The 285,628-nt window shown below is 37.5% G+C and overlaps 14 protein-coding genes across 21 annotated transcripts in view; 10 read left to right on the forward strand and 4 right to left on the reverse strand.

The window, feature by feature from the left end:
- The window catches only part of LOC306851393 (sushi domain-containing protein 6-like), a 4,528-nt gene extending 930 nt beyond the window's left edge, over positions 1-3,598 (reverse strand). Inside the window, exons 1-5 of the mRNA XM_079387585.1 lie at positions 3,397-3,598; positions 1,724-1,830; positions 1,015-1,212; positions 295-436; positions 1-125 (exon numbers count right to left, since the gene is read on the reverse strand). The exon at positions 1-125 is cut by the window's left edge and continues 930 nt beyond it. Coding sequence (XP_079243711.1) covers positions 1-125; positions 295-436; positions 1,015-1,212; positions 1,724-1,817 — 559 coding nt within the window. The 5' untranslated portion in view covers positions 1,818-1,830; positions 3,397-3,598. The remainder of the gene's footprint in view (positions 126-294; positions 437-1,014; positions 1,213-1,723; positions 1,831-3,396) is intronic.
- Positions 3,599-5,592: 1,994 nt separating this feature from the next.
- LOC306851383 (serine/threonine-protein kinase PAK 4-like) lies at positions 5,593-21,013 on the reverse strand. 2 transcript variants are annotated; one of them, XM_079387565.1, is made up of 10 exons: positions 20,798-21,013; positions 13,535-13,756; positions 13,187-13,401; positions 12,650-13,082; positions 11,792-12,247; positions 11,375-11,508; positions 10,738-10,864; positions 9,272-9,397; positions 9,055-9,189; positions 5,593-8,863 (listed from the first exon to the last, which is right to left on the reverse strand). In XM_079387565.1, exons 2-10 carry the CDS (start codon positions 13,733-13,735, stop codon positions 8,708-8,710), a joined length of 1,983 nt encoding a protein of 660 aa, XP_079243691.1. In that variant the 5' UTR covers positions 13,736-13,756; positions 20,798-21,013; the 3' UTR covers positions 5,593-8,707. The 2 variants fall into 2 exon arrangements, with proteins under 2 accessions (XP_079243691.1, XP_079243692.1); XM_079387566.1 differs by lacking the exon at positions 20,798-21,013 and adding an exon at positions 20,437-20,490 and having other exon boundaries at positions 5,600-8,863.
- Positions 21,014-21,667: 654 nt separating this feature from the next.
- Positions 21,668-27,746, reverse strand: LOC306851386 (apoptosis-inducing factor 3-like). 5 transcript variants are annotated; one of them, XM_079387572.1, is made up of 20 exons: positions 27,585-27,746; positions 26,114-26,216; positions 25,946-26,027; positions 25,708-25,817; positions 25,369-25,478; positions 24,901-24,945; positions 24,716-24,791; positions 24,270-24,382; positions 24,042-24,128; positions 23,853-23,944; positions 23,597-23,727; positions 23,415-23,530; positions 23,260-23,331; positions 23,108-23,171; positions 22,936-23,012; positions 22,740-22,857; positions 22,415-22,513; positions 22,248-22,323; positions 22,041-22,145; positions 21,668-21,890 (listed from the first exon to the last, which is right to left on the reverse strand). In XM_079387572.1, the coding sequence occupies exons 3-20, from the start codon at positions 26,011-26,013 to the stop codon at positions 21,857-21,859; spliced, it is 1,593 nt and encodes a 530-aa protein (XP_079243698.1). In that variant the 5' UTR covers positions 26,014-26,027; positions 26,114-26,216; positions 27,585-27,746; the 3' UTR covers positions 21,668-21,856. The 5 variants fall into 5 exon arrangements, 4 of the variants coding, with proteins under 4 accessions (XP_079243698.1, XP_079243699.1, XP_079243700.1 ...); XM_079387573.1 differs by having other exon boundaries at positions 26,114-26,206; positions 27,585-27,679; XM_079387574.1 differs by having other exon boundaries at positions 26,114-26,159; positions 27,585-27,671.
- Positions 27,747-28,992: 1,246 nt separating this feature from the next.
- LOC306851392 (TLC domain-containing protein 2-like) lies at positions 28,993-51,443 on the forward strand. The gene is made up of 4 exons (XM_079387584.1): positions 28,993-29,527; positions 29,861-29,943; positions 32,027-32,109; positions 49,090-51,443. Exons 1-4 carry the CDS (start codon positions 29,349-29,351, stop codon positions 49,477-49,479), a joined length of 735 nt encoding a protein of 244 aa, XP_079243710.1. The 5' UTR covers positions 28,993-29,348; the 3' UTR covers positions 49,480-51,443.
- A 1,073-nt stretch (positions 51,444-52,516) lies between these two features.
- On the forward strand, positions 52,517-59,777 carry LOC306851391 (coiled-coil domain-containing 92B-like). The gene is made up of 4 exons (XM_079387583.1): positions 52,517-52,875; positions 53,997-54,129; positions 55,272-55,319; positions 58,317-59,777. The coding sequence occupies exons 1-4, from the start codon at positions 52,864-52,866 to the stop codon at positions 59,006-59,008; spliced, it is 885 nt and encodes a 294-aa protein (XP_079243709.1). The 5' UTR covers positions 52,517-52,863; the 3' UTR covers positions 59,009-59,777.
- Positions 59,778-64,724: 4,947 nt separating this feature from the next.
- On the forward strand, positions 64,725-90,494 carry LOC306851379 (clustered mitochondria protein homolog). 2 transcript variants are annotated; one of them, XM_079387560.1, is made up of 26 exons: positions 64,725-65,023; positions 70,780-70,964; positions 71,039-71,210; positions 71,293-71,436; positions 71,526-71,653; positions 71,729-71,883; positions 74,298-74,423; positions 75,037-75,184; positions 75,268-75,360; positions 75,447-76,141; positions 78,343-78,785; positions 79,940-80,041; positions 80,128-80,228; positions 80,414-80,566; positions 80,644-80,706; positions 81,473-81,717; positions 81,800-81,884; positions 81,973-82,126; positions 82,208-82,347; positions 83,376-83,456; positions 83,602-83,727; positions 84,838-84,959; positions 85,043-85,136; positions 85,398-85,532; positions 85,645-85,718; positions 89,061-90,494. In XM_079387560.1, exons 1-26 carry the CDS (start codon positions 64,912-64,914, stop codon positions 89,185-89,187), a joined length of 4,203 nt encoding a protein of 1,400 aa, XP_079243686.1. In that variant the 5' UTR covers positions 64,725-64,911; the 3' UTR covers positions 89,188-90,494. The 2 variants fall into 2 exon arrangements, with proteins under 2 accessions (XP_079243686.1, XP_079243687.1); XM_079387561.1 differs by having other exon boundaries at positions 78,343-78,698.
- A 2,521-nt stretch (positions 90,495-93,015) lies between these two features.
- Positions 93,016-131,077, forward strand: LOC306851389 (lissencephaly-1 homolog A-like). Its single transcript, XM_079387578.1, has 11 exons — positions 93,016-93,169; positions 100,661-100,908; positions 117,055-117,139; positions 118,811-118,885; positions 119,085-119,291; positions 121,763-121,931; positions 124,186-124,288; positions 124,684-124,912; positions 126,284-126,385; positions 126,489-126,645; positions 128,272-131,077. The coding sequence occupies exons 2-11, from the start codon at positions 100,877-100,879 to the stop codon at positions 128,343-128,345; spliced, it is 1,233 nt and encodes a 410-aa protein (XP_079243704.1). The 5' UTR covers positions 93,016-93,169; positions 100,661-100,876; the 3' UTR covers positions 128,346-131,077.
- A 607-nt stretch (positions 131,078-131,684) lies between these two features.
- LOC306851387 (RNA N(6)-adenosine-methyltransferase mettl16-like) lies at positions 131,685-159,903 on the forward strand. Its single transcript, XM_079387576.1, is given in 11 exon segments — positions 131,685-131,777; positions 132,382-132,514; positions 144,759-144,946; positions 148,014-148,154; positions 148,252-148,364; positions 148,787-148,864; positions 148,866-148,930; positions 152,545-152,614; positions 154,301-154,390; positions 157,901-158,074; positions 159,206-159,903. Coding segments are annotated over 10 exon segments (1,554 nt in total). The 5' UTR covers positions 131,685-131,777; positions 132,382-132,386; the 3' UTR covers positions 159,713-159,903.
- Positions 159,904-162,860: 2,957 nt separating this feature from the next.
- On the forward strand, positions 162,861-186,246 carry LOC306851651 (max-binding protein MNT-like). Its single transcript, XM_079388058.1, has 6 exons — positions 162,861-163,118; positions 170,480-171,032; positions 171,182-171,223; positions 172,357-172,468; positions 182,129-182,321; positions 183,168-186,246. Exons 1-6 carry the CDS (start codon positions 163,046-163,048, stop codon positions 183,917-183,919), a joined length of 1,725 nt encoding a protein of 574 aa, XP_079244184.1. The 5' UTR covers positions 162,861-163,045; the 3' UTR covers positions 183,920-186,246.
- Positions 186,247-188,518: 2,272 nt separating this feature from the next.
- Positions 188,519-191,733, reverse strand: LOC306851714 (solute carrier family 35 member F2-like; the record flags this gene model as incomplete). The annotated part of the gene is made up of 8 exons (XM_079388155.1): positions 188,519-188,779; positions 189,510-189,664; positions 189,751-189,803; positions 189,895-190,051; positions 190,150-190,309; positions 190,697-190,824; positions 190,952-191,127; positions 191,633-191,733. The coding sequence occupies 8 exons, from the start codon at positions 191,731-191,733 to the stop codon at positions 188,519-188,521; spliced, it is 1,191 nt and encodes a 396-aa protein (XP_079244281.1).
- A 522-nt stretch (positions 191,734-192,255) lies between these two features.
- Positions 192,256-215,766, forward strand: LOC306851139 (vacuolar protein sorting-associated protein 53 homolog). Its single transcript, XM_079387255.1, has 22 exons — positions 192,256-192,411; positions 193,496-193,576; positions 193,896-193,945; positions 194,051-194,117; positions 199,168-199,254; positions 200,424-200,539; positions 200,622-200,741; positions 203,088-203,166; positions 203,278-203,421; positions 203,510-203,652; positions 205,165-205,306; positions 205,399-205,497; positions 206,626-206,720; positions 207,992-208,234; positions 208,609-208,756; positions 208,845-208,927; positions 209,038-209,116; positions 209,802-209,950; positions 210,045-210,114; positions 210,197-210,334; positions 213,799-213,903; positions 214,344-215,766. Exons 1-22 carry the CDS (start codon positions 192,325-192,327, stop codon positions 214,515-214,517), a joined length of 2,499 nt encoding a protein of 832 aa, XP_079243381.1. The 5' UTR covers positions 192,256-192,324; the 3' UTR covers positions 214,518-215,766.
- Positions 215,767-216,276: 510 nt separating this feature from the next.
- Positions 216,277-219,245, forward strand: LOC306851699 (refilin-B-like). Its single transcript, XM_079388134.1, has 3 exons — positions 216,277-216,843; positions 217,206-217,285; positions 217,728-219,245. Exons 1-3 carry the CDS (start codon positions 216,655-216,657, stop codon positions 218,041-218,043), a joined length of 585 nt encoding a protein of 194 aa, XP_079244260.1. The 5' UTR covers positions 216,277-216,654; the 3' UTR covers positions 218,044-219,245.
- A 2,539-nt stretch (positions 219,246-221,784) lies between these two features.
- Positions 221,785-224,904, forward strand: exo5 (exonuclease 5). 2 transcript variants are annotated; one of them, XM_079387383.1, is made up of 6 exons: positions 221,785-222,330; positions 222,543-222,606; positions 222,683-222,936; positions 223,021-223,125; positions 223,208-223,380; positions 224,203-224,904. In XM_079387383.1, the coding sequence occupies exons 1-6, from the start codon at positions 222,237-222,239 to the stop codon at positions 224,665-224,667; spliced, it is 1,155 nt and encodes a 384-aa protein (XP_079243509.1). In that variant the 5' UTR covers positions 221,785-222,236; the 3' UTR covers positions 224,668-224,904. The 2 variants fall into 2 exon arrangements, with proteins under 2 accessions (XP_079243509.1, XP_079243510.1); XM_079387384.1 differs by having other exon boundaries at positions 222,686-222,936.
- A 20,591-nt stretch (positions 224,905-245,495) lies between these two features.
- On the forward strand, positions 245,496-253,360 carry LOC306851319 (protein ABHD15-like). The gene is made up of 3 exons (XM_079387477.1): positions 245,496-246,529; positions 249,461-249,813; positions 252,290-253,360. The coding sequence occupies exons 1-3, from the start codon at positions 246,029-246,031 to the stop codon at positions 252,840-252,842; spliced, it is 1,407 nt and encodes a 468-aa protein (XP_079243603.1). The 5' UTR covers positions 245,496-246,028; the 3' UTR covers positions 252,843-253,360.
- Positions 253,361-285,628: the final 32,268 nt, after the last annotated feature.

Consider the following 285,628-nt stretch of genomic DNA (forward strand, 5'->3'; position numbering starts at 1 on the left):
GGAGCTGAGTGGGTCCACGGAACGGCGGGAGTCGCTGGCCCCAACTGCTGTAGATTGCCTCCTCATACGTGGGAAGAGATACAGGTAAGCCATCTACAACAAGGTCCAACTGATCCGAGGAACGCCTGATGAGAAAGACACAACCGTTAGTGTGATGCTCCCATTCAAATTACTTGGAAATTATGGAATAATAGTACTAATTTAGTATTGACCCCAAACTTTTAAAAAAAAAATTGTAATCGTGCATTTCAATTGTGTTTTTTTGGGGACGATAACACTAGTGAAATGACATACCGTTGCGTTCGACAGGATAATAGACGGGATTTGATGACCAAACAGGCTGTTGTGGTGAGAAGGAAGATGGACACTCCAATAGCAGTTGTAGCCACACTTGGGATAGAGTTGACCATGTTTTCTTTTTGTTCAGCATGACCCTCTGTTGAAGAAAAAAAAAAAAAAACACACACAAACCATTTAAAGATATCCGTCAAAAAGCTTGACGTACAAATCAAGGCCGGATGCCAAGCTTTTGGAATAAGCGGTTGAGCAAGGTTTACATCCTTTGATTCGGATTCTATGACGCGAACGTTTTCCGAAGGCTTTACGTGCATCACAGAAAAAAGTAATACTGGTTAGTTTGGTGACTTTGCTAACTTCCTGCTCAAGCTGTTGGTTTCCTCTCGTGACATGCTTCAGCTCAGACAAGGAAATGAGCGCGCTGAATGAAGCATCGTGGTTTTTCCCCTGCTTAGTTTTGGAGTTTACTTCACTACTGGTGCCTGGAGCTTATTTAGGTCATGTATTAATGGTTCTGCTTTTGCGATGTCTTCCTCCAGCACATTTTCTTCATTCAGAATGCAGAACTATTGGACGTCTGATGCAAGATAGAAAGCCTGCATATGCCGCTTCCAGTCTTTCACATCAATCCATTACTTCGAAAGACGGTAAATGGCTGGATTGCAGTGGTTGTGTCAAGTATTCAAAATGCAAGCACAATCTTTTCTTTTCTCTTACCTGGTCGGGGCATGCAGACGGGCACTGCGGGTCGCCATTCCCCATGCTGACACTTTGACCGATGGTGGCGTTTGGGTAGAATGTAGCCGGGCTCGCAGAAAAAGCTAATGATGCTCTTTAGAGGGAAACCACGACAGGGAGAGGGTTCACAGCGGAAACCTCCATGCTCGGATACCAGCGGGTGCGAGCAGTTCTTGCCTTCAAATCAGAAAGATAAAATAGAAATGACCTTGATAAGATAAAATTCAACTTCTACATGTAGTCTTTCTATTGTGTTGGTTTCAAATGGTTTTGAAAACTTTTATACAATTTGACTCCATGATATTATTTCCTGTTTTTTTTTTTTCTGCATGTTGGTTGTACCAAATAATAATAATTCATATTGTTATCCGTTTGATAATTTAAGAATTAAAGTCATTTTAATACCTTTTCCATTTTTTTTAATGAACCTTATTAGCTTCATTATGATCAGGAAGGTGGCATCACCCTTATATTTCGAACCCCCCAAAAATATCAAAATTCACTGTAAAATACATGTATACAAGACATTGTACAAGATAAATTGGCCTACAAGTGGCTATACAAAGTTTCATAAGTGATTATTGCCAAAATTGTCATTTTAGAATCTTTACTAGCGGATTTGAGAGGAAGCTATCAGCTGGTTATCTGCAAGAGGAAGATGTGGGTTGCTGAAAGGAAAATGTCATACCTGTGGTGAAGTCTGGCAGAGCAAACAGCATGAGAGCCCCGCAGCTCAGGGCAGTACGCACACATGACCAGAGAGACAATCGCTGTGCAGACATCAAAACACCTGTCCTGCTGACACAACACACAGACAAAAAAAAAAAAAAAAATAACAGCTCAGGAACCTGCAGCCATTCACTTATCAGCAGTTTCCATTACTATACAGATCCACAGGTCTGAGTCTTGCACCTACTCCATTGCAAGCGTCATTCAGAGATGCATTTTAAGTACAATACATGTGTGACTGACATGGTGTTTTTAACCATTAACCACATGTTGCATCAGGGATGCATCAACAGCTGGCTGTGCAACAGCTGGCACTTACACCACACCACACCCAGCCTGTGACCCGAAAAATAACACGACCTGCACAACCCAAAGTGCAATTTCCCATGCCAAAGGTGGCGCTAAATGACAGGGCGTCACTTGATAGTGGTTTAAAAATGACTGGCAGCTTTGCCGCAAGTGGAGCAAGATGTACGCAAAACATCTCCAGAGCCATAAACACTGAGCTCTTGCTTTGATTTCTGCAATGGTGTAGTCATCTGTGTAACATGCGGGATCGTCCCTTCTTGGCAGCATGACATTTTCACACATAAAGGTTGGGGCAAAACAGACCACGACGTGGGCGGCTTGCTGCCACCTCCTTTACTAATACACTATTAAACTGTGGAACACTAATGTGAGTGTCCACAGTAAGTGCATTTTGCACAAGGATTATGTGAACTGCAAGATAAATTGTGCATTATGTATATTAGGTATACTGTGCATAGGGAGAATATTGTGTAGGTATATTATGTTCTACTGTCATGACTGCAATCCTGTAGACCACAAACTGGACCAATAATCAGTTTGATTGATTCTCAGATTGTCAGTATTGGAGCAATAACTAAATGCAATAAATGCATAGCAACTAAAATTAAATGCAAAGAAAAAAAAAAGAAGCTAAATTTATGTTTGAAAAATAGTGGCATGAATGTTATTGTTTATGACTGTTTGCATTGTCTCAATACTAAGAAATAAAAGAATTACAAATTCTCTGGCATATTGGTTATGGAACACAAAAATAAAATAAAAAAAATCATTATCAGTCACAAAAATATCAATTCATCTCTACATAATTTTCACTACACCATTGCATTTGTGTATATGATGTAATGACAATAAGATTTTGATCTGCAAACAGTCACAAATTGGTGTAAAAACAATTTTTACTCAGAAATTGCTAGTAAATTTGACAAACAATTGCCAAGGCAAATAACACTGAATTAAATGTGAATTTGGTATTTTCTTGTAAAACACTCCAGTAATGCGTTTACAATTTGGAAAATATTTTTAAATTGTATTAAGTTAAAATGTGCTGTATTAAAACGCATTTTTCTTTTAACTGGCATTTAAACAGCTAGTTATGGGTATGATGGGAAACATCACTGACATATACGATAAAAGAGAACTAATGCTTGATTCTGCTCTGCTAATCTACAATGCTGATTCTGTTCATCACTGCCCTTCACTATAACATTGTACAAAACCCATGTGTGATTCAACAACACTATTCACACGTTTACTGTAGGTTTGTGAAAAGCTCTATTGTTGCATCGTATTGTATGGTAAAGTCTGATCCATAGCGAAACTCACCTGGCAATGCAGCTCGCGGTGATGTGAGGTTATAAAATCGATCTAGTCCAGTCGCTTCTTTAGTGTGTTTTCATTCACGAGGGATCCGTCAAAGATTTCAGATGACTTCGCACACAACCTGTGCCCCCCGGCTGAATGGGACCTGATTCAACAAGTGCATCTATTCCAGAGCAGCAGCTGTCAGATGACTCACCGCACAGCTGAGTTATAATAGCTCGAGCTCTGATTGGTCGCCGGCCTGCGCCCCGCCCCACAGTGACGAGAAGAGACCGCCCACATTTGGCCATCATATTCTGGAAACCGAAAGCAATTCGTGGAAAAGCAGTACTGTGGTTTTATTATTTATACAAATATTTTTACGACCACACCTAAAGCGCACCCGCTTCCCCATTTGGCTTTAAACCTGAGGAAGAAGCAGAAAACAGAAACAACACAGAAGTGATCAAATACAGGGTGGAAACATCACCTGTGAGAGAAAAGATGCCCTGACGGTGGCTGTGTTTCAAAAGCGTGTGAGCTGCCTAGCTAGACTGCATTTCTGGGCATCATAGGTGCGCATTTAAACATCTTTCATATTCAATCACAACATGATTCATTTTGACTTACGATGACATTTATGCATACACTCTTAAATAGGACAAATTATCTAATGTTATAATATATATATATATATATACACACACATACAGTCATGGCCAAAAATATCGTCACTCTTGGTAAATATGATTAAAGGCTGTGAAAATTAATCTGCATTGTTAATCCTTTTGATATTTTATTTTAAAAATTCACAAAAATCTAACCTTTCATTGGAGAATAATAATTTAAAATGGGGGGAATATCATTATGAAATAAATGTTTTTCTCTAATACACATTGGCCACAATTAACAGCACCCTTTTATTCAATACTTTTTGAAACCTCCATTTGTCAGTTTAACAGCTCTAAATGTGGAAGATCCAAACATGGCCCATTATAAGATTTCTAACAGTCACTTATTGTTTTTTTTATCTGTTGGTATTTGATAGAATCCATGATGCCATGTGTCTAAACAAGATGTCCAGGACCTCCAGCAGAAATATAGGCCCACAACATAAAAAATACAGCAGTATATTTCATTGTACACATGGGGTTCTTTTTTATCCCTGCGTTCACCAAACCCATCTTGAGTGTTTGCTGCTAAAAAGATCATTTGAAGTTCCAGTCGTGTCTGATAACTAAATATGCTGGAGTTTGTTTTTGGATGAGCTAGGATAATTTTTCTTGAAACCCTCCCAAACAACATGTGGTGATGTAAGTGCAGTTTTTGACAAAGGTTTTCTGACCCCGAGACTCAACTATTTTCTGCAATTCTCCAGCTGTGATCCTTGGAGAGTCTTTAGCCACTCACTCTCCTTCTCACCGTGGATTAGGACAATATAGACACACGTCCTCTTCCAGGCAGTTTCGTAACATTTTATGTTGATTGGAAATTATTAATTATTGCCCTGATGGTGGAAATGGGAATTTTCTTAAAGCCACGTCACTAATTTGTGAAGCTCAATTACCTTTTGCTGCACATCAGTTTTTCTCATTGTGATGGATGATTAATGGAATTTGGGCTTTGTTTTCCCTCCTATTTATATTTCTGTGAAACAGGAAGCCATGGCTGGATAATTTTATGTTCATCACCCTGGAGTGCTCAAAATTGTGAATATGAATGGGAATATACTTCAGAGATATTTTACTCATAAGAATTTCTAGGGGTGCCAATAATTGTGTCCAACGTGTATGAGAAAAACAGTTATTTCATAATGATATTTCCCACCATTTTCAATTCTTATCCAATGAAAGGTTAGATTTTTGTGATTTTCTTTTAATAAAAGATCAAAAGGATTAACAATGCAGATTAATTTTCACAGCCTTTGATATTTACCAAGGGTGCCAATATTTTTGGCCATGACTGTACATATATATAGCAGTTTCTGCTTATAATTTTAAAATAATATTTTCATATAATGCATGAGTTCACTGAAAGTACTTTCCCAGTCCACACCATCTAATTATCACATATCATATATACCAAGGTCATATCAACCAAAATGCTTATGATAGATCCTGTGCCATATGACTGTCCTGTACAACATACTTATGTTCATCTCAAGAGCAAATTCATACGACCACATCTGGCTTAAAGAGTGAAATGAAGGAGCTGAAATATGATGTTTAAAAACTGTATTTAAAAAAAACAAACAAAAAAAGTTTAAAGTCCATTTTACCACCAGTAAAAATTCACATATTATAGAGGGAACTCTGACATCAATTGTGCACCAAAAATGACAATACTTAGAAATAAAAGGAGAGAACAACAGAAACAGTATGAACCATTTTATACTTCACAACAATGCAGGCCTGTCAGTAGCAGTTCCAAATAGATGCTGAAGATGATTAGTCCAAAATAAGTCTGTCAGATATGGGGGAACATCAAGATGATGTCAGAATGCCAGCAGTGAGCACAAAGTTCATGCTTCTATTCCACCTTTAAAATAAGTTTCTTTAAAACTATCTACATGATGAAAAAAGGAAATGATTTGTAAAAAATACAGTGCAAGATTAATTAGAAACCTATTAGGCTTAAAATAAGTCAACAGTAGAATATGGGCGAACCATTAGTTTTAATGCAGTGACCATTTGCATTAAATAGAGACTAAATGAGAAAAAAAAGGTGAAAGCCATATGATAATACAATGCACCCTTCCAGAGAGCATTTGCAGTACTGTTTGTGAGCACCACATGAGGAACAAAATCGGAAACATAACAAAAAAAAAACAAAAGCAGATCATTATCTTACCACACAAGAGATCAAGCTCTGATCGGCCCTGGGAACGCAATTCAGAAAATAGAGAAGTCATTTCTGAAAGTTATTCAACACGTTCACTGGACCAGTCTTTTGAGAAAGTCATGCATTACACCATTTTGCTTGCATCCATTCACATGAGGCTTGTGGTATCCTCTTTATGAACAGTCAATAGTCATTAAACATTAGCAGATGAGTTAAAGGAAAAAAAGTAAACATGTGGCGGATCACAAATCAAGTAGCATACTGTGGAGAACGTGCTGAGCTTCAGTTCTGTATTAAAGATGCATTAAGGCGTTTTTTCTTTATTTGTAGGAATGCTAACCTCATCTGTTGTTTCAGTGCACTGAGGATGTTAAACAACTACAATACCTATAAACGCTATTCTCTCAATTGCATTATTTATTCATCTCTGAATATACATTTAAATGCATGTACATACTTTGCTCCAGTGACTGATTGTCATTATTTTTGTTTCACCTCCTGAAAAAGTAACAGTTCCAGTATGTAAAGAAATGCCATTAAAAACTTTTACTGGTGGAAAAAACAAACAAACAAACAAACAGACAAACAAATTCTAGTAGTGTTTTTATATTAATTACGTCTGTCAATAATGGTCATTTATTTTCTCAAACCTTCACATCTACAATTAGAGTTATTGTTGCCGTGTTAGTTTAGGCCCTCGGCAAAAGAAAACGATTTTTAGAAAAACTCAAAATATATACATAAGCTACCACTTCAGGCTAGGATTAATTTCTACAATTCATCTTCAAACGATTTGTATATTACCGAATGGAAATGTGATCTTGAAACGTGCATTCACTCGATTCTCATTAATGATCAGCTAGTATTCACATGTAGAGTCACTACACAAATGGGATTCATTTTAAACGGCCAATTAATGTGTTTTTTTTTTCTTAAATTTTGTCAAGGTTCCCATCCACTTTGGTCCTGGATCTTTGTGACTGAGCAAGGAAAGATAAAGTCTTAAAGGGACAGTTAACCCAAAAAAGAAAATTCTGTCATTATTTACTCGCCCTCGTGCCGTGTCAAACCTATATGACTTTCTTTCTTCCGTGAAAAATAAGATGCCATTTTAAAAAATGGCCAAAACAACACTAAAGAAAGGACGCTATCCAGGTAATGAGGGTTAATAAATTATGACAGAATTTTCCTATCTGGGTAAATAATTCCTTTAACATGATGACGTAGTGTACTCAAGACTAATTAGTATTATAAACCTTCAGCATTTCAAACAGTCTTTGGTTGTTCCACTATTCTTCTCGTAATCCTCGAACGTCATGGTGCTCTTATAACAAAACATCGTAGTGTACATGACCAATTACACAAGTACTATGGCCTAAATTTTAATGTGTGGGATCAATCGCGATCTATATCTATATGGTCCACTTCCTTTGAACAAGCTCTCATAAAGGAGAGCATATGTAACGCTCAGCTATACATTCGTATAGTTCAACATCTCTCCAACAAAACCAACCACAATGAATCCTTCAGAGAAAAGCCACGATACTTCAAAGATATAAGCTACTTAGCTGGAGGATTTGGGCACACATGAAACGACAGGTTGCCCTACATTGAAAACAACTCGTTCTCTTCAGCTAATGTGGCGTAAAAACCTACACCCAACCCTTCCCCCCCTTTATTAAATATAAAAAAAGTGGAACAATGAATCGAAGGAGGAAGTTTCATATTGGAGTGCAGCTCAATCTGAACAGTGTTTAAAACATCACACTGTCACTCAAAACACAATATGAAAACCAATATAACTACTTTTGTTAAAACAAAATTAAAAATGGTCTGGAAAAAAAAAAAAAAAAAAAAAAAAAAACGCCTCCAGTGTTTACCATTGCTTAGTGTTGTAACAGGAGTCTAGAGTTAATTTTTTTTTTTTTTTTTTTAAGTAAAAGGTTTTCTTCAGTAGTTGTTTTCCTGTTAAAAATGGATTAATGAGTAGTGTGGTCATGGTGCAAAAGATGAAGTGCAGGGGAAAAACGCTTGAGGTTTGGAACAAATCCATAAAATTGTTGCTTTACATTGAGGGCAGATTAGAATCTCCAAGTGGTTCATTTTCATAATGTCTAAACATCCTTAACTCAGTTCACCCAAAAGCACGGCCTTGGAGGTCAAACACCGAGAGAACACGTGTTCTTGTGTTTCTGAATTAGCCAGAGAGGGAAACCTCTTCTAGCAGAACACTGTGAAGTATCTAATCATGTCTATTTCATGTCACCAAATCTGGTGTATTCTATAGTGTAGTAAAAACAGTGGTAAAAATGTTTTGGGAAAAAAAAAAAAATACTCTTAATGTTTATAGAATCAATGGCCTTTTCTCCTAAAGGTCTTGACCTGTACAATCATTTCAGATGTTTAAACTGTGCAGAGTACGGACTCCATCTTTGCATCTGGGTGTTTGCTTTGAGCTCAGAGGGCCTGACAGATCCTGCCCCTATTTCTCTTCTCATCTCATGCGGTTTTGTCTCATGAGGGGAACAATGCAAGAGGGAGGGCCCGCTTTACTCAGGAAGGGATGCTTTAGCAGCTCTTGAGCTGTGGCCCTCTGGGCAGGATCTCGCACGAGCGTCCTGTCCAAGAATCCCTTGAGAATTGGCGAGACCTATGGATACAGAATAACACTGTAAGCGACAGAGCCAAATATGCTTAATCTGGTCAGTACACACTGGTTTAAGCATTAATCTGTTTCTGCCTACGTGGTTAAGCAAAAGGACATGGGTATACTGTATATAAGCGCTTTGAGTGCCTTGAAAAGAGCTATATAAATGTAACAAATTATTATTATTATTATACCTTGTGGAGGTTTTTTAGCTTGGGTGGCAAATTGTCTCGGATCATCTTCATGGCCTTGAGTGGAGGCTCATTGAAGTACGGCGGCTCTCCATCCACCATTTCAATGACCATAATGCCAAGTGACCAAATATCCACCTGTAGGAACAGTCTGAAATGTGTGAGCTGCAGTGCTGTCAGAAGTTACGCAACATATGTAATAAAGGGGGATGTGACTTGCCTCTGGTCCATATGGGAGTCTTGAGATGAGCTCCGGGGCCATCCAATAGGGAGTTCCTACAAGAGACTTCCTGCGCTGCACCTCTTTTGAGACCTGGGCACAAAAGCCAAAGTCTGACAGCTTCACCTGCAAATGAGAAGAGAGATTTTTTCGTTGGTTGGGATTACATTGAAATGCATCTACAGGTCATTATTCCTCTTAAGGTGTTATAATACACTACTGGTGTTTTTCCAGAGTGGTTAGATTAATATTAACAACATAAGAGACAACGGAAGGTCTGTTAAGCTGCATAAAGACAAACCATTAATACTTCACTAAGATGGCATTTTAGTCAAGAAGCGCACGTGATCATTCTTGTGCACAGCATGATCACGTGCACAAGTACACATGCAACAGTTTGAAAGCAGATCATTCAATCAGTCAGATCATTATCAAACTGAGCCAGAACGTAGTATTATTTCACTATAATTTTGGTACCAAAATGCCAGCACATTTGACATCCTTAATGCATGACATTTATAAATGTGTAAATATTCATCTGCTGCTTAATATTTTAAACTTTCATCATGCTCTAAAGCATTCAGTTAAATGAAGTTACACCACAAAAGAGCATGTAAAAGTGAAAAAAGGCCTGTTTGTATCAAATAATTGTTTAATTAGCTTTAATAAAGCTTGTCAAATTTTCAGTGAAAACTTCTGCAATACTTGCTTGACTAACTACACAAGAAATTATGCCCTCTGGGATATTTCATGAGAATATAGCATCAGAAATATGCAAGAGGAAATGAAACATGTAAGGTCAAACACACATACATAGACAATCAGCCACTGCCGAGAAACAGCTGAGGGTGGCTGAAAGAGCTTCCGCCTGTTTCAACCACAGACACAATGCAGTACAGACCCCTTTTAACAAACCACTGCATATTTCAGCACCATCAAAAAAAGATACGGGCTTGGTATCATGGCCGGAAATTGTAAGATTATATTTCCGTGCATGCATGAAGTATAATCATACATTCACGCAATCATGCATTCAGTATAATAAGTAAAAAAATATTTTTTTCTTTTTAAAACACGGATCTACCAGTGTTTGAGGTCTCTTAAGTCAAGTACTCAAGTAAAGGATAGTTATGTTATTGCGGTTTCAGCACTTGGTCAACAATTTAATTCTGCTTTAGTACACTGCTGACTTAATGACACATTTAGATCATCTTCTCACACGAGTGGACATGCAGGTCCGAGAACACAAAAGAACAGGTCTGCCAAAAACCTGTTTAAACATCAACACTGAGGTTCTCAGAAAACAACAACACAATGGCAGCGAGCAGGGCAGTTTTCTGAGCTCATAACACAAGTCAAAACATGACTTGTAAGGCTGCAGCACTGCAGACAGTAGGCCCAAATAACTAGTTGTCATCTGAGGTAATTTAAGTAGATTTTTCTTTTAAGAGCGGTCAGGGACTTACCCTGCCATCATGGGTGAGAAGAATGGAATCACTCTTAATGTCTCTGTGAATGACTCCCTGGGAGTGAAGGACCGAGAGAGCTTTCAGAACAGACAGACACACGGTGGCAATTTGCTCCTCGTTCATCCTGAAAAAGAGACAAATAAAATAATGGAAATGTTAAACATTGAACAAAATCTTTAAAGGCTGATAAAATGATCAAACAGACTGAATGACATGCCAAACAGGACTGCTGTGATACCCTGCCACCTAGTGGTACTTTACTGTTGCTCAGTAACAGGTGAATGGGCTTTAAAAGTAAATGCATTTCATAATTGTATTACAATGTATATTTTTATATTTTTTTTCTGTCACAAGGACAACAGAATTATTTAATTTCTAAAGATGTCTGGTCTTATGGTTGATCATATGTTAATTTTAGTCTTATTCAGTGCGCTGAAAAATAAAATACTGATCTGATTTTTTTTTAATGTGTGAATAAAAAAGACTTTAAAAAAACGCAATAAATAAAATAGATATAAAAAAAACACCAGTACAATGAATAATTGTAAACAGAATCTGAACGTACATATGATTAATAAAATAACTAACAGTAACTGTAAAACAATTAGTGATTGGATTTCTATGAAACACTAGCCTGGTATGTGTGACTATGTCAGTCAAAGCTCCACCCTCAAGGAACTCCATGACAACCCAGAGTTCATCGCCTACTAAGTAACTGTTGTACATCTCCACCACGTTCTCATGGTGATAGTCCCGCATGATCACCACCTTAGAAACAAGAAACAAAGCCAGCAGAAAGTTTCTATTTAAAAATCTAATTAAGAGGATAAGTAAAGATTTTGTGGGAGGAAAATCAACCAGCAGTAATAATTTTCACACAGCGCCATCATGTACAATCTACAAACTCACTGAAGAAGTTTCACTGAAGAAGCATTTTGGCTTTTCTGTCGCTGATTGGAATTTCAGCACTAAGCTCCCATGTGGTGAATATCACACACAAACACCTGAACAACCAATTATAGCACTGTAATCTCCTGTGGATTGCACCCACCTCGTTAAACAGCAATTCTCGTCGCTGCTGTTTTCGCAGATCCATCTTCTTCACAGCCACCATCTTGCCTGTGGTCTTCACTGTAGCAATACAAACAATGCCGGTGGAACCTTCCCCGATCTTGATGTAGTGGTCCAGATATGTGCGTGGGTCCCCAGGGTCAACCACCATTTGCAGGGCAGCACGGAACTGCTCGTGGGAGACCCGCTGCGGCTCCCTCTGAGGTGAGCGCGTCTGCTGAGGCGGTGCAGCTTGGCCTGAAGATTTTGGTGCAGGAGGCATTTGCTGGCTGTGGGGGGGCTCGGGGCCTAAGGCTGGGTGGGAGGCATGATGCTGGGGCTCTGCTCTGTGCTGCCCCTGAGAAGCACTTTTACTACCACTGTTTCCACCCCGGACTGCCCCGGTAGAGGGACCATTGTGGTGGGAAGGCTCATGAGATTTTCCTGGTTTTAAACCCTACATAAACATAAATAAGATAATATTTTGAATAATAATTAAAGAATATATTGTTAAAATATATTTAAATTAAATTAATTATACTACATGTACTGTTTTGTATGAATCTATGTAACTTTGTATATTATCATTTAAAATATACTATTTCATCCTATATAAATAAAGGTAAAAAAAGTAAATTTTTATATTATAAATTATGATATACACATTTTTATTTTAAAAGTCTTATTTTTCATATAGTATATACTATAGTATAATTTTTATATAAATTTACATAGTCTCATTTATAATATAAATACATTTTACTATATAAAAAAAGACAATTATTATATAATAAAAAAAAATTAGTACAACACTTAGCAGCCCAGCTCTAGAATATACATTTGTTTGATTTCCATGTACCTGACTGCTGGGGCTCCTCCCAGAATCACTTTCGGATCGTGGGTATGTGTTGAAAGGTCGGCCGGTCTGCTGTGCGGTCTTTATCACTCCCTCTGTAACAGGTAGGTTAGGGGTGCGGATATTTGGCCCAGACAGTGGTCTCTTCTCACGGGGTGACTGTGGGCTGCTGTCCCTCCCAGTGTAGCTAGACTTGGGCCTCTTATCACTGGCCCCCTCTCGCCTCACCACCTGATCATGATAATCACGTGGCTCTCGGTCTCGTTCTCTATGCTGGGGTGGTGGTGCTGGCCCTCCTGACCAGTCGGGCTCTTTGTGTCTGTTGGGCTCCTGACCGCGAGGCTGCTGGTGAGGTCGGCCATCCTCTCTGGATGAACGGGCTGGGCGATGAGACTGTCTGGGATCAGCACCTGGGTACTCCTGACGCGGTTTCTCCCTACATAGATTTAAAAAAAAAAAAAAAAATTCTCACTGTCAATACTCCCATTGTAGTCTTTGGAAACCAAACATTTAGTTTGGAATAAGATGTCAATTGTGCACCTCTCTTTGCTGTCTCCGTATCGATCGGGGTGTCTATATTGAGGGTGTTCTCCATTCTCATGGCCCCCTCCTGATGATCCGGAGTCTCGGCGCGGTAGCGGTGGTGGGCTGCCTCTCCGCAGGGAGTTCGAGCGGATCACGGACATAGTCTCAAACTCATCCAGAAGCCATGTGAGAGAGCCATCATCGCCAATCTTACGACCCCGTACAATTGTCTGTGCAACACAAACAGGTAATGAGGTATAGTGAATAGATGAAAAAGAAAAGGCAAAAGGCGATAAAATACTGTTGTAACTCACCAACATTAACATACAAAACTAAAGACCTAGACCAAACAATGATGCTGACCTTGCGTGGCTCTACAGTAGTGATGACTGTGGCGTCGATGAGAGGTTTGGGCCTCTTGGCCGTGTCTTCAATGAGGCTCTGCCACTGGCGTGGAAGCCCCACAAACTTCTGCTCCTGCTCATCAAAATCAGTGTGAACGCGATGCTCAAAGTTGGAGGGGGCCGAGATCTGGATGCGCGACTTTTTCTTCTTGCTGAACATGGCTGCAGCAAAGCATCAGAACTAGAAACAGGAGAAGACAAATATTATTACTTACTGGAATAATGGCTGCTGAAAATGAAGCTTTTGCCATCACAGGAATAAATTACACTTTACATTGTACATTTTAAAAACGGTAGTGGTAGTGTACATAGAAAGAAATAGGTACTAAAAATCTGAGTATAATTAACCAATGACACCATTGTTTGAAGTGACATTTTAGATTAATATTAGCATTGAATTACATGATAGTTTTACACCTCACAAGTACAGACAAAGAAACAGCAATTATCAATTTCACATCCAAGTCTTATGTTGAATGAAAACTTGTGATCCCAATTAACACACTGTTCATTCACAAAACATGGAAGACACACAAGGGCAGCTGCTGAATTTAAAATGTCAGCTCTTTCACTTCACCTTTCTGAGCATTTCAACAACAGTCTCTTTATGCAGTACAAAAAAAACTGTCCAGCTTTCCATACTTTCCCTTTTCTCTGCTTTTGCCCTGCCCATTCTCTCCAAGGGTATCAGAGACACTCCCAGAAGCCAAATACTGGACTCTGATATGTGTGGGCCGAAACCCCCTCCCACACCTGACAAGCTGAGCCTGGGAAAAGCTTCCTGGGACGATGCAACAGCAAGAGGCATTTTTCAAAAGTGTGGAAGCATTTGAAGTGTAACCTGATCTTTTGTAAAGATGTCAGCTTGGGCACAAGGTCACAGCTTCAGGAGTCTTGGAACCAGTTTGAATGTTTTATGAAGTGCAGATTTCCAACGCTGAGGGTAATGAAAATATTGAAGTACTCAAATAAAAGTTGCAGAACTGGAAAATATTCAAACTAGTTTCCGGAAGGAGGGATACATTAAAAAACGACTGCACAAGCAGTGCAAAGGAAATATTTACAACACGGTGATGAACAGTCCTAACTCATAATAGACATTTTGATGAGCAAGTATTTGCACACTACGACTGTGATAAAAGAGAAATGTCAAACACGACACAGCTCGCTTATGCTGTAGCAAAATACTGTGCACCAGTTGCCAAAAAGTCCCCTCGAGCAACCAGGCACTGAGGAGCCTTTCAAGGACACAGTGATGAAAGATCAGTAACTGAATGCTGATAGAAAGGAGTGAACAAAAATAAGTGAGCAAATTCAGACACTGATGTTTGAATACTAAATGACTGAATGAATACTTTTCATCATAGAGTTATTTTCAATAGCCTTACTTTATAACATGCATACATTGTCAGATTTGTGGTTGCATGGATGGTACCATAAAATGGTAATTCTGCGTTCTGGCTATTATGTTTAAAATATGCATTCATGTTTAAAAACCATTAGACAGAGAATTGCAACAACAACAAAAAACATGAATATTGTGTAGTATTTTTTCACAATTTAAAATAACCATTATCATTTTGAATATATATAAAATGTAATTTATTCCTGTGATTCAAATCAAAATTTTCAAAAGCAGTTACTCCAGTCCTCAGTGTCACATGATGCTAAAGTGATGATATTTGTAAGTCGCTTTGGATAAAAGCGTCTGCTAAATGACTAAATAAATAAATAAAATATTATTTATCTTTATTTCTCTCCCACTCAAACCTTTCAGCGTTTCTGAACCCAAAGATATTTGGAAATATGCTGAGCTGGCAAAATATAAATGGCCAACACTCAGCAAGTAAAAAGGAAGCAATTTCAAACACAGCTCAATTTTACATGGTAGACAGGAAGAGTAAACTCAGGCTGTTAACTTGCACCTGTCAGACTGTTTATTTGGAACAGGTGAGGATGAACTACGAGTGACAGCAGCAGGTGCTCTAGCAGAGTTCTACAGCTATACAGCTGCTTCACACACATAGACAGATAATTGCAAAGACAAATGCAATTCTTTATTTGTAAGTCTCAGTGTCTTCACATACAATCAGTGTAAACGAATCACCTTCCCATGAACACTTCCTGTTCTATGACCATTGGTGTCATCAGCCCACAAAAGGTTTGAAATGTTCACAAAAGGGTGCTAAAAAACTAATCAATCAGGCTTTGTGTCTGACATTAAGAAGTGTAAAGCAGTTGAACTCGAACAGTCAAACACTTCCTGGTTGAGTCTGGCATTCCAGCCACATACCATTATGCACTGGTGAACAGTGAGAAAGACATCTCTGTGGTCAACGCGGCTGAGATGGGCCCTGGCCAGGAAGACTGTCTCTACGGATTGGCTTTTAATAAGATGGTATACTGACCCCTCAAAACAGCCCAAAATACTTTGTGAAACTATTCAAGTAGAATGCTATATTTTGGTAAAAGTTTGTACTTGTAGGATAAAGCTATCTTAGCAGATACAGGCCTGCAGTGCTTGTTTTTAAAAGCCCAGTAGAGAGCACTGCAAATACAGCTTGACCTTGGAACTAGTAACACGGTCATTAGAGGTCTTCTCATCAGACCAATCCAGTGTTTACAGAGCCTGCTGTTTCTGTCTACTGAAATGCTGTGATTAAAACAAGTAATAAAACAAGTAAAGTAATACAATTTTGCTTTTTTTTAGACAAGGTTTCCACTCAACTGAGTTTTGCAACCAGGGATTGAAATTAACTTTTTCACTCACCAGCCAATTTGGCTACAATTTTTTTTAATTACCGGCCATCACATAACTTCTACTAGTCAAAAAAAAGAAAAAGGGGAAAAAACCAACAGCTTGAGGCTCTCTACACTGGACGTGACAAAGCGACTGTTGCAAATCATTTTGTGTCAGTACTAGGGGTGTGCGATATTGACAAAAAAGAAAAGAAAAATCTCAGTATTTTCTGGGATTGTATCGATAAAGATAATTAGACAATATTTTGCTGAGTGTGTTATTGTGCTGATATCTTAAGGACTACTGTGTTCTTGAGTCCAATTCTTACATTTATTTTATCTTACAATTCTTTGCATTTAGATGTATTTACACGTTAATGCAGCTTAGAGGGACATGGAATGATTTAACCTGCAGTTACAAATGCATGAATAATGTTTATATATTTTAAACATGAAATGTTGAATACTGATATTTAAAATTATTTTAAAAAATGACAAGATACTTTAGATGTGAAATTTAAACCGCCAGCAGGTGGCAGCAAGTCACTGAGTCGTTGTGAACTTGCGACTGAACCGAATCATTTAAATGGTTGATTCATTCAGGAACAAAACAGAGACGCAAAACAGCCAGTGGCTGTGTTTGGAATGTTTTTTTTGTTGGCGAAAGAGAGCAAAAACAGCCAATATGGTGTCTAAAATGTAAGTCTCTTGATATAAACATTGATTTTATACAACAGTTCAATAAACAATATCACATTTGTAACCTGATTTTTTAAGAAAAAAAAAAAAAAAAAAAACTGCAATCTTCGTGTGATATTAACTACATGAATTGATATAAATATATACAATTTCTGCCCCCTTATCTTGAATTGTGTGATTATTTTGAATGCATATTAATAGACTGAATCATGCAGTGAAAGAACGCACTCTAAATGCGCACACGCACTAAGTTAGTCTAACCAGACTAATGATGCATTCACGTGCTATCGGAATTATCTTAAATACGAGTTTCCTAGTCGGAAATTAGCCATATAAGGCCTCTCTAAGGCCGTTCATGTCCAATTTCCGACTAGGAAGCTCGTATTTACGATAATTTCCGATAGCACGTGAATGCAGCATTAATCACGTAGTGTATGCGTGCACTCTGTAGGTGTGTTTTTGCAATATACTCAATGTCATGCTGTCTCATGAGTTCAGTATTTGCTCTAAACCTGCGCAGACTTGGCTTGCATGAACTTCACCAAGACATTAATGAGTGAACATAACTTACGAAAAGTAACCGCCAAATTGGCTCGTGATTTGACAGCGTTACACTCCACAGCTGATTTTTACCCGCATTTGGCTGGTTGGCAGGTGTTCATTTCAAACCTTCAACCACCTAACTAGTGGTCTCAGAGAAGATAACAGTTCTCACTTAGAATAGACATGGATCTTTTTATGTTTCATGCCATTCATTAGAAACAAAACACTGATTCTTCTTTTGAATATTCCAGGTAATGCATGCATAATGCAACAAAAACAACAGCGCTTTTCTTGTTGGCCAACAACCATTATTTGTTACTCATTCTTTGTGCAACAATAAAAGCAGCATCCTAACTCCAATGTGATAACATCCCACAATGCTTTGCATGTGCTACATACACAGTCTTTATGTGCACTTGACTGCAAGTCCAAGCTTGATAGAGGGCTTGCTGATGGAACAGATTGCACATCATTTCACCAAAGACAACAGTACAGTGTTCAGTGCAGGGACTAACCAAACACACAGGCAAGTTCAACAGTGGCATCACTTTGCAGCTGATGGGCAATTAGGTAATGCACTACTGAAAAACTTACATTGAGGCTTCAACAATAAACGATAGTCTCAACTCAGTTACAGTATCCTTGATCTTCTTAAAACATTAGATAATACTGTTGCTTTCTGACAAGTGCAAAACTGATCTCTTATGACAGTAACACATTGTCTTAGGAAACAACAGCTAAACAAGCATTGATGTGTTTTATTAGTTGCTCCCTGATACTTTAATCAAGCTTTTTAGTGAAAGAAATTAACACTTTTAACACTGGTGTGCACAAGACACTTCTTTCAATAAATTCAAACAAATCTTTTTAATACTGAAATCAGAAAAAGAACAATAAATGGTTATTGAAAAGTAATAAGGATCTGTTGCAAAAAAAAAATAAAAAAATTGGTCAGCCTTATTCAGCCACTTAAAATCTCAGATCTCATAAAAAAAATCAGATTTAAGTCAATGTCAATCAAAAGCAATATTAAGTTAAATTAAATTAAATAAAAAAAACTGCAAACATACCATAAAAAGAATGCAACATTTAATACCACACATTTGCTCGAAACAAAGCTCTAACTGAATTAATAGTGACATATTTAAACACTGCCTTTGAAAGACAAAGTCAAACTCTGGGCTAAAGTAAGCAGTAGAACGGGAGATTGCACATTATGAGTGACCCTGTCCAGCACTGAAGTATTTAAGGAATGTTTGGAGTGCCCGGTACAGACTGCACCCTTGTCTGAATCTCCCATCACACCTCCTCGAAGCGCAACATATCCTGACAAACCCACAGCTGCTAGAAGAACAGGCACAAAGAAAGTGAAACTACAACCAACAAGGAACAGGTACGAAAAAGGCACAAGAGATACTAAATAACAACACCACCTATTGAGTAACTTTTAAGAATGTCTTATCACTCTTTTATAGTAGTTCATCAACAAAGATAAAGGCAGCACTCCAATATTTCATGTTGCACACAATCACAGACAAACTAAAAGTGACATCTGCTAAAAGTTAGTCTCAACTATTAGTTAGGAAAGAGCACAAGTAATCCTACTTTATCACACTTGTTAGGCCTATGAATTATCGACACGATCAAAACTTTTGCTGAAAAACCTGTTGTACACAATCTACTGCATGCCTTCTGTCGTCTAATAGTTAATCATTTTTAGCATGTAAAAGGCCTTTTAGGATAATTATGGCACCTTTTAGAATCTTTTCCTCCATTTTTCTGCTGTGAAATCTTTAATGATATTTATCAAGTACACAAAAACTTATATAGTGTTTGTTATTTCTCAAGATGAACACTTAATGGACCGAAGGGGCTCTGTTTTACTTGATTATCCATACATAATTTTGCAGCAAAATCATGTTAAAATGTGAGTATCAAATATGATACATCAGGCATTTGAGGAACGTTTCTCTCTCAATCATCATTGTACTGCATTGCATTATGTTTTGCCCACACAATAATAAAAACTCAAGAGCTTTGATAATACAAATAAACATTTCTACATTATCTTAATAGGACAAATTATTGGGAGACATAAGAGTGACAACTGATATGTAGATGCATTTTATGCAAGTTGCCTACTATACAGTTATGAAGATCTCGTGGATTTACATTACAAGCTTTTGGCATTTTATCCTTATGAGTATCAGCAACTGCACCAAATTGCATATTTTTCTCATTTTAGTTCTCTGAATAAAACTTATTTCTTTTCCCCCTCCAGTATGAACTTCACATTCCATGCCATATAAGCCATAAATTCCTGATGCATTACATATGATACCATTTTTTTTTAAACTGTCATGCTTTAATTAAGGTCAAACAAGCTGACCTACCCTGAATATGCTGATAAATGATTAAAAATTGCTTTACACCACTTAGAAGAGGAAGAAGCTATTTTCTGTTAGATGATGTAAACTATGACTCTCTCATGCCATATATACACCTGATCAACCAGAATCGATACTACAGGTGTAATCATACTGCCCACTCAGAAATATCGATACTAAACACGATACACGATTATATATAACTTACATAGAGAAGAAAGCTTAATGTGACCTTTATCATGAGATTTTATGTAAAACAAACTAAAAATAGCTCAGTTACTGTATTGAGTGACAGTATCAGCACCACGTCTTATCAGTCCCGTTAAAAATCGCTCCCACATTTTGAGGAATTAAAAACAGAACAGCGAGTCTAAGTCATTTGTGTTACTTTGGAGTGTTATGTCGCTGGCTGTAACGCATGAACACTTAAGCCAACTTTTTCGTAGTTTTAGTTGTATCTAATTCGAACACTGATATAATGAATAATTTCAACCTTTCATGATAGCAGTTCAGGAGCACCTCACGTATCCATCATTGATCCGAGTCTGAGTGAAAAAGGGAATGGAATAATGGTAATATTTGCGAACTACTGTAAATCATTCTCGTCGAAACCCGAACATACGGGTATACTTAAATGACACTAAAAAATAGAGTAACTTTATAGTTAGCATATTTCATGACTTTAATTCATGTTTTGACACCGAGTAGCCTAAGCTACTCAGCTAGCTGTGAAGAATTAGCTATATTAGCACGACGAACAAACTCACCGAAACTACAGGCTGACACAAAAACAACCTGCGCTGGCATACAAACAACTCGCGTTTGTAATGCAAATCGCTTTAAAGACGTCCTACCTGTAGTGAGAAGTGTGTCCGCTGAGAAATAAACTTCATAGGGTCAGTGAAGTTTCTTGTTGTGTAAAGTTAGCTTAAGCGGGCTAAGTACGCGTATATCAGTCACAGAAACCTCACGAGCGCGCTGCTCGTGCTCTCTGCGCCATATTCACGCTCAACCTTCATCCGGGGAACTGACCGTCGCGCACTGCCCCAGACTGCATCTTTGCAGTGTGTGCATCATGAATTATACAGTACGCAATATATTATACATCGCTGTAATCGTGTCACAATATTCACTTTAGTAGTAAATCTTTCAATAATATAAGCATAATAATAACTAACATAATGCACTATTTTACCCAAATTTGTATTTGTAATTATTTAAACTTCGCTTAACAAAAAGTCTTTGGTATAACTGTAAGTGACCACATGTAATAATTATGAAATTAATCATTTAAAAAAATGCAATGATTAAATATGATATATGAAGTTTTGGCATTATTATTATTTAAAAACATTAGTACTTAAGTGTGTTTAAAAATAAACCAATCATGACACCTCAGTAGATGTAAATCATTATGGTGTTGTCTAGACAGCTTTTCTGAAAATATCCTTTATCTGTCTATTTAAAATCTCTCCAGACTTCTTCAATGCATATTTTGATTGAAGAGGCATTGAAGTATATTTGTGTGTGTATATATATATATATATATATATATATATGTGTATGTGTATAATATAAATATATATATATATATATATATATATAGGTATTGAAGAAGAAATAATTTCCTGCTGGCACAAATGCTTATCACACATTATTTAGTCACTGATGACATCCAAGTGCTACAGTTGGTCTTCAGCTGTTTCTAAGAATAACTGCATGACAACTGTTTAACTGTTTATTTCTTCCAGGGGGAAAAAAATGTATGTGGAAAAAGCTTATATTGAAGAAAAAACACTACCAATCTGTTGCTTGTTACTGAAGATAAGCTATAGGTCAGTCAGTCAAATATAATGACATATGGACAATCTGTAATCAATACAGTCATTGAGGTAAGTGTTGCCAAAGCACTTTCATGGGAGCTGCAACCAGCTGAGGTCATCAGATCTGTGAAAGCAGAACAAAACCCTGTATTATATCCCCCAAACAGGCTTCACTGTTGAAATGCATGCAAATAAATTCTATAATCGCTTTTGAATTCATAGTTCTGGATTATGGATATAATGTGTTGAAGGTTTGTAACTTATTGACACTCACTGTGCCTGAGCCTTTGTGACCCTCTTCCCCATCAATAACATTTCTGCCAACCTTGCGACAGCAGGGTCAAAGTTCAAGCTGGCTGCTGCAACAACTTCTTCATCTCTGGATTATAATATAAACAGTGATGAACGAAGAGCAATCCTAATTTGAAGATATAAATCAGTTGATGGACTTTTAAGGTTTCTTCGTGAGCTATTAGTTTACTTGATATAAAATGCCAAGAATTTTCTTTCCTCGGTGCTTCCTTTGAAAACAATGTCAGTGTATCCTTCTCCATAGCCTAGAAGAATTAAAACAGATGAAGAGTTAAAATGGTTTTATTAAAATATTATATTTGCTCAGAGAAAGGATATTTATCTTGGAATGATCACCTGTATATCGGATACTTTTTCCCAACAGCACGGTCCAGAAGTATGGCACAGTATTTATCGCAACCTGTTGATTCAGCATGCTTAAGCCTGCGATTCTTCCTGTGGAGGACCACAACCACATATATTTCACATTACCACATACACTACAGGAATGATGAACAGAAAGAACAGCAGAATTTTTTGGTAGAAAAGAAAAAGTCCTGATCAATTTAATGTGTCCTTGTTTAATAAAAGTATTAAGAATATTTCTTTTTTTTAAATCTTACTGACCTCAAACTTTTGTATTTCTGAACATTCAGGCTCTGATTATTATATCATGTGGTACCGTGAGCTTGCGCCAATTGCCAGTGTCCAATATTGACTCTCTTATGGCCAACCAAAGGAAGTGGAAAGGACACCACATCTCCAGCAGCAAAGACATCAGGAATGTTGGTTTTCATGAACTGCAAAACACAGCTAACATAAAAACTGCTATATTTTATAATTAAAGTGTTCGCTCTATGTGAAATGAAGGCTGTTACCTTGTCAACAACAACAGCATTGCGAGAATCAATTTGCACAGATGTTTCCTTAAGGAAATTAGAGTTGGGAATGACACCTTTGAAAGAAATATAAATGTAATTGTTACAAATAAATGTCTTTGTTTCAATAATAACAACAAAACTGCTATGGCAAAATTGTTTTTGTACATACCAATGCCCACAATTACAATATCTGCTGGAAGGACTTCACCATTTTTTAGGACAACTTCCTTAACCTAAACAATTGTGTTAGATAATTTGTTTATGATGCACTGACATCAGCTCTATGACTGTTTAGTAATGCAGTAATGCACCACTTCTTACCTTTCCGTTTTCACCTCGGATTTCAGCCACACCATTACTTGTATAGAACTTCACGTTTTTCTCTTCCAGCATCTTTAAGAAAAATTAATTACTTGTGATTGATGGTGTATAGCAGTGAATCAAAAAACAAAGAAAATAACACTATGTTCTCTGACCTGCATTGCCATTTTTCCGATATCTGGACCCAGTGATGACTGGAAAGGAAACTTGCTGCTGCCAATAACAGTGACGCTGCCTGCCTTGTCAGACAGATAAGCTGCTACCTCCATTCCTGATAATTGATAATTGAATGTCATAATTTGCAATAATGTTCAGAATACTTTTGTTTTCTGTATACCTATGAATGAAGTTCCAACGATGACAGCCTTGTTGCCGGCACTCGTTTGATGAATTTCTGTGGCGTCCTTATAGCTCTCCAGCAATTTCACATTTTCAAGTTCAGCACCAGGGCACTGCAGAGGTCTGGCCCTAAAAACAAAAGTACATAATTCACCATTGGATTCTGCATCCAGATAAAAGTTCCATGTCTATCACTACATACAGTGCTAAGCTTTTTTATAAGACGTTTATGTAAAAACAAACTATGATCTAACCTGCCACCTGTAGAAATCAGGAGTTGGTCATAGTGTTGGCTAGTGCCATCACTGAAAGTCAGAGTTTTAGCCTCTGTGTCAACAGATTTTACCTTTGAGGGACAGATTATTGTTAATGTATGTGATACAATGTATATGATCTCAGAAATTATCCCTGGAAAATAAATGAAAGATATAAAAGAAACTCACCTCTTTTTTAGTCCACACATCAATTCCATGCTCTTGAAGGAAATCATTCTGTCGTAGCAGCACCTTTTCAATTTCAATGTTCATTGCCTAGAGGGGTCCATGAACACACCACAGCTTCATTAACAGTAAACAAGAAACTACACTGGTTTGTAAATTTAATAAGACAACAGGGGGACATTAAAATCATATAATCTGGTTTTGTTTCATCTATGGTCCATGGATACCAACCTTGCTAAGCTTAGTCTTGTCCAGGGGCAGCTGCTCATCTTTGGTAACCATTATAATTCTCCCTCCATAACCATTCTGACGGAGGGTTTCTGCACACTGCAGCGAAGCTGGACCTGTAAAACACAAACACTCACAAATGTTGCTTTGCCTACCATGACACACTAGAGGCCTACAAATGTTTTCAGGCCATGGTGGATAGACTTGTACATTGCATTTAAATTTTATTTAATACACTTAAATGTGGGAGGGACAATGGAACATTTAGCTGAACTTGCTTTAAATTAACTTCATAATGCATTTTTTTAAACATATTTTTATGAATTTGCTGACCACCAGTACACCACAAAACCTCTAGGGGGTGATAGACATCCAAAGATGAGGTGAAAGGTATTCTTGCATGAAATAAGCATTTAATATAAAGGTTTGCTAATATATCTATTCCCCACCTCCTCCAATCAGAACAACCGTGTGACTGACTCCAGGGACTCTACCGCTCATTTTCTTAACACGCTTCTTCAGTTTCTAAGAAGCGCAAAAAAAATAAATAAATAAATAAAATAAAATAATAATAAAAACATCAACTAATCTTGTACTGAACCATAAAATAAAATCATAAGGGTATGAGACTAACCTTATTATCAGTGGTCACATAAACTTTACCACCCTCAACTTTGACCTTAACAGAAAAGGAAAAATAGATTAAAAGAAAAAAAAAGATAAAAGTTTCTTTCATAATATATGGGAAATTCCATGAAATACAATACATATTGTAATATGTGAAAAAAAAAATTTCACAGATTTCTTTTGTGACATTACAATACAATTTTAAAAACCAAGGTTCCAAAAGCTAGCTGGGCTTTGCAGCAGTGCCATAGACAAAACTATTTTTGGTTTCCCAAAGAACCTTTCAGCAGTTTTTTTTAGAAGAACAGTTTTTAATTTTATTTTAGTGTGAAGAATAATTTTAATAATCCAAAAAACCTTTTTGTACAATAGAAATGTTCCGTGGATGTTAAAAGTTCTTTATGGAACCATCAATATAAATAAAGAACCTTAATTTTTGTAAAAGTGTATTCAATCCTGTAGTATTTAATCATACTTTGTATTTAGGCAGACAATCCAGTCCAGGAAATTCTTCAATATCTCCAGTTTTAGTATTGAAACACGCTCCATGAAATGGGCAACGAACTCGATCTCCAACCAATGCACCTGCACGCATAGCACTGTTTTTATGACAGTTACAAACACAATGCAACTGTAGACTTGAAAAAATAAAGGCAATGTAACCCGATAGTTCACAAAGGTGAAGGACTCAGAATGATTAATTGAAGAAACAAAACACGCTTTCATTGTACAGTGCTAAGTAAACTTAAGGCAGGGTTATCTATTGTACCGTTTGTGACAGACTGAGTGATTATTACAGTAGACTATACTCTACCTTTGATAAGTGGGGCGCCATAATGAGTGCACAGACCACCCACAGCAGTAAATTCTCCATTATTGCGCACCAACAGGATTTTATTCTGGTCCACCTCAACCTCTTTCATTCTGTAGGATGGGCACAGGTGACATAGAAGTAAATTAACTTATTTTAGTTTATTAATTAAATTAAATAATTAATATAAGCACAAGTGTCTTTTTTTTACTTTACTTTTTTCTTCTTTTTTTTTACTTACTGTCCATCCAGCAAATCCGACTCTAAACACACCATCTCTGTGATCTGATTACACTGCTTTGTTTCCATTGTTGTTGTTTTTTCTGTTTAAGAAATACCAGTTAATTAGTAATGAACACGAGAATGTAACAAAAGTTGTCATTTCAAAACTTTAATATGTGTAGCCTACCTTTTTACAGCAAAGCACGTCTGGTCAATCTACTTCTGCTGTTTACCTTCAAGAATGGAAGTGGAGTTCAAATGCACAGAATTCACTGCTCCTCTGTAAAACACTAGGGAAATACTGATACAACACTAGGGATGGGTATCGTTAAGATTTTAACGGTATTACTACTCTTACCGATACTGCTTATCGATCCGGTACTTTAACGGTATTCTTATCGGTACTTTTTGTTTTACTTTGTTTCTTTGTTCATATTCTTACAGTATCTTATCTTATGTATATAAAACACTAAAAATGCCTGCTCTTCATCAATTTGTAAATGCACCAGTGTGCAGGTATATATGTTTTATATACATAAGATAAGATACAGTAACAACATGAACAAAGAAACAAAGTAAAACAAGCTGACAAATACAATAAAACAAACACACAAACAAAATGAAATAAACAGTGCTTTCATTTTTCCATGAAGGTCTACTAATATTAATGTTCAGGTAAGTAATAGTTACAAAAGTAATCAAATGTAAATGAGCACTGCATAGTTTTCACTGTATGTACTGATAGATTAATGTTTATTAAAGCTATAACGTTGTTCAGATTAAGAGCTGTGGGTGATTTTCTCTTTGCATTTTGTTCTTTGATTAACATTGATGCTCAAGCTCCAGTCTGACACTTTAAGACAATATACTGACACGCATCGGATTTTCTCCCAACTGTTCTCGTCCACTTAAAACATAAAAGTGAAGACTCTCATAACCGGCCATTTTGACACATTTTGTGTGTATTTTTTGGCATATTTTTGTGTGTTATTTCGACGCGCCCGAAGCTCAACGTGTACTTTGCTTGTCCGTTTTGGAGCACGCCGCCGCGCAGGCACACGCGCGCACACACATTTCAGCCTGCTAGAAGAAATGCGGCTCTAATCCTTGGAAGCCAAAATCGAAAAAAAAAAAAAAAATACTTAGCTTAATATAACAGCCACAGGCCTAAAGTGTGAGCAGATGTTTGAATAGTTGGTTCTCTCTTCTATCATAATTAAACAGGACTTTCATGTTGCTTGTGCTGAAGCTCCTCCGCGTGAGCGCGATCTGGCTTCTGAATTGCGCATAGCAAAAATGCATCATAGACAAATGTTTGAATATTATTGCACATAAAAACAGCTGGCGACATTATATATATATATATATATTATAGAGAGAGAGAGAGAGAGAGAGAGAGAGAGAGAGAGATATTATTATTCTCCAATACCGACAGAAGTACCGATAACGTCAGAGCTTATCGATACTCCGGTCTTTCATAATTTAGCCCCGAGACCGATTTAATACCGAGTTTCGGTACCCATCCCTATACAACACAGCCTGAGCTGAGATTACTTTTAACACAAGACAATACGATACATATATTTAAACCATAGGCTATGTTGCTAGTATCTCGCGACGACGTCCTCGCGTACTTTATCATTTTACCCATTTCTTACCTGTCTAGACGATATCCTCAGGTTCGTAAACTGCTACCTGTCTGACTCTTTATAGTCCATTCAGGAACAACTATAAATCGACATCTCATCGTGACACAGCAGCGGCGAGGCTGTGAGCCAATCAGCGCACGTGGCGGTGACATTAAAATGTGCCAGTTCTGCAATCTAACTCCTGTTTTCTGTTTCTGGCGTGCCTTACAGACAATATGTGCGTTGTTATGAAAACAAATAAGTATTTGCAGATTGCTATTAATTCTAAAGATATTAAGAGGGGGTGGGGAATCAAATTCAAGATTCATAATAACTAGGCGTGCATAGTAGGGGTCTTACAATGTATTAAAAACCGTCATTAAATTCAATAGTGTCACATTTAGTAGGCTAGTAGTAGTAGTAATATTTGTTAATAGTAATCATTAAGGACTCTTTCAGTGACTAGTACATTTATACTTATAAAATAAGTTAAATTATATAATAAGTATTTTTTACCCTCACGTCGTTCCAAACCATGCACCATGCAGTACGCAAAATAAAATATTTTTAAGAAGGTTGGCATCCAAACAATTTTGAGCAAGGACCTCTATTAATGTGGAAAGAAATTAATCGAAATATCTTCTTTTATGTTCCACAGAAGAAAGAATTGTCATGCAGGTTTAAAGAGTAAATTTTTATAGAATTTTAATTTTAACTTGACTCGTTGACTCTGTATTCAAATTGTGATATTTTAATAGGCTATGTTACTGAAATATTGAGTACTTTTAATATTGTGCAACGGCTATACATATCTTACAAGAAGAGACCCACGAGATGTCGCTCGACGCCACTGGTTCAGAAATAATTAACATGCTTTTCAGAATCAGTAGTTTAATGTGTCCAAATGTGAACACATATGCATCACATAAATGCCATGTCCACCTCATCTCAAATCAGTTTCTGGTGGAAAAGACATTTTAAACATTATTGAATTAGTTTATTATTACTATATTGAACGTTGAGCAGCACAGCTGTGAACTCGATGTCTTCAGCAACGATTTACTACATGAAGAACAATAATTAAAAAATATATATTGGTGTAAAATATATTTTATTATTATTATTATTGTCCTGAATACGTAAATGCGTAATTAAATTATATTTACAGGTAAATGTAATTATTTTATCTCAGAGGCTGGAGAATGTCAATGGCACATCAAAAATAAAATCTGAGCGTCCGTCAGTTGAAGACACCGACAGCTTTCCCCCCTTCTTCCTTAAATTGCAAGTTACGAAATCCCCATAATTCAACTTTGACATGGGGGGCGGGACATAGACGTTAAGAAACACACGCCCGTCTTAACCCATTTGCTCAACCGCGCCTCGCGATGATTGGGCGGGGATTCTCTTGTCTGGTTATTGTAAAAGAGAAAAAGTTACACAAGCGTCAGGCTTTTGTAACGCACACATGAGCTACTATTTATTTGCTGCCGCTCGTAACTGAGCCACCAGTGTCTCCTTAGCTTTACATCGGACTGAACAAACCGAGCGCTGAAACAAAGAGCTTTGTTTTCTTTCATTAACAAAGATAGAATAATCGAGCAATTTTGAATTATATAAGGACTCTACCAACAGTCGTATATGTTTGCATTACTGAAAGTGAAAATGAAATAAATACAAACAACCAGGATGCATTTTTGATTAAATAACAGATAAAACGCGTAACGGGTCTAGGTCTAGACGGGCGCGAGAGATTTGGGTATTGACAACAAGACAGAAGCGCGCGCTTAAAATATGGAGTTGAATTCAGTGATTTTGACCACTGGATTTTCTGTAGGCTTTTTCAAATTAGTAAACTATGGGATCGGCAAACTTCCCGTTCCCGAGACAGCTCAGAGGAACGATTGGAAATGGAAAAACATCTCCACGTCTTTCGTGCACAGCCTCCTAACTGGAGTGTGGTCTGTGCTTTGGTGAGTGTCAGAATTCCCACACATGTGCATGGAGAATGCATTACACACCCATATATATATATTCCTGTCTGTTTGATGTCTTTATCAGATGCTTGAGAATTTTATCCAGCTGTAAACTCTTCTCCTCTTTATGTTGAACGGATGTAGTTGAACAGATATGGCTATTTGATAACCAGCACACAGACGACACGTTTACCCCAGTGGTTCATGTCAGTTGAAGATTTGAACGTTTGTGATTTAAGTTAATGTGCCACCTACCCAACATCTTTCACAAATGTTGTGTATTTTCATTTTAAACGCAATTCCCTGATTGTATAACGTGTGTGTTTGTAGTTTTTTCATGCATCCCCAGATGGCTGAGGATTTGATAGAAACATACTCCGTTTTCTCTCACGCCTTGGTGTCTGTATCAATCGGTGAGTATAAAGCGTTATTATAAAAGGGTTTTACGGTGTTATGTGGTTTCTTCAGTGAGCAGGTATGTAGACGAGCTCCTGTCATGTGCAACAGTGCCCACTCAGTAAATGGATGTAAGTGGGTTAGATTTGACAGGTGACCTTAACCTTACTGATGGATTGGGAAATCCAATAAAATCTCACGTCCAGGGCATATTTCACCCACAAAATAAGGCTATTTTAGAACAGGTTTTTTTTTCTGCATTGTGACTTTTTTGACACTAAAGCTTATGTTGCTGAATTCTAATGACTAAAGTATATCCTGGAAGCCTAGCCAATTTTTTTTTTTTTAAATTGCATTTATAATCAGTGGTTAGTCTCGTATTATTCTAATATATATATATTTTTTAAATATGCATTAATTAATCCTCATGCTGTGTTCTGGTCATGTTGACCTGGAGAGGATTTTCTTTTTCCTGAAAATGCTGCTTGATGTTATCACATTGAACTAAAGCTTACTGACTTTGCTCACACAGGGTTTAACAACTTCCTAAAAAAAAGTTGGACTATTTTTGTACATTTTTCCCCCACCTTGTTACTTGTGGTGTTCCTGTTCAAAAATAACCAGCCTTTTAAAAATTGCTTATGAATTTCTTGTTATGCTGTATTACCCAATATTAAAGTTAATCTTTTTATCGACTTGTTTTCTTTCGCAAAGGTTTTGTGTTTCTTTTTGGAACTGATTAATCACAGGCCTCATTGATATAAGCGTGTCTGAGTAAACATTGCCACATTATTATCCCAAAATTATGCTTTTTTTCTACTCAAATCTGAGGTGCATGAGTGAGACCTAATACCAATCAGTTCCAAAAATGAATCGAAAACCTGACAAAAAGATTGAACCCAAGATTTTGTGATTATATAGCATAATAACAGATTTACTGTACAAGAAATGTTTGACTGGATACACCAAATTGGTCAAAGGATCTTCAGCACAGCAATAAGGGTTAAATTTATGACAGTGACACCATGAATTAATACTTTATAATTGAAATAATATTATTTTCTTTGCATTACAGTAATGTTCTTTTTTGTTTTTTACATTGCATTGCAGTAATAAAACTGTGACATGAAACTTACCTCAAAACATCCAGAATCACAGAAATCGGCTGCGTGTCGTTCCTCTTGTATTATTAGCTATTATTTGTGCATTATGTGATTATTTTGCATCACTCTTAAATGCCGCACAGTTGAATGCAATGTTTTTCAACCAAAAAGTTGATAGGCTAATTCTCATTCAAAATGGAAAATACTAGAGATATTTTAAATACTTGGAGGAAGCCCACATGTATTTGGCAGAAATATCAACTATAGCTGCAGAATGAATGGCTGCCTTTATGACCCGTCCCAGGCACGAGTGCTACCCCCAAGTCACATGACTGTTTATGAATGAGCCTTTACTTTTCATTTTTATGCTCTCTTACATTTTATAGCATTTTTTTTTTTTTTTACAGAAAATGTTTCAGTACTTTTATCTCTGCATAATATATGCCCATAAAATATTAACTGCAAGGCACATGGGTTTGACATGCACATCAGCCAATTTATAACTCAGCAGCTCTTAAAATTGTGGCTTTTTAAGGTCTTGCTTGGAAGTCTGAGATAAACCTGCTTCTAATATGCCTCAATAGACAAAACATAAAGGACTGAGTTCATACGTTCATCTTGCACAGAAAATATTTAATTTTTTTCAGTAAAATATCTGTTTATTTTGAGATGTTAATGCTTGTTTTCAGAAAATGAACATTGCTATTAGTGTAATGGGAACTAAACGAATGGAATTGGGAAATGGGCGTGTATGTTGAAAATACTAATCAGTACATTTATATTAATGAGGTCTCCTATATTGAGCTTCATTTGCTGTTGATCCATTCTAAAATGCAGTCTCCATGGAGACCCTCATATTGGGAGATGGCTATAAATAGCTTTCTAGAAATGACTTCTTGGTAACCAACACAATTGTTGTCATGGGGTCTGTTGCTTGAAAAACCTGTTGAATGATCCACTGTTGGACGTAGTGTTAATATGCATTTTTGTGTTTCAGGGTACTTTATATATGACTTCTTTGATCTGGTTCTCAATCAGAAGATCAGTCATTCATGGGAGCTCCTTTTCCACCATGTAGTGGTGAGTAGACACAAAGCCAAATACATATAAATTATTATATATTTTTGGAGAAAATATATAATAATTATATTATGACTATATGTGACCCTGGACCACAAAACCAGTGTTAAGTCGCTGGGGTATATTTGTAGCAATAGCCCAAAATACGTTGTATGGGTCCAAATTATTGATTTTTCTTTTATGCCAAAAATCATTAGGATATTAAGTAAAAAATCATGTTCCATGAATATACTTTGTAAATTTCCTACTGTAAATATTTCAAAACTTAATTTTTGATTAGTAATATGCATTACTAAGAACTTAATTTGGACAACTTTAAAGGTGATTTTCTCAGTATTTCGATTTTTTTTTTTGCACCCTCAGATTACAGATTTTCAAATAGTTGTGTCTCAGCCAAATATTGTCCCATCCTAACAAACCATACATCAATGGAAAGCTTATTTATTCAGATTATTTCAGATGATTTATAAATCTCAATTTTGAAAAATTGACCCTTATGACTAGTTTTGTGGTCCAGGGTCACATATGGATAAATCATGAAACATGCCCAAATTTAAAGGCAAATTTTTTTTAGAACCATTTGGATTTTCTTTTGACAATTAGGCACATTTTCCTCCAAAATTTCATTTGTAATGCTTCCAGACCAGTGGGGATTTCTTTAAGACTGCAAGGGAAGCTGGGCTTCCCCTATAATGTCAAAAAATTAATGGTCAAACATGTACTATTGTGTTAACATTTTATTGATTAAAAATGCGTTAGAACACATTCATCTCAGAGACGAGTTCGTTCAGAATCAGCTACATATAGGAGGGTTTGTCGAAAGACTGCATCTCCTTTTGATTGACAGCGATTGTGTCCTATAAGAAGTCGCTGATGCTGAAGCTATTCGAGCCAGTGTTGCCAACTTGGCGACTTTTCAGACCACCCTAGCGACCTTTTTCCCCAAAAGTGACTAGCGACAAATCTAGCGACTTTTTTGACAAACCTTAGCGAGTCTCTGTGATCACTGGTACTGCCGCAACGACGCGAGGTCAGCGTGCACGCACCTCTTTCTCTGTTCAGTGAGCGGCTGAGAGGAGCAGCGCGTTCAGTTCAAATAGATATTATGTTGCTTCTCTAATTTTACATGCAAATATAGCCGAAATCACAGCACAGGAATTGTCTTATCTTGTATGTATTATTTGATTTAATCAGATGACGGCTCGATTATAAATTAGGATTTTTGTGCAGACTAACTTCTTGGGAGGGAGAGCTGTTATGTATTCTTAAAGGGCTGCGTTTCAGTCACTATTTCATATTTATCCCGTTTACTGACAACATAAACAGTAAAATATATAAAGGAAAACAGTTTTATTGAGAATTTGGCTGCATTAAAATACAGTATGAGCACAGAGAGACAAACAAATGTAAAAGGCAAAATGATGCGATGACGTAATGGATATGCTAATTAGCGCATGACGTCATCTGGCGACTTTTCAAACTGGCTTTAGCTACTTTCCATCGAAAGAAGTTGGCAACACTGATTCGAGCTCAGTCCCATAGTGGATTTTGCAAGTGTAGTCAAAAGACAAACTGCTGCAACCTATTTCTTGATATTTGCTTGGCGAAATTGCTGGCCAATTTTCATTATACATTTCACACCATTATACACCACATTCCTTGTTTCAGTTTAACCTAATTCCCACATTTCCTCCATCGAGTTTAATGTTTTTTTAGATCGTTTGTTCATTCATTCATTCATACAGTAGGCCAGGCAGTGAACTAGCCAGCTAGCAAACTGCACACAATGGCAGAATTTACGTATAAATAAAATGGACAATTTTTATGATGTAGGCCGAAAATGAGCTTCCCCTCTTTGAAAGACCAGCAGCTGCCACTGTTCCAGACGTCTGTCTTTTTTCAGTTTTTCTTTTCTTTTCTAATTAATTTCAAAAGTCTCATTACATTACATTCTAATACATTCTAATAAAAGTTTTTTTTTTTATTGATTTATGATGATTTTTAATCATTCAAAGAATACTTCATAAATATTTAGTAATTGACATGATATATCACTACTTTTGCATTGCGGAAATAAGATTTTGAATAGTTTTCATATATATCATCATGAAATAATAGTACAATAAATAATAAAAATTCAAAGAAAGCCACTGGCTAGTTGACGGAGGTTGTAATGGTAAACAGTAACATCATTCCAAAAGTGGTTTCTGTATTACTCATTTGTCTAATAAAACTACACACTTGATTCAGGACCTTTTCAGTGTATTCAAATAGTCCAACCTGTCTGACCACCTTGTCTTTGACATGTTTGTGGTTAGACATATTTTTGGAAAAAGGTGGGGTGCTAAGGTCAACAGAGGTTAAACTGTTGAAATAGATTAGATACGTAAAATAAACAAGTCAGTAGCGAGGCCTTTTGAACAAATCATTTGCATTAACTCAGTACTTAAACAGATTATCACAGGCAGTGTATTCTGTTTTAATGGACGCAGAAGGACACTTGGATTGAGTTCAGCAGGTTTTCTGAGCTTCGGTTCTTTTGGGGTTCTGTGGCGTCACCACTTGGTGAAGTAGCCAGCTTCATTCTGTGGTTCTGTTGTTGCTGTTCCCTCTTTTCTTGATCTCATTCAGTGAAGTGGCTGGAAGGAACATGCTGCCAGATTCTTAATGACACTGTGAGAAACTGTCAGACCCTCTCATATCCACCCCGCTCCGTTCTTCCCCACTGTTTACATCATAAGCCAAACTGTAATAATAAGAGAAGCTTTGTTTTAGATGTGCTCAGTTTGAACAGAATGTAGCCTGTCAAAAAATAAAAGCCTTTTTTTTGTTGTTGGATTAGGTTGGACTGAACGTCTGTCTTGCCACACCAAAAATGCCATTATGAACTGTCTACGGGTGTTTTTGGGTTGTCTGTGGGAAAGCCTTTTTTTTTTTTTTTTTTAATTGAAAGATCATGTGATCAAGATGAGTGTGGGCGTCTTGCGCCACCCTAGCCAGATTCTGTGTAGTTTTCCATTCAGAATTAATGCTTTAATTATACACACTACTATCATTAAAAAGTTCAGAATCGGTAAGATTTATTTATGAATGTTTTTGAAAGAAGTCTCAAATGCTCACCAAGGCACCTTTATTTCATCATAAATATCTCAAAAATACTAAATGCTGAATAAGAGTATTATTTCCTCTCAAAATAAAAATCTTACTGAATAAAGAAAAGAAAAAAACACTTGGCAAAAAAAAAAAAAAAATCTTACTCATCCAAACAAAAGGTAGTGTACATAAAAACGAGTCTGATTTGAGGTGAAAAGGAAGTCCATGTATGGAAACACTTACTGCTTAAATAGTTTGTGGTGGAAAAACACTGATGGTGAGGCCTACTATCAACCCAGTTGTGTTGTCATAAACCAATATAGTAGAAGCGACAACTGGTTTGGTTGGCTTGTGGGTTGTACTGCTTGGCTGTCACACTTGCAAATGCTGAAGTTTCCAGACGTGGTTCTGTGGAAAGCATCACTCTAACCCAATAACATTTTTGGCATTTGGACCACCACAACCCTTCTTTAAAGCAGTTTCTCAGAAATGCTGCTTTGGAGAGTAAATGTCTCTCATCCCTCGTTCATTTAGCACAATTGAGTTTGCTAATTTAAGCCTTTAAGTCTCAGGAGGCTGAGATGATAATTTTTGTATTAACTCTCATTCATGCTGAGGTGGAATCAGTGGAAAAATACAAAACAATGGGGGAGTCCGATGGTTTGGCAAGAGTCTGGCATGCAGGGTGATTTTGTTCACCTAAACACACAGGCCTGAGGTGATTGTATTTGCTCACTGACAGAATTTACTCAGTAGATAAAGTGATGCAGTTGAGTGTTTTCCTGCCAGGAAACTCAATTACAGCCCCCCTGCATTTTCTGTAGAACCTGATAATCCAGCTCTGCTGTGTTAAACCTGCAGCTTTCCCTGACTGGTTCAAGCTGCTGTTCGCTGGATAAACCTGTCAGCAACATGAGTGGTAAACAAGTCGACTGTAGTAAGAAAACAGCCCACACATACCTGACATTCTCAAGGAGGTTGTGTCTGTAAAAGAAAAAAATGCTTGGCCTATAGCAAATTTCGATGATGATTTCAGTATAAAATTTGAAACTGAAGAAATTTGTGTTGTAAACTAAATGTCCCTCTGCATTTTTATGTAGCTTATTGGACGGTGGTGCAGTTAAAATGCAAATCCGTTTCTCAAACGGAAAGCTGCATCCTCCGGAGGTCACATTTGCACACTGCATACGTTATCAAGCCTGCTTTATTTCCGTAAACTGAGCATTACATTTGCCTTCCATTTGAGAAACGGCCATTTTTAGACTATTTCCCAAGGCTGCATGATACATTAAACCCATTTAAAAATAATAATTAAGCATAATTGTGAATTCACAAACACTACGATTTAATTAAATAATTATATGTGATGCAGTTCTAATACAGTGTATGCACTTTAATTATGTACATGCGTGTAGGTTAAGTATGTGCGCCACACAGCGGCTCCGTTCACAGTAGTGCCACAGAAACTATTTGTATGTGTGGAGACTCCAACTCAAACTCCATGGCCGTTTCACAAACGGAAGGCTGCATCCTCCGGAGGTTGCTTTTGCAGCCTGCATACGTCGCATTTGCAGGCTGCATATTTCAGTTAACTGAGCATTACATTTGCGAGTCAAAAGCATATTACAACAATTTACAAAAACTCAAACCCTCATTCTGAGTTTACACGTTTTGATGTCCATATATACATTTTATTACAGTTGCTATAACATTTCTGAGCTAAAGAAATGGGCAAAATAAAGATTAAGTGGCCATTTGAATTAAATAGGGCTGGTCCGAATACCATTTTTTGAGCTTCGAAGCTTCGGTAGTAATCAACACCGAATATTCGAAGCTCCGGAGGGAGGGAGCTGAACATATTCTTCTCGCTAATAAAAGCAGGAATCTCTGTGCGTCTTTCTGTCTGTTTGCATTTTTATTGTGTCGAGAACCGTTCATCCAATGACTTCACACGTGGCGGGTGTGTTGCTGCAGACCTAAGGGAGTGCAGTGTTGCATTTTGGTGCAATATGGACACACGACACGTTCAGAATTAATAAACTGTTAATAAACTACAGAACAGCGCGAGCCGAAGCGGCGCGCTTCACGCGGACAGGGCTTATATGCTCCGAGAACGGACACTGCACTAGTGATACAAAACACACAGGTCTGTTAAGAGCAATATTTTTAATAAGGTAGCCCAGTGCTTAATTAGTAAATTGAGAGGTCCCGGATTAAAGCGGGGTAACGGACAGTTGACAGAAAGAAAATGCATGCATCGCATTCGGTTTTGTGATAGCAGAGGGTCCGTTCACATGTCGCGTCTTTTGCCCGCTTAAGTTCATTATTTCAAATGTAGATGTGCGGCAAGCGCGCTCATAATAGAAGCGAACGGTCTGTTGCTGGTGCAGATGTTCAGCCAGACGGACAAGTTGAGAACCGTTTCGCAGGGCATGCCAGGTGTTCGAGAAAAAAAAAAAAAAGGATATTCAAATCTCAAAACTGAAAATCGAATGCCAACCCACCGAACGAATATACAAATAATCGAATATTCTGGTCCAGCACTAGAATTAAATGGTGCTTGGTCAAGATTAAACAAGGGTTAGATCGCACTGTAATATGTAAAAACAATCGTCGCCGTTGGCGCCCCCTACAGGCCTTTGTTGTAATGCGTAATCGACATTAGCTCTATTGTTTCTAATACATTATATATTTTAACAGTTTTGTTCAATAAAACCATATGATTTCTTTTTGACTTTATTTGAACTAATTATTGCCTCATTGCTATTATATATGTATTTTAAGTCATTTTAAAGGCTACTGTTCACTAACATCTATTTTTATTACCACAAAAAAGTTAATTATAATTATAGGGCCCTATGAAATCCGTTTTATTTCCAAATTAAATTTTTTCCATTTTCATTTTTGTATATGCTGTTTAATGGTTAAATTAAATTGTATTAATCAAAAAGCCTGTCTAATTGAGTTTTACAGTTTTATCTTTACCAAATTCTGGATTCCATTTTAATGGTTCCATTAATTTTAATAATCAAAAGTATCTCCAATTAATTGATCGTTTTTTTGTTTGTTTTTTTAAGTATTATTATTTTTTCAGAAATACTACACATTTACATTTTTCTCCTAAATAAATTCTGGTAAATACCACTGTTTTTTTTTTATTATAATTGTATTATTAGTAGATTAGAACACATGGATGTGTTGTCATTCTCACACTATAATACTGAACTTTGATTTCAGCGATTTGGACTATGAGATGGACACTTGCTTCTTGCACTCTGTTCAACTGAATGAAATCCAGATTTCTATGAAATCCTTTTTTTAAATAAAATATTCTTAAGTAAAATTGTTGACACTTTTGTGGGAAATTTATCATTTAGATTAATTGATTAATCGATAAATTAGTCAATAGATTAATCGAAATAAAAATAGTCATTAGTGGCAGCCCTAGTCTTAGGTAAACATCTCCTAATAATGAACCTGAAATTAGTCTGATTTATTATTATTATTTTATTATATTGCTCTTTTCTATTATTATTATTGTCTTATTATAAGAAAAATTTCTCATGTCTTTAACTGGCAGTTGTTTTGCTCTTGGCTATGTATTTGATTTTTTCTTTCTTTTATTGTTTTTTTTATTGTTATTATTATTACTTTTTAATATTATTATTCATTTGTCCCTCATGTCTTGACCTGACTTTATTTCTTTTTCTTATTTTTTTTCTAATTTCTTTTATTGTTTTTTATTATTATTATTATTATTATTTCCCTCATATCTTTACCTGGCAGTTGTTTTGCTCTCGGCTATGCATTTTATTTCTTTTTCTTACTTTTTCTAATTTCTTTTATTGTTTTATTATTATTATTATTATTATTATTTCCCTCATATCTTTACCTGGAAGTTGTTTTGCTCTTGGCAATGACAGTATGTTTGATTTTCTGTAATTCCTTTTGTAAACAGCAAATTCTTTTGTAATATTTTATTGTAAAATTGTATTGCAATAATTGTGCAAAAAAATTAACCCTCCGACTAATATGTAATATCTACGACACAGTCTGGCTTAAGCAGCTGTTCCTGCATTATTGGTTATAGAGCAAATGATAATGTAGCGTGCATACATCAACAGTAGGTCAAAGGTTAACAGCCAGCTTTGTTCTGTTGGAAGGGAAATGGAAAGAATAAGAGGCAGTGGAGGAATGAGAGTGAAAGAATGTGTGCAAGCGAGGGAACCACTTTTGGCTCCAGAGTCTAGTGTATTTGTGGCTGGATCCCTCCTCCTCTTGCAGCTTGCATTCAGCATTTTCCAGACAGAAGCAGAGACATCTGGTCCACATATGTTCATGCTCCAGGACCCATATAGTCGAGATGCCATTGAATGCAAACCCCCTTGAAATTTCCTCCATCACCTGTAGACCAAAAAAACTCACAGTCTTTCTCTCTTCCCCATCATAAGAAACCTCCATTTGTACTTGTTCCAACACACCTTCCAGAACGACATGCTGTCTTGGACAAAACAACCCACTTGTAAATAAGATCTCCGTCTTCCTAGCAACCAAAAAAAATAAAAATAGACACGCCTGTTTTTTTTTTTTGAATGGAACTTCCTTGAAGTATGACATAGCTTCATCCGACACGTATATTTTTCCGAAGTAGTTGAAAGTGTAGGTGAATTTCACTCTGATGTGAGTGACGATAGTAAACAAAGGAATGCTGCTAACCTCGAATCTCTTTCAAATAGTTGCTGTGGTGGGTTCAGTGTGTACCGTACTGAGATTAAGGCCTGAAGGCACACAATCCTGTTCGATTCAGAGCGTTTCAATGCCTCGAGTGTCAGTCAGTAACTCAAAGTGGTTCTGGAGCACCACCATAGTATGTGTCTGGTTGCCACGGAAACTGTGTTGTGCATGGGTGTATAAATGATGCAACGCATGGCTCCCGAATGATGAATGCTGGGTTGTCATCAATGGGAGGGGGTTTGTCAACGCTATTGTGCTTAAATATAGTTTGATCTTTGTGTGACCTTTTCAGTTGATCAAATTTATTATATCAGTAGTGATGTGGTTTATTTTTATTCCTGTTCTGTTTATTTTGATTTATACTAAGGCCTAGTCCTCACGAACACGGGTATTTTTATAAACAAAACAACACATGGAAATGCAAAAACATGCTATAAAGTGCGGTCAACAGCATGCCATACCAACAGGTGACAATATAACCCTAACCGTAAAGCCATGTTGGTCAATCAGAAGTCTGAAAAGAACGCGAACTCTGACGTCACAAGCCAAAATCTCCGGATTCACTGGCTTCATGACAACACTGTAACCAGTACAACTAACACAAGATGTTAAAAAAACACGAGACTTCTGTATTAAATACAGTAATTTTAAGCTTTCTGTCAGTTAAAGAGTTTTGATGAAATGTATCATGGTTTCCAAATAAAATATTAAGTAGCGCTGAAATGTTTCTTGAGCATAAAAGTAGAATATTAGAATGATTTCTTAAGGACTGGAGCAATGGCTGCTGAAATTTCATCTTTATCATCACGGGGAAAAATTACATTTTAAAATGCATTTAAATAAAACATTTTGCATTGTAATCATATTTCACAATATTACTGTTTTACTTCATTGTTGATCAAATAAATGCAGCTTTTTTTGTTGTTTTTTTGAAACATTTAAAAAATCATACCAATCCCAAGGCTTAAAGGTTTTTGGTAGTGTGTGGGTCCTGTTATTCTTTGACCAGGGTTTTACTGACACAACCCTGCCTTCCTCAGGGTCATGTTTAGCCTGTCTTTTCTGGGTGAGGTTGTGGACTTTGTCCTGACCACAACTCCGTAAACATCTCCACAACGCTCCTCATTATCCTTTACAAGAGGGGAAGGGGCAAAGACTGTTAGCATCTCCTACACTCAATAGTCTGGATTTCCATTGCAATTATCCATTTACATTTTCAGTATCTATTTTTAGAACTTCATTAAAACTATTTATTGACCCATTTTCATCTGGCCACTAAAGATTAATGCATTTACTTAGCATAGCAATTAGCTTAGCATAGGTGGTTTAGAATTGCTATTCATATTTTGTTTAGTCAGTCAGGCGAAAAGAAATTAAATAAAAACACGATGAACACCTCTTTAATATGATATGATAAACTGATAGCTAAGAAAAATATATCTCAATTTTTATTTTTTTTGGTCAATATTTAAACTTGTAAACAAACAGTTTATTCAACCAAAAGCCATTTTTACTCCTTGCAACTGAAAATGTTTGATTCAGTAAGTAAGATACAGTAGTCAACATTTGAAGTGGATCAAATCCTTTCATCAAAGTTGTCCTAAAACCAAAATGCATTTTTGTCTTAGGACAACATTGGTGAACTTTTTTTGATCCACTTCGAATGTTGACTACTGTATTTCACATGGGGGCTTTTTATAAATGATGCAATTGAATTGTTGTAATTAACACTCTCTTAGTCACAAGACAAAGCACAATTGTTTGTGGCAGCCTTTGTTAGGGACCTTAATGGGTAAATAAAAAGTACATTAAAACCATTGTAGTATTCATAATTTAGCTTAATCGATGACCAATTCATTGCGAAAATGCTGTGTATGTTCAAGATTCACCAAGCTCAACGTTCATCTCGCCCTTAAAAATCATCAATGATTCATGAAAATGTTGGACTCATAAACACACACTCAAATATTCATCACACATTCATATAGTACATCCTTTTTCTTTCCCTCTCAAACTGTGCCACACCCTTTGAGTTCACCTCTCAACACCTTTATTTTGTGTTATATTTCCACATACCCACTCCACCTTCAGCTTCATGTCCCAGCCCAGTTTCACTCTCTCACACACACCATCTGGCCCCTCCTCGGTCTCAGATATCTTTAAATGGGTGGATCTGCTTTCTGTGTTTGTGTCTGTTTTTATACTGGGATTGGAATCTGGAGGATGTGCCTTACAGACCCGCTGCACTGCATGTGTTTATATAGAAAACACTTAAAGGCATAGTTCACTCAAAAATAACACTTCTGCTGTTTAATCACCATTTATATGATCGTATTGTGTGAGGAACAGCTTGTAATTTAGCTTATTAGGTTATCCATTATTTAGGTTATTATTATTATTATTTATTTATTTATTTATTTATTTTTTTCTCAATCTTTTTTTTTTTTCCAGACAACTTTTTTACATTCATTTTTCAATGACTGGAGGTAAAATATTTTACAAACTATCATGTTTTGGGGAGTTGCACCACATTACACTTTATATGACCTGAGCTAACCAAAAAAAATAAAATAAAAATAAAATAAATAAAAATAATTCAGAAATTAAAACCATGATCATCATATAAGAAATCTCCCAAGCTCACCAAGGCTGCAAGTATATATAAAAAAAAAAGTAATATTTTGAAATATAATTGCAATTTAAAATAACTGTTTTCTATTTGAATATATTTTCTAATGTAATTTACAGCAGCCGTTACTCCAGTCTTTATCACACAAACTTGATTTGCTGATCAAGAAACATTTCTTATTATTATTATCAATGTTGAAAAAAGATGATCTGCTTCATTTTGTGGAAACTGTGGTATATTTTCTTCAGGGTCCTTTGAATTGAAACAAAAAAAAAAAAAAAAAGGCAGCATTTACTTGAAATAAAAATCTTTTGTAATATCATAAATGTATTTACTATCACTTATACTGTCGTTGAATTAATATCTGTCAACCCCAAACTTTTTAAAAGTAATGTAAATAGTGCACAATTTGTATGGGCCACTTTTATGGTGTTTTTATTCTTGTATCATCGTAAATGTGACCATTCTTCGACTTAAAAATTACAGAATTTAAATTTTTTGGTAAACTATCCTTTGAATGCTTTCGTGTGTGTGTGTGTGTGTGTGTGTGTGTGTGTGTTCATGTTTATCTTCAACGAAGCATGTGTCCTCTCTGTTAGTCCACCTGTCTGCTCTTTTTCTCATCGCCTCATGTGGTCTAAAGCCATTGGCATCTGTGCTCTATTTCTCACTGAGCTTCAGTATTCCTCACATGCTGCTCAAAAGGGCCTGCTGGCAAAGCGTTCTGGACGAGTTTAACCTGTAACCAGGTTAACTGTTTTGAGACTGGTGCTGCTACCACCCCCCATCCCATTCCCCAGGGAGAGCCTTTCTGATCCCATGCCAAATGCCATTTCTGTGTCTGCCATGTTTTGTTTTTGTTTGTTTTTTTGGTGTGTAATAGAGAAAGTAGAGACCCTACTAATGATAACTGTCCCCACAGTGAGAGGTTTATGAAACCAAACACACAGACTTGTATATTTACAATTACAACAGGGGAGCAAACCAGCAGGCATGTGCTAATGTGATGTTATTATTGCATCATTAAGGCTGTTTATGCATAATTGTATTGAAAATAAGCATTAGTTTGGTTGTAAACAGCAAAATTATTGAGGTGTGATCAGCGTGTGCTTTTTTTTTTTTTTATTGCTCCCATGCTTTGTCTTAGCAACTTTAGGTCTTTGTGTGTGTGAGTGAATGAGATTATTTCAGCACGACTGCAGATGGATTATGAGAATAATCTTGCTAATGCAGATTCACTGTGATTGTATGTTGGTGTCTGCAGCATTACTTTGGAGTGGATTAATGTGTTTTTTTGTGAAGTAATATTTATTTGTATAGCAATTTGAAAGGAGCATTTTTTTAGGAAAAATTCTGACCGTTTCATGGTTTATCATTGTTTTTTCCTGACTTTACCTTTATATGAATCAGATTGCATGAAACTGTTGCAGAACCACTGCATTTTAATCATGATTAGAGATGCACGATATTGGATTTTTGCCAATATCCGATATACCAATATTTGTCAACTCATTTTGGCCGATAGCTGGTGCCGATATATTTCCTTTTGTTTGGAAACAACACCAAGTCTCTACTGTGCAGAAATTATAAGCAAGTACTTTTTTAATTTTGGTTAGTTTTTGACAATAACTTATTTGTTATAATTAAATCAACAATGAAGTTTATTTGTAATGACTGTGTGTATTGAAGATTTGAAAAAAGCTATAATTAACGTGAGACGCGTCATTTTTTTACAGTCTATGGCTATTACTGTTTCCTCTATTATTCACCGAATGTATCATTCTGTACATGCATTCTCAGATTAAATGCAGTGATCCAAAACAGTGAATCTAATCATCATTCAGGCAAAACTTTGCTTCAAGAATGAGCCACACTGCTGACGTGATCTAATCGCTAGCACACCTTGAGCACATGTGAGTTGATGTATTCCTCTTATCGGTAAGACACATTGGCATAATTTTTCTTATCGGCCAATGTCGATATTATATTTACATTTAAAGCCATTATCGACCGATTCCGATATTGGCCTGATAATATCGTGCTGCTTGATCAGTTTTTGAAGTAAATTAGGTTGGAATCATTTCAAAATTTTAAGGGATAGTTCACCCAAAAATGAGAATTACCCCATAATTTACTCACTCTTAAGGCATAGGTATATATGACTTTCTTTTTTCAGACAAATTCTATTGGAGTTATATTTAAAAGCTTGAGTTATATGTAAAAGGCATGAATGTTTTTACAAAAAGCATTGATTCGCTACAGGATGCCTTTTTTCACACCCCAGAGGCGTGTGAGGCACTTTTTATTATGGATGGATGTGATTTAATTGACTTCTTTTGGACTATTGAAAAATGCTATGCCATTATAAAGCTTGGAAGAGCCAAGACGTTTTTAAATGTAACTCTGTTTGGATTCACCTGAAAGAAGAAAGTCAAATAGGATGCCTTGAGGGTAAATAAAGTATGGGGTAACTTTCATTTTTGGGTGAACCATTCCTTTAAAGCAAAGACAGAATGTTCTGACCTTAGCTTTGTGAAATAATGCTACATAAAACATATCTGAACAAAACAAAAACAGCAGACAGGCTGAATGAGACTGACAGCAGGTGGCGCTTATGGAGCAGCAGTCAAGTTACTGCTGTAAACAAAGCAGAGCTGCGCTTTTAAATCCTACATTAATATGCATTATATATAATATATATTATATGGAGGTAAGATGAAAAGAAAATGCTATAAACTTGAAGACAGTCAGTTCCCCTCAGAGATGCATTCATATAAACCCCTCACCCTGACATTAGTATTTTCTTCCAATATTTTGCAAATCACGAACCATGATCTTGCTGTGTATGGTACAGTATTTTTCACCTCTTTGAGTCTCTTGCATCTTTAACTTCTGTTAACGGCCGTTTACAGTTGGTTTATTTGGCCAGTTAAAGAATTAGTTGTGTGTTATTAATAGTTTTCTAACCATTATTCAGAAGTGTATGCAGTTAACAGGGATCCCCTCTCAATTTACGACGCTGTCTACGTTGCTTAGCCACTTGTACCAGTATACCGGTTTTTAAAAAATTCATACTATGTGTGTAATTCAAACCGGTTTATCCCCCAGCACTAGCTTTTAGTATTTTGTGTTCACTGGAATTGGTTAGTTTTCGCAACGCAGCATTTCATGCAAGCAGCTTGTAAAGATTTCAAGTCTTTATATACATCAGTATCGCTTATGCTCTTGAAGGCTGCTTTGAATAGAAAAGAGGATGGCATTTATTTAAAATCAGAATCTTTTGTAGCATTATAAAGGTCTAAACTGTTACTTTTTATCAATTTAAAACATCTTTACAGGATAGAAGTATACATTTACTATAAACTATGCATTTAATCATTATGTGTGCTCCCTGAGAATCAAAACCATGACCTTGCCGTTGCGAGCGCAAGGAGCTACAGGAACATATCTGTTAACATAAAGCAACATGTTATGTGATGTATATGACATGACGACTTTGCTCGTTTCCTGTCAATGATTATGTTCTTTTCAAGGCCGGGACAGAAGTTAAAGAGTGTTTTATCGGTTTATTACAGTCGGCATTCAAATATTAGAAATTGTACTGTATTGAGTGTTTGTTTTTTATATATTTGACTTGCGAAACACCTGTTGACCTCATTTAGTGTAAGATAATACTTGTTTGCATTTCACTTTGATTAGTAATATGAATTGTTCATTCACCAGGCTTCTATCACTTCCATGTTCTGAAGGAGGGATAGGGTCTCCTGAAGATAATAGGGTTGTTTGTGATGTTCAGAGCCTTATCCAGCTTAAGCATTGTGTAAGTAGAGATCTTGACCTCACCAAGGGAAAGACAAAGTGTTAGCCAAAGGTCAACATCCTCTCAGTCATGAGACTGAGGACACACAAATCTTATTTAGTAATCAATCATGCGTCTTCATATTAAAACAGGCCCTTCACTGCAGTGAGAGAAGAATTTACAGACAGAAATCATGTTTACAGAGCTAACAGTCCTGTTAAACCAATAGACTAGTATTCTTTTTGGACATTTGATTGCTTTGTATAAATTCAGAAATATTTTTCAGCGTCACTATTTGCTGTAGACCTCTTTTAGACACTGTTAAACAAACTCAGAAGTGTTTACAGTCTACATAGCTGGATGGATGGTCAGCTTTTGTCATGCTTTGCTTTATGAATGGAGCATACATGATGCATTCTTGCTATAAAGAGAAGTATGTTTGGATTTCAAGCTATTAAAAGCCAATATACATTACTTGCCTGCTTCAAACACACACCATGGTCTTTTGAGAGAGGCATGTGTCAGTAGTGTTAATGTGAATAACAGTACTGGCCTTATAGCTGTGACATTCCTCACCACAAGGTCCAGCCGGGTGTCATGTGAACAGGGTTGCATTACAGACTCATGTGGGCAACCAATGAATTTATGTCCTGTTACAAAAGAAGTTATATCACGTCAGTGCCGCACGGTCATGTAACTGCACCTTTGCGCTCTGCTTAAGACTTATCATACCTGACAGCTGCCAATGTACATGTTTCATAAACTTCAATTAAATTATATAAATTAAAGTTGTGTAAAGTTTAGAATTATAACTTAGTAAATACTTTTTATTTGTTTTTATATTTGACTATCTATATTGGTTAGTGAGTGACTCATGGGAATAAGAGGCACCAAAAGAAAAATGTTTTATAATGGTTCTAAGTGCTCCAGTATTAGTTTTGCATTAATAATTGTAAGCATGAGCTTTTGATGACATACCAGTTCAGATTAATCGATGCACTTTTTGCTGTGTTTTTGTAATGTTAGGCATAGATTGCCATCTAGTGGAAGATCATAAAAATTTTTCAATTTCCTTTTGGATAAAAATGGATTAAAAACACATTAAACTTTTACTTTATCAAATACATATAAGTTCAATATTGTTCCACTTTTTTATTTTAAGAGATGTCACATACACATTCAGTCACAATTTTCACATACTTCTGTGCTTTTAAACCAAGATTTCTTTTTTCTTTGCACTGCTTAATCTCAGAGCTTGTTGGGTTGATTCAAGACTTAGTATTCTCTATTTAAGAATTATTATAAATGCTTATTGATTAACGGATAAAATACTTCCAGAATCAAGGTCACAATCACTGCGCTCTATTGGTAGTAATATTGACCAAACCCATTAGATTTGTTTGAACCACAGAACTCCAGCTGGATTAGTGTCACTCATGGTGATGGCTTTGACTGTTGTCATGTTGCGTTTAGGACTGATCAACAGAGCCTTTGTATTTCTGTCCTCAGCCTCTCTCCGCTGTTATCAGATGATACAAAACACACGCTCATTTGTTTGTCACTTCACAGCAGATTAGTGTTGAGAAGACGAAAGACTTGCTGCTGAAACTAAGCACATTAGTCTGTGTATGGCTTAACTGGCCTATTTAAACTTAATGACTTTCTAAAATGCTTTAAGAAATCCTATTACAATGAAAAATTGAATTAATTGAATAAATTGGATACATAATATAATAAATGTACTGAACTTAAAATTCGTGGGCATCTGTGGAAATGCAACCAAAAATTCTGGAAACAAAGGAATATAATATTATAATTTAAAATATATTTTTGAGAATATTGCACAGATGTGTATAGATGTTAAAATAGCACAAGTATGCATGTGTTGTTCAATGCAATTGACTTTAAACAAACTCCAAACTGAGACACTGAGGTATGGAGAAACCAGAATACTAACAATGATCTCAAATAAATCTGGCCCCAACTGGCTTTTTTCTAATATTAGCACATGTGTCCCCTACAAAAAGAATATACAAATAAAAGGCTTATTTTCTTTTGCTTCAGGTATTAATGTGGCATGTTCTTGAGTTACAGAAGCTCCTCTTCCTTCATTGGTTTTGCTTGATGTTGCACTGAATATTCACATGGGCAAACACAACCTCTTTTCTGTCAATGTATCACCCATCATTAGAGCCAATTACACCTGCAGTTCACACTCTTCTTTTATTGAATGTTAAAGTAACTGTTTCTATTCACATTTTTCTGCCTGATTTGCATTTTAGCTGAAAGCTGAAAATGGCACAGTTATCTTAAAGGAATAGTTCATCCAAAAAATAAAATTTGCTGAAAATGTACTCACCCTCAGGCCCTCCGAAATGTAGAAGAGTTTGTTTTCATCAGAACAGATTTGGAGAAATGTAGTATTACATTACTTTCTCGCCAATGGATCCTCTGCAGTGAATGGGTGCCATCAGAATGCTGATAAAAACCTCACAAGTAATGCATACGACTCCCGTCCATGACCATCAGTTACCGTCTTGTATAGTCAATAACTGTGCATTTGTAGTAAATCCATCAAGATGTTTTTAACTTTCTTTAAAAATGAGTCCTCTATCCATAATAAATGAAAAATTTCCATTTTTGGGTGAACTATTCCTTTAAAGTTTTCCTTGGCTAATGTTTTAGTGCATTGCTATTAATGAAACTCAATTTCTTTGGTTTGCAGGTGATCACCTGTTTCGGGATCTCTGTGTTGACCTATCGGTATGTGGGTTTTGCAGTGGTGGCTCTGTTGGTGGAGATCAATTCAATCTTTCTGCACCTGAGGCAAGTGCTCCGCATGGCCAGCCTGGCCAAAAGTACATTTTACCGCGTCAACAGCATGATAAACCTGGGCACCTATGTAGTGTTTCGCATCAACACTCTGGCCTGGATGACCCGCTGGCTGGTGCTGAATCGTGACCTCATACCCCTGGTCAGCTACACCATCGGCAGCATGGGTCTGGCCATCATGACCGTCATGAACATTGTGTTGTTTTACCGCCTGATGAGAAGTGACTTCATGAAGTCCAGTCGTGAGATGGAGGTGAGGAAAGAGAAGGAGAAAGAAATGTAGGAAGAGGACTCTTCCCACTCCAGCTTCAGCTCCAACCAAATCTGCTCTCATTGCCATCATTCCCAGACTTTGGGGAAAAAGTTCCTTTCAACCTTATTGTCATTTTAAAGACCTCGAGCTGTGCTAAGATTATGATGGCTGTTGTCACAGGTTTACTGATGTCTGACATGGATGTCATATATATTTACACATGCAACCTTATGTTCAAATACTGACTCAAAACGTTATAAGTTCTAATGAACTGTAACTGTTTACCTTTATCAAATCATATGCTACCCCATGTAATGTATACATTATCTATTAAATGTAAGCAAGTAATCTGCTCAAATAGGAACTGCATATGTGGGATTAAAAAATGGGGGGGGGGACTATGTATATGTAATATAAAGATGGGTTCCTCATGAGCTTGTAGCAGTATCATCCTAATTCTACATAGTGTTTAAATGGACAGTTCGCTCAAATGAAAAAGTTCTTTCCTCTGTGGAACACAACAGGAGATGTTTTGTTCAATGTTCTCGCTGCTCTTTTCCGTACAATGTAAGTGAATAGTGATTGGGACTGTCATGTTCCAAAAACAACATAAAAGTACTGTAACTTTTGAAGCCATATGACAGATATATCAATTTTGGGAGAACTGTCTCTTTAAATCTGATGGAATTCCATTAGAGATTGTTTTTAGTTTAAATTCTCTGTACTTACTAGTGATAATGAATGAAGTCTCCGTGGAAAGGATGTGCCCACTGTTCACTACTGGATGGGGTCGAATTTAATTTGTTAAACATGACTGTAGTTTTACCTTGTGGATGAATACCACTATTCTCGATTGATCAGTTGCGGAGAATCTGAATTTTGATGCTGGAGTCAGCGGCTATCAGGATTAAAACACTCCTGCTCTTTCTTATTATGAAACAGAACAATGCATGTGAGGTTTGAGATCTGACAGGACTGTCATTGCACAAATCATGCCTGTAGGTGGCACTACACACAACAGAGACCTCATGTTAGCTAAAGCTAATACTTAATCTATAGAGAGGAGATGATTAAAGCAGCACTTATATTGCTTTAAATGAGCTGAACAGAATTTTTTTTTTTTTTTTTTTTTTTTTTTTACATAAAGCTTTGTAATTTTGTTTATTGCTTTATTTTGTATATTTGTAATTTATTTGTACTTAATATCATTGATTGTTATGGTTGGAGGCAAACTGCAAAAAAAAAAATCAATTTAAAGAGCAAAATGGATGATGGAATGGTGATGTTGTTTGTGGTTAACAAAGAACGGTCTTAGTCAGATGCACTAATGTAAAGGCATTGATTTGTTTAGCCTTATTTCATATACTCAGTGCCATTGAGATTGTAGACTGAATTCGGATTATAATTGAATTATAGGCAAGAGTGGCCTGTCTGTCTGGTGGAAAAGTTGACGCACTGTAACCGCATGTAGCATCACCGACTTGTGCCACAAAACTAGCTTTTCAAAGCACCAAAGTTTATTCATAATGTTTAATTAAGTTTTAATCTGGTGTACTCCTTCCTTATTTTTACTGTTTGTAAGAGGGATTAATAATTAAGGAAGTAGAGAAAAGATACTCTTGTTAAAATTAATACAGGAACTTGAAAGCAAGTGAAATATAGAAAAATAAACATGCACTGAAATGGTTAATTTTTCTTTTCTTTTACTATTGGCAGCTTCATATTGAGTCTATGTGCTTGTGTATGTGCTTCCTTAATGAAGTAACTGATATCTGTATTTAAAAAGAAAAATGTGTAAATTTTTTGAGAAAACCAATGTGACTTACAACTTTTTAAAGATCATTTCAGCAATGCAGTTGTCCTCCCCTTGAGAGTGCAGTTCTGTACTGTGTTTGGTGAGAGATACGCTACTGTTGTATTGTGGATCTGATTTTTATTTTTATTTTTTTATTTTTTTTGAGCATAGTGTTGCAGTGTTTTCCAAACCCATAATTAAAAAGAAAAAAATCACAGCTGGAAAAAGATATATATATATATATATATATATGCCCATTCCCCCAGGAGAGCACAACAAAAGGAAAACGGTCTTTTCCTCTCTTTTTTTTTTTTTTTTTGCTGTTTTCTTGCTGTTTTAGTTACCCTAATCATTAATTTAAGTTTTAAACAATTGTATCTAAAATGCATAATTTTATTTTTGTTTGGATGAATTATTGTTTTGTAATTAATATCAAAATTATTTGTATATGACCTTTATATTGTTAATCATGAAATAAAACATTAACGCTTTATTTGAGATTATTATTTTGAGAAGTTGGGAAGATAATATACTTTATAAAATATAATTTGTTAATCTTTTATTATTTAAATTAAGATTTATGATTTATATAGCATTAAACAACTTTAATGTAGTTATACTTGTTTTTTTTTTGTTTACTTGTGTGTGTGTGTGTGTGGACCAAGTAGCCTAATATGTTTTAGACAAAAATTGGAGTCCAACTTAAGTCTATTGTTAGGTTTTCTCTCAAATTAACCTTAAGCATCAAGCCTTGCAGGTTACCAGACAACCCAAAGACTAAAAAACTCGGTCATTTTCAGTGGACTTGACGACAGAAGAATAAATAAATAATAAAAGAAAGAAAGAAGTAAATAGTAAAATGAGGGCTTATAGGGAGCCATTCCAGGCATTCTAGTGCAAGAAAAACCACCAAACACTCCTTGCTCCAAATAAACTCCCGAATTCACTCAGTATTGCTTACTTCAGTAGCCTGGGCTCTAAAAATGCATATAGCCTACTATATAACAACATACAACAAAAATAATATAATTCAATATGCATACTCTTGGTTCCAGTTGAGAACAGGCCATATTCGAATTAAATATTCTTGGAGCGCCGCTCGGCCAATCAAATTCGCGGACTGGAACTAAACGTATAATTCAGCTGTACTTTTCAGCTCAGTATATTTAGAGCTTTTTAACACATTATAGCTCAATATAGCCCGCTGGAGATGCACGTATGAAGTGGAGAGTTCCTCTGAGCCTCCATCAGTTGCTGAAGGAGCCGCTTTCTGCTGTCTGTCATCGTTCAGCAGACGCAGGACTCAAGAGCGCGCTCGTGCCAGCTGAACGTCGGATCACTTTAATCGATCGTGACATTGTGGGATACAGCGATTGTGCGTTGGCCAAGATAACGAAGGATTGAAATTTCGTCTTTCTCGCGAAACCTCTGCCGTTGTTCTGGGGCAGAGCCGTCTTTGAGTCTCCCTTTGAGATGTGTATTGATCTTTTTTAAAGATGTCGTCATCCTATATGTTCATGGGCCGGTTCTTTGAAGGGCAGAGATGTGGAAGTGAAGGAGCACGTTCATTCTCTTCGTTATAACGCCTCATCTGTTGGATACTAATATCAGCCACGCTAATGGAAAATACGGTGAGTGTTGGATAATATTATGCGCAGTCTTCTCAAAGGCTTTTATGGCCGTGTTATATGGGAAAGAGCTTATTTTACACTGAAATATTTTACAGTGGGATGTAACGTTAGTAGTATTACATAATGTGTCTGCGAACATATATTGTTTCTAATAACATCTGTGGGTGTTTATAATAAGCATAATAATGCTCAGAAGTTCTGCTTGTGTCACTTAAGATCAAGTAAAAAACTAATTTACAAATTATCAATAAAAATAATTCAAAACATACTGTAAACATTGTAAATGTGTTTAACAACCAAATAACTGGTTTTATTCAAGTCAAAAATGTTATTGTTATTCACCCTCAAGTAATTTTAAGGGGTCTGATCAAGGTGGAAGAGAAAAAAATATTTTATTTTTTCATTAAGGTGCAGTTTTCTTTTATCTTTTGACTACTTGCATTTAAATCAAGTAAATTCTCAAAATTTCTGTTTCCTATAATATAAAATTAGCATCAACTCACAGTTTATGTGACCATTGTATAACTGACTTAGGCCTAGAATAGTATTTTAGGATTATTAGGATATTAGAGACTGCAAAATAAATAATTTTTTTTTTTGCACAACATTTTGCATTTCAGGGTCATTTTTGTTGGCATTATGTCCCAAGCCCCCATTAATTTGCTGACCCTAGTATTTCAGCAGAACTGATGCTAAAATTCATGGGAACCGGAATCCTAAACAAACACACCTGATCCAACTCGTAAGTTCATTAGTAAAGACTCCAAGACCTCAAATATATGTGTCCCATAAGCAAGACATCGAAAGTGTGCTGTGTTGGTGGTACTTCAGGACCAGGATTGGGAACCACTGCTATAGGACCCCTCTTATTACAGGGCCTTGAATATGCACTACAACGGTAATACATTTTGGTAAAAAATATTTTACCAAAATGTTCTATAATGGACTCCAGGTTTTCCATTTCCTCACTGATGAGAGCAATCATGGGGCGAGTGAAAACATAGATGATCTGATATAAATAGAGAAATGTGAAACTCATGAAATGCTGGAAATTTACATTAGAGAACTGGAACTTACCGTTATATAGGCTACTGTAAATATCCCTGTTTCGTTTGTTAAAGGGGTCACAGGTGGTCTCCCTGGAGCGGCAGGTGGAGAGTGTGGAGAGGAGCATTGTGTTCCTTAGACAGGATCAGCTGTCTCTGCTGCATGGACTACATCTGGAGATCCTGTCCCTCCAGAAACGCTGTACAGGTGTGTGTCATAACCATTCCCACAGTACAGCCAACTGCATTTGATTTTGAGTTGTTTTACACACATAAAACAACATGCATAACCGAATTGAGCAACATTTAATTTATCAGAAATCAAAACTCATTTGATGTCATTCCAAAAATAATGTTGGCACATGATTTAATTGAGTTGCCGTGCCCTAGATGCACAGATCCTGTGCAGAGAAGAGCAGGGTTGCATTGCTCTCTTTGATGGCACAGGCTGCACAGAGAGAACCACGGGTCAATAGCTTCCTGTAAGCGCAGGGTTTGCGTTTTCCCTCTCAGTAACATAGGACACGGCCTTTCTACCTGAACATTGCTGGAAATGTGCTGAGCCAGCTAGGGCAGAAAAACCAGCACACTGCATATTCATCTTTTTGCTCTTCTGTCCTGTAGAGCAACAAATCATGTTAGTTTAAAGCCTTCTCGGTATCTACAGCACAGGAAATCAGTTTTTCTTTTGCAACCCCTTGATATATATTCATACCATTAAAAAGTTTGGGCTCAGTAAGATTTCTTAATGTTTTTTTTAAGTCATATTCAACATTTATTCTGTAATAGTAATATTGTAGAATATTATTACAATTTAAAACAACTGTTATCAATTTTAATATATTTCAAAAGTAATAGATTCGTGTGATAGATTTAATTATAGATTTTTGTGGAAACCATGATATTTTTTCATGATTCTGTGATGAATAGAAAATTCTAAAGAACAGAATAACATTTTTTTGTAACATTATAAATATAGTTACTGTCAGTTTTGATCAATCTGAATGCATCATTGCTAAATAAATGTATTAATTTCTTTAAGATAAAATCATTTTGCCCCCAGACTTTTGAACGATAAGATAAATTAAATTGTTTCATTGAAATGAATTATTATTGCCTTATTTTACTTATTGCTTTTACTTCCATAATCTGGCACATGTCCAAATGAAACGTGTAGGGTGGGACATTTTTATGCACTAAACAATTAATTGAATCATATAAATGCAAAACTAATACTAATTTAGGACGTATGGCATGATCTATAATAATTCTTGAATGTATTGTTTCAAAATGTTTTAACAAAGAAAAAAATAAAGCTTAGAGATAACAGTGTCTGTCTATTACTTACAGAACTTACACAGGAACTCAACATGAAGCCCCCAGGCAAGAGGGAAGCAGGTGAGCTCCGTTTCCTTCCAAAAAATGTTGTTTCATGTATTTGTGAGCAGAGTTTTTGTATTTTTAGCACAGGTGTTCAGTTGTACACAGGAACAACAGCAGTAGGTCTATTTAATACAACAGCATCTAGTATCTAGGTTATATGCAGGTAGATATTGATATTTGTTACTAGATCACATTTAAAAGACTTTGGCAAGCATGAATACATCATAGTGACTCTGATAATAAATACAATTATTCACTCGACACATCTTTTGTTGTTACAATTCCATATAATCTTCTACATTCAAGTGATTGGATTTGAGGCAAATGTATTTTAAATGACTGTGTCTTATGATTGTGATAATTTATCTAAAAAGCAAACCAATCGCACATTAAGAGGCCACTCATTGTTAAGCAGTAGACGACTCCTCTCCATACTGCAGGTCATCCCTCTCTCCTCCAGCCCGACGCAGCCTCATCCTCCCACAAATTGATCCTGCCTGCGTTTTCCTCTGCTCTTGCTGCACAGTCCCAGTGGGGGAGTCCAATTACAGCTTGTTTTTTTTGCTGAGACAAAGTTGGGCAAGGAGACAGAGAGGAATAGCACAAGAAAACTGAGAATTATTTAAATTATAATCAGTGGTGGGGAGTTTTAAAATCTATTTGTGTGAATGACTAATCATTAACTAATCTTGTAATTGGTTACCACAATATGAGCTGAATATACACTACCATTGAAAAGTTTGGTTTTATAAACGTATAATAAACCTTTACGTCGCTGAGCAACACGTATGTAGCACTTGTCGCCACCTACTGACGTAACAGTGTAACCTGCAGCCATTAAAAAAATAAACATACTAACAGTGTGTCCAGAACGCAGATGCACAGGCAAGCGGAAAAGTGAAAGATTTAATGCTGAAATAAAATAATTTTAGTTCCCATGAACAGGAAAAATAAGCTGCTGAAATAACTGTGCGGCGCATCAAAAATAGAAACAGGGCATGTTAACTGATGCTGTGTCGTGACTAACAAAGCCTGCTTGCAATGTAATACTTCTTTGCTGGGAATGATTATTCATCTGAGATCAAACATCAGCATGTTTTGGATGTGTTAGTTTAGTCTTCAAAGAAGCCCAAAGGAGCAAACACTGTTTGATGAAGGAAATGATTTCATAATTTACAAGCGTATTGCATGCACAATGTGAGTATTACATGAACAATCCTCATCATTTTTTGACATCTATCGCTAACTGATTGTTGTCGACATCTCAGTTTCATTACACATTCTATTAAAAGAGTCAGAAGCAGCAAAGAGTGAACTCAATGAGGAACAGTGGAGAGATCAGATTTAGGGATCGGATAACACAGCATTTTCTATAGTCACATTATAAGCTCATCTCAGTCTGGACACATGGGGTGGGACTGAAAGGCTAGCTGTGAATTCAAGACATTCTGGACAAACTGAGACAGAACTGTTGCAATAAATTTTAAAAAGCGAGTGAGACGAGGGAAAGATATGGAGCTCACAGCAGGAGGTCATCAGGTTCATGTGGATCAGGTGTAGAACGTCTGACACTGATTCCTGTAACTCATTTTCAGTCTACTAAGCCTATCATTTATCTGAAAGACATTACATTAATGGAAAATACATGTTTTATCCTTCATTTATTTGATTTTAGTTAAATGACATGTTATATGGCAGCTGTTCTTCCATACTTCCATCTAATTCTAAGCACATTTTCTTACTCATAATTTACAAAGTGTCAGATATGTGGAATTTGCAGTAAAATGAGAGTGATTTAAGATTTGTTAATAGTGCAGTATATCTTTACGTTTATTCTTTTAGCACACACGTTTTTCCAAAGTGAGTTTCTAATGAGAATTTTTGCTGTGTGCCAGCGATTTACTTCACATTTGCTCTATGCTTTGTGGGCATGGTAGTCAAGCATGCTCAGGGAGGTCTTGTCCTCGACATTTAATGTGTCTGATAAACCTGAACAGATGGCACACCCTGCCAGTAACCAGAACAGAGTTGAGATTAGTTGATTTGGATTTACTCAGCGACTCTGCAATCCTTAGGCACAGAAGAGCCTTTTGTCTACTTTCCTCTCCCACATCCAATTACCTTTTAGAGCGCAGATTAGTTAGAAATTTGCTTTCACAGCTAAATCTGATTTTATACGGAGGGGCTTGTACATATTAGTCATGCCTTTTTCATGTCACAAGGTGGATCATACATGAGATCAAATACTGAAAAGAAAAAATAAATGAATACCTTTTTTAGCATGGATGCATTAAAGTAAGGGGGGGGGGGGGCGGTTTCCACAAAAATATTAAGCAGCAAAAATGTTTTCGACATTGATAATAATAATAATAAATATTTCTTGAGCAGCAAATCAGCATATTAGAATGATTTCTGAAGGATCATGTGACACTGAAGACTGGAGTAATGATTGCTGAAAATTAAGCTATGCCATCACTGGAGCAAATTACATTTTAAAATACATTCAAATAGAAAACTGTTATTTCACATTATTACATGGTGTGCATAAGAGACCTTATTCAAAAACATTTAAAAATCTTATAGACACTATATAATGAACAGTTCAACAAAGTTTTTAAATGTTTTCACATTGTTGTAGAATAAACTTGATAACGTGGATAAAACATTGATCTCTCAGTATATTTAAGATTTACAGATCACAAGTATGTCACAGAATATTTTAATATTATTTAAATGGTAGTTATACAATATAATATATTGCATTATAGCCTACTGCAAGATTGTCTGTTGATGTTGACATATTAGGGCTTCCAAAGACAATTTAAGTTGTTCAAGATGAACTTGAAACAATCATGCCATGACTATCATTTCTTATAAATGTTCCTGTAAAAACTCAACCTTCTGAAAGTTGTATAATAAGCAGTGCTTAGACTTTCAGACCATGTCTGTAGTTTATTGAATCTTTAATCGAGTTTTATTACAATAAATGTGTGTGTTCTATATGTATTCCAGAGGTGAAAGAGGAAGAGGAGCACCTGGAAGCTCGTTGCCGGGAGGTGGAGGAGCATCTGCAGGAGCAGCAACAGATCCAGAGTGATGTGCGATGGGAGCTGAGTCAGAAGTCGGTCCTGGTGGGTGCTCTCCGCGCCTGTCTGAAGGACAAGGAGCGCCATTTCCTGGAGGAATTAAAACACCGCAGCCACAGGACCACTGCACTCAACACCGAGCTGCAGAAGCAGACGGAGGTGGCTGCGTACCTATCCTTCCAGCTGCATTCAGCCAAGCAGAAACTCCAGCAGCAGAAGCAGCAGCAACACAGGAGGCCGGCCCAGCCTGGTGCGGACAAGCCTCCTGTCCACCCTTCGCCTCAGGCCAATGCCAGCAGCCCGACCACCATCAAACCCAAACGACGCAGCTCGAGCCGACCCTCCTCGAATCTCCGTACCGAACGTGCCAGGGAGTGTGTGCCACGCGAGAGGGTGACGGGCCCCGAGGAGCCGATGGCCATGCCTGACCCCGCCCTCTTCCTCTACCCCTACAGACACAGATCCCGGCTCCGCCCACCACACAGACACGCCCTGCAGGAAGCAGAGGGGGAGGAGTCAGAGGAGCTCGATCAGGGAGCTTCAGTAAGCAGATTGGCAACAACAGTAGCTAAAGCCACTGCGACCACTGCATCCACCACAGAGAACAACGCAGAATGAGTGTTTCTTTTACAGTTCGACCTGCTTGTTTTTATGATATCTAAACCTGAATTGCACCTTGAGCCCCTTGGGAGAACCTTTGCATTGTGACAGTGACACACGTTTATATTTGCAATACGGTTTGCTTTTTTTACAGTTTGCACATGCGGTGATTATTAAACCGAGGAGAGATTTTTGCTTACGTTCTTGTTCATAAATCCAAAATCGACATGTGTTTATGTTGCTGTAAGGCATTTTTGTAATCAAAAATGACCCTGAGGGCATCAATACACGAACATGAAGTGCTCCATAAGGCCTGTTCTATGGATCCTGCATCTGCAGTGTGTAGTTTTTTCACTGGCTGTATTAACAGGTTAAAGCATTCACACTGACATTTGTGCTGCCCTTACATTAACTGCTGATCTTTTCATATTATACTACGTCTGTTGTCACTGATGAAGTTGCAGACAGGTATAGATAGGTAGATATTTAAAGTAGCAATGACATGAAAGTAGTGACTGATATTTTCTTCTGTATTGTGATGTACACCCAAGTGTAACAGGTTATTGAAATAGAATGAAATGAAAAGAGGGGACTTGGTTCTAGCCATCGGTTGTTGATGGGATTTTGGGATGTGGCTATTGCACTCAAAATGAATGCTAACTTGCAATCCGTCTTGGAGGGATGGAATTTAAGTGGACTAAATGTTTGGTGAATCCTGCATAAGTCACCAGAGAGAAGCCTGTTGTTTTCACTCGAAGAAAAATGGCACAAGGAAAAAAAATCACGCAAAATTATTCAGACAAACCAAAAAACAGGATGAATTTTCATATCCTACTGAATTTAATGTATACTTATTCTTCTTAATATCTCTTGGATATCTGCGCACTTCTCCACAATTGGCAGGTTTAGGGATGTGGGGTAGGTGCGTATTATATGTACGCCAAAAAGCGTATTATATGCACGCAAATACTGTGTGTTATATGCATGTCAAACACGTGCATATCGCATGCACTCCAAAGTCAGATTCTATGTATAAATAACACGTAAAATACAAAAAACATTGTGCTATTGATACGCATTTTTAGTGCCGTATCGCATATTCTTTGCCTTTTCTCTTTATTCTGCTCTCGTAAAAACAACTGAGCTATTTTATTAATCAGTATCAATCAATATCACATTATCTATCTAAGTATTTCACCGGCTTATACAGAAATCTCTAATTTTTCTTCCTAAAGAGAGTGCTGTAAACATTTACATTGACTTAATTTCAGCTTCCGTTACTGAGTAGATTGTGAAGAAAGGAAATGCAAGAAAGGCTAGAATGCATTTTGAATGATCCCGATGTTTTAAATTCGGTGTAGTTAAATTCGGTGTATTATGTAGTAATAAAGTGCTGATTTGCATTTTGCGAGTATAAGTCCGATCGGAACCCTGATCACACCATCAAGATGCATTTGAATGCAAATTCAATTCAGTTAAGATCCGGATATGAACCACGCTCATGCCAGATCCCACAGCACAAAACACGTTTAAAAAGCAGGATAAATCTATTTATTTATTTATTAGCATTATAGGCATTGATGGATTTTTTTTTTCGCATTCTATAAAAGATGTCTGTCATTTATGTTCAGTAAATCTTAATCAGAACATCTACACTTGAAAGGTGTTTGGCTTTCATGCAAATTGCCATTTGGATGTAAATGCAGTGACCTCTTCATTTTAAGTAATAATTCCTAATTGTACACTTCCAATAACCATCTTAAACATTTGAGCTTTTATTAAAAGGAAAATGCAATGTAGTAACCCAGAAATCACTTTATTTAGAGCTGCTGAAGCGCTGTCAGTGTGAAAGCGTGTCCCTGCTGTTTACTTGCTGCAGACGCAGGATGTGCGGAACAGGCTGAAGTCAGTGTCCTTGTGAACTTGTTACTGCTGAGTCTTTGTTCAGCTGGGGTTTTTTTATCTGTATGCCCTTGTGGAATAGCTCATCTCAGATATTTCTGAATGATCAGGTTGTCTGTCTGGTGTCACCACAAGTGCACTCTCTCAGCCCTCCAGATGCGATGGGGATTTTATCCCCTAAATACTGCTTCAGTCAGACAGATAAATCCTGTGTGTATGAGATCTATACAGCCCGAATAATTTGCTTAAGTGCTTTATCTGGTGTATAGTGTGTTTATATGTGGGCTTGTTGATTAGAAGAGAGTGGGCTCAAGGGTCAGCGCACCATTGTTCTGCCATCATTAAATGAGCCAGTAATGCCCAAAGGACTGATTAGCTTATGCTGTAATGTTTTAGTCTGATGTTGCAGATAACATGTTTGCATTTGTGTCATTAGAATCACAATGCTGTTTGTTTTATAACTGTATGTGGGCAGGTATATGTGCATATAACAGGAGATTTGATGACTAATAGCAATGTGATACATATCGCAAACATATTAAGTGTTTGTATTGTAAAGCTTGCAAGCTTGTAAATTCATAATATGCAAGATTAGATGTGGTGTGGTATAAACTGAGGCTTAACTCCTGCTCTTAGATGTGTAACTAAGAGATGGTCAATCCATGGAAATGGATTGTATGAAAGTGACAACATTACCTTTCTTGACAACTAACAGAAACTAATAATTTAAAGCATTGGTCTCAAACTCAGTTCCTGGATGGCCACAGCTCTGCACAGTTTAGCTCCAACCCTAATCAAACACACCTGATCCAGCTAATCGGATCACTAGAAACTTGGTTGGAGCTAAACTGTGCAGAGCTGTGGCCCTCCAGGAATTGAGTTTGAGACCACTGATTTAAAGGAATAGTTTTCTCAGAAATGAAAATGTGCTGATATTGTTCCCACCCTCAGGTCATCCAAGATATAGATGAGTTTGATTCGTCATCAGAACAGATTGGGAGAAATTTAGCATTACATCTCTTTCTCACCAATGGATCCTGTGTAGTGAATGGGTGCCGTCAGAATGAGAGCATCAAAATAATCCATATGACTCCAGTCCATTAACATCTTGTGAAATCCGCGTCGTAAGAAACAAACCAATCATTAAGGCATTTTAAATTTAAACCATCACTTTTGTCCAAAATATGAGTCCATAATAGCCATAATAACGCTTCTTTCAGTGGAAATAGTCCACCGCCTGTTGTCCTCTGACATCAAAATTCACCAACATATTTGTTTAGAAATGTTTTGGACTGTTTCTGCTTGAGCTGTGCATATTTCTCTTTGGATTTAGACATTACTGGAGAAAGCAATATTATGGATAAAGGACTTGTATTATAACCATAAGCAATAATTTGAGGTTAAAGCAAGTTTTTCGCACAAAAACATGATGGACTGGATTCATGTGGATTACTTGCGGATTATTGTAATGTTTTTATCATCTGTTTGGACTCTTATTCTGACGGCACCCATTCACTGCACAGGATCCATCGGTGAGCAAGTGATGCAATGCTAGATTTCGCTCAAATTTTCATTTTTGGGTGAACTATTCTTTAAATAATGGGGCCTAAAAAGTAGGCTATACTATAGAAGACCTTTGTGTCACAAGCCTGTAACAACAAACATCATTTTGCAGAATAATGTGACATTAAAATATTTAGTAGCATCTGTTTGAAACTGAGCTTTTCTAAAGATATTTACAATTGTATATGTGGTATTTCTCTTTGCTTTATTAGATCAGATGATAATTTTGCTTTGAATATTGAATATAAGGTTGTTAAAAATCCAAATATGAAAAGCAGCCCTCACAGGGATTGTTACCGAATGCATAAGATGTTTCCTTTCATCTTAAAATTGTGTCTAATTTGACACAGCCCTAACAAAGTGATATTTGCTTCACTCAGGGTCTGAAACCTTATTTTGTAAATGTATACACGTATGCCTGACACTATTTAAAAGGCCTATAACCAGTTTTTGTATTGTATCAGTTCAGAGATAAGGAGGATTTATAATTCAAGTAGGTTGTGTTAGACTGTGATACATCATATAATCACATCCACTAGTTAATTAATAGATTTCTGTTTTCAATTTAATGATTCATCTTGGAAACAAATTGATGCTAATTAAATGCTTAATTGTTCTTAAGTTATTTATAATTGTGATGTTAAAGAGATAAGCAATACTGCCTCACAAGATGACTTCTACATAATCATATTTACAACATTTTGAACATTGTGGTGAAGTGTAAACAATAATCCATAGATACAGTACATGCAATATCTGATTTTTTTTTTCGATGTTATTTTGTAGTCCACTTTTCATAAGCAGTGTGATTTTATTTGGCTTTTTTGACCTTAAGTATGGAATAACATGTCTTCCCTTAAACTGACTGTTATGTGGTAGAGGTTTTAAAACAGCTATATAAGTTTTCTTGTTTTTAAAGGACAGGAATATGACTGGGAAAGAAGTGATTAGAACCAAATTCCATGGGAAACTGCAGTAATGTTAACACTGTATTTGCATGTTTGGCCAATGGCCAATAACAGACACCAGTGTCCTGTTTCACAAACAATTTGGAAAGTCTTGAAATGTACACAGTAATTCAAATCTCTGACGGCCCACAGGAACATTGTGCAACAATAATGTTGCAATAAATAATCCACTGTTTACTCTATAATATATGATTAAAGGGGTTTATTAAATCACTGTGTCAGTCGTTATTCATGGTTATCAACATATCAACATCATTCACTTCAAAGAAAAAAAAAATCCTAATCACTCTGAAATGCAAAGCCATACTCAAGAGGAAACGTTCATTACATTTAAAGCAAGATTATTAATAAAACATAATGAAAATATGTTGCTGACTCAATTGCATGAGTTTTACACATACTGTAAAAAAAGTTGTAAATATTAGAGAATGACATTTTTCAGTGAAAGAAAGGTGTTTTTCAGCTTTTTTTTTTTTTTTTTTTTTTTAAATAAATACCATTTCAAAAATATTTTTTTAGACAAGTGACTGAGTCGTCACTGCAACAAAACAAAATGGGACACGTGAAAATAAAATAAACACCCCTATTAGTAAAACTCATAATAAAAAATAATAATACACAGAGATATGTTCCTATATTTGACTTCATGGCAAGGTTAGAATATGCCTTAGATTTCAGGAACTATGACACAATCACAATATAGCTTTTTATTAAACATGACAAACGAAATACACATTTATAATTGCATTCATCAGTGCAAATAAATAATTTATAAACCAATAAAGTTTGGGGTAAAATGTACAAATGAACAAAGATGAGTCTTTTTATTCATCTCATGTCTCTTCATCTTAATTGCAGGCCTGTTTAGATATTGGAAATGATGGGAAATAGTTACAAATAAAACCGAGGTTTTGTCTTCATACACTTACATTTAAAATACAATATATTATAAATAAAAAAGGATCCATTTAGGCCCACTGCTTCCACAAATTCACTTGAAGTATATATAAGCTTATCATTAAATATTTTAAAGTGGGTTTAAAACACAATTATTTTGTAAGTGTTTTACTGAATCGTTTTTACTATTGTTGAGGTATAATGCAGATCCTTTTATCTTTTTTCATTTAATTTACAGCCAGGAATTTCAAATCTGGTTCACGTAACATATTTTAATGAACTGTATTTAATAAAGAACGCACCAAACAACCGAGTCAGTAAAACGCTCTTCTCCAAGTGGAGCTTTCGGGCTTCCGTAGACGTGTGTGTTGGTGGGTGGGACAAATACAAAGGCAAGCAGGTCAAGAGGAGGAGAAACCACGTGTGACAGCCAGGCTGAGAACTGTCCTTCCCGAGATAAGTTGTTTTTGTAATATCTTTGTATATAACCAGGCAGCCGTTTCGTCTGACGGACAAGGCCATACAACAGCACTCAGCAACGGACATCTGTTGCTAACTCCGAAACCAAATAAGTCTTGTGGGAAACGAATCATGGTTAGCAAGACGGATGACATCCCAGCATCAGTCCCCAACTGCAACCCCGTTGACCGGGAAGGCGAGACAGCAACCAGCAAGACAGCCTTGAAGGATCCATGTGCCTGCGGTAAGTGAGCTTTGAAGCCATTTAAGTTACACTGTAGCATGCAGAAACCCCTCTGCTCCTACTGATCTTGATGTATTTTAACACAAGTCCATTGCAGTTTAGAGTAAATCAGTGTTGATATCTGATGTATGATTGACTGGATAGAGGTCAAAGTGAAGTAGTAGACATCAAAGGACAGGCAAAGTACTGCAGGGTAGACTGTAGGTTATGCTTCTGAAAGGGAAGTAGGTGCTTACAACCTTGTACAGGCCTTTCATTTTTATGTGCTTTAAGTACTGCTCTTGATCTGGATCTTATCAGGGTGCTTGGTTGTAGATGAACTCATTCACAGGGGTTTTCTCAATAGGTTATCAAACTAAAATTAAAATATAATGTCCATTTTGTGCCAATGGTGTGATTTTCATTCATTCGTTAATACTGGGTAAATATTTAACTTGTGTTGTAGTGGTTGAACCATTTATATAAAATGTTTTTGTGTAATTTTAATAGGAGGCGAGCCTAATTAAGGCTAATAGGATGGTAAACTATAGCAAAGGTGAATGTAAGTTGATGCATGTATTATTGTGTATGAATACACACTCAGAAGTGATACAAATAGAAAGTGTTTATTGTAATTTCATGTGTCCCAGCTTTTTCAGTCATTTAGGACTATAGCAATTTGCATGATTCATTACTACAATTAATTAAATATTTCGTCGGAAAAAAAATGTTAATTGCAATATGGCAATTTAGCAAGACTTTCAGCAAGATGTTTACTGTATGCCTGCTGCAGCAAAGTCAATAGCAAGTGCAGATCTGGGATAAAACGACCATCTGAAGTTCTTAAACTTGAACGCTAGAGATGAATTCAGAGATGTTTTACTTGTTATTTACAGGAAAACGTTAATTATCAGCAGTGTAAAGTGTTGTTAGTAGCCTGTCCGCTAGCTGTGCGTGAGATCCGGACGCACACGTTCTGTAATATCGCGCAGAAACACCAATAAACTGAAGGTCACCTTCAGTGGGACGGAACTATTGAGCGAGAGAGGGAGAGCGGGGTTTTACTACGGTCTACTTTTTAGGTGACACTGTATTGAATAGTTTTTAATGGCCAAAAGAGCCGATTATGTGTGTAAACTTACATAATTTACATTAAAAAATATCGTATTAGTAATTAATAGCTTGTTTAAACACGCGCCTGTTTATCGGCCCCCCCTCCTCTTTCATTTAGGAAAGTGTTGCGCTCCTCGACCGGGAAGCGGAAGTAGCCACACATGGAAAGTCATGGTGCATGTATGCCGATAGAAGGTTATTGCTACCAGTTAAATATAGAGGGATCTGTTTGGTAAGTGTTGGGATTACACAGTTTGGCTATCACGTAGGAGTGATCCTGTAATATGCGAATTATTTTTGAGGTATAAGCTGTCATTAGATCCGTTTTAGAGCAAATAGCCGGGTGTTGTGCACACTGTCAGTTAGCTAGCTGCTGGAGACCTTGGAAGAGACTGACTGTCATTATGGCACCTGGAAGTTGTGGAATGGCTCAGTCTCTGACAGCCTTTGACTGTGTTTATTATGTTGGATTTGATGCTCCGGATGATGTCTGTTTGTGACTGATGTGAGCTCTTCATGAGCTGTGAAATTAGATGTCTTTTGCAGTTGACATGCATGCAATTGCATTATTATATACGTAATAAATGCTTAATAAAGATGTTTAGGCCATCTTTTGTTTGCCATGCAGTTTTAGTAATTATACTGTATTTTTTTTATTGCCAATCTGCAACCTTTGATCAGCATCATATTCCATATTTCATTTTGAGGCTCTCATTCAAAAACTTTTTGTTACCTCAAAAAAAGTTTTCAATACCTTTTTTGGAATCTCAGTTGAAATGAAGACTGTATTTATTATTTGCTTATTATAAAATAAATAGATCCTAATGAGAGCAGCAGCTATGTTGATCACACGATCAGCTCAATTTGACTAGTTTTTATCCGTCCTACACTGAAAAGAAGTTGATGTAGAAAAAATTTACACTCAGAAATTGCTAGTAAATTTACAAACAATTAGAAAGAAACAGCAACACAGTTGAGTTAAACCTGGAATAGTATTTTCTTATAAAATGATTTTATTTACAACTCTTAAATAGTTTTACTGTGTATTATTGGATGCTTCTGTTTAATCATGGCCGACTGTAAAAAAAATATTTTTATCGTTTTACATTTTGCACAGTTTAAATTACAAGGATCGCTGCCTGCAGCTTTTGTATTACTAAAGCCAAATGTTCAACACCATGCACTGTTGTCCCAACAGATCATGTCACTCCACAGGGGATCTGTAGAGGCTGCAGCTTCGTTTACGTCTCATGTAGGCCGGTTGTGATAAAGCTTGGCAGGTGTCCCTTGTTGTGCATGACTGAAGGTTTAAATGCCAATTTGTGCTGCTGCCATTTAGTAAGTTTGCTTCTTTTTCAGATTGCTGTTGAAGCATTATTGTTTTCACAATGGGACTTTGCACTTGCCTTTTTATCATTGATAAAATTCACTTTGTCATAGGGAAAACAATAAGCATGCCTAGTTAGGAGTGTAATAGTAATATCTCTGTCCTGAGCACTTTGAATGATTTACCTGCAGGGTTGCACATTAATCGTCATAGTTTTATTTTTATTCTAAACTGTACTGAACTTCTGCAGCAGTGCCATATGTGTTAATGTATTAAACTCACACTGTTCACACAATATAGATTGCGACGGACTTAAAGGATAAAGGATGGAGTAAAGTCTTAGAACATGCTTGGCTTTAGTGTCATAGGGAGATTAGCATATCAGTATAGTCTAATGTAAACTGGTTTCGTCTGGTCCTCCAGCCTTCACATTCATTAATTGTGCCATACAACTGGACTTCACCCAGCTGAGGGAGGACTGAAGGACAAGGGGATTTACTTTAGGGTTGTGCAATGCCGAAGCACAAACCTCATACACACTTTGATCTATTTAAAAGCCAGCTGTTTTTATGATGCAATTCAGTGGAATGGTTGGTTTGAAATTGTTTTAGGGCAGTGGTTCTCAACAAGGGGGCCTCAGCAAGCTTACAAAGGGAACTTAAGATGACTTGAAATGATTTTAAAGAAGCTCTAGCCTTCCAAGCTTTTATTAGAGGGAAATTGTGAGTAAAGTATCTTTAAAAAATGTTAAATTTGATCCTTATCCAGTCAATCATGCATAACTGTAAAAGTGGGGCCTGGGACCCAGAATATTGTTGTGGACAGTGGGGGCTTGGAGTCAAAAATGTTGAGATCCACTCTTTTAGGGCTGTGCAAATTTCAGTGATGTGTCTTCATTTTGTTGTTCTGATCATCTAAAACTAAAATCATAAACATTTTATTTTAAAATAAAATAAACGTTAACTAAAATAAAGTATCATAAAACATAAGTACATTATTTGAGTTGGTTGTCAAGGAGACATTTTTTGTTTTCATTTAGTTAATTTAGTCATTTAATAACTTTTTATTTAACATACTAAGAAAAATTTATAAAAAACTGTATAGACAAAACTTAGTATTAATAAGGACTTTTGAGATCCTTAAAATTAATAGTGTAAATAACAAATATTGTCACAGATTAATGTAAAAAGGATCACAATTTAATAAATAAAAATAAAGTTTTTGTCCTGTTTGTTGTGTCTCAGATATATTTTTTGGCAAAATATTTGAAGTACACCATTTCGGGGGGAAGTCGTGGCCTAATGGTTAGAGAGTCGGACTTGTAATCCAAAGGTTGCGGGTTCGAGTCTCGGGCCAGCAGGGATTGTAGGTGGGGGGAGTGAATGTCCAGCGCTCTCTCCACCCTCAATACCACGACTGAGGTGCCCTTGAGCAAGGCACCGAACCCACAACTGCTCCCCGGGCGCTGCAGCATAAAATGGCTGCCCACTGCTCCGGGTGTGTGTGTGTTCACTTCTGTGTGTGTGCACGTTGGATGGGTTAAATGCAGAGCACGAATTCCGAGTATGGGTCACCATACTTGGCTGAATGTCACTTCACTTCACTTCATTTGCAGAATTTCCCTGCAGTAAGATGGTTTAAAATTTGTGTTAACCGCGCCTATACTTACCAAATAGGCTTCCACCACCTGACCTAATGCTTGTGATTAGATTTGGATTTGATTGGGGGAGATCTGTGTAAACATTCAATTTAGAGCAAGATAAAATAACCATATGGTGCCACTAGGTCTGAATAGATAGTCAGTTTTACTTTGAACTTGTGATAGCTGCTGTAACTGACTGAAAGCAAGCACAAGCTCCACATTCCTTTTAGACAGTGACAAGAAGTTACTCATTACATGCCATTTACTCGTAGGCACAAGTATGTAATGCATAAATCATGCTTTTTGTGTATAGGGATTGGGTTTTGTGTGGTCCTCGGTGTCTGTAGTGTGAGACCAGCTGCTTGTTGCTATAGCCATGACCATTGAGGAGAGCCAAGGGCATGCTGCAGTTGTCTAAAACAAGCTGTATTTTAACTGAGAGTAACGGCTGAGACAGCTGTGGCATCTCAAAACATGCTTTCCTTGGCAGGAATTTCAAGTCTTTCATCTTATTCAATTCAATGTGTGGCAAAACATGCAGCCTCAGCAGATCTGTGTTAGTGAATCAATCAGTAAGGCAGACGGGATCTCCTCAGACAATTGAGTCAGATGATATCGCACCAGTATTGGTCCGGCAGCATTCAGCCAGAGAGCGTGCCGGGAATGATTGCCCCCTGAGACCCGGGGCTTAAAATGTTGCCGTGGAGATCTCCATGGCAGCCCGGCATTGCGCTGTGGGAGCTGTATTGTGTACACTGTGTGAAGTGTCACATGCCCTCAGAAGCTGACCGCTGTGTTAGTTGGCTGATCTACTGGTAAAAATCCACTAGCCTTTAAGCAACTTCTTCAGGCTAAGCAGTACCTGCTAAACGGCAAGCTAAGCGATTAGTGAGGTCTGTATTGTAAGTAGAGGACTGTAACTAATGATTATTATGAAGATTAACTAATATAACGATTATTGAAACACTGTTATATACTGTTATAGTACTATTTGAAATGAACTTTTTTCAGTTTTTATTTTAATTTGAGATTTAGTAATTTTATGTGCTTTTGTCTTTTTTGGGGTGGGGGGTAGTTTTTAATATTTCTATTTAGCTTCATTTTTGTTTTAGTCTTAGTAATTCAGTAACATATTTCAATAAGTCAATGATTATACAAACTTGATTAATTGACTGTACAACTAATTAATCAGTGCTTTGGGATAAACAAAATGACTAGGAAGCTATTGGCTTCCTAAAATTAAACATTTAAGATCCAAGAACCTTTTTTAAAAAGTCGGATTCTGAACTCAGTAACTTCTGTGAATGATTAGCTGACCATGTGAGTCTTATTTAAATCACTAATAACAAGTCAATTCGAAAATGATTTATGAATCTTTATTCATTTGGAAAAAAGCAAAAAAAAACCAGTTCACCAGTCTTTTATATGCGAATTGGACATCAAGGCTGTGTTCATTGTTGCATGCAAAAATGCCACCTCACTAGACAATATTATAAAAATTTATACGCTTTCATAAAGTTTATTTAAAGGGATAATTCACCCAAAAATTTACATTTTGTCATCATTTATTCACATTCATGTCATTCCAAACCTGTATGTGTTTCTTTCTTATGTTGAGATGGTATTTTGAAGAATTCTGGTAATCAAATAGCTGCATTGACTTCCATGATTTTTTAAAAATTTTTCTACCCACAGGGCACCGTGGTGACACCGCAGTGATGAACGGGGACGTCGGTCACGATCAGGCCGACTCCAAGCAGGATGGCAGTGCTGATGCAGACCCTGCAGAGGATGCAAACGAACAGGAAGTGATCGTAATTCAAGACACTGGCTTCACTGTGAAGATCCAAGCACCAGGAACTGAACCCTTTGACCTTCAGGTGAGTCCTGTTCTTGCAATGACTGCCCATTACACAAACGTTTGTAACCAAATATTGTAATAAAATCTTCTCAGGTATCACCACAAGAGATGGTGCAAGAGATCCACCAAGTTCTGATGGACCGCGAGGACACCTGCCACCGCACCTGCTTCTCCTTGCAGCTCGACGGCAACGTACTTGACAACTTTGCTGAGCTCAAGTCCATTGAAGGCCTGCAGGAAGGTTCCCTCCTCAAAGTGGTCGAAGGTACAATTCGGCACCTTCTGTCTCAAGTATGCATCTCATTTGAAAGTACTGAGCTTGTAACAGTTTTGTTTCCTTCCCGTAGAGCCCTACACAGTGCGTGAAGCTCGCATACACGTCCGTCACATCCGAGACCTGCTGAAGAGCCTGGATCCATCAGACGCTTATAATGGAGTGGACTGCAATTCCCTCTCGTTCCTCAGTGTCTTCACAGATGGAGACCTTGGAGGTCTGTGACAGGAAGATTGAGAGGTCTTAAGTGGTTTCTAGTAGGTTGACGACTAGTATTCAATGACCTCTTTGCACTTGCCTTCGCAGATACTGGGAAACGCAAAAAGAAGGGTAATGAACTTGAGCAGATTGATTGCACACCGCCTGAACACATTCTGCCAGGCAGCAAAGAGCGTCCTTTAGTTCCCCTTCAGCCACAGAACAAAGACTGGAAGGTAGGAGATGACAGATTTCATGATGTCTTGCTTTTGTTTTGAGATGTTCGTTTACTTTTGGCCTCTTGTCTGCAGCCTATGCAGTGCCTGAAGGTCTTGACCATGAGTGGCTGGAACCCGCCGCCTGGGAACAGGAAGATGCATGGAGACCTCATGTATTTGTACATTGTGACTGTTGAGGACAGACACGTCAGCATCACTGCCTCCACCCGCGGATTCTACCTCAATCAGTAAGTGACTGTGCTGCTCTCTAGAGAACTTGATTCTGATTGGTCAGGCTTGCATTCTGTGGTCAGTTATTGAGTGCACCATTTCTGGAAATAAAAATCCCATTCATTTTCTCCATAAGGGAATTGATTTTTAATAAAAAAAACTTTTTTTTTTAAAGCTGTAAAGACAGGCATACTGGGAGCTACAAGGTTGTTAATGGATGGCATATGCTTTTGTTGAATCCTTTAATCTGCAATATTTCAATATTGAGTTTAATATTAGAATTCCTCATGAAAAAACTGACAAGCAAAATGTGCCAAAAGAGACTTTTTTTGCCCCCTTTTTTTTTGCCCTCGCTTAAGGATTTTTCTCGTCGACTAGTAGTCGTTCATTTTAAGCATTAGTCAACTAATCGCACGTTTATTGATAAACCATTTAAATCATTATAATGAGCCTTTAAAGGGGTCATATGACGTTGCTAAAAATATTATTTGGTGTAATGCAATGTTTATGTGGTTTAAGGTTAAAAAAGACATTATTTTCCACATACCGTACATTATTTTTGCTCCTCTATGCTCCACCTTTCTGAAACGTGTCAGTTTTTACAAAGCTCATCGTTCTGAGAAGCGAGGTGATGAAGCTCTGATTGGCCAGCTATCCAGTGCATTGTGATTGGCCGAATACCTCAAGTGTGTGACGGAAATGTTACGCCCCTTACCGTATTGTGAAGGCTTTTCCCGGTGCGACGAGACAAAAACAATAAAACCCATTATAAACGAGGCATTTGTTGAATCCAGTGGGGACATAATTACTGATTATAATGACTTATAGTGTCTTTTTACATTTACTTTTTAGTGTCTTTTTAAGCATTACCATGTCTGCATTTGTGATCGGAGAAACGACAAACAACAAGCGCTACTCTACACTGCTCAAAACTCGCGTTTGTCAGTGCCAAATTCTTTAAATAAGAAACTACAGGCAGTACGTACTTACAGGCTGTGAGTCAGAAGCACCAGACTGTCCTTGCAAAGTTGGAAATTCCCCACTTTATAGAAACAGCCTTTGTGCACAGCTGGCATTGTAGGCTAATCTCCCAGGTTCAGGAAATAGTTCTCTGTAAAATGCGCTGCACACACTCTAATATTTGGGTTGAACTGTTCTGGAACAGTGTTGTAAATACAACTTAACCACTGATTTCTAGTTGTGTCCTCTTTTGGAAGCCCAAACAAAGTAGTTTCTCTTTCACAACGAAACACAGCGTCACCAGGACATGGCGCCGGCGGCAGCAACAATACTACAGCGAGAATAAACATCACTCCCTCTTTCTTTGCATAAACATTTGGGCGGTGTTATGCAAATCTTCCCACACTGTGACGTAGACATGTGGGGGTGTGTTTAAATGACCCATTTTAGGAGGGAGTGGACAGGTCTTAACTTTTATAAAGAATATCTCTTTGGGTTTGAGATTTTAGTCTTTGCAACTTTAGGGATCTTATCTATGCACAAACAGCTTGTAACACTCCAAAGGGAAAGGAAAACTTGAAATTGCATCATATGACCCCTTTAATTGCCTACATACCCTAATATGCGCTCAAGCACATGCATAAAGCTTGCCACAGGACACTGGCCGAAGTAATGATTATGAATGTATTGGAAAAACAGTAAGGAGACTGCATTAACATTTTAATAATTCACTGATAAACAAGTGCTTTTTTGTTTCGGTTTAAGAGATGAAGTCGGCGACACTGACTCATTATCTCCGCAGTAGTGGATGTGCCTGTATGCATGTTTCATACGGATTACATAATTGATTTATTTGAAAGCAGACATTTCATTCTCTATAGATATATTTTTAATGTCTGTAAGGCAAAGATATACACAGAGTTTTGATCTCAAGTTTACAGAGACCGAAACGGCAGAAAGTGCATCCTGTTTGCTTTTTATTATTTTACAAAAGCATGTTTTGTTGTTATTGTTAGTGCACACAAATAAAAGTAGAGTCTTTACAGATTTGAAAGATGTATTACTCCTGTATGACACACAATTACTGAGTATTTTAAGAGCAAGTGAGCACACTAGCGCCTCCCTCTGTCCTGCAGTGAGTGCTATTGTTCAGTTTCCACGCTCCGCACAGACACTTGAACCACACACATTTCTTTAGGTTAACATTAGTTGGAGCAGCCATGTAAAGTTGCTAATACTTACATATTTCAGATAATAAGCCATATTTGTGATGGATGAATGATAGGCGAGCGTTTGGATGTCCGGCCCGATATACTGTATTACCATAGACTAGCCGTTAACGATCTGTCCATCACAGATTTTTTTTTTCTGCGACTAATAAAATTTAGGGGGCAGCCCTAGTAAATACTATATAGAAATATATCACCAGCCTTTTCTGTAATTGGTCATAACATGAAAATAATCATTGCAGGTCCACTACTTATGTCTTCAATCCCAAGCCAGCCAACCCCAGCTTCCTCAGCCACTCTCTAGTGGAACTGCTGAGCCAGATTAGCGCCGCCTTCAAGAAGAACTTCACCGCTCTGCAAAAGAAGAGGTAATACACTATTATTATTAATACAACTTTAGTGCACCTCCCACTTAGATTGGTGGGTGATTGGACTGATAGAGATTTCCTTTGAAGAAACCGGCTCTAGCCTGCTTAAGGAAACGTGACCCATTTTATCTCTGCTAGGCCACATTTGCACTAAGCATTAACATCCTACTCAGGAGTGAGATAAAAGGATATCTGGGAGCAGTAGTATGCAAACTTACTTTTTTGTAAGTTGGTCTTCATGGAAATCTGATGTAATTATAACAAAGCTGCTGGCTTTCAAAAAATTTTAATAACAGAAACTGGGAGCATTTATGTTTTACATTTATTTTGTAACTCCAGACGTTTCAAGAACTGTATGTTCCTCAAAAAAAAAAAAAAGGCTGAGAAATGTCTTCAGTTTACATCTTAATTTGATCTTTTTAGCTTTTTTTTAAGAGTTAGATTATTTTAAAATATTAATAATAATTTAAATACTTATATTTAAATATTTAAATCAGTACTCCCTAGTTGAGAATAACTGGTCTAAATTTTTGTGACATTTTTAGAGGCTTTTTCTCATCTTCATTCTGTTATCGTATCATTTTATTGACAATGATTGTGGATCTTGCGTCAGGGTTCAAAGACATCCGTTTGAGAGAATAGCCACTCCCTTCCAAGTGTACAGCTGGACTGCACCACAGATCGATCATGCCATGGACTGTGTGCGAGCAGAGGATGCCTACACCTCCCGTCTGGGTTACGAGGAACATATACCTGGCCAAGTATGCCCTAAAATCATCCTTTCTTCAGTTGTTTTTTTTTTCTTCAAATAGCACTATTAAAGTTTCTTTGTTCTCTGTGATAGACTAGAGACTGGAACGAGGAGCTCCAGACAACCAGAGAACTTTCTCGTAAGAACCTTCCTGAGCGCTTGTTGAGAGAACGAGCCATATTCAAGGTGAACACACCAACACTAGCTTCAGAACAAGTGTGGGTTCATTTGATCAACAATGTGAAGCTCACAAATTCATTTCTGTTTCTTAGGTTCATAGCGACTTTGCCGCTGCTGCAACGCGTGGCGCAATGGCGGTGATTGATGGGAATGTAATGGCGATCAACCCTGGAGAGGAAACGCGCATGCAGATGTTCATCTGGAACAACATCTTCTTCAGCTTGGGTTTTGACGTACGTGACCACTACAGGGAGCTGGGCGGGGACGCTGCCGCCCATACCGCCCCCACCAATGACCTGAACGGGGTGAGAGCGTACAGTGCTGTGGACGTGGAGGGGCTCTACACCCTGGGCACGGTGGTGGTGGACTACAGAGGTTACCGTGTAACTGCACAGTCAATCATTCCTGGCATCTTGGAACGCGAACAGGAGCAGAGTGTCATCTATGGCTCCATTGACTTTGGCAAGACCGTAGTGTCCCACCCCAAGTATCTGGAGCTTCTGGAGAAGACCAGCCGCCCACTGAAGGTGCAGAGCCATGCTGTGCTCAATGAGAAAGACACCGCTGTAGAGCTGTGCTCCTCTGTGGAGTGTAAGGGTATCATTGGCAACGATGGCCGCCATTACATCTTGGACCTTTTGCGCACCTTCCCACCTGACCTCAACTTCCTGCCGGTGGAGGGCGAAGAGCTCGCCCCCGAGAGCCAGAAGCTGGGTTTCCCCCGCCAGCATCGCCATCGCCTGGCTTGCTTGCGCCAGGAGCTCATCGAGGCCTTTGTAGAGCACAGGTTTGTTCCTGCTACTTCATAAACTTGCTTATTTTAATCTGATTAAAGTTACTTTCCCATTTGTTGTCTAATGAAGGTATGATTTATATACCAGCAGTGGATTTCAGGTTCCAAAAAGACACCATAACAATAGTTTGTATGACCGAAGCTGTATATTCAAAGTCATATGATAGCTTTGTAAAAGAAACAAAGCGGCATTTTAAGATGTGATCATAGCTTTCCATCACAAATAGGTTCTTGTTTGAATCATAAGCAGTTCTTTGAATATGTAGGATGGCAATGTGTTTACAAAACTAGTCAAGGTCTGGATTTTTGCACTCCAAAAGGTTGTTTATTAAGATATATATGTATATCTTTATATATTTTTTATAATAATAATAAAAATAATAGTAACAACAATTATAATCATTCATGTTATTGTCATAATTATTGTTAATATTTATATTTTTTATTAGTAACTGTTACAAAAATAAAAATATGTAAATTACATATTCAAAATAATATTTGTATATTTTACTTTTGTACTAATTATTTCTACTACTACCAGTTATTGTTTATGCTATTAGTATTACTTTTAATTAGGGCTGTCAAAGTTAACTTGTTAGTATTTTTTTTTTACGCAAATTAAACGCAAATCGTTTGATAAGGTTTGACCCCAACTTCTTGCCGTCATCGCAGCGCTTAAGGTAATCATTGCCTGTGTCCCAATGTGCACACTATCCATCCTAAATTCCATGTGATCTTAGTAATTTTCAATACTATTTAGGGCAGATAGGGTGGATATATGCACATTGGGACGCAGGGATTGTGTGATTATGAGCATGAGGCACTGGGCTAAACAAAAGTGAAGCAAATGCAGAGAGAGAGAGAGCGACAGTGCGCGAGAGATATGTATACTCGTATGTCATAAGGGTACAGTGAACCAGTGTTGCCAGGGTCATGGTTTTCCCTCACAATTGGGCTATTTTGAAAATACAGTCACAGGAAAAATGACAGAGCCGTGGGTTGCGTTTTTTTGGGCTACTTTTATAATGTACCGCGGCCGCCCAAAGTGTATGTGTACACATGTGATCGCAAAAGGAAGTTATTACAAACACTCGATGGTGGTTTAAAGTGAGTTCTGAGTAAAAGTGTACTATTAATCTCATAAATTGTCTTATGTAGCATGATGCTAATGTTAGCTCTAATGCTCCTGCTGAACAGGTCCAATTCTTCTTCATAATGCATTTTATCATAATACTTCATGTAAGGTCGCAAGAAAATGTTTTGTTGTATTTATTTAGAAATACTTTTGATAATAGTTGGGTAAATGTATACTGGGATTGAAGCGATGTGGCTTGTTAAATGTTTTATTGCCAGTATAAAGGCTGATAATGGCTGAATTAAAACAAAAGAATAATAAGGATTATGTCTCATACCTGGTGGAGATGTGAACGGTTCTGTTTCCTTAAACTAGTTTATCATGCATTCCTTTATTTCAACACATTTACAGGTAAATCCTAGTATTTTAAATTTGCGATTAATCGTGATTAATCACAGTCCAGGACTGTGATTTAACGCAATTCGATTTTTTTTAAATCGATTGACAGCACTACTTTTAATCATTGTTAATATTGTTTGTAATTTTAGTAACTATTACAAAAAAGAAAAAATATGTACAATATTTAGAATAAATATTTGCATATTTTATTTTATAGTAGTAATAATAATAATAATGGCCTCAATAATAAAACTAGGCAAAGTATGTCAAGACAAACTTTAGGTTGTTAATGTTTTTATTCATTTTATTATTGGTAACTATTACAAAAATGGATTTAAAATGTATGTAAATAAAATAAACACAATAGTTATTATAACATCATTAATATTATTGTAAACATTATTATTGTTAATATTAGTAATATATTTATTATTTGTACAAAAATAAAAAATTATATTTATATGTAAATAAACAATTAAATATGTATTTTTTACATATTACATATGTTTACATATATTTAATTTACATATATTTTAGTTTAGTTTTTGTAATAGTTGCTTCTAATAAAAAATACTACTACTACTACTAATAATAATTATTAGTAGCAGTAACTCTTACTTCTCTTTAATTAAATGAATCTTCTGTTTAATTGCTAATTCCTTGAAAGTCCTGAAGGCTAGTTTGTCGACTGATGTAAACATGTCATCCTCTTGTGCCTCAGATATCTCCTCTTCATGAAGATGGCAGCACTCCAGCTAATGCAGCAGAAAGCAAACAAAGACAAGACTGCAGCCCTGCATGACACAAGCACTGCAGTTGCGGAGTCTGAAAGCAAACCTAAGGCTCTTGAAGCGTCTGAGAAGGTTCCCGACGGCACGCCAACCTCCCCAACTTCCTCTGAATCCACGTTGACCTCTGATGACGCAGAGGCAACGAATGTGTCTGAAAACTCTACTCCTGAAAACCAGGAAGCCTCAGCAGATCTGAAATCCGAGGTTCCTACGGCAAACACCAATGGTACTCATGAGCCTTCAGCTGCAGAGAAGCAGAATGGAGGGTGTGATAGTCCCTTGGAGGGTAAGGAAGCTGATGAAAATATTCCTGGACTTGCCCAAGCTAAAGAGCTGGCTGAGTCCTTAGCAGCAGAAGATGGATCCGGTATTGGTACGTCCTGTGAGCGACCGAAAAGAGGCTGAGAAGGAACAAGAGCAAGAGCTGGCAGAGACATGCACGCATACTTTTTTTTTTTTTTTTCTTGCTTTTTCTCATCTTAGCTCCATCTGAGTTCTGTCATCAGCTCATTAGACGTCCTGCTGTTCTCTTTTTCATTTGCTATCTGTGTTCTTGCAGTGCATCTCTCCTCTGTGCTGTTTGCTCCTGTTCTCTCTGAGGCTCATTGAAGGAGACATGGATCTCCAAGATTGGCTTTGTAATAATCTGGCTCCACTGTGTGGGGACTTTAGTTTTTTACCCACACATTTTCCACCCAACAACACCCTCCCTTCTAACTTATCTTTGTGGTGTGATTAGAAAATCTAAAACACAAAAAGTAGGATTAACTTGTGGTGATGGTGATTCTGTAAACCTGTTGTAAATGCTAATAATTAAACCCAGGGGTTTTCAAACTTTTTCCATGTGAAGGACTTTATAATATGAAATGATTTAATTTTGTCATCTTCATAATTTAAACTTTCAGTATAAATGGAGTAAAAATGTATTTTATATATAAACATATTGTGTAGAGTTTTTAAATGTTATTTATCAGTAACAATTACTAAAATATAAAAAAAACAGTAACTAAAATATAAATTAAGCTCTATTTAAAATAAATGTTTTCACATTTAAAAAAAAAAATTGTACTAGGAGCCAATAATAATGACCATCGCTGTTGTTAAGTAATAAATATTTTTTATTATTAATACATGTTACAAACATAAAGTAAAATATATGTAAATAAAAATGATTACGTATTTAATATAAACATTAATGGATACAATTTATATATATATATATATATATATATATATATATATATATATATATATATATATATATATATATATATATTCATTAAATGTATTATCGTATTAATATTTACTTTTTTAGTTGGTGACACATGTATACATTTTTGTAAAATAAAAAGTTTTCTCAAATTTTCCCTTTTTGAAAACCCCTGATTTAACCAGGATCTAGAATTTTTTTTGAGTTATCTTTTTTTTAATTATTATATATTCTAATCTGCTTTTTATGGTGGTGGTTATTTAGTAGTTGCTTGTGAGCTGGAATGCATTTTAACATTTTGTGGAACATTTTCACAGACCCCAAAAGCCGAGAGGTGGTCCTCAATGCCTGTAAAGCCGTGGGCTCCATCAGCAACACCTCTTTCGACATTCGCTTCAACCCAGATATCTTCTCTCCAGGTATGGAATATATTATGTTTTGTACATGGATTGTGATTAGACAATATAGGCAGTGTTGGTCACATGACCTCATCCATCTCTTACAGGCGTACGCTTCCCTGATGACAGCACTGAGGACATCCAGAAACAGAAACAGCTTCTCAAAGATGCTGCAGCCTTCCTAGTATCCTGCCAGATCCCCTCTTTTGTGAGTCACTAAACAACGCCTACCTGCTCAGATAGGTTTATTAACCATGAGAAAATGTAATCAATGAGAAGCTGTGGTAAAGTCATTATAATGCACTGCTTTAAGTGGCTTTTTGCTATTGTGAAACATATGATAAAAGAACCCAAGTTTCAATGAAGTGTCAAATTCATGAATAATTTTTACAGGTAAAAGACTGTTTAGATCACAGCTCTTTGCCTATGGATGGAGCAACAATGACAGAAGCCCTTCATCAGCGTGGCATTAATATGCGTTATCTTGGTACTGTGCTGGAGTTTGTGGACAACATGCCTGCAAAAGCACAACTTGAACACATCTACGTAAGAAAAGGCTCATTTTATATTACAAAGACTGTTATAAAGATTATGTACTTAATTTGTTTTGTTTGTACATGCAGAGAATAGGAATCGGTGAACTGATCACCAGATGTGCAAAGCATATCTTCAAAACATATCTTCAGGTAAGGTATATAATATACACTGACAGGAATACAGTGTAACACACATTACTGATCAAATGTTTAGAGTCAATAAGATTTTGCCGTTGTTGTTTCTTATGGTCACCTAGGCTGCATTTATTTAATCAAAAATACAAACTATTATGCACTATTATTGCACTTATTACAATTGAAGATTATTGAGGATTACAATGATGATTTTTTTTATTTAATTTAAAATATTTTTACTGTTTAAAACTGTTATTATTATTATTTAAAGCTGCATTTTCAGCAGCAATTACTCCAGTCTTCACAGTGTCACATAATCCTTCAGAAATCATTCTAATATGCTGATTTGCTGCTCAAGAAGCATTTCTTCTTATTATTATTATCAATGTTGAAAGCAGTTGTGCTGCGTAACATATTGTGGAAACTGTAAAACAATCAGGACCTTTAATGAATAAATATCAAAATAACAGCGTTCATTTGAAATGTATTATTTTATTTTTAAATATATTTACTGTCACTTTTGATCAGTTTACTGCATCCTTGCTGAATAAAAAAAATTCTTCCCTACTGACCCCGAATTTAGTGTGCCTTTATTATGAAAATTAATGATTGCCATATGTATTTAGCGTGATACTATTTATTTACATGGTCCTTTTGCCATTTATACATTTCCAAAAAGAAAACACTGGCAATGCCTCTATATAAAACAATCAACAGCTACTAAAAGGTAAAAATACAGAGGCGTTTACCTTTTGTGAATGCTTGTGTTTGTGATTTGCAGGGTGTGGAGCTCTCTGCTTTATCCGCCGCGGTGAGCCACTTCCTGAATTGCATCTTGAGCTCTTTCCCTGACGCCGTGGCTCATCTCCCTGCAGATGAGCTGGTGTCCCGCAGAAAGAGCCGTAAGAGACGTAACCGGGTCCCTGGTGGAGGGGACAACACAGCATGGGCCAGTTTAACACCAAGTGAGCTGTGGAAGAACATCAAATCTGAGGCACAAAGCTACTATCATTTCAACCTGCGATGGTGAGAACTAGTTCTATACAAACACCCTGCATTTTATTAGCCTAGTATATACTAATGGTGTTGTGCCTTTTATGTTTCACAGTGAAAGTGTGGACCAAGCAGTGGAGAAGTACGGCTTGCAGAAGAGCACCCTGCTGAGGGAGATATCAATCAAGACTGGCATTCAGGTAGTGCTCTTATCGATCTCGCTCCTTGTCACTGAGGTGCTCCGTCAGGCCTGTAGCTACGAGGCTTTCTTTTGTGCTTCCCCTGCAGATCTTGATAAAGGAGTACAACTTTGATAGCCGCCACAAGCCGGCCTTCACCGAGGAGGACATCCTGAACATCTTCCCCGTTGTGAAGCACGTTAACCCCAAAGCCTCTGATGCCTTCCATTTCTTCCAAAGCGGGCAGGCCAAGGTTCAGCAAGGTACATTAAAACACATCCTCATCAGTGAAATTTCACATATGATGGTTTTGTAATGCTGATTGATGTGTCCTCTGTTTGTAGGCTTCCTAAAGGAGGGCTGTGAGCTCATCAACGAGGCCTTGAACCTTTTCAACAATGTGTATGGAGCCATGCATGTGGAGATCTGTGCCTGTCTGCGGCTTCTGGCTCGACTCAACTATATCATGGGTGATCATCCTGAGGTACATCCTGAAAACAGTCAAATGTTTGGATATGAGTGACTAAATTTGTTTCTAATTATTATAAAAACCTCTTGATCTTATGCTTTATTTAAATTCTTTTTTTTATTTAGTTTTGCAGACAAAAGCATACTATTGTTCAGAAGGATTTTTCTAAAGAAATTAATACATTTATATTCAGCATGAACACAACACTGCACAGAAATAGGTCAAAAGTGAAAGTAAAGACATTTATAATGTTAAAAGATTTCTGTTTAAAGTGAATGCTGTTTCTTGAACTTTCTATTTATCAAAAAATCTTGAAGAAAGAAATGTATCGTGGTTTCCACAAGAATCTTAAGCAAAGCGACTGTTTTCTACATTGATAATAACTATTAATGCTTTTTGTGTAGCATATTAGAATGATTTTGGAAGAGTCATGTGACACTGAAGACTGGAGTAATGATGCTGAAAATTCCATCACTGGAATAAATTACATTTTAAAATGTATTCAAATAGAAAACACTATTACTTTACTGCATTTTTTTATAGTTTCTAAAACTATTTTTTTTTAGTGCTGTCAAAAGATTAATCGCGATTAATTGCATCCAAAATAAAAGTTTTTGTTTACATAATATTTGTATGTGTACTGTGTATATTTGTTGTGTATATAAATACAAACACATGCATGTATATATTTAAGAAAAATATGTTATGTTTATATATTAAATATATTTATACATAATCTAAAATATAAATGTATATACATGTAAATATTTTCAGAATATATACATGCATGTGTGTGTATTTATTTGTTATTCATTATTCTATTATATCTATTATTTATTTATTATTCGTTTGACAGCACTACTTTTTTTTTTAAACATTAGAACCACAAACTTTTAAACAAAACTAAATGTAAAAAAAGTAAAAGTAAAAATAGCCAACAAGTACCAAGCATACATGCAACTACCCCCCCCCCCCCCCCCCCCCACTGTATAATTTCCATACTTTTTCATTTATCATCAAAAGATTTCCCCCCTCTTTTCAAGGCTCTGAGCAATCAGCAGAAGGCTGTCCTGATGAGTGAGAGAGCGCTGGGTATTGAACACCCCAACACTATTCAAGAATATGTAAGTATTTCCTTCATTTTCTGTACATTTTATAAGTGCTGCCTGCTCTGAAAATGTACGGTTATTCTATAAACTACAAATGAAAATAAATGAACCTCAAACAAGTCTCTGTGATCTGTAAATGTTTTGTGTTTGTTCTCCACAGATGCATTTAGCTCTGTACTGCTTCGCCAATGGCCAGCTGTCCACTGCCCTGAAGCTGCTGTACCGCGCTCGCTACCTCATGCTCGTGGTGTGTGGGGAGGACCATCCTGAAATGGCTCTGCTCGATGTAAGCCTTTGATGCAGAGCCTATGCTCATCCTTAGTGTTTCAAAAAATGACTATACTGATGTAACCCCCGAAAGGCCCTTTCGCTTCTCGGCCTTTTGGCTAAGATCAAGTGTAGTATCTGTTCTTATCAGTTTAATATCTGATACGTCCCCTACCCGGGGACTGCATATTAAATTGATTTTTGGATCACAGAGCTGGAGCCGGGGCTTGCTCCGTCCACTCCACGCTGGGAAGTCGTGGCCTAATGGTTAGAGAGTCGGACTTGTAATCCGAAGGTTGCGGGTTCGAGTCTCCGGCCGGCAGGAATTGTAGGTGGGGGGAGTGAATGTCCAGCGCTCTCTCTACCCTCAATACCACGACTGAGGTGCCCTTGAGCAAGGCACCGAACCCCCAACTGCTCATAAAATGGCTGCCCACTGCTCCGGGTGTATGTTCACGGTGTGTGTGTGTGTTAGAGCCCTGCGCGGGACTGTTTTCTTCATCCCGCTCCCGCCCACCGAATTTCTGACCATTACCGCCCGCTCCCGCAATATGTATGTCCACTCCCGCCCGCGCCCGCAAAAAAAAAAAAAAAAAAGGATTGTATTGCTATTATTAAAGAGATTCATGTTTGTTCCTTTCCCTGACCTGCATGTATTCTGACGCACTGGTAGGGAAGATGAATATAGCCTGGGCTATCGGGGACATCTAAAACGCTTAGGCTACCGCGCGTTTCTTTAGACTTCAAGTACTTTGATTTTGTTGACAATGACATCATGTCGCTAGGCTACCTCCCGATCCCGCAGTGTTTTTTTTAGCCGCCCATTCCCACCCGCAGCAAAATTCAAACCGCCCGCTCCTGCGAGATTTGCGTTGGGTCCCGTGGGACCCGGCGGGTCCCAATCCCAATGCAGCCCTCTAGTGTGTGTTCACTGCTGTGTGTGTGCACGTTGGATGGGTTAAATGCAGAGCACGAATTCCGAGTATGGGTCACCATACTTGGCTGAATGTCACTTCACTTCACTCACTTCACAAGGCTGATGAGAGGAAATTGAATTCCTTGAATTCCTTGGGTTGAGGCTTGTGGAGCAAAGCCCACCTCTCACTGTTATTCTTTCTCTCTGATGTAGAGCAATATTGGTCTGGTGCTTCATGGTGTGATGGAGTATGACCTGTCTCTGCGTTTCCTGGAGAACGCCCTGGCCATCAATTCCAAATACCATGGGCCACGATCCCTGAAAGTAGCTCTCAGGTACATATGCCTGACTACACACTAGTTCAAATCATTGTGTCAGATGCAGTCAAAATATGTTCATCATTTCTGTTCTTGTGCAGTCATCACCTGGTGGCCAGAGTTTATGAGAGCAAGGCTGAGTTCCGCTCTGCACTGCAGCATGAGAAGGAGGGTTACACCATATACAAGAACCAGGTACAGCCAACCAAATATGTACGGTATATCAGACCTGCTAAAATGTTTAATGATACATTAGTTACAGTCACATTAAGTCACACACAATTTCTGATTGTGTATACTCCCATTGAAATGACTGAATTTTGCCTGTGAAATATACAAATACAAAGGCTTTATATATAAATACAAGGCTAATTTAATAATGAGGTTGTAATACACTAATATAAAGAATAGTATTATAATCAGTGTTAATGCAAACACAATGTACTTGTGTTTAAGGTTGGTGAAGCTCATGAGAAGACGAAGGAGAGCTCAGAGTACCTGAAGTACCTCACGCAGCAAGCTGTGGCTCTACAGAGAACCATGAATGAGATTTACAAGAACGGATCTAATGCTAGCATAATGCCTCTCAAGGTTAGTCTCACCTCTGCTGTCCTGGGCCTCATACCTCAAAAATTTTGTTACATGATGTTGCCTGGATGTTTTGTTGATGTCTTATTTAGTTTCTGTCTGTTTGTCTCTGTAGTTTACGGCACCAAGCATGGCCAGTGTTCTGGAACAGCTTAATATCATCAATGGCATCATCTTTATTCCCCTCAGGTGAGCAAAGGTTTACACCATTTACTTAAGTGAAAGTTAAAATTTTTTTGTCTTTTGGTTAAGTATGTCAATTAAATATTTTGTCATGTGAATTCTTTAATTGAATATTTGATTTTACAAGGATTGATATGGCATGTCATTTTATTTGACAAAATCCCTAAATTTTATTATTATTTTTAATTAATAGAACCATTATAACCAAAACACGACATGTGAAATAACTGTCCTTGTTAAATAGTTAATATGAAATCCTGGGCTTGCTAAATAAATATGTGATAAGTATAGATGATGAAGGATTAGTTACCGTTTTAAAAAATATTATAGTAGAGCAGAGTAGAGTAGTTTTTGTATATAGTATAATATGCAAATATATATAGCATATTTAATAAATGGGTTATGCTGCTTATAATGGGTCTTGCAATTAAAGACAAAATAATGATTACATACAAATACAAGTAGATTTATTAATAATATATGTGGCTAATACTTTATTTATAAACTTATAATGAAATATTACTTACATATATTGTAATATACACTGACCAAAGTTATAAACGCAACACTTTTGTTTTTGCCCCCATTTTTCATGAGCTGAACTCAAAGATCTAAGATTTTTTCTATGTACACAAAAGGCTTATTTCTCTCAAATGTTGTTCGGAAATCTGTCTGGCTACGTCCACACGAAGCCAGATTTCTCCCTATCCGATCTTTTTTTTTGCCTCAAATTCCGTAAACACGGAGTCCTCTCAGGAAATATCTGCGTACACACGGAATTACTGAAACCGACTGAAAACGATGTAGTACACATGCCAGACCAATATGTGGCGCTGTAATTCTGCCACAGAGATGCACAAAAAAACAAGAAGAAGACTTGGACCATGTGCGTAAACCTTGCGCGCTGAATGCAAACTAACACACAAAGCAGAAGATTTTGCTTTAATAAAGTTAATGAGCTCAGTAGGTTCTGCAGCACGAACACATGCACGTAGGCTGTGTCCAAATTCAGGGTCTGCATCCTCCTTAGGATCCTTCCTACCCGGTTGAAGGAGGAGGGATCCTCCGACGTCCGCAAAACCCGGAAGTCGGTGTTTGTGAATTTGGACAGCCTACCCTTCTTTCAGTTCCCTCCCTTACCCGTTGCTCATATCCTGTCGCCTAGCAACCGTGACAGCGCCAAGCAAGAAGCGGGAAAATGGACAAACAAAAGAGTTATTCTCCTCATTTTAATTCTTTTGGAAGAAATAAAGCAATTAAATAAATTAAATACTTTCTTTGCTCGTTGTCGGAGAGTTTTTTATATCAGACTACAAGACAGTCACATCCAGGTAAGCCATTATAGCCTATTTTTATTTGTTTTTAAGTATTCTACTAATTTCTCCTACAAATTCATTGAGCCGAAGCATAAACTTTAGCTTGTTTTGTCAGAGAAACTCCTCTCCCACTCCGCTACCGCTCGCTTCGTCCGCCATTACGCTCTGCCGAAAAGAATTATGGGATAGGTAGGACGGGAAAGGATCCACCACACCCATCCTTCCAATTCGGGGAAAAGGAGGACGTATTTGTGGGCCGCATTTGAAGGATCCTACGAATTTGGACAGCCTTCGTCGTGGCGCTGTGACGTAACATCCTTCAAATGAGTACTCCGATGCAGACCCTGAATTTGGACACAGCCGTAGTCTGACATTGTTGTCGCTATTATGTGACGTAGCGGTGTCCGATTAGGGGTGAGACGTGGGCTGATGACGTCATCGTTTCAGAAAATATACGGATTCGCCATCCACACGAAAACATGAAAACGGCGTTTTCAAATTTATCCACCCTGGGACCCGGTTTCAAAAATGATCGGTTTCACTCTTCGAAAACGCCGGTTTCGTGTGGACGAAACGCCTATACGGTAAAAAATGTATGCGTATACAGAGAAACGCGTCTTCGTGTGGACGGGGCCTTAAATGTGCAGTTTTAATGTGCAGGGGGGGTGAAAACCAGTCAGTATTGGGTGTGACCACCATTTGCCTCACGCAGTGCAACACATCTCCTTGGCATAGAGTTGATCAGGTTGTTGATTGTGGCCTGTGGAATGTTGGTCCACTCCTCTTCAATGGCTGTGCGAAGTTGCTGGATATTGGCAGGAACTGGAACACACTGTTGTATACGCCGATCCAGAGCATCCCAAACATGCTCAATGGGTGGCATGCCCGGTAAGTATGCTGGCCATGCAAGAACTGTGATGTTTTCAGCTTCCAGGAATTGTGTACAGATCCTTGCAACATGGGGCCGTGCATTATCATGCTGCAACATGAGGTGATGTTCGTGGATGAATGGCACAACAATGGGCCTCAGGATCTCGTCACGGTATCTCTGTGCATTCAAAATGCCATCAATAAAATGCATTTGTGTTCGTTGTCCATAACATACGCCTGCCCATACCATAACCCCACTGCCACCATGGGCCACTCGATCCACAACGTTGACATCAGCAAACCACTCACCCACACGACACCATACACGCTGTCTGCCATCTGCCATCTGCCCTGTACAGTGAAAACCGGGATTAATCCGTGAAGAGAACACCTCTTTCAGTTCACGGGCAACAGCTCTGGTGGGCATTCCTGCAGTCAGCATGCCAATTGCACGTTCCTTCAAAATTTGCAACATCTGTGGCATTGTGCTGTGTGATAAAACTGCACATTTTAGAGTGGCCTTTTATTATGGGCAGCCTAAGGCACACCTGTGCAATAATCATGCTGTCTAATCAGCATCGTGATATGCCACACCTGTGAGGTGGATGGATTACCTCGGCAAAGGAGAAGTGCTCACTAATACAGATTTAGACAGATTTGTGAGCAACATTTGAGAGAAATAAGCCTTTTGTGTACATAGAAAAAAATCTTAGATCTTTGAGTTCAGCTCATGAAAAATGGGGGCAAAAACAAAAGTGTTGCGTTCATAATTTTGTCAATATATTCTAACTTTAAGAAATATCTTGCAATGGTATTTTGGTCATTTTCATCAACAGTATATTTTAGTTTAAAATATTAATATATAAAATTTATAAAATCTTTTTTTTGTCAAAAACTTATTGAACACATTTTTGTCCGTAATTCTGAAAATTCAGAGTAATTGGCATGACTTTTCGCAAGTGAGTGAAATAATTATGATATTTATTTTATTATATATATATATATATATATATATATATATATATACACACACACACGCATACATGCATGCATACATACAGATATTTCATATATATATATATATATATATATAAGACAATTATAATGTATTTTAGTTGTAAGTCGTTAAAAACTAAATTCACACCATTGATTCTTCACACAGCCAAAAGGACCTGGAGAATCTGAAGGCTGAGGTGCAGAGACGGCAGCTGATGCAGGATTCTGGGAAAATTGAGGAACAGCAGGGTGGTCAGTTAGAGCTGGATGACAAGCTGCCTGTAGATGATTAACAACCCCAAACATACAGCCACTGTCCATATGAGGAGGACTCGATGCAGCGGCCATCTCTTAGAACCTGTGGACCTGAGAACTGAGCTGTCTAATCTAACCAATTCACTTTGAGCATAATGGGGAGGGGAGAACCAGGAACAGGTGACAAAAAAAGTGTACAGAGTGTAGTTTGTAGCTGTAAAGAGAACGAAAGCAGATGTTTTACACGTGCAATTCAACAACACGAGGTCTACCGGAAGAAGCAGAGAGAATGTAGTCCTTCCTCTGTGAGTTTGCGCAGATGAGGCTGGAGGTGACCAAGGATAACCATGACATTTTATACCAGAGCCTTATCCATCCATCATCCCCATCTCTTTCCTTCTCATCTGAGCCCATGATAACCACAATCCGTCCCTAAGCAACCCACGAGTGTAGAGAGATCCTAAAAACACACCTCCCTATCTGAAACTCAGGTGATTTCTACACTGCGCACCAGAAGAGAGACGTTCACAGTTCAATTCAACAGAGATAGACATACAAGAATCATGGGCTTAAGAATGTAAACTCTAAAGGTCTAGTCTCAGGACCGAATGCTAGTATTGTGTCCCATACGTTATTTCTACGCTCGCCATGGCTGCTGCCTTTAGACAAAACCAGATTGATGCAACTTTACAGATGCGAGTTCTCAACCAATCATTTTAGATCGGTGGCGTCTGTAAAACAAGGAATCTTTTTGTAAAAGTACATGAGAAGCCATTGGATCTTTCATGTAAACGTTAATTTAAGCCATGTCTGTTTTATAGAAATACATTGAGAAGCTGTATAAAGCTTTGTCATTGGGGTTAGACAGGTACTTGATTCATTTTGATTGAAATACTGATTTGAAATGTCCAGCTTGAATTAGACTGTTGTGCTGAAACTCTTTTTCACTTTAAAAAGTGTGTATGAGTGCGTGTTCATGTGTGTATGTCTCTTTATGGTTGTCCACGCTAGCGCAGAAACTGATTCAGAGGATTCCTCCAAAGCTGCTGGAACAGAACAATATCGTGATGATATTTTTATACGTACATAATTGATAACGGATGGACTCGTGCAACCTGTTAAGATGAAGATGTGCTACTTATATTGTGGTTTTCAAGATCCGATCAGTATATTCTCCAGAATTATTTAGCACAAGGTTCAGGAACTTGCGAGACTCGTGTTTGGTTCCTCCCTAGCAGTATTTATTGCACTTTCCAGTGCCGGGTTTTTGTGTGTGGTCTCATATAGGGCCGCCAAAAGAGGAATAAGATGTGCTGCTTCGATGTGTAACATAACCAAAAAAAGATCAAGGATGATGTGTTGCTTGTGTACATGCTTTGTGTGTGTCCTGCAAATGTCAAAATTGTTGCTGTGCTCGAACTGTGTATGAAGCAATATACTGGAACTAAGTGCACCTTGGATTATGCACATGGATGCAAGAAAACTGCTAGCCTGGTTTATTTCCCTATAAAACAAAGTAAAATTGTTTAGAAATGGTTTGTCTCTGAAAATTGGTGGGGAAAAGTGATGTAACTGATATTTATGAACAAGAATATGTAATTATGTGAGATTTGTGCCTATTTAAGCTTCTATAAGTCAAAAGGTTGGGCAACTGTATTTCTGTTATATATGCTTAATCATTTCTTGATGGATTTTGCAATCAGAAAGCTTGAATGTTGGACTGAAATCCTTGAATATCTACTTCAGTACCATTAGGTGCCACATGGGTGTGCTGTAGTCAATATATTATTAACATTCGTCGATAATGGATTTAAACCCAATTTTTGACGAATTGCATTACAATATATGAACTAGATTTGAATCACAACATAGAAACTAGAGTTAAATAGGATCTTAATTATTACAAAATTAAGTATTTACCAACAAGACGCCATAGTCACTTATTAGGAATATGCCTAATATGCTGGTGTGATGGTGGTAGCTTAGTGGTCAAAGCTCTGAGTTGGTAATGGATGCATGTTAAGTATGCACATTGTCAAGTAAGCATGACCTTTGAACTGAAGGGTTTATCAGAAAATCCTGTCTCTAGTTTGTCCTTGAGCCAGGCACTTAACCTCAGGTTTCTTCTGGGCTTAAAAAATAACAAGTAACCAATCTGCAGTTAAATATCTCAATTGAATATATTCAAGCTTCCATAGTTGCACATCTCATAGTGAACAAACCAGTGGATTCAAAAAGTGTTTTAAATTTAACCGCAAAGGTCATTTTCATAATTAATAATGGTCACCAAATCTGTGATGTGTTCATGTTATGTAGCAAAGCAACATGTCCATACAAGATTTCAATAACTGCTTGCATGACCAACCGATTTGATGTAATCTAGATGTGTAGTACTTTTTAGAAAGGTTTGGGTTTTATTGACAAAGACGCAGAAACAAAATAGCAGTTGTTTTTGTTAATTTTTCTTTTTGAATTACAATCTTTCATTTAAAGTGTCTTGAATGTCTTTCTGGGTATAATTATAATATTCTTCAAATTACAGTTTAATCACAAATGTTTGTTTCTGTGTGAAAGCGTGCATATAAAACTTATTTTTGAATTGTCAGAAGAAAACGTTTGGACATTTAAAAAAACAATTAAATCTCTTATCAAATGATTTGCTGTACACCAGTCATTTAAAAGAAATATCACATTTAAGACACCCTCTACCCTCAGTCTATGCTGCATTTTGTTACATTTTCTCTTAAATAATCTGCACAAACCCATTATAAACTGGAATATCAAAAAAAAAAAAAAACTTTCTGAGGAAATCTACATAGAGCAAACACACAGTGCTCGGTCTCAGTGTCATGTGGTGTTGAACAAACAGATCACTTCTTTTTTCTTTTTTTGTTTGTCTTCTGTAATTTGTTTTCAACATGAAATATTTGTCATGCCCTTTGTGTGTTTGTTTTGGTTTCTTTAATGAGTGGTACCTTAATGACAATTCTTCTAAATAACAATTGAATTATTTTTGGTCGGAGTATCCTTTTGTATTAAAATGAATAAAGAAACTAGAAAAAAAAGTGATTACTTTCATTTCAATGTTGTGCATACTGTCTAAACAAAACATTTCAAGGAGTAAATAAATGTACTCACCGTGTACAATAGTATAACAGCCATTGACATAAATATAAATATGTGACCCTGGACCACAAAACCAGTCATGAGGGTCCATTTTTTAAATTAAGTGAATAAATAAGCTTTCCATTGATGTATGGTTTGTTAGGACAATATTTGGGTGAGATACAATTATTTGAAAATCTGGAATCAGGGTGCAAAAAAATAAATCTTGAGAAAATTGCCTTTAAATTTGTCCAAACAAAGTTCTTAGCAATGCACATTACTAATCAAAAATTAAGATTTAATACATTTATGGTAGGTCATTTACTAAATATCTTCATGGAACATGATCTTTACTTAATATCCTAATGATTTTTGGTATAAAAGAAAAATCTAAAATTTTGACCAATACAGTGTATTATTGGCTATTGCTACAAATATGCCCATGCGATTTATGACTGGTTTTGTGGTCCAGGGTTACATATTTTGCTTCAAGTGACTGAAAAATTACATTCAAAGCTTGGTTTGAGCATGATGACACAGGTGCTGTTTTGACTCTCACAAACAGAGGTCACGCGCTCTGATTGTACCCAGATTAAAGTCATTGATGTGGCTCATGTGAGAAATAATTTTTCACGGTCAATTTTTGAAGTTATCCGCAAAACTGGGCGATGAGGTGCATATTTATTGAAGAAACGCCCACAGTATTTGAAAGGAGGGTGTGAGATTGAAGGGCGTGCGCGTCTCCGCCTGCTGAAGTCATCAGCCCATGCGCGCTCCCGTGCCGTAGAGGCGAATGCGGCGCTGCAAGGAGCAGACCCCAAGACTCCAGCCCCCCCTTTTCAACACGAAAATAACACTTATTCCGTTCCTTACCGGCGTCTTCTGAGGAATAACATTCAGTGCTGACTCTGTAGGGTAAGAACAGCTCATTTGTGTCTCTCTTTGCGGTTGTATTTGATAAAAATTGCCGGTCGAAGTGCTGTTGTAGCTGTAATTTTTGCGCCTCCTTTTCTCGGTGTCTCAAAATGGCGGACGCGGCCGTTGGAGAAATACTTCAGCAGTTTTTTCTCCTTTAGTCGTGAATTTATCGACAGCTCCACGGGTGTGTGTTGTATGAACGTTATCGCTATAAATAGAAGAAATCATCGCGCTCAGGTCTGCGGTTTTAGCGAGGTGTATGTTGTCGGCGATTCAACACGTCGTTTCATCAATGTCATGTTAGCTAGCAACAGTTGGCTAACGCCCGTGTCAACGCATACCTCTGTTTTATCACCTCTAATTGTTAATTTCAATGTTGACCTTGCCGTGTGCAGTTCTGTTTGGGTAAACAGAAATATTAGACCATTCAAAATGTCGTTTTTTCTGCAAACCGGTTGAGAATAAGGGCGATGAGGGCTGTGTTGCAAAACCTAGTGAACTTCCTACCTAGACAGCATAATTAGAGTTAGTTATGATCGATAACTATTAACCTGACATGTTTAGTATTCAAACGAGCTTCGAAATTATTTAACACCTTGGTTGTTTCTCAAAACATGATGAGATGCTTGACCTGGACACTGTATTTGTTCGTTTATTTCAAGGTTATGAAACATAACCGAGGTTTTTGACAATTATTAAGATCGTTTGCGTATATAACATGTTTTCATTAGGATTGAGCTGAAGATTTGGACCAGTCACAAACGTAGGTCAGCTGATTCTTTGCAAGCAGACCCGATACTGCTCTGCTCATCGGGACACTACTGTGATGATCTGTCATGATGTGACTATCACTCCTGCAGTAAATATCAGCCCAACGATGTAGGCAGCATGAGGTTGATGTTGGGGGGGCGCGAGTGAAATTAGACAAACTTGGGGGGGCGCATGTCCTAAAAGGTTGAAAACCCCTGCTCTAATGGTTTAAGATATTGTGCCAAGTTTGCTGTACACTCCCTCTAGTTGTTAGACAGGTCATGGTTGCTGATGATTGCAGGCATGTTATAGCTTGGATTAAGTTCACTGAACAGAATTATCAATGTACATTAAGACTGTTTAATGTTATTGAAAGACATTAAAGTCTCTTACGCCAAATTTACCTTGCAAAGATGGCACAGAAGTGCTTCTGAAGTGGCATTTCGGTGTCTCTACTTGGACTGTTTAATGCTGCTTGGAGGTGTCTTAAATGCATTTACACACCAATTACAACTGTATGCTTTGACACTGGGTGGATCTGAGCTGGCATAATTTAGTCTGGCTTTAAAGCGGCATTGCATCTTTAAATTAAGCAGGCATAGAACATAGTGCTGGGCGGTATGACCAAAAATTTATAAAACGGTATTATTCAAAATTATACTGGTTTCACGGTATATGACGATATTTATTTTTTTCACGCATGACTGGGTGTTAACCACATTTTCTACTGACAGAGAGGAAAAACTGCAGTAGATCGACTTAGAATGGCCTATTTTACTGTCATGACGATCGAATATTGTAGAACAATTCCACACTAAATAGTGACTAAATACAACCCATTAATAGCCTACATGCTAACCAGGAGTCACTCTCATTTATAATCGCGACATCGTCTGATAAAATCAGCATGCATCTAACGTTACACTAAAGAGTGGCTATTCGGTGGTTTTGGCTATATTTCTTTTTTGTCTCATGCAGCGTCTGAGTAACAAACAAACAAAAAAAAACAACAAACAAAAAAGTGCATAATATTAACAGACGAACTATGCTCATATTTATAATCCCAAATTGTCAGTAAGTGACAGGTGCTTGGAAACGCTGTTTTGTACTCATTTACTGAGTCTGCTGTGGTGCGGCCAGCTGAATGCACTGCTTCTCTGCCGCTCACTGCACAGAACAGACGCAGAGAGAGGCGACACTGCGCCGGGAGAGTCCGATCTCGCGCTCGCGGGGCTGCACTGGCGACATCTTACAACTGAACCATAAGTTTTATCCAAAAAAGTCGCTAGGTTTTTATATTCTATGGAAAAAGCCAATCCCGTTCATGCAACACCAGAAAAGTATGTGATTGGCTGTTGTCACTATGACGGCGCGTCAGCACCAAGCTTCAGACACGCCCTCCGTCAAGCGCTGACGCCGACGCCCCGTGTGAATGGAGCGTGAGAGACGCAGGAGCTGATGGCAGCGCGCGGTGGATATTGTGGATGAGTTCTTCTGTCATCACGTTCTACAGCTTCAGTTTCGGAACTTTCACGCTTAGTAACACATAGAGCTGTGTCCTCGCCACAATGCAATAGTGAAAAGAGACCCCTCTCTAACAGTGTCGCGTTCCAAACGTTATTTAAATGACACCGGTATTGCGGTATTTAAAAAATTCATGTCATAAGTAAAATAAACACCGGTATTCTCATAAAGGTTGCATTTATTTAATAAAGAAGCTTGTAAAATAGTAATGATGCTGCCGTTTAAAATACCTGTTTTGTATTCATATATATTTTAAAATGTAATTTATTCCTGTGATGGCAAAGCTGAATATTCAGCAGTCATTTCTCCAGTCTTCATTGTCACATGATCCTTCAGAAACCCTTCTGATGTGTTTTTTTTTTTTTTTGGTGTTCAAGAAACATTTATTATTATCATCAGTGTTAAACTTGTGCTGCTTAATATTTTGGTGGAAACTGTGATGCATTTTTATTAGAAAGTTCAAAAGAACATGATTGATTTAAAATAAAAAAATATTTTGTAAAATTATAAATGACTTTACTGTCGCAATTGATTTATTGAATGCATCCTTGCTTGACCTCATTTGTAAGACGCTTTGGATAAAAGCGTCTGCTAAATGACTAAATAAATAATAAAAGTATTAATTTATTTTATTAATATCTTACAGTCTTCTGAATAGCAGTGTCTAGTAATAGTTTCATTCAGAAAATTTCAGTGTCTGGCATAACACGTCATGCTTTATAACAATGTGCTTCTACATTGTATATTCAGCTCACGTCTTCTGATCTTTTAAACTCTCTGCCATTCAGATGAGCTGCTACTCAGCATCCCCTTAGTGGAAATGTACTGTGATCCGGTAATCATGGCAATTCCATCAAGGGAATGAGAAAAGTGATCATTAGTCCAGGCTTTATTGGCCGGCTGTCTTTACCAGCTTGCACAATTCCTCAAAGAGGGATGTTTCCTTTTGCCATCTGTCTTAAACTAAAGAAACTATTGAAATGACTGAATTGCAGGACTGTTTTTGGGTTTGAGATGCATGAGAAATGCTGGTAACAGATTACACTTCTATCAAACAACATTTGTGTTATGTTAATCTAGTCTTGGTCCTTGTTGAATATCTCTCATTATTTTCATACTAATAAACAAACGGTGAAGACCAGAATAGAGCAGATGCCTGATTTCTTTGTTTCAGTCTTTGTCTTAATCTCATGCTCTTGTTAGTGCTCAGCGTTGGTCTTTTTATAGCAGGAACGGATAATCACTACTGGACTGTTTTTGCCTCAGTTGTGTGGTTCAGCTGCACACAGACGGTTGCTAGAGACCCCTCCAAACCGTTGGCTGAAATAAAGCAGGATAATTGTGTGTTTGTGGAGTCCCAACAGGCAGTTTGCAGTGACTGGGATGGAGGTGGCATGGCATGAAGTACTGTTACTGTGGGTTTGGTTCGCTCACTGGATGTGCGTTTGCAAAGAGGTCATAATGCATTTCAGTGCCAGTGGGGATCAGTAATGCTTTCACCATGCGACTAAAAGCTCTGATGTCTGAAATGTAGATTTCAAGATGTTTGATCAGTAACATCTTGTCATTGTTTTTGATTAATTCTGTTTACATGCTGAAACAGCCAGGATTATATGTTATGGCTCCATTTGGTATGAAGTGTAGGCCTGCATGTTTGAGAATGTATAAGTTTATAACTGCAAGAGCTCATTACGCTCTTTGTGGCCTGAACTCGCTTTTTTGACCCTAATCTAATTTTCAAAGATTACAGTTAGTTGCAGAAGTCCCAAGGCACACTCTCATATGAAATTGTACTCAAAGCAACAAATATAGTGCCACTGATAAATTGTAGGAATGTAACTATTCCCTCAACTCACGATTCAATTCAATTCACAATTTTGATGTCACGATTAGATTTTTTTTTTTTTTTTTTTTTTTGTGAGAATTGAAGAAAATGAGATTGAAGACATTCAGTAAATGAGAAGGTATCCTTTTATTAGGCTATTGCGCCACGTTTCTTTGTGAAATTGAAATAAACAAATCAATATTCAGAGGCAAAATGAAAAGAAAATACCACAAACTTTTCTAAAGACAGTCACTTCCCCTCAGAGATACATTCATATAAACTCCTACTCCAATTGTATCGCGATTTGTTTGGCATCTCAACCGATTTGAATAGTCACATATTTAAATCGATTTTCAACCGGATCGAGGTTAGTTGTTACATCCCTATAAATTGGGTCTACTTGAATTGGGTTCCCTCAGCTGCTGTTAATGTTTTGCTTGGCAAAGACTGAAAGAGCTACTATGGCATTACAGGTCCCATTTCAATAAAATAGTCAAAAGAAAAGAAGGAATGAGATGGAGGATAAAGAGCTCTTCTTGCTCTTTGCATATCATTCACATGCTGTTAAAACACCCAGTTAAATGGGAAAAGAGGTCTGGTGCACATCACATGTAATGCTGCTGGGATTGGCGAGCCTACTGAGGCTGTCATGACATGGTGGTTTGTATTCTGCTTCTTTGTATTTTTCAGTGATTATCTGAACTATTGTAATGACAGGACTGTCAGCATATCAGAGCCTCTCTAGTCGTTCATAGTTCAAGTGGTGCGTAGGATCTGGCAATTTACAGATAAACGTTTCGCCCAGCAGGTCAATTGCTGATAAAGACTGTTCTCTGATTCTTATTAATAATATTTGGTTTGAAAGCATGTTAACTCACTTAACTGCTGTTGTTTTTTGGTCTCCTTGGTCTGTGGCTTGGTTCTGAACCTGTCAGATCTATGTGTGGAATGTCTTTTGAGTGTTCAGGGCTCGGGTGAGGAATGTGTTATGCTAACCTCTTGTTCTTCATGAGTAGTCCCATTAGGGATGTAACGGTATGAAAATTTCTAATCACGATTATAGTGACCAAAATTATCACGGTTATCAGTATTATCACGGTATTGTTAAAATGTGCTGGAGATGTTCAAAAAGTACCGAAACATAAATCACTTCACCAAGTTTCATACTTAAAAATCAACAAACAGCAAATAAAATGACTTTTTGTTTGCATAATCACTAAAACAATAACATTACCAGTGAGGTCTGGATTTTAAATGACAATTTGACTGACACCAGTTTAATAGCATGTTCAAATAAATAATGTAAATGTTCAAATAAAGCTTTGAAAAAGTTTAACATAAAGGTAGACCACACATTTCAGCCTTTAAAGAAAAGGGTTAAATTAAAATGATAATTAATAAATGATTATATGTATTTTATCTGCTCCATAAATAATCCTATATAGCATATCTGAATTGTTTAAATGTACATAAGTTTGTTTTTCATCAACCGGTTAAAATTTACAGCAGGTCATGCAAATTTGGTCAATTTTTTGGCCAGACAGAAACTGCACACAGACTGAATGTAAATAAGTGTCTGTAAATCCACTCTCTGGCAGCAGGTGGCGCTTTATACGGAAAAGCTGAATTACAGCTGATTCCCGTGAACTCCGCGAACACTTCCTTTAGGTCTTACATGGAGCTAAGATGAAAACAAAATGCCATCGAATTGTTTCTGAAGACAGTCCGAACCTTCAGAGGTACATTCATATAATTAATTCATTGATATATTAATTTGTATAATTCCCTTAGCACTCTTTTAAAACCTCCCAGCTTTTCCGCCCTATTTTCACTCAGAACGAAACTACTGTGCTGCCGTGCGCTCGTGAGACTGTTACTGAAAACTCTGCTTTATGCCGGACAGTATTTATTTATCGCGAGTTGTTTAAATCACGGTAATCGAATACGGTTTTAATGATAATTAAAATATGAAACGGTAATACTAACCGCGGGGAATTTTATCATGATTTATCGTCAAACCGGTAATCGTTACATCCCTAAGTCCCATAGACCCTCTGTAGCAAGATGCAGGTCTCTAAGAGGCTTATAGTGTTTCCCCTCATGCGTCTCAGAGAGCACTGACTCTAATGGCTGGATTAGCTGTTTATTAGTCAGGCTGTTTGTTTCCAGGATGATATTTTCAATTACACAATGGGATTTCCTGAACAGCGCAGAGTAGTGCTGTATCATAAAGCTAGTCACTATGGTTGTCTCGGTACCAAAATTGTAGTAATTTGTATCAGTGCCAATCAATTTACTGATACTTGATACTGATTTTAATTTCATTTTACAAAGTTGTTATTGAAGGCAACAGTCAATAATAAAGAACAGCGAAATAAATTAGTAAGTGGTTTTCTTGTAATACTGTCATTTGAATAATATTTGACTGCGTTTACACTGGAAGTTGCTCACCCAAAATGAAAATTAGCTGAAAATGTACTCTCCTTCATGCTGTCCAATATGTAGATGCATTTGTTTCTTCTTCTGAAGAGATTTGGAGAAATTTAGTGTTACATCACTTGCTCACCACTGGATGCTCTGTAATGAATGGGTGCCATCAGAACAAGAGTCCAAACAGCTGATAAAAACATCACACAAGCAATTTGCATGAATGCAGCCCTTCAATTAATGTCTTAAGTGAAATGCTGTGTGTTTGGAATAAACAAATCCATCAGTGAGACGTTTTCAACAGCAAACCATTGCTTAAAATACGAGTCCTATGAGTGAAACAAGATTTTGGTTGTTTTGCAAACCCCTTGTCCCATCTGTTTATATTTTAAATTGACTGTTTACACTTTACTTTACTTTACTTTTTTAATACATCTAACATGCTGTGAGAGATGTATCAGGTAGTGGATGATACCCAGCACTGTTGGCAGGGATGATGCATACACATACTCTTGCTGTAAAGTAGCCATCCCGACTAGATAGTGATCTCTCTTTTAGCTAAGAGAAATTCAGAGTCCTGCTTGTTGCTGTCAAACTGTGTATCTCACTGGAGTGCAGAAGTAGGTTGATGCTAAAATCTGGGTCAGCGGTCCCTTTTACACGTGTTCAGAGCTCCCGACAGGGGCAGCAGGAGTCCGTAACAAAATGCTCCACATGGCAGCCGATAGACTGAATGCAGGCTAGTATGAAATGTGTGCTGGGGGAAATAGAGCAGATGGAACACCTGATGAAATGTGTGTTAGCCCCCAAAGCTACCGTCACAGGAACAGGGTCACTAGCATATTTCCACTGTTGCCTTAAGCTTGTGTGACTACTACTCATCTGGACTGTGCTTATTTGCATTCTGATTCCAACCAGGAGGTCTGTTGTTCTGATGACGAATGTGTCCTTTTCCTCCACAGATGCGGGGACCGTCTGGTTGGTAGATGCCTGCAGGCTGTCAATGTGTGGTGTTCCTGGAGACCGAATTTAAGGAGAAGTGTTTGGGGTGAGCTGCTGACCACCCTGCAAGCCGGACCCAGGATCCTATCTCTGATCTCCTGCCAAGGAGACAGCAGTTGCTGCACACTCTACACCTGAAACCCCCACCCCCGCCCCGTCCCGTCCCCGCCACCACCATGGTGCTGTCACAGAGGCAACGTGACGAGCTGTAAGTTCACACACCCACACAACACTGTGTAAGGCAAACAATAGAAAATACATCGGCATATGTGCAATAGACATCATAATGCTTTTTGAGGAGCGCTCATACCTCATTAAACCTTTGATCACAGTGAAGTGCAGTATGGATTTACCAGAGTGTTTGACAGCTGAAAAGATCACTAGTTCACTGTCACGAAGAATCAATAAGCAGATGTCTACAGGAGGTCTAGACAAAGCCTGGACATAAACAACCCATTTGTGTCCTGTCATAATGGCTCAAGAGAGTTTGTAGCCACTGTGAGAAATTTCTTTTTTTTTAGATGCAATGACAACACGTATGCTATTTTAATCTAGTTTGGTCTAGTTATTGAGTTGTCTTGCAGCTATATGAGGATGAATTTGACCTGAGGTCCCGAACACAGAGTAATTAACCTTCGAACGTGCGTGAGGTGGACAGATAAGAGCTTTTAATCATCAGTATGAGGTAATGATGGATAGATTAAAACCAGTTGAATATGTAAAGCTGTTTACCCCTCCTTCATAGCAGAGGATGTAGTCTGGTTTTCTGTGAACAACCCAATGAAGATATTGATTGCAGGAGCTTATCTTTTGTTATCCAGACAAAAATGTGAGAAGTGTATCCACATCTGCTCTGTGTGTCTGGATGTTGATTTGGAGGGTTACTAATAGGACTGGGTTTTGACACACATTTCTCGATTTGATTCCGACTCAAAAGCTTTTGATTTGATTAAATTCAATTGACTTAAATTCTGGATATATATCAGGTACAGTACATGCCAAATTTTCTCAAGGAATAAAAAATCTCGACTGATGCTATAAAATATACATGAGTCAGTTGGTACTACATTACTGTGTTTGTTTCTAAGATAAATGTGACGTTAGTGACATTGTTTACAAGCTGTTACATTGACGTCTTTCCACAGTTGAAACACTAATTGAGCGATAACATGAGACACGATTGTTGTACTCTTTAACTATGAATGAATGTTCATTCATGTTTATTTCATGCTGAAACCGGTATTAAAGTGGAGGATCTGTCACTCTGGCGCTACAGCGATCTTTCACTCCACACTAAACAGCGCCAAAACAGTGTACAATATGTAATAGCAACAAATAGCAAAAAATCACTTTGCAAAATGTATGCCTTTTAAGTGTTGTAGGCTTATGAGAGTATCATACAAACTCTTGCCAACATTCTCCTGTCAATGAAATTCAAATCAAAGTGCTATTTGTGAGCCACTTGGCGTTTCCAAGGCCAGTGTTGCTACCTTGTGGAACAATTGACCTATCGGTAGGCCCCGCCCCCCTTAGTTACTATTGCTCCAAACAAATGGAGTTGCTCACTGTCTTACAATGACAGCTGCAGTGTGAAAACCTTGTCCCACAATGTTTTTGCACATTTTTTTACACAGAAGGCCACCAAATGAGGATTAAATATTCCATGGAGGGATTTATGAAATATTTAAAAATAAATACGGTGGGTAACTCGAAGCGAGGGTTTACCGATCACGATGCAAGCGGGAGAAGTCTCATATTACGGTCGGTCGTCACGATCGCGGATGACAACATGCAGGATCAACACTATTCATGTATCGCAGGGTGCGATTAAATTAATGTACATTTAACCAGTTTAATATGGAGAGTAGGGATGCGCGGTATACCGATACTGGAAAAATACCGGTATATATTATATTTCAAACGGTACGATATCATAATTTTGCTCAATTCGGTATTTCATACGCTGCTGTTGCAAAATGCACCTGTAGGTGGCAGTGCTTCCCAAATTGCTGCGCAACTGGTAAATGTGACAACAGAACAACGCGATGGATCAAACAGATGAAACTCAGCGCACCCAAAATTAATAAATAAAGAGAACAGTAGAAGTGAAATATGGCATTACTTTGGATAAAAAACAGATGACAAAGGTGAAGGAACTGACCTTACTGCACCTGTATGCAAGTGTTGCTATAGGCCTAAATCATGTTGCCACAGGAACACATCAAATCTTTTTAAGCATGTCGCTTGCTCATCCTGATCTTTTCAAAGTATTAAGAGATCGACAGGTGAGTGCATTGTTCATAATTTCAGATTTGATTTGACCTTTTATTTACATCTGATCAACGCACATTCAGATGTAATACAGTAAGCGCAAATGTGCATGTGAGACACGCTAGAATCAATGAAGTTTTGGTCACGTAATACATGCACTTGCATTTCATACAATCACATTTTAATTGGATATGAATTGAGTAAGAGTTTTGCTATATTAATTTTAGTATCAATGATATTTAGGGAATGTTTCAGACGCGCTGCCGACCACTAATATGAAGCAAGTGAGAGAGTGAGATTTATATTTAATGCTTTTTCTTTGGTTGAGTCTGAAATCTGAAAACAATCTGAGAGAGAGAAATAATAACATGATTTTGAGCATTACTTTAACTGTTTGAATAACACTTTACAATAAAGCAACATTTGTTGCATCAATTGCGCAACTTCAGTGCTATTTTTTTTTTCTTCAAACTTCTTCAAAATGAAACCTGTTTCCGGTAGGTGTTTTTAGGAGACATTTAGTTTGCACTGTGTGTTTGCACTGAAAAGATAAGATTTGAATATATTTTCATCTTATTACTTCAGTTAGCCTATTTTTTTTTTAATTGTAACCTATGTTCCCTTTAGGTTTTTTTGTTACAGTTTGATACAAAGGTATTAACATATGAATATGTTTTTATTATTATTATTATTATTAATAATATATTTTTAATTCACTTATCTTTTGAGGCTGGTTATTTGTCACCTATGGTATCGATTTAGTATCGATACCGAGGTACTACATTCTGGTATCGTACCGAAGCCAAAATTATGGTATCGAGCCATCCCTAATGGAGAGGCACTGAAATGTAGACCTTCGTTTGTGTTTTTGACCTACACTGTACAAGACGCCAGAACAGTCCGCTCTTTAGGCTTGTACGTTAGCATGGACTCACTAACTTTAACGTTAGCTAGTTTTAGCCAGAGATGCCTTGCTAAAGCACAAGATAACATTAACGTTCTGCTTGAGCAGATGAAAATTGTAACTTAATGAGTGTATGACAACCAGAAAATGAACGTTTTTGTCTTCATTTGTATTGGGGTTGAATGCTTAGGGACATTTTGCTCTGTTTTGTTTGGATTCAGGAAATGTAATAAATTATATTGCTCATCCTCTCAGGATACCTGGAATCAGTGTTACAAGTACCCGAGGTACATAGTTTTTCCATTTTTGAAGTATAAACCCCATAAAACCGATGCGAGCTTCGCATCCTCCAATGTTTCTCTATGGTGCTGTAACTTAAAGATGTCAGAGTTCCGCTTCCCGTGCATCTGATACTTGACTGCCATTGGCTAGTCTGCGTTCGAGGGGAGGGGCTTACCGATAGGTCTATTGATTAGTGTAAAGCCAAGTCGATGCACATACAAAGTATGCGTGACTACAAAAATCTAAAATTTCTGTTGAAAAGTTGAATGCTACTTTGGGTTAAAAAGCAAAATGAAAACTGCGGTACTGTTGAAAGGATGTTAACTTCCCACTCTGCATAGATTCACTAGCATGAATGTCAATAGTCCTGCTAGACTGACCGCAAATGCTGGGCAGTTTTTGTGAATCCTGGTAGAATACCAGGGGGCATCTTGATGCATTACTGTTGGATTCAATAGGACAATAGTAGGGGAGAAATGGAGGCAGTGACAAGCTGACTGCATGCCTCAACTTATTTTCCTCTTTGGCAGATTTCATTCAGAGCACATGAATAGAATCTGTGTTGTTCGAGTTATTCAGCCTTTTCTCAGTGCATAGAGCTCAGCTGCTGGCCATACAGAAATGATACTTGAACCCTTTCAAAATCTTTTCTTGGGGCACGCAAAGAGGTTTTGTTCACATTGGCCAGCTCTTTATTTGATTTTATTCGTGGGTTTTAAACTTTCTTACTTGCCTGGTTAGTTTTTACTTGTAAAGTGATTTATTATATTTATTTTAGATTAATTTGGTTAATTTGCCGCACAGTTTAACGAGCCTTCAACACATGTATAAGTCTAAGAGCAATGCCTGTTTCATTTTATAAAAAAAAAAAACTGTCAGGATTCCTGGTGATGTTTATCTTGGTCATATGGTTGCACAACATCTTAAAAAGGCTATATATAGTTACAAAGTCATAATAGTCACTCATACAAGAGCACATTGCGTTTGTGCACTGAACGCTTGGCAGATTGAAGCCTGCAAGGGTTTGTTGTAAAAATAAACATACGGCACATTGCTCGGTAGAGACAAAGTGTTGGTATAACGGAGATGTGGATATTTATGATGGAAGGTTTGCTGTTCTCATGTTAACAGTGTCTCAGGAGTCATTGCTCTCCTGGAGCAAGAGTTTAACTCTCTTAGTGTGAGCTCATAGGTCAGGCCGCTTTTCCTATATAGGAGCTAAATATTGCTGTTGACTCTGCAGTTGAGATTAGAATGTGCTCTCAGCTTGCTCTAGGCTGTCTGTATTTGATTGTAGTGCTTGTATCTTATTAATGATCTTACCTTCTTTGGCTTTGGGATTTTATTCTAATTAAACAGATTTGCAAATTAATTGAGAAATGCATTATCTACAAATAGCTGATGTCTAATGCTCATTCTTAGCCCAGACATCAACTTTAAATTAATCTCAGCACTGAAATTTCACTCAAACAAGGTTCAGCAGAGCCTATAGCGATTGCTTGTACTAATGTCTATGTAATTTGCATATTCTGAGTATAATGCATTCTCTATTCACTTTTTTACATTCCCGTAATTCCAAACATTTTTGCCTATTACAGGAGGAGATGATAGCATTTATCTATGTCAGGGCTTGACACTTACCTTTTCCCCAAGGAGCACATGTGCTCCTAAGTCAAAAGATTTAGGAGTGCATTAAAAAAATTTAAGGGCGCAATGCAAATTTTTCAAATTAGGTGTTTTAGCTTAATAAGGGGATACAAAGAGACATTTACAAGCACAATTATATAATTTATCAGAATACAGAAAGTACACAAGGTTTTTAAATAATTTCACTTCAGACACTATTAATAGGCTAATTATGTAATTAGTTATAATCCTATTAAACTGTGTCGGTATAAAATTTTCACAATAATCATTGAAGCTTTTGTCACTGTATATGTTTTTGTTTTTAAATCACAATATATAATTTCTAAGTGAAAAAAAAGTGTTGTCCTCCTAACAGGTTAAATAACTTTATTAAAGATAAATTACTAAAAGACTTTTATAAAAAATACATAAAAATATAAAGTAAACAAGTGTTTCAAGATTAGAGTGCAAAAGATTGTTCAAACAACCCGGTCTCATCCCAAGTCGTCACATATTGACGCTTTGGTTTTGGCGTCGCTTTTTGACGCTCAAGGTACCCCTTTAGCGTCACTTTTCGACGTGAAGGGAAGAGTAATTTTTCGGCGTCGATATGCTAACGCTCTATTGGGAATTTTATCGTCATAATAAGGTTGCCATTATTGCATATATGTAGAGGTGATTTTTGAATGTAAACAGTCAAAATAGTGACTTACCCAACCCTTGCCCCTAAACCTACCATCTGTGAAGAAAACGCAAGATATAGGAGGCAGATGCAAGTACTGGCATAATTTATTTAAAAATGATTAATATACGCTAAGTGTTTCCTATTTAAAAAAATTACCTTCCCTTCACGTCGAAAAGTGACACGAAAGGGGTACCTTGAGCGTCAAAAAGCGACGCAAAAACCAAGCGTCAATATGTGACAAGTTGGGATGAGACTGTGTTCGTTCAAATGAACGAAAGAACAATAGGTAAGTAAGGTCCCATTTGTTAACATTAGTTAAAGCAGGTTAACATTAACTAAAAATGTGCAATAGCTAATTGTTGCAGTAGTTAATATTCTTTGTTAATGTTGATTAATAAAAAATACAACTATGTTAGTTAATGTTAGCTCCATTGAATTATATTAAGACAACTTTTGATTTTATAATGTATTATGTAAGGAATAATTGAGGACGGGCCGTTGAATTATTAGAAAAATAATGCACACCCGAGGTGGTGATGCGGCCACGACGCGAAGCGGAGTGGCCGTTACACCTCGGGTGTGCATTATTTTTCTAATAATTCAACGGTCCGGAGTCAATTATTCCGCTTATACTACGGTTGCCACACCTCAAGACATCGATCAGATTATATATTTCAAGGGATTCGTCCGGTTTTTCTACTTAAATCGCTATTGTGAGTAGGATTATTTCTTCCGCATCTCATCCAACGACTCTTTTGCTAGTTCCAAAACGTCATTTTAAAGCTGGCAATGGAGGCTTGAGCCGTTGATAGCAGACTAATGCAGTTAATAATGAAGTTATTAGAAAGAGAGCGAGAGCGACAGAGACACAGAGAAAGAGAAACAGAGAGAGAGAGAGAGAGAGAGAGAGCTTGTATGAATTAGGCTACCTCTGTGTGTCCCTCAACAGTGTTCTGAAGCACCGTCTCTAAACTGTAAGTCTGCTTTAAGATGCAGCGCTGTTATTACCTCGCTAGTGAGAAATGTCATGTGTAGCCTTTAAGTTGCTACACTAGGCTAACTGATAAAATCGTCAGGGCAGCGCTGACAACGATGCGAAGTGATATGGAACTGTAATGCGGTCAAGAAAGCTGCCTGGAACTACGTTCGCCGTGCGTTTCCCTGAAAATAATTGCACACCTCAGAACGTTCGTCAGCCAATCAGATTCAAGCATTCAACGGCCCCGTAGTATAATAAAAGTTATTATATTAGCTAGCAAGAAATTAAGATAGCATTATTAATAAATGCAGTCATTGGTTTTTTTAATGTTAACTAATGGAACTTGTGTTACTGAACAATAATAACGAATCAGTCGTTGATATATAGATAGGCCGCCTGTTCTCTATTATAGATCAGTGGATGGGCCATGTTTAGGTTAGAAAAAATGTTTAAGTAAGAATTATTTGATGCTATTGTGAAGACTAAAGCGAATATAAATATCTAAATGACTGAGTGTGAAACATTATTTACACAGTTTTAGGAAAGTAGCGCAGCTGATTTGTTTACTGGGTTACCGGGGTAACGGCAGCGCCCTCTAGTGGCGAATGTGCGTCATTCAGCGCGTCGTCGCTTTAACTCGCTCCGCTTTTCTTCTCATCTGTGCTCATTTAAATTAAACCGTTGCCTTTTTAAAGTTCTAAAGTAATCATATGAGGATGCATCGCAATTTTTCCATAAATAAACAGAATAAATTAATACGTTTGTTATAGGCTACTGTATAAGTTAGGCTGTTTTGTATTTTGTTTTGTATTCGCACTTGTGCTCCTAAATACATTTTCCAGTTCGCACACATCTATTTTTAGTCGCAAATGCGAGTGAAATGCTCGCACTGTCGAGCCCTGTATGTTTGAAATATTTCAAACCCATTTCATCATGACAGCCTTGGTTTAGCGTTGTGCTGTAGGTGTGGCAGGTGTGTGCTGGCCTGGGCTCTCGAGACCACCTCTCTACCTCATTCTAGCCAGCCCCTGGCGAGCTCTGATGGAGCTCCCGCCAGCCAGTCAGCAGGAATCCCATCAGCAGTATGGATTTAATCTGCAGACTGGCACATGGAGGAGGTGACGGCCCTTCTGCTGCTTTTAGGGGCTTCATCCGTCGGCTTAGATGCTACCTCAGCATCCCTAGAGTCAGTCTAGACTTCAGACTGGGATTTATTATATTATTGTGGAGGGCTGAAATAGGGTAATTGAAATGCCAGAAATTTGAGATGTTAACAAAAGGTTCAAACATTAGGTGGCATTTAAATGTCAATTTTGTGGTTGTGTAGTTGTTTATGCTTAAGAGATTCCTGAGGAGGAGCTGAGCAAAGCTTTACAGGCATAATACATGCATTAGTGCCACATGCAGTCAGAGATTACTGTGCCAACCGCCACTCCTTCATACCGGTGAGGGAATGTGAATGCGTAATCTAAAGCTTCCCGAAAGAGTGTGGAAATCCCTTTGCTCCTGCCTGCTTGTCGTGTGTGTGTGTGTGTGTGTGTGTGTGTCTGTGCATATGTGAGATTGTGCCATGGCTCGGGACCTTATTCAAATGACTGTAAAGAAAAACACAGCATTAGTGCTAAGACCCCACTCTGCTAGTCGTCTTAAGGGGTGTGGCCTCTGCGGAGCAGCTCAAATCTCATTAACGCTTCTGTCAAAGGGTCTGCACGTGTGTGTGTGTGAGACAGCTGGCTCAACACTCCCATGCTGAGCACACACACACGCACATCCAATTGCTTGTGCCCTTTACACACACTAACTCAAGGTCTGCCATCTCTGAACTGCCAGAACAGGGAGCATTTGCAATTAATCTACATTCATCGTATCGCTAAAATAAGACCTGTATGCTTCATTTAACTATGTAGGTGGCTTTCTCTCTGTAGTGCCCAATTTTTAGGGGTATTCTGATTAAAATTTTCTGGTCCTGAACTAGTATTGAATGATTTTCAGAATAGACTAACATTTTAAAGTGTTTTGAGTGCTTTAGCACATTTCTGTGCAGCTACTTGACTGTTTTAGTTAGTCGCAAAAGTATTGGTAATTGATTGCAAGGGTGTATATTATTTTATGGTCATTGATACATTTACAATTTTCAAGCACAATTAAGCACAGCACACCTGCAGATTTCATTTTAAAAATCACATAAAAAATAAAAATTTGTATTAGGAAAAATCTCAATTAGATTTCAAAATAAAAGTAATTTTTGTAATAAAATGCCGTTTAAATTATCACCATCATTATTTTTATAATTAGAAAAAGAACTAATTCTGAGCAATATTAATAGTTCTGCTTGCTGTAACAATACATTGCTTGTTTGGTATTTCTTTGATTTGATCATTTAGGGATGCACCAAAATGAAAATTCTTGGCCGAAGCTGAAAATGCTTTTAATATAAAATAGTTTTGTAAGATTTATTTAACTCAATCATTTTAATGATACTGAATTAAAAAAAAATACCAACCAATAAAATAACCAAATTTTTATTGAATGTAAAACAATAAAATTGGACAGAAAATATTAATATTAAACATCAATATTCTATTTTTATTCAGTTCTATGCAACAGAATCAGATGTAATTGATTTTTTTAAAATATCCAAATAATGTAGAGTCCTACAAAGCTATTGTCAGAGTATGTAAGGAGTGGGTACCATCATTTTACCAGAGTTGTTACAACACAGTAGCGCTATTGTAATCTGGAACAAGTATATGACATAGAAATTTTCTGTTGGCGCGTTATTCGAGTGGACTTTGCTTTTCTGGTGAGCATGAGCGGTACATGAGTGGCACGTTTGCATGGGCTGTGAGTAACTCAATGGAATGCACATTCATAGAGCCGAATATTGAGCAAAGCGTCACACTACGTAGTGACAACGTCTAGAGGAAGAGTATCATGGGCGGTATCATATCTTCAGCCGTTTTTCTCTTTCGAACATGCTATTTTTGGCAGCCAAAATTTTGGTGCATCCCTAATAATTAGGGCTGGGTAAAAAATATCGATTCTCCGATTTTAATCGATCTTCAGTTTAACGCAACGATATCGATTCGGGAAATCCCCGAATCGATTCTTAATGCGCGTGCTTCACATAAGAGGATATGAATATTCACCTCTCATCCTGAAGGTGTCACCATCTATAGATATACTTACCTGGCAGGGGAGACACCATGATCAAGAAGGCGGTTCACCCAGGGCGAGGCTTGGCCACTGTGTGTGTGTGTGTGTGTGTGTGTGTGTGTTCACTGCTGTGTGTGTGCACGTTGGATGGGTTAAATGCAGAGCACGAATTCTGAGTATGGGTCACCATACTTGGCTGAATGTCACTTCACTTATCTTTCGAATTGCTCCACTAAAAAAAACAACTGTGTGCACCCTATTATTAATGTAGATGTGTATTTCAGTAATAAACTTAAGTAGGAGAGTTTCAGTTACCAGCATTTATATCAAAATATGGATCCCATGTCTGCAAAACTAACATTTTAAATGAAATATTGATAGCTAATCGATATCGAATCGAATCGAAATCGAATCGAATCAAAACCATAAAAATAAGAATCGAATCGAATCGCAGAATTGGTCACAATACCCAGCCCTACTAATAATCATGGATTCATTACAAATTCCCTTTTTAATTTTAGAATGTTTCCTCTTCATATTAAAGGCATTGTTTGACCTATACAGTGTGCTGTAGTGCGGATGAAATGAGGCTCTTTGAGAACTCATAAGGTCAGAGTGTTAGATATGCTGTGATTACTGCATTATATTTTTGGATTCACTAGTTTGAGTCATCATTTTGGAAAACTCATTTGTTCTGTTTAGACATTGAGTGAAAAGGTTTGTCCGACTGGTTCTTACTGGAAACCTGTGTAAAGTCCACTTGGATGCTCAGAGAACACATCGTGTGCGCTTACTCAGCAGAACCAGGTGCCTTTTGTCAGGGAATAATCAGCTCTCCTGTAGAATCCCTAGATGGAGCTGCACAGAGAGAGTGCTGGCTTTGATGAAAGCCACTTTCTGTCGGCCATGTTGTTTCATGTACAGGATAGCTGCAGGGGAGATCAGACTCCTTTTTCTGTTTGTACAAAGGTTACCATCTCCCAAAGCCTGCAAAGGGACTCATTCTGCAGTCCTGTGATGCTATGTTCTGATACACGATGGCAGCTGGATAATAAGTAAAGCAAATCCACACGCCAGAGGCAGTCAGACAAGATATACCCACAGGGGCTCATCGCAGTCTGATAAGACGGTGTTTGTTTGCAGAGGAGAGATGCGTAGGGTTTGTGGAGTCGAGGTGGGAGGGGTACGGGATGCTGTCTGGCTGGCAGTGGTGATGTGGATCCGGAAGCAAGCATTTAGCGGAAATGATGTTAGAGCAAGATGACTCCCCTCCAAAACGAATGAGGTAATGCTCCTCATCTCTTCTCCTGCAGCCGCTCTCTTATGCACACATCGCGCACACGCATACTGCCACCGCCCTGCTTTAGATTTACAGTTTGACTTGCTCTTCAGCTGCAGATTCAGTCATGTGGGCCTGAAACCTACTGTAATTAAAGATTGAATTCTTCATTAAATTAACTATTAGATGTAATCCATTTTATTTTTCCCAAGTTCCACTTCATAGTTTCCCAAAATTCTGTGTGTTGTGTTAATTTTTCTGGATTCAGTTTTTAATGGTTTAATTACATTTTAATTACCAAAAAGGATATGTTCCATTTGAAGTCGTGTCTTAAATTTAATGATTTGTTCAGAATTTTTTTTTTGTGTGTGTGTTTTGATTTATTACAACAATGGTGATAATCAAAAGATTGGATAAAACTGTAATTTAATCTTTTAAAATGTAGTCAAATGAAATTTGAACAATTCCCATGAAATGGTGAAATGCCACTGAAGTGAACTCTCACATTGTGTCAACACCGGATGCAATAGTTGTCTCGTCGCACCACGCTGCAATAGCTAAAGTCTGTCTAAGCTGGACATGACAAAGCGACTATTGCAAACAATTAGAATTTTGTGTCAGTACATCATAAATAGAACGAGGCATCATTACTCTGGATGCGCAAATCCCAAACAGTAAAGAGAGCATCACTAATTTTAATAGGTTCTATGGTATTTTTATAGCGCTGCTTGTCATGGTGACAGAGCATCTGGAGATGAAGTTCTTGTGGAGTGTCCTCGTCATGCATGCTTGAGTATGAGTAATTGAAACTGTGCATACATTTAACATGTACCCGCTATTAGGGATGCACCGAAATGAAAATTCTTGGCCGATACCGAAAACCGAAAAAGAGGAAACCAAGGCCGAAAACCGAAACACCGAAAGAAATTATTCCAATTATTAGTACCATTACATTTATGGCTATGACTGTGTACTAACTTTAATATTAATTTATGCAATTGCAATGCCTTGATTTTAGTAAAGTCTCAAAGAATAAATCAATTACAAATTATGCAAATATTTATTTAGCGCATTGCAACAATGCACAGTATAAAATAAAAATCCAACTAAAATGAGAACATGAACATGTCATCAAGAACATGAGCTGCTGCACTGAACAGTCTCTCGCTGTCAGTGCTTGTGCACGGAGCAGACAACTTGTGTGCCATCTTTGCCAGGTCAGGTGATTATTTCTCCAGTAGGCAAGAGGGTTATCACTTCTGGGGATGGGAACTTCAGACAGATAACCATCTAGCTGTTGAGCGGTTGAGCTTGTCATCTGCCTGACATTTGCGAAAGATTTGAGAGAGTGTATTTAAATGGGGCCAGTGCATAAATATTTTTTTTTTATCAAATTAAAAAAATATCTAGCAGAAATATGGCTACAATCTTATAGCCACATATATAGTAGCCTAAGAACAGAATAGCCTACCTATTATTTGAGGCACTTTCTTGCAGGATTTCACTGACAACGAGGGTGCATGCCCCTCATCTGGTGCAGAGAGACGAATCTTTTTTTTTGCGCTCTGATCTCCTCCTCCTGCGCTGTGCGCTGCTCCGTCTCCGTCTCACGCGGGTTCTCCGCATCCATCGCGGCCTGGATCATTTCTCGTGCGCGCTGCTTTATTTCCGCATCAAAGTAATGGTCTTTATAACGCGGATCAAGTACAGTCGCGATGAAGTGCAGAGGATCCGAATAGATCTCAGTGAAACGTGTGCTGACAGACTCTAAGAGTGTACTTTTCATTGTTTTCGGCCGTATTGTTTCGGTGATAAAAGTCTTTTATAAAAAATGATAAAAAAATTTCGATGGCCGAATATTCGGCACACCCCTACCCGCTATCAATATTTGATAATGTCTGCAGACAAGCTTTTTTCAGAGCAGACAGCCTTTTCTTTATCATAATTATCAGATTTTTTATAATATTTCCATGAAACTGGGTAGATGCAAATAATGGAAGCCCCTGAACAAACAGGTCAACTCTTTCAGGTCTGTAACAAAACCATGTCATAAGCAGAATTCAGAAAGCATCTCTCAACTGAGTTGTATCCATAAAGGAAATCTTGCAATGACTCAGTTGTTAAAAGCTGACAACAAAGCATTTGTATTCTCCTTCCCATCATCATAGAAACTGGCCATGTTGGCATGAAAATCAGCCCTGATCATATTTCAACTCGATATGAAGCGAAGGAGCCACTGAAGCATGCTGCCTTGTTTGTTTTAGAGAGAATTGAGCTGCAGTTGTTTAGGTACAAAAACCGTTTTAAGTAAAGCTGGCCTTCATCTCACTCTAACTAAACATAAATGATTTTTTTCCTCACTATTACCTTATTAGATCTAGCTGATATTGTTTAATTAATCAAAAAGCAGTATACAGTTATTGGAATCAGTGGATTACCTTGTTGAAGTCAAGGGCACGTGTAGATGAGACCCATGCAGACTTCATATTTAAATAGCAGTCTTTTTGCTGTTTAATATTCACAGACACTAGTCCATATTGTGATTTTAAGTGCACGGCCCTATGTTTGATTTATTATTTATTTTGATTCCATTATGACTGAATTTCTTGCTTCTGTCCTGAAAATCGTATGCCTTGCGTACCTGGCTGTTGTCATTATGAAGAAGTTTGTTTTATTTCATGTTGCAAAAAACCTGATGTATCATCCTAGGTGCTCACTGTGTTTGAACATTCGGATATTCCCATGTTGCCCAAAAATGCTGTTTAGGGATTCAGATCTGTTGGTTTTGAGACAGTTGTTGGTTGGAGGAAGCCCTCTCTTAATGAAGAGTTTCTTTTGTTCCTTGTTTTCAGTATCTCTGCCCACTCAAGTCCATCGCCGCTTCTCTGCCTTCTCCTCGGTTTCCATGGAGACCAGCTCAAAGCTATGAGCACCCATTTGTTTGTTCACAATGTTTTCTTTTTCTCGCTGTCTTCAGTACTACATGTCCTTCCTTACAAGCCAGTTTTGGAGAGCTGGAAGGGTTTTTATAGCTTGGAAAGTTTATTTCCACTATTTGCTTTGAGCAGCTAGCAAGATCGCAAAAAATAGCTATTGTGCCTGGCTGTAATCGTGATCTGGGATTTCGATGATGTATTCAGCAGTGGGTGGGCAGGTGTGTGAGGACTAGCATGAGGGGTGGGGTAGATGCATCTGAGGGTCTAAATGTCATGTCAATGACAATGTAATGTCACTTTACCTCATAATGGGAACTAATTGAAGGTAATTTGTTATTGTTAGGAGACACTGTGTTTGCTTGTGCCAACACTGATCTTAGTTTTTGTCTGTCAACACATCATCCAAGATGAATCACTGGAATATCATCTTGTGGCCATCTTAATTATAATCTGAAGATGGATTCAAAAAGGACTCTGTATTTACGCTCTGAGACTGAAGTTACTGTGGTCACATACAGACTGCAGTTAAATGTAGTTGTCACTTGTCTTCATAGTAGTTAATATTGCTGTTTTATTCAAGAATTTTATTAAATGCTTCAAAGAAGCTCATAAGCACAGTTTAATGTGGGCAGCTTGTGTTTTTGACAGATTGTGTTTGCTGTTTAATGATCTTCAGGATTGCTTTTCTACAGCACATAACTTGCATTTCATGGTTCTATTCTTGTCTGTAAATTTTGAATTATGAGTTTCTGTTATGCAAAAAGGCTTGTCCTAACAGCAAGTCGCTTTATACTTTCAAAAACTTCACTGAATGAGCAAGCTTTCGTACTTTTCAGCCAGACAGAGTGTGATAATTGTGACCTAAAATATTCATTTAAATACAATATTTGTTGTTGGGCATTACATTTAAAAGGGTAGTCAAACAAAAATGATTCTGTCTTAATTACTTGCCCTCATGACATTCCAAACCTATATAGTTTCTTTTGTGAAACACAAAATGAGATATTTTGAAGCACTGGACCCCATTGGCGACTAATTGTATGGACAAATACAAAAAGTTATAATTTTGAATGTGAGGGTGAGAATTTTTATTTTTGGATGAATTAAAAATGGACCTTATTTAATTGCAATCCAAAATATAAAAGAATTAATGATGTTTTTATGAGAGCTACACACAGACTGGACAAATAATTAATTATCTTTCTCATTAATTTCTCAGATGTTTTCATTTTTTGTTATTACTGAATGTTTTGACCTGTTGTCCATGTTTTTTGTTAACAACAGTGCAATAGCAAAATGTGGCTTTGCTTGTCATTGTCAAAGAAATGCGACCGAGTCTTGTATAACAATATACACACAGAACGCTAATTCAGGGTATTCATTCCTGCATTTAACTGCGGTTGTCACTCCAAAAACTTTCCAGAATGTACAATTCCATAATCGTCAGAGTTTTGTTTTGCTGAATGGCTCTGTTTGACTCCCAAAGAAGCATTGTTGTTCGGCTGTGTCTTTAGGAAGGTATCTGTTGAGCATGTCCCACTCAAAGCAGAGTCTCACACACATGTTCCCTCCAGCATGAAGCAGTGTGTAGTTCATTCCTGCTGCCTGTCACATGAGAGAGAACCTCGTGCTGACCTTGACTTTAATCAGAGCACCCTCACTGTCACAGGCTGCAGTAGATATGGTGTTAGGGCTCGGTCACTTCATTGTCTGCTCCTTAGTGAACTGGCCCTTCCACCAAACACACACTGTATATATAATCATGTAATTTATCTCTAACCGTGCCACACCCAGAGTTTTTCCTCTCCCCGTGTGTGCTGTTAGACTCTTTGTTGTCTGGTCTATAGATGTTTTTAATTCTTTTTATCCATCTTGATTTTAAGAGTATATGTGAACAATATGCCTGTCTCGCTGAAACTGCATTTCCATATTGGGCTCCTTGTTTCCTCACGGCTGGGCCAGTACTGAAATTAAGCAACTTGCATAATGGGCCTTTTTTTTTTTCTTTTTTTTCACACCACCTTTATCGAGCCCGATTCACTGTATATGCATAAGCTGTTTTACATGAGTGGCTGTTTTGTCTACTATAACGAAATTCCAGTGTACGGTGTCTGAATATGTGCTCAGACACACGTTCTTTTAGTTGTCAAAAGCACTTACCACAGCTCTTTTCTTAATCCACAATCATAAAGCCTGGTTATCAAGAGAACTAATTAGGCTTTTCTTTGTTTTTCAGAAACCGAGCGATAGCTGATTACCTTCGTTCCAACGGATACGAAGAGGCATATTCAGTTTTCAAAAAGGAGGCGGAATTAGACATGGTGAGTATGGGAACCCCCCTCCATTTAGACCCCAGTCAAACCAATATTTCTTAATTTGAAGTATTCCCCGTTTAATTGGTGCTTCTGTGTGAGGTTGTGACTGACGGCACACGTGCTGAATTAAGGCAGTGCAGAGATGATTATGATGTGTGGCAGATGTAAAACCCGACGCTCCCTCTTGTCTCAGCGATGGTTCACACTGATAAAGGGACATCCTAAATAGTGTCTCTACATTATCACAGGGTAGACCAGGATAATTACTCAAATTCAGCAGAAAATACCTTGCTGTAATATGCCGTCTGGAAATGCGAGAGCTCTTGGCACACGCACAAGCTCTTGCTTAAAAACACTCCTGCTTGGACAGAAGATAAACTGTTGATTTCCTTTGTACAGGGAAGAAAGAGCATAAATTATTGATGAAATTTGTGGACAGAGAGGTGGTCTATGGTGCTAAAAGCTCTTTAATTAACCAGAATGCTATTAACATGGCCTCATTTAGCAGAAGAGATTTCATCATTGATTCTTTCAGCTGTTAAGATGTTCTGAGTGGTGGCAGGGGTTTGTGACTTTAGGCATAACTGTAGATGAAAAGTGGCTCTCTGAGGGCTGGAGGGAGCTGATGGACTGTCAGACGGCAGTGATTAGAGCCTGACACTGCTGATGGGACTGGTATTTTGCCATTGGCCAACACCCATAGCAGAGGGTCCAGGCAGATGGTGGATCAGTCCTCTGCAGAGGCTTTAAATGCCCTTCTCCCTCAGAAACGCATGATATGACCCCTCACTCCACTTCTCATCACACAGACAGCACCTGTTCTGCTGGACACCTCTGATATTGCTCCAGTAGAGCCTCTCTCCTCCTATTCTCTTTGTCTGCGGCAACCTTTTTCATTACCCATAGATCTGGGAGCTGCGTTATGCTTTTGCATTTTTGATGGTTAGAGAACAGTCTAGTGAAAACCATGTGTACACTTCATATTGCTTTCCGGTTGAGGCTGCTAGATTGCATTTTTGAAAACACACGTCTTCTGTCAGGGATTGGAAATGCAAGGTTTTAGTCTCGTTGGATTTTCATACCTCAGAATTAGACTGAAAGAATTAGAAAAGTGTGTGTGTATATGTATTATATATATATATATATATATATAATACATATACACACACACTTTTCAAGATCAATTCTCCAAAATTGATCTTGGTCATATATATATATATATATATATATATATATATATATTTTATTTTATTTTATTTTTAATATATATGTATATGTGTCGTCTTACTATTATTTATTCATATAAAACATTAGATTTTGGATGCTCCATTGGTAGTACTATAGTTATCTTTTGTTACTTAATGTTTTTGATTAGAGAATGCCAATGGGAATCATTTATCTCTCATTTTGGGAAATAAATGTGACTTTCAGAAAGGTCTAGTCAATGCCAGGCAACCTAAAGTTAATTTTTCACAGTGCGGTGTTTGTGTAATTATAATCTTGGTAAGCTCTCTTTGTCTGCCAGAGATTGAACCATGTGAAGGGATTTAGAGGGAATTTGCAGTTGCCACTGGGGATGATAGGTGTATTCTTCTTTTTTGCTTAAGGCTTTATGCAATTCTTGTTTTTTTTGTTTGTTTTTTTTACGTGGTGTGGTGTGTTGTGTTTTGTCACCAGAATGAGGAAATGGATAAGAAGTATGCAGGTCTATTGGAAAAGAAATGGACTTCAGTCATCAGATTACAGAAAAAGGTTTGTGCATTTCATATTTAATGCAAATCCTGTTAAGAAACATGGCAGACTTGACTCATTGACTATTAATGCTCTGAAATGCCAAATCTTAGGGCATTTCAACTACTGCAGCTGTAAATCCAAATTCCAAAAATGTCACTTTCATTCATGTGATTTGATGCATGTAATGATGAGTCTTACCTATTATGCCTTCTGCTAGGTGATGGAATTAGAATCAAAACTGAATGAGGCAAAAGAAGAGATTACTTTAGGTGGGCCAATTGGACAGAAGCGAGACCCCAAAGAATGGATTCCCCGTCCTCCTGAGAGATACGCCCTGAGTGGCCACAGGAGTCCAGTCACCAGAGTCATTTTCCATCCTGTTTTCAGCGTCATAGTCTCTGCCTCAGAGGACGCAACAATAAAGGTGAGGTCTTCTGTATCTTTTGTGGGTTACCAAGGACTCTCATAACCTCCAAAATTGATCTTGCGTTTCTGATAAATTGGTGTGATCCAATCATGATTTACAATGTGAAAATGGCTCATCATATTTTGGCTGACCTGCCTTGCTGGCTGACATAATTATAGTGTATTGTCTTGATTGAGCTGTAAATTTGACTGCAGGCAGCTACTGTCCTCTCTTTCTGCTGTTTTGGTCATACAGGGGCTCTTGAGACACACAAAAAACACAAGTCTGCGCACTCAGTGTGTCATTCCCATGGTAATAAACCCTGTTTCTGGTTGCCTGCTATTCATAACTGAGCCCAACAACCATACACACAATCTCAGTGATAATTCCAAAAGGACAGGCGCAAATTGAGTCTAAACCTATTTGTTTTTTTGTTTTTTTTGTTTTTTTTATAAAGGTATTTTTACAGTCAAGAAGAAATGTTTTTATTCTTTAGATCAGTCAAACAATTTAGAGGTATAGTATATGCAAGGTACCCCCTCTTTTGTTCTGTTTTATCTGGAATCAGTCATACAAAGGGTTCCTCTATTTTTCTGAACGCATTCTTTTTTGAGTGATTCATCTACTGCCTCAGTGCCGGCAGCTATGGCCACCAACCTGTCTGTGCCCCCTCCTCCTGTGCCCTAGTTTTGTACTCGGTGCTATTAAACCCTTCCCTAAAATCCCCAGCACTCGCCATCTTAACATGGGCAGCCCTCAACCAGACAGCTAGAGCTGGTTCAGTTATATTCTGCGCCATTCTCTCCATTCACATATCCACAGCTAATTGTCAGGAAGCCTGAAGCTGTGCAGCCAGATGCTTTTGTCTCACCTCTGCTCAGTGTAATCTAGATGTGGCAAGACTGCTGTGGCAGACCCTTTTTTTTTTTTTTTTTACTTGAACGTTTTCTTCATGTTAATCAGCAGTTTGACAGCTACTTGACAAGACAGTTCTGCTTCTGCTTAGCCTGGTTAGTGAATCAGCCAAATGGTTTGCAGTTCAGTATCATGCACAAGTATATTTTTTCAAACTGTGATATATTATACATGCGCATGATCATATGACATTCACTCAAACATGCAGTCATATCTTTCATCGCCACAGTTTGTCTGAAATGTCAACACTCTAGTTTAAAATGAGCCCTCTTTGTTCATGCAGCACGGTGTAGTTGATTTTCAGCATGCTCTTGTATTTTTACTTTCCCATGCATTTTGAAGCCTGGTTATGTACATTCTTGGTTCTGGCTCTGTAAATAAAAATTTACTGAGTTTAAAGGAGTCACAATGTACTAGTATTGTTGGTTGTCTGCAAAATTTATTTTTGTTTGTTTATCTATTCATTCATTTATCTAAAATAAACTGAAAAATAAAAAATAAATTCTGTAATTTGATGACAAAAGGTAAATCTTTAGTTAATCTCAATCTATACCCAATTTTATGCTATACATTATAATGTTGTGAGGCCTAAATTCAATTGGAGCATTTAAAAGTAAATATTTAATTTGTTTAAAGTGTTTTATCATTAATTTAAGCAAAATGGCATTTAATTCCAGTATTGACCTTTTATTGTTATCTGCCATAGTATGAAAATAATTGTCTCATTGGTATCACCCAGAAAGTTTGCTGTGGTCCTACAACTCTCCTTCTTTTTTCATTTGTTTTGATTTTTGTTGTTAAAGTGAGTAAGTTGATGATCGGGCACATGCAGACAGATCAATGAGAGCAGATATAAGTAGTATACACTATATAATAGTATTGCAGTCTCCGCAACATGGGTAAAGCTTACGTGCTTGACTAACCCAGGTGTACCACATCAGGCTTTTCGTGTGCATGTTTTCTGTCAGAACTCGGCTGGTTGGGTTCAGTCTCCCTCTTTGGAAGCAGGAGACAGATAAGCAGGTGGAAGGGCTTCTGTCACCAGCCCCCTGTGCAGCAGACAGAGCTTATCCCTGCGTGTCTGCCGCCTAAAAATTGCTGAAACCTGATCTTCACATTAAGCCCTGAGGCTATTTATCATACTGCTGCATCCAGGCGAACAAGCAGATAACATTCACCTCACTTCACAAAAATGCTTTAATGATAAAGAAAATGATGAAAACTGAATTTCAGGGAAAACATGTCAAAATATTCAGCCACAGTTTTCGCTTGGAGTGCAGTAGATACTGTAAGGTTAATATGGGAAGAAATTCTGACAATTCTTTCTTGAGGCAGATAAAGTCTGAATGAAATGTTCAGATTATATCCAGAGGGCAATCTGGCATGTTTGATGGTTTTTAAAAGCTGGCTGCATGACAAATGTTTTGCAGAATATATAATAGCAGCGACAAGCCCAGACCTGTCTTTTATGCTTTACCTTATCATAACAAGCTGCCAAACAAGGTAATGGCTTTTTTTTTTTATTGAAGAGATGTTCATCTTGGGCTAAAGCATGTGTTTTGTGTCTGAACCAGGTATGGGACTATGAAACGGGTGACTTTGAACGGACCCTCAAGGGCCACACTGACTCTGTGCAGGACATTTCATTTGACCATAATGGAAAGCTGCTAGCCTCCTGTTCAGCGGACATGACCATTAAGCTCTGGGACTTCCAGGGCTTCGAGTGTATCAGGACCATGCACGGTGAGCATGGTGTAATATGTTGTCATTGGTTCTGGGAACTGTTAGGAGCGGAGGGGTGTCTCAGGGGGGAATAGAGTGTCAGGAGGCAGGTGTTGAATGCAGCTCATTAATGTGCCAGCTTGCCGACAAATCCATAAGAGAGATTCTTCCTGTATTAGAAGCCATCCTTTAACTTTAAATTTTCTCAAATATTACTATTTATTTAGGTTTTTATAATCATTATAAAATTGAATAAGTCGTTTTGGATAAAATCTTCTGCTGAATGACTAAATGTAAATGTAATAACTATAGATGCATTTTAATTGATGGACCTTTTCACAGACCATGATGTGTTTCAACAGTCATCAGCATTGTAAATCCTGAAAAAATGTTTTTATTTAAATTTAAAACATATATATTGTACATTTTATAATACTGTACTTTGTATTATATTACCTTTGCATCAGATTACAAAAAATTTAGGTTTTACTTTTATCTAATACAGCAGCTATGGTAGTAATAGTAAATTTACCATTGTTCTCTCTTCTGACTGCTGTTATCAGTCTCTCTTTTTTCCTCTTTTTGAAAGTTGTGAAAATAGTATTGTGGTGTTTTTCTTTTGCTATTTAACCAAATGAGAAAGCAAAAAATTTAGTTAGGCTCCCATTCACTTTGATAGAAATTTAACTGATGACTTCCACTTCTGAGAAACCCAGAAATGTGAATAAGAGGAGAAATGTGCCATTATATAATTTATTAAAATATATTTAACATACTGTAATATTACATTTTCTTAAAATTAAGATTTATTTTTTAGAGCATTTTAACTACCCACCCCCTTCACTCTACGAAAGTGAGATCCTGTTCTTACTCTGAGAGTGTGTTTCTTAGGATGTGCCCATGTTTAAAAACCTAATTGCTTGCTACATTTTAATTTGAAATGTGAGCCTTCAGGCTTTTCTAATGGGAGATCACACTATAAGTGAATTTGCATTTTGTCTTACGGGTTCTGTATTATATCAACATGTCTTCCCCTGTGTTAGATGGATAGTTAACACTTTAAGTGTCATGAAACCCCCCATTTCAGCTCGGGTCAGATCTCACCACAGGTTTGGAAAAGCGCAAAAAACAGTCGGTGTGAAAAGCTGTGAAGAGAAGGGGGATAACTCTGCCATCCAGCCACTTACATTCCACTAATTATGAAGTTCAAACCATATCAAAACCTCACTAAAGCAAACAGCAATTCACAGTTTCATGCAAAAAAATGCAAAAATATTTTATTAGACTTGTCTGCGTTTGCACCGTGCATCAAAATACACGTGCTTTTGCAATGATTGAAGACAGTAATCATGGATAATGTCCCCTCAGTGTTGATTTTGAACTTGAAAAATCTAGATCATGTCATACACAATTTATAAATGTTTGTTAAATTCATAAAAATATCTTTTCATGTTTCATGACAAAAATGAATCAAGTGTTCTCAGAGTTTTCCTCAAGTCATTTGTAATCCATATAAAAAAATTGTAAATCCTGAGTGGTGTTAATCCAAATAACGTGTGCGGCAGCTTGTAATATCCACAAATCCAAAGGCTCGTAATTTACACCCATCACTAAATCTGGCATGTTGCCCTGAGACTAGGGTAGACTGTTCTAGCACAGATTTGAAGAGGTGGCAAAGGGGACCTCCCTTCCTTCTGTTTGCAAGCCCCTTCTGCTCACTCTTTCTCTCTCTTTCTTTCTCTCTCTCTCTCTCTCTCTCTCTCTCTCTCTCTGTCTCTGTCTCTGTCTCTGTCTCTCTCTCTCTCGCCTGTCTTGCTTCGTGGGTCGGCTGCTTTAGCGGAAGATTAGGAGATTTGGACAGCAGTTTAATTATCCTCTTTGAGATGAGATAACATTTTATGGTTCTCCCCCAATATTTAAGACTGCTTTTTCTAGGCTACTTAGTTTCATCATCCATTCGGGAGCTCAAAAATGGCGTCCTATGTAATTAGCTCATCTCTTTTCCCGCACACTGTGAGAACAAAGCAGCCCAAGGCAAATGATCAGCATCTTATTCTCCATTAAATTGTTTAATATGTTTTAAAGCTTAACCACTCATTGTAAAATGCTAATGTGCATGACTGTTTGATTTGTATGGTAGAAATGTGTATATTATGTGCTGAATCGAAAAATGAATTGTGTATCCATCTCAGACATTGTTGGTGGTTCTTTGGATGACAATTTCAGGGTAGTCTGGAATATTTTACAGTTAATTCTTTACTTTATTTTTTTTCAGGGCATGACCATAATGTTTCATCTGTAGCTATTATGCCCAATGGAGATCACATAGTTTCTGCCTCAAGGGATAAAACCATTAAAATCTGGGAGGTGGCTACTGGGTAAGTCATTAAGCAAGGTTTCTTAAAATGTGCGTATTGGTTAAAAGGTCTTGGCTGCTAAAAAAAAAAAAAAGGTTGTTGATCTTAGATTAATGTACCTAACCTTAGGCTGCTCCAACAAAGCAGTCCTTTTAGTTACACTATTGAGTTTCCTCAGCTGAAAATCATCTGTGTAAATGTTGAACAAGTAACAAGGTGAAATTCTGCTCTCAAAGCATTTTTTCATGTTGTAATCAAATAGGGCAAACCTCTGATGTGACTTGCAAACACATTTGAGATGTGAACTTGCAAATGTTTTATACTAGAAATGTTCTTGACTATGCTAAATGTGGTTAAATCTGTGTTTGTTGGCATTGCTAAACAGTGAAGTCAAGTGACATACGTGTGACAAACAGGTACTGTGTCAAGACATTCACCGGTCACAGAGAGTGGGTTCGCATGGTGCGGCCTAACCAAGACGGGACCCTGATCGCTAGTAGTTCTAATGACCAGACGGTGCGCGTTTGGGTGGTGGCCACAAAAGAATGTAAGGCAGAGCTGCGTGAGCATGAGCATGTTGTGGAGTGCATTTCTTGGGCCCCTGAAAGCGCCCATCCCACCATCCTAGAGGCGACTGGCTCAGAGGTGAGAGCACAAAGTGAAAATAGTAATACTCTTACTGATGTACTTTTTTTTTTTTTGTCCGCCACTAGTAATTAGTAATAGTAACATGTAATATGCACACAATGAATACAGTAAAATACCAACATTTCTAAAAGTCTACACAGAGGTTATAAGAATCCAGCTGTTAGATGCTATTACAGTTCAACCCGTTTTTTCCCCACTTTTAACATTGCATTTAAAAAAAAGAAGAAAAAAAAAAGGTTTGAATCAATGGATCTTTGTTTGTGTAAATAATCAATGTATTATCTTTTGTCCAGATATTTGGAGATTTTTATTGGTCTCTTCTTTGCTATGCCCTTTAAACACATTTTGATGGGTCTTTTTTTTTTAATCTAAATTTGTCATCTATGATGGTTTGAAATAGACTGTGAAATGACATAGGTGGTAATGGCTAATGGCCTAAGGTGAAGAAAGTACCATTTAGATTTTAATTTTTTTGCCAGTCTTATGATTAACCGTGTCCAATTTCATATTTATCTGATGAAGCATTAGCCCTCACAGCATGTGGAATACAGCCTTTAACCCTCACAGTAATTGCTATTGTTATGTAGAGGAAACTGTCGTCTCTGTGTTAAAAAAAAAAGAACATATTTAGTCAGTCATCTTTGATCTTGTCAAACCTGTTTAGGTAAGATTAAAACCATCTCTTGATACCAGTAACACTGTCACAGATGTTAATTACAAAGTCCCGTATGTCATTACAGTAAGCTCTGTTTAAAGGTACAAATGTGCCTGAACACACTTGCCTGAGCATGCCAGCCTCTCAGCAAGAGCAATTTTGTTTTTAACGTGTCTGGTCTCACTCCCCCTCAAGTAGAGTTGGCCTTTTATGGAGGGGGAATAATAGATAAGGCCTTGAATGTAATGACCATCCATTCTTCACAGAGCTATCTAAATGCATTATCACCCCAAACAGCTCTGCTCTTGTTATATCCCCTTTTTCATTGACTGCAAGAGATGTGTAATGGCTCTCAGTACTCTATTTTGAGGTGTAATCGAAAGGACAGTAATTCAGAGTGCTCTAATGATGCTGTTTGTAGTGCATCATTCTTTATAAAGCGGTTTCTTTAACCTTGTTGTGGGTTAAAGACTTGTCCATACACTTGCATTCTCCTCCTAGAAAGAACCATAAATATTTATCTACTTGCAGTGTGTGAGATGTTATATATCAGTGTTGGGGAAGCTGCTGTAATATTATCTTCTGACATCAAAACAATGTTTTTACAAATTAATGTTTTCAATGAGATACCAGCATAAGACATGAACTGACACTAAATATAACTAGAATGCACAAATTATCAATATTTTTGCTGGGGGGGTTTTTTCTGCCAGACCAAGAAGAGCGGGAAACCTGGTCCTTTCCTGTTGTCTGGTTCCAGAGACAAGACTATCAAGATGTGGGATGTGAGCACTGGCATGTGCCTTATGACACTGGTGAGTCGAGCTAGTAAAATTTCTTTGCAGAATGTGACTTTGAGGAGCTATATGCTTTTGTCTGACTCTGAAACTGAAACATTTTGATTGGTGTCATCTTCAGGTTGGCCATGATAACTGGGTGCGTGGGGTTCTTGTGCATCCTGGAGGAAAGTTCATTGTGAGCTGCGCTGATGACAAGACTTTGAGGATCTGGGACTACAAAAACAAGCGCTGCATGAAGACCTTGAGTGCCCATGAACATTTTGTTACCTCTCTGGGTAAGTGGTCGTATAAACACTCACTGGTTTCTGAAATGCATATCAGATGTTTTGATGACCAAGTAAGGGTAAAGATGCCTTTTAGAAGTGTACAGCACATCCTCACTTCCCCAAAGAGGGATTTCTCAGGTTAAGATCAAGTTAGTTACTCTCCAAAAGGTAGTCCTGTCAGCCGTTGGCAGCATATTCAGAGAGGACGCTGAACCCTCCAGTCTTTTAACTGCCTGAGTCCAGGGCCCGTATTCATGAAGAATTTTAATGCAAAAAGTAGCTCCTAGTGACAAAATTCTAAGAAAATTCTTAGAAATGTGGGCGTTACAGAACGCATCTTAACTTTTAAAAGAGGTCTTAAGGTCAAACTTGTTAGGAGTACGGACGAGGACTTTTAAGGGGCTTAAGAGTTTCTTTAACAGCGGAGAAAATGGACGAAAATGAAGAGGGAGAAGAAATGTGTTGCACACAATGCATGACAGTGAGTTAATAAGACACTACACATTAGTTCGTGCAGGGATCATGTGTGTGACTGATCTTATTAAAGACATGCTAACATCTCAGACACTGCACAGAATTGCCATAGCGCCAGAAATCACTACATTAACATATTTGGCAACTGGAAAAATGCAACTATGCAGCAGTGATGATTTTGGTCTGTTACAGCAATTATTAGGCTTATATGTCTCTGTTCATTTCCTATAAAACACAGTAAATATGCAGGGCCGGAGCCAGGGGGCGTCGGGGCCGTGCCCCCCCCCCCCCCCCCCCCCCAAACGAGTTACTGTGCCCCCCCCACTTTCCATCCTCTCCCCTCCTTGCTGAACGCGATCGATTTTGAAAGTGAAAGTACCGATAAAACAGCGCACATAATGCGATTGCACGCTTTAGCGAGCGTCAGCAACTGCACGAGATCACAGATTGCAGCCCCCCCACCCCCCAAGTTTTTAAGCTAAATTAAGAGTTTTCTGAGAGGATTCTTAGAATCTTTATGAATACGGGCCCAGATCTTTTCAGTGGATCAAGACGCTGAAGCTCTCTAGAGATGCTTGATGTTATTCAGCCAGCTCCCCTGTAGGCTCCTGTGAAGCTTCAAACTTGCTTCTAAAAGCACTTCAGTACACAGCACTCATCTTCCAGACTATTGATTTGAAATTATGGTTTTGGTGTGAATGGAGAACTGAGTGTTTGTTTGAGGCTTCAGGTCTCTTGACAATGGTTGAGCTTGTGAATCCTGCTATTTGAAGGGTTTTACGTATGTTTTAAAAGTTTAAATGCGACATTTCTGTGGCATGAGCATCACCAAACGGAACTGGTACAATTTGGATTTTCAAACAAGATTTTCCCCCCTCTTCCACTGGTCAAATGATCAGGTAGCCCCACCTAAACTCACCTATTTGCTGAGCTAATGCTGCCATGTTGGACTGATCACAATTTTGAGGACTGATCACAATTTTGAGTACAAGTATCTTCAGCAACCAAAATGTGGCTTTTTTTTTGGGGGGGGGGGGGGGGGGGGGGGTGAATTGCTGGAATAAAAGCACTACAGAGCCAATTCATATTGGTTGATCAATAATCTTCATATCATTTTTGAGTTTAAGTCTATTCCTAAATTACTGTCTCATCTCTCCACAGATTTCCACAAATCGGCTCCGTACGTCGTCACCGGCAGCGTAGATCAAACAGTAAAAGTGTGGGAGTGTCGCTGATCGTACCCGCAGGACCCTTCACAACACCTCCATGTTCCCCTCCACCCCCCGGACCCATTCCACTTCCCCTTCAGCTTCCTCCTGCTCTTCTGGATGCACTCGAACACCACGGTTATCACCCACCAAGCTCCGGTTCAATAACGTGTCCTTTTATGTAAATTATTCTGGATGTAGATCGAGCTATTAAATGAAGAAAAAAAAAAAAAAAAGTATTCTTGCATGGTGAATCCAAAACTGTATACTGTAAATTTACATAATGTTGTCTAGAAGTACCATAGGTTTAACACAGGCTGATCTTTCACTCAGCCTGACCTACCGAAGGCAGAAGCTGACTGGGTTAAATGTAGGGCACTAAACTGATAATTTAATGACAGTGTCTGATTTATTTTGTCTAAAAAGTTTTTTTATTTTATTTAGTTTTGTTTGTTTGTTTCCACTGTCTTAGTCTGTTTTGTGCCTAGCTTGGAGACCTTTCAAGGGGCAAAGGCTACAAAAAGAACCTATAATGCTGAGGTGGAGAGTTGGTCTATGGGGCTTGTTATCGAAGTTATTCTGTAGCTTTGTTACATCACTTCTGGAGTGTACTTACCATTCTCTTCTTGTGGATTTAGATAACATTTAATGGGTGCATCTAAGAACGTTTCATGTGTTTTGTCTGGAAACCTTTGGGAATAAATCTTTGTACGCTTGTCATGACACGTCCTACTGAGAACTACAATCCCACAGACATGACTTTACACTGTAAGAGAGAATTAATTATAGGAGTGAATTTATACGAAACTCCTGCATCCAAAAAGCCATGCTGCATAGTGGGCGGCAAGAGTGTTTTTTTTCCCTTTTTCTTTTCTTTTCTTTTTTTTTGCCCTGAATCAAAGATGGCTTTAGTGAAGATTTAGATTTTGACCTCAGTGGTCAGTCAGTTGAGTCTGTCTACTCAGGAGCACTTCAAACTTACAAGCACCGTAACGTTGCCTCTACGAAGCACTTGATTTGGCCCTCAATGTTTGTTGTTTGCATTAAGATGAAGGTGTCCTGATTCTTCCTTTGTTGTTTAATGATCCCGTTGCCCCTATGGCAGTTACGCTGAGATTTGAATTCACAAAAGACATTTGACGCAGAAATCGCAACCCTCAGTTTGGACCTAAGGTGCAAAGCATGACAAGAGCTCAAAGTTTCCTCTCATCAGGGGGATGTGCAAAAATCTGTCCTAAAAGAATGGGTGCAAAGATTTTCATGGTGAAAAAATGAAACTATGGGCTACACTCGATACTGTGGGAAGCTCGATCTTATAATAAACCTATGAGTTGTGGAGCTACAAACTAATGATCTGCCTGTTCTCTCTGTGGAGAGTCCTGATGGTGACTCCTATTGTAAAGGGATCTTCATACTGTGGACCATAGCTGAATATCCCTAAAATAACCACAGGTGCTCCAGCCATTACTTTAGTGTGATGAGTGGCACATTCTCTGCTATATCTCTTAATAAATGTACAAATAAATACACAATGGGAAATGATTTGATAAAATCCTACACATGGAGATAAACCATTCCATATCTTTTAAGGAGAAAATATGCCTTTTGACTTTGTGCGAAGACAAAAGAAATTGAATTAAATTGCACATCCCTGTTATTGTTAGATCTTCGCTCACATCGGACTGAAGGTTTTAAGTGATGTAAGGCTTCAAAATGCATAAACTGATATCATTTTAATTAGCCTTTTCATTCCAATGCAGTTATATAATAAAGAATTCACTGCTTAACCATGCTATTATCAAGCGATTTCCTGTTGTGTGTGTACTGGATGTACCTACTGCTGCTGAAAATCTGATAGTGACTAGTCTGAGATCTGTACCTGTCCACACAGCATTGCTGCATGTAACCGTACTGAAGATTGAGCTGTCTGGTGGGGAACAATTGGCCGTGTTTGATGTCCGACCATCCTGGTCAAAGTGACATCTTTTAGAAAATATATGCTCAAGTATGTTGCGCCATCGTTGGATAATGAAGCTAGACACCCTACCAGATAGGTCAGCTGGCATGCTAACTGTGGGCCGCTCAGTACGTGGTTGTAGAGGCCGATCTGTGTGTGCTTGTATGAAGTAAGATTACGACTTCATTTCTCTATGGGATTGTGGCAGACTGAGCAACCCAAGGGAGAAGTGCCCATCACAAGAAAAGCACCAATGATGCCTCCTTTAGTTTCTTGATTTAGATGCTCTGACTGTGTAACACAGCACAGAATTAGATTCAGATGTACTGGAGCTGTAAACCTAAACCAAAAAAAAAGTGGGTAATTTTGGACATCTCATCATTTGTAATTTAAACATGTATTTGCATTGTCCAGAATTTATTATCTTCCATAAGCAGCACTACTCCCTTACGATTGGCTTTCCTCAAGACCTTTAAAAAAAGGTCTTTCTTGGTTTGACAATGATGGTGTCCTGTTTTTGTGTGTCCAGAGGAGAAAGTTTGCTGTTCGCAGGTCCCAAGCAATCCCACTGCTGCACACGCTGGATGGGTTCATGTACAGACTTGTGAAGGTCCTGTCTGTAGGTCCATCCTCCAGCCACAGGTCTATCATCAGCTGTTACTTTGTGAATAGATTGGAGGCTTCAGACTTCACAGCTTGAATGGGACTCTTTGCTTTTTATGGTATCACTGTTCACACAGCCGATTGTTAACAATATATCTGGATGTTATTGTTTGCAACATAATTAAAGAAAAAATATGAATGTTTTGTCTGTTGGTAGTGATGCTGTATGAATGGAGTCAAACAAGGAAGTGACGCTGGTTTCCAGTAGTTCCAGTTCATTATATATTCAGCACTTTAAAGATTGCATTTCTTTTTAAATGTGGCTAGAAAAAATCGTACAAATTTTGATAATTATACAAGCTAAAAAATTGAGTGGCCATTAAACAAACAAGAAATTGAAAAAATTAGAAAATATAATGCAATAAAAGTAGTTCTAAACGTATTGCAAGGGGGAATTTTAGGTCATGACTCGCGAGCAATTTTATTTTGTGTATATAATAATTGCAAGTGGAATTTTTAATTGTCTTACTACGATTAGACTGTAATTTGTATTATAGAAAATAGTTTTTCTATACTACATTGTTTATAATTTATTTATAAATGCGCAAATATAATAGAACTATAATCAACAGGAGAACAAAAATATGAATTAAAAAAACTATTATAGTTGCAAATAACATAAAATGAATTAAAATAGCAAATATATGCTAATGAGGAATCTCGAAATAAGCGGAAGATTTTGTTCTGTCCAATATTCCGTGACGCCATATGTGTGCGCCGGCGCAGAATTGTGACTAAAGCGGAACCCTGGAACCAACACTTGAACGTTGGGACAACGTGATTTGCCAATGACAGCCGAGAGTGCTGAACACTGAGAAACTACAAGTTTTCGTTTATCGGTATTTATCTGTTCTTCCGAGCTATCGAAGCGGTAGAGTGTCGGGTGTGCTGTTCGTTACAGATGCATGTTTGGAGTGTGTTGTCTGGTGAATCAGTTAGCTGTTTTGGCTAACGTTAAGTTACTCTCTTAGCATATCTCAAGAGAATTATTCCTGAACACTTTCTTGTCATAATTTATTACATTAAGTACACGCTGACAATATGTTGTCTGTAAATAGACACACATTCTGCAATAACAGCGCATATGTAACGCACTTTAATTCATGCACATGGAAAACAAGACTTAAAGCAACAGTTCACAAAAATCAAACTTCTGTCATTTAACGTTACTCACCCTCATGTTTTCCAAACCTGAATGACTTTTTAACAATATTAGGGACTGACAGTCTCATAGCACCTTTTTTTCCACACAGTAATGAAACTGAATGGTGTGCAGCGGTCATTCTGCCTAATATCACTATTGTTCATACATGTCTGGAACAAAGCGAGTGTGAATAAATAATCAGAGGATTTTGATTTGGGTGTTAACTAGCCCTTTGAAACGGTTTATGACTTTGTTTTGATTGCTGTTTGGGGTGTCATGTGCAATCTGTTTTGTTGCAGAAAGAATGGCGCTGAATAAATCCATGCATCCTCGAAACCGTTATAAGGATAAACCTCCAGACTTTGTGTATCTGGCCTCTAAATATCCTGAATTCCAGAAGCACGTGCAGACCACACTGACCGGCAGAGTGATGTAAGTCATGTTGTGTTTTAGCTTTTTTAACGCGTCATATGACTTTGCTAGAGGAATTAAGAAATAAGACATAAAAGTGTTGTTTTGTTCTAGCATTGTGAAAGGAAAAAAAAATAATCTGTCTCAAAAGACAATTTTTTTTAATCTGTGGCCTGCACATATTTACGGAAGCGTATTGCATTCACTTGAGAAAAAAAAAAAAAAAAATCTACTCTGTTTTTCTGAATGAACGAGTTAATTATCTCGGAATTACGAGATAATTTTTCATAAAAAAAAGTTTTTGCTCTGTTTTTCTGAATTAACGAGTTAATTATCTCAGAATTACGAGATAAATCATTAATTCAGAAAAAGAGCAAAAACTTTTTTTCATGAAAAATTATCTCGTAATTCTGAGATAATTAACTCGTTAATTCAGAAAAACAGAGTAGATTTTTTTCCTCAAGTGAATGCAATACGCTTCCGTTTATATTTGCCTTTGAGTACAATGTGATATTAATTTAGAGATCTCAGACAAAACAATCACTTTTGCTTGTTTAGATTTTATATAGATTTGAATGTTTTTGAAAGAAGTCACAAAGACCGCAATTATTTGATCAAAAACACTGTTAAAACAGTAATATTGTGAAATAATATTAAAATTTATTTTTCTATTTTTAGATATTTAAAAATGTAATTTAATTATGTTATGGCCAAGCTAAATTTTCAGCCACATGTCTCCAGTCTTCAGAGTCACATGATCTTTCAGAAATCATTCTAATATGCTGATTTGCTGCTCAAGAAACATTTCTTATTATTATCAATGTTGAAAACAGTTGTGCTGCGTAATAGTTTTGTGGAATGCTTGAAACATTTAAAAATGTTCGCAGGATTCTTTGATGAATCGAAATTTCTGAATTTGATGAATTTAAAATAGAAATATTTTCTAACATTTAAATGTTTTCAATGAAATTACTGTCACTTTTAAATTTAATGCATGCTTACGGAGTAAAAATATGAATTTCTCCAGAGAAATTACTCCGGGCATAAATTTTTATTTTTATTTTTTTGGGTGATTTTTATTTTTTTTTCTCAGACACTACATTGACAAAGGTACAAAAGATGATTAAGGCCAAGCAATAATAATAATAAAAACATCTTGAGATTTAAGTCATTCAATTTTGAGAAAAAATAAAAATTCAAATAAAATGTTGAGAATAAACTCGTTAAATTATGAGAAAAAATGACACTATTTACACTAAGTGAAAATAGCCATTCTATTTGTTATGTAAAAGTAGCATATCTTTGCAAAGTGTAAATCGTAGCTAATTATTCTATTTATACTTATAAATAGCGACACATACTATTTGCACCTCAGTATTGTTGTACATTAACAAGATGCAATAATAACAAAGTGTAAATTATTTAAAATGATTAAATAGCCTAGATGCTGCCTTATTGTGAAACAAAGCTCTCCCGATAGCCTGCCTACTCCTAATCAAACCACAGATTCCACGGTGATAAACTAGTTTAAATACAGATGAAACAGCACTGCCATTCTCAACAACCTTTTATCCTGAAATTGAAAAAAAATTCTTGTAATTTAATGTTTATTTTCAACATTTTATTTCAATTGTTTCTTGAAATTTAATGACTTTTTTCTCGTAAATTGTTTTTTCTCCAAAAAAATTTACTTTTTTCTCGAAATGTAACAACTTTTTTCTTGTAATTTACAAACTTTTTCCTCAATTTAACGACTTTAATCTCAAGATGGTTTTATTTTTTTTATTGCTTGTCCCTAATCCTCTTCCGTACAAAGGTAAAGATCTAGCACATCGATAATATTTTTAAAAATTATTTTGCAGTACTGATTAAATCCCACCCTACACTTTTTTTTTTTCCTTTAATGATTTTAAACTGGATTAGAAGAAAATATGTTAATATTAATAATATTACAAACGCCATGTTTTAAAATACCAGTCACACTTTATCTCCCACAAACAAGCAGTGTGTCCCTAATAAATTCATTCATATAAATTTTAATATTTAATATTTAATGCGCACAAACTGGTATGCTGATGTCTGATAGGTTGCATATCTCAGAGGAGTCAGTCTGCAGACTTCTGCTTTGGCTTTGTAAAGGGAGATGAGTTATTTGTGGATCAATAATCACATTGGCGCAGTATTTTAGGCCTGTCCCATTGAAGCGGCTGCTATGATTGGATGAGCTTCCTGCTGTGACTGTCGATACTCAGCAGAGCATCCAGAGCTCCAGGGGAGGGACGGAGCCCGTGCTGTTGTCAGAAAATGAACTTGACAAGCAGCACTCCTCTCTGGGAAAATTGCCTGTGTTTTTTCCCCTCTCCTCATTGTCTTTCATTTTTTTTAGCCCCACTTGCAAGATTAGTTTTCGGTCTAATGGGAATCATCCTGAGCAAACGCCCTACAGTCATGTCTGAGGCTGAACATCATGCATTTTTTTTTGCCAAGTCTCCATATTTCCAGTCAGTCCCACTTGGTTGTGCACCGTTACCGTTGACCTTGCCAAGAGGTGTGTTCTTCTCTCTCCACTGAGCGAAACGTCCCAAAGGCTTCAGAGGCAGTGCATGCAAATCAGCCGCTGTGCCTACAGGGTTTCAGCTTAAAGAAACAGCGCAATGTTCGGCTCAGTGAAGTCTTGACAAGAGCAAAGATCTCAGCCTCTGGGAGCTTAACTCTTGAGGTGCCAGAGGCCAGTATCTCAGATCTCTTGGGTATTCTTCTGTTTTGCCCCAGCTCAGGTCTCTGGAAACTCTTCACAGTCTTAGCCAAGCCTGAGGGTTTTTATAACAGGCTCAGTTTTTACAGGCTCAGCCTCCATCGTTATTTTACTGATTGTTTTGGACCCATTTTGGCAGCTGAAAGAAAGACTGTGATTATGCATGCATGAGAGGAAGCAGGAATCTCGGATGCTTCTTTTCGATACTGGGCTGTTTCCTGCTCATATCTGTGGGAAAGCACTGCAGATGTGCACTACAGAGCTGTGGAGTGGCAGGTGGAAAGGGGCACAAAAAAGTATCCTGGAGTGGAAGAACGCCTCAAGTGTTTGAGAGGTGGAGGGCAGAAGATTGTAATTGGGACACAGAGATATGAAATATTTCAGACGGTGTGTGTGGTTGTGACGGTGACTCTGTTTCAGAGTATTGTCTTTGGTTGTTGACTTTTGATCATCATGGAGCTGAGAAAGGGCATTGAGGATTGACTGATCAGTAGGGTTTTTCAGTAGCAGAGATGTCCGTATCTGGAGATCAAGTTGGATGATGTAAAAATTATGAACTAGTTCACCCAAAAATGAAAATCTTGTCATCATTTGCTCACACAAGTTGTTCCAAACCTGTATGAGTTTCTTACTTCTGTTGAACACAAAAGAAGATATTTTGAAAAATGTTGGAAACCAAATAGTTGACAGTAGCCATTGACTTCTGTAGTATTTTTTCTACGCTATGGAAGTCGATGGCTACCGTCAGCTGTAGCCCATGTAATTTATTTCTGGTTTCCAAAATAAAAACATTAATTAAAATGATGAACTGTTTTAAATACTGATAAGCAGCGAATCAGCACATGAGAATGATTTCTGAAAGATCATGTGACACTGAAGACTGGAGTGATGATGCTAAAAATTTTAGCTTTGCATCACCGTGAAACCTTTTTTTTTTTCAGTTTTTTTGATGAATAGAAAGTTCAAATGAACAACATTTATTTTAAATAAATAATCTTTTGTAACATTTCAGTGTCTTTGGCATTTTAACGTGTTTGCTAAATAAAAGAATTAAGAAAGAGGCATATTTAATATTAAAATGAATGTTTTTATATGTATCATGCACCACATTGCTGCGGAAAAGTAAAAATATTTATTTTAATATCTTCTAAATTATTTTGAAAATGTATTGAACAATATGAACTTGTTAAAAAGTGTGTATATGTGTTGGTTTTTGAATAAAAACTATAGATTTTTTAAAAACTTGTTAAAATGATAAATCAGTCAAATATGAGTCTTTCACGTTTTCTGGCTTTGAATGAGGCATGAGACTCTATGGCGTTTTATTTGTGTGTTGTGTTATGTCGTTGTTTGTATTGTTGAATATAATAATATCACAAAGAGAGATGTAGTTGGCCTGTCTTCCCTCGCCCACAGTGCCGATCCTGTCTGGTCACATCACATTTCCTCAGCAGGAGAAGTCATTATAGCGTGACAGAGAGAGAGATGTGTGCTTCAGAGAAGCAGAGGAACAAAAGAGAAAAAGCTGGGCTATAGAGTGGTGTGTTCACAGCCCCAGACTGTATTGACGGCTGTGCACCTGGAGAGGCTCAGCTGATAGCATTCGTGTGTCCATCTTTCTGCTGGCTTTTCTCTCAGGTGTGCTGTCAGGTCTGGCCGTGGAGGCTCTTTTTGAAGATGTGGCTTGAAAAGAGCCCTGTGCTTCCTCACCCTTTGATACCTAATGATGGTTTTGAAAATTCTAACAACGCCCCTGGAGCTGTTCGCCTCTGTGGTCTAATTAGCAGGGCTGCCCAGCCTGTCCACCACAAACTCCCTCCTCAGTTAGCGTTTCTTCTTCTGGTGTACAAATCTCTGCTTTGTCCTTTTGCTATTGCTTATATAGAGCATACAAATCTCCCTTTATCTTTAACTCTGTAAATCTGTGTTGTCATTGTGAATAATGATTTTTGATTACACATTCTATATTGGATATTATATATTAACTGATATTGGATATTTAATTGTTTGCACAATATGCGTATTGTCTTTGCATTACTAATTCAACTAATTTTGCATAAACTAATACAGTTCTGAATAGAAGTTCTGAACTTCAATTAAATCATTCTTTTCGCTGTGGTGCTGTATATTCAGCTGAATAGTAGTGTTTTTTTTGGATCAGTGGTCTGTGGTCAAGAAATGTGGTGCATAAACACCCGATCAGCTCAGATCCTCATTTGTTCCTCATGACTTATGCATGATTGATCGCTTTGATCAAGCCAACATCGGCCACGTTTATCCAGGTGGGTTAAGTTAACACAGATCTGGGTCAGATGCAACCGTAGCAAGGACATTTGAAATGACCACACTGGTCTTAACTGTGAAAGAGGCTTTGTTCAGTTACATTTAAATAAAAATGTACTGTTTTACATCCTATATCTCTTGGCATTGATTGCTAAGGAATTGTGTTACATTCAGCATTTCAGCACAGTACTCCGTGTATTTTTGATCAGGTGAGCCAAGTCCAGTACAGATGTCTGGAGAGGTGTATGGCTTATGTGTGTGTGCATGTACATGTGTGCTTGTGTGGTCAGACAATCTCCGTATCAACAGGAGGAAGCGACATTGTTTAAATGTAAATGAATTCTGCAGCAGGTGTTAGTTGACACACATTTGCATGTTTTTTTGGGGTTTTTTTGTTGTTTTTTGCTTTCATATAAAACTGTAAACCTTTCTGCCATCTGCAGCAGGTGTACATCATAGTACACTTACCATCTGCTACTGTCCCAGACCACATGCTCCTCATCTCTCTGTCTCTCATTCACTCATACACTCTTTCTGTCTGATTATGCTCTGATTGCAGTACTAGCTTACAGTATTCTGCGGAGTAAAACACTGAATATTGCTTACCAAATTAAAAGTATATGTGAAATCAAATGCAGTATTCAGATGTTTTTAAAATTGCATCACATTATATTTTTAATTCAGTAGGTGCTTAAAAAATAAACAAAATAATTGTGCATGTTTATTTCCCCATATTTTACATTTGAATTACATTTAAAGTTAATCTTTAAAAAAAATAATTTAAAAACACTATTACTGTAAATTTAAAATTTAGCAGACCTTAAATTATGAATATCCATTTCCATATATACATTATAAAGTTGTGATGGCTAAATTCACTTGTAGCATTTAAAATTAATAAATTTTCTAGATTATAGAATTTATATACAGTATATAGTATAGAATTTTATTCGCTCATAATCGCTCATAACAATTATAGATTTGGTGCATGGATAATTTTATTTACTTGCATCTTTAATTCAGTAGGTGTCATTCAGGAATTATTTAAAATATATATATTTTTTAGAAATATACTGTAATCTAGCCTAACGTGGTGTGGAAATGTAATGTCTAATTAAATAATGAGGCATAAGATATCTCTGACTGATTCATCATGTTGGATGTATAAGGTAAAATCAAACATTACATTGTAGCATATAGTATTTTATGCAGTTTGCTTTTTTCTCTACACTTTTTTGGTACATGAAAGTCAATTTGCTTAATGTACACAGTATTGCAGAAATAGTCAGATTGGTGTATTAGTATCACATTTCCTCTCTCTTTTTCCTGCGGTATGCCTAGAGATTTGGCTAAAACCTAACTGATCTGGTATTTAACCAAAACTTCACAAGTTGGTCCTGCAAGTTAGTCTTAAAATGTGGGATTTGCAGAAATTGTAAGTCTTTTATATATACGAATTCTCATTAGCTTCTCCTTTTCATGGTTCCAGACTCCAGACATTGCCGTGCTGTTAGATTAGCTTCCTCATATTTCTTTTCTAAGTCTCTCATGCCACAGTTTTGAGGATAGGGTTAATCTGGAAAGAGACACTCACTGAGAGGGATATGGGTACGACAAGGAATCCTCTCCCCCATCATTTTTTCTCTGCTGCCACTGGAGGAGAAAGATATGAAAGGAGAGGAAAGATTTGGGGTGCAGATGTCATCCAGAGAGAGATGGGATTAGAAGGCATGAACCAGAGAGACGACGCCCGTCAGTGGCTCGTAGATGACCTGGAAGAAACTAGAGAGCATAAAAAATTCTGAATATAGTGTGACATTGTGAAACCCAAAAGTTCTGTCATTATTTACCCAATTATATTTGTTCCAAACCTATACTTATGTTCAAATTTTTGTGATTGGTAAGGCTGTGTTAATGTGTGGTTTTTTTTTTTTTTTTAAAGAGGTCTATTATGTTCACCTAGGCTGCATTTATATGATCAAAATACAGTAAAAATAATAATATTTAGAAATAGTTTTACAATTTAAAATAGGTCTCTTTATTTTAATGTTTATAATGTAATTTCTGTGATGGGAAAGCTGAATTTTCAGCAGCCATTACTCTATTCTTCATGGTCACATCAGAAATCATTTTATTATGCTGATTTGATGCTCAAGAAACATTTATTATTATTAGAGTTGTAAACAGTTATGCTGCTTAATATTTTTTTTAGAAACGGTTGTTTTTTCAATTTTTAGTATTCTTTGATTTATAGGAAGTTTGAAACGGCATTTTAAATAGAAATCTTTTGTAACTGACAGTTAAAAAAAAATCAATTTGTATGCTGACACGGAAGAGAAGAAATTTAATAAAGTTTTTATTTTTGTTTTTCTTTGCCCACAAAGTATTCTTAAGCTTCATATAATTATGGTTGAACCACTGATGTCACATGGACTATTTTAATGATGTCTTTACTACCTTTCTGGGCCTTGAACGTGGTAGTTGCATTGCTCTCTATGGAGGCTCAGAAAGCTCTCGGATTTCATTTGGAATTTGTGTTCCGAAGATGAATGAGAATGAAAGTCTTACGGTTTTGGAATTAATGACAGAATTCTCATTTTTGGGTGAACTATCCCTTTAAACTTTACTTTTATCCTCACATAAAGCTATAGTACGATTTCAGAAGACTTAAAATATAATGCATAAATCATATGGACCATTTTTATGCTGCATTCATAGTATTTTATATGGAGATTCGAAGATATTGTTTTTTGTGTGCATTCAATTAAAGAGTAAGAGCATAGAGGATTCAAATGACATGACATTGAGTAAAACATGACAAAATATATTTATTTTTGTGCACACTATCCCTTTAATTTGAGTCTGTAGTGAAAAGAAGACTGTAAATGATTTCTGTAGTTTCTAGGTGCAGTAAAAGTAGCATTAATCTCTGCAGCCTGGCAGACAGTGAATTGCATTATTGATGCAGTGGAAGGCTGTCCTGGGTGAGGGTCCTCTGCTGAAATGTCGGGCATAATTGTGGGGTTCAGCCTCGGCTCGCTTACAAATGAGATGCAGGGACACGGAGGGGGGCATCTCGCATCACTCGTCCTCTCTGCAGCCTGCTACAGGACTAATCCTAATTTTAAACTTGCACTTCCCTATTTGGGGTGTCAGTTTTTGATGCATGACAGCATTAACCATCAGCTTGTCTTAAAGGAATAGAGCACCCAAAAATGTCAATTCTGTCATCATTTATTCACCCTTATGTCATTATAAACCTGTATGACTTTCTTCTGTGAAACAAAAGAAAAAGGAGAAATTTAGCAGAATGTCAAAGCTGCTCTTTCCCATATAGTGAAAGTGAATGGTGACCACGATTGATACAGGGATAGTTCACCCAAAAATAGAAATTGTCATCATTTAAATATAAAATATAAAAAAATATTGATATCGATTTTAATCGATTCTCATTTTTAAAAAACAATATTGATTCTTAAATCCCGAGGACTGATTAGTCTAACCTGTTTTCCGTTAATGAATGTAACATAAATCACAATTAACTTTGTGCTTTGTTACTTTTGATATGAAACAAAGTCTCAATTTGAATTCTGTCCATTTATTACAGTGTTTAAACAATAAATGCCGTTTTGGCGCTGTTTAATGTGGAGTGTCAGATTGCTGTAGCGCCTGAGTTCAAGAGAAGCAGCAGCATGAAGCGCATGTAAACTGATCATCTCCTCCACTTTAACACCAGTTTTAGCAGGAAATAAACATCCGAAGGCATGTTAAAAGAAAAAGTACAACTTACTCGTGTCTCATGTAATCACTCAGAGTTTCAACTGCTGATAGATGCCAATATAACAGCTTGTAAACAATGTCACGTAACATCATATTTACTTCAGAAAAAACATATTCGGTGACCAAAAACTCATTAGTCAACTATAGAAATTAACTCTAGAGAGGAACATTTTGCAAAATATATATACATAATTTTTACTGTTCTTCAATTTTTAATTTGTTTGAATCAATCCATCAAGATTTTATGACAGCCATCATTTAAATGTTTATATTTCAAAAAAAGAATTGGAGTAGAAATATAATTATGTAATTGTAACTTTTTGTAACAAAACAAAATTATTGTATGACTTCATAAGACTTGGACGTGATACAGTGATGTGATGTGATGCTTTAATGGTGCTTTTACATCTTTTGGGAGCTTGAGTCTCTGGTCACCATTCACTTTCATTGAATGGAATAGAGAAGCTTGGATATTATGCAAAGCATCTTCATTTGTTTTCCACAGAAGAAAGGAAGTCATACAGGTTTGGAATGAGGGTATAAGTAAATTATGACAGTTTATTGTAAATGATGTAACTGCAACTCAGAAACCATCCTCAAATCTCAGAGGCAAAGTCCTCAGGATATTCGGTGGGCTTGTGTTTACAGCAGTGTTAAGTTGAAACGAGATCCTGGTCGACTAGAGATTTGATGTGCTGACAAAACCAAAAAAAACCTGACAGTTAGTGGAACGTCAATCCTCACAAGACTGCTCGGCTCTCTCCGTTATCTTATTAAAACTGCACCATTAGATTCTTTGTTCTCACAGAACACAATAAAAAGCTGTGGAGCGTGTTCAGCATCCATGCTTTGTTTGCTAATGGTTGGGTTTGGAAGCGTTTTGAGTTTGGTGGATTAAAACATGGCTAAACGGAGCTCTAGAGGTGACCTTGCGGTGCTGATGAGTAGACCCATGCTGTGCCGTTGTGTTAGTCTGATTGGTTAGAGTACTGCTTTTGCTTCAAGACTCTGATTTCACATCATTTTCACATCAAACGGCAACCCAGCGTAGTAGTAAAAATCTTTATGGTGCAATTTTTGGTTTTCAACCCTTCTGAAATGAACCTCGGTTATTGTGACTGCAGTGGTTTTCATGATATTCAAGCTCATTATGATCTCTTTCTCAATCTTCTGATTTCTACCCACTAAACCTTCCTTTTGCAGTTTTTTTTTTTTTTTTAAGAGTCAATCCTTGAGTCCTTGAGTCCAAAAGTTTCTGAGTTTCTCGTACTGGATCTAATCTGCCCATATACATACCCACCTCACGTCAGCATCACCGTCCTCTCACACACTAACACACATCCACAGTGCTCGTGCTCCACTGACACACCTCTCTATGGGGCGGGTGTAGCTGTTACTGTGGAGACGGCTGGGCTGCGGCACTCGGTCTTCATCCTGTGAGGCAAGCCATTCAAACAGAGGCTAAAAATAGAGAGCAGGATAACGGTTCTTGCGGCTTCATCCTCTGCACACTGATTATGACCTGACGGATGCAAGGTCAGCCACAGTCACACAGGATCATTTACACACTCTGCGAGGACCAGATGAGCTGCTGGGTCTCCATTATGTCATTTTTGGCCTCCTTTGTAAAATCTACACCCGTTTTATTTAGTCACCATTTGTGCTTTATTATTATTATTGTAGTTAATCCTGTTAAGTGGTAACCATGGAAACCCTCTATGACATCCATATTCATATTTAATTCCCAAGGTCACATTTTCAAGATTAATAGGCTGGATTGGATCGATGCATTAATTAGGGCTAATGTGTTAATAAATTATAAAGATAGAGGTGTATTGGATTTTTCACATGAACGGCTGCTGCAGGAATGTTTCCTTTCTTGTGTTGTGCTCTTATTTGTGTTCGAATAAAGAAAAGGACACAATGTTAAGGTTGTGGTCCACTAATGTCCTTTGATGGCTGATTTCCAAAGACGTGTGTTTAATGACCAATATGTAGCCTAAAGCCTATGTGTACAGTGGACCATGTTAAAATGCCTGTTTTTATTACCATTTATTCTATTTGTTTTATTTTATTAGATTATATATTTCTTTAGCAAACAATTTGAGTATGCTCTGCTGTTCAAAAGTTGTTGTTTTTTTTAAAGAAATTAATACTTTTATGAAGCAAGGACATTAAATTGATCAAAAGTGACAGTTAGGGCATTTATAATGTTATTAAATATTTATATTTCAATTGAAAATAATTCTGTATATACAGTATGCAGTTTTATGAAATCTTATTAACACATTTAAATAAATATTTCCTTATTTTAATATTTCCTTTTTTTGTATTTATATATTCTGTATATTTTCATAATCGGGTATGTGCACCATTGTATATGTTTGTATTATAATTATACACTTAATAGGATTTATAATACTTGTTGGTTTTATAGCCACTGCTATTAATATCTGTCTGTAGTTCAGGTTAGTTTTACTTCAGACCTGACTGTCATATCAAGAAATCTCCACCTACACCAGAAAACACACAACCTTATTGTCTGAAGCAGCATATTCTTGTCTGAAGCAGCATATTCCACAATAAGAAAAACAAGCCTTTTCCCAAACCACTACTCTGTTTCTCAACCAGGTCCTAACCATTTCATAAATTGACTGCTGAGTTCCTCTGACCATAGTATCTAACATGCGAATGTTGATCAGCCAAAATGCTATTCAAACAGCAGAAATGCTGTTTTTCCTTGCATTAACTTGCATTTTCCCTCCTTAACGTATTGACACCTCAAATGTAGTTTCACCATCATAAGACTGTTTTGGGCTGAAGCACTTTCTTTGGAAATTGGTAATGCTTAAACAAGTCTGTTTAAGCCTAGGCCAGTACAGCCGTTACTTAGAGAGCATGTCCTGTCCTTAATATCGCACATCCCTTTTGTGAGGGGCTCTTAAGCTTAAGGTGGGGTGCAGGTGTTTTTAAAGGCTCTGTAAAATAGCATTTCACACACCATGGCTTCTTTCCACAGTATCCTATCTGCGGCTCAACACGCACATCTTGCTTCCCTTTGGAGGTGCCAGACATGGTCTGCAGCATGGAGCGTTTAATTACATCTATAGGGGTGTGAACGTACGAAGGCTCCCTAATTACACCTGCCTCACCCTCCTCGCTTTTAGAACCGTAGAAACGTGACATTACTCTCACTGAATGCTTTAAGATGTACATTAAGGATTTAGAGAGAAAGGGACAGTGATAATGAAGGCATTTCTTCCATTAATACATTTTTGCAAACCAGCAACAGCTGCTTCATTGTGTTTCTCGGCATGGATGTTTTTATGATGAGCACTAATGAATTGAGAAGAGGGTATGTGGTGGGTTTTTAAAGATGGCTATTAGCTGATCCTTTTCTATGGTTTTCCATCTATTACCCCCCACTAAACTCCATCCCTCCCACAGGCTCAACTTTAAAGACCCGGAGGCTGTTCGAGCTCTCACATGCACCCTGCTGAAAGAGGATTTTGGCCTAACCATCGAGATCCCCCTGGAACGGCTCATCCCCACCGTGCCGCTCCGCCTTAACTACATCCACTGGGTGGAGGACCTGATTGGGGGGCAGGGGAACCCACGGAGGGGCATCGACATCGGTATGCTGGCTCACACTCACTGGTGTTATCCTGTTAAAGCCCTTTGCGGTCCCACAGGCTGGTGGTACAGGGTTTAGAAGGGCAGTTTGTTGGTTTATACAGCACACACACACACACACACACACACACACACACAGAGGCTGGTAGAGAATAAGACAGTGCTGTCTTGTCACATGCCACCAGATCGTCTGGATTAAAATATCCCAATCCACCACCATCGCATCATACATCAAGGCCATCCTCAGCTCATCCTTCTCTCTCTCTCTCTCTCTCTCTCTCTCTCTCTCTCTCTCTCTCTCTCTCTCTCTCTCTCTCTCTCTCTCTCGCTCGCTCGCTCGCCTCGCTCGCGCTCTCTCTCTCTCTCTATATATATATATATATATATATATATATATATATGTATATATATATATATGTGTGTATATATATATATATATATATATATATATATATATGTATAATTATATTATACAGTGCCCTCCAAAAGTATTGGAACAGTAAATATGAGACAAAACTACAGTATGACTTATTTTATTATTGGGTGATTCAACACACAGATGTTTTACCAGCTAAGAAGATCATCCCCCTATCTGATGTGAGCATCAAGTATTGGAACAGTTGCCTCACGGGTCTTTCTAAGTGATCAGCTGTATACTTTTGCATTAATTCTTCAGATATTAAAAGCAGGGAATGTGTCGTATCAGTTATATCCATTACTTCTGCATTCTGAATCTTGCATTCGATGATGACACACACAAACCAGGATGAAGATGAGGAAGCTGACTTTGAGAGAAAAGCAAGTAATTTGGACGCTAAAAGAAAAGAGGAAGTAAATTAGAGCTATAGCAAAAACAAAGGGCATAGAGAAATCAAGAGTTTGGAAACCACCAGCGACACCAGCAACCAACAACGACCTGATCGGCTGAGAAAACAACAGTAGTTGATGACAGAAAAATCATAAAAGCTGTGAAAATGAACCCTAAAAGACATGTCTGTAAAATCACCAACAACTTCCAGAAAGCTGGGGTGATGCTCTGACAATCTACTGTCCTCAGGAGACTTTGACACAGAATTACAGATGCTACACAGAAAAAAAAGCACAAAGTTTGCAAAAAAGCACAAAGGTGAGCCAGAAGAGTTTTGGAACTGTGTTTATGGACCAATGAGACAAAGATGAACCTTTATCTAAGTGATGGGGAAGCAAAAATGTGGAGAAAAAAAGGGAACTGCAAATGATCCTAAGCATATAGCCTCATCTGTAAAGCATGGTGGAGGTGTTGTCATGGCATGGGCATGCACGGCTGCTTCTGGAACAGGCCCTCTCAACTTTACTGATGACTTAATGTATGATGACAGTAGCAGAATGAATTTGGAAGGGTACAAAACCATCTTGCCAACCAATATTCAAGAAAATGCCACCAGATTCATTGGGAAGTGCTTCATATTGCATCAGAACAATGACCCAAAACACCCTGCCAGTTCAGTCAAGGAATTTATAAGGACAAAGAAATGGAAAGTCTTAGATTGCCCAAGTCAATCTCTAGATTTCAATCCGATTGAACATGAATTTCACCAGCTGAAGGGGAGAGTAAAGGCAGAAACTACCCAAAACAAGCAACAATTGGAATTGGCTGCATTAAAGCCTGGGAAAAGTATTTCAAAGCATGAGACCAAGAGTCTGGTGATGTCTATGGGTCACAGACTCACTGCTGTGATTGTGCGCAAGGGATCTGCAACTAAATAATAGCTTTTAATCTTTTATATCTGCCTTATGTTCAACTGTCCCAATACTTATGCTCACATCAATGAGTGGGATGAACTCTAAAAGTGCTGTTCTTTTTATTTGGTAAAACATGTATGTGTAAAATGTGAATTTCTGTAGTTTTGTCTCATATTCATCTTTTAATCATATTTGCAAATATCTTGACTCCACAGCCAACAGAGAAATTTTGTCTTTACTGTTCCAATACTTATGGAGGGCACTGTGTGTGTGTGTGTATATATATATATAGATAGATGGATGGATGGATGGATGGATGGATGGATGGATGGATGGATGGATGGATGGATGGATGGATGGATGGATGGATGGATGGATGGATGGATGGATGGATGGATGGATGGATGGATGGATGGATGGATGGATGGATGGATGGATGGATGGATGGATAGATGGATGGATGGATAGATATAGATTATTGCAGATTAAAACCAGAAAATTTGTGTGTTTATTTCATCTCCATTGCTGGTGATCATCCATACTCTTTCAGATGGATGTCTCTAGCTGTTGCGTCAGATTGTGTGGATTATATAGTTGTGGCTCTGTTGATCGGGTTAGATTGCAGATTGACGACCTTTGCCAGCTCTGGGATGAGATTAGCTGTGTTAGTGTCACACATATGATGAATAGCTCTAAATCTCTTTTCTTCCAACATTATGGGGATCATCTTTGTTTGTTTAGTTCTGCTAAATTTCAGTCCATTTTAAGGCTGCCTGACTGGATAATGGATGACCAGAGCTGTCCTGCCTCAGTCTAACTGCATTATAGTCATACGTCACTCTGTCAAGCAGTCGCTTGCACTTCATGTTATCATACTAATACTTATTTAAGAGTTGGTGGGAAAATTATGTTTGTATAATAATTGAAATACAAGTTCTTTTTTACTATTCTGTATATATTGTGGTGAAACTACACATTTGTGATTGTTTTAATTTGAAATGTAAAAAATTCAGATTTAATTTTATTTAATTTTATTCTCATTTCAATACCCAAAATTTCAAATATAGTTAATAGTTTTAATTTCACATTTAAGTGCTCCTTTCCTAGAGGACAAATTTAGTTAAATATTATCATATTGCAAGGTGATCGGTTATTCTGTGCTTAGTTTAGATACAAAATATGTAAAATTGATACAATAACACCATAAAGTATTCATGATTCTTTGAACCGCATTGTTGATCTGAAGTGTTGTCACTACATGAAGCATGTGTTTAGGTAAAGACTTGGAGGCAGATCATATTTCATTTTTATTTAAGTTTATATGTGACTGGTTTTTGCTTTGTGCAGGTACTGGTGCTTCCTGTATTTACCCCTTGCTGGGAGCCACTATGAATGGCTGGTTTTTCCTCGCCACAGAAGTGGATGACATCTGCTTTAATTATGCAAAGAAGAATGTTGAGCAAAACCACCTGGCAGAGCTCATTAAAGGTAGGTGTGGTGTGTGTGTGTGTGTGATGCAGAGAGAGAGCTTGACAGTTTTAAATGTAATTTAACCCAATGAACCACATACATTTGTGTGTTGCAGTGGTGAAGGTGCCCCAGAAGACTCTGTTGATGGATGCGCTCAAGGATGAGTCCATTGTCTATGATTTCTGCATGTGCAATCCACCTTTCTTTGCCAACCAGTTAGAAGCAAAGGTACCAGAGAGAGAGAGAGAGAGAGAGAGAGAGAGAGAGAGAGAGAGAGAGAGAGAGAGAGAGAGAGAGAGAGAGAGAGAGAGAGAGAGGAGAGAGAGAGAGAGGAGAGAGAGAGAGAGAGAGAGAGAGAGAGAGAGAGAGAGAGAGAGAGAGAGAGAGAGAGAGAGAGAAGGATGAGCTGAGGATGGCCTTGATGTATGATGCGATGGTGGTGGATTGGGATATTTTAATCCAGACGATCTGGTGGCATGTGACAAGACAGCACTGTCTTATTCTCTCCAGTGTTTGAACAGACACTACACACAAGAGCTAGAAAACCCCCAGGCTGTTTTCTAGCAGTATCTGTTTCTTTGTGCTCATGACAATAGCTGTTATCCGTTCTTTCTTCCACTTCTTCCCCTCTTTTCTGTTTCCTCTGTCAGGGGGTGAATTCGAGGAACTCCCGCAGACCTCCACCCAGCTCCATCAACACTGGGGGGGTCACTGAGATCATGGCTGAGGGGTGGAGAGCTGGAATTTGTGAAAAGGATCATCCATGACAGTCTGCAACTAAAGAAGAGGCTTAGGTCACACACATACATACGCACACACATTCTTGCATATGTGGTTTACGGGACTCTCCATAGGCGTAATGGTTTTTATACTGTACAAATTGTATTTAACCCCAACCCTATACATAAACCTAGCCCTTACAGAAAACTACTGGCAATTTTTGAAATTCCTCATAAACCATGTTTACGTTGTAGTACCCATGTCATTATACACATTTCCTCCTAAACCATATATACCAGAACACACACAATAACATTAAGGATCAACCCAAGGTAATTTATGTATAGTTCCATAAAATTGCTTTCAAAAATTTGTAAGTCAACTAGTAAACCACCAGTGCGGGCTCTTCAATTACCTGTAGCGATACTCAATAAATATATAATATAATACATGGAATATTTGCAAATTTTCTATATATATATATGAATGTGTATATATAAAATTGACAGAATAGATAAGTATCTGTCTATCTATCTATCTATCTATCTATCTATCTATCTATCTATCTATCTATCTAATATAATAGTGATTGAGAGAATATGAGGAATAAAAAATAAATAAATGTAAAAAATTACGGTCTAGAAAAATTGCGTTCTAACTTGTACTATTCTAAATAAATATATCATATCTGAAACTTGGTTTTACAAGCACTTGTGTGTTTCTTTGCCTCTATATGATGAATTCAAAACCCACATTGTACGTCATTTTGGATAAAAGTGTCTACTAAATGGATAAATGTAAATGTAAATATTTGTATATTTTTTAAATTATTATTATTATTATTATATTATTATTTAAAAAAACGAAAATATTCCATGAAATATTCACATTTCCTCACATGTTCTTTAATATATGAACTCATTAAAGCTGCATGCATAGTAAATATAAAAGAATATTCAAAATGATGTTTCAAATGAAATATATTTATTTTACACAATATAATTTAGAGATTTTGAAAATGGGAAATTGGCACTATGAAACTTTGACTTTTAATCCAATAGCTATCAGTTGATTCCAAAACTCTCAAAATTGGTAAATAGTGACTGATATATCAGTCTGGCATCAGTGTCAACACATGAGGAGCTGTAAGGAGTGTAATGTTGAAGGGAGTAAACAGCCGTCTGTGTCCAGATCTGCAGAGGAGGTGTTTTCTACTGACTGAGCCAGAGAGGGGAAGAGGCCATGCTGATGAAAGGGGCAGGGCAGATGGATGCTGGGATGGATTTGTCATACAGAGTTTGCGTAATTAATTGACAGGCAAAGTAAATAATTACCCGAGGCAGTATCCGGGCTGCCCGAGGGGAGCAGCTGTGTGTGTGACTGGGGCAGACGGTGAGCCCCCCCCCGTGCACTGTCAGTGGAGCGCTGGAGTGAAGCAGGCGGGAAGGGGTGGCAGAGCAACCAACATTAGGCCTGATTAACCATGTCATGAGCTGAACCCCAAGAGAAACGTGGTCGTGCATGTGTAGTAAAAGTTGATCGGCAAGTTGAAAAGTTAAATGGTATCTTCTAAGTTTCACTGTTTGGATGTAATATCAGATGTAGTTTTAAACCTTTGAGTGTTTTTATGTGTCTTCTGCTTGTGTTGAGATTTGACTGGTGTCCGCAGGGGAAGCTGGGCACCTCTTCCATCTCACTGTGTTACCAGCTCCATCTCTCATGGGTTCAGACTATGCGAGCAGACTGTCGTAAATGCAGTGTGTGTGTGTGTGTGTGTGTGTGTGCAGGTGCCCGTAGAGCCAGCCAGGCATTCTGATTGGTCCTCTGAGATGCTGCTTTCTCTCCTGCCCCTCAGATCTGTAATTACTGCCAGTCTTCCTCCAGTCTCACTTACATACTAAATACAACTCTGATTTTTCCTCATGCCAGACAATCTGTGCTATTGAAATCGTAATTGTTACTACTTCCTCCACAGGGTCTGATAACTAAAGAGAATGCATAAACACCCCCCTTTCCAAGGCCTGATAGATGCTGGAGTACCCCGTTATTAACCGAGTGTGCCAGGGTGCCACACAGCCTCCCTCCGCTCCACTTTGGAGAGCATGTGTGGATATTAGGGCTCTTTAATATTTCATTCCGCAAAATGAAATGATTTTCAGGCCCCTTAGGCTCCATATGCAGTGTAATGTGTGTTCATCTACACTCCCTCGTTCTTGTGGTAGATTGGCCTTTGATAACCCCAAACCACCGCCCAATGAAAGTTAGTCTACAGCAGAGTCTATACATGACTGTGTTAGTTGTTAAAGTCAGCTTGGAGTTGGTGTCTAATTGTGCTTGACTGATTTGGTTATTTTTTAAAGAAAAAAATGTCTGTAGTTGTAACTTGCTCTGCCTCTGAATCTATTTGACTTTTCAATGACGTCAGGCCAAACATATATGATTTAATATGTTGCCCAAAAAGGTTTGTTTTTAAATCACTACTTTGCTTTCACTTCTTCATTTTAAATCCCTCTGCAGTGTGACAATTTTTTATTGCAAATATTCAAATTAGTCTCAAATATAATAAGTCATAAAAAATGCATGCATAATAATTATTTAAAAATGAATTCTGTTCATGATTATAAATAATATAATTATAAAAGCAAATGTTAAAAAATATTAAAATATCTGTTTACAGATATTTGTCATGATTTATACACAAAATTATACAAAATATTAAATTAATATTTATTTTATTGAATTAATATCTAAATACCTATTTAGGCATTATTGTAGGCTATTATTAGATAAAGCAGTCATTGATATTTTAAATAGCTCAAATCAGCAGTAATACAAAGGTTAATAATGTTACATCGAGTTTTACATTTTATATATGTATAATTTAATGTTACATGTATAGTAAATACAAAAGAATTATATGTTAAATAATGTAATGTAAAACTGTATGTATATAGTGTACCTGTATATAATGGCAGTTAATGGTGATGAATAAAAAGTTATGGCATTAATAGCAAATAATGATGGATTTCAAGAAGGAATACGTCAGGAAGGCCTTGAAAGTGAACATGACCTTCAAGCCCCATGTTTTGCTCACAAATCCTAATTAAAAATGGGTGCTGTCTGTCTTCCATAACAAACAAATCTGTGTTTGCGTCTGGCTATATCCCACGATCCAGTCGGTGGATAAAATCAAGTCTTGCCCTACATTTATTCGCCGAATATCCTGTTTGAGTCATAAATGTCACGTTACAGAGATAAAATGGGTTGTGAACATGCTTCATGCTGACCTTTAAGCTATTTCTCAGTGATTAAAAGCAAGATTCTGTCAATTTAGTAACCAAAAGAAGTAGAAAATTAAGAGTTGAGCACCAATAAATTATGCATAACCCGTGTTATCCTCCCACTCTCTGTGGGCACTGGCTAATGAAGCCTCGTCTGTTTTTTATAATGGTGGATATTCATTGATTTTCGTCTCATGCGCAGCTTCAAAGCTCCCTGTCGAGATGGGGCTTTTAATTAAACATCGCGCCTCATATCTTAAAAATATAAAGAGTAGCCCAACTGACCGTTCCCACAGAGCGAGCCCATATTCAACCCACGGCTCTGCATCCTGCAGTTTATTTGATGTGCTCCCATGGATCAGGTGTACAGGCTGGTGGTTTCACAAGCCCTTTTTTTCTGTTTACAGGTGGTACAGTTGCATGCTGGGAAAGAAGTGTAGCCTGGCACCTTTGAAAGATGAGCTGCGGAAACAAGGGGTGAGTTTTGCTTAGACCACTGCGTGTGTGTTTTTTTGCCTCTAAGATCTTTACAGATAAATGAGTGGGCGTTTCCCCAAGACTTCAGGTTAATTGATCTTAATGAGTTTCACTAACGTGGCCTAAAAACGTACCACGACAGGGAGCGCTAATGGAGTAGATTTCATTAGTTCATTAGGCATCATTAGTTCCCGCGTAATCCCTCTAGCCCCCCTCGATTGCTCCGTCTGTGTCTGTACAGTCAGAACACTGTGATATCTGTGAATGAAAGGCTTTCGCCCTGCTCACAGGTTATTAGTCTGGTGTCAGTCAGTCTGCTCGGCTCGGGCCTGATGTGTGGTTTGATTCATCTGAAGGTGTCAGAGTCCCGTCACCCTTCATTAGTGTCATTGTTCTCCTGGCTAATGTCCAGCAGACGGGGCCGCTTCCTCCTCTCGCCAGTGTGGCTGTAATTAATATGCTAATGAGGTTCCTTCTCTCATTCTCGTTCACCCTCTCACTTTCCCCTCTCCTTTTTCTCTGCTTTTATCTGTTGTTTGAATGCCCTCTGCCTGCAAAGGTCAAACCCGAGTAGTGTTATTTTTTTTTTTACTGAAGAGCAGTGGGATTTGATTTCGCCCTATAGATCACCCCTAACACCCACATGTCTGTGTTAAAACGTACTCCCCACTGTGTGAATGGCAGGTCTGTAATTCTCTGTTTATGCCTTCTGGGATAGAGGGTCTGGTGTCAGTCCTACACTATGCATATATACAGTATATACGTGTTTATTGTTAAGGTTCTGTTTCTGTTCAGTTTGGTTTTGCCCATATTTGGTTCTTCCTGTTTTAGTTCCTGGCCTAGTTTTGTTAATTAATGATCTTCCCCACCTGTGTTAGATTAATTATCTTGTTTCCTTGTTTGCCCGATCCCTTTTGTAAGTCTTGAGTTTTCCCTTAGTCCTCTGTCCGTTCTTAAGTTAGTTAATGTCAAGTGTGAGTTGATGCCGTTTAATAAAGAATACTCCTTTTTGTTTACTCCTTCGTCGTGCGCCTTTTTACTACAACCACCCGACGCGTAACATTTATATTGCTTTATACAAGTTATTTTATATAAGTCCTTTTCCCATCAATCCTACCATTTTTGCAAGCACATTTAATCCCTCTCTGCCAAACATACGCACATTATATATATATATATATATATATATATATATATATATATATATATATATATATATGTGTGTGTGTGTGTCAAAATAAAAAAATATGTGAAATGATTATGAACAATTAAACATCCAATATCCATAATACTGATAAATTTAAAGAATCTGTAACATCAACAGATAAATGATATAATACCGATATATTGTGCAACTCTAATTGTAAAAAGCAATGTTACACATATGGATTATACCTGTTGTAAATAAATTATGCTAATAAAAATTAGTTGCTAATAAAAATTTACATTTTTAAAATGAGTTTATTTTGCTTTAAAGTAATGCAAATTTGGGAGAGAAATGTGCTTCATTGTCATGAATATGTCACAATGCAGTCCTAAAAATGATCCTTTCTTTATGCAAAATATGATTATCTGATATCTTGAATATAACCCAGATTTCTCTTGATAGTTTTTGTAAGATTCACAGGCTGTTTTGTGTTTTAATCACCAGTAATGAGATCCTCATCATATTTTGTCCTTTCACAGGTGCCCAAAGTAACACACACTGAGTTCTGTCAAGGTCGGACCATGCGCTGGGCCCTGGCTTGGAGTTTCTATGATGACGTACCTGTGCCTGTAAGCTCTGAGCACTTCCTGCATTACTTTATCGACAGTAGAGAGTGTTTGCCTCAGTTTAGAGTCTGCTAGTCCTCACATAACCCATGCACCCAGTCTGTCCGATGCATTTGTGTGTGGGAAAGCAACACCTGCTGAATATTCACTGGGCTCGGCCCTCTTTTTAATAATGCATCTTTAGCCCATTCCATCAGATACACTTGACCTGCTTCCTAAGGCACAGCGCAGCTCCTTCTTAGCAACAGTTGCCCAGACAGGGTGGCTGTGCCATATAGTCACGCACTTCAGAAGGGCTATAAAAGGGGAAAAGAGGTGGAGGGAATGGAGAAAGGGGCGGCAGGATGATTTGTTATGGTCTTTCAGGAGAATTCCCCAAGTCCCAGATGCCTTTTTCCTCACAAGCACTTGAGCAGAAAGATTGGCCTACATATCTGTCTGCGAACCGTTCCACCCTCAGCCAGCATACAGACACATCTAGATCTGGATGGCACCAGCAACCTTCTGTGCTTTATTCGCTCTCTCCCATTTCAGTTTTTTCCACTTCCTGTGTCCATTCTTCTTCTCTGAAGCCAGCTGAGCCCCATTAGCAGAGCGCACAGAAGCCAGATCAATCTCTTTGACAGTCAGATCTTCAATCCAGACGTGAAATGTATTGCATGAGAGGTAGGGGGTGCAGCGAAGACAAAAAAGGTAGGGTTTGAAAAGGACCCCGTGGTGCTGAAAGCATGCCTGGGATCTGAAGCTGTTGAAGCAGTGGATTTACAGTGGGGGGGGGGGGGGGGGGGGGGGGGGGGGGGGGCTGAGAGGTCAAAGGTCACCAGGCAGGAAGCAGCACTACAGCAGGACAGAATGAGGCCTGTTGTCAGCATCCGTGGATCACTGTGGAAATCATCATCTTGTGTTCAATAATTGAATAATGACCTTTCAGCTCAGTCTCTGCGTGTTTAAAATCCCAAGGCTCAATTTTTTTTTTTTTTTTTTTTTTTTTTTTTTTATGTTTAAGAGCGAAGCCACTCCAGACACATCAAGAGGCTCAGTGTTGAGAGCGGAAGCTGTTTTATGCTGGATCTACTCAACCTGCTTAGAGCAAATGTGTGGAGGATAAATAATGGACTGAGTGGAGGGGGTTATAATTCACGGTGAAGAGGGGATAAAAGCAGTGCATCACTCTGATTAAGACTGATAGAAATTAATTAAGAGGGAGCTTGTGGATCGATGCGTGTATCCATCTGTTTTCATCCATTATGTGCTCTTCACCAATGGGTAGAGATGCTCTGAGCCATGTTTTTGCAATTTTTGACAGTGTGTAAAATATCATGCTTAGTACATCTGAGACAAAACATGTAGATGCTGCTAGTCCGATCATATTTAGATCCATCGCAGTAGTTATTACAGAGAATTACTGTGGACATAAAGTTCTTTAATATTCAGGAGAATTTTTGGTCCGCTTTTGTTCATAGAATTTGCTTACTGGGATAAGATTTTGTCATGCTTCGTAGAGTTTGACAATTAAAGTCAGAAAATGGCGCCCCCTTGTGTTGAAGTATGCTGGGCTGCATGGGGAACCGCCTTAATGTTAAATCTTAAAATCTGGCATGAAATCTGCGAAGGACAAAAGAGAGAACCTGTTTGTTTGTTTTCACCAGTCAATACATTATTATTATTAATAATAATAATAAACATAATTATTATTAGATGTAGTAATTAATCATTAACATGATTAATAATAATAATAATAAATGTTAATGATGATTAATATTATTACATTTAATAAGAATTCTATTTATTTATATTATTATTATTAATAATAAAAACATAATTGTTATTAAATGTAATAATCATTAACATGATTAATAATAATAATAAATGTTAATAATTATTATTATTACATTTAATAATTATATTTATTTACATGTATTATTATTATTATTATTAATCAAACTTTGTATTATTTAAATTCAAAGATAATTATGAAAAGAAATTGAACCTATCAAAGAAATATGTTACTACTACAATATGTTTGTACTGTTAAAAAAGTATTTAATAACAACAACAATAATATCATTATTATTAGTAGTATTAATTAATAACACTAATAATAATAAATTGGATTTAGTATTATATTATAGTATTTATATATTCTAAAAAATAAATCAATAATTCAATCAATTGTACTGTAAAATAAAAAAAATGTAATGATTATAATTATAATTTAACTTCCATTTTCATAGCTTTAATAATAAGGCTTCTATTTTGTTAACAGATTTATAAATGGCTCTTATTACAAATTTAGGAAGATTTAGCTTGTGCAGTGCTGTCAGAAGCTATGCACACATGAAATAAATGTATAATTAGGGGGATGTTTTTATTTAATTGTTGCTTGTGTGCTGGAACCTGTCCTCCAGTTTTTTAGAAAGCAGAAAGAAGCTTTAATAAAGTCAAATTAATGGTTTAAACATATTAATACATATTTAATATCTCAATTATCTTTGGCAGTCTTTTCTACCAAAGTGTTTTAATACTAGAATTTAGGAGGCATCCTCCTACTTGTGCCCTCTGACAATGACAGTGACCCTGTGTGAAATGTATATCATTTAACTGCTGTCTGCTGAGACATGACAAGTTTGACAAACGGCAGAACCAGCAACTTCAGCACAGGGAGTTATTCAGACAGTATGACTAGCTGACTGTCCCTAAATCCAATTGACTTAATGTAGTTAACCTTATACGAGGAAGACAGTTAAGATGTATGGTCTAGTGTGTGCTAAATGTGTTGCTTATTCCGACAGGACAGAAACAATGGGGTGTTGAGTAGAGTAAGATCCTGTGATGGATGCCAGATTAGCTGTGTGTTTTATCTTCTATTATGATTAACGGTCACCAAAGACCGGCCAGTACAGCCCACACTGATGGAGTAGAGGATGGGTGTGGTGTGTTTTTCAGTACTGAGGGGGTCGGTCTGTTGGCTTGTGATGAGTCATGTTTATCTGCTCTAACAACAGATGCTCTGTTAAAGGAGCAGAGAGACATGTGACTGAAGCAGTGTGTGAGAATCCACTATGATGAGAGCTGGAGAAGTCAGAATATGATTGCTGTGTCTCAGTAGGACATGATTCAGTGTTTACATTACATCATAAATTACTCTACATACAAGATAACTCATACTACACTGAGCTGTTCAGGGCCTCAGACTCATTATTAGTTTCTATGGCAACGCTCATAATGTCAAAATGAATCCTTGGTCAGTTTTGTTGTTGAACTCATCGAAGGCCAAGGTGATCTTTGTGTTTTGCTGCCCTCTATTGACCACCTTTGCTAAAACATATTAAGAACTCCTGAGATTTGTGAATTAAATTGATCTCGTTGTTCTGTAGCAAACATCCCTCCTTGACATGGGTAGGTGATTTTGCAGCTATTCATGTATAAAAATTAAAAATATTTCTGTGTAAACTGACATGTAAACACTAAAGTTAACTAACAAAAACTAATTTCCTTCTAAATCTCTCTCAGTCTCCCCCCTGTAAGAAGCGTAAGCTGGAGAAAGCCCGTAAGCCCATCACCTTCACTGTACTGAAGCCCACTGTGGCGGAGCTCCAGACGCAGGCGCCCAGCATCGGCTGCACCGACACCAGCCCCACAGAGAGTGTGTCTGCCTGGCTGGAGAAGATCCTCACAGACCTGAAGGTAAACAGAAAGAGGAAAATGAATAGGATTTATTTTCAGACATCAATGTGTTTCCATTTATTTTATCAGGGATAAGTCGTAAGTTCAGTACAAAAAAAATGTAACTCGTCCTGCACCGTTGGTCATAGACCTTTGAAAGAGGCGCCAAATCATGCAGGTTTTTGAGGAGAGGTGTGCTATGACTTTTATAGACAATCTGGCAATCAATACAATATTCGCACAGTGGGTGAAAAAACGGGCAAAAAAATCCCATAGACTTAACATTGCGACCCAATTTGACGGGCCATAGCTCAGAGCGAGAATTTTGTAAAAGCATGTGGGTCACCACATTTGAAGCCAGCAAGCTGTGTGAAAACATACCTCGCAATGGGGTAGAACTTGTACCCCTGGGGCACAAGAGCCCCCCCAAATTTGAACATAACTTTGGATCACAGTGTCATAGAGACATGGTGGGCTCATTCCACTCAGCCAAACAATCAGTTTCGCAGGATCATTGTGAAGCTTTCAAGCCACTCCCTAACAACCAAAAAGAGTACCCTAGCAACCATTTAGCAAGACCTACATCTCTGCATCAGAACATCGTATAGACATGGGGTTTGGCTCTTTTGACTCATGCTAGCAAACAGGACTACCAACATGCTAGCACTGAACAGCTACATGTTAATATTGATTAGCTAAGTGCTAAAACATGTTAAATGATAAATAATTTTTAAAACATGAAAAAAGTAACCAAATAACTGCACTGTGCCGAGTATTGACACGGCAAACACCACTCACATTTTCTTCAGAAAATTCACATCTAGTTATTATTATTACCTTATTATAATAATAATAATTATTATTATTATTATATAAACACCATTAATGATAATAACAACAGTAATTGTTTATTATTATTTTAAGATATCCTTATTGTTATTATTATTATTAATAAATAATTAACAAAAGAAAATAATTATTTTGATCATTTTGTTGTAATAATAATAATTGTTGTTGTTGTTGTTAGTAGTAGTATTGTTGTTGTTGTTGTTTAATGTTTATTATTTAGCAGACACTCTGTTCCAGAGCAACTTGCTGTAGGCTTAATGGAGGCACAATGGCTAATACAAACATGAAACTTCTCATCTTCAGGTGCTTCATAAGCGGGTTCCTTCTCGAGAGGTGGAGCTCAGCCTCTTCCTAACAGCAGTGGAGAATACCTGGATCCACACGCGGCAGAAGAGACGAGAACATGGACGACATCTCCGAGAGCTCCCTAGAGCACAACCGACCTCCACCTGCAGCACAGATGCCTCCGCACCATTTGTCCCTGACACAGACACTCCAACACCAGCACCAGAGGAACCCACAGCAGAGGGCAGCAACACGAAAGAGAGGAACGAGCAGCAAGACCCAGAGAAAGGTGCTGACGTCCCAATGGAGTCCTCCACCGAACCAAAGCGGGCGGCCGCTGGAGGTCCTCAAAACCCAGAGACGGTACAGCACTTTCTCTTCGAGTGCCTGGTGAACGTGAAGGAGGAAGAGAACGATGTGGTGGTGGAGATGCATTGGGTGGAAGGGCAGAATAAAGATCTGATGAACCAGCTCTGCACTTGTTTGAAGAACTCTCTCTTTCGACAGGTAGCCAAACCTACCTAACACCACACGGGCTTCGTTCAGCTTTCCTCCCCACCTTCCAACACAGATTCAACACTTACCACTGGTTAACTAACCATACAACTGGTAAAGCTGCAAATTAAACAGAACTCCACACTCACAGATGTTTTATTAGCCACTGATCGACGATGTGATCAGAATTTGTATTATGTTTGTAATAAAATATTTTAAATAATTTTTGTTGTTAGTGTTTTTGTCACTTTGGTTAAATGCACAATAATAAATAAATTTGGTCATTATTTATTTTAAGGTCTAATTCTCGATATTAACAAACCAATAACTATTACTTTTGCCTCAATAAACTCGTAATTTGCTGCTCATTAATAGTTAGTTTGTAAGGTAGTTAAGTTTAGGTATTGGGTAGGATTATGGATGTAGAACATAGACATGCAGAATATGTGCTTTATAAATAATAATAAACAGCCAATGTGTTATAGGCGCGCTAATAAGCAACTAGTTAATAGTGAGAATTGGTCCCAACTAAAGTGTTACATTAATTTTATTTAGGTTATTATAGAGATATTTAGATTTTATTTATATTTTTTAATTGTAGATTTTAATGCTTGCCAATTATATATTCAAGTTCAAGTCAGCTTTATTGTCAATTCTTCCACATGTACAGTACATACATACAGAGAATCGAAATTGCATTACTCTCAGACCCTTGGTGCATACAGTTAACATTAAACACGTTCAGATACAGATAAATACAGTTTAAACATATGTACATACAACTATACAATTATACAAATGAGGATATTGTAGAAAAAAATAAGAATTAGATCGATAAAGTGGCATAAGGCGCATGGCAGATAGAGTGCAAAACCAGTTAAATAAACAACACTGTGTAGATATATTTGTAGTGCAAAAGAGCTTATCAGTCTGAGGACATTGTAGAAAATAAAAACAAGAGAGATAGATAAAGTGCATAAGGCACATGGCAGAATAGATGGAGTGCAAACCAGTTGAATGTACAAAAACAAAAACAAAACTGTGCAGATGTTTTGTTTTGTTATGAGTGTAGTGCAAGAAGAGCTTATCAGTCTGTTAAAGTGACAAGTCGAAGAGACTGTTCGGATAGTTTTTGTCAGACTACCCGAAGAGGTAATTTGCAGTCAATGTTGGATGGGTAGTGATCAGCCAATGCTGCACAAGTGACATATAATAATAATATCACAATTTTCTTAAGGTTGCAATGAACAGAGAGATCTGTTGATGAATTATTGAAAAAGAAAAAATGAAGGGCATGGACTCATTTGATTTTAAGATGACTTAAGTCTGTTGTTTTCATCAGAAGTTGTGGTTATGATATTTTGATAAGACATTATGAGGCCCAAAATGTTGCTAAAAATTAAACATGCATGGATGAATTGTTCACTGTGAGATCTGTAATATGCATTTAGAAGTGAAATTAGTTTTTTTTTTATATATATATATATATATATATATATTTTATAATACTTTTATATTTTAGATTTTTTACTAAGAATTTTCAGTATGCTTTGAATTAGATTTTTTAAAAATTGCATTTCTCAGAAATGTTATAAAAATTTAAATCAAATATAAAAATAGTATTAAAATAGTTTTAGCTTTCTTGGATGCTGGTGTTGAATTATGTTAAAAATATATTAATTAAAATATTTTTTTGTACTATTCTTTCAATTAATAGTAACATTTGATCCAAAATCCAGTTTTCTTAAGAGGCATTGGCTTCCTGCATTTACAAATATTGTGCAAAGGTTGTCCGCATATATTCCTTAGACATAAAATATTTGGAAAGCCAAAAAACTCAATAATAGGTTGCTTTCCTTCACATTTCCTGTCTCTGGAATGCCTTTTTGCTTGTTTCACAGGAAGTTTGAGTTAGTATAAACGTCCAGAGAGGAGTAGGCCTTCATAACAGGAAGCGGCAGTCACTGAGAGGACCACGAGCAGATAACGTGCTCTGGCAGTCACGTGAAGCTTTCCAGGGTAAACAAGCTCCTACTCTAATTGCCCCGAGAGCAGCTTCTGAAGTTGAACCAGGAGTTTATTCACCGTTTCCCTGCATGTGAGAGTCATATGAAAGTCTAAGTGTAGAGAAGGTTTATGAGTGTGTTTGCTTTGACCTTCTCAAGTGATTAAAAGGAAATGAAGGATGACTTGACACGCGCATAGCAGTCAACCACAAAGCAACAGGATTTTAGTTCTCATGTGGAAGGCTGTTTCTTCTATCAGAGAGACGTAAACAGAAATTTTCCGCTGTTTTTGTAATGTTTTTTGAATGAAATCCGATACAATGGTTTGAAGACGTGTGCAAAAGTCATGGAAAATTGCAGAGAGGGTTCAGATACCGTGGCGAAAGGCTTAGAAATATGTTACTATATTTTTTTCTCCCGTTTCTGGAAATGTCAGGATGTTCTTATTAACGTTTTGGGATTATTAGTAATATAGTGTATTTATGCACTCTTTTCCCTTTAACATACACTATTAGCAAAAGTGTGTGTTACTCCCTACTGTCCACAGACTGGATACAGTCACATGACTCACCCTTTATTCAGTCAGCAAGTTTCATGGCAGCTCTGACAATATATATATATATGTGTGTGTGTGTGTGTGTGAGTGAGTGAGCACACGAATAAATGTTATATTTCAGAAATATTGCCATGGTGCCGATGCTCTTTGATGTTACAGACTGTTTATCGATAACCACTAGTGACTGAATCAGAAACAGCGCCAGAGGTCGACCTGCAGGTTTTGTTGTAAACGCGCAGAATGACACCCATGTGAGTAGATACCATGCCTTGTGTGGCCGCCTTCCTATTGGCTGCTCTAATCTCATGTATTATTAATGAGCTAGAGGCGTGTTATATGTAGGTGTATTGCGAAAAACCTGGATTTGACGTTTATATTGTAAGCGTTCTGCTTCGGCCTTTATAAGCAACTTCGAAGAAAAGTGGTGGTACACGTATTACTGACCTTCTGTCAGTTTGTTTTGTATCGTGATTCGTCGAATATACGCGGTTATTAAAGCACGGCCATCTCCGTGTTTTGAAAGACCAGCGTGTGTGGGCGGGGCGTTGGTGCAGGGGGCGGAGCCGAGCTCTCTGTACAATGGCCCGATATGTTTGACTGGTTAACCCGCCATCTTGTTGTGACTCCTCTACGTGCGTGGAAGAGTGACTTCAAGGGGGATCCAGTCACGTCTTTCCTTTTATTTTATTATTTTTTTTATAGACGGGAAGATTGGATCCCGAGCAGAAGCATTTGAATCTATCTATTTAGCTATTTTAATTCATTTCTCTAATCGATTTTGGACCATATCAAGAAACAGAGATGAGTATCGAGACGCTTTTAGAGGCGGCGAAGTTTTTGGAATTGCAAGCCCTGCAACAACAGAAAGCACGTGGTAAGAAAGGGAAAATATGGGGACATACACCTTTATGACAGACAGAGGGTCACTTTAATGAATCAGTGTTGTATTAGCTGGTTAATATGAGGCATTGTTGCACGGGATGACACCAGCTAAGTTACGTGATAGCAGGAATCAGTGCTTGACATGAAATATGTCATAATACAAAACTGCAGTATAGTATGCTTACGTTTACTTTCTAGGGTAGTAAACTGGTGTTATCCGGATACTGCAGACAGCCATGGATTAAAATGCAGAGAATGTAAGTTCATCTGCTTTGACTGTTGGGATAGTTCGTGATTGAATACTTCATTGCAGTGTCGATGTAGGAAAACATACCTGCTTGCTTTTAAGGGCGGTGGCTTACAAGTACGTGCGCGAGTGCCAGTTCAGTTGCGCTTTACATAATGACCGAAGTATCACATTACGAGGCTCTTATTTGCATCCTTTTTGTACAGGTGAATGGATCTAATGTTTTATTGCATTTTCGTAGAGTGTTTTTAGCGCAGTAGTGTACGGTTTATTTATTTCACACTATTGTTTTCTCTCCCGCGCTGCATGCGTCCACGGGCGCTTTCTGAAGCCTCGGTTGACGTGTCCGCCTTAGCCACGCCCCTTAAGCGCCTCGGTCGACGTGTCTGCCCTAACCACGCCCTCGTGTAAGATCCGCGTGGACAGAGAGCCCTCCCCCTTCGCTCCATGTGCGCGCCAGGCGCTGCTCTGTGCAGGGAAGGGGTTTACAACCAGAAGGAAAGTAGGACAATAACCCCCTGCGTGCTTTTCCAAAATGTACTGCAGTTATATAACACTCCTGCAGTTTTGGAGCATCGTGGTGCTCTGACAAACAATACTGGAGGAGTGACATTCTCAGGAAGAATTACGATAAGCTTGTTGACTATGGGGGTCATGATCAGTTTAGATATTAATTGGTCTATATCAAATAATCAGCTATTTATGTGGATAAATACAATTAATAATTTGAATATAAAAATAACAAATTAAATATAATTGTTTTCATTACGTTATTTTAAAATGTCATTACACGGATTCAGAAGGCAGTTCTATTCATTAGTAAATATAAAAATACAAGCACACTTTTTCCACGATGAAGTTTATATGAATATTATATTTTTATTTTATTGTTGCATTTGCAAATTGCATACTTTTATATACATATCCGAAGATCATAACTTATTGCTTAAATTTTTTTTCCAGCTGATTCCATTTCAGTTCATTTATCAAATGTATTGCCAATTGACTGATATATATTTTATATATATCAAATGTTTTTATATATATTTTATATATATCTTTTTGAATTTACTAAATGTATACTTCATTTTTAAGCTGATTTTCTAGTCAACTGATATATCAGATGCATTCTCATAATTATTATTATTGTTTTACTAACTTGTATCCAGTCTAAGCTTGTGATAGAAATCTTCTCGATCAGTTTCACTTCTGTATATTTCACCATAGCTGACTGTAATTCTACTCAGCATGTGACTCTGAAAACATTCAGCCAGCAGTTTGTAATGCTGGGCTGTAAATTGCATTGCACGCTGGTGGACAGTCATTTCCTGTGTGCAGTTACACCTTTGCTCTCTATAGCTGTTAAAAAAGTACACCAAAATATTTCAGACAGTCGGGTGTTGTACAGGGAAATGATGTTTAAAAAAGCTTCTCTTCTTTAGTCTGGCACAATTAGAAGTATTCAAAGAAAAGTGGAACCTTGATATGCGTTCATGCGCGTGAGAGGTGTTTTTTCCTCTTTTACTTAAAGACATCAATAACGTGTCATTAATCGGCTGTTAACACAGTGTCAGGAAATCAAGTGTATTTAAAGGGACTGAACGGTCACATTTCACTTGAAAGACTTGCTGGTTTGTGTGTATTGTGCTTCCTTGTATATTCTGGTAATTGGTTGTTTGGTTCCATAGGAACTAAACATCCAGCCCACCCCGCACCTCTTTTCAGCAGGAGGAAGCGTGTGCTGTTCAAATAGCATAGTGGTGACTCGTGGGGGTGGATTGCTGCGCTGTGATTGGCTGAGATTAGGTTGGAGCACTTTCACCACCCCCTTCGCTGACACACACGCACGATAAGAATGACTGTTTTAAAAGTCTCATTATCCTCTAAGTGCACATGATTTAATGCTGTCCGGCTTTTCACCCTAATAAGATTCATGACGTTCCAGGTGCACACGCACACACCTGTGTCTTTTTAAGTTTATCTAGGGCACCTCGTATGCCTGTGACCTCTTTACCTCCCTGGGCGTTAAGAGGATTCTTTTAAAACTGGTAGCAAGCATTAGGTTGTGCAATGATTAATTTTTTGATTTGATATATTTTGATTGCCATTAATTGGCTGATATGAAGCAGAGCTTTCTTCAGTGCTATGTTTGTAATACGTTTTAAGATTTTTGGCCAATTTGGGTTGTTATGCATAGCCTAGGTGAATGCTAAAATAGCTGGAATAATAAAATCAGTAATATAGAGAGAGCTTTTACAATGACTTGACTTGGATTAACCATAAAACCGCTGGTCAGGATAATTATCCTTCAACCCCACAACAGCGAGCTAATGTTTAAATGCACCTTAGCTGAGTTTATCAGGTGAATTCAGTGTTAATGCGATTTATACTGTTTTACTGTAGATAAAATGGCTTTAAGATGTCTAAAGATGAAGTGTAATTTCTGTCACTAAATGAAATTAAACAAAAATTAGTGTTTGATATACTTTTTAATATTTTTGTTTGGCAAGGAGGGATTAAATTATCATTACTTAAGTGATAAAAAAAGATTTCCACTTCAAATAAATGCTGTTCTTTTGAACTTTCTATTCATCAAAGAATATTGAAAAAAATATATTACGGTTTCCACAAAAATATTCAGCATTGATAATTATAAGCGATTTTTGAGCAGCAAATCAGCATATTAGACTGATTTCTGAAGGATCATGTGACACTAATGATGCTGAAAATTCAGCTTTGCATTATAGGAATAAATTACATTTTAAAATACGAAAATAAATTAGAAAACAGTTGTTTTAACTTGTAATAATAATTCAAAACAAAATGACTGTTTTTCTGTATTTTTGATCAAATAAATGCAAACTTTGTTAGCACAAGACACCTTTCAAAAACATTAAAAAAAACTTACTGACCCCAAACTTTTAAGTTGTAGTGTATATATTAATTTTATATAGATTCAATAGTTTTTTTTTTTCTAACATTCAGATGTTGCTGCTCAAACAAACTAGTGTTGAATATGCCACAGCATTTACGTTTTTCAGGAAAATCAACTTATGAATGGTTTACTTTTAGTTGCCTTGGTTTGCACATTAAACTGAGGATAAACGTTCAACTGATTGAATGTTTTTCAGCCTGAATTCAGTCCGCGACCAATCCTTTCACCTAAAATAGATGTAGCTTCCTTCATTACTTTACTATTGAACAGCAGTGGACGTTCTTTAGTGCATCACGTGCTGAAGCTCTAGTTCTCCTCTCTGAATGAAAAAGCAGTTTGTGTGTCTCTACTATTTCTTAAATGGTGACAAGTCGAGTGCAACAGCATGTATAATTGATGCTGAAGGTTCAGGAGGCCGTCCTGTGGTGTTTTGGAGCAGCCCTGTTTAAAGAAGGGAGTGTGGTTGGAAGGGGACAAGCATCGTGTTTTCATTTAGGCCAGAGAATCTTTAGCCTGAAGCCTGTACACCATGTGCTCTAACAGTGTAATCTCTACCTTCCACTGTTAACCAGTAACATTCATTTATTTATCTGTATGCACACAAAAGCTCCTTTAATAGAGTTAACTCTGAGCTAGATATAATCTCGGACTGGTTTATTGACCCATATTGATTTGTGGCTGCCCCGTCTCCATTATTTGCCCCAGTTTAGATGAGATGTCATCACATCATATGTTTAAGGTCAAAGGTTACTTGCAGTGTCCAACATATAGTTCAGTCTTCTGCATTTCCTTCAACACTGTTTACTAGATCACAGAGAGACTCCAGACAGATAGGACATCCTTTTTTATCTTTTATGCTTGCTTTGGATGTTAACTAAAAATTTTGACTAGTTCAAGTTCAAGTTCAAGTTTATTTGTATAGCGCTTTTTACGCTACAAATCGTTCCAAAGCAGCTCTACAGGAAATTAAGTTTCCACAGTATATTTATATATTGCAGAACCTTAATATATTTAATTTATGGCAAAATTTGGTAATTCTGTATGTTGTCTAAGCATTGGCATCCTCTGAGGGGTTGGCATTATCTTTTCTCAGGTGTTCGGTGATCTCAGATCATTTAAGGGTTGGATCCAGACTGAAGCTTCTGTAATTCCTAGTTACCACGGGATGTTAATCCCGTGGCAGAAACAGAGAAACAAATAGAGACATAATTAGCGTAGCTGCTGTTCCATCTAAGCAAAAATGATTTGTTCAACCCAAGCTAAAGAATAATAATAATGTACACTTGATCAGATATAACTGCAGTACAAGATTATAAGATGCATTATGTGAATGCTTGAAGAGAGGTGTCTTTAATCTAGATTTAAACAGAGAGAGTGTATCTGAACCCCGAACGTTATCAGGAAGGCTATTCCAGAGTTTGTGAGCCAAATGCTGCATTTTGGACTATCTGTAGCTTGTTTATTGAAGATGCAGGACAACCAGCTAGCAATGCATTACAATAGTCCAGTCTAGAGGTCATGAATGCATGAACTAGCTTTTCTGCATCAGTAACAGGTAGCATGTTTTGAAGCTTTGCAATGTTTCTAAGATGGAAGAATGCTGTTTTTGTAACATGGGAAGAAGGGACAAGTTGCTGTCTAATATAACACCCAGATTTTTGACTTTAGAGGATGTAACAGTACATCCGTCTAGTTGCAAATTGTAATCCAAGAGATTCTGTGTACTGTTTTTTGGTCCAATAAGTAATATCTCTGTCTTATCTGAATTTAATAGGAGGAAATTATTGGTCATCCAATCTTTTACATTTTTTACACAATCTATTATCTTAGATAGTTTAGAAGTTTCATCTGGTCTTGTTGAGATATATAGTTGAGTATCATCAGCATAACAATGAAAACTAATCCTGTATTTTCTAATAATATTACCAAGGGGTAACATGTATATTGAAAATAGCAGAGGACCTAGGACAGATCCTTGTGGTACTCCATACTTTACTAGTGATAATTGAGATGGCTCCCTATTTAAATGAACAAAGTGGTAGCGATCGGACAGGTAGGATCTAAACCATCTTAAAGCCTGCCCTTGAATATCAGTATAGTTTTGTAATCGATCTATGAGTATATTATGGTCTATAGTGTCGAACACAGCACCAAGGTCAGGTAATACTAGCAATGAGATGCAGCCTTGGTCTGAAGCAAGAAGCAAGTAATTTGTAATTTTAACAAGTGCAGTTTCTGTACTATGGTGAGGCCTGAAACCTGACTGAAATTCTTCATAGAGATCATTTTTTTGCAAGAAGGAGCACAATTGAGCAGACACAACTTTTAAACATAAAAAATTTTAGACATAAACGGAAGATTTGAAATGGGTCTGTAATTTGCCAGTTCATTAGAATCTAGTTGTGGTTTCTTAATAAGAGGCTTAATAACTGCCAGCTTGAATGGTTTTGGGACGTGACTTAAAGATAACGATGAGTTAATAATATAGAGAAGCGGTTCTTCTGCTACAGGTAACAACTCTTTCAGTAGTTTAGTGGGTACAGGATCTAATAAACACGTTGTTGGTTTAGATCCACTTATAAATTTATTTAGCTCTTCCTGTCCTATAGTTGTAAAGCACTGCAGTTTTTCTTTGGGTGTGATGAATGAAGCTGAAATACTAGACGCAGTAGAATCTACATTTGATATTGTATTTCTGATGTTATCTATTTTATCGGTAAAGAAATTCATAAAGTCATTACTATTAAACTGAGAGGGAATATTTAGATCGGGTGGAGTGTGTTTATTTGTTAATCTAGCCACTGTGCTAAATAAGAACCTTGGATTGTTTTGGTTATTATCTGAGTTTGCGGATATGCTCTGCCCTGGCAGCTTTTAGAGCCTGTCTATAGCTGGACATACTGTTTTTCCACGCAATTCTAAAAACTTCCAAGTTATTTTTTCTCCATTTGCGCTCAAGATTACGAGTTTCTTTCTTGAGAGAATGGGTATAACTCTTGTACCATGGCGCAGTACGTTTTCTCTAACCTTTTTCAATTTGAGGGGGCAATAGCTTCTAATGTATTAGAGAAGATAGTGCCCATGTTGCTAGTCATTTCGTCTAGTTCATGTGTATTTATGGGTACACAGAGCAGTTGAGATAAATCAGGCAGGTTGGTTATTTGTGAATCTGTCTTTGGTGGCTGGAACAATAGTTCTGCCCGGACGATAACGCGGAACCATACAATTAATATCAGTATCAGCAGCATGCACAATACAAGGAAATGATCAGTAACATCATCCCTTTGAGGTACGATATCTATAGACTAAGTGTTTTTTAATTTTTTTATTAAACATTTAAGAATACAATAATTACCATCAAATTTTGGTTACCATTTGGTTTATTAATTTGGTTATCTGCCGCTATTCATTTATTTGTTTGTTGATTTATTTATTTACTGGTATCGCTTGATATTGAAAACATTTGTTATTAATAAATAAAAGTAATACTATTAAAATAATTTTTGGTAATTGAAAAGGATAAAATAAAATATAATAAAAAATGGATTAAAAATGTAAACCTAAAAAAATGAATTTATGATTACTAAAACTGAAAATTAAAAGAAATTAATGATATATAATATAAAAAGCTAATAAAGTGACAAGCACATAACAAAATCACTAAACTTACATTTGTATTATATGAAAACTGAAAATATAAAACAAAAGCTAATTCAAAACATAAAAAATTATAATAGTATATGAAAATACTAAAACAACACTGACAGAAAATATAATTTTTTATTCTCATTTCATAAATTACTGTAACACTTGATCGTGTAGTCATGTAACACATATCTCTGTTTGATGTAATCTTAAAAACAAATCTTAAAATAAATACCCATTTTTCTTACTATGCTTAATGTTGTAGTGCCTAAATTTAAATTCAAATTACTTTGTGTTTGATTTAGATTTTTAGTTGATTTTAATTTTATTTAGACAATATAGTATATAATTTTAAAATTCATTCATTGGTTACCAGTTATACCATGAAAATAATTGGTAAATAAATATCAGCCTTTTAATATTGATGCATTCCATATAAATATTTATCAAGTTAATATCAATATGGACCATTAAAGATCCAGTAGGTTCTGGATTTGGATAAGTAATAAGTAATCTCTTTCAACAGAAGAGAATGAGCTTCAGGAAAGACGGCGTCGTGAGCAGGAGGCGGAGAAGCGGAGAGCAGAAGTTAACTCTTACACTCAGCCCATTCGAATGAACCATGTGACCTGGGTGGAGGAGTCCAGCCCTGAGCATCGACATATACCTGCCCCGGCCCAGCCTCCTCTCCCTCCCCCCACCATGCCCATCACGGTCATCCCCATCCCGGTGGTGTCCTCCACTCCACCCGCTCTGCCCCCCACCACAGCTCTCAGCCCGTCGGCAGCACCCCACCTCACACCACCCAGAAAAGATGCCCACTTGCTGCCAAACCAGCAGGCACTGTACCAGCACCCCCTCATCTCGTCTCAGGTGAAGGCAGAGCCCACATCACTGTCTCAGTCCAATGGCACCAAACCAGCCCAGCAACTCCAGACCTACTCGGGCCCCATCATCACAGCTTCCCAGCATGCACTTTTCCCTCATCATGGACCTCCTTCAGCCCAACCCAGCCCTGCGATCAGAGGCAGCCCGCCTGATGACCACCGTAATTTAGACGGCAAGAAGAGACCTGGAGGGTGAGTCAAGACGTGAAGCTGTTATTCATCACTGTTATCCATTGTTTAAAACTGAATCATGTAAAATCTTTTATAGTTGGTTTCACGGATGTGAGTTTGTATTATGTTTGAGAGCTAACTATTAAAGATCATATGACCTGTGTTTACAGGGCAGGAACGAGAGAAGTGCACAATAAGCTTGAAAAAAACAGGTAAGGTCGTCTTTGCCGCTGGTTTACCAAACTTAAGTGCCTTTCACCAATGTTTTTACACGTACATGTGATGTATGTACACCATCATTCAAATGTTTATAAATATTTTTGAAAGTCTTTTATGCATGCAAAGGCTGCATTTATTTAATCAAAATACAGTAATAACAGTAATATTGTGAATTATTATAACAAATTAAAATGTGTTTTCTATTTAATATATTTAAAAAAAATCAAATAACATTTCCTGTGATGGCAAAGTTTAATTTTCAGCAGCCTTCAGTGTCACATGACCATTCAGAAATCATTTTAATATCCTGAATTGGTGCTAAAGAAGCATTTCTTATTATTATCAATGTTGAAAATAGTTGTGCTGCTTAATATTTTTGTGGAAACTATGATGCATTTGTTAAGGATTCTTTGATGAATAGGACGTTCAAAAGAATAGCATTTATGTGAAATGGAAATCTTTTGTAGAACTACTGTATAAATGCCTTTAATATTACTTTGATCAATTTACTGTGTTCTGCTGAATAAAATTATACATTTCTTTAAAAAAATTGAACAGTAGTGTAACATTTGCAAAAAAAAAGTTTTTACGATAAACTAATTGATCAAAAACGAGTTCTGCTAGTAGTGGTACAGAAATTACACACAGAATCAAGTTATGTATTATATCAGGTATATATAATATATGTATATGTATATTGTACATAATGTCGAATGTGTACATACTGTGTATAATGTGTATTGCTAACTGTAAGTATGTCCAATAGTACACTGTGTGTACTGAGTATATGTATGTGTATATTGCACACTGTCATCTGTATAAGTCTGTAATGGTACTGTCTATATGTAAATTGTTTCTTCACTGTCTGGAGCACGCTTCCTAGAATTTCACTCACCAAAGCACATGTGCTGTGGTGATGTCACAATAAAAGTGATTTGATTTGATTTGATTTGTTATATTTTTATTGTTCACATACTTAACAGATAAAAATGAATATAGCACTTAATTGTCTCATAAGTGTATTATAATATATACATTTTTATATAAATATAAATAAGCGAATGCTGATACCACATAAAATGTTATTATAACTTTTTTGTAATTCTAAATGATCTTCTTTTCTCAGACGTGCTCACTTAAAGGAGTGTTTTGAGACCCTGAAGAAGAACATCTCTAATGTTGATGAAAAGAAGACCTCCAATCTGAGTGTTCTGAGAAGTGCTTTGAGATACATTCAGGTAAGCGCTGATAAATCTACATTTACATGTTCATTGTCTGCTGTATATCTGTATCTCGGCCCATATCATCAGACTTTGACTTGAGGTGTATATTTACACACGTAAACAATGCAAGAGCAGGAGGGAAACCACACTATGATGCAGTCTTCAGTTTGTTAGTTACAGTTCTTTTATCTGAGATATGAGATATTTCCAGTGTTTCTTTGATTGATCTAAAGCTGTGAGATGAAGCATCTCTGATCCAGTTTATTTGCAGAGGGAAAATGGATAGTTGCTCTCCTGCAGTGTGAGCAGAGCACCTTCTCTTTGTCTGTAAACCGAGATCATAAGGCATGCTTTATCTGATTAAACCAGTGCCTCATTCACACATACGCACGCCTACAGCAAGAGCCTTTAGAAGAAGAAATAGAAATCCAATCAAATCAAAGGATTTGATTTAGCCGAGGCACAAGACGTGCAGGAAACTAGGGCAATGTGGAAACAGAACCCGTGTCACTGGATCCCCGGCGCCGTCACCCACCCCCTCCTTAAGCTACTTGCTTCTAGCCATTGGTGGATTTGACGGACTGACCCAGCCCACCCATTATCGCTCTTTCCGCTCTCTCCTGTCTGTCGCTCAACCAGGCTTAAGGTGTATTTATTTAAAGCACATGGCCTGTTGAAAACAACCAGCCATTTGCTATGATTTTTCCAGAATGTGATCTGTATACTGGGAGTTTGAAGCTTTTTGAGTATGAATTTGTATTGAATATGTGGATCTGTTGTTTTTAGAAATTCATATTTGTGATTTTTGTAATTAGTACTTTGAAGCTACATTGAAACTGTAGATTTACACACCGCTGGTACTTAGCTATACTATTAGTTAACTATAAGTCACTATATAGGACATATACATAAATGCATTTAAAAATGCATAAATGAAATACATTTATTTAACTGTATTGTCAACCTGAGCAATATTTGTCTAGCACAGAAAAACTATAGGTTGTCAGAATAACATCATTAAACCGCTGTGCTAATTAATTTCTGCTCAGTAATAATAATAATTAACTAATTAATTTATAGAATTTATAAACACCCTAATTTTAAATTAAAATGTTTTGCAGGAGGTGGAATGAAGTCTTTTTTTAACCATTTAGTTTACACTTAATCTCAGAATTAACTGATTCAACAAAACTAATACATTTAAATGACTTAATTCGTAATTTAATAGTAATAATATCTTTGAAGTAGTTTAACGAATTCCTAATAATTTTTTGAACCAGTTTGTTTACATGACATTTATTAAAATTAATTAGACTTCCCTACATTTGTAAGGATATTAGGGTATTCGAGTGCTTTTATAGCTCACTGTTACAATATAACAAAAACAGAAATGTAGCATTTTGTTCCTACACTAGTTGTGGAACAAACAAAGCTTGCAATAGTGCCTCGGCTAGTAAAAAGTTAGTAATGTGGCTAGTTTTAGTTAGTCACTCCATAAGTATTATTATTAATGGCACTTAGTAATTACTGTCTTTGAATGTTTTCTTGAAGGACAGGTTTGCAGGAAGCTTATGTGTATATTTTATTGAATGTTCACAGAAAAGCTAGTCAGTGATTTGAGCTGTTTCTCAGCCAGTATCTCTCCCTCTCCCTTTCTGTTTTGTTTTGTTTGTGCTAAAAGATTAGTGTGTGCCTGTGCCTGAAGATGACGGGGCTTCTCTCTTAATGATTATTGTTGTGTTTGTGTGTACGTGTGTTTTGCGATGGTCTCTGGAGGCGGCGGTGGCACAGCGTGTGTTCAGGCCGTCCACTGGGCCATGGGCGGAGGCAGGCACGCGCGCCTCACCTCCATGCGTTTGCCTCTGCATGCGCTTCGGTGCACGGCCCCTCCTGCTCTCCCCTCACTGACCAATCAGCTCCTCCCAGAACTGACTAAGAGGATTGTTTGAAAAGATTACTCTTCATTTTATTAATCTTCATGGCGCCTGATTCACATATTCCTGAGGCGTCGTGCCAAATCTGCTTTTTGACTTCCAAAGTGAAGTAACTGATTAGCGATTTGTTAATCACTGGACGGATTGCGACAATGCTTACCTGTATTAGGCCAGGTAATTTACCAGTGTTTTTACTGTTGTCTAAAACAGAAAAGACTACAATGAGTGCATTAAGTAACATTTAGCTACAGTATTTATTAATCGTTCTTAATTTTAGTTAATAAAAATACATCCGTTAATTGTTAGTTCATGTTACCTCATAAAACATTGAAATTAACGTTAGCTAAGATTAATAATGTTGTAAATTCATTTTAAATAATATAGTTAATAAATGGAAACCTGTTGTAAAGTGTAGCTATTAAAATTGTTCAAAACTGTATTAAAATGATAATTGAAATAAAATAATAAAATATTAGATAAACTGTAAATTTAAAAAAACTTTAAAGAAAATTTACCAACTATCTGAAATAAATTTGAAGTTAAAGTACTAAAATTATTAAAACTAAAGCTGAAATACAAAACAGAAAAAAAAGCTCAATTCAAATAATTCAAGAAATACTAAAATAGTATAGATATAATACTAAAATACACACTGTTACATATGCTAATACTAAAAACACACCAACATACTGTTACTCTGGGGAGAAAATAAAAGCTGTTTCTTTCATTTCTCTGAATATTCAAAGAAATTTGCTTGTCGTGGAAAATCTTGAGGAACTTGTCAATCCTTGTGGTTTTTACACGTTTCATATTACGGGAAGTCGTGGCCTAATGGTTAGAGAGTCGGACTTGTAATTCAAAGGTTGCGGGTTTGAGTCTCGGGCCGGCAGGAATTGTAGGTGGGGGGAGTGAATGTCCAGCGCTCTCTCCACCCTCAATACCACGACTGAGGTGCCCTTGAGCAAGGCACCGAACCCCCAACTGCTCCCCAGGCGCTGCAGCATAAATGGCTGCCCACTGCTCCGGGTGTGTGTTCACTACTGTGTGTACACTTGGATGGGTTAAATGCAGAGCACGAATTCTGAGTATGGGTCACCATACTTGGCAGTATGTCATGTCACTTTCACTTCACTTTATTACTTACAAATGTTGATTTGAAATGCACAAACGTGCTATTATACTGCAGATTTATATAAATTTTTCATGCTATACTAGCCTCATAATACCAGACTTTACACGTTGTGAACTGTGGATTATGGTGACTGCTGCTTTAAATGTTAGCCTACGAGTCTCAGGAGTTTCCCAGTTCTGTCTAATAGCTCAGAGCTCCTCCTCCGTTTCTCCCTCCCTCTGTGCTTTTTTTCCTCCTTCCCCCACTCTCGCGTTCATCATGTTTCCTGCCATGCCACATGAGTAGCGAGCACATGGCTAGACAGACAGAGCCGTGTGACGTCACCCCCCCCCGGTGATAGCCCCCTTCAGCTGTTGTTCCTGCCGCAGCACGGCACACTCATCGAGCTCGATCCCTGAAACCCTCACATTAGGTGCTGCCTAAACCTTGCAGGATCTGTTTTGCTTAGCAGTGCACGGTGTTCCAGTGACTGATGCATTGTTTAATCCAGTTAATCGAATTGAGAATTTTTTTTTTTTTTTTAGGAGGTTTGTAGTGGATTGTGAAATCTACAAGGTCAGTTTTTTTTTTGTCCTTGGCACAATGTTTTGATGTAGTTGCATAAAGTACATATATATCAGTGCACTGGGTTAATGTTGCTCTGGTGTCTCTGTAGGATTGTGACTGATGATGAGCAAAACCAGAATGAATCCTGTGAGATCCACCTGATTCATTTCCTGTCTTTCTGTAGCAATGCATGTCAGCACTATTAGTATGACCTACGTTGGTCAGTTGGTTATCTATATCATGCCCTACAGAAACTAGTGGTTTATGCTTGTGGGATTAGATTACATGATTCTGATGCATGCTAAAAGCCCCATTTGTCTTGTACAAACCACTGCAATTTCAAGTATTATTTGGTAAATGTCAGCCTCATCCTGGCTGGCAGACATTTCTACATGTCTAATTTTGGTGTGTCCAATTGAGTCGCACCATCTGTAGATCATTTGCTTTAAATGGAACATTTTGTTATCATCTGTCCATCCTCATGAACTGTTTTTCCCTGTGCCTAGCAAAACAACAAAGCTGCACTTTCTCCAAACAACTGTCCGTCCAGTTGCAATTATAAAATACTGATTCTGACCTAATTTTTATATCCCCCTTAAAGACCGGCTAGTACTTACATATATATATATATATATATACACACTTCTATACAAGGCTATAATTATTTGGTCAAAAACACAGTGAACAAATATGAACTGATGAAATCAGTTCAGCAGTTACAAGTTATTTTTTATGTTTGGGAGTAATATGCTCAACTGATTTGTTTCATTTTTGCTAGGGAATCAAGTGAGCCAGAACTGATATCTTTTATATCTTATCTTTTTTTTTTTTTCATTTATCTGGCAACCTGCTAAGTAAAAATGAGTAGATTTGACATTTGACAGCCTTGTGTAATTTAATCAAACCCAAACTCTTTTAGTCACAAAAAGTGTCAAGTTAAAGAATATAATGTTGGTTGATCTATCTCTGTCCCCAAACAAATGTACACTGCACTACAAGACTTCCTCTTTAGCATCACAACAAAACCAGAGACCCAGTGAGATTTATAGCTGTGCTTGAACTGACTGAGTTACCAAACACCTCAAACTGGAGTCATGGGATATCCTTTACTGCGGGCTTGTTTTTGAGGAAGAGCGTGGCTGCAACGTGGCTCTTTTTCTCTCCCTTCTTTGTTCTGCAGAACTGAGTCTGTAAACGCAGGACATCCTAACACTGTATGAGAGTTCATTTTTAACTCATACAAATCCATCATAAGCATGCACACTTGTATATACATAAACATGACGACACAGTCGTGCACAGTCAGGGGCCGGGGCTTCAGTGAGTAACTGATGATAGCAAACCGATGGGGGAGGGGGAGGTCATGCGCTTGGCTTGTGAGAAACAGACTACAAAAGCTAATTAAAGTCACTATCAGTTCATCCTTCAAGTCGGCCCTGAGTTTGAGAGCTGCTGTTCACGTGGATGTTCCTCTCTGGCCTTATTTTATCTCCATATCCTCCAGAATATGAATACGACACTGATTCACATTCATCTCCTGAAACACCATCCAGATGTTGTTATTCCTGTGATAACATCTCATATTCAGTCAGGAGCAGGGTTATTATTGTTAACTGAAAGCATAAAACCATTTTGATTTACTTGAAATTAACTGAAATAAGATCAAATAAAAAATGTAATCTTATTTTGTTTCAGCTAGTTTTTATTTCTCTTAGTTTTTTTTTTTTTTTGGTTGTTTAAGTTGAACTGCTAAATGAAAAGTTAAACTAAAAGCTAAAGCTTAATTTAAAAACTAAATTAAAATCTTATTTAAAATATTAAAACGGATGGTTTAGCCTTTCTGGGCTGAAGCCGGAGGGAGGGAGTGAAGGGGCCCCAGTCCGCGGATCAGGAGTTCAGTGGGTTTGGGTGTTTGTGGAGCAGGACGGCCTGTGTGTGTGTGTGTGTGTGTGTGTGTGAGACTTAATAGAGGCAGGCATGCACAGCTGTGGGCTGGAGCTGCGCCTGATGCAGCACACAGACCAGAGACCTGTCAACATGCCTCATCAGCGGTGGGAGGTGGGGTCAATGAGGGCCTGGTGGAGACGGCTAGCAAGGAATGCTCCGGCTCCCCAGGGGAAGGAGGGCACGCTTGTAAAAAAGACCAGGGACGGCTCTTGTATAACTGTCTTTTACAGGGTGCAGATGTAATGTTAAGAAACGCTCGCACGGAGATTCAGGTTTAGATTTGTGAGGCGGTAGAAATGTGGTCTGGTATTGCGATTAACTTGATAAGCGTTTCGCATCATAGCTGTTTCTAGATCATGTATGTCAGGCACAACTGGAATGCTGTATTCAACCAATCAGCATCTAGAATTTTTCTTTCAACTGGAGGTTTGTTTGTAATTGGCTCTTTGATAAGCTCACCCCGTTTGGTTACCGTTACTAACTCTGAGTTTTGCAGAACATCCATTAGAAAAAAACTGCTTGGTTTTCATTAAAGTGTGCTCACAAGGCGGTAAAAATTGATTGGATGTTATTGTCGGCTGGAATGATGAATTATGATATTGCAAAGCATTTGTTATCTGCTGGGTTTGTTTAAAGACATTGTTAAATTATTTATCAAAGTTTTTTGGCGGGAGAAAAGACTTGTAATCTTGTATTCATACACTGTTATAAGTTACCTGACAACAATGTTTGCCCATATTTTTCATAAAATTACGTTTCTGAATGCAAATATGACTTATACTGCTGTTCAGAAGTTTGGGGTCTGTATATTAGTGCTGTCAAATGATTAATCGCTATGTTATGTTATATGTTGTTATAAAAATATGTTTCAATTAAATGCTGTTGTTTTGGACTTCATATAATTATATTATGTTATTTATATTTAATAAAAAAAATGTATCACTGTTTCTGTAATATATTAAACTATTATAATAAAATGGTCAACATTGACAATAATAAGAAATGTTTCTCGGGCACCAAATCATAGTCTTAGAATGATTTCTGAAGGATCATGTGACACTGAAGTCCGGAGTAATGATGCTGAAAATTCAGCTTTGTCATCACAGGAATAAATTACATTTTAAAATGTACCACAATAGTAAACAGTTATGTTAAATTGTAATAATATTACTGTTTTCCTGTATTTTTTATTAAATAAATGCAGCATGTGAGCATAAGAGAGTTCTTATAAAACATTCAAAAAATCTTAAAAACCATGAACTTTAAAAAATAGTACAGTATATACTAAAAAAGAGCAAATGTTTGCAGGCGGCATTGGTCAGTAATGTTAGGCCTAAGATAAAGGCAGGAGTAAGTAAAGGATCAACTGAGGTCACACGTTTTGCTGAAGATTGTATGCTACTTGCTCTGATTCATTCTGTTAGTGTTGTTACGTAAAGAGTGTGTCCAGCACACCAGACCTATATATGGAGCTGCTGAGAGGTGCTCAATCAAACAGGCTTTATGCTGCTGCCCAGTGCAGACAACACATGCTCACACTGTCACACTCTGCTGCCCGCTCAACGTACCTGTTACCACAGCAACTGTGACGGTTTTCCTTGAAAACGTTGTTGCCTTGACAACGCGGAGTACTCCACCGTCTAATTTGCTGAGACAAAGACGCTGACACCTCTGAGAGGCGAAAGGCCACTCTGCTTTGGAAAGGAAGTGGCGTTGGCGTGTATCGATTGGCCCAGCGATCTATCATTATTCACGAGAGCGCAGCAGAACAGAGACCTGATTGACCCTGAGCTGAACTGCAAGTCCTCCTTTATCTTCTATCTTGCGATCTACACACACCTGTACACATATCAAATGACTGGCCTGGATCTTTTTTCCACGCTGTTATTATTTCTTCAGGGCCATGCTTGTCCAGCGCACGTGGTGCTGTGTGATACATGCATGCATTGTCATTGCTCATTATTTGAGGGTTAGTGTGTCAGTAGTAGGTTTCTTTCAATGTATTTTATATGCAGTGATTTTGCTGATACGTATCGCAGTAAATTGAATGTGCGGAAGGAAATTACGTTCCTTTGACAGACTGTCCAGTCTGTTACGGTAGGAAATTTACTAAATATCTTCATGGAACATCATCTTTACTTAAAGGGTTACTCCACCCCAAAATGAAAATTTTGTCATTAATCATTTACCCCATGTCGTTCCAAACCTGTAAAAGCTTTTGCTACAAATATACCCATGCTACTTATGACTGTTTTTGTGGTCCAGGGTCATGTGTGTGTGTGCGTTTTTGTGACAAATGAGGACATAAATTTGTATAATGACACAGGTATTACAAGGTGAAGGTGACTTGCGAGGACATTGCCCCATGTCCCCACTTTTCAAAACGCTTCTAAATCATACAGAATGAGTTTTTTTGGGGGAAAGTAGAAATGCACAGACTCCTGTGAGGGCTAAGTTTAGGTGTAGGGCAATAGCACATACAGTTTGTACAATATAAAAACCATTACGCCTATGGGATGTCTCCACTTTTCACAAAAACAAACGTGTGTGTGTGTGTGTATATACATATTAAAAATAAATGTAATAATATAAAATATTAACAAATATTGTTGTTGTTGTTATTTTAAATTTTCTGTTCCCCTGTCAGATATATTACTGAGTATCATGGTTTCCCCTTCTTTGTGCACAGACCCCTTAATCGCTCTTGATCCATCCTCTTAAGGGCCTTAGCTGCTGTGTCCTCGTTGCCTGTTTGTTTCTCATGCGTCAGCTGACAGTGCAGGGAAACTGGGTCACTTATGCCCAGCCCAGTGTGTGCCGTGTCTTGCCCTCTGTCCCTCCCTTGTCACTCTATCTTTGTGTCTGGAGTTTCACGTTTCTCTAATCTACAGTTTACCTCATGTTTGTGAAGTTGGATCAGTATCTGTGTGTTTTTGTGGGTCGGTAGAGATGTAGTCTTGTTTAGCACGCTCACACTACCCAGATGTCCACTTGTGATTGGCTGAGCTCGTGTCATGGGCTCCTCCCACTGGTTACTCAGCGTGTGCACTCGTGCACAGCGAGTGAATGCCTTCCCAGAAGTGGGAGGCGCTGTCATGCCTTGGGTAATCCGTGTGTGTGTGTGAGTACGAGGCAGTGGCAGGGTAAAAACAGACGGTGGGGGAGGTGTGCGTTGGGCTGAGGCATCCAGGAAGAGGCAGAAACTGACGTCTACGCCTATAGATGATTACAAGCACACTTACAAAGAAGCATGTGACATTTTTTACTTGTATAAATTCCCAAATGTCTTCCTTATAAGAAATTGCATTAATATAAGACGCATTGACAGTGCTCTGTCAAGATGCGAGTTAGAGGTATTTTTGATCGTCATCACTAAATAAACCTTGAAATGATGACCAGTTATTTTATATATAGTTGTTTTATATAGAGAGGGGGATATAAATGACATAAGTATATATGTAATGAGATGTAAAGTATAAAATTACATGATGATTGATGATGATTATTTTATACATAAAGCAAGATATATATTATACATATAAATAAATAAATAAATACACACACACATAGAGAGAGAAATAAATTAATTATACATATGAATTCATATCTAATTTAAATATATATTAAATTTTAAATTATATTACATTATAATAATTATTTTATATATACATAAATTAGTATCTTGTAATGATAGTATGTCTGTTTTTACCCAATACCCATATGTATAACATATCACTAAATGTATTATTCTGCAAGTTATTTTTTATGGACAAGTTAGCGAATATATTTACCTACAGTATAACATATCTTCCTCTAATTTTAAGTTATTTCTCATTCAGCTGTTTATGCAGCTCTTACTGGTTTCTTGGGTTCTTTGATTTGCTTTAGCTGGACTTCTTTAATGATAGATGGGGTATTAAGGAAAAAGCCAACCATCTCTAAGTGCATGTGAATGCTGGTCTTGTATTCGTCTTACCTGCTTTTTGCTGCACAGCAAGATTACATTTCATTGTTGCAGCTGTGATTTTTGCAGACTATAGACTTTAAGTGCTCTCTGCCAGCTGTTAGTGCATGTGGAAAATGCTCACTTAATTATTTCTCTGTTTGCCCTCATAGACTCTGAAGAGGAAGGAGAAGGACTACGAGCATGAGATGGAGCGTTTGGCGCGGGAGAAGATCGCCTTGCAGCAGAGACTGGCCGAGCTCAAGAACGAGCTGAGTCAGCGGTTGGACGTGATTGAGATCGACCGTGTTCTTCGACAGACTGTCCAGCCAGATGATGACCAGGCCTCCACCTCCACTGCCTCAGGTTAGTCCTGCAGAAGATCCCGTCTGCAGGTTTCCATGCTAATTGACAACATGCTTTTTGACAGAGCTTAAAAACTCCTTAAAACCACTCGATACATTTTTGTCCTGAGATTTTCTTAGTTTAAAATTTGGTACAAGCACTAATTGCCTTTTTTAAAAGAGAGTCAGTAGGGATTGATTGGACAAAAATCAGTACAAAAAACACAAGATAAGTCATCAATATTGTTGGCGCAAAACAGATTTTTAATTGCATGACATTAACAATCAAAAGTTTAGGGTCAGTAAGATTTTTTTTAAATAAAGAAATTAATAATGTACTCAAAAATGCATCAAAATGATTAAAAGTAACAGAAATGCATTTATGTTAAAAAAGATTTCCATTTTAAATGAGTGCAGCTCTTTAGAGCTTTCTATACCTCAGAAAATCCTATGAGATGAAATGAACCACAAAGAATTTTGAATGTATCATGGTTTCCACAAAAGTATTATTATATTATAAGAAATATCTCTTGAGCAGCAAATCGGCATATTATTATTTAAAAGTAATAAGTGAAAGAAATAAAGGAAAGAATAAAGAAAAATAATAATATTCCATAGTATTGTTTTGTTATATTTTTCAGGAAATGCAGCCCTGGTGATCATAATACACTTTACATTAGCATTAAAAAAAAATCTTAACTTTTACACTGTGCAGTATATATCCTAAAAATTGTAAAAAGTACACTAAATGGCTTCAAAGCTAATGACAATTGACTAAAAGCCACAGAAGCTTTTATTTTGATCTCGTTTTTAACTTGAAACAATCCAGTAATAGTTTCTGACCATTTTTTTGTTGTTGTCTCTATAGAAGGTGAAGACAACATTGATGAAGATATCGAAGATGAGACGCCCAGCGTCTTACCCAAAGTGCCTGCTGTGCTTCAGCCAGATTTAAAGAAGTCCCGTCCTGTGTCATCCCTCATAACACAGCACCTCCCCATCCCTCACAAACCTTCGAAGATTTTACCCCCCATTCCCTCAGCTCAACTCTCCCCCATCGCCGCCGCCGCTCCAATCACAGCTCCCGCTCTGACCTCAACCCCAGCAAAGGTTCCTAACGGCCCAGCATCTGCTCCTGCTGCCCAGGTGGTGACCCCACAGACACTACCTCCAGCCCAGACCCATTTAGTGACCACGGCCAACCTGCAGCCTTCCGTCATCGCCCACGCGGGATCGGCGTCACATGCTTCTGTCATCCAAACCGTCAACCGCGTGATCCAGCCGGGCTCCAAGCATGTGGCCCACATTGCTCCTTCCTCTTCAAGCTCGGTGCAGCTGGCCCCAGGACCATCCATTAGCCACATCACTGTCGCCCATCTTCCGGCAATCTACCCACAGCCCGTCACAGTCACACAGCCGGCGGTCATGAGCCACATCGCGCAAACGCTCTCTCACAGTCAGATGAACGGCACTTCGGTGACCAACGCACAAGCCAAGCAGACACCAGTGGGTGCTCAGATGGTTACCCATCACCCTCAACTGGTGGGCCAGACCGTCCTCAACCCAGTCACAATGGTGACCATGCCCTCCTTCCCAGTCAGCAGGCTAAAGCTGGCCTGAAGCGCTGACATATGGACCCCCAGATAGAGTATAGACACTTATAGACTGGTCTGCCCTGTTTGAGACTGCTGCTACAAGCAGCACTGCATTCAAACGAACTATAAAGCTAAAGGACTCAGTACATTCCAAGCGAAAAGAAAGTATACAAAGACGACACAAAGAAATTTATTGAATGTCTACTATATAATGATATATAATAAAAGACAAAAAGAGATGTTTTATCTTTATGTGTGGGCAAAGGCAAAGTCTAGAGTGCTTGTGTGCTCCTCAGTGTGTTTTAGGCTCTAGTGGAGTGTATTATGATGAAACTGTGGTGCGATCTCAGCCAGCCTAATATGTGTGACTACTAGTGTAAAAGACTTAATGAAAAGGCAGCCCCCATAATACCTCACACTAACTCCTCAACTAACAGCACACCTCTTGTGAATGCTCTTCTCAGCTCCCGCTAGACCAGTTTTAATGTACTGTGTTGAATCCTTGAAGTCCCTACAGTTCTTAAAGAGAGAGTTTTGTCGTTCCAACCTGTATGACTTTCCATTTTCTGCAAAACATGAACACGAACATGAAGTCAGTGGAGTTCAAAACCACACAGACCCTGTTGACTTTCATAATCTGGACAAAACAAAAGAAAGTCAGGATGTCGTAAAAGTCTGGAACAACTTGAGTGAATAATGATTTTTTTTTTTTTGGTGAACTGTCGCTTTAAAATCAATTTACCTGGTCAGTTTGGTGTCATGTTTTACCACTATTGTTGATGCAAGATGTAGCATCATCATTGCACTGGAGAAATGATTTTCTTAATATTTCTGTTTTCAAATATTTATAAATTCTTAAAGCAAGATACAATTACTTGAGAAGGAAGATGAATTAAGAGATTAAATGTATCAAAATTAAGTGAGTTTATGCTTTAAACAAGAAAAAAATATCTGGAGTAAGAAAAATCTTGTTTACCTTTCAATTAAGCTTCTTTCTTGCCTCACATAAGCATAAACTCGCTGAACTTTGATACTTTTATTTAGAAAACAAGAATTAATATATCAAGCCATTTTGTTTTGCTATTGTATAAATGTGTTGATTTGGAAAAAGTTAGGTTTTTACTGGAAATGAAGACAAATACTGAATAAGAAAATCATTTTTGCAGTGTACAATAGTCAATCATGGAGTTGATTTGTACATTTAGACACCAGGAGCGTATGTGAGATGTTTCTATTAGAAATGATCTTTTTACAGAGTTTACATGATTTATCTGTAGTGCTCTAGCTGGCATAGACACTATTGTTGTGTGACTGTCACGTGAGTCATGGGAATCTGACAGGAGTGCCTTTAACGTTGTCAATCTGGAGTCCTGTTCAATGCTGCACAGACGCCCCCTATTGTGCTCTTGCTGCACATGCACTCTTTAAGTTATTCACTAACAAAGCCACCTACTAAAATCCAGCACAGTGGTGTATAAACCATGTTAAATAGCCATTAGTTTGCAACAGCGCAAACATTGTTCTGGATGGCATTGCGAATGTATTCCAACACGTTCAATGCCTTCATCTTGCCACTGGTGATAAATGTTGGTTATTATATGTGCAGGAAATAACAGCATGGTTCATTTTTCATGTAGCAGTGTGTTAAAATTACATGCATTTGTGTGTTTGTGTAGTGAATGCATTTCTCAGAGGCTTTGTTTTTTATGTTTTAGTGACTAATAGTGTTGCAAGTTGTAAGAGTCTGAGAGATGGTGAAGGATTCATGGATGGGAAAATGTTTGTATCAAGCCACACTGACCGCTACACAGTTCTGTATGTACAAAGATATTTGATTTAAAACTAACACTGTGATACCTGTCGGTTGTCCCAGTAAAAGAGCAAGCCAGGTTTACCAATCACACTAGCATTATGTTGCGCAAGAGTCCCTGCATTTGTTCTGCTTCTGTAAGCGTGTGAGAGAAAACACAATGAACTTTTTTTATTTTGGTTGTCAGGTTTTAGTTTTGTGTATTCACACTAGGATGTGTACATTCTTAAACTAATTGATGTGGCTGTTTTCGCATGTAGATGGATGATTCTTGTTTCAGTGATGATGTTTTAAAATATGTTCTTCTCAGTTTCTGGGACCATGTACAGTTATATACATGTTGGGGCAACTTTTCAGACCTCTTTCCACACTGATATTATATATATGCGTATATATAGAGTGTGTTTTCCCTATGGAGAAAGTTCAAATTGTATATAGCCTGTAAATTTGGGGCTGCGTATCGACCTAACTGTCCATTATGTTGTAAGAGGAGCAAAAATAAAAGAATAAATGTTGAATAAAAAATAAATCTTGATACATTTACCTATTGTTTTGTAGTCATTTTTGGATACTTGACAGGCCAGTGAAAGGATAGTTCACCCAAAAATGAAACCGTTATCATTTACTTGTTTCAAATCTGTATGACTTTTTGTTTCTTCGGCAGAACATAAAGATATTTTGAAGAACGCTGGGAACCAAATAATACTGGAACATTTTGAATTCATTTGTATGGACAATAAATAAATAAATACCCTTCTTTTGTGTTCCAGAAGGAAAAAAAAACTTTTGGAGAAAACTAGTAAATGACCATTTTCATTTTTGTGTGACCTATCCCTTTAAATTCTTAAGTGGTTTGTACAAGATTTCTTAAACCTCTAACAGAACTTTTAGCAAACCACTTACAGTTGGCAGTTAATCCATATAGTTAACATGAAAACGAGAACTGATTATTTTTGTTTCTCAGTAGTTAAGTCAGCCCAAGCATTTTTGTGAGTGATGTTTGTGTATAAAAATGAGGATTTAGCTCCCACCAAGATCAAACTCACCTGGGGCCTGTTTCATGTTTAAACATGTTTACCAAATAAGCCAGGTTTATTTCAGTTAGTCTGACCTCTTGCCAGTTGATTTGGTTCAAATAAATCAGACTAACTGAAATAAGCCAGGCTTATTTGGTAAACTTAAACTAAGCAAGGTGTTTGGGATTACTTGAAAATTACAAGATGGTGTGTTGACCTCTAAAGAAATAAACTAAAAAAATGTTGTGAGGATGAATAAAATAATGAATAAAATCTTTATATCAAAGCTATTTTTTGTCAGTTTTTTTTTTTTTTTTTTTTTTTTTGAGGGGGAGTGGAAACGATCTTCCAAGTAGGTAATTATAATTATTATATAACTATTAAATATTGCCTATAGTAATTAGGTTATTTTAAATAATATATTAAATCAAAAATATTTTTTGCTTGCCTCACATAAAATACTTTTGATGAATACGGTGTACTTTATTTTTTAAATTTACACCAATTACACAAGTGAAAAAATGCTGAGTAAGTTGAGCGGTTAGCAGCATCTGGCAATGGAAGGCATTCTGGCAAAGTACAAACGCCACGAGATGACAAAGCAAAATTACATCATTCATTAAGACGGACAATCACCCCGTTGTTCATCCAGCAGAAAGAGCTTGGTTGAAATCAAGATAAAGGTTATAAAATGATTCCTTACAGTCTGAATCAGTCATAACACCTGAAAAAACATAAATGATTTATGTAATCAAACCATTCATATGTGGTTTTAAAGTTTGGACAGAACTTCAGTCCTCATGTCGTTCCAAGCCCGTAAGACCTCCGATCATCCTCGGAACACAAATTATAATATTTTTGATGAAATCCGAGAGCTTTCTGACCCTGCATAGACAGCTAGGCCAATGGTCCTACCAAGATCAAGGCTCAGAAACGTAGTAAAGACATTGTTAAAACAGCCCATGTGACATCAGTGGTTCAACCGTAATTTTATGAAGCTACTAGAATACTTTATGTGCGCAAAGAAAACAAAAATAATTATTTTTAAAACGCATGTAGCCTACGTGCTTTTCCTGCACGTAAACAATGCGTGATGCTGCTGATGTAAAAGACGCATTCGCTGGACCTTGTTTACATTCGGAGGAGAGCATGCGCATGAGGAGAAGAATTGTTGAATAAAGTTGTTATTTTTGTTTTCTTTGCGCACAAAAACTATTCTCGTAGCTTCATAAAATTACGGCTGAACCACAGATGTCACATGGGCTGTTTTAATGATGACCTTACTACGTTTCTGTGCGTTGATCGTGGTCATATCCTTGCTGTCTATGGAGGGTCTGAGAGCTCTCGGATTTCATCAAAATATCTTAATTTGTGTTCAGAAGATGAATGGAGGTCTTACGGGTTTGGAACGACATGAGGGTGAGTAATTAATGACAGAATTAAAATTTTTGGGTGAACTATCCCTTGAAGCTCACACTAAATTAATTTAAAATAAATGAATAAATTATGCATTTGGTGGTGGCTGCTTTGTGCTTCTTTAAACTTGAACTCTAAGTATAATATTTGTTTTATTAAGTATTATATTTGATCTTGCATTGGAAACCACTGTAAATATGTATAGTTAAAAATGTATTTTTAACAGTACTTTTTTGCTGTGTTTTTCTGTAAGATCAAAGATCTATTTTATGGGACATGCAATATTCAGAGATAATTATAAGACCATTAAATAAGATAACTCCAACTCTTTGCATAAACACAGACCTGATGATTGCAAAAATATAATTTAGTTATGGTACCATTACATTTTAACACTGTTTATGACGACACATGCTGACTGCCTTTCATTCACTTGGCTCTTGATTTGATCTCGCTCTGCTTGTGCACAGGTTTTCTCATCCACACAGCCTTGAGTGCTGTCGTTATCAAAATCAGCAGCGTGATTGTCATAACCTTCCTCGTCAGACGCCGGGGCAAGAGCTCGGTTCAGTGTAGGGACGGTGTTAAACATGATGAAACCAATGAGGATCACCACCAATGACACAATATACAGTCCTGAGAACTGAAAAAGAACAAATTAGGTGAATATGGACTGAAATACCTTATACAGCATTGATGGACCATTTGTAGAAAATAAAATACTGAAAGAAGTTCATCTAAATTTAAAAGCAGAGTTACATGAAGCGTGTACTGTACATTCGGTATATAAGTGAATTACTCAGATCTTTTTTGGGGGTGAGGAAGGTCAAAGAGTAAGCTGAGGACATAGAGGACTCAAAAAACCTTCACACATTAAAGAAATATAAAGCTCCATGTCACAATGACCCAGAATACATGAGAAAAGAATACAAGGACACAGATACTACTGCCACTTATGCTGATTCTGAATCTCAGGATTAAAGAGATCATCAGCAAAATACTTACATTTTACTTTAATTTCTTGTTATTTCTACTTCTATCGATAAACAAATTTAAACGATCTTTTGTTTTTGGAAAGAATGTAATACTTTTATTCAGCAAGCAACCATTTCATTGATTAAAAGTTAGAGTAAAGACATTAAAAAGAGAGAAAGATTTCTATTTCAAATCATATTTGAACATTCTATTCATTAAAGAATTCTAAACAAAATGTGGTTTCCACAAAAATATTAAGCAGCAACAGTTTTTAACTGATAGTATTAAGAAATGTTTCTTGCAAATCACCAAATTACATAAAAAAATAAAAAAAATAATAATAATTATAAATAATTTTGTGATATAAAATACATGTCTCAATGAAGTATTTTACTTACAGTGTACCGGAACAAAAAGAGCCCACAAAACAGGCTGAAGAGGTCTCCAGTGAGTAAGGAAAGATTGACCGCTGTGGCACTGCTCATCTTTATCACCACAGGCATAAAGCTATAGAAGCTGTACATGCAGAGGGCATATCCAGCAAAGAGAAGAGCTGAAGAGAGAGGCGAAAAATCACACCTCACATGATGTCATTGACATAACTGAAAAGGATTTTAATTTTGCATCGTTGTACTTTACCAATTCCCCATGTCCACTGAATTTTAGACACTTCGTTATGTTCGAGAATCCCTCTGTAGGCGACAAAATAAAACAGTGCAGATGATGTGGTGCTGACGTTTAGGAACAGGTCTACTTTTTTAGGGATTTCTGAACAAAGCTTACAGTTGTATTGCACTGATGATTGAACCAAAGAGGCCGACCATGCCCAGAAACTCCACCCTGCTCAGATTCTTCACTGTGTATTCCTGGCTCACATTAGAGATGGCATACAGAGTGGCGCTGAATAGAACCAGACCATCACCGATGAGAATGCCACTTGCTGTTGTTAATACAGGAATGAATAATGGTCATGGTTTGACTTACATTACATGTTATGCTATATTTATATATGTTCTGGAGAACCAGCTTGCTTCTCACAAGATCCCTGGTCCTGGCCAGCAAGGATATCCGCTCCCACCATGGCTCCCACCCCAGCCAGACATATACATACAGCTACGTAGTGAACGATCCTATAGTGGGTCTTCAGGAAGAACCAGGACAAGATCATCAAAACCGGGATAATAAAGCAGTCCAGTAGCTGAAATGCAGACAGTAAGGTCAAAGGTAGTCAAACAACAGCTTGAACTGAGAATTTAAATCAGGTCTCATTATTTTGTCAATGTGTTACATGTGACACGTTTTGAAATGCAAATTCAGAACCTTTGCTACAGTTCAAAAGTTTGGGGTCAGTAAATTTGAGTACAACAATTCATACATTTTCATTACATTTTAAAATATATTACAATAGAGACAGCTATTTTCAATTAGAACAGTATTTCACAATATTGTTTTTACTGTATTTTTGATCAAATAAATGCTGCCTTGGTGAGCATAAAAGACTTCTTTCAGAAAAATGACCAACCCCTCACTTTTGAGTGGAAGTGTAAGCACAGTGTATACCATCACATCCAGAAAAAACTGTCACCTGTATGCTGGTTAATGTGGTGTACTGATATGCTTTCACCACTGTGTAATTTGCCTCCACATCTATCAGTCCCAACAATAGATACTTCCACCATTTTGTCTTTAAAATCTGCAAAATATTGCCATCACCTAAAAGAGAGGCAACCTGAATATTACATGCCAAAAAAAAACATGGATAACAGTAGTAGATCTTTAGTGATTGAACAATAATGAAACACACTCAATGAAAGTAATTAAACTGCTGATGATCAAATACCTCTTCTGAAGATCAGTGCCACGGTGTAAGTGATGCCCAGAAGGTTGTAATTAATTAAGCTCTGCAGCATGGGTGTATTCAGACAGTAAACGGACGCCAGATACTGAGATGTTACAGCAGTACCACAGATCAGTGCTGAGAGGCCTTGCCCCATCAGGAAAGTTTTGAATAGTTGCCTGTAATGAACATTGGCTGGAATAACTGTGCACCATTTGATGAGGGGGTTCATACTGGTATGCACTATAAAGGGTAGTTCTCTGAATATAAAGTAATGTATTTAAAATATAATATTAAACCTGACAGTGTTGCTATTGTTACCTAACTATTAAAAATAGTTCATGTCCTGCTCAGTAACTGAAATAAAGCAGAAATAAAATAAAATAAAAATATTAGATAAAAATACAAACTTAAAAACAACTTAAATTGCAATTAACTGAAAAACAAAATTAGAGATAAATAGATTTTTTAAAAACTAATAAAACTAAAACTTAAAAAAATGAAAATGAAAAAAAATAAAATAATTAAAAATATTAATAAATACTACAATAGGGCATACATAATACGATCATGTTATACAGCATGATCCAGAGCAAAGAAAAAAAGAAGAAAAAACACCAGATTTTCAATGTGGTCTCAAATTTACTGAAACCAATGCATGGATGTATGTTTGCATCCACTCACCATGTGAAAATATCCCTGCATTTATGCAGTCCTTCTCTTATTTTATAGCAGAGAGTGTCCAGCTGCTCCTGAGGCATCTTGTGTCTCCTTTGTGGACTCATTCATGTCTGAGACAGAATCTCAGTGAGTAATTAGATCAATCATTTACAATTTAGGAAACAAAGTACACAGCAGCAGGGATCTTAAACTCACAGTGAGCTAATCTTGAACTTTAAGCTAGGTTGAAGTAGAGCACAGTAGTTCACATTTCAAACCATTAATTAACCTGTTCAGACTCAAATGTATGCTGTATATTTTTCATTAATGAAAGAGAACTGGTTTATTAGTGACATCAGACCCTTTGCTCTCTTTTTTGTGCAGTTTTGATCCTTACCATTTTATAATAATAAATCTGCCTCCACATCTGTGTCTCAGATTGTCCCCAGTTTCCAGAATTATATTTTCTAAAATCTAATATCACTATACGTGATTTGGTGATTTGCTATAGACCAATATTATGAAAGTAGACAAATATTATCTTTATAAATATCATAAAAAGTGAGAATGATTAACCTGAACAACGTTGGGGTTTTGTGTTGAGTCTCCAGCGCCACAGATGGCGCAAATGAATCATGTTTTTTCCTGAGCACCGACACCAGTGAAGAAGGATTCACGTCAGCACAGGGAAATAAAACCACTGTTTACTGTTCACAATGATGGAGGATGAAGAATTAGAGTTTGTGGAAGATTTGGAGGCGATATTTCACCTTACTCCAGAAGTGCAGCTGGCCATTGAGCAGGTAACTCGGATGAATTGGCGTTGTGTCGGTTTTTAATGCAGTGTCACACAAGCTGGCAGCTGTTGACTTCTTCAGAGATGCTAATAGCCAGTTTGATACACCTCCATTAATGCTCACACTTTCAGTCAAGTCTGGTTTGCTTATTAGGTTACATATTAGTTTACTAAATAGTGACTTCAGTTTTAAAACGACAGACCAGCAAACGCAAATGTGTCTGTGCTAGCTTGTTATTTGAAGGAAGAGACACCTGACACTGGCACATCCAGGGGACAAGGGAGTAACGTTACGTGTAAAATATGAATAATAAAAAAAATGAATTTGCGCTGTAATGTAATTTATGAATCGTAAAATGGACTACTGTTAGTCTGTCTACTTAAGGAAAGGTTGTATAAAATGCTAAGAAGATTTAGCTTGTTATGTTTATACCGATGATCCAAGGGCTTGCTGGTAGTCTAGCCCCCGGTTTCACAAATAAGGCTTAAGCCTAGTCCTAGACTATAATGTAAGTCTTGTAAAACTTGCTGATCATAAATTATATCAGTTCCTTTTTGTCTCAAGATGCACACCAGTAATGTTTTTTTTCATAGCATATGTTTATAAAAATTACTTAAATGTCCTAATTGAACTATGGCCTAATCCTGGCTTAGTCTAAACCCTAGAAATATTAAAAACCTTTGAAATGGTCAACATAGTTTAATCTCTAAAAGAGTTCTTGCGCAAACATATTTATATATAGTTAAACTAACTATTGGTCCAAGTAGAAGTACTCTGAAATGCATTAGTTAATTAACAGATCTGTCTGATGGCAACAGGCAAAAAAAACATCCTGAATATTGTTTATCAAAGATGTTTAATAATATAATGATTAGTCAAGCCATATTCATTCTTCCACTGTCTCCATTGAGTCCAGTATAGATCAGTAATACAGCTAGATCTCTTGATCTATTTGTTATGGTGGCACCTGAACAGACTGCAGTGTATAAAAGCTTGTTGGTCACAGAACATCTGATCCTCATTCCTCATTCAGCTGAGCCTGCTTTTCTGGTCTTGGCTATATCATATGTTATCTGCTCATTTGTTTTAGGTTTTCCCCAGCCAAGACCCTTTGGATCGAGCCGACTTCAATGCTGTTGAATACATTAATACATTGTTTCCAACAGAACAGGTGAGTCTGAATTAGTATACTTGAGCAATGGTCAACATGATGAATGTATATCTTTATTCATAATCTTTATTAATAATTCATAAATCTAATTTAACACCAGTGTTTAGGTCACCCATATTGATGCAAGTGACCAATAACTGCTTTACATTACTGCAGAAATGTTCATATTTTTTGCCACTAGAGGGCATTATGCTCTCCAAGCATAGTGACTAATGAGATGCTGATTATTAAGAGATAAAATTAAAGAATAGCTGATGTATTTTAATAGAGATGTTTTTCCCCTTACAAATCTTGATTTTTAAAATTTTGTTTTTTGTAGTCTTTAGCGAATATAGATGAAGTGGTGAATAACATTCGACTTAAAATCAGGTGAGTTTTTCATATTTAGACCCTGACATGGTCTGCATTAATATATGGAGGTTCTTTAGGTTTTCAGCTTATTCATTTGGAATTGTAAATAATTCTTTTACTCAGACGGTTGGATGACAACATTAGGACAGTGGTGAGGAGACAGACTAATGTGGGGCAAGATGGCAGACAGGTGAGTCCTTTGGTTACACATTCATTATGTCATCAACATTACACCACATGGGGTTCTAGGCTACTTGGGGTTCAGAGTAATTTTTTTAAATGACTTTCTGGTCACGCTTAATTTTAAGGTTCAATTCTCACTATTAACGAACCATTAACTATGACTTTTGTCTCAATAAACTCCTAATTTGCTGCTTATTAATAGTTAGCAAAGTAGCTGTTAAGTTTATTGGGTGGGATTAGAGATGTAGAATATGGCCATGCAGAATATGTGCTTTATAAGTACTAATAAACACCCAATATGTTAATAATAGGCATGCTAATTAGCAACTAGTTAATATTGAGAATTGGTCCCTATGCTAAAGTGTTACAGACTGACTTTCTTCTGAAAGAAAGATATTCTGGAGGACATTTCAACTGTTTTTGTTAATACAATGAAGGTCAAACAACATTGGTCCCCACTGACTTTCATTGTGTGGTGGACAAAAAGACCTACATTTTTAAAATACATTCTATTGCACTCCACAGAAGAAAGAAAGTCATACAGGTTTGGAATAACATAAGGATGAATAAACAATAATAGAGTTTTCAATTTTGGGCAAACAGTATGTGTAAATGTACTCCGTTATCAAATCATCAGTTTATGAACGTTCCTCGTGGTGAACCACTCTGTCCACCTCACAACGGCTCTTGACACCATAGCTGTCTTGTGCATCTCTTCCATCTCACATCTCTGGAAGTGACCAAGTCCCATGTGCTGTCTCTTCCTGGAAAGGAAGGCGCACTTTACTCTGAATTTCCCTGTTCTCAGCAGCAATTCCATTCCACATTGTGGTTTAGTGTCCTGCTATTTCTTGGACCAGGCTGGAAATGTTGATTCAACACAGATCCGCTCTTAATCAGAGCGGCTGGCTGAAGTGAAATGCGACCCCTTTTTTGAGATGTAGAAAGTCAGCGTGGTTTAGACCTGCGAGTGGGTTCTGCTGTTCCTGAATTACCCAGCATGCACCGCTTGTGGAAATTGGTTGTCTCTGAATGGATCGCCGTTAACACTGGGCCACAAATCTCACGGCCCGTAACCTTCAGAGTTGTTTCCACAGCGGAGAGGAAAAATCCTTTCAGCAGATGGAACGGCAGGGAAGTGTGGATTACACATGTAGCTCGAGGCTGGGAGTGATGGTGGAGACGGAGAGAGAGGACTGGAAAGACCCATTGCCGCCGCTTTTTTCTTTTTTGTTTAGTCTGTGCAGTATTTATCAGTGAGATGGAGACATCCGTGTCTGGAACGGGATCCCAGGGGTCTGCTTGATGACATTTCTAGCTGTGTGGAGGAGGTGGACGGATGTGTTTGTCTTAACCGAGTATTTTCACGTTCTCCCCTGTGGTACAGAAAACGCTAAATTTAGAATTGGTCATTGGGCATCTTATTTGCGACCGAGTCAGGGCTCTTTGAAGTTTGGATGAAGCTTAGGGCCTGATAAATAGTATCTGAGACGGTCACAACACAGATGTTCACCCAGTTTAAAGACCCAAACTCCTCTCTAGTATTGTTATTGTACGCCTGCTGTGTAGATTAGTGTCGTTTTAGTATCATTGAGATATGAATATTTAGAATTTGTTTTTACTTTTAGATTTTTCGTTTTCATTTTGTAAGGTTTTGCAGGTCTTAAAAAGGTCTTAAATGAGAGCAGAGGTTTTTTCCATATTCTAGTGGTTAGAAGCTATCAAGTGGCTTAAGCTGTCTGGTTTTGCAAAATGAATTAAAAAGAAAGGGGGATCTTTTGGGGGAGTTGTTGAAACTTTAAATTGTTGCTTGTACTGTTGTCTGCTCTCTAGACATTTATATTTCAAGAACATATTCACGTATTATGTTTCCTTCGATTTATTCCTTTACATTTTGTTTTGCTTAGTATTAAAATCTTAAATTTACCTTTATGAAACCTACAGAAGTCCTGGTTTTAATATTTTAGCAGTTGTCTTTTAATGTCTATATAGTGTTAATTAACTTTATTATAGCTTTAATTTGAGTTATTTTAGTGCATCTAGTTAAACAAAATGAAAATGAGTATCTAGACAACTAGCTGAAATAATTAGAATTTTGCTAAATATGTTAAGTGTGTTTATTTTATTTCAAGTAATGGTTTTTATGGTTTTCTCTGATGTGGATTTAGTGGAATAATCAGCTGTTCACCACACTTTGTTCTGTTTACTAGGAAAAAATATACTTTGTGTCTTTGCCCAACTTTTCTAAACAACATTTTTTGTGGTTCTTATCAGAACATTTACAGTGTGTGGAAAGTACTATTCTAGACTATTATTAACTGACAACAATGTATTTGGAAATATTTTCTGAACTGGAAAAGCAGTTGACAATGTGGGGAAACTTGTTAGATGTGTGATATCATTCATATAGGAAAGTCAACAATGGGCCAAAGCATTTGGTGCAAATTAATTGAGGACAACCCAAGCTTTGCCTTCCTCTTTGTCTCACGCAGGGTTTGTGCTAATATACATTATTTTCCTCAATGCTGCAGAAAGTTCCATATAAAAAGTTTGCCATGTTGTTGTTCCCAGATGGAGCATTCAGATGAGAGGTTTATAGCTGTCAGAGAGCCAGTTGGGATCAGGATGTCTCATGTATTTTTTGGCATCTGGAGCTGCTTATTAGGAATGCCGAGAAGGAGCCTCCCCAAGAATGTAGTATAAATATTTAATCTAAACACAGGATGGAAAGTTTACTGCATGTGTGGTTTTCTATCAGTCGTTATAGACCAATCCCTGTCTGTCCCTTTGGATTTGTTTTAGTCATTTCTTAAAATAAATAATAATTAAAAAAAAAATAACCCAACACTTGTTTTAGTGATTTAATGCCTAGGTTTTAACCCTCTATTGCAAACATTACAAAAGCAAAGTGGAGTAATATAATATAACAAACATTAGTGCAACAGATGAAAGAAGTCTTTTATCCTCATGAAGGCTCCATCATTTGATCGAAATACAGTATAACAGTATTGTGAAAAATTATTGCAATTTAAAATGGTTTTCTATTGTAATATATTTAAAATGTAATTTATTCCTCTAATGAAAAAGCTAAATTTTCAGCAGCATTTACTCTAGTCTTCAGTGGCACATGATAAAAAGAATGTTTTACTCACAAGTTACTCACAACCAAATGTGAATCATAGTTTGATGGGTTTAATTTGAGGGCAGTTCTGCAAAACACACGGCAGAAAAAGATTTTAAAATGATCATAGCCATTAAAATAGCGGTAACACTTTAGGATGGGACCAATTCTCACTATTTTAGCTTGTTGCTTATTCGCATGCCTATTATTAACATATTGGCTGTTTATTAGTACATAGAAAGCACATATTCTGCATGAGCATATTCTACATCCTTAATCCTACCCAATACCCAAACTTAACAACTACCTTACTAACTATTAATAAGCAGCAAATTAGGAGTTTGAGGCAAAAGTCATAGTTAATTGTTTTTATAATAGTAAGAATTGGACCTTTAAATAAAGTGTGACCAAAATAGCCATTTTTATCATTACCCAACATGCTTAATAGCTTGCAAAACCAAGAAAATTGCAGCTCTGAGATAACACTGTACAACAGAGGTTAAAGCCAGGCACTTTTCTTCATAATATTTTCAGCATTTTAGGAAATAATTACATGATAATTGCCAGTAGTGTATGTGTGGAATGCTGTACATGATTGACGACACAATCACTGAGAACACCGTCTTATTCCCACTTGTCAGCATCTGTTAAACTGTAGTCTTAATGACCAACATGTTTCTTTCTCAACACTTCTACATATTCTGCAGTCGAGTCACAACACTACAGGGAAATAAAGCAGGCATCCCAGCATCCATGTCGTCCTATAGTCTGTGGCCTGCCTAAACCATCTGGGGGGGAAAACATCCTGAAACTGCAAATAGAGTCCACATGCGTAACAGCTGCTCTCCTTCCTGCCAGATCCAAAAAAACCTCTTTCTCATTCTCCTGATTAGCAATATAAGAAGGAAGCCCAGGGACTGTCCTCTGACAAGCAGTCCATCTTTCTAACCTTCAGAAATTAGTTCTGGATGCACTACAACTACATGGCCCCCTTTAAACTAGATGCATCCCAGATAACACCTGGGCTCTAGTTTTGCTTCTTGTTCTGAGCTGTTAAAGTCAACACTGCAATTTGAAGAATCCTTTCATAGAAAGGAGGATGCATTGCTGTTAACACTGTGTGTGTGTGTCTGTCTGTGTGTGGCTCAAAGCATCTCTGTGTTTTTGAGGAGGCTTGTAAAAGTGGTAAATTCCAGGGGGCAGCTGGTGCCGGCTGTTAGCATTCCATTTGCCTGTGAAGGAGCGAGGCAAAAGACACGGCCAAACTCTCTCTGCTCTCAGTCCAGGCACGTCTCTCTAAATACACTGGCAACGGCCAGTATTCCCACTCATCCAGTGCTGCAGCTGCTCTTGAAGGAAGTAGTAATTATGCATTGTCAGAGTCCAAACACCGGCCGTGTGGCTGCAGTGGGAGGGGTGCCACTGGCCGTGAAGATCAGATCCCATCAGGGCCGAGCCAGGAGCCTTGTGATGTGGTGGCATCAGGTGGGGCAACATGTGGAAGGGCCAACATTGCAGCTGCTGCAGCCTAGGCCTGCAAGAATGTCAAGTAAAAACTGGTTTCATCAGGCCGTGCGGGTTGTTCCCCACCCTGGTGATGTGCGGAGATCTTCCTGCTAAAAATAATATAGTGGCTGAAAGGTCAGGAGACCAGGCAGGAAGCATGTTCATTAAAACATCATTCAGCCTGTATTTTCATATAAAATATGAGTTCGTTATTAATTGCTTTTGATGTGGTGGGAAAGATTTAGATTGAGTGTCTGTTTTTCTAATCGCCTAGTTTGAAAGCGATGAAACCAGCCCAATACAAACTCAACTCAAGCCAGTGAACTTCAGGTTGCTGTTTCACAGAAAACATCGAACTGACAGAGAGCTGTAAGAAAACGCTACCACGGTGCTGTTTGGGTCATCTTAGATCTTTTGTCTCCTCTTCCAGGCGCTGGAGGAGGCCCAGAAAGCCATCCAGCAACTCTTTGGCAAAATCAAAGACATCAAAGACAAAGCAGAGAAATCGGAGCAAATGGTGAGTAAAAATAAGCCCTCCAGACAGGAACCTAGTCATTTAAGGCCTGAAAGTCGACCCAGAGTAAATAGCCATTCACCACCCACCCACCCCAACAGGCTGGGTAACCGAGGCACAAGAAACTGTGACATCCTGTGGTTTTTGTCCACAGCGCTCTTTTTAAGCCCAAGGTAATCCACTGGCCATCTGCGAATGTAATGCAGTGCAGATCAGAGGAAGGGCAAGGGGAGGAAGGCAGGAGAACAATAGCAAAGCTCTATCCCAGTGTCTTCAATATGGTGAAGCGATATAAAGAAGGAATGCATGATATGTTGGTACCATGTAGGTTATTGGCTGATGTTAAAATGTTTTTAGTATTGAATAAATATTAATAATAAATAGGTTTTCACATTGAATTAATAGTAATTGACGTGTATGTTTATTTCTTCTTGTTTTAGATTGCCTTTGTCAACATATATAATAACAAATGTAATCTTTAGCAAATCTCATAATGAAGTTTATTACTGTGATACTTACATTAACTTATAACATTTAAAATGGTTGAAATGGTTTAAAATGTCATCTTTAATATTGGCCATTTATTGGTAATTTATAATGATATGATAATATACTAATATACTGTTCAAAAGTTTGGGGGTTAGTATGAATTAAAAAAAAAAAAAAAAACTTTTATTAAGCAAGAATGCATTAAATTGATCAAAAAGACCATAAATACATTTAAATGTTACAAAGGTTTCTGTTTCAAATGCTGTACTTTTGAACCTTATATTCTTCATAGACTCCATAAATATTGATCAGCACAGTTGTTTTCAACATTGATAGTAATAAGAAATGTTTCTTGAGCATGAAATCAGAATATTAAAAAGATTTCTGAAAGATCATGTGACTGGAGTAATGGCTGCTGAAAATTCAACTTTGACATCACAGGAATAAATGACATTTTTAAAATATATTAAAATAGAAAACAGTGATTTTAAATTTTAACAATAATAATTGCAGCCTTGGTAAGCATGATACTTTTTTTCATAAAAATTAAAAACCAACCTCAAACTTTTGATTGGTATTGTATAATATAATTTAATATATAATAAATACAATCATAATATAATAATTATCAGCAAAAATTTAAATATCTGTATATCTCTAATGTATCTAAAAATGTGCTTCAGGTGAAAGAGATCACCCGGGACATCAAGCAGTTGGACCACGCAAAGCGTCACCTGACCACTTCTATAACCACCCTCAATCACCTGCACATGCTGGCTGGTGGTGTGGACTCTCTTGAGTATGTTTATTCAAGATGCCTTCTCCCATGATCAGTCCATTTGCTCAGTGTGCTAAAAGCTTGTCTCATTGTACTTTTGCAGAGCTATGACTCGAAAGAGGCAGTATGGGGAGGTGGCCAATCTCCTTCAGGGAGTAGTCAACGTCCTCGAGCACTTCCAGAAGTACATGGGCATCCCCCAGATACGCCAGCTCTCAGAGCGGTAAGGCCACAAGCCTCACTCACACACTGTTTATTTGACTAAATCGTAGTGCTGAGAGTCTGTAGATCCTGTTTATGTTTACTGAAGATGCAGCACAGGAAGGAAATCTGCTTCACAGTGTCTCATTATTTACTTTTTCCCCCAGCTCTTTGTTTTGGGCCTTTCCCAGAGGAGGTGCTCTCTCTGGTTTGGGTGGTGCAGTCCATGTCCCCTGCAGGCTCGGTGACTGTGCCTTTTGTTAGGAAAGAAACAGGGCTCTGGTCTCTATGATTCTGCGCTTCCCTTTGCTTGTTTATGTTGGATGCTCTGATAAAGCTGTTGTTTCATAAGCAGATGGCAAGGAAGGGTGTGTTTGATGTGGAAAAATTATTCCCCTGATTGTTCCAGGTTCTAAATGTTTCTCTGGAAAAGCATGTATCCACGGCTCCTTTTCAGTGCCCCTGTAGTCAAGTTTACCCCTTTGGTTCATAAGATCTCACAGACGGACCTCATATGTTAAACGCCATCCTTGAGTGAGGATGATAGTTTGTTTGGTTGAGCATGCATTTGTATGTCAAGTGAATCCAATGTTTTGTTAAAACAGCATTTAAGTTTGCCAAAGTACATCATTGGTTTCTGACCGCTGCGTGACTCTTGGTTTTTTCTCGTCTGTTTCTTTTGTGGTGTAGAAAGATTCTATTTGATGAGGGTGGAGATTGTGCCTAGGAATTTACAATGTAAATAATATTAGCCCCCCTTTGGTGATCAGATGGTCTGATTTTAGCCATGTTGTTTTGAACTACACAAGCTAACCACATATGAAGTCTTGAGGGAATTCTTGTGATGTCTAATTGGATTTTTGTGATGCTTAATATTAGTGCATGCCAAATATGGAGAAACAGATGCTTTCGTTCTGAGCCCGACTGTCCCTAAATGGAGCTGTCTGGTTGGTTTTGAGGTGTGGCAGAGATGTTTGATCAGGGGCGGCAGCTGAAGGATGTGTTGCGGTTCAGACAGTGTCGAGGTCTTAATGGAGCTGGTGAGAGAGCAAATTGGCAGCCATGTGCCACGTTGAAGACTGGTGTCTGACTGGCAAGCGTATGTGTCTCCATCTCTCTCTTTCGCTCGTTCTCCCTCTGACTATCTTGTTGTTTATTTTGGATGGCACTTGTGTTGAGTCTGCTTATGCCAGCAAATAATCCAGAAATGAAAAAAGCATCTTCTATTCATCAAGTCGTGCGTGGTTCATCCAAACCCATTTGATGGGATTGGGATTGCTATACACTGCCTCTTAGATTTCTGAGACTTTGGTCCAAAGTACAATTTGGCTTTATTAGTTAATACAATTTGAATTTGCATCTGTTTTCTTACAAGTAGCTGTTATTTCTATCTCTGTTTTCCCAGTGCCAGTTGTTCTAAGAGCTGCTATCATTTAAACAGTTCTAGGTACTCTGCTAGCAATTCCCTAGATATTGGTAAATAGGGTTAGACCATGACTAGGGATGTCAAAAGTACTGGTATTTAGTGTTTAGTTCAATGTAAAAAAAAAAAAAAAAGATGTGGTGAATATATCAGTTTTTCTACAGTACATGCTGGGCAAGGAAAACTTTGTAGTGACAGGAAAGAGGTCAGCTGGCATGTCTTGGTCAAATTGCCTGTCTTGACAAAGTAACCACAGTTTGTTTGTGAATGTAAACATGCAAAACAAAATGTTTTTCAAAGTATGGGATCTGTGCATTAGGCCTTACAGTGTGAATGTAGTAGACCTGTCATTGTCATTAATATTAATCAAACAATATTTACAAGAAAAGGAGACAGCTGCCCTTAATTTATTCTAATCATTGCTCAGTCTTAATCTTCATTTCTGTTTCATTGTGAATGATTGTTTACATTAATGCTTACTTGGGAAAAACATATTTAGAAATACTGAAGTGTCATTGTTAATACAATTTTATTTTTTATATTTAACTTTTTAATTTAGTGTGTTCAGTAGTGGCCTATTTATGTTACTACAGAGTATATTTATTCTACATTTACATTTACATTTATGCATTTAGCAGACGCTTTTATCCAAAGCGACTTACATTGCATTCAAGTTACAGTTTTTACATTTTATCAGCTCTTGCTTTCCCTGGGAATCAAACCCATGACCTAGGCGTTGCTAGCGCCATGCTCTACTATTTGAGCTACAGGAAATTGTTCTAATGGAATTTGTATGAAGTATTGTAAAATTACACTTGTATTGCTCTAGATTCCAACACTTTGGTGTCATGAATTTATTGCTTTTAAAACTCATTGGAAACTAGGGAATCCTGAGACCACCAGGTGTCTTGTAAACACTCACCTATCTTTTTTGCTCCTCCTCAGAGTTAAAGCTGCACAGAGCGAGCTTGGCACGCAGATACTGGCCGACTTCGAAGAGACTTTTCCTGCCCAGGGGTCAAAGGTACAGATGCAGTACTCTGATGAAAAGATTATTAGTAATCACCTCTCAGTATTACTACATAGTAAGTCTCTCTGTATCATTCCTGTCACACATTTAATTTGATATTTACAGAAATCTGGAGGTCCTAGCATTGTTCTCAGAGATGCCTGCTTGGTGGCGAATGTCCTGGATCCTCGGATTAAGCAGGAGATCATCAAAAAGTTCATCAGACAGCACCTTTCAGAATACTTAGTCCTCTTCCAAGAAAACCAGGATGTCAGTGAAACCTTGTGTGTCCTGTACATGCTGAAATTGTGCTAGACTATCTCACTTACGGTCTGTGTTCTGTTTGTCCTGAGTACAGGTGGCGTGGCTTGACAAGATAGATCGGCGCTATGCGTGGATCAAGCGTCAGCTTGTGGACTACGAAGAAAAGTATGGGCGAATGTTCCCGGAGGAGTGGTGCATGACCGAACGCATCGCTGTAGAGTTCTGTCATATCACCAGGTAACGATCAAACACCTCAGATTAATGCTTCATTCACATAATATTGGTTCTTCATAAGTTCTTGACCTGTGATAACGGTTGATGTCATTAGTCATGCCATTTCCATCCACATTTTTATGCAAATATTGAGAGATAGAATGTTGGCTATTAATAAAATATTCATTATTCATATTTATTAATGTTTATTCAGATTTTTAATGTAAGGAATTCACAACTTGTATGTAAAAAATAATTACACGTAAACATTCTGTGAAAGCTTTAATTTATGTGATGTTGAATAAAAACTATTTTTTAACTAAAGATAGTTATACTTCTGTTCAACATTGAGTGCAGTAAGATTTTTATTTTTGTTTGAAAGAAATTAATAATATAATAATGATAATATGTCAGTAATACAGTATTACTGTTTTTACTGGAGTTTTGATCAAATAAATCCTTGGTTAGCATATGAGACTTCTTTCAAAAACATTTAATATTACTATATCTGTATACATTATATATTATAATTGTATTTTATTAGTATTATTACTTTTATATACTTAATCCTCTCACGTTTTGAATGTATTTTTTGCCTTTCTCATTGCCTTAATAAATTTAAAAAATAAAATAAAATAATAATTAACAATTGTACCCGACTCCAAACTTTTAAATAGAAGTGTATATTGTTAGCTCTACATTTAAAAAAAAAAAATCCCTCTAACTTTTCTGTTTTTCAAAGTTGAAAAGAGAATACTGAGTTGTAGCATTTATTTTGATTGTGTATTTTGCTGTCTTCAATAACAAAGCCAGACAATATATAAGCCAGGATACATTTTTACGTAATGAGTGCTACCAGAGAAACAAATAATTTTTGAGTCTGGAGACATGAGCAGCGTGAGTAGAGTTGTAATTATGGTAATTCCGACATGATGTGAGTGTAGCATAAATCCTCATTATCTCCATTACCCCATAGAGAAAATACACCTGGGGTTTACATGTACATTTAGTGGTTAGCTTGGAAGACTAGACATTAGGCAGCACACAAATATGGCATGATTTAGCAAAAGACATAATTGTGCGCAGTATGACATGAATTATTTGATGGAAAGGAACTGGTTACATGTCTGGGATTTCAATAGTTGTATTGACAGTCTAAAGTAGGCTATGTGTGTGTATGTGTGTTGTCTATAGTCGAATTCATCTCAAGAGAGTCATTACAAAACCCTCAGTGCCTGGAAAGAACGTTTGAGGTCCGCTGTAATCCGATCTAATATATTTCTCTTTTTTGACAAAGCTTTATGTAAGAATGGATCCACCACACCGCCATCTTCTCCCTCCGTAGGCCATATTCTTTTTCAAGCTGACAGTAACTGGATCTTGTCTTTTCAATACAACACTGATCCATTGTGGTTTCCTTTAACAGCCAAACCAGGCATCTGCACACTCTGGCCTATAAAAGCACTGACCTGAAGACTTAGTCCTACTTGGCACATTAGGTTTCGCTCACAACCCTGTGTTTCGTTTGCTCATCAGAACCGAGCTGGCCAAGCTGATGCGAACCCGTGCCAGGGAGATTGAGGTCAAGCTTTTGCTCTTCGCTATTCAGAGGACCACCAATTTCGAGGGACTGCTGGCTAAGCGCTTCCCGGGCTGCACCTTAAACGACGGGCCTGGGGTGAGGCCATGCAAAAGGATTTGAATGGGCATGAACATTCTGGTAATCTGGCTTTTGTGTGATGTTTGTCTGTGTTTCCTTTGCATTCTCAGCAGAAAAAACCTGAGACGCCTTTAGAACCAACAAACCCCTTTTTGGAAGATGAGTCAGGAGAGGACAACGTATCGGAAAAGGATGAAGATTTGGATCGAGTGAGGCTGCTTATCTTTATTTGCGCTCTGTTATGCAGGAATGACCACATTTGTACCATATGCAGTCTACTCCACCCATCTTCTGATAGAAACTGATACCGCATTTGGTGCCATTCCAACATGCAATTTACATTTCTTTCTAATGTATTTTGATTTGACTCCCATCTGAACTATGGCCTGGATCAGGCGCATATTTTCTGGAATTGATGTGTTATGAAAACATTCAAGGCACCGTGTGTTTACAAGTCTTTATTTGCCGTCTATTTATCAAACTCTTAACGTATACTTTAATATAACAGCTTGATTTTGGCTCAGTTATTGCATACTTATTTCCTTTTATCTTCAAATTGGCAATGATGTTCTCAGTATCAGGTGTTGTAAGAACATTTCTGATGATTTGGGTTCCTCAGAAGTTCACCGTTATCACAGTGGTGTTTCGCAATAGAATTTTCTTCCCTTTTCTCCATCACACTGGTGCCACTGTAGCACGTTAGGCTTATTATCGTTAAGTAAAACTAAAACCAGAAAAAGCATTTTCATCAAATAAAATAAATGAATAAATAAACAAAATATACTTCATTTTATCTGGCTGCAAAGGCAACATTTCCCATTTTCATTCAGTTTATAAAAATAAACAAAAATGTTCAGACATTAGGAAAAAATATATACTTTTTTTTTAGTATTTTCTGTAATCTTATATCATTTTTTGTTTAACTTTTTAAGTAAATAAACTAAAAGTAATAAATACAAGTTACAACTAATGAAAATGTTCTTTTTTTAATCAGTTAATTTTCATACTTATTTTATTTAATCTAGTTGCCAAGGTAGCGTTTCTCGTTTTGTTTAACTTGAAGTATTAAAATAACTAAAACTATGCAAAACTAAAACTGATAAATTAATTTATTAATTAAATGTCTATATATATATATATTTATATATATATAAAACTATGTATTTAAACAAAGCAAAACAGCATTTAATAAAAAATAACAAAAAGTTAATATTTAAATAAAATGAAACAAAATTAAACTATAAAACTTTTATTAAAACAAACAAAATAACATACTAAAATAACACTGGCACACTTATTAAAAAATTCCTGATTAAGAAATATTTTGCTGTTTACAGCCAAAGAAGCCGAAGGCTCCAGACAACCCCTTCCACGGCATTGTGTCCAAGTGCTTTGAGCCTCATCTCTACGTTTACATCGAGTCGCAGGATAAGTGAGTGGAATGTGCTTTAACAATGTGCACAATCATATCAAATGAGTCACACGATAAAGAAGTCCATTCATTTCTGGGTCATTTAAGGGTCCTCCTCACCAACCCCTATTTTTGATGCACTTGGTTTGTGATCTTCCCTTTCTTGTACCCTCCTTTTTAGTAGTTCCCTTGTCTGGCTCTCTCCACCTCGCCACTGAGGCACATTAGCCATTAACCACACATGCTGCAGACAGCCTGAAAACAGCAGCTGATTTCTTTCTTTACTTGTCTTTTCTCGTTCTTTGCCTCTCGTTTTCCTGCTTACCCTCTCTCTACACCCACGAGGCTCCCAAGCAAAGGGCTTCTTGTACAGGCCCTTCTCTGGCCCATGTAACACTCCGTTGGCACTGCCTAAAGCAGAATGACCTTTCTGGTAACAATGGCTTGCATTATACCAGTTCACACTGACCTGCCTGGCATGAGAGTGTCCACATTCTTCTCTTGGGGTTAGCATCTATCTGATTACTCAGTGCTGAGAGAGATGGCCTATTTACTGACCTGACAATACATTGCTGTTCAAAGCAAGTTTAACATGTTGAGATTTCAGTCATAGTTAGATATGTGGCGTTAGCTTTTTTGTAGTGTTAGCTTTCACTTTTTATATATATATATATATATATATATATATATATATATATATATATATATATATATATATATATATATATATAATATATTGCAGATTTGACAATGCTAATTTGACAAACTGTTACCAATTTTTTTTTTTTTTTTTTTTTTTTTTTTGAAAATATTTTTAGCAATTTTTCCAACAAAAAACAGTGTCCTTCAAATAGGTTCCCCAAAAACCTTGCAGATATTTATTTTATTTTAGTATTTTTTTTATTTAATTTAAATAATACCTTAATTTAAATACTTTATTCCCCTAAAAAGGTCAACCTTGCAAATGGATTGCAAATTAGTTTTAATGTTGAAACTAAGCAGTACTGAACACATTGAAAACATCTAGAACTTAACCCATCCAGCTGTCTTTGATGATAAAATAAATAATGACCACAGATGTATTGATGAATGACCAAAAATGACCAGTTAAATTTATTTTTTTTATATAAGTTCTGTATAATGTTTTTTCTTTTCTTTTTTTTTTTTTGCCATGTTTAAAGCCATTTCACAGAATTATGCAGATTTAGCCCCAAATAGTGCAGGAAATGCAGCTAAAGTCTGCAAATTCTGTCTAGGCCTACTATCATTAATCCTTTTGTTTTCTGTCTTAGAAATCTTGGCGAGCTGATCGACCGTTTTGTTGCTGATTTCCGGGCACAGGGTCCCCCTAAATCAGGTACAGATGAGGGAGGCGCTGTGCTCCCCAGCTGTGCAGATCTCTTTGTTTACTACAAGAAGTGTATGGTCCAGTGCTCACAACTGAGCACCGGAGAGCCCATGATTGCTCTGACCACGATCTTCCAGAAGTATCTGCGCGAGTATGCTTGGAAAATCCTCTCTGGGAACTTACCAAAGTGAGTTGAGCCACCTGACTGGTCCTTTTTTCTGTCTTTCTCCCTTTTTATAGTTAAAGTTTAATCCTCCTAGTCACTGGGGCTTTTATTTGGGGTGTTATTCTGTGGTGATGCTGAAGAGGAGAGCGAGTGGTCGTCTCTGTGTGGTTGCATTTGTGGGGTTTCTCTCTGCCGCTCTTCAAAGGAAGAAAAATCCCCACCCGTCGCCTTGTTTTTTACCCCGTATTGTCTTTGGGAGTTTAAAAAAAGATCTTTGTTTTGGAGAAGCTGTCTTGTGGTTTCCATGCAGTCTTTCTTGTGTTTCTTTTAGTGGGAGGGCCGGAGGATTGAGTTAGGGTGCTTTGGTAACTATGTTTGTACATGTTTGCATGCAGGACCAGCACCAATAGTGGTGGTCTAACCATCAGCAGCCTGCTGAAGGAGAAAGAGGGATCAGAAGTGGCCAAGTTCACAATGGAAGAGCTGTGTCTTATTTGCAGCATCTTAAGCACAGCTGAATACTGCCTGGCTACCACGCAGCAGGTGACGCTCCACACAAGCCTCATTCACATGCTACAAATGAGTAGTTTTTTTTTTTTTTTTTAATAACGGAAATATATCATGTCCATAGTTGGAGGAGAAGCTCAAGGAGAAGGTGGACAAGTCCCTAATGGAGAGAATCAACTTAACTGGGGAGATGGACACCTTTAGCACGTAAATGCATCACACTAATTAACCCTCAATGCTAAGTAAAAACAGATTTGCCCAAAGAAATTAATTACTAGTAGTTAAGAAATTTTCCCATGAATCTCTCTGTTTGGCAGTGTTATCTCAAACAGTATCCAGCTCTTGGTTCAGGACCTGGACGCTGCATGTGATCCAGCCCTCACAGCTATGAGCAAGGTACTATATCAAAACTTTAATATCATCTGATAACTGCTTTGATACTGATAGTTTAATTTATCACACCTGCTGATATATTTTAGTGAGATTCTAATTTCCCAGATTTTTTTAGTTTTAAATCACATTTGCTTTTATCTAAAAATTCACTTAAAGTTCATCTATAAAAACACTAATATTTTAATAACACTGTTCAATGTAATCTTTAGCAAATCTCAAAATGATTATCCATTTCCATATTCTATATTAGAATGTTGTGATGCCTAAATGATTATTTAAAAAAAAAAATAGACCAAATAATATAAATAATTTTGATATTGGTTATTTATCGGTTATCTGCCATAAAATGAAAATAATTAGGCTTGTCAGAATCAGGCAGAATTGTTTTGTCATTTATATTTTCAGCTTTTATTTTCAGCTTAACTTAATTTCAGTAATTTTTCTGTGCTTTTCTAATTTTTATTAGTTTTTTTATGATTCTGTTTAACCTTAATTTTTATTTTAGTTTACGTTATTTTTTTTATTTCTTATTCTAGTTTCCAGTGTTTTCATTTTGTATTTTTCATATAATATTTATATATTTTTTTTATTTCAACTTATTTCAGTTTTTAATCATTTTATTTAACGTTTGACAGTGTCTTCAGGATTTATAATAGCCTTGAAGTTGACTTTGTGTATGTTTGTACAGATGCCGTGGCAGAGTGTGGAACATGTGGGAGACCAAAGCCCATATGTGACCTCTGTAATCATGCACATCAAACAAAATGTGCCCATCATTAGAGACAACCTGGCCTCCACCCGGAAATACTTCACCCAGTTCTGCATTAAGTTCACCAAGTCAGTACCGCAGCCACTCACTAATCAGTGCAACAAAAGCTCTTTCATAACACAGCGTTTGCTAAACTGTTTTACTTTTATCCATTCGTTTCAGCTCCTTCATTCCAAAGTTCATCAACCACCTGTTCAGGTGTAAGCCAATCAGCATGGTTGGAGCAGAGCAGGTAGGTAGAGATTCAGACACTGGGATGTTTGGGTTTCATGGACCTTCAGAACACGTGACCTTATTTTCTTTCTTCTGAACAGTTACTCCTGGACACACATTCCCTCAAGACCGTTCTTCTAGACCTCCCTTCCATTGGCTCTCAGGTGGTCCGTAAAGCCCCGGCCAGCTACACCAAAATAGTGGTTAAAGGAATGACTCGAGCGGAGATGATCCTCAAGGTGGGAAGCTTACGGCCATTAAACATTTGAGAATTCGCTCACCCGATTCGGTTTTAAACAGGCCTCCCTGATGAGAAGCTCAATACAGGAAAGTCTTTAATGATCAGCTGCTCATAAAGCTCTGCATGGTGCAGCATTCAGTTGGAGTTATTTACTAAGCTGTGCGCGTCTGGTTTAATGAGCTCTCTCTGAGAGACAGGAAGTGCTCACATGCCTTGGCTTTCCTGCCTTCCACAGTTTAATAATCCTCACTCATACTCTAGATCTCTACTTATATTTGCATATAGACTTGTAACATACAGAGGGCTTCAAACTTGTCCACTTTTTATAGTATTTTTCTAACTGAATTTTCTTTTCTAACTACAAATTTCACTCTCTTACAGTAGGTGACACTAAAGTAGGAAAACCCTGGTACAAAAACGCTTCGCACCTTTCTTTTTTTGACACCTGCTTGTCATGGAGAAGCGAAGTCAAATAGTATTTACAACTTTTCAAACAGCTGTTCAAATTTTAGATTTTTTTTGTAATGACGTTTATCAAATAACATTAAATACAACAGCACAGAGATGACAAAGATTGTTAATTATTAATTGTCATAGTTCATTGTCAGTTAGTGAAACAGTCTGTTCGTAGTCGTATTTTTGTGTGACCGCAGCATCTCCAGGAACATTACCAAAATGGTGAATCCTATTGATTGGCCATTTTTCTTTGTAAAGCGATGAAAAAGAGGTGAATTCACCTTGCCATAAAAATCTGTTGCATTGATGGCATGCATATGTTCATGTCTCTCTGAATAGATGCATTAAAATCCATTTAGTCAAATTAAAATATTTATCACGCCAGATTTTTGCATCAAACATTCATCTTGGTGTGAACAGGACTTAAACCACTTTTGAGATCAAAAAATTGTCACCCAAAAAGTGCAGGGATGAATATCGTCATTTTTAAAACTTGGGGTGAATGATGATTTTTTTTGTTCATCCAATTATGCATCTAGTTTTCGTAAATGGTCCGAACATTAGAACATTAGAGTATGTCTACATAAATTCAGAAGCACAAGGAAAGTCATGTTTTCCATGAAATGTCCCCTTTAATATTATGTGTAGACAGATGTTCTGGTTGGACGTCTGAGCTATCAAGTACAACAGGAGGAATGGATGGCTTGTGCTCAGTGGATCTTCCACCCCCTGATCTCCAGACCCACCTTCTTCTCCCTGACCCCTATCTCCAGCCCTACACATGCTCCACAGACTTTTATTAGACTCTCCGGGACTTTCCTGCTTCTGGTCTTTTAACTGCCTGGAATTCAGCCTTAATCCACCTAATGCTCAAACTGCATTCAGCTCTAATTGTGCAAGATCATGCAAAGATCATTTAGAAAGGACGAAAAACACTATAAGAAAACATGGGCCACTTTGAAAAGTCTTAAAGAAATAGATCATGCTCTCAGTGCCAGAGTCCAGTATCAACTAATCTTCCGTTATTCACCCTCAAGTTTTTCCAAACCCATAAGACTTTTGTCCGTCTTCGAAACACAAATTAAGATATTTTTAATGCCATAAATAAGGCTATTTACTTGATGGTCAAGAACAAACCTCATTGGTTCTCACAGAATCTCAAAATGTACTTGAGGACTCAAATTACTTTGGTTCTTGTGTATCGTGCAAGCACATTTCAGCTTCCGTTTACTATATTCGATGAGCTCTATGCATGTGTGTTGATCAATATTTATATGTGAATAAAAGCCTACATTAATTTGGATTCATTAGTAAACTTTAACTGGTGGAACAGGAAACCTCTCAGGTTTCCTTAAAAATATATTCATTTGTGTTTCAAAGATGAACGAAAGTCTAATGGGTGAGCAATTGATTTTAGGTGAACTATCCCTTTAATAGCCAAGTTCTCAAAGAGTTATCTTTGTACTTTTGTTTCTCTCTAAATAAGCCCTCGTTGATCTGACCACGACTTCCGCAGCCAGATTTGACAATACAAGTCAAATTTGATGAACACATGACCAGTGCCCATTCATGGACACTTGAAGGTCTGCTTAAGAAACCCTGCCTTGATCTCGACTTGCATACGGTGGGTCTTTAAAATCTGTTTAGTATTTAATGATTGGCTTTGTTGGGCCCCAGGTGCCTCTCAGGTAATTACTTCCATCTTCATCAGCATTTTGCTCTGCGGTTCCTGGAAGAGCCATTCATACTTCAATACACTCCTTAACATCAAGGCTTCTGCTGCCATGTGGCCAAGCAAATCAGCATGGGCTATTTTTTGTGTTCTGATTAGTGGAACAATAGCACAGCTGTTTGCCACCTCAGTCTCGCTTTGTCATCGTGGTCTCTTAATCGTTGGTGAATTACATCAGTGAAGTGCGAAACCCGTTAAGCAGTTTATGGGTGAAATAGGACCTTCATTGCTGGTGGTGACTTGGCTGTCCACATGACGCTCATTACAGGGTAAACGCGGAGAGTAATCTGTTAAAGATGTCTTCACTTTTTCTCTCTTTCCTTGGCTGGGAAACGGGTTCCTGCCCATCCTAGGGCCCAAACCTCAGAGAGATGTGAAGCTGAAGGAGGCAGCGTGAGCCAAGCATGCTGCTGCTGCTGCCTGTGAGACGTGGCTGTTTTCCACAGTCTTCTCTTTTTTTTTTTTTTTTTTTTCTTCTTTCTTGCTTGTCTCACTCCTACCCCCCCATTGTGGCTCTTTTGGAAATGAACGGAAGGGCAGACATTCTCCCCCTCCTCTTGTTTTCTCTATTCTTTCTTTTTCATTTACGGGGTAACTACAACAAGCCTCCTCAAGGCTTTTCCTTGGCCTGTCTCCAGGACGGTCGCTAAGTAAATCACTCTGTGGTAAGGAAGGAACGTTCAGAATTCAAGACCATCCGAAGTGTTCCGTGTTCCACTTTGCTTTGACCCTTATCCACATATCCTGGGTTATGCCTTCAGGTACTGAGAGTAAAAGGAAAAGAAAGAATAATGGGTATTGTATAAAGGGAAATGTTGCACAGGATGCAGATTAAAATACCCCCCCCCCCCCCCCCCCCCCCCCAGTCGTATCTGTCAGCCATGTGTTCTTCTGCCCAAATCTAAATACTTGCAAGATATACAGTTAAACACTTTTTTTTTTCTCCCACCCTTGGAGGGAAAAGAAACCGATTCGCAATGCAGGCCTGTACCCCATTTAACTTCATTTTACTGCTCAATTGAGACTCTCGTTATACCCCACAAAAAATTACCGGTGAGGCTAATTCAGCTTCATTCAAGCATAGAGTAATTACGCTGTTAAAAATAGACACTTCAAGTTTTTGTATTCATTTGTTTAGCGTTTTATCTATCAGATTGCTGTATTTTGTTGTCTCCTGTTCCCAGAGTGGTGGATCTCATGTGGTAATGTTTCATTTTTGAGAGTTTGGAGAACCCAGCTGGAGTTTAGCTGACTTGTTTCTCCTCACCTCTTAGGTGGTCATGGCCCCTCATGAACCGTCTGTGGTCTTTGTGGACAACTACATCAAGCTCCTTGCTGACAGCAATCCTGAGATGTTCCAGAAGATTCTAGATATGAAGGTAAGTCTGTTTTATTTGCATCAGGGAAATCGTCCTCATATTTCAGTATATTTCAGATCTCATCACCAGTAAATCAGGGTTCCCACATAAAAGTTGTTTTAAAATTGTTAAAATCATTTATATTAGTGCTGTCAGATCGATTAATAGCAATTAATCGCATCCAAAATAAAAGTTTGTTTTCATTGTATGTATGTATGTATATGTGTGTGTGTGTGTGTGTGTGTGTATGTATATGTATTTCTGTTTGAATAACTGTTTTTGGTGAATAAATTATATGTTCAATTTGTGAGCAAATCATTCTGTTGATTCGGGTCAGGTCTAACTGATTTATTACAGAATCAAAACGTATTAACACCTTATCCAATTATCACAAATTATTGAAAAGCACATTGAAATTCATTGGTCAAAAGTGTCTACCTCTTTCCCCTCTCAATCTATAGGGTCTGAAGCGGAGTGAGCAGAGCACCATGCTGGAGCTGTTCAGACAGAGGTTGCCTAATCCACCATCAGGGCCAGACAGTGGCCCATCATTATCCTTCAGTGCCCCCACCCCTGAACAAGAATCTTCCCGTATCCGCAAACTGGAAAAGCTCATCAAAAAGAGGATTCAGTAAATCAGAAGGAACTTTATTCCCATCAATATACTAATGTGAACGCTCTGTCTGGATATTTAGTACGGCCTGACAACATGTCTCCACTCCAGTTTTAACATGCTGAAAATGGTGTGTGAGTAGTACTGCTATGTCTTCTGTATGTATTTATGTTCTCTGACAGATCATGGTTTAACTTTGTGGCTTTTATAACTTGCATTACTCTGAGCCTTATGATTCAAGTCCTTTCCTGAACCTCAACACATTACTGGTATATATGAGTCATTTTGCCATTCCCCCCCCTTTTTTCCTCCACTTTACAACACTAATACCCGTAGTGTCATTTACTTTGCACATTTCTCTGAAATATGCTTGCACTTAAAGCAAAACAGAGGGCAGTGTGCCTCAGAAAGGTAACCTGCTGCTTTTCTGGCACAAAGTCTTCTGTACTGAGATTTCAACATCAAGATGATTTAAAGCCAACGTTTTTGTAATTGTCCCCTTCACTACAACAGTAAACGGCTGTGTGGACCTTGGCTGTTGCTCTGGGTAAAGGTGCCTGTGGAGTATAGGAGAATGAGATCTCAGGTCTCAGGTGCTCCACAACAGAGGAGCTTGGGATTTCCTGTCTCCTGCTGAAATGACAAACCAGTTGTTTTGGCTTTTGAAATACTTTCCCAGGTTGAGGTGAAAAAAGAAACATATTGTAGATGTTTTAATCCTACAGGAGCTGTAAGGAAGAAATATTTACCACCCGCTCTTTCCCATGGTAGACATATTTTCTCTGAGAACAATAACTGTAGTTCATGGGAGATTATTTGGAATGCAGAAATATTTGTGCACACTGAGGATACATTCTTTTACTTTGATTCATCTGCTGTTCACTTCGTGTAAAGGAAGTATTTGTTTTTGTCTATTGACAAGTTATTTCATAGCTCTTTTAATAACTCTGGAATCGGGTTACTGTAATCTTAATCATTTATCCATCATCACCCTCTCCTTCATAATTGTTTATTGTCTGCACATGGCTTTGTACTTGTTAAAAGGCCTCAACAGCAGTGCATATCAAAGCTAAAGTGTTTGCAATGAATGTATGATTTGTGTCGAACGGGCTACTGTAGTTTGATTGCAATATTATTTGCAGTGATTTATACTGTTGATTGCTTAAAATGAAAACATTCCTGCCTTCTGTGAATAGGACAGCATCTTTTTAATATTATCTGCAGATATAAATTCTTGTCAATAAATATCTGTTAACTGTATTGACTTTAACAAAACTGTTGTTTTTGACATTTTATGTATATGATATGAATGAACGGATAGACTGATGGATGGATGATGAACGGATGGATGGGTAAACAGATCAATTGATGGATGGAAGGGTGTACGGGTGGATAGGTATATAGATGGATGAATAGATAAACAGATGGAGGAATAGATGTACTGGTGGAGGTATGGATGAACGGATGGATAAACGGACGATAGATAGATGATGGGTGAATGGATGGATGGAAGAACTGATAGATAGATGGATGGATGAACATGGATGAATGGATGGATGAACAGATGGATTGATGAACATAGATAGATTTCTTTTTTTTTCTTTACTGATTTGTGATTTTTAACTCTACTTGTTTCTAAGCTTGCTGTAAAGTTGGCCTGTGTTTAAAGGGAGGGCCTCCTGACTCTCTCTAATTGGGACTCCAATCAGCAGTGGGAGGCAGTTTTAAAGGCGTCTCCCTTCTTGCTGGCGCTTGTAAAACAATGAACGTCTTTGAGTGTGGACAATTTTGAATGCAGGCAGGCTGACAAGCGGGGAAACTTGCGCTACCTTCCCCGGCGATGACCCCCTGACTGAATGCGGTCAAGAGCGAAGTCAGGGAACTTTCCATTTGCTTTTATATATATATATATTGCTTTTATTTTTATATGTATATATATATATATATATGTGTGTATAAAGCGCCAAGAAACGGATTATCGACGATCGTTCACGGCATCATACAGCTGGTGTACTTTACACGAACCGCCCGGATCACCGTTAAACCGGGTTGCCCGCAAGAACAACAGAGAAAGACAATTTTGCGCATAATTCGATTTAACTGCATTATTTGAAGAGCTTGTGGAACTGGCCCGCAAGTGTTGAGCAACTTTAAAAGCAATGGTGGGAAGACTGAACTTGCGAAATGTGTGTGACGATGATCCGCTGGATATGAATTTGAAAGCTGATCGGCCGCTGGACAGTCCGGACTCCGGTCTGCCTCCGAGCCCGAGCCCGAGCGTTTGGTTCCTGCAGGGCACCGGGGCTGGAGCCCCGCTTACAGAAGACGAGAACAGAGGGACAGCTGCGGTATGATTCCTTACTGCAAATCTATTACATTTAATAGTAGCTACAAGTACATCAAATATTTATATGAACGAATATAAACATTATTATTTAAATGTATTTAAAATAAAAGATTTAGTGAAATATGTATGTGCTTTTGTAAAAATAGTAAAAAATATACTATAAAATATGCCATTTATAAAATATATATAAAATATACGATTTAACTAAAATATAAAATGAGTAGCTAATATAAGATTTCATTTCTGAGTAATATAAGATTTCATTTGTATTTACTGTACATGTTACTTAAATATTTTTTTAATCTATAAAGATTTGTTTATTTATTAGTTATTTATAAAGCAAACTTAATATCTTAATTACAGGTTCCTAATAATCGCCAGTTGCATGCATTGTCCTATGGAGAAGGAATTGAACTTGATCCTCTGCCACTAAAAGAAATAAGGTGAGTTTATTTATTTTTTTACTGTGACTCTATCAAGTTCAAGTTTATTTGTATAGCTTTTTTTTACAATACAGATCGTTGCAAAGCAGCTCTACAGGAAATTAATTTTCCACAATATTTTTACATATTGCAAAACCTTAATATATTTAACTTATAGCAAAATTTGGTAATTCTGTATGTTGTCTGAGCTTTGGCATCCTCTGAGGTCCTCTGAGGGGTTGGCATTATCTTTTCTCAGGTGTTCGGTGATCTCAGATCATTTAAGGGTTGGATCCAGACTGAAGCTTCTGTAATTCCTAGTTACCACGGGATGTTAATCCCGTGGCAGAAACAGAGAAACAAATAGAGACATAATAATCACATGATTTTGGGATTTGGGTGATTTTGTTCTGGGCAGGTGCAGTTCAGATGTAGCACTGACTTGTTACACATGTTATTACAGATACACGTCGTCAGTGCGTTATGATTCAGATCGGCACTTCATTCAAGATGTGACCCTGCAGCCCAAGGGTTTGGGTCTGGAGATGTGCAGCCAGACGGTGTTGGCCCTGCCTCAGAGCACCTGGAGACATTACAAGACCCAGCTGGAGTTCCAGCCCCGTCAGCGGGTGCAGCGCTACCAGAGCACCACTATAGTGTACCCCAAACACACCCGGACCTTCTACACCACCCAGCTCAATTATGACGGGCACAAGCTGACCAAGCGCTTCTTCTCTGCTGTAGAGCTGCAGGCTTCTGATTGCCAGGCTGGTCTTTGAAATACACTCAGGCATCTGTGCCTGACATTACACCCCCATATGCACCAATTATAAATCACCGCCTGCATTCATTGAGTCCCAAGAGGAAAAAAAGGAAACTCGGACTGAAATTGTTGCCAGTTGGAATGGGGATCCCTAGACAGATGTGCAGTTTTAGTTTGTTTTAAGGGGAGTAAGCAACTGTGTTGCTGTGTTTGAAGGTTTGCTTAGGAGCAGCGTATGGAGATTTGTATGGGTTTTCTCCATCAGTTCTCAATGGTAATGTACAAAAATGGTTTTTAATTGTATGTAGGAAAGTGGTTGATTATTTAATAGTGAGATTCAAGTTTTAGATATTCTGTGCTGGTCTTGGACCATCATTGGTTTGAAGGTTACGTTTAATGTTGACATATAGTTGGCAGATATAGAGATATGTGATTTACTAGAGAGCAAACTTATTTACCCCATCATAAATTGAGTATTAGAATAATAAAATAGCATTTTAGAGCTTTGATACAAAGGTGGAGTTTCAGTACATATCTTTCACATGTTTCCATTTAATAGGTTCAATCTCACTGAGCTGTAAAGGGGTTACGTTCATATATTAGGGCCTAAAAAGTGTTTTCAGAAAAAAACAGGGTATGTTAGTGTGTCTGCACAAGGGTGGTGAGTGTATCTGTGTTAAAACATTAACTCCATCTTAAACTAACCTTATATGCATATTTTTACTACTGCAAGTCTCCATTAGGACACTTATGCTGTTATCCTTTTTTTTTTTTTTTTTTTTAAATGTAAAGGCTAGCTAGCTTCCACAGCTCTGCTTGGTTTTAGTAAGTCGTTCTCTGTGTTGTTACTCGTGAAGGAAAAATTAGAAGTGGTCACATTAGAACTAAACTCAGTCGTGCCTGATACTGCAGACTGAGGTATCTGTCGACCAGTGTTTGAAATAAATTATAATGTAAATAACAGCATTTCACTTTTAAAATGTTTTTATCCGTGGCACTTTTCCCTATTTATTTGTTGTTCTTGTTTGAATTTTCTTTAATTCTGTGCACAGTCATTGATTAAGTGCTGGTTTTAAAATCTGTAGCTGTGCTGTGTAAAATTATTCTTTTAACTCAAATTCCTTTAAGATGGCTATTAACTGTTAAAATGAAATAAATACATTTTTAAAGTGGCATGTTGTTTTTGTTTTTTTTTTGTAATAAAATGTGCATTGTCCTTAATGTTTGCATTTTTGCATCATGCTTAAAAAAGACTACAAACACAAAGTAGTGCAACTAGTAATAATCTTCTCATTTGTTGTTCTTGAGAGCCCCCTAGAGGTGTGAGTAAGTTTTACAGATGTAGTATTACAAATATGGCCTTAAATTCAGATTAAATATGAAGACAATTGTTTTCAAGTCTACATACTGTTATGTATAAGTTTCATTAATACAAGAACTTTACTGGCTGTCAGGTTAGGCCAAGCTCTTCATGAGATGATCTCGAGCGGCCAGATAGCGCTTCCTTCTGTTGGCTTTATACATCTCAATTTTTTCTTCTTCCACAGGGTCAGCCTGCACTCCCACCCACCTGAGACTCTCCTGGGACTGGCTCATGGTTGTCTTTGGTGGCATGTTTTTATATTGGTCGGGGCTAGCTACGGATACCGACAGATGTTTGTGTTGTCTACTCCTTTTTTGCTGTTTCCTGGTCTTCTGGGAGCATGTGTGTCCTCCGTGCTTGTTCTTCAGCATTCTCATGGTCTCATGTGTTGCTTGTTTAGACTGTATAGAGGCTTTTTGTCTATTATAGGGGTTTCATCTAGTGTTGTCTTCGGCTGAAGTGTCTCAAGGGTTAACCCTCTTGTGATACCTGAGAAGGTGACGATGACAATGACAACTTTTAAAGTGTAACTACTAGTACTAGTAAAACACTACTAGTAATAATCAGGATTTCGATATGGATAAATATCTGATGGGGCATGTTCCCCATGCAGCCTCTTAGCCACAATGTTTAAATAGGGAAAGGACAAATTTCCAAACTCTTTCAATCAATGCTCTACAAGTTCTTTCACAATCACAATCCTTTTTATCGCCAGATACAATGGGTTTTAACGGTACAAGGAATTTGTCTTTGTGTACTGGACAAAAATGCAACAAAGAAATTAAATTATATAAATAAATAAATGGACGTTAATGCTCTAAGCAAATCCTGCTGCAAAAGACAGTGTACACAGACGTGGTTCATTCCACTGGTTAATACATAAAAATTTTTTTTGCCTTGCTTAGATGGGGACACTTGACTGATTGCACACTATTGGAAGAGAGCTGAAGTGGATGACGACGATGACATCACTAAATCATCAATGAACTGACTTTAGCTGGAAAATGACTGTTGATGTCCTCTATTTTCCTGTTGACACTGTAAAGCTGCTTTGACAATCAGCATTGTATAAAGCGCTATATAAATAAAGGTGAAAAACAATTCAAATTATACCTCTATAGCACTTTTCACAGCTTTACAATACACACACACACACACAAGCAGGACAAAGGAAGTCTTCCTCAATGGGAGGCTGGCCAACACAGTTCCAGTGAAACCATAGGTCGCATGTGCTACATTGAATCTGGTGAAGAAAACATTATTGAGGGAAAGTGTCTACATATTTGGACTCGTGTGGATACATCCTCATTTTTGGCTAAACTTACACACTGCTCATGGGTAGAATGAGCGCCACAAGCCCTACAGAGCTGAGACAGGTCATCTGTGTAAGAAAGTAATTGTTGAATTAATGTACAAAATAGCTGTGCATTCAAATGCAAAAAAAGTAAATAAAAAATGTAAATAAAAACTTACCAGTCATAGTAAGGAGCCTTTTGGCTATTTCCATTCTTATAGCAATTATGCCCTGATCATTAGTTTCAAACATTGCAGGCTTATTTAAAAGCACACGTTCAGCTAGCTGTTAGGAGAAAAATGTGTTATTCACAATATAAAAAGGATATAGCTGAGAAAAAGTACAAAATGTGCAGTTAAACTTACTTTGCACACCAAAGCCAAAATCCTGATTATTACTAGTAGTGTTTTACTAGTACTAGTAGTTACACTTTAAAAGTAGTCTTGGATAGTTAGCAGATGTTATAGTTTTTTTTTTTTTTTAACATTGTAAAACAAGAAGTGTATGTGGGCAGCCTGCCAGTGTAAGAATGTGTTTTGCCAATGGTCCACTGCAACATAGAACTAGACTTAAACTTCGGGGCGTTGTTATGCAATAACAGTGTTTACATTAATGGGATTCGTTGTGACGATGTGCAATTTTTCTGATCGTATGATCAAATCATAATCATTCAGCAGTATTAGAAGTGCTTTGGCTGGAGAACGACGTTAACTTATTGTGACAGTAAAACTAGATTTTGGCTAGCAAACAGGTCACAAATTAACACAGGCACATTTCCTTGATTCAGCCATGCTGCATAATGTTACGCCGAGAGTAAAATCCTATTTGAATCCAAAATCAATGCAGCTCAGTGCGTGCGTTCATTATTGGCATCTCCCAGCGCAACTATTTTTGGGCGTGCTCGAAACCCATTTTTTTGTTGTTCCGTAATTCAGCCTCTACGGGCGATCATACCATTAATTTGTAATCATTACAAGAATACCAAAATCGTGTAATGAGCAAGTGTTATTAGACAGCTTAATTTGTGCTTTCAGAATCGGCGAATCTGCTGCGGTCGTCCCATCACATTTTTTTTTTTTTTTTTTTTTTTTTTTGCTTAAACATACAAAAACACCAATTAACAACAGTCAGAAAATTCTTAATACAATTCAAAAAAGTCCAAATAACAGATCCCATCACATCTGGAGCGAAGGACCTTAACCAGGAAGTTGGTCACCAGATAACACGGAAACCAGTTGATAACATCAAACAAAATGTCACTTCTGAATGTCTGAATGGCTGAATGTCACTTCACAGATGTTGAAGGGGGCGGGGCATAGAGCATTAGCCAATCGAATACATTTGTAACAAACAAAGATGTTGAAGGGGGCGGGATATTGTAGGGAAATGTTCTAGCATGTTTTATGCGAAATTATGCAACTTCGCAATATAATGTAAAACAACTATAACAAATATACAAACGTGTTATTTTTCATATACATTATTATATTATGTTCCTGAAATGTTGGTGTAAAGATTAGAATGTGCAGAGCGTCTTGAGTTTCATTTTCAGATGGATGCGTCTGGATCACAACAACTGTTCGATGACTGGGACGATATTAGCGACTCGGAATTTCTCAACATCCCTTCCGAGCAACAAAGCATCGGTAAAATATTGTGTCATTTTGGTAATTGGTTGTGAATTTAGTCATACTTTTAATTTTGGACACAGGACGGCACTGTCGTATTATGTGTGTAACTTTGTGTCATCTGATATTTTTTTACTTGTCTATCTTTCCACTGAAAATAATAAGATACAACTTGTACATAGTTGTTAAAGTTTATACATATAAGCAATGTATGTTTTATGTTTTTTGAGAGCCCCAGTGTCATCTCAATAGTGAATCTGATGGCCCCTGTGCGTCCACCTCATCAGGGCACAAGTAAGTCATCTGGATGATGGTTTGTGGACAATTGTTAGATATTGTGTGCAGATATGGACATTGTTCTGCTATTCAGCAGGAATGAAGAGGCTTTGGGACAAGAAACTGTAAAAACAGAAAATGTGAGGGGTTTCAAGAGAAAGAGCCTTCATGAAAACAGCTTCAGCCCAATGCAACGCTTCTTCAAACGGCATCTGAGTGTGACCCTCCTGTGCGACCAGTCTTGGTGTGAGATGAAGACTGTTTACAGTCTTTTAAAGCCATTTGTCAAGAGAAAGGAAATGCAACGTTCTGAGGTGCTGATCGGAAAGGCAATTCATTTATCAAGAGGTGAACACTGATACACATTTGAACATAGTGCAACATAATATTTCAATCACATTCAGTTATCCGATCCATGACTTTCATCTCCAGAACGGGAGATTCAGGACGTTGTTCCTGTAGATATCAGGACTAGAGAAGATGCAGAAGCAGTCAAACTTCTCAACATGTTGCACATGATATCACTGTTGGAAGCAGGTGAGTTGAAAATGTTAAAACAGTGTTAAGTTTGGTACTCAGATCAGTTTTAAACGTTTCATTTTCAAATATTTTGTTTCAGGAGACCGTGTGCGAGAGTTTCCTGTGTTTGGTGTGCTGGAAGGTGTTTTTGTCATGGGGGTCATTGATGAACTCATGTATAACCAGAAGGGGGAGCTGGTCCTAAATGAGCTCAAGACACGCAGACAGAACTCCTTGCCTAGTTCTGCACAAGATAAAGTCAACTGCTTCCAGGTGAGTTGGGGTTATTTATTGCAGGTATGGCCTTTGTCCTCACTCATGAAGCAGTAAATCATTACACTGTGCTTATGTGAACAGCTGCCTTGTTCTCACTGAACTTCATTCCACATACATTTGTCCATATACAGTAGTGTGGCCTCATTTTATGTCCTTTCTATTAATTTATTAAAATACTAATTTCTAATACATTTAGAACGATGGACTCCTGAGAATAACAAATGCTGTTCACACTTTAAAAAATGTATTTCATTTTTATTTTGGGGGCATAATGTCAGAAATGTTAGGGTGATACAACTGGCCTGATATCATAATAAAAAACCTCATGAAAGAATGAAATTCTAAAAAGGAAATCCTTAAGTAGTTAGATGTAATTGTTTACAGTTGTCTTTGAAGAAAAAAATCTGTTTAGAGTATTGTAGAATTATTTAACTACTATTATAGTATTTATTGCTTGAATTAGTTTTTATTTTTTTTAAATAATTAGGTTATGTGGTTTATTATGATTTGTTAATTTATATTTTATTTCAGTTTTATTTAAATTATCAAAAAATATTAAAATGTGAGCAATTTTTTTCCTTAAAGTCATGTGGTGCAACCAGCTAAATCTTGTGGTGTGACTCCCCATAACTTAATGATATTAATTAATTAATAATTGATGATATTAGCAAAAATACTTTTCATCATGAGAAATATTTTTAAAAATGTTGGAAATGGCATAAAAAGTTTTTGAGAATGCACACCTTAATGCATCATTGACTCATACTGTATATATTGGATCATTGTATCTGTTCTTTAAACTATCCATCTGTTCTTCAGGTTGGCATGTATAAATTACTATTTGATGGACTGGTGAGAGGAGAAGTGAAGAAAGACCATGTTTTAACTCACCTTAAACTGCGTTCAGGTCAAGTACTTGGAGCAGGAGTCCAGGCCCATGCTAAAAGTATTGGGGTCCTGGTGACTACCTTTGAGGAGCTGGTTGATGCTCTGCTAATAACTGTGTCTTGTTCTGATCTTCCATGCATTGACCTGCTTCAGATTGAATACTTTCACCAAGGCTCTAGTGGACCCATTGGGACCAGAGTTGTTCCTTTTGATGAAGCCCAACTACGGGCAGCGCTTCAGGGTCATCTGGCCTACTGGAGAGGTCAGAGGGAACCCAAAGGGGTGGACATAGAAGAGGCCTGGAAATGTAAATCATGCCTTTATGAACAAACTTGTGATTGGACAAAGAATAGATTGCAAGTATCTGACCAACAAGCAGATCATGCTAGCTCATGATTCAGCATTTTAGAGATAATACAAATATTTGTATGTGAGGACTATTTTTGTCATGTTATTAACTTTTATACTTTTATTGTTGTCTTGTGTAATATTTAAGTCTCAGCTTTAAATGCGCATATTATGTGAAAGTTATTGTGCAGCTCTATAATGACTGTGAGTGAAGCGTTGTGAAATCATAATGCATTATATAATGCATAATGCATTTATTTATTAGAATGACTTTTTAATGGAAGTAAGCTGAATGTTTCCTCACTTTGTGTGCATTAAGAAGTTTATGTCACTTAGCTAGTGGAACGGATATGTGTTTTGCAGTCGACGATAACACAAGTGTGGCTGATATAATACTGATAAATACATAATACATTTGAATTATCTTTATAATAATAATAATAATAGTAATAAAATTAATGAAATAGAATCCTATTATTTATATATATATAGTTTGTTTGTTTCCCCTGCTTATCTCCTTTAATTCTTTTTAAGCAGAGATGTGCATCATTAACTATAGCCATTATATAAAAACAGTGTAAAATAAATGATTAATAGGTTAACAGTTTAGCTTGGTAAAGATATTGTTTATTTATTATGAATGTCACTAACAAAATATTTTAATTGAGTTATGAAATGTGTGCCATTAGGTGGTGCTATTTTACCATTTACTGAATGTTTAGAATTTATGTTGAGCCATATCTGTAACACGATAATATGATAAACAATTTGATAACTATGACATTATCAGTCTGTATTTGACAGTTGCTAATATTAAATCAGTGATGCGGTGTGCCAAAGACTGGAAATGCCTTATTTTGATTAGCAGATCCCTCATAGTGATAATCTAGTGTTGATACAGAGAGGCTTGTTTATTTGGGCCTGAAATTTCATCTGCACTGGCACTGACCTCAGCACTGCTGTTCTCTGTGTCGTCACCCAGCGCAGGCCTTGGAGCGTGTCCTTGTTATCAATATGACACACTGAGACTCTGAATGACACATCTGGCATTTAAAAGAGGCCACACACTCCCGCAGGGTGCTTCCCATCTGAACCTAAATCACACAAACAGTTTAGTCAATCTTTACATTCATTGGCTGAGTTTGTTCCTATAGGCTGTTGGTTAAGGTGTGCAGGCTCCTTTGCATGGTAAATGGCCATGTATTATATGCTGTTTTAAATGGCCTCTGGAGGCTTGTTTCTTTTATTAATGAATCGACTCATTCCTTTCCTCATAATAAGCACACGACTGATTGCAAATCTCAATACAGAAGAGGCTGTGTTCTAATTTGATACCGGTAATGATTTTATCCGGCTTTGCCCATGCGCAGGCATCGAACACCCGTGAGGCTGAGAGCAGCCGTTATTAGATTGTGTTGGCTGAGGTCTGCTCTAATCTGCTTGTCGATTGGCTAAAAGAGCCATTCCCGGTGCTTTGTTTGCTCATGTCTGCACTAAAGCACACCATCTTCCAGCCATAGGAAGCTGCAGTACGGTCTGGTCTGATGAAGTCACTCAGGTGCTAATGACCCCTCATTCGAGGCTCTTAAAAGCACTTCTGCTCACTCAGTCTCTAGTAAAGTGCTTCAGCACTTTACTTCAGCCTTTGTAAACTCATGTCACCTGGCAGACAGAGGAGCCATGCAACTCTAATGTGGCCTATCAGTTCATGCTCTGTTTGTGTTGCTCACCAAACTCAATTCCCGCCTCTCCTGATCAATAGGTCTCCTAATAACAGGGTTTCTGAATAGTGATTGCATTAAGGCACAGACAAAAAGAAGTTAGAAGGCTCCGTTCCTTTTTACATATCATGTGAGAAAAAGGGTTAAATGATGCATAAAACTAAATGCAAACACGGGGTGATTTAATTGATGTTCATGTGAGTGTGCAGTGCATTGGAGCTAATGCAGGTATAAATTTGTCAGGACTTTGGAATCATTCATTTTGCATTGTGATATCTTACATTGATGAATGTCATTACATTGGATTACATCATTGCCTGGAGGCAAATCATTCTTCTAGAATATTACACCGAGTGAATCTCATGGAAACAGTACCAGATCATTTTTCAAATCTTTAATGTGTTTTCTAATATATTCTAAAAACTGTAAATAATAATTGCATACCATTCAAAACTTTGGGGTTGGTAAGTGTTTTTCTGTAATGAGTTGCTTATGCTCACCAGGGTTGAATTTATTTGATTAAAAATACAGTAAAATGATAGTATTGTAAAATAATTTTACAATTTAAAATAACTGATAGAAAAGCAGATTTTTCAGCAGCCATTACTTCAGTCGTCAGTGTCACATGATGATCGTTTAGAAATCATTAAAATATGATTTTGAAGCACTTCATATTATTATTCCTTCTTAGCATTCTTTTTGAAAAGAATTGTGCTTTATATTATTTTTAGAGAAACCATGATGCATTTTTCAGGATTCTTTGATGAACAAAGTTTAAAACAGCATTATTTGAAATAGAATACCTTTTGTAACAATGAAAAGGTATTTACCGTCACTTTTGATTAATTTATTGATCAATTTACTGGCTGGAAGCACAAAAAATTTGACTAAGATGTAAAAATAAATCAATATAATATAAGTCTTTTTGCATTGCGGTACGAAACATCTTTTTACAGTATGATAATTAAAATGTGGCAATAGGGTAATTATGGAAACATGCAAAATACACTATATTGCCAAAAGTATTGGGTCACCCCCTTCTAATGAACATGTTTGACTGCTTTAGTAATTTCTATGAGTACAAATCTTAATGTTAAAGCATTTAATGATATTCTATGGAATTGTGTGCTTCTTTTATAGCAACAGGACCCTTTTCTATTCTAACATGACAGTGCCTCTGTGTATAAGACACGGTTCAAAAAGACATGATTGATTCAGTCAGTGTGGAAGAACTTGACTGGTACAAGGTCTGACATTATATGCAGACCTTGAGCCAAAAACTCATCACCAAACACCAATGACTTGTATAGACACTATAAGGACAAAAGTGTTGGGACACCCCCTTCTTTAGAACAGAAAAAGGCACTAACAAAACTGTGGCAACAAAGATGGAAACATAATTCATGTATTTAAAAATTGTATTTCCATCTCTATTGCAACAGTTTTGGACGTGTCTAAAATGACTGTACCCTTATGTACAAGTCATTGGTGTTTGGTGATGAGTTTTTGGCTCAAGGTCTGCATATAATGTCAGACCTTGTACCAGTCAAGTTCTTCCACACTGACTGAACCGTGCCTTATACACAGAGGCACTGTCATGTTAGAATAGAAAAGGGTCCTGTCCAAACTGTTGCTATAAAATTAGAAGCACACAATTCCCTAGAATATCATTATATGCTTAAACATTAAGATTTGTACAAGATTTGTAGAAATGACTAAAGCAGTCAAACGTGTTCATTAGAAGGGGTGACCCAATACTTTTGGCAATATAGTGTATGTCCCAGACTTGTTCTCAGCTGATTCACTTGTTAACAAATCCTCAAGGATGGTTTACTTCAGTGTAAATGTGATGCATTTTCATAGATAAGGAAATGAAAAAATGAGAAACCGAAAAATGTTCTTGCAAATAAATAATTCATGGTATGTAGACTAAGCCTGTGATGCAGATCTCATTACAGAGTGACAGCGGTCTGCTGCCGCAATAATGTAACCGAGCCAGTATTCTGCTCCACCCTGCCCAGTGTGGAGATCCCCACACGGTCAAATGAACCCCCGTCTGGAGCAACTGAAACCCACAGGCCGCTTTACCAAGCTAAAGCAAAACACGAGGTAGTCCTTAGACTCAACCAGCTGTCCACAACCCCAATCTCACTGTCATCATTAGTCAACTGACGAAAACACCACTGTCTCCAGTTCTGACTCTTTAATCCCAGGGATCAGTGTGGTGTAACTAGAATCTGCTGCGCGTGATCGCAGAAACAGAGCAAAGGGCCAATAACACTGACATAATCATTTTCATAATATAAAGAAACAGTCTACGTTTCGACTAATGCAGAGGAAGATGGAGGAAGGGAGAAGATGGTTGTCAGAGAAAGGACACTTAAGTCCAAACAGCTGCTAAAAACATCACAATAATCCACACAACTCTAATCCATCAATTAACTTCTTGTGAAGCAAAAAAGGTGCATTTATAAGAAACAAATCCATCACTATGACTTACAACCATTGCTTCTTCTAGTTAAAATACAATTCCATAATCCATAAAAATGCTTCCTTCAGTGAACAAATCACCTCATCTGAATCAGAGAAATATGTAGATCAAGCACCGTTTACAAGCAAAAACAGCTCTAAACAAATATCCATTCACTGCAGTGGATCCAGTGGTGAGCAAGTGTTGTAATGCTAAATTTCTCCAAATGTGTTCTGGTGAAGAAACAAACTCATCTACATCTTGGATGGTCTGGGGGTAAGTACATTTTCAGCAGATTTTCATGTTGGGGGGGAACTGTTCCTTTAATGTGATAAACTAACGCAACTGGTGGAAAGTAAACCTAGTGAAAAACATGTATAGGCCTACTAAAATACATTTATTTTGTGCTAAGTATACTACAAATACATTAACATACTGTATGTAATTGTACTTTTGGTATACTAAACTGGTATACTTAAAGTCTGCTAAATTAAAAACTAATTTTGTACTTAATTGTGCAAAAGTTGTGCTGAGGTCCAAATAAAGACATACTGAATAATATTTTTTGTGCTAAAGTGGAACTATTGCAAGTATACTTAAGGCAAACTTTAAATACCTTGCTGATATTATACAGAGATATTATACAATCCTTATTAATACTGATATAAAACACATTTTAGGCATAATAATAATAAGAACTGTGCATTGTGCAATAAAGATATACTCCAAATAAAGTTTAATTTAGTGCTGTCAAACGATTAATCACATCCAAAATAAAAGGTTTTGTTTACATAATATATGCATGTGCACTATATTTATTATGCATATATAAATACACACACATACAGTATATTTTGAAAATATTTACATGTATATACATTTATATATTTATATTCTTATATTTTATATAAATATATTTAATATATAAACACTACATATTGTTCTTAAATACATAGATGAATGTGTTTGTATTTATATATACATAATATACACAGTATACACATATTATGTAAACAAAAACTTTTATTTTAGATGCGATTAAACGCGATTAATCGTTTGACAGCACTAGTTTAATTATAATTTTATATCAGTCTTAAGTGACATGTCAATAGGTTAATGTATTCAAAGTATACTTACTATGAAATAAATGTATTTTAAATAAATTATGGCATAGTTTTTTTTTTTTACTACACTCTTAAAAATAAAGGTGCTTAAAAGGTTCTTCACAGCGATGCCATAGAAGACCCATTTTTGGTTCCACAAAGAACTATTCAATCAAAGGTTCTTTAAAGACCCTTCTCTTTCTTACCTTTTATAATCCGAAGAACCTTCTTTTGCCACAAAGAACCTTCTATGACATTGTGAAGCACCTTTATTTTCAATAGTGTATGGAACTCAGAGGGTATCCTTTAAAAATGTAAATTATATATTGGAAAACATATAATATTTAGCAGTCTAAAGCAATGAATTTTATGTCTGACCAAGTTTATACATTTTTGTTGCCAAGGGTAACATGCACTTTGACAGTTGCATAAGAGAAGCACTTTTTTACTCGGCTCTGCTCATGCTCAGAGGGCTCTTGTGGACACCTAAAAGGAGTTTTGAATGCATTCAGGTCATTTGATACCAGGCCCTTTGTTTTGCCGTAAAGCACGTCTTAATTCACTCTTCTACATTTTTGGCAGAGCACAAGAACCATTAGTGTATTTCTGCCTTGAAGGTTCACGCAAACCGCCTTAAAACATTGCAGATCTGATTGCATGCACATTTTGTCCTAATAGAGTAATTGTCCTCTCATCCTGGAAAGTAACAAGCAGAGAGGAGTCTCATTTTTCATTTGGTGCTGTGGGAGGGAGTGTGAGGGAACCGTGTACAGTCAGCGGCCTCCAGGATAGACTGAAGCATCATTTATCGAAGACACAAATAACTCCAATTGAAACAAATTAAAGCACATGGGATCCAGGGGCTGAGATAAGAGCAGGCTGTGTTTATGAGAATGTGAGTGCAGTTGTGTGGGTTTTGTTTAAGGGGAAGTGAGAGTGAGCGTGCACATATTAGTGGCACAAGTGCGCTTGTGTGCGTGCAGATGCAAGCTTGTGTTGGAGATTAATTGAGCTGTTCATAAATGTGCTGGGTTAATGAAATGGCAGTTGACAGTGACCGTGCCGCACAGGAAGTGCTGTAACAAGGCTTTATCTCTGTCACACAGCACAAAAAGAAACACAGCTCATCATGTAGGTCACGAGTCAATTTGATAACTTACTTAAGGGTCAGGGCAGAACTGTAATATTAAAAGTTTACGAACAGCCACTCTCGTCTACCCAGATAAAACCATATTATGTTTCTCATTATTACAATATATATATATATATATATATATATATATATATTTTAGACTGGTGACTTTTTTCAGTACGGTGGCAAGGGCAGTTTGCCCTTAGGTTAAGCACACACTCACACAACACACGTTTTGCTTATTGATGCAAGATGAGACCATATGAATTCATTTGCTATTTTTAGCCTGCTCATATAGTGAGTCTGCACGCTTTGGAAAGGCAGAGGACATTTGGCAATTCAAGCAGAGAACAAATTTAGCAAATCATGTAGAAAAGGCAGACATAACCAATGTAGATGAACAAATCGTGCACATTAAAAATGTGTTCTCACAGGACTTACTCATTTCGCTTGAGCAGTCGCTTAGATGAAACACTTAAAAGGAAAGTTAAAATTGTGTAAATTAAAAATCATTTACTCAGCCACCATCATGTCGTTCCAATCCAGAATTAGTGTTAAACACAAAAGGAGATGTTTCGCAGAATGTTCACGCTGCTCTTTAAATATAAAAGTCAGAGGTGAACAAGGGTTGTCAAGCTCGATAATTACAAAAACACCTTAGCCTGTTGCATGCTATATTCCAAGTCATATATAGCCATATGATTGCCATGAATCTTGTAAATGCCAAGTTTGAATATGCACGTTGCATGAATGAGAAGCAGTTTGAATATGAGCCTTAGGGAAATATTCTCAGTCAATAACAATAACATCAGTTTTTTTCTTCCCCACAAGCATATCATTTTTGTTACTGTTCTGAAATGTTTTGTCATTTTGTCACTGATCATTCACTTCTGCATAGACAGCAACGCAACTATCACATTCAAGTACCATTATGGTAGTAAGGACATCACTAAAATAGTCCATGTGTCATCAGTGGTTCAACCTTAATTTTCTGAAACAAAAATAGTGACTTTATTCAACAATTTCTTCTCTTACGTGTCAGTCTTCTATGTGTGTTCACAAGAGTACCATGACTCATGCATGTGGTGCTGCTGACGCAGGAGCCAGCATTCTGATATAGAACTAATTGTTGAATAAAGTTGTTATTTTTGTTTTCTTTTTTGCACAAAAATTATTCTCATAGCTTCTTATAATTACTGTTGAACCACTTGTGTCACATGGACTATTTTTTTAGACTTGTTTTTGGCATTTTTGTCTTTTATTTAGATTAGGACAGTGTAGTGAGTGACAGGAAGTGATGTGTGGGAGGGTGGGATTGAGAAAGGTCCATGAGCCGGGATTCAAACTTGGGACGCCTGCAGCACAAGGGCAATGTAGCATTGGGACCAATTAGACACACAATTTTGCATTTTAACAAATCAATTAGTTATTAGATTAACAAATGGTCACAGAGCCCCCACCCAATACACATATTGGGTGCTGGTATGTCTGTCAATGACTCCAGGCCCCTGGTTCCATGGCAACCCATCTGATAACACTTGTTTTATTAACTCAAAGGAATGCGGGCAGAGCAACACTCACTTCCTATCCCCTTAGGAATAAGAGATATTATGCCATAAAAATGGACCCTTCTCTTATTAATTAATAGAAAAACCCTTCTTTGAATGAACACACATATCTTTAGGTCATTGTGCATATTATTACTGTTCTTGTATATGTTTTTGTGTATTGTATCCTGTTTTATCCATGCTTATGATAGAACACTAGTTAATATTACCTGACTTATACTATGTTTGATCTCTATCAATTCGTCTTCGGATGATCTAATTGAGAGTGTATATTATATGTCGATACCTATGCAACATATAAGTGTTCTGGGAATCTTTAATAGTTTGTATATCAACTTCCAATCCAGTTCATATGCAAATTACCATGCATGGAGACAAAGAGTCGTAAACTTTCCCTCCAAAAGTTCAAGTCATCATAGGCCCTTTGACACCACAGAGGTGTGACCTCTACTGTATATCAGATAAAGCTCTCACTTCAGTGACGCCCCTCGCAGTGTGCGGTTCTGTTAGATCCTAAGAGGATGAGGAAGATGTGAGCTAAAACTCTTCTGAACACTTTAAGTTTTGTGCCAGGCCTTGTGGCCTTGTCTTTCCATTCAACCAAAGCTCCTCGGACCTCAGTAGATCTCTTTCTTAGCTCTTTTCCACTCTCTACCTAGAAGAACATCTCTACCTCAGAACATCTTTAGAATTCATCACTCTTCAACCCGGAAAAATGTGATCAGGAATCCAAAACTTTGAAACCACTAAGACTTTCATCTGAGACTGCATTCCGGACACTCGTCACAACCGAATGCATTGCAAGTATTGTACATTTAACTAAATGAAACAGAGGTTATTAGTACAAGTTATAGACCCCATTATAAACGGCGCTGATGGTTTTACTCAGGTTGTTAAATGACTTTTTTCATAACTGCATTCTCTGGTTTTCCTGATGGTTTCATCCATCAACTCTCATTTGCCCTTTCCCATGTATGAGTGATTGTACCTATGTATGTTTGTTTGTGTGTTAGACTAGTTTGCATTGTTTAGTTAATAAAAGTTGTGTGCACAAATTACGAGTTGCAAATTAAATGTGTCTTTACGATTTTGACCCTCGCTACATGCTCTAATGCATTAATAGGAAAGTATGTAGAATTTCCTGTGGCCAAGGAAATATCCTTTCTTAGAGTTGATACGAACTTGCACTGAATGTTCGCTGGACGGACAGATCAGTTGATGGCAATTTAATTCTGCTACAGTTATTACTGTCAGCCGATATAAATAATTGTAATTAATCATAACTAATTGTAATTACTTATATACAATTCCCTTTTAAGCAAATTTGCTACAGTGATATACATCACATGGACTATTTTAACGATGTCCTTACTACCTTTCTGGGTCTTGAACGTGGTAGTTGTGTCACTTTCTATGCAGGGTCAGAAAGCTCTCAGATTTCATCAAAAATATCTTAATTTATGTTCCGAAGATGAATGAAGGTCTTATGGGTTTGGAACGACATGAGGGTGAGAAATTAATGACAGAATTTTTTGGGGGGTGAACAATCCCTTTAAATATACTTTTTTTCACAATCCCTTTTTTTTAGATGTGAAAAAGAACAAGTGATCTTATAATTTATCCTCGAATTCCCTGTCACACTTTACATTTGATGTTTTTTTATTAGGTTTTTATAGCCATTTATTAAGGTTTTTAATGTTACATCTTATGTTGCTAAATTCTTATTTATTGTATTTTTTATCGTCACTTGTGTTACCATAATGGTAATATTTTTTTTTTTCAGAAAATTTCTAGAAACTGCTACCATTTTTTTTTTTCATCATAAATGTCACACATTACATACATTATTTCACAGTGAACCAGTGTTTGTGCTTTAGATGCTAGTTTTGCTCAGAACACTAATGTGTTCTGAAAACAATCTGCCTTGAAAACAAGCGTCGGGAGATGCTGTCATATTAGTTGGTGTATCTGTACCTTATTGTTCATTCAGCTTGCATCCCGCAGCAGCTGGATCCCCATCTGCATGTAAACATGAAGACCACAGCAGAGATTGCTGGGAAGTGTCTTCATAACGTGGCTCTATATGTGGTTTTATAGTGCATTAGGTGCTGCTTCCTTTCCATTATGACAGCTTGAGTTATTGCCAGCAGCACTCATGCAATTACTGCCATGATTGAATGTACTGTCCTCTTGCCACATAGTGCCCCCTGAATGGAACAAAACAAGCAGTCGAGCTATCATCTGTCTAGCAGAAGGGTCTTGTAACACTAATTACACATGATGTTCTTTTTGGTTGTGATTACAACAAAAAAAAAAGAAAAAAAATCAGGCTTGTTTTTCACTGTGGTGGCGAGGTAGCATGTTTCTTTGACAAAGTGGCTTTTGTCCATCACTGTGTCCCAGAAGTGGGGAGGTGTAGAGCTTGCTATTCCCAGAGCAGGAATATATAGGAAGCTAGAAAAGCAGATGCTGTTTTGTGCTATTGAGCTCTACCACAATTCACCTGTTAGTATCTGAGTGCTGGTTGGTGGGACGTCAGGAGAAGATATTAGTGGCCTAGTGTGAGTTCTGTAAACACACATGATGTCATACACGGATTCTGTTTTAAATTTAGTGTGCACAGTGCAAAGTTTCCTATAACATCTCTTACCAGATAGATCTGAGTTTATGTGAGAGCTATACAAAATAAAAGGGAGAGGCTTACCACCTCGTTCTTAGATAGACAAGCAGATTAAATGGACAAAGGGAATTGTGTCAGGGAGGGGAGAGTAACACTGGGAGTGCAATGTACTGTGCTGAAAATCTTAAGTGTGGCCTACAACACGTAAGCAGTGGTGTTACTGGTCTCACTGTCAGATGAGAGGGGAGAATTTTTGAAGTGACGTTGATTTCTCTGTGTAAAAGGCCCGGGAGATGAATGTAGTGAATCCTTTTCTAGGAGGAAAAATGTATTAATATTGTGTCATTTTTATTTTTTGCTTCTGTGATGTCAAAACTTAATTTTCAGCAGTCATTACTCCAGTCTCCAGTGTCACATGATCTTTCAGAAATCATTCTAATATGCTGAATCGGTGCTCAAAAAAAGTTTCTTATTATTAATATCACAGGCGAAAATTGATGTGCTGCTTAATATTCTGTGGAACTGTTTACATTATATTTTTCAGTGATTATTTGTTGAATAGAAAGTACAAAAGAACAGCATTTATTTAAAAAAGAAATCGTTTGTAACAAAGTAAAAGTCTTTACTGTCATTTTTATTATTAACTAAATGCATCCTTGCTGAAGAAAAGCATTAAATTCTTTAAAAAAAGTCTTACTGACCTTAAACTTTTAAGTGCTTGTGTATATTTAAGCAATATTTAATCTACATTGACATAATATTGCCAGTTACTTACTTTTGCTCTGTCAGCAAATAAAGCGACAAAGTTATGAACCGTTGCATGTCTCAGAGCAACATGCGATTAGTGGCATTTCATTTCTGAATGAATCAGTTGAGTGAATGATTCAGTGATTTGCTTTAAAGATTGTATTCTTAAATGAATCGAAGAATGAATCAATGCATCAAAGTTCCTAAATTAAGCAATGAACAAATTGTTTGAATGATTCAGTGGCTCGCTTATAAAGACAGAAACTTGTTGAAAGAAGCAATGAAAAATCCACCAAACTACTGGCACTACCTAAGTGTATTGTATCTTGAATTAAAGTGTATTTAAAAAAAAATTGTTTATACTTCAATAAAGTGAAAAAAATATACCATTCAGTGAAAGACAACATTCTCTGGACTCATTTGCTCATGTTTGCCTCTTGTGTAAGTGTTACTAGGGTATAACAAAGGGAAAGCCTTACCGTGAGCGTCCCATGGGTTTGCTTCTTTTGGCTTGTCACCACATAAAGCAGTATGTGACTCTTGGGACAGAGATCCCAGATCAGAGGGAACAGACTGTTTCAGTTACACGGGAAAGTCATGCAGCACAAAAAAGTACAAAAGTCAAATCCCACAAAAAGTACTTAAAAAAACAAACTAATCACTTCATGACAGCGTAGTATAAATTCAGCAATGAAATGACGTGGGAGGTACATGTGGCTCTACGTCGTATCAAGAATCACTCACTAGAGCCATATTTTGTTATTCATTCCCTTCGTTTGTGCGTCACAGAGCCACGAGGTTCTGAAGTGAGACAGTGTGCTGTGGACATATGCCTGAGTGCATGACTGCACCAAGAAATCATTTAGAAAAAGCGCTCAGTTGTCTGAGGAGAGCAGACAACTGTTAAACATGTTCACTGGCATGTTTAAGGTTTTCCTGTTGTTTGTGGTTGTGATTTGATCTCGGTCATTGTGATGTGGAAAGAATGGGTAGTGGATGTGTTATTTATTTGGTGTCACACTGACTGCAGCATGAGCTACTGAATAATCACTTTAAGCCAGCGCTTCTATATGCTTTCTTTCTTTTTGCTTTGATATGCTGAAGTCTCAGTGCCTGTGATATTTTCCCCACTGTAATAATTCCCTATGAAGCAGAGAGAGAGAGAGACAGTGTGAGCAGGGAGATTTTTTGCTGCAACAGCTGATCCAAAAGAATGAGATTATGCAATTCAGCTCACACCAAGGTTTTTGATCATGCATATGCATTTGCAGACTGTAACAAATGAATGTCCAAGCCGCACCTTTCCATACAACAAAAATGCATGGTTATTATAATGCCAAGCTCCAAAAGAGTATTATAAAAGTGGTTCATACAGCTTATGTCCAAGTCTTTTGAAGTCATATGATAGCTTTGTGTGAGAAACAGACCAAATGTAAGTTTTTATTCACTGAAAGGTTTCTGAATGGACTACAGAAGTTGTATGGACTACAAATATGGCACATCAACACCACTGACAGCAAACAGTTTAGAACTTCGAACATAATGCATGAGCTGTATGATACTTTGATATAACGTTTTGCTATTATTAATATTATTATTAATATTACTATTAATACAGTGGGGAAAATAATTATTTGATCCCCTGCTGATTTAGTAAATTTGCCCACTTTTAAAAAAAGGGCTTATCATTTTTATGGTAGGTTTATTTTAGCTGATAAAGACAGAATATCAAACAAAAAAATCCAGAAAAAGCAGCATACAAATGTAAAAAAAAAGATTTACATTTTAGTAAGTCAAATAAGTATTTGATCCCCTGCCAACCAGCAGGAATTTTGGCTCCCACAGATTGGTTATGTGCACATGTGGAGCACAGATTAGTCCTGTCACTTTAAGAAGATATTCCTAATTTCAGTTTGTTGTGTGTATAAAAGACACCTGGCCATAGAATCTGAATCTTTCATTCCAACCTCTCTACTACCATGGGCAAGACTAAAGAGCTGTCAAAGGAAATCAGGGACAAGATTGCAGATCTGCACAAGGCTGGAATGGGCTACAAGACCATCAGCAAGAAGCTTGGTGAGTGTCGTGGATGGGTATTCCAGCATGACAATGACCCAAAACACACGGCCAAGGCAACAAAGGAGTGGCTCAAGAAGAAGCACATTAAGGTCCTGGAGTGGTCTAGCCAGTCTCCAGATCTTAATCCCATAGAAAATCTGTGGAGGGAGCTAAAACTTTGAGTTTCCAAGAGACCTTAATGATTTAGAGAGATCTGTAAAGAGGAGTGGGACAAAATCCCTCCTGAGATGTGTGCAAACCTGGTGACCAACTACAAGAAACGTCTGACCTCTGTCCTAAATCATGTTTTGCTTATGGATCAAATACTTATTTGACTTAAACTGTAAATCTTTTTTTAACATTTGTATGCTGCTTTTTTCTATTTTTTTGTTTGATATTCTGTCTCTATCAGTTAAAATAAACCTAGCATAAAAATGATAAACCCTTCTTTTTTAAGTGGGCAAACTTACAAAATCAGCAGGGGATCAAATAATTATTTTCCCTACTGTATATACTTAATATTATTAAGATAAATATGAATAAATAAATACAATTAATAGTTTAACATTAATTTGTATTATTCATTTGAAAGTGTTGTGTAGCTATATATATGTGTGTGCGAGTGTGTTTGTAATAGAGTCAGATATTAAAATGTATTATATATAGTATGTGATAATTAATAAATGATAATTGATTTTAAATGATATTAAGGGTTTTAAAAAAAATTCAGAGTTGTAAATAAATTATTGGAGTACATTTTACAAGGAAATGCTCAGCTCCATTTTTCCAGCTTGTTTTTTTCAGTGCATAGCATTTGTATTGTAATTTATAGCAAATAAGTAGTATTGTACTTATTTACACTGTTTTTTAATAAGAAATTAATATTCATGAATATTCTGAAAACAAATAATTCAATATCCTTTGATTAGGTTGCTAAATTAAATTATTTGTCTGTTTCAAAGAATTGAAATATTGGGTGAGATATTCCTTTAAACACTTCAATTCAAGTATAGGGTTAATGTACCCAAAACCACTCTATAAACTCATGATTCTGATAAACTCAGAAGAAGCAGGTCATGATGAAAGAATTCTTGTTTTTTAGAGGAGAGTTTCCATGAGCCAGCTAGACGGCAGTATTTATTTGAAGTTATGAAGCTGAGCACACATGCACACGCATAATCAGTCACAGCTCATTTCAGCTCCCTTTATCAGTCTGCACACATTTTATAGCTGATGTTGAAGCGCAGACAGATTTGTTCCAGCTTTCCAGACAGAGAAATACATCTCTTGACACAACAGAATTTGTGAGACTTTAATACTGTAGTGATACACAGTGATCAGAGAGTTTGTGTTAAGTCAGCTTTCATTTATTGGCTCTCATAACACTTTGTTTTCATCTTTTCTGAGTCTAGGGTTGATCTGAGGTATCCCACAATGCATTCACAGAGAGACGGGAAGATCAAAGAGAAGAATGAAAGTTTGGGTTATTCACTCCCTATTGACTCATTCGTGTGCTACATTGAGACAAACAGCCATCAGAGCAGTTTGAGATTCTGCTTTGGTGAAATACAATCCGCTACAACACTGCAGGGAATGGATGGTTGCTGGAACATTTCCTTCAGAGAGATCTGGCATAGTCTGAAGTGAGTAATTTTCAGTTGACAAATGTTCAGTTTAAAGATCCTCTGCTTTGGTTCTGTGTGTACTGTATATCCAGGTCACAAATGAGCTCTAGATATTAGGTTTGTGATCAAAAATATAGAGTCACAATTTTTGTTTTCAGTGTCTTGGAAGAACAAATGCAAACACAAATATCAGTGGAAATAGAGGTGACCTTTCAGTGTGTTTTGTCTCTGTCCCTCCTTTTGTATCTTTTGGTTCACTTGGCCAGATTTGTACAACAAACCTTTTCGTCCCATTCATTCACTGTGTACTTGCACACAAAGACCACTGACAGGAAGAACGGAAGCACGTATCTTTGCAGTTTTGCTGAGCTAGTTTTGTGAAAGATGCACCATAGCAACAAAACAACAAGCTAGGTTTTGTTCTGTGATGATTCTGTGTCAGGTTTATGTTATTCATCGGCCTCTTTTTCTCCTCTACCCCGTGAACTGCTGCAGCCGTGAGGTTGAAGTCATTTCCCTGTGAGGGGTGTTGGGTCCCTGGAGGGGAGCAGCTCTAATGAGACCCGATCTGTGGCTTGTTGCTCCATGGCTCATCAGACGCATTCATCACTCTGGTGTGTATTAATCTTTTCTTCATGAACAGAGATTCAGAAAAAGAGAGAGAGAACCAGAAAGAGGCTTCAATGCTGCCATATCGTCCACACGTCCCTCAAAAATCACACAAGCAATTATTTTTATTCATGACAGGCTAAAGAAATAATTTTTTCAAACATCATTGGTGGACACTAACAAAATAAGTGAATTAGTGTGGTAACAAGATAAAATTATTAATTTAGATTTTCTATTAATAATATTTAAATAGTTAAATATTAAATATTAGATTAAAATACATGTATAATTTATAATACTGGAATTTTACATTTACCAACGATAATTAGAAATCCAAAACATTTAGTGTACTTATTCACATTTCCACCTTTTATTCACTACTTATTCACAAATTAAATTACATTTTAAATATTAAATTAAATATTAAATATACACTTCATATAGTAAGTTAAAATACATGTATATTTTATAATACTAGAATTTTACATTTAATAGTGATTATTAAAAATCCAAAAGATTTACGGCACTTATTAAATTACATAATTAAATTAAATTTAAATTCTAGTGATTCTATAAATTAAAATTCTATATTAGCCATTAAGATCTTGTCATTAATTTTCCATAAATTAGACACGCTGAGGTTTTAATCATGTGATTGCTTGCAATAAATATTTGACTTTGACATTTTATACTTAAGTACACTCAAAGTAAGTACTTGTGTACAATTACTCAACTTGAAAATTAAAAGAGTGTATTTTGTCCATCATTCACATTACAGTCTGATATTAGAGTCCATGACAGCTGACATTTTGTGACTGTTTCAATCCCCCATGAATGGCAGCATGTGAAAACATCCGCTCTGCTTTTGCTGCCACTATAATGTTTTTGGTCGCCATGGAGATGTGAACCACAGTACCTTACAAAGCAGTGGCCTGCAGTGCCTCAGCATTGCTAGAGGTAAGACACTTTCACTAATATCCAGAGCATGTCACCTTCAACAGGAACTTATTTAGTAACTCAAAACCTCATGCTGTTTGAGCAAGAAAATCTCCATTCAGTCTCCCTTCTTAAGTATATCCTGAATTTCTTTGATGTGTGTTTATTGAAGCTCATGCAGGATCTACAGAAGCTCATAGTCATTTGATTCTGTGCACGTTTATCACAAGTGCATCTGGAGGAATACTGAAACTGAGCCCTGCAAATGTTCTGACAGTAACTGCAGATGGAATTATGAAACTCTATGAATAATGAATAACCAAAAACTGCGGTAAAACAAATGATTTTTTTTACTGAACTTTACTTTGAACAAGTTCACATTCTTCACATCACACCCACCCAGTCTATTCCTGTTTCCACCACAGAATAAAAGAGTATTTGTGACTTTTTATCTTACAAATCTATGGCTTATTCTGAGTCTACTTATCATTTCCGGTTCTGAACGATTCCCAGTTTTGATTCCAATAAGGTATAAAAAAACCATCTAACATATTAATTCTGTGTCTTTTTGCAGCTGAATACAATGAACAAAAATCAGCAGCCTAAACAACACTTAAAAAAGGAAATTATTTCCTGTGGTTTTAACAAAAATACCACAGCAAAAACAACTAGACTAACTAATATAGATTTCACACATTACTAAAGACAAGTAAACATTCAGTAATAAAATAAGAACAAATAAACAATTTAGCAATATAGCACAAATAAATGCAATTCAAGGACAGAAATTGAAATCAAATGTAAAATAACACTAAGTTTTCTTTTTGCAAATAGAATATGGATTAATCTTCCTTAAAGTTACAGAAGTTATTCAGTCAAGATCAGCAATTTTCTTTTTCTTTTGTTCTTTGATTAACATTAATGACAAAGATGGTGACAGGTATATTAGGCTGCTGTCACTTTAAGACTGAATGCACAGATCCAATATATTATTGCACATGCATTTGCTTTCTCAACTGTTTACTTTCACTTAAGACAAAACAGACTGTGTTTATAAGGATATTTTGACAATTTAGTATTTGTCTGCTCAAGCACAAGAAGACAGGAAAGAGAACTTGGTTTAGTATTCGCACACTATAGAGATAGCTTTTTGTGCATACACATTGATTGTAAGCAAAGCACAGAAAACAGCACACGAGTACTGCACTTCTCTTACACATCATTGCGCTTGGATGGTTTGAAATCACATAAAATTGTGCACACAGAAATTGATAAGCGGAGTCCAAATGCACATCTTATCAAATTCATGGTTCTTGGAAATATGGAACCCATTCCCGAAACCCAACCCTACACAAATTTTTTCACAATTTTTTATGAGACTAAACTTGAGAATGTAAAAAAAAGTCAGAATTTTGCAATAAGAAGTCACAATTACCTTACAGAAGAGGAGGAAATGTGTATCATGAAGAAGGCCAGGGAGGATGTGGTCAAGTTTTAAAATACCTCACACGCCACAGTGAGATACTCAAATTTATCTTCACCCAGAGCTGTTTACTATTACAACGTGTCTGCAAACCCATCGCAGCAGCGAGGGCCTGTCCCTACTCCACAGCTCTGCCATAACCAGACCTTTGCTCTCACAAACAGGTTAATGAGAGCTGGCGGCATCACTGCACTCTAAACATTTCTGTAACCTTCACTCAGTACAAGACCTACGAAGTGGTGGGTCAGAATGGATGACTGTGCTTATCATTTGGAGATGTTTATTTACATTCCTCTAAAACAACCGTATGCGTCTTACGGTGACGTCACTCAGTGGGGTTCAGAGCGAGAACAACCAGATGAAGACGGCAGATGTATATCCTATCTCTTCTGCTAATTTATGAGCTTCTTCAGCTCTTCATAACATGTATAAACAGTTGTAGCATGCTGGCCATGTGATATATGAGAGGAGGAATGGAGATAACTCATTGTTTACTGTAACGATGGTGCTTAGACACTTTTACTGGCAATTATATGATTTATGGTATATTGTTTACTAGTTATGTCACTAGGTTTGGGTTACTACAGTGATCAAGATTAATCCCACTATTTTACTATTTATAATATAAATAATTTATAATGTTATTCTAATTATTAATTTTATGTCTATCTTTATCTATTATTTAATATTTTTAATTATTTTATCTATTATGTATTATTTTATTATTTTTTATTCATTCACCTTGTTTATTTTCTGATTTGTCTAAAAATAATACAATTTTAAGTACTGCTTGGTTAAATCCAAACAGAAACATCTTTTCCCTACTTTTTATTTTATTCTTTGTTCATTCCTTTATTAATGTCACCCTATTTATTTTCTAGATTGTCTAAAAATAATGAAATGAAATGAAAAAAAAACCTTTACATTTTTTTTATTTTTAATTCAAAAATACCTATATACAAAAAAAGTATAAAATAAAAATCTATTACAGTGGCACTGCTTGGTTAAATGCAAACTCTTTTATTTTGTCAAAGTGCCGTGCAGTAAAGCAAACATTTCTGTTGACTCCGTACATGTTTTGATTTCATTTTAGTTTAAAGAGGAAAGATTGAAAATCTGCATGAGTCTGCTGAACGATCAGCTGCATGTGCAGGAGATTTCTCATTTATAATGTATGCGGTTGTACTTGCTCTATTATTCAAGCCATTATGTAGGCTGAGATTCAATTTTAGTATTTGACTCAAGGGAAGGGGCCAGATATAGACAAGCCCTTCTCCAGATCCATTAATGTGCAGCGGCAGTGGAAAAACATGAGTATAGAAGGCTTTCATCATACTTATATTGCCCAGTGAATGCAGGTGTGTGTTATCACAATCACATACAAAGGAGATCTGAATCATAAAGGAGGGTGAAGGCACAAAGGAGAATGTGATACAGTCGGGCCTCTACAAAGTGATCAGACAGTTGGATTTGTGCCCTGAAGGTCACGGTTGTTGAAAAACCTTTCCCCATTTGTCATTTGGATCCAAGGCAATCAGAGGTGGTCTTTTCTTTTTCAAAGATTATTCTGAGACACTTCCTGCATAGCAAAAGGACACTTTCATTGTCACTGAATCCTGTATGGGTGTGACATTAGCGGAAAACTTGTATAATATAGCTGCATTCTCAAAATAGAATGTTTTTGTACATCCTGCCAGATTCCCAAGATCTGGGCCCAGTTTTCATGTTGGAAATACACAATACTAAAATTGTTTATCATAAAAAGGTATATAATAAAATGTATATAAAATTGTCCTTATATAAGGTACAACAGAAGATTAAATAGAAATGAAGGGTTTGTTAGACAGCAATAATCCAACAGCTCCACACATGCACCTTTACCCAATCTCTCCATCTCGTAACAATCCCAAACACAATACAATGTAATCCCCAATCCATACTTCCTCTGTTCCACATGAAAGCAGCAATCACGCTGGAGTGACCAGGTTAAATGTGAAAGGAAACAGATTTTGTTGCATGTAGAACCCAGCCTAAGCCTTAATGTCAAACAAACAAAGCTTAATGTCACATGGTGCCTGTAATCCTGACGCTTGGTTTGCAGCATTATAAAAACATGCTGGCATTAATAGGACCATTTCAGTGTCTATTCTGAAGGCATTAAGAATATACTGAGAACAATAGCTCAAGTGGTGCCAGCAGTCTCTGACTAGGCAACACGCCCAACTGGAGTTGTGCCATATATAGGCTGTGTTCATTCAGCCATAATGCAGTTAGAAAAATTGAACTCTTGAATTTTTTTTTAGACTACTTTTAAACACATTAGAGGGTCACATAAAGCTAATATGATTATATAATAAATATAAGGTGATTCTGTGATTAAGAACTAAATTAAAGCAATTTGCTGCCTACTTCCAATCTGTCAAAAGTTTTTTATTACTCTGAAATTAGTAAATTACACTATTTTTATATTGTAAGCAATGATTGAACTAAAAGTCAAATATTTGTATTCTTCTGTTTACTTCTAACTTGTGTGCGTTTAATTTCTTAAAGGTGCACTCTGTACATTTTAGGTGGTTTTATTCATCCCATTATATATATATAATTTTAATAATATTTTTTAAAAGTGTATTAATTTTTTACGTGTAAAACTTCCTCAAGCAGAGCTGAATTTGCTTTAAATACAAGTAATTCAAGAATTTAAGCTAATGATCACACGATTAAAAGAGGTAGGAGACGACTCCGATTTATTACAGCATCAGCCGAAAAGTATTGCAGATGAATATCTTCTGGAGAGGGCGTTCCTTCTTTAAAACAGGGATGATTCACGGGCTCGAGCCAGTGTGATGCGACTCCACACAGAAAACTATCTGACAATCATTCTTCACTATATAGCTGTTCTGTGGCAAACCACTGAAATGAGCACAAAAATGCCACAAGACTGCATGAGTCTGACAGGCGGATGCAGGTGAAGAGTTGACTGCGAAAGAGGACCCATTGCATAATCAGACGGAGCACAAAGAGAGGCAGCTTCATTTTGAACTATGGCGGCAACACACCACATTCTTCTGACATAAATTTGGATTATGTGAAAACGTGTCATCTTGGAGAACAGCGACGAATTACTGGATATAAGGATAAAAAGCATCCTGCCTCAAAACTTTGAAGTTGAAATAGTCGCTACCAGAGGCTGTCCTCATTTTTAGGCTACAACCTGTGCTATCAATTAACACTAAACTGTCTCTTCTGTCATTTGGTTGGGCTTTTAAACCAAAATCGGAAGCTTTTGGAGGTATTTGTTTGTGCAGGTTACTCAACTGCAGTCTCAGAAGCCGTTCAAATGCTGGAATGGATTGGTGCTGCTTGTTTTATGGTTTTAATGGCCATGCTCTGGCCAGTGGTGAAGTGTTTTGGAGGGGAGAGTCACTCCACGCTGCTGCTTCCACGGCGCGAGAGCAAAAGATCCGCGGAGAGATGCGAGTCGAAACTAGAGGGACAAGCTGAATCAGACGCGCTCGCCTTGATATGCAAACCCTCAGCGCTGGCAAACTACCTTCTCAAACATTGCATGAGTTTTTGCAAGTCTTTATCGATACCAAAATGGAACTGGCGAATGAGTTCGTCTTTGCAGACTGTTTTCGGCGCTTTGTGGCCGTTTGACTGTCCTGTGCATTTCATCCGAGATCATTTGCAGTTGAGTGATGATGGACTCGTGGCGTTGGACTGGGCTGTTGTTGGTGCAGCACATCACAAGAGGCGCAGGACGTCCAGTTATTCCACAAGTCCAGTTCTGCTCATCATTCCCAACTCTTTTGGGAAAATCACCAGGAATGTGCTGAAGGTAATTGTCTCGTTCAAATATTCTTCCCTTTTTAGGAGTAAAGAGTGCGGTGCGCTGTTTACTGTACCATATCGTTTATATATTGAAAACAGGCTTTGTAACAGTTTCTGCGAATATCGCAACACAAAAAAGCAATTTTAGTTTTAAATATAAATCTATCTATCTATCTATCTATCTATCTATCTATCTATCTATCTATCTATCTATCTATCTATCTATCTATCACACACACACACGTGTTCTCTTTGACCCATACAGAAGATCAAAAGAACCAGTTATGATCTTTTACCTTTGATAGATAGATAGATATTTAATGCTAAATAAGTATTTCACTTTGACACTCGCTCAAAAGAACCATTTATGACACCTTTGGCCTTTTCTGCCTGTTATGCAGCTTAGCAAATTCATAAATCGAATTTGGATAAAACGTATATTATATTTTTGCTATTATAAAGTATTATGAGGCTAAAGACCCCTTGGTATATAATTTTCACCTAAAATCCTACATGGCAACCAAAACATCTAAAGCAGTTTCCTAAACGCCTGTATAAAGCTGTTCTGTTGTGATGTTAATTTGTAGGCCAATCCAGATGTTTTTTTTTATTAATTAATTTTATTTTATTTGATTTTAGGAGTCAGAATAAAGTTTGTGGCGAACAGTACTTGGACACACACACAAAATAAAAAAAAATAAGAAGGTATTTTTCAGTATAGTCCATATATTGTGCATGCACAGGTGATGCCTCTAAAAAAATGATTGGCTTACATGTGAAACCATTGTCCACATATTCTGTCTAGGGGTTATATGGGGTGGGGTTATATTTAACGGACATGAGAATCATTGTTACTGTACTGAAAGAGTTCAAGAAATGTACTTTAAATAAGTCTGAGAAAAGTCTTGAAAACAATGCATTACAATCAAATGCACCGGTATTAATTTTCATGGGCAAGGAGCAAATTAGTTTTGAGAATACAGTATGAAACTGGAGTACAGTAAAGGTGAAGCGAATATATTCTGTTTGGCTGTTTTGCATTAAAGAGAAGATGCTGAATGACTTTTTCATTATTTCAATTATAGCATGCATGATAGACCCCCTCTCTGACTCTTTGCAGTAGAGTCAGAAGTGAGTCATTCCTCCTCACCCAATTTGGATGGAGCTCGCTCCATATTCCAGACCTAAAGCTCCGGGCAACTTTAAGTAAACTCATTAGCTTTCACACTCCATCATGGATGATTCCCAGAGAAATGTACTCTGTGCTCACCGGAACTTTGTTAGCTGTGCATTGTGGAGAATATAATCAGTGTGTCAGCAGGCTCCTCTGTTCCTTCTTTTTGTGTGGGGCATGACTGAGAGCAGTGATGGTGAAAGTATCTTTGTAGACAGATGGCATATAAGAGACAATTTTTTTAAGTCAAATGCCAAAAAGTCAGTGGGATATTTGCTCAACCATGTTTTTGTTTTTTGTGGAAAAACTATTTGTGTCACTGGGTCTTGATTAGGCTGATTAAAAACATAAATTAGCAGAGACTGAACTTTTTTTTTTACAGAACATATGGTTCCCCTTCAGTTTTATAGATTTGGCAGGGTCTGTTTCAAGGCTGTAATATGTAAGTCTGTATGTTCAAATAGACACATTTTAAGGTGTTGGTTGGGGTTGAGAGCTAGTCCACTCCAGTTTCCATATGTTTCAGATGAATGCTATTTACAGGGTGATCACTGCATGCTAGGCAAGAGGCTGCACCCAATTTGCACATAGCAAAGCAACGCTGGACTGCAGTAAGAGCTAGTGTGTTTCCTGGCTGTTGAGGGAATTGACGTAAGTAAGGGAAATGAAAATACTGTGGTGAGAGGCAGATCCTGTTTCTACATTGTCATATTCGTTTGCATCTTGGAACAATTAGACATTTGCCATCATTAATAGAACAGAGGAATTACTGTGCTTTTTCAATTTTGTTTTTTTAGTCTTTTTGTTTTTGTACCCTAATAAAGCATATGAGGATGACAGAAAATAACAGTGAGAAGAGGAATAAGATGGGTGTGTGTTTCAAGCCAGATTTGAAATCTTATTTCTCGTGTGAGCACCACATGTCACAGTGTCTGGTTAAGTTATGATCTATTGATATATTCCAGAAAAAGCACAGCACGCTTGCTCATGGAGATGAATCCTACATTTTTAGGTACAGTATACACAATATGTTGTGATGTTTTTGGGGGTGTTCAATTTATTTCTTAAATTTATATCATCTTATGCTCAGTGGAATTGAATCCTTCAAAACTGTAATAATTTAATAACATTTTGAAAATCTCAATCAATATTTACGTTTCATAATGTATATTATTGTGTTGCCTAAATTTAAAGGATTTAAAATGATTGATTTTAGTGGTATCCAATTTTGTTTAAGGTACAGTATAGAATTTTACCATCAGCTCGACCTCAGTGTACTTCTATGTATTAAATATTCAAAATCTTCTTATATTTTCCTTGATCTCACTCTAAGATTATAGGAAATTGTGATATTTTTCACTCTGTTGGATTGTTTATTTATAAGAATTCTTCAGACTTGTGAAACTTGTGGAATTTGGCGGCAGTGTTGCTGGTCCTTCCATCAAGTAACAGAATTTAGCACAACCCTGATGTTAACACAATTCAGCGACAAAGAAAACTATTGACCACATTATGGTAGCAAAATACATCTGTGTGTGTGTATATTTTATATATATATATATATATATTATACATTCATATAATATTTAACAGTTATATGGCTGCGCCCTGCTTCAAAATGTGTATATGTTAGAATATTTATTTTCACTTTAACTCAAAACTACTTATTACAGGTGTGGATAAATAAGACTTGTGTTTATATGCACAAGTATGACCCCTTTGTGCTGTATATGGCATGTGACTGTTTCTGTTTTTTCTCCTCAGCTCTGTGAGGCAGCTCTGAGTCACGGCTACCTCCCTGTGATCTTCAACCGCCGGAGTCAGAACGGGGCGCCGCTCTGTACTGTGAAGCTACAGCAGTTCGGTGACCCGACTGACCTGCGGGAAGCGGTGCGCTACATTCGGTACCGACAGCCAGCGGGCCAGATCCACGCCGTGAGTGAGAGCACTGGTTCAGGACTCCTGCTGTCCTACTTGGGCGAGTGCGGCTCCTCCAGCTATGTGACGGCTGCGGCCTGCCTGTCTCCAGTTTTCCGCTGCCAGAGCTGGTTTGAAAGTGGCCCGACCTGGCCGTTCCACTGGGCTCTTGTGCTTTACCAAAAAATCTGCCTTAGCAGGTAGGGTTATAGGAGGATCCTGTTCCTCTCACTTTCCTCAAAATACCTGAGTTTATATTCAGGACTATTTAGAAATGGACCAAACTGTCAACAGATGGATGATGAAACATTTCAGTTTTGTTTTCAAATGTCATGTAGTCTTTTTTTTAAGGCCCTGATATACTCACGGTGTTCTGTTTCAGTCTTCACTTAAAGTTAAAAAGTAGTTTGAAATACCTAAGCAGTGTTGTAGTGTCAGCGAACATCCTGATGCTGCAGACACTGCTGGTAGCATATCAACATATGTTAATATGCAGTGTGCACTTTTCTCTCAATAACAAAACAAATAAACAGTTCTTAACAAACAGTTAAGAAAGCATCTGATTGGATATGTATGCACAACCTCTACAATTCGGCGCTCCAGTCAAGTCACATTTATGTATATCACGATTTACACAATATATTGCTGTAAAACAAGCAGCTTTGCAGTATTAACATAAAAAACAGCATCAGTTGCTTTCAGTTAGAATTACAATCTCAATAAGATGTCAATGGAAGTTTTCCAGTATGTTTGTGTTTTTACTCGTGGGCGTCTGACCTTGACAGACTGAATAGAAGAGCCCCAGAGCACACCTATCTATTATGTAACCGCCATGGACCAATGGTGGTTCAGATGTTTACCAGCCACAGAAAACTTTTCCAGAAAGTTTTAAGTTGGCAAGTTGTTTTGAATTCCTGGGATAAAACTCCAAACAAACTTAATTTTGACCTGATTTTGTTCAAAATACCATCACAACAGTTTGTGCATCAGTTTTGCTTTGAGTATATTGGGGCCTTTAATCTGTATTTTTGTTAGTGTGAAAATAATAAAGTTCAGAATGACGTTTTATTTAAAACATTTTATAGCAATTTTCTTGGCTCACTAAATTTAAAAAAATATTTATAGTAACAAAAACAAGAAAAATATTTGCCAGTCGGCAAAGAAATTTATGAATGTATAAATTATTAGCCGAAAATGATTAGAACACTAGTATTTTCATCAGCTAAAAATGGTTTTAAGTCAGTTATTTCAATCTTTTGTCTGGAGTGTGTCAGTGGGAAATATCAGTTTACATTTCCAAACATTCATTTTGCCATTAATTGTAATAATCCAGTGAGATTTAGTGAGATCCAGTGAGAATTTGCACAAGGAGTCTGACAATAGCCAGTGCTATTGTCAGACTCCACACAGAGATCATCATCCAGTCTGTCTGGAATGACATGAAGAAACAGAACAAACTGAGACAGACTAAATCCAGAAGAACTGTGAGATCAGATCTCTGTGCGGAGCACTGGCTGTTGTCAGACTCCTTGTGCAAACAAATCTCACTGGATTATTACAATTAAAGGTGCACTAAGCATTAAAACAAACACGCCCATACCCCAACAGGACCTCGTCCGTATTTTTATATGTCCACCCCACACGTGCGTACGCAACTATGGCAAGGATGATCGTGGAAACAAGTGAAGATAACACACAAGCATATTCAAACAAAAGCCAACACAGATAAGTTGTGTGAAACAATGTAAAATCAACGTTACTCGCCTATCAAGAAGAAAAAACAACGAAACCTCGGCATCTGATTTCAGCCCTTTCTGCTCCTTGAGATCTCTTCACTGTTGGAAAGCTGCTCCGATATTTACATGGATCCTACATCTTGCCTGGTTGTAACTCTTCTTTTTAATGTTTTGTTCCTCCGATATTTTACCTATTTTTTTTTTATCTTCCAATTCTCTCTATCTATAGTCGATTTGATAATATCCGTCTGTGCACTCAAGTTGAGCGCTCTCTACTCTCTATCATTACAAGACATGCCCCTGATTGCTACAAGTGTGTTTTGGGACTTGGTCCGACACTGCAGTCAAAAGTGTTTTTCAAAAATTGCTTAGTGCACTTTTAATGGCAAAATGAATGTTTGGAAATGTAAAGTGATATTTCCTACTGACAAGCTAGAAATAACTGACTTAACCATTTTTAAACTGGTGAAAATACTCATTTTGGCCACCTGTGTGTGTGTGTGTGTGTGTGTGTGCGTGTATATACTCGACTGCTGGTTTTCTTGGCTGCGACAAACAGCAGGTCAGACAAAGAAAGTAAATAAGAGTAAGAGTATATATATAAGAAAGTAAAGAATATATTAATTTTATATTTATAAGGATTTTTTTTCATTGAATGGCATTATATAGATTAGACTTCAAATTGTGTTTGTAATCAATCCCTTTGAAAAAGACAATCAGGTGTTTCTGAAATAAATCAACTCGGGGTGATCCAAATTAAAATAAAACACTGTTGCCATACCGACTAGTGATGTGTATCCAGTGCTATTGATTTCTGCGATCTGTCTAAACATGTTGCCAGCCTAGTTGTTACTCGAATCAATGATGAGAACAAAACTCTTCCGTTGCTGCTCTTCTCTATAATGATTATACTCGATATTGTGTTAAATCCCATCTGCAGGTATAAAACGGTGCTCGGAGAGCTTGTCCACACAGACAGCTTATTCTCCAGCTGCTCTTTGAAGGCAATGGAGGAGGCACTGTTTTGTCATTCTGGCTTAAAAGGGACGACGGAGGGAGCAGGTAGCTGGGAGGCGTACTGGGAACGAAACGATCCACTGAGGGACATAGATGAAGTGGCCATTCCTGTGCTGTGTGTGTGCAGCCAGGACGACCCCGTCCGAGGGGAGCCTCAGGCCACTCTACCATTAGAGCTTTTTGAGAGCAACCCGCATTTCTTTCTGCTTTTGACTGCCCACGGAGGCCACTGCGGCTTCTCCACATCAGACGAGGGCCCGATCGTCTGGAGCCACCAGGCCGTGCTGGAGTTCTTTCGGGCCACCACTGATTTCTTCGCCACGGAGGAGCGCGCCAAGCTGGCGGCCCGGCGGAGGGGTCTGAGTGGGGTTGGCAAGACTTTCCGCCATCGCAGTGTCAGCACATGCAAAAGACTGCCCATCTGCTCGCATAACATTCACGCCATTTACAACTGGCAGAGGTCCTACACCAGATGATGATGTGCTCCGAGGGTCCCCACTTTGTTTGGGATTACGGAGAGACTGAAATAGCCAAGAACACTGCCAGAAAAGCATAAATTAGAAACCTTTGTTTGACCTGCTGTTTGTCGCAGCCAAGAAAACCAGCAGTCGAGTCAAAATATCTGTTTACATTCAGGACTATTCAGAATTTGGACTACCATTGTCAACAGACAGAGAGCTCCTGTCTTTGAGGATGTAAAAACATTCGATTTTTGTCAAGAAAAATATTAAAAACATTAGAATTACTGAATCATAGTTTCAGATTTTCTCATTCAATGGTAAAAAATAACTTTTTAATCAGTATTTTTGATAGTATCTTTGGTATAAACAATCCTTAAAATAAGTTTTTTTTTTTTTTTTTTTGGTTTTGGATAAGTCTAAGGCTGATTAGATATCTTTTTTTTTTTTAACCACACTGGCAGTTTTTGGCTCACTAAATGTAAAATTTATGGTTAAAACAATAAAATAACCGTTTAATCCAAGATATATTTTCTGAAAACAAGTTTTGCTTCTCAAATTTATCTTGTTTTATATATATATATATATATATATATTTTTTTTTTTTTATTTATGATACAAATACAGATTCAATTTTTTTTTTTTTTTTGCATCATTGAATTGCAATATATACTTTAGCCTTAATGTTTTTCAAAGGGATTGGTTCAGTACTTCATTCCAAAATTTTGATGAAACCGTTAGCGGCTACATAGTGGCCTTTCCTTTTGGTACTTTGGACGTCAGTAATATTTTGCCCTGTCTGCATTAGTACATTCTCTGCATACGATAATGAAAAGTGACATTCTGTAATTTTCTCTGTATAATACTGTTTTTCTGAGAGATTGCTAGTTTATTTAGACTTGTCTCCACTGTAAGAGAAGGAGCCTGTGGATTCAAGAGTAAAGAGTCAGTCAGCACTGCTGGGGTTTCACATGATGTCATTCTGAGGTTTCAGGAAAAGCTGGTCTCCCTTTGACATGGGTGGAGCTCCAACACTGATGTATTTTTCCCTCTGTTTTTCTTTTCTGTCTTTATCTCCATCTCAAAAATGTTGTAATGTCTTTCTGGTGTCAAAGCCCATTGTTTGTATGTTAAATTATCTGTGAACACGGGAGATTTAATTAAAGGGTTTCGGCTGAACCCAGTCATGTATGCGAGTCAGGTTTTGTTAGTAAACGGGGCGTCAGAATTATAGGTTATGCAACGGACTGCATGGGATTACATTTACTCCCACAACTCTTCCTGAGAGCAAACTCACAAAAATGAAGCTTTTGTTAGCATGTGCATTTAGTCACAAAGCTCCACGCTATCTGATCGCACAGTTCATTGGATGCATGATCACACTTACTGGACAGCCCCAAATATAGCTTCAGCCTGGGGCCTAAGCTGAGAGAGAGGAGGTATGATTAGATGGGACGGTCTCTGACGCTCACGATGACAGGCAGTATTATGGCAAGCTATAGGCGGTTCAAAATGGTCTCTTCCTCTGGCTTAACTCATAATTAACCTACATACCAAATCATATCAATTTTCCAGTCAGTATCAGCCTGGAAAAACATTTTTAATATACAGTCTTGGCATATGTTCTGTAATGTTTAAGATTGTACTATGACTACAGACATTTAGGGGCATCAGCACAGTTCAAAAGTTTGCGGTTGGAAAGATTTTTGCTCACCCAGACTGCATTCATCTGCATCTATTCTGCAAAGTACAGTAAAAACTGGTTTCTAATTTAATATACAGGTCCTTCTCAAAAAATTAGCATATTGTGATAAAAGTTCATTATTTTCTGTAATGTACTGATAAACATTAGACTTTCATATATTTTAGATTCATTACAACACAACTGAAGTAGTTCAAGCCTTTTATTGTTTTAATATTGATGATTTTGGCATACAGCTCATGAAAACCCAAAATTCCTATCTCAAAAAATTAGCATATTTCATCCGACCAATAAAAGAAAAGTGTTTTTAATACAAAAAAAAAAAAGTCAACCTTCAAATAATTATGTTCAGTTATGCACTCAATACTTGGTCGGGAATCCTTTTGCAGAAATGACTGCTTCAATGCGGCGTGGCATGGAGGCAATCAGCCTGTGGCTCTGCTGAGGTGTTATGGAGGCCCAGGATGCTTCGATAGCGGCCTTAAGCTCATCCAGAGTGCTGGGTCTTGCGTCTCTCAACTTTCTCTTCACAATATCCCACAGATTCTCTATGGGGTTCAGGTCAGGAGAGTTGGCAGGCCAATTGAGCACAGTAATACCATGGTCAGTAAACCATTTACCAGTGGTTTTGGCACTGTGAGCAGGTGCCAGGTCGTGCTGAAAAATGAAATCATCTCCATAAAGTTTTTCAGCAGATGGAAGCATGAAGTGCTCAAATCTCCTGATAGCTAGCTGCATTGACCCTGCCCTTGATAAAACACAGTGGACCAACACCAGCATCACTGACTGTGGGTACTTGACACTGGACTTCAGGCATTTTGGCATTTCCCCTCTCCCCAGTCTTCCTCCAGACTCTGGCACCTTGATTTCCGAATGACATGCAAAACTTGCTTTCATCCGAAAAAAGTACTTTGGACCACTGAGCAACAGTCCAGTGCTGCTTCTCTGTAGCCCAGGTCAGGCGCTTCTGCCGCTGTTTCTGGTTCAAAAGTGGCTTGACCTGGGGAATGAGGCACCTGTAGCCCATTTCCTGCACACGCCTGTACACGGTGGCTCTGGATGTTTCTACTCCAGACTCAGTCCACTGCTTCCGCAGGTCCCCCAAGGTCTGGAATCGGTCCTTCTCCACAATCTTCCTCAGGGTCCGGTCACCTCTTCTCGTTGTGCTGCGTTTTCTGCCACACTTTTTCCTTCCCACAGACTTCCCACTGAGGTGCCTTGATACAGCACTCTGGGAACAGCCTATTCGTTCAGAAGTTTCTTTCTGTGTCTTACCCTCTTGCTTGAGGGTGTCAATGATGGCCTTCTGGACAGCAGTCAGGTCGGCAGTCTTACCCATGATTGCGGTTTTGAGTAATGAACCAGGCTGGGAGTTTTTAAAAGCCTCAGGAATCTTTTGCAGGTGTTTAGAGTTAATTAGTTGATTCAGATGATTAGGTTAATAGCTCGTTTAGAGAATCTTTTCATGATATGCTAATTTTTTGAGATAGGAATTTTGGGTTTTCATGAGCTGTATGCCAAAATCATCAATATTAAAACAATAAAAGGCTTGAACTACTTCAGTTGTGTTGTAATGAATCTAAAATATATGAAAGTCTAATGTTTATCAGTACATTACAGAAAATAATTAACTTTATCACAATATGCTAATTTTTTGAAAAGGACCTGTATTTTCAAATGTAATATATTCCTGTCACGGAAAGCTCAATTTGAAGCATCCTTACTTTTGTTTTCAGTGTCACATGATCCTTCAGAAATCATTCTAATTTGCTAAAGAAGCATTTCTTATCGTTATCAATGTTGAAAAGAGTTGTGCTGATTCATACTTTTGTGGAAACCATGACACGTTTTTCAGGATTGTTTCATGAATGGAAAGTTCAAAAGAACAGGCGTTATTTGAATTAGAAATCATTATAAAAGTCTTTACTGTCACTTTCAATCAGTTTAATGCGTCTCTGCTGAGTAATAGTATTAGTTTCTAAAAAAACTAAAAACATCTTTTAACAGTAGTGTGTGTCTTCATTTCCCTTGAGATGTACCAGAAAACTGCCCTTTTAGATTTAGCACTGTAATTGAATTGCCCTATTGTGTTGCCAAACATTTGTTTTGATAATCGATTATGTATGCCATAAAGGTTATAACATTAGCTCCTAATATGACTTGATTGCTTACCTTGTCTATCGGTGACAGTCAACAGTGAAATTTAGTTTGAATATTTAGTTATACAGTATCAAACAACTTTTATTATGGATATAGCGAGAATGTTTATACTACAGTAATAGTCAAAATCTGCTGCTGCTTTCGACAATTACTCGTGCACGACTAAATTCAACAGAACTGCCTTATGGTGCCATCTAGTGGACAATAGTTGAAAACAGGACAGTAAACACTTTATATTTTGATTAGTGGTCCCGCAATATGGGTGTAAGATTTTAAGCTATTACAACTGCACTTTTTGCAATCCTAAATATTTTGTCACAAACTATGAATAATATCCATAATTTAGTTTATGGACCTTAAACTACTACATTTAAGGTACTAATATGCACTCACAAGTAAGGCAATTTTCAGGGTCCTGCACAAGTGACAAATTAATGGTAAATTTCTTTGCACGTTTTTCTGAAGAAAAACAAAAATTGGTACTATTGTTGTTGGTCTGTTGTAAGATTGTATGGCTGTACATTTGATTTTATACACTTGTTAGTGATGTTGAAAGCTGACACCTGTTAGTTAGAGTGGAATATCTACTTTTGGCCATATAGTGTGTCACAATATTATTTTAATATTATTTATATACTATTATAGTATTTATAATGTTTTTTAAAATTATTTATATTTTCAATTTGAATTGTAATTATAGTTTTAGTCATTTTAGTAATGCTTTGTCATTTTTAAATTTTGTTAATATTTCTATTTAGCTTTCATTTTATTTGAGATTTATTTATTTTAACTTGAACAAAAATGACATGTTACCTTGGAAACTATCTGAAATAGAAATACATTTTAAAGCTTAAAAACTTAAACTGTTTAATTTCAGCGAACAAAAACAATTTTAATAGTTTTAGTTAACAATAACTAATATGTCAATAAGGTACAGTAGTGCCACATTAATCAACAAATCAGCTGAAAGTATCTCAGTGATAAGTGAATAAGAGATTTTTTATGACATTATTTGTTCAGCTCAGTTTTGTCCACAATTCAGATGCATTATAATCATACAGGCTTGTCCTATAACAACCTTTTTTTTGACCATTGGTTATGTCTGAAGATCTTGATGTTCCATGTACTTCACAAGTGTGTTCCAGCAGCAGAGGTGGACAGTAATGAAGTACATTTACTTACTCGAGTATTATTTTTTTCTGAAAACTTATGATTTTAACTTCACTACGTTTGAAAGACAAATGAACACTGACCAGTTGCAAATGTGATATTTATTTACAGCAATTCAATAATACGTTAATATTGTGCTATATATATTAGAAACAATATTGTCTGATTTAGCAAAATTGTGTAAATGAAAATATTAGCTATAAAGCCACAGAAGAACTGTTGTGCATCTCCTACCAAAGCTCAACAGGTGTTTGACTTGAAGCTGCACTGGACAGACTGTTCTGTGTATGACATCAAAGTACAGCGAGAGCATTTTTGAAGGTTTTCGATGTCAAATAATTCTTTCTGTTTTGCTTTTTTGTTAAAGAAGTGTTGCTGTTTAACTGTTTAGCTGTTTAATTCTATTGCTGGGGTTTAAAGCACATTTGATTTATATATATATCAGTTTTGTATTTATAAGTTATATATATATCAGTTTGTATTTACAGCAGTTCCACTGTCCACTCAGTTCAAATGTGGATGAATGGCTACATGTAGATGCCAGAGCTGTGAGATCACTACCATCCTGCTTTTGTAGGGGTGTTCTCTCAACTCACTTGTTTTATTTCTATAGTTTTTTAACATTCTAAAAGATCTTCATTCCAAAGATACTGCAAGTGTATTCATTAGGTGTAATGTATTTTAAGTTGCTTCAGAGGCATAAGGTATTGCAAGTATTACATAAAAGAATAATAAAACAGTGCGTTGACTAAAAAGGAAATTTACTTTTGGTACTTAAATGCTTTTAAAAGCAAATTCTTCTGTACTTTTACTAAAGTAAAAATCTGTCTTTACAATTTTCACTTGTAATGGACCAATATTTGACCAAGTAATGGAATTGTGTACTTTGTCCACCTCTGGATGGCAGTATGGGAAACAGCCCGAGACTATGGAAAAGCAGTGCAGGCATGACTGACAGTTACCATGACGCAGAGCTCACTCGTTTTGGCTCGGAAAGCAAGTTTATATTTAGCACCTATTTTTAAGCTGAAACATGACACATATAGCCTAAATAATTCCGCTGTGAAATTCATACAATGCTTTTGTCCCGGCGTGCATAAAAGAATGGGGTTTCACAGAATGGGTTTTAACCATGTCATAGTTCAGAGAAGATCTCCAACAGCACTACAGTGTATGCATTACAAGGGTGAATTAGCAGAGCGGCAGGGATGCTCATCATTAGTGGGTCACCAGTGGGCAATATTGACCCGTCACTGGGTGATGTAAGAAAGGCCACATCCGCACACCATGTTATGCATTAATGAAATGCATTGAATAGCTCACGTTTTTGGATAGATTTGTTTCAGGTGAGCTTAAAGTTGAAGTTTGAACGGAAGAGTACATGATTCTGGCTGATGTTTTGTGTGTTTTTGTTGATGTAATCTGGACTCTGCAGAAGTACAACACCTGTGTTATTTGACCTGCCCTTTTGTTGCTGCTACCCAGGTGTGACCATTTCCCAACTCAAGCAGCAAATATTTGCAGAAGCCTTTGGCAAATTCTTCACATGTGCATGACGCAGATGTTGTAGGTGGGGTGAACTCTCTCTCTCTCTCTAGCACGTTATGTATATCTCTTGCTCTATTTTTTGTTCTCTCTCTTCCATACCTAAATCTGCTTTAATCTCTCAGTATAGTTGGCTGTGACTCAGAGAAGAGCTAGTTAACGCCTGTCCCCTGGGCAGAGACATGAGTAGGACTGATGGCAGGAGATGTAATGTAGGGTGACAGGTTGCCTGGCTTGTCTGAAGGGGGCCAGATCAGGACCTCACATTCTTCCAACTTTGATTTCGCTGTGGTTGAATCGCATTCTTTGCCATCTTTACGGCTGGTTGAGGAGGAAGGAGGAGAAGCTGGCTACATTTACCGGCGGCTACGTGGTGGTATTGCCCTCTCTGGTGGAGACTTGCATCAGGTTTTTTTTCCCATTGTGCAACTTCACGCCTGTGTAGCATGATCTGTGGGCACTTGACTGCTGACTGTCATCAGATATACCAGGCACAGGCCGAAAGATGGGGACATTAGTTTCCACTGTTACAGTCAAGGGTTGTTCCAAACAGAAAGGATTTAAACTACTAAAAAATAATAAAACTAATTTTAATAGTGGCTTTGCGTTTTAATAAAGCATTTTTAATATTTTCTTCATCCCAGGATTGAACAACACCCCAAACAGGGAACGCATTGCACATGGTTAATGTATTTTACATAATCAGACAAACAAACTAAGTTTCAGCCTTTACACGGCTCACTGGAATACTCAAGTCTGATTGGTCAGTCGCTGCATTCAACTGGTGCTACATGCCAACTTGTCTCAAAGTTATGAACAAATGCTCAAAGTTATCTGATCTTTAATAACATTCTCAAAAATGTTAGTTACACATTGTTCATGGAACATTATTTCCTGAAATGTTTTAGTTGGATTTTTTTTTTTTTTTTTTTAAATGTTACTACTTGTTTTGGAATGTACAGAGAACATTTAGAAGAAACATTCCTATGATGTTTTCAGAATGATCAAATGGAATGTTCTCTTAAAATTTGTGTAGCCAAGGGGGAAAAAATGTATAGCCTATATTTAAAACATTTTAAAAACTGGACGTTTTGAACAGAAAATTCAGATTTTTTCATTATTTAATGTTACATAACACAATTCTTGACATTAACCTTTTTTTTTCATTGGTTCCTTGGTTCTCAGGTATCCCAGCTAACAGGAAACTGAACAAACATTCTTCTAGAAACATTAATAAAATAAACATTTGTTCAAAGTTATCTGGTAAAGAGACAGTTCACCTAAAAATGAAAATTCTGTCATTAATTACATTGTTGAAATTGTCCTTATGACATTAGTGGTTTAACTTTTAATGCGTCATGGTACTGTCATAAACACGAGGCGAAGACTGATATAGAAGAAGAAATTGTTTGAATAAACAAATTTAATAAACAAATTTTCTTTGCACACAAAAAGTATTCTCGTAGCTTCATAAAATTACGGCTGAATGTCACACGGACTATTTTAAAGATGTCCTTACTACCTTTCTGGGCCTTGAACGTGTCAGTTGCATTGCTGTCTACGGAGGTTCAGAAAGCTCTCGGATTTCATCTTAACTTGTGTTCTGAAGATGAGCGAAGGTCGTAACGGGTTTGGAACGGCATGAGAGTGAGTAATTAATGACATTTTTGGGTGAACTATCCCTAATATTATTATTATTAATGTTCTCAAAAATGTTAGCACAAGAACATTATTTATACATCATTGATGGAATGGTTTTTACTGAAACGTTTTAGTTGGATTTGGACATTCAAAACATTTGAAAGGTTACTATTATGATATTTTTGTTTGCTGGGTGAACAAATAAACACACAAAAAAAGCCTTTTATTTTTACAATCAGTGGTTCTCCAGAGGATTGGAGTGATAATTTTTCTCATACATTATGACAACAAACTGTCTTCAAAAAAGTTACATAATGCAGCTCTAGTCTCAAATCAATATTTTATGTTCACTTCTTAATGTGTTGAGTAGCAGTGTAATAATCAGCATAATTTACATTACAGTGAGTGCAAGTCATGCTTTTGAATGGAAGGCACTGTGTTAATGCACACTGCCAATTATAGTGCTGTCCTCTTTTTAGATGCGGACCTGAAGCACTCACATGCCTGGCTCCGTAATTAATCTGTCTGATTTATTGGAAACATGCAGGGACTGCACAGCTCCTGGCTCCCGTCCTTGGGATGTCAGCCTCTGGCTGTAGAGGATATGGGGGGAGGGTGGCCGGGTACCCTGGATACATCAGACATCTGTGTCTTCTGTCCGCAGGGCAGCACCTTTCCGCTTCTCTTCCTCATAACAAAGCGATAAAGTGGGCTCGCTCACATGGCCATCAGGGCATTGGACCTGGAAAAGTACAGCGCTTGTCTCCCAGCTTATTAGATGCTGTGTTTCATTACCTCCACATGAAATGGCCTTGGCTGGATGTCTCACTGCCCATTCCGGTGTTTATCATATCTTCTGAAGAATCCTCCAGAAAAAAGCACCACTTTTAGGTCAGAAGATACCCTTGCAATTTTATTTATTTATTTTTATCATGTGATATTAACCTAGGGCAACTGCAAGTTCAAACATGATATGAAATATAGAGAAGGGGTCAATTGAGGCTTAAACCCATCCATAGGAAGTCAAAGCATTTGAGCTACATATAATATAATTAATATGATTAATCGTGATTAATCCCATTCAAAGTAAACATTTTTGTGTATATAATATATGTGTGTGTACTGTGTATATTTATTATGTATAAATACACACACATGCAGTATACTGTGTATTTTGAAAATATTTACATGTATTTATATGTATATATCTATATTCATATAATTTATTTTATATATAAATATATTTAATATATAAACAACATATTTTTCTGAAATATAAACATGCATGTGTGTATTTATATATACATAATTAATATACACAGTACACAAATATATTATGTAAGCAAAAACTTTTATTTTGGATCGTGATTAATTGTTTAACAGCACTAAATATAATATAATATAATAAAGCTACATATGAGTTAAAACATCTTTAGGAAAGCTGAAGCTTTGCTGTGTTAGATATCCCAAAAAATGTGGGTTGCCTGAGATGTATGGTGGACTAGTGCAACTAATTCAGAAACAAAAAAGTACTTAAATAAACTGAATAAAAGACATATTCAAAAATGTTGATTTCATTAGTTTAAAAATGTTATTGTGATATAAAATTTTAGATAAATCACTTTACAAATAGAAAAATAAATACACATGTAAAGCTATTTATTTTTTTGTTAATGTTTTAATTATTAATTACAATTAAATCTGTCTATTTATTTGAAGTTGCTTTGAAACAGCTATATAAATAAAGATGACTTAACCTGATTTAAGCTATTTAAAATGAATGAATATTGTTTAAAATAATAAAATGCTTAAAAATTGCTTAATGTTAGTTAATAATAAAACATTAAATGATTTTATAACAAATTGTAAATGGCTATATAAGTAAATTACTTATTGAAAGTAATTTTTTATGTTCATTTTTATTTTTGAATTAATATGTTAAGTATTTCATTTCTTTTTTGGCACTCCTGGTCCTCAGAAATCAACCTCATCAGATTGCTCCCTAAAAATAACCAATGGAAAACTGACCTTTGACCCACTGTATAACTCACACACAAGCATTAGTGAATCCCTTTATCTACATAAACCGTCCTTCCACACGTCCATATGGGTGTGACATAAACTTGAAACATTGAAACATTTTTGATGGAAAAAAATTTCTTTCATAAAATTAGTTCCATTTGTAGTGCTTTTCGTTCCTATATTCCCAACAGAGTCTTTATTTGCTGGGCCATATGTGTTCATGTAAAATTCTGCATTCATCTTTGAAAGGGTCTGTGCTGATATTTGAACTAAACAAATCCAAATGACATTCCTTGAGGTCTGTACTCCGATCCTTACCACAGTGTTACAGATTAAATCTGTCAGTATAATGTGTTTCAACAAACTCACATGATGTGACTCAGCAAATATGTCACGCTTTACAAAAATGGAAAGAACAGGATGTGACGCTCAGACGACAATTCAAATGAGACCTGCAAATCAGCATCTCTGTGAGAAATGATTCACATTCCTCCACAAATGGAAAATTCCCACAGCATCCAGAAAGAGGTATCTCACACCCCACACTTACAGCAGAGGTAGGTGCACTGCAGCAGATATACAGGTTGCTGCTATGAAGATTAAAAGGATTGCCCTGGATATGAATGAGAGCCGCTCTGTTATGAGGCCGACGGGGCACATGGGTATTCTCAGGTGTCTTTGCTGTTTTCAGGGTGAGGTACGGTGGGGCGGTGCAGTGTCACCGCTTGGCGATGTGGCACTTCCTTCCCAGCCTGCCAGGTTATGTAAATGTGCAGTGCTGAGCGGAGCACTGTGCTATAGTTGGAGCGCAGGGCTCTATTTGTAGAAAATCAGCTGGGCGAACTGCTGGATCTGTGTCAGACTGTAAGATTGGCAGGTGTGGTGGGAGGACGGCTGCTTTTTTAGACAGGTGCTTGTGTGTATTAGGGACAAGCTGAGCTCTTTACCCTTCTGGGAGGGAAGCCTTACTTGAATATAGGCTGACCTCAGTGGCGACAGCGCACGCACAACAAACAGTGTTGTCGGTTGACACAATCGCTCGTGACACATTTCCAAGGTTATCTAGGATCTAAGAGTCAGTTGTAAGTGATTTTTGTTTGCTCGTATTAAAAAACGATGATTATTAAGGACAGAATTTTTGGAATTCACAAGAAAACACAGTGTATTGTGCACAGCATGACATGGGTGACCTAGTGGGCAAAGACTGCTGGGAAGTGAATGTGGGTCGCACACCCCCAAATCACTGTCACATGCTTAACTAACTCATATCGCACCTCCAGCCATCAGGGCCATTACATAACCTGCTGTTGATTCCATGGTACTCTTGAAAACACTGCGCTGGTTCACTAATTGCTAGCATTGCAGTGATGCAACAACTCCAAGGGTCCGAGTTCTAAAATGATCTTAGCATTTCAGAGCTGTACTCTAATCTCGAAGTGCGTTCATGTATACAATTTTATTCATGGTAGATGAATTGCTAAACTTGATGGACTAGTGATGCAATGGCGCACTTTAACTTCGCCTGGCTTGACATGTCAAGTTTGACTCCTCTCTTGCAAGGCTGCACCTTGGTTTCCACGGCGTGTTGTCAGGTTTTGTATTGGTTACATTCCTTTGTTGTCTCTGTTGTCTTGATTAGTGAACATTAAGCTTGAACATTCCCTGATAAAGAAATCAAGGTGAGAGGTTTGAGAGCGAGTTTGGCTGTTTTGAAACTCAGCTTGTCAAGGAGAGTGTGTTCCGTTGCATGAACAAGGCTAATCATATCTGTACGAAGGCCTTGGCCTTGCATTTATAAAGGGAGATAAATTCCTCTTAAACTTTCATTGTTGGACAGGCCTGTTCACAGGACCAGAGTCCACCAGGCATGGTCAATAGAGCATAAGTAGGGCAAATGTGATGATAAAACACCAGTACAGTACTGTACGGTTTTATTTCTTGCAAAAATATTTGAACAATACTATGTTTCATTGTTTATTAATTTGAGGGGGAAAAAAATCTGCCAAATGAAAGACACGTGGTCCAAACTATGCACAAAAATTGTGTACACCCTTATATGTAATTGATCCACTCATACAGATGAATACACATCTAATCATGAGATATTACACATTTTTAAACAGGTATGTGTAGAATAACTAATTTAACTTAAAAAGATGATCTCCTTTTAGATTTTTTGTAAAATGGTTTCATACATTTAATCATATTTTTAGCAATGAATAAATTAGCTTTATGAATATGTGTAATGGAATTAATGCTGCTTATATAATCCTTTTGATTAATGATTCATTTTTCTGTAAGTAGCATATCAAACGCCCTCGTTTTGGTTTTCTGTGAACCGTAGGGCCTAATACACTTTGCCCTTGAATATTGTGGTTCAACATTCCACTTAATATTTTCTCTCCTGTGTAGTTCTGACCATTCGCTGCTCTTTAGGTCTTGCTGGATTTTATGGTAAGGGAGCCTGACAGAATGCTGAATAATTCAGTTTAATCTAAATCAGGTCACACTGTTCATTTCTTTAGATCATAAGCTCACATACCAAAACTATCGTTTTTAAAATGTGTTGGTGATTCATCACACCTCCCATTCTGAAGTATTTTCACTCTGAGTTCCCTGTTGTCAAAGAGATTTCCTGAAAACATTGTTTCAGCATGTAATAGGGTGGAAAAACATGATAATGCATTGTGTGTTTGCTCTAAATGGTGATCACAACTGCTTTTCATGCTTGGATGTTAAATGAATATGCTCATGACATTCTGTTTTTACACTGTAAATTAATATGAGCTTGTTTAATCTCAATGCAATGCGTGTATCATTCAGATAACCAACGATTCTCGTCACATCCTGTGAGATCAGGAACCTGTAAAGTCCAGCCCTACCACTAAACAAAGAGTCTGTTCTAGAACTCCTGCCGTCAGCTTGAGAAGTATGTACTCTGAGGTTAACAGCACATGATGTAAATATAGCTAGTGCCTTGTCACTGAGGTATTGCCTTTCTGGCTGTTGCAAATATCCAGTTTAGAACAACATCCAGGATGTGGCTCAGATCCCCACATATTCATCTGAAAATGAAAGAGCTTTTTCTTATGCCTATCCTGTGATTGTTTCAATATTTATGGTGATGTGAAACAAACATGAGATTTATATTTCGCTGAGCAACACATATTTGTCGTGTTTGGCCTTTCTGCCTTATAATGTGGCACTATCACAAACCATTATTTTTGTTTAGCCAGCAGTTCATCATGACTGTCATTGTGCGGTTATGTGACATGATGGCCAGTGCTGAGTCATGCTGCGTCTATCATGAGTGTGTAGGTGTGGTCCTTTCAGAAATGGGCAAAAACTGAAAGTTGTGCTCAGCTGTGTCACTTCGAACAATGTTCACAGTCCTGCTTGCAGGGAGGGGAACAGCTGCTGGGATTCAAAAGTGCGTATTTTACCCTCACCTACTTTTGCACGGTGAGCGCTGGCTCTTTAAATTGCTGTTAAGTGTCATTTCGCACGCACTTGTCTTTGCTGAGTCATTGGGTTCAGGCTGGTTTTGTAACCTCCGCCCAGCAGGACTTCTCATTGGCTTGAGTCTTCACTCAGCCGTTTGTGTGGTTGGCTGCCAGGACCACTAATCAGTTCTCTTTTGCAAAAGGCAGCTCTTAAAGTTACAGTGGCTTTACTCTGATTCTACTGGGTGCTGTTTCACAGTAAAAAGGGTGGGGCCTGTCAAATGTTGGGGTATCTAGATAAGTAATTACATTAAATTACATTTTCTCTAGGTTGAGTTACAAAGAAAAAGCCTGACACTGGCAAATAATTATAAATGGTTTAAATAAACCAGAACATGAATTGAATATTGAATGGCAGTTGATTAGACAAGTATTATGGATGAATGAATGCAAATTTGATGTGTTGGTGGAACTGTTTGATCATAAGGTCCGTGAGACGCGTCCTAAAAGCCAATCCCGCCCATGGGAAGTGCCACAGCAAACATGTGATGAAAATTCATCTGCATATTTTCACAAACTGACTACTAGAATGCACAATGTAATGCACAACGTCTGCAAAACTGTCATGCCAACAAGTTGAGAATTTGTTGAGGAAACATTAAAGTATACAGTAAAAAAAAGACATTTGACATTTGAAATTGATTTACTTTGTTGAATAAAATTAGAATTTAAAAAATATTTTGTTTTAATATGTATATTTTTGTTTTTTTAATCAGTTTAATTCAACTTTTAATTTAGTATAATTAAAAAATGTACATATTTAATTTTTATATTATGTATATATATATATTATTGTAATTTTTCACTTATTTTTTTAATAAATTTTTTTTTTAATAAAAATTATTTTATAATATATTTTATAAAATACTTTTAATATAAATAAAAAGTACAGTGTTAGCGTACTGATGGGTACTATTACAACAGGACAGGGAATAATATTGCTCTACAAAGATACCTGATAAAAGCAATCTTTTATTATTATTATTCATTATTACTATAATTGAACTGTATTCAATGCACAATTTCCATAGACATAAGAAATTTTCATGGGAAAAGTAATGCAATGTTTCTATTATTACATTGCATTCTATAAATTGATATTATATATTAAGAAAAGATGCTTCACTCAGAGAAACAGGATCCTCTTCAAGAGGAGATCATTTACATAATATGTTCTCATCATGGACGTGTATCGCTGTACTCATGGAGGAAGGCACTAGCCTGGGAGTGGGCCGATAGATTCTTGGAATCCATTTAAGAGCTGGATTAATGTGTCCTAGGAGAGACTGGTTCTGTGCACCAGGTATATTAATGCAACATTAACCATAAACCTAACTTAACATGTTCCCAAATTGTGTTTATGTTGTCACATGGGGACAAAAGTTGACATTTAATAACTAAATTGAAGAGGTTTGTTTTAAGTCCCTTAACACTGTGATTTGTCTAATAGATAGGAACATGCCCAGACAGTGGGCCGGAGCTCACATTAGTGTATTTGACCTAATCAGGATCAAGCAGAGAAAGTGCCCTCCAGGATTTACACCAGATATACTTAATGTCTGCAGTCTCTTAAGTAACAGGATGTAGGATGTCTCAGAGATAGCACTTGTGGAGATAAAGCAAATTTGTATGACATTTACATTTGGAATATTGTGACTGGATTACAGTGACCTTTCTCCCAAAGCTGCTAACACTTTGTTTATATAAATAATCAATAGATTTTCAGAAAATGTTAACCATGTGGGAACAGGACAGGAAGCCACTGTGTCAAGGTGTTTATGCCACCACCTCCAACGCAATATCTAACCAAATAGTCTCCAATCAGATCTGAATGCATTAAAGTATTTCCTATTTTACTAAAACTCTATTAGGTGACCTCTAAAATTACAGCTTCCAGAGGTCAGTTAAACATTTTTAAAAAAAGTATGTATATTTATTAATTCTTTCAATTAATTTTGAGTAAAATGATCTGATCCCAGAATTTGTGGTGTGTTATTGTGGAATGAATTGGAATGAAATGAGACACTGCCCTTATAACAGGCAGTTAGACTATAGTCATGCGCGAAAAGACCCTCTCTTGAAGCCCTTAGTTATCATGTATGTGATAAAATGCATGCACTTATTGTATTGTGAATTATGAATGGAATGGCATTTAAATTCTTGAGTTGCTGCACATGAGGAAACAAGATTTTTTTTGGTTACACACAAGCAAGCATTTAAGTTTACTTGCTGTGATTATTTACTAAGGATACAGTGAAGTTATTGATGATGCTTTTGGGTTTCTGAAACCATGTCTACAATAACGCTAAGTAATAATACTAATTATCCTCCTCCTGAATTCCATACAACACAGTGTTGCTTGTTTTCCCTCCATTTGGCTTATTTTTGTAGCCAAAAACAAAGGACGGCAAGGTCTAAAATTCTGATTGTAGAATAAAAGCCTGTATTTTTCTATGATTTTCTTTCAGTCAGTGGCAGGAATTTGCATTTTTGTAAAAAAAAAAATAAATCCCTCTAGATTCAGCAAGCCACCAATTAAGGCTTCTGTCCACAAAATGAGCAATAGCATAAATGGCAGTCAGCTTTAAATTTAACCAGAAACCTCAGGAATCATTTTTATAGAAAATGAAATGCAGCATTTTTCCTGAGTTTCTCATTTGACTACTGTCATCAGTTCTGTGTAATTTGAATTCATTTGGATTAATTCTATTTATTAATACCATTGCAGAAATTGGTATTGAGCCATGTTAAATAATTACACAAATATCTGATAATAGGGGGAATTCCAGAAATAAAGGGGACATTCGGTAGTCATGTGACCTCAACATGGCAGCCACCAGAAGCAGACCCTCCATGTAAACTAAAGCAGCTTTTGTAAGGCTACAGACGAGGCTTCATTTTATGTGAATGTACATCTTTCTACAGATATTTTTATTCAGTTCTTTATGTAAAACCCTTTTAATGCGGAAAAATGACTGAGTGTGGCTTTAACAAGACAATAATGTAGACATGAATATGGACCAACTAAAAAGCATTTGCTCACAGCTTGAGTTATGTCTCAAAAACAAGAATAAAACAACGTCTGTGGAAATTTTAAAGACATTACGCACGAGTCTGAATTGAATCAAAGTGAAGTAAGATTTAATAGGAGTCTGAAAACAGTTATCCAGTCCTTCTTACAGAGGTGCTCAGTCATTTGCTCTTTAGAAGAGCCGTGAAACGCCAGTCGGAGAGAGATCGTGTTATTGGACAGTGTGCTTTACACCCGTCTGACTCAGAGCATGGCATTGGTGTGCAGGCCTGACAGTCATGATCGGTCATAAGTGGGCGTTCCTTCTGTTCTTTGACGTTAGTGTTTGATTGGTCAGCTGTTGCTCTTGGCGTCACTGCGCTGCCAGCTGATCGGGAGGAGAGAAGCCGGTATGAGGGGAGTTGAAGCGGAGACTCAGGACGCAGTGATATGTGGGCTAGATTGTGAAATTTAGGACGTAAGACTAATGGTGTCGTGTTGAAGTCATTGTTAATGATTTCTGTAACACTCCGTTGAGTTGTCTTGAGCAGGTTAGGATTAGATATTTCGGGCTTTAGCTCTTTGATGTCAGGAGTGATTTGAGCTTAAGGTGTGGCTTTCAGCAAAAGGACGAATTACTTAAATTGTAGCAGAGCTTCTATTAAATTATTCGATAATTAGAGTAGAGTGAGACATTAAAAGTGTCAAGAGAGACTGGAAAAGGGGTCGGGATATGACCCAGGTCAGAATCGAACTTGAGTTCCCAATGAGCCAAACGCTTTTAAATGTCGTATGTGCGCTGCCTTGTGCGCCAGAACTGCGACTGAATCGAATCATAAGGGTTTTAAAGGTTTTCGCGAGGATTTGATACGCGTGTGAGACATTTAAGGAAGCGTTCGGTTACCAACGGAGTCTAATCGTTCGATGATCGTTAAAGCATTCGTTCTAACTTTTCGGAAGTGTGTGAACCCACTTTAGAACGAGTGGAATCTGTTACATTCCATTGGAAGAGGTCGCGAGAGCGCTCGGTTCAGAGTTGAGCTGTACAGGGCGTGAGCCGTCCGCTAGTAGACAGTCTGTAGGCAGTATGAGGGGGAAAAAAAACAATTGCGAAAATAAAGGATGTTACGCCAATTTTATGTGGTATCTGAGAGTCGAACCGCTCACAGCCTGACATACGAATCGATCGACGAGAGAAATCGAGAATTCTACCAGTGAAGTAACGTAAGTAGGTGTTGGACATTCCTCATTCAGAAGTTTTCGCTCAAAGGTGTTTGTCGAAAAACTCAATATCGCACCGACATCGATTTGACGCAATCTTAGTCCAGTAAATTTTACTGAAGCGCTGAGAATTAACACTGTAATAACTGATATAACCGAGGGCGTTACACTGCTTTCAGTTACAATATATTAAACTCCTATCGCCTGACGTATTTTTTTCTAGTTGCATTTTCCTATTTATGCTCATTTTCGACTTTCGTAAGACGACAAGGAATAGGCCTTAAAGGGATAATTAACCTAAAATGAATATTTACTTATCATTTACCCACCTTCATGATGTTTAAAACCTGCAAGGCTCGTATAGAAAGCGATATTACACAGCCGTAGTCCCCCTTCACTTTCATTGATTGAATATTAAAAAGATCCAATCAAAGTGAATGGTGACTGGCCCTCCTGTTCCGCCTCACATTTTCTCGTTTTTACAGAAGATGGAAAGTTATACAGGTTTGTAAAAACACGAGTGTTCGTAAAAGACCAATTTAAAGCCTAATACGTGGAGTTTTGTAGTCTACGTCTGTTTAAAAAATGAATAACGAGCAACAGGAGATTGTCCTATACGAGATGGCGAAGAGTAAAATATTTGGCAAATAACATGGCAAATTCCTCAAGACCCCACCCTGTACGGTGCCATACTATACTTGTTTCCTTTTTGTATGTGTGTGTCTGCTTGATCTCTTTTCTCTTTTCACACACAGCCTAACATCTGAAGTGAAGACCTCCGTTTCATACCAATATCAACCGTATGTCATTAAATGGATTTCTTCTTACGTCTGACTGCTGAAGGTAAGTTATTAAATATGACTGTTAGAGGTGACTTTTACTGGTGGTGAGGGTGATGTGTCAGAACTGATATCAAGTATCATTTATAATAAATTTGTAGAAGCTGAACAGATGATATTTGATAAAATCTAAAGAACTGTTCAGAGGTTGTGAAACGTTTTTGTGAAATGTCAATCTGGCCATTAAATATGAAATGACAGCGCAAACAAATGTATTTTCCAAATCAGTTCCACCATATCACCAGATGTCTTTTTCTCTTTAATTTGTGGATGGGATTAAGCAATCAAGTGTTGACAAACATCCTTAACTAGTGTTTATGCAACCGTTTTAATGGATTTCCTTGCTCCAGTAATTGTTTCAAGTAAGAAACATTTTAAGCCATGACGTACCATATCGTTACCTATCAGCCTTACCAGAATTAAACTAATGACTGAGGTTATGACATGTTAAAACCAGATTTTCCTTTATTAGTCACTTTAGTCTACATCACATTATTACCCGATTTTAATGCATATCTTTTTCCTTGATTTTATATTTCTTATGAACTGAGAGCTGATTATGAAACCTTATTGATTTACAATGAGACAAGCAAAAAAATATCACATAACTGAAAATTATATGCATATTTGTGTCAGGCGTCTTCAGAATGAATTATTCAGAATGAATGTTTCTATTCAAATTCCAGGAGTGTAAGTGGTTCTGTCTACACACCTTATTTAGGCTAGATGCCATATTTAATATTTCCTGCATGAAAACAAGGTTATATGGAGGTCCGTTCAATGTGTTGTTCTGTAGCTCATTCTTGATCATTCAGCTGATGCAATATTGTTTTGTTTGTCTCTTGACAACTCTGGAAAATGTGTTATGAACTTGACCTTAAAACAGCACAGCCTATAATTTTTTTTCTCTTGCAGCCTTGTTTTCATTTGTGAAAAATTAAATGGCGTCTACCCTGAATAAAGTCAATATGTCTGAATAAATTAAGGGCTGTAAAATGACGTACATGTCATTTGTATTCACTTTTAAAATAAGCAAGTTCAGATTGAAGTAGCTCATTAAAGAAGCAGCACAGTGCAGTTTAAGGGGGAAAAAAACATCTGTTCTCCTGCCCAGGGTAATCGCTATCCGTAGAAAGGTTGTACATCTCAGATCTATGTGTACAGGTCTAATTTTCAGGTCTTTTCAAAGCAATGAATTCAGTAAGAGCAACTCTTATTTCCTTATTCAAGTGTCTGTTGAGCTAAAGGCGGTAGTGCTGGAGTTTTTTTTCAGGGAAATGTTTGTTTTGTGAACCCCATTGTCTGGTCTTGCACTTGCATTTGCTGCTAAATGAGTTTAATCTTCATTGAAGCGTGGCTGGAAAGATACTGAAATATAACAGAGGCGTTTCAAACTCCCTGGACAGTCCGTGCACTGAATGGAGAAATCACTAAGGAGGATGTTTGATTGCTATTCAAGGTATCTGCTGTTCAAATGCTTCATCTGTTTAGTTTTTGACATTTATTGGCTTTACTATGAGGCCTTTGTAAAACGTTGAACTTTTCTGAGTTCATATTTTTGCTTCCTCTTTAACGTTGGGCCCTCATGGAGTTTCATGAATAGATCTGTGTGGACAAACAAACCATAGCATGGAACTCCGACAACTGCATTCGTGGACATACGAGGAGAAATGTCATATCATGGAGTTTTGGAACCACACCCTTAGCGTTACACATTTCCACTGTTCTGCTGGCCTCTTCGACATTTAGATTTTTTTTACACTCATTTGTGGAGGTTTGAGAGTTTTTTTTAAGTGGTTTTCTGGAGTCTTGGCATACATTCCACCATTGCCTCCGTAATTGGTGCGGTATCGTGCCGCACAGACTGTGAGTGGGTTTTTTTTGCAGATGAAGCTCGGCTGTGACAGTGATTTGCCTGTTTGGCAGGTGGCTGTTGTTGTCTTGAGTGTGGGAGGGGAGTATCTCAGAAGAAGGTCTGCTGTTGTCTCAAGGACAGCGGAGCTTCCCGTCTGTGCAGCCCAACAGTCCTGTGGGACCAAATGCTGGACGCTCAGGCGGTTTGTGCCACGAGGTTTCAGGATGTGAGCCTGCAGAGCTTCTGTCCACATTTTCATCCCCAGTAAAGTTACGCAGTTAGATTCCTTGCAATTTTCGCTGCGATGATTCAGCACTGTCAGAGACTTGTAGACTTCTAGAGTGAGTTTGCTTGTGCTGTCTACCCTGAGGGACCTGTATAATCTCCCTTTGATTAAATGGGCTGCAGGCTTTGTGCTCTGCACCGCCATGTAAGTGACCCAGTTTGGGGTTTTGTGCTATTGTTCTTCATTGAATTTCTGTCCTCGACGTACAAGGTGGCGGACACATACGATGCCCCGAAATCTAAATAACAAGCTCATTCATTCTATACAGGGAAAAACAGGTTTGTTTAAAACCTGTTGACTTCACTTGTGGGCTATTTCTCTGTCTCTTTCTCTCTTTTAAGGCAGCCAAGCTAGTTCACCTCAGCAGTACAGAGTGTGAGCTGGCCCAGCTCTGTGGGAGGGTGGAGTCAGTCCAGAACGGCGTATCTCAGACAGCATGGAGGGCCTCTGCAGACAGAATGGAATTTATACCATATGTACCAGGCATCCCAAGAATGCATGGCACAGAGACTTGACCAATGGAAAGAACTGCAAAAAGCGCAATGGAAAGGGTGAGAGACAGAGAGAGGGCGGGAGGGCAAGCTGCAGGAACGAACCTGTTGAGTATAATTCCATCAGTGTTTCCTGAGGAAATAATTAGTCCTTAGATTGGTTTCACATATATTAGCTATTTAACTGAAATATAGAACATATTAAATATGTAATATATAGCTCTGAAGTTTGGGGTCAGTACGTGTTTTTTGTTTTTGTAAAGATATTTTTGAAAGAAATGAATACTTGATACAGCAAGGATGCACTAAATTGAACAAACGTGACCGTAAAGACATTTATAATGTTACGAGTTAAATGTTTGCTCAAAAATAGTAACCAGCTGTAAGTAATGTTTCTTGGGCTACAAATCAGCATATTAGAGTGATTTCTGAATGACCACTGAAGACTGTAATTATGACTGCTGAAAATTCAGCTTTGCCATCACAGGAATAAATTATTTTAAAATACATGATTGAAATGGTAATATTTCAGAATCATTGTTTTTACTGGACGTTTGATCAAATCTGTGCAGCCTTGGTGAGCATAAGAGATTTTTCATAAATATCTTACTAACCCCAAAGTATTGAATGGTAGATTGTGTATATATTTATATAGCTTTGTGTAATTTTCAGTCGCATTACTACATACTCTCGGCAAATCAGTTGCACTCAGTCAGTAAGTAATTTTGGCTGAGTCATTCACCGTGTTGCGGAGTCATCCTAGTGTAGATTTTTCATTGTCTCAAATTCATGTAAAACATTCTCATTCAGTCTGATTTACCCATGGCACAGTATTAAAAGCATGATTGAGTCAAATCAAAGCTTTTGCTTCATTTGCTGTGCTGGGAGAGGCAGCTGCCGCTCTGCTCGTCGCTAACATTGTGAGCTACGATTCAGAGTTCGGCGGTGGGGTGGGGAAGAACAGGCGATGCTTTGTCATCACACCAACCAACATTATGAAATAAGGTTAATTTGAGTTACTGCTTATTCACGGTTTATCAGCTGCCATCAGCTTCCTTTTGCATGTGCTGCTAATACAGAATGTTCCTCTGTAGAATGTAGTCCAGTGTAACCGCATTGGAGAGGAGCAGGGAGGAGGCCTGGACTTGAGCTATGTACTCATGCACACACGCGTACAAGCAGCAGGGCTGTAGCGCTCCTTAAGCAATGATATGCCACATCGCACTCACTTTTTTTTTTTTTTAACTGAACCTGATTAATCAAGTTCACAGAACAGGGTTTAAATGGGTCTTTGGCTGTGCCACAAGCTGTGTTTCACAAAATAACGAGACTAAGTTGAAGCCTCGTTTTTAATCTTGGCCAGATGTTCTGCATTCTTCAGTGCTGCAATCTGCATTTCAGAAGAACGAGCTAAAGAAAGCACAATTACCTCCAAGTTCCAAACTTCCCTATTTTTCTCAAGGCAGTACCCTGCAGCATGTGGCAGTCATTGCAGTTCACATATGCATGTGCCTGTTATTTTCGTTTTGTAGAAGTATGCTCCATTCATGCTGGCCAGTTGCGACCCCCCCCCCCCCCCCCCCCCCCCCACAGTGTGAATATGTGTAGGATGCTCATCACACTTTTAAAGGCTCTAACCGCTTCCTCTGGCTACATGTGGGCTTCTGGAGCTCTTGTTCGAGATTTATAGAAACCCCACCCCTCAGCCCTGATATTAGCTGGAGATTACATGAATTCCTGAAATGGCTTCGCCGCTTCCGCGTTGCCCCACAGTCATTTCCATTGTGTAACCCAGCTGGAATTTCCTCCTTTATATCAAACTGTTTTGCCTGCATGTTTTTCTGTTTGTTTGGAGGAAGTCGAGTAGCGGTTTAGAGCGGTCCGTCTTGGATGTCAGAGGCACGAATAGCAGGCGGCTCTCGTTAGTTTCTGAGTCCTTGCACAACCGTCATCTTCGTTCTGGGGAAGCGGTGACAGGGTGGGTCTGGAGGGATGCAAATGCACACTTAAATGTGCCACACCCCTTTTCCTTTGGGGTTCCTCGGATGAATTCTCCTGCATAAACTCAGGCTTTGGCTAGACATTTCAGATTAAGGCTAAAATTACCTTCCTTGAGCGCTTTAGACTTTCTGTGGCCATCACTTGGCCGTGACATGTAGATTTGTGTTCATCTGAACTATATATAGACTTTCATGTGTCTTGCCCTGTACGCGCAAGCACTGCCGTTCACACTTCATCAATTTTGGTTTGGGAGGGTGAGCACACCTGCACCAAGACAAAGTGTGGGAGTCGAGAGGAGGAGCAGGATGCATGCGTGACGTCTGTGTCCCGGACGAGCCCTTGGTAAGTCTTCCTGTTTACCTCGTCGACTTCACAAACAAATGAAGGCTATCAAAAAGCCTTTTGGGTACAGGTGCATTTTTCTCCGTAATGGTTCGTTCCGATCTCTCCCACTTCCTGGCATCTGCCGTTTTTTTTGTCTTTTCATCTGTGCATTAGTGAATGGCATCCATTTCTCAATGTCTGCACTTCTCCATTTCTCACTGTTGCCTGCCCGCCAGTTGACTCATGCCGTGATTCATGGCAGAATTACTGGAGCCGCCTCAGCATTTGAAGCATCGCTGTTGGAGCGGTGATTGCCTGGCCTCTTCAAAGGGCTTGATGCAGGCACAACGATGCATGATTAAGGATGGAGCCGAAATGCAAGTGGTCATTCCACTCTGTGCATATGTAAAGGCTGGTGAATAATGCACAAGAGCTGCGTGACACTGAGGAGAATGGGTAATGGAGTGGATGGGACGAGCTCCGGCATCTGCCCTAAAGTCACATAAAAACCGCTTTGGACATTAGGACCAGATGGAAATTCTGGAGTTCTCTCTTTCAGAAAGTCTCAAGAAGTGGCTTCACATGTCAGACTGGGATCTGTTAAAATGTGGTGTGTTTGTGGAGGCATTTGTTTCAAAGTTCTGCAGCCACTGACTTCCGGTTGTAAAGAAACTGTCCTTTTTTTCCCTCACATGCAGATGATCTGCTTGCATGCTGTGTCATGTGGCATTTCATAACTAAAATGGATTCTTATATCCCTCAGGGATTTAGCGGTTTCCTTCCAGAGATTCTTACTGCATTCTGCCAGTTTATTGGTCCAACCTCGCATTTTTCCACAGTAGCAGAAAGACAAGAGTCTTTCAGCCGCTGGGTGTGGTTCTCTCTCTCCTCATTTTCTCTACTGTACTCCCTGTGAGAGCCTCTGCTTGACGGGACAAGCATGACAGGAATGTAACATCTCCACCGTTGGCCTCTTCTCTGATGAACAGAGAGCTTGCACCTCTCAAAGCTGGTTTCTCTTAATAATCATTATCTCGGCTCAGCAATGACCTTGCGTTGCTTCTGTTCAGATAATGCGGGATTTTACTTTAATTAAAGATCCCCCTTCTTCACCCTCCCTATTTGGTCACTTCCTGATTATTCATCTGGGAGCTGAAGGGAATGACTAATGCATTGATCCGTAGCTCATTTTGGTAACAATTTATGTGGGTGTTGAAGACTGTAATGACTAACGGCTCAATCAAGTAGGTGAACATATCCGTTTAGACAGAGGGTGTAACACTGCTTGCTATGAAAAATCTGACTTGTGACCTCTTCCCACTGTCTTTCAGATGTTGGGCAAGCCCATCTGACCCTAAACCGCCATCTTTGCCAATTGGATTGAAGTGTACCTTTTGTATTTCACCTGCCGCTCAAGCTGTTCGGTGTCTCCTGGTGATGTGAGCAAGCTGTCGGTCTTGGACGCAGTCACTAGACAGCTGATGCAACAGTTTGGGTGCAGTAAGGAGCACTAGAAATGGTGGTATAAATGTGTTTTTTTGCCACCACCCAACCTCCCATCTTGAGCCGTCTGTGGGCTATTGATTAATTGGTTCATTTGAAAGAGGTAGAAAGGGCTATAGGGAGGAAAATGTGAGCAGACGCTGCAGAGAGCGAGAGAAGGGCACATACTTACCATTTCCCATTGCCTTGTGGAGCAGTCTGACTGTAATTGTTTGGGAAGCTTCCACGGCTTTACAATAAATCACTCCTTGGGAACACTGTGTTCAGTGCGACAGGATTTGTAGGCATTGTGTGTTTGTATATGTCGGTGAGTCATAGTGTGTGTGTGAGAGAGACAGTAAGAGTTTAAACATGCTCCATTGTGTCCGGTGCTGACCACTTGTTAGCCTGTGGCTCTCTGAGCTTCTTGACTTGGTGGGGACATCAAAGACCATACGAAGGACCAGTGAAAATACACATCATTTTTTTTCCTGGGAGTAGGTTGGAGAGGAGCATCTGGCTTTTCCATAACTGCATGTTATTCAGCTCCGTTTTGTCTGTGCCGCTTATTCTGTGGGGTTAAATCCATGGGTGTCGTCACTTTAGAGAGCACATTACAGTGTGATACTGGACAGTGCGGTGTGATTTGTGTTTTAAGTCTTGTAACTGAAGCTGACGGCCCTCCCTGCCTGCAGTTTCCTGGACATAGAAGGATCTTATCTCCGCCTTCAGACAAAGGACGATTCAACCGCCCTGGTGTCTGATAACAACAGGCTTAAGACACAGCGGAAGGGGGAAGCTGCAACCGAATGTGATTTCCGTCACTGAAAACAAAATAGATGCAGTGAGCATCCATTTCTTCTTTGGATTTGTTCAGATTCAAATTTTTTTTTTTTTTAATTTTGTTTTAATTATTTTTATCACATGCACGTTATATGTATAGAATATGGGTTATCTGACCATATTGTCAGCTAATACTGGATATTTATGGTTATTTATTTTAGATTGCCTTTGCAATCATCTAACACTCAAATAAAGTTAATGTTAACCTTTAAAACACTAATTTAATAACACTGCTAAAGTAAAATCTCAAAATGAATTTCCATATTTCATACTGTACATTGTAATGTTGTGATGTCTAAAGTCAGTTGTAGCATTTACAGTAAAACAATTTATTGTTTTTAGGATAGCGTATTTGGATAAAATTGTGTTTTTAATATTGGCCATTTATTAAGTATCAAACGTGAAAATATATCTTGATTTTTCCAGTTTTGAGCAAAATGTACTGTAGTACAAAGTGTGGATAAAATAATTGTTAATGTATACTTTTTCATTTCTATATGGAATGCAGTTGGAAGTTTTGAAATGTTGTCTACAGAAGTGTCTGAAACGAATCCATAAAACCAAACCGTATTTGTGCAGTATGAACGCAGCCTTTCTCACTTCACTGCGTTTGTTTCTCCATCGGGCAGCTCAATGAGTATGGGCAGATCATCCGTGCTGTTTGGCAGGAGTTGGCATTTCCGAGTTGTGGGTGAGAACGCGTTTGTGTGTGTGCAAGAGACAGAGGGAGCAAAGCTGAATGTGTGTGGGAGTGCCAGTCTAGGGCCAGTCAGCTTTGCAAACTGGACCTTTTTCTGTGGTTCAGCGAGGTCAGTGGGTTCATGAGGCCGTACCCATCCTGCACTCGTCCTTGAACTACAGCAGAAGCGCAGAGCTTTACAGCCTCCTTTAGTACTGTGCAAGATCAATGGGCGAGTGAGGCCCAGAGACTGCCTGTCTGTGAGAGAAAAAAGTCAGAAAGGAAATGAAACCATACTTCATGAGCTTCCCTGAGAGAAGAATGAATGGCCTGATTTTTGGCTGCATACAGGATATTCTTTGGTTAAATTAAGCAGACGTGTTTGAAAATAAAACTAAACCTTTAAGTCAATTGGATAAAGAGACTTTTAATGCGGTGTGAGTGGTAGATGGTCTCCCTGCAGAACAGTTCGAGCATGATCAAACGCTTGGGTCCTGTGCACAGGCAGCGGTTCTATCTGTACTCAATTAAAGGCAGGAGTTGAGCGGAGTGAATGAATGCTGAAGCAGTAGCAGGCCTGCAATACCTCAGGGGCAAAGAGCACATGACTAGACCGCCACTCTTCCTCTCTCTCCCTTTCTGCCGCCGCCTCGTTTGCTTGGCTGTGGCAGTAAAAATGGAAAAAAGCCACTGTTTAAACTTAATCCAAATATCCTCTTTATCAGCCATTTCTCTTTTTTCCATCCACCCTGTCTGTTTTCAGTTTTCTTGGATGAAGGCTGCTTAAAGTGAGTTTGTATGGAATTTGACGCCACTAGTTGCCATTCCATACAGATACTAATATTGAAAAATGTAATGTCTTTCTGCAGTATTCGTAGTACTGATATGTGTGTGCTCTCTGTAAAAATGGCTTGTGCCTTGTGGTGATGCCACTGCGTTTGAATGTTCACATGCACTTTTTGATCAAAGTGTCAATAAATGGTCATTAACATCAATCAAACAAAAAATATAAAAAAGTGAGCAAACCCTTAAAGAGAATGTTACATGTTTGTAATTTGTCTTTGCTTACTGAATGATTTTTACATTTTAAACTTTAATTTACTCTTTATTGCTTGATTAATTGAAGCAATGTTTTCTTAACCTGAATTTTGAAGCTCTATTTTTTTTTATTAAATATACACTGGCCTCCAAAATTTTGGAAACGCCCTAGAAAAGTGGGGTTTTGCACAATATTGGCATGAATCCTTTTTAATTTGTGATAATTTTGCATTGATGAGGGACAACACAAACTACGAAAACATATTTTATTACATAAACCGTTTATACGTAGAAAAAAATAAAATTTTCGATTCATCAACATATCCACCATTAGCAGCTATTACAGCTCTGCATAATCTGGGTATCCGAGCTGTGAGTTTATTCAAACATTGACTTTGAATTGGCAATCAATTGTTGAAGCTACAGTATTAAGGTGTGCTGACCCAAAAATCTTTTAAAAACCTGGGCCAAGTTTGAACCAGTAACCAGGCATCACAGCTGGCAAAGGGGCATGTCTGACTTTGACGTGTATATATTGCCATTATTATGTTTTATTGGTCTTCAATGATAATGTTAAGTTACTTTAATGTATTTGCACCAAAAAATTATAAGGATTTATGCTGATATCGTCCAAAACCACACTATGCCAGGGGTGTTTCCAAACTTTTGGAGGGCAGTGTAGATAAGATGTTTAAAACGATATTAATAACGTTTTAAATTAATGCATATATGTTCAATAGCATATTAGTTTTTTACCTTGATATAAAAAAGTATCAATATAGAAATTGAAAATTGTTTCCTAAGATGACACTTTATATCACAATTGATAATTTAATGAAAGTGTGTTCAATAGCATATTAGATTGTTGCTTTGGTATCAAAATTGTTTTACCTTACCTTAAAGAATTATAATGAACTTAATTTAGCGGTTTTTTTTTTTTTTTTTTTACTGTTATAGCTAACTTGCTATTATTGTCCATCTTATTTCTCCTCAAACATCCCTTTCTTTCTTTGCCTCTGCAGATTCTGCCACACCCTATTCCCACATTTTCTGCGGAGTATCGGGAACAGACTCTGGGAAGCCCACTGGCTGACCTGCAGCAGTTCTTCACTGGCAAGCTTTATGTCCTTGTGTACCAGCTAAAGCTGCCAGCTGAAGAACTGTTGTGGTTGGCTCTTTCCTGGCATGTCAGCACAGAGATGGCGATGCAGAGGTAACGGAATCATTCCAGACAGTCGATGAGGCTGTCTCAACCAATCCTGGATCAGACGAATCCCATTTTTGTCGTTCCCTCCTGCAACCTGCTCACGTGAGCTGTCTGAGCTTGGCTATTCGTTCTTCTCAGGCATAAACAAAGGCTACCATACGGGGTCCATGCTGACTCAGCCACATTCCTGGCCGGTGAGGGTCTCTTGCCTTTATTTGGGTGTGGAGCAGTACGGAGTGGCATTCTGTGGGCATTCTGTGGGCACCTGACATTTAGTGGGCAGAAACATTAAGTACTACTGAAAGTAGTGTTCTTATAGATGTTTCCATGCATTCTGGAGACTTGCCAGACGTGTTTTGTGTGTTGAAAGTCGCAGAGATTCTCCAGGGAACAACTGATGAAAGACTGCGGCGCGTAACTTCCTCTTTCTCTTTTGAGGCCGTTTTGTGGCGTAAAATATGATTTTTATGAGTTTGTGCGCACTATGTACACACATAACCTTGGTCACACCTACAGAACGGCCTATCCTCGTCACATCAATTGACCTTACACAAGCTGTAAACTCCTCAAGGCTGACTTCTTCAGCACAGAAAACAGGATATGAAAATGCGTCCCTCTAAATCCTCCCAGCCAGATGAAAACTGAGAATATTCTAGGCATTTAGCAGAACCAGATGCCGCGTGCCTTAAATATGCTCTCCGTTCCTCTCCCTCCAAACGTGTACAAGATCATGCCACTCTCTCACCAAGCTCTCAACCATGCTACAGTTTTGCACATGTAACCGTACCTATAGTTCTGACCTGCTCTCAAGGGCTTCTTCAGGTCATGGGCGAAGATCGCCTACGTGATCCGCTCTACTCTAATGTCAATCACTCCACAAGTGCATTAAAAGATTGTTGAGGGTCGTTGTCTCAGCTGCTCTTAAAGAAGCTCGGCCTGTCTGTGTTTCAGGTGCACTTAGGCTGTAGATAGTACAGAGCACTACTCCCGCTTTAACCCTCTTTAGAGCCAGACGGTAAGGGTTAACACCTACATTTAGATTAGATTACTATGAAAGTCCAAATGAACAGACTTGCAATATGGACAAATGTGATTGAATGATGTGTTTCTCAAATAAAATATAAAATGGCTTTGGGGAAGACTTGCCTTGTTTATTTTTTACTTAAAATTGTATTTTTTTTGTTGTGGATCTAAATTCTCTATGAATGTGAACATGATTTGTACGTTTTAGCCTTTCTTGTCGAAACTCTACATGGTCAAGATTCAATTTAGTGTAGTAGGATGTGGTTAATCTTTTTTTGTTGGAGTTGTTTTATGGCTAGACTGATGGCCTTGTATTCAGAAAGGTCACTTTGGAGCCTCTTTCCCACCATTTAATGTAGTGTTTCTAATTGATTTAACTGCTTACTGTGAAACAAAACACTCTTAAATCGAAATATATTTAGTCAGGGAATTATTTTTCATTTAATCGTGGCTCTCAAAGCATTCTTTCAAGGAACAGGCCAAAAGGCAAAATATGTTGCACGCTATGATCCCCCGTAGACTAACTACTAACTAGATGTCAGTGCTGTTTATTTTGTTTTTTTTGGTCCCATATGTGGTACAAGTTGAAATACCTTTTTGCGGACAACTAGTGTCGAACTAGAACATGTGAGATGGGCCACAGAGCCCTTTTTGTTTAATTAAGGTTGAGCTTGAAAGGGCCCCACAAGTGCAAAATAATCCCAAATGGCAGAGGTCAGATACCTCACAGTTACTTTGCACCAGTGTAAAGGGTGCTCGGATCACCCGCCAGGGATCTTCAGCATACCTTCGACACTTTAGATAATGTTTAAACTTAGGGTCAAAAGCACACGTACTGTACAATGGACAGTTTTGCATTCAGAAGGAATTTATAAAGATGTATAATATTTTTAAATTGGAAAATTCAAACGTGTCTATGCACAAAAACATGGTCTGGTTTCTGTACAACATGTGCAGGCATATACTATTAGCATTATTATTTTCAGAAAATCAAGTTCGTCACAGTATAAAATTCATGGAATTTTGGATCAAGTCCAATTGTATGTGCGTTTCATAAACGAGGCCCTTGAAGTAATAATTTTTAATTTTTTTGGTCTTATGGTTTGTTTTTTGCAAAGGGTAAGCAGCTGCATCTGGAACAACTTGTTTGGACTTTAATTCAATTTAAATTGGAATGAACATAGGAATTTAAGATTCATTGGTAGGCTACACCATGTTTCACACGCCATGTTCCACACTCACTCACACAAAATCTGTTCACGAAACAGAAGTCCATTTGGGTGGACTGATGAAACATTTATCTCCACATGGACTGCTTGGATGCAAGTGCGAAAGAACAGATCCAGACTTGGTGCAAAGGGGTTTTACAACTCGTCTAAATTCCCCCCGTCCGCAGGGTTAAAGCTGCTTAACCAGATTACGTTGCGTTCCAGGCAAGCAGGAGATCATTCACCTGATGAAACATCCATGTCGCAACACTGTTCCAGCATCCCGCAATCCTGCCTGACCTTTGCCCTTAGGCATGTGGCACACCGGTGCCTTTTTCCTTTTACCGGGTCAATGTACCACAGTCTGCCTGTTGCACAGCAGGTGTCATGTAACCCGTCTGACTGGCAAGCGGCACAATGTGTAATTCAGTACCGTACAATGGCCTCAAGAGGCTGAGGGTGATTCATGGTGACTGTTCAGTCTTACAGCCAGGAAGAAGACTAGGAAGAGTCACATGGAATGTAAGGCTGCCATTCACATTTACAACATGTACACTAAAGGGCTCCATATTTTTATATCCACATCCCACCTGATCTTTGCAGCTCATGTCATTGACACTCACTGTGGGAATGGCCTTTGGCCCAGATTGCCAGCGTTTAAATGTTCCTCATTTGTTTAAATCAGTGCTGACGTGCATGACCCCTCCTTTACTTCTTGTCAGTGTGCATTAAAGGGATAGTTCACCTAAAAATCTTAATGTAGTTCCAAACCTGTATGACAATTTGACAAATATATACATATTTGAGCACTCAAACCTCACCTTTCTTCTTGTATATGGGTACGTTTGTAGGGGCTTCAACGCCTGGTCAAAAACAAGCGGCCCTCTTACCAGGTCCATGTGCAGACCCTGTGATTAGAGCCGCTCCCCACAGTCTGGTGAATTCATTAGATGCTGCTGGAAAATCCCATATGCAGGGTGTCTGAGGGCCGGATGACTCAGAGCATATGTACACCCACCAATGTATGAGTAAGTAACTGGCCTCCCGGTTAAATGAAGCAGTGTGATACATATAGCAGCATGCAGCCAACGGATCCAGAAATAGCCAGGGGAGAGACCCTATTAGGAAAATCCTAGAATGAAAAGGTGAAAAATTGATTAAAGGAGTACAATTCTGAGCAGATGAGGATGGATGGATAGAGAGCAGGAAGAACATGAATGTAGGGAAAAATAGGAGGCAGTTAAAATTCATTGTGAATCATTAATCTCTCATCTCTGTACCTTCATGCTTAATCCCAGCACTGACGTCATCACAGGACCTGTCCACCAGACGATGATTCCCTTCTCTGTTTAAAGGCTGGTTATGTAATTCCGTGGAAAGTCTGACCACTGGAACTACATGGGCTAGACAATCTCATTAAATGGACACGATGCCTTGACGTACGTCTCCCTCTCCCTCCCTCACAATTGAGCTTTGAGACACGCATTCACTGTCTTTTTTTATATCACTATTGCTTCCTGTTGGGCACATATCTGATATGAAGTTGCTTGAATA

The sequence above is a fragment of the Barbus barbus genome, assembly GCF_936440315.1.
Source record: "Barbus barbus genome assembly, chromosome: 31".
NCBI classification, from domain to species: domain Eukaryota; kingdom Metazoa; phylum Chordata; class Actinopteri; order Cypriniformes; family Cyprinidae; genus Barbus; species Barbus barbus.

Excerpts from the sequence above, each read along its gene's own strand:
- LOC306851383 (XM_079387565.1), bottom strand. The coding sequence starts at position 13,735 with ATGTTCAGCAAGAAGAAAAAGTCGCGCATCCAGATCTCGGCCCCCTCC. Across the intron at positions 12,248-12,649 it reads GGAGGAGCCCCAGCAGTCAG|GGTTTAAAACCAGGAAAATC; the intron begins GTACATGGAAAT and ends ATGTTTATGTAG. Across the intron at positions 9,398-10,737 it reads TTCTCACCCATGATGGCAGG|GTGAAGCTGTCAGACTTTGG; the intron begins GTAAGTCCCTGA and ends TCTCATTTGCAG.
- LOC306851386 (XM_079387572.1), bottom strand. The coding sequence starts at position 26,013 with ATGGAAACAAAGCAGTGTAATCAGATCACAGAGATGGTGTGTTTAGAG. Across the intron at positions 25,479-25,707 it reads TGGCGCCCCACTTATCAAAG|GTGCATTGGTTGGAGATCGA; the intron begins GTAGAGTATAGT and ends CTATGCGTGCAG. Across the intron at positions 22,858-22,935 it reads ATGCTGTTGTTGTTGACAAG|TTCATGAAAACCAACATTCC; the intron begins GTAACAGCCTTC and ends TGTGTTTTGCAG.
- LOC306851392 (XM_079387584.1), top strand. The coding sequence starts at position 29,349 with ATGGAGTTGAATTCAGTGATTTTGACCACTGGATTTTCTGTAGGCTTT. Across the intron at positions 29,528-29,860 it reads GGAGTGTGGTCTGTGCTTTG|TTTTTTCATGCATCCCCAGA; the intron begins GTGAGTGTCAGA and ends GTGTGTTTGTAG. Across the intron at positions 32,110-49,089 it reads TCCTTTTCCACCATGTAGTG|GTGATCACCTGTTTCGGGAT; the intron begins GTGAGTAGACAC and ends TTTGGTTTGCAG.
- LOC306851391 (XM_079387583.1), top strand. Across the intron at positions 54,130-55,271 it reads CCTCCAGAAACGCTGTACAG|AACTTACACAGGAACTCAAC; the intron begins GTGTGTGTCATA and ends TATTACTTACAG. Across the intron at positions 55,320-58,316 it reads CCCAGGCAAGAGGGAAGCAG|AGGTGAAAGAGGAAGAGGAG; the intron begins GTGAGCTCCGTT and ends TATGTATTCCAG.
- LOC306851379 (XM_079387560.1), top strand. The coding sequence starts at position 64,912 with ATGGTTAGCAAGACGGATGACATCCCAGCATCAGTCCCCAACTGCAAC. Across the intron at positions 80,229-80,413 it reads CCTGCCAGATCCCCTCTTTT|GTAAAAGACTGTTTAGATCA; the intron begins GTGAGTCACTAA and ends TAATTTTTACAG. Across the intron at positions 80,567-80,643 it reads CACAACTTGAACACATCTAC|AGAATAGGAATCGGTGAACT; the intron begins GTAAGAAAAGGC and ends TTGTACATGCAG.
- LOC306851389 (XM_079387578.1), top strand. The coding sequence starts at position 100,877 with ATGGTGCTGTCACAGAGGCAACGTGACGAGCT. Across the intron at positions 117,140-118,810 it reads AGGAGGCGGAATTAGACATG|AATGAGGAAATGGATAAGAA; the intron begins GTGAGTATGGGA and ends TTTTGTCACCAG. Across the intron at positions 119,292-121,762 it reads CAGAGGACGCAACAATAAAG|GTATGGGACTATGAAACGGG; the intron begins GTGAGGTCTTCT and ends TGTCTGAACCAG.
- LOC306851651 (XM_079388058.1), top strand. The coding sequence starts at position 163,046 with ATGAGTATCGAGACGCTTTTAGAGGCGGCGAAGTTTTTGGAATTGCAA. Across the intron at positions 172,469-182,128 it reads GTGCTTTGAGATACATTCAG|ACTCTGAAGAGGAAGGAGAA; the intron begins GTAAGCGCTGAT and ends TTGCCCTCATAG. Across the intron at positions 182,322-183,167 it reads CTCCACCTCCACTGCCTCAG|AAGGTGAAGACAACATTGAT; the intron begins GTTAGTCCTGCA and ends TTGTCTCTATAG.
- LOC306851139 (XM_079387255.1), top strand. The coding sequence starts at position 192,325 with ATGATGGAGGATGAAGAATTAGAGTTTGTGGAAGATTTGGAGGCGATA. Across the intron at positions 203,653-205,164 it reads GAGTTCTGTCATATCACCAG|AACCGAGCTGGCCAAGCTGA; the intron begins GTAACGATCAAA and ends TTTGCTCATCAG. Across the intron at positions 208,757-208,844 it reads GCCTGGCTACCACGCAGCAG|TTGGAGGAGAAGCTCAAGGA; the intron begins GTGACGCTCCAC and ends TCATGTCCATAG.
- LOC306851699 (XM_079388134.1), top strand. The coding sequence starts at position 216,655 with ATGGTGGGAAGACTGAACTTGCGAAATGTGTGTGACGATGATCCGCTG. Across the intron at positions 216,844-217,205 it reads AGAACAGAGGGACAGCTGCG|GTTCCTAATAATCGCCAGTT; the intron begins GTATGATTCCTT and ends TCTTAATTACAG. Across the intron at positions 217,286-217,727 it reads CTGCCACTAAAAGAAATAAG|ATACACGTCGTCAGTGCGTT; the intron begins GTGAGTTTATTT and ends ATGTTATTACAG.
- exo5 (XM_079387383.1), top strand. The coding sequence starts at position 222,237 with ATGGATGCGTCTGGATCACAACAACTGTTCGATGACTGGGACGATATT. Across the intron at positions 222,331-222,542 it reads TTCCGAGCAACAAAGCATCG|AGCCCCAGTGTCATCTCAAT; the intron begins GTAAAATATTGT and ends ATGTTTTTTGAG. Across the intron at positions 223,126-223,207 it reads GATATCACTGTTGGAAGCAG|GAGACCGTGTGCGAGAGTTT; the intron begins GTGAGTTGAAAA and ends ATTTTGTTTCAG.
- LOC306851319 (XM_079387477.1), top strand. The coding sequence starts at position 246,029 with ATGCTGGAATGGATTGGTGCTGCTTGTTTTATGGTTTTAATGGCCATG. Across the intron at positions 246,530-249,460 it reads TCACCAGGAATGTGCTGAAG|CTCTGTGAGGCAGCTCTGAG; the intron begins GTAATTGTCTCG and ends TTTTCTCCTCAG. Across the intron at positions 249,814-252,289 it reads CAAAAAATCTGCCTTAGCAG|GTATAAAACGGTGCTCGGAG; the intron begins GTAGGGTTATAG and ends TCCCATCTGCAG.